This window comes from Periplaneta americana, chromosome 7, assembly GCF_040183065.1.
Source record: "Periplaneta americana isolate PAMFEO1 chromosome 7, P.americana_PAMFEO1_priV1, whole genome shotgun sequence".
Classification (NCBI taxonomy): Eukaryota; Metazoa; Arthropoda; class Insecta; order Blattodea; family Blattidae; genus Periplaneta; species Periplaneta americana.
In genome coordinates, this window is record NC_091123.1 from 140,849,913 (window position 1) to 141,138,270 (window position 288,358).

Consider the following 288,358-nt stretch of genomic DNA (forward strand, 5'->3'; position numbering starts at 1 on the left):
AGAGACCTAGATTAATGCTTATAGTCGAGACTACAAGACAACTTTTATACACCCTTATGTTTTGAATTACGGATTTTTTTTCGATACGTCTTAGTGAGCATGACACAAAACATCACATGACATCATTGTTGTTCAGTCAGCTGTCAGAAGACAGGTTAAATGTTATGTTATATTTAACGACGCTCGCAATTGCCGAAGTTATATCAGCGTCGCCTGTGTGCCGGAATTTTGCACACTTAAATGCCCTTGACCTGGCCCGGGATCGAACCACCAACCTCGGATATAGAAGGCCAGCGCTATACCAACTGCGCCAACCAGGACGACTGCCGAAAACAGATTCGAACTTAATAAGTAACATTATGATTAATAAACATAACATAAAGAACGTACAGCCATTCACTTTAGAAGAGGAATCTCAACTTTGCCATTAGGAACCAAACCCGGATTATCTGATCTGTAGGCTGAAACGCTACTATTTAAGTCACAGTTAAGGACAGGAAATGAGAAAGGAAGGTTTATTTGTTCTATACAATTTTAACCCCAACATCTGACTTAAAAGAACTAAATACCTCGACATATGGTCTCGTTTTAAACACGAGCGAACGACGACCGAAAATGCACGAGACCCCGCCAGCCACGACGCCTTCCCCTCACTCCGCGCTGCGGAGATCAGGTGACGATACTGTGGAGGGGTAAAATTCCAGTGGGGTATTGGAATTCGAACACGATATGTTGTGATTCTCCTCGCTGACCCTGTCAGCCACATTGATAACCCACAATATTTCATAATTGTGGATCAAAGCGTGTAAAGAATAAAATCAATAAAAAAAAAATAAACTACGCGTTTTTTAAATTTGTATCAGTTGTACCTCGAAAGCGAAGATTACATTTTACATTACTGCAAATGATTTGAAAGCATCAATACGACTGTTGGATAAGGTCTATTGTAATAACAAACACTAAAGCAGTACGAGTTCTTATTCTATATAAATCAAATGTGATTGGATAAAAGTATGACTTTCAACAACAAGCGGTTATGGGACAGAGTACGTCGAACCGGGTTCTATTAAAAAGGATCACGTTCAAGTGAGAAATATGAATAAGTAAAAATAGAATAAAAAAATTCAAGAATATAGAAAGGAAAGAACAAACAAGTGAGAAAAGTTTTGACGAGGAAAAAAAAAACACAACAAAAATAAAACGTAAAAAGGTTAAGAACTATTAACAGTTAGCAGTTGTCATGAAACTGATGATGAATATGGCCACAAAGTCATTTAAAATATGCGCTCCTGCATATATGACGTGTATCGTCTCAAGTGCAGGTAGTAAGGCCGTAAAAAGCATTACGAGGGGGGTAGGGCCGGCGCCGTGGATCGTGTCCCGGCATGGCTCAGTTGGTAAGAGCGCTCAGCGCGCAGAGGTGAGAGGTCCTGGGTTCGATTCCCGGTGCCGGTACGATTTTTCTCGTATTTAATAGTAATAATACAAATAGACTAATTCATAATAGTCGTGTACTATTCAATGAGGTGGGCGAGACCTCATACATATGAATATTTTATGTACTATGTGAATTGTATGTATGTATTTAAGCAATCGTTTCGACGCTGGAAAATTAGTACTCCGTAAGAAGGTAGTCTATCAGTATCTACAAGGAATTCAGTTACACTTATTTGCCGACAGAAGCAGGGGGATAAATGGTAAGCTCATCAACTCAAACGCCACCTAGTATGTAACTAAGTTATTACTAGAACGCCAGAGAGGAGAAATTTGGTCCAGAGGCTATAATTTAGGCTTGGAAGTCTTTAACGTGCCGCAGAACTCCGATAAAGGATACACAGCTTAGAGTCCGGACTTTTTGTCTTGAAAAATCCATCGTCCCCAGTAGGATTTGAATCCACAACCCTTAGGTCTAAAGGTGAGCGTTTTATCTTTAGGGCACTGCGGGCGACTACATATATAATTTAGAGATATATAAATAAAGAATCTTCCAATAAGAGTGTCACACTATTAAAATGAAATAAATTGTATAAACGAAATAGGTTTATTTATTTAATTACTATCATTTTAATCATATTTAATGGCATTACGTATTTTTTAAACATTTTTTTTTATTTTAGTTATTGCAAGCAAAGAAATTACATTACATACATTAACAAAAGATTTTACAATAATATTGTAATACTCGTATATGAATATTCTTCACAATTCAAAATTGATTACCAATCTTATATTCAAATATATATGTATGGAAGAGAACGTCAGTTAAATGGCTGCCGCAGCTTCGTTGGGTTGCGCGTATACGGGTCTTCCAATTTTCAGTAACAGACAAATATAAACCAGGCTCAATTTCACGTATAACGCGCGTGATATTGTTCCTTAGGTCATTAACTGTTTCTGGCTTGTTGGCATAAACCCATTACTTAACATAATCCCAAAAGAAGTAATCCAGCGGCGTTAAATCACATGATCTCGGGTGTCAGTTAACATCACCGCCACGCGAAATGATGAAGCCTCTGAACTTCTCCCTCAAAAGATCGACTGTTTCGTGAGCAGTATGACACGTGGCACCATCTTGCTCAAACCAGACGTGTCTGAGATACCTACCTTCCAATTGAGATCAAAATAATCCCGGTATTTTACACATACGGTATAGCCTACTTCACGTAATGCACGGAATGCTTGGGGAAAACGGATGACTTTTCTTTCATAATAAATCTTAATGATTTCTACGCGTTTTGGAATAGTGTACCGTTTCATGCTTATTTATCAACAACTGTAACCATGGGAAAAATATGACTGCTATAGCTACATAAACACGGCAGCTGTTATATGTTAAAAGTAGGACTCTTATTGGAAGAGCCTTTATATATAAGAAACTACCAACAAGAACTGAATAGTAGAAATAAATATGCAAAGAAAAATGAAAAAGAAAAATAATGTATTTAAAATCTCGAAAAAAAAATAAGCGAATGAAACCAAGAAGCGACTATAAGACAAATAAAATATAAAGGAAAGAGGGAAAAAAAATAAAGGATAAAGCGTTTGGTACTTTCAGACGAGTTTACTCAAGCGTTATTTGCACAGCGCAAGGACCCGAAACCCTTTTCTTGCAGAGATTTCGGCAAGCTTAACATCTTCTACCATCCAGACCTGTCTACTGTTCTATCGTGCTTCTTCCTCCATTCATGTGGTGGCTTATTAGGTCACGTTCATTTTCGGCTTTCCCCTTAAAAATTTTCTAATGTTCCTGCTATGGAGCGCTGAAAATCGGAGGTAAGTGGCCAACAGGCTTGGAGCTCACATATATACTACTCAGCCCCAATTTCCTTTGAAAGGACGCGTTTTCGCGCATCTTTTAAATATTTCTTCTCCCATTTTCCCATTCATTCATTACAGAGCAGTAAGATGAAGTCGATTACAAAATACAGCCAGCTCTGGATATAGTGAACTCGGTTGCAGTGAACATTCGACTATAGTGAACCTAAGTCGTTGATCTCGACCGCATACATTAAAAAGTACATTAATATTTCCGTTTATAGTGAACCCTCACTTCAGTTATAGAGAATCTAAAACTAGAACTTTCCCGAGAAAATGTAATTTTAAAATGGCCAAAATGGTAAATTTCTCCTATAAACTTCCAAGAATACGTTCAGAACAAAATCTGAAACCTTGTAGCCTACTCCTTAAGTACATTGAAAGACAAAGGATTTGTTCAGCTTCCTGGACAGTTTGAAACATGTTAAAGAGAATAGTGTATGCAGTGAAGGTTAAAGGAAGGATTAGTTCTGACCCCTTTAAAAGGGGTTATTAGAAAAATAGGAAGACAAAGTGTTTTCTTTTGTAAAAGGGAGTAGAGTGATGACCAATGGGTAAATACAAGGAGGATTACAGTACAATGGTCCTCAACCCTTCCTCCCGCATTATTGGGAAATTCCAAGGCCGAGTACATAGTAGCATACCTCTAGTGGGAAGACGTGCGAAATCTGTCAGTGCCTACTACCTACATGGCCAGATTAGGTTCAAGTTACGAACTGTGAACATCAGGATGTCGAAGTGCAAAGTGTTTAAGTTGGAAGATACAGCGAACATTAGTGCTGATATTGAACGTGGTCAGTCCCAAACGGGTATTAATACTGTATGTATAGCAACGTCAGTAGTATGAAAACAGACACTTCGGTTTTAGTGAACCTCGGATATGGCGAATGAAATATGCTGGTCCGCAGAGGTTCACTATGACCGAAGTTGACTGTATAACTCAAAAGAAAAAATGGAAACGTAATGCATCGTTGAACAAACTGAATGAAGCCAGAGAAAGTATGCAAAAATGGCATAAAAAGTTAGAAGAAAATAAGTATGGAGATATAAAAAGTAACGCATTTAAGGCTGAAAAATATCATGAATTTCTCAGAGTAAAATTACTTACTTATCATATAAACTTTGTGTCCAATTACAAGTAATTAATGTATTTTCAAATTTAATCTACTTTGATTAATAACTATATGTAACTATACATTATGATGACCATAATATAGAGAAATGCATTAAATACGTCAGTTGGGAACTAGGAACTTGATACGATCAGAGCCATTAAAGCTGCATACCTGGAGTTTGAGCTAGATAGCAGCAATGTTCATAACAAGGAGCACAGATACAACCTGTTAAATGATGTACTTCAGCACTAATGGATTGTAAACAATGTTTATGTCTGCACAAGTTGTAACGCGATGCATTGCAGCGATAGTTAAGAATAGGTTCCAATGTTAACATGCATAAAGTGCTGTGTACTGTAGAGGATGCAAATATCTTGCACGTCGCTGTCGCCTCCATACTCGTAAACTAAAGACACGATTTATTTAAATTATTATTCTGAAAAGTAGAGCATTAATAACTGTTACATCGACGTGTTCAGGTAAACTTTGTGATAGGTAAATTACGGTTCAAGTGACGATTCCCAGAGATACCCCCGTTTCTTGTCCCATAAATTTGCTACTCTTTCATAACGAATTGAAAGAAATACTTAAAATAAAAGAAAAATATCACTATGAAGAAGGAAAACATAATCCTAGGTAACAAAATTTCAAATATACAATTTAAAAATAATTGACTAATAAAAGAAAAATCTACAAGATAAAGAACACACCTAAGAAAACCCGTAAGTATATAATACAAATGAATCGGTGGGAGCTAAAAGGAATTAAGTCAAAATATGACGTTTTGGGTTATGCAACAATTTGAACAACTTCTGTCATGCGCATCGAACGGTGGAAGAAGGAACTAAGACTTTTAAATATTCTTTTGTCTTCTATAACATAAAAATATAATATTTGTGTTATTAGATGAATATTTTTTGCTTCTCCTGAAAGGTTGTCAAAAGTGACTTAATTCCTTTTAGCTCCGACCGATACCATACGTATTACAGGTTGGGGTGGAACTTGTAAATCCAACCTATATCCGTTAATTTTACTACAGAAAAAAGTATTAAAAATTTGTTTAAAAAAAAGCAGAAAGATAACCCAACTGAATTGTTATTTAAACATTTCAAAGTTTTCAACATTAAATAAATTTATTATTTTATTTTATTAAAATATTTTCACAGACATCTTAATAATTTTGCAAGATATATACATAAATATAGAACTAAAAATATGAATTCTCTGCGTTTGTCTGAACCTAAATGTAATACAAATGCAGCTTTTTATCATAGCATAAGTCAAGGTCCTAGATTATTAAATTTTATTCTAACATTATTTTAACCACGAATTCTCTCCGAATTAATAAAACATAAAAAAAATAATGGATTTATAGTTTGGGTTTAAACATATTAAACACTTTTTAATCTGCATTCACTCTCAATTTTAATTTTACTTTTGTCTATATTGGAATCCCCTCCTGAGTACGAGTCTTACTCATTCAGGAGTGGGCTAGTTTATCTTTCATTGTATTAACTTGTATTCATTCCAACTTACTAGCAATAAAATAAATAAATATACAAGGGATATTACATAATGTTTTTAGAAATTTTAACAATAATTTTGTTTTAATTGGCTGGGTCACTGGCTGAGAAAAAAATGCCTACTGAAGGATGCACTGGAAGGAATGGTGAACGGGAGAAGAGTTCGGAGTAGAGGAAGATATCAGATGATAGACGACAGATGGATCATATGAGGAAACAAAGAAGAAGGCAGGAAATAGGAAGGACTAGAGAAAGCAGCGTTTGCAGTGAAATACCTGCCCTTGGGCAGAACACTAAATGAAATGATGAATGAATTTCGTTTTAAATGTCGAAATAACGTAAAAAAATAATTTGACAATTTGGAGCTCGTACCTCGCGCGCCAAAAAGGAGATCCTTTATCTCCCATGAAATTTCAGGTAAGTTATAACTCCCATTAAGTTGAGGGATGCATGGGCGACACGAAGAAAGTCAAGGAATTTTTTATTTCAAATAATGACACATTAATTTCTTTTGACAGAGTAGATTCGAAGAAACTTATGGGAATCCTGAAGAAAATGGTCAGGATTGAAAACAGGGGAAGATATTAAGTAATCTCTATATGAAATAAGGGTTCAAAGTCAGGATAGGAGAAAAAATGTAAGAGGACAGTCGAATAGAGAGAGGAGATCGAAAGGATGCCTTCATTCCCTACTGTGTTGAAGATCCACTTGGAGGATTTAGTGGACTACTTTCAGAACATGGGGGTGTGATAGTAGTTGGAAGAAGAATGAAGTGCATAAGATTTACTGATGTTTTTTTTAGTTGTATCAACTACGAGGTTATTTAGCGTCGATGAGATTGGTGATAGTGAGATGGTATTTGGCAAGATGAGGCCGAGGATTCGCCATAGATTACCTGACATTCACCTTAGTGTTGGGGAAAACCTCGGAAAAAACCCAACCAGGTAATCAGCCCAAGCGGGGATCGAACCCGTGCCCGAGCGCAACTTCAGACCGGCAGGCAAGCGCCTTAACCGACTGAGCCACGCCGGTGGCTTTGCTGATGTTATGGCCTTGTTATCAGAAGAGAAGACGATAATCTACTAAGGGATATATTACTGGAGCTAAATCACAGCTATGAGCAGTTTGGGATGAAGATAAATTCCAACAAGACGAAGATCGTGGTTATCGGAAGAAAAATAAAGAAGGTAAACGTGCGAATTCGGAATGAGAAAGTAGAACAAATGAACAGATTCAAATACTAGGTTTGTACGATAAGCAGTAACATGAGCTGTTGCCAGGAAGTCAAAAGGAGGATAGCAATGGCAAAGGAAGCTGTCAATAGAAAAAGGGTGCATTTTCTGCCAATCACTCGAAAAAGAACTAAGGAAGAGATTACTGAAGTGCTCTGTGTGTAGTGTGACATTGTATGGGGAAGAAACATGGACATTAAGACGAAGTGAAGAAAAACAACTTGCTGCATTTGAAATGTGGATATGGAAAAGAATGGATCGTGTGAAATGGACTAGTTAGAAATGAAGCTATGCTAGGAAAAGTGATTGGAGAAGGAATAATGCTGAAACTGGTCAGGAAGAGAAAAATAAATTGGCTGGGTCACTAGCTGAGAAGAAAGTGCTTACTGAAGGATGGTGAACGGAAAAAAAGTTTGGGGTAGACGAAGGTATCAGACGACAGACAATTTTAAAATATGTGGATCTTATACAGGAAGGCGAAAAGGGGAAGAAAAAGAAATAGTAGTAGTAGTAGTAGTAGTAGTAGTAGTAGTAGTAGTAGTAGTAGTAGTAGTAGTAGTAGTAGTAGTAGTAATAATAATAATAATAATAATAATAATAATAATAATAATAATAATAATAATACCTTTTGTAAGTCAGTCTTATTGAAGCTTAACTCAATTTTATACAATAATATAGTCATGAATGCTCCTGGGCTACATTAAGGTGAATAACAGAATTCCAAAATAATTTGTCTCCCTATTCCTTGGAGCTAACATATTGATTTAAAGTAGTCTAAAAACATTTTTTTCTTCGTTTTCATCGCAAAAATGAACGTTTTTCCACACAAAAAGGCAATTTTTCGCGAAAACTTGCGACAAATATTCTCATAAATCAAACATACATACTCGTTGGTTTGAAAATATCTTCTATGTGTATTTTCAGTAGGAATAATTTCTTGCCTGTATATTTGCACAATTGAAGGGTTCAGAGCCATAATGGGCCAAGCGCCATTTATTAAAACCGGAGATTGTAATGGTTAAAATTAAGTAAATACCATAGTTTAATGAAGATTGACATGTCATTTAGTTTTAATGTGCATACTTTATACTTGCTATATGTTTCATTGAGTTATGATATTCACTTAATTTCAACTCTCGTTTTCTCCGTTTTTAATATATGGCGCTTGGTCCATATGTATGTATGTATGTATGTATGTATGTATGTATGTATGTATGTATGTATGTATTTATTTACACTGCAAGTGGGCAAGCACCCGGTGGCAGTGGTATACACAATATAAATAATACACAATCCAATTATATACACAATGCAATAAGGATACACAATACAATTGAACACAATAATTACAATTAATAATAATTAGACATAGGATTTTTAGGCACTAAAAATTGCAGTTTTAGGCGCCTAAAATAAGCTCAAAATTTGTAAAATTAGGCTCTATTTTAATGAAAATAGGCATTTTAGGCACATCAAGGTATCATACTTATTTCTTTCACTGAAATTTTTAGTTATACACTAAAATACGCACAAAAAAGTATGTTTAAACATTAAAAAAGAATACTATATTATATTTATAAACAGAGCTGCACAAATTTAATATATTGAAACTAATGAAATAATGATTATTGATATCAAGATTACTCATTTTAAGTTATTGAAATTCAGTTCCATGCTCAGACTTTATTATAATTATCTGCACAGTACACCACCAGAATTTTTTATAAATTCTCCACAGTTAACCTTTGCCTTTTGTCATTGAGAATCATTTTGAAAGCAGAAAAACTTCTTTCAACCGAAACTGATGTGAGAGGCGCAAATTTTAAATTAGGTACAATAGAAACATCAATACTTACTGGAACATTTACACTTTCCCCCGATATCACTCTTGATACTTTTTCCAACAATGAAAATCCTACATTCTTATTTAATACGTTGTCCCACTTATTTTTAACTTTTTTCCCAGTTTCGCACAAAGCAGAATGTATGTTCACTTGAGCTTCCTTTACTATTGCTATTTGGCTATAAAGAGATTGTTTTTCACGTTCTAATTGTTCAATGCTTGCAGGTATGAAAGAAAAGTTTGATGTTATGTAGGCAATATCGTTTTTCACTCGTGAGTCATTCAGACAATCTTTCACTGCTTTCACACACGCTGCACTATCAGTTTCAGGTAATTTATCAATAACTGTGACCACTTCTTTAAAATACTTAGAATAATACACCACTGACTGAATCCAGGTTCCCCACCGTGTAACAACCGGCTGAGGTGGGAGTGGGATATCTGGAAAGTTCTCTCTGAATATTGAAATCCTGGATGGGGCTTTACAAAAACATTTTTTTTGTGTTAGAAATAAACGAATTGACAAGAGGAAATTCATTCCGGATTGTTTCAGAAACCCTGTGAAGGCCATGTGCTAGACAGGTTACATGCGTGAGGTTAGGATAAAATGTTTTAAGAAGTGGAGCTGCAGCAACCATGTATGAGGCAGCATCAGTACAAAACAACGGAACTTTAGAATCGTCTATATTACCTGAGTATAAAGACTGTAGGCCTTTATTTACAAAATAAGCAATGGCTTGGCTATTCACTTTCGAAAGTTCCGTAACACATACGAGGTGTGGAATCGAAGGTCCATCAGGACTAAGTTTTCCTACTACCATATTTGCTATATACCTATTCATAGGATCTGAGGTTTCATCCACAGAGACCCATATGTAAGAATCACCTATATCCTCCCGAATGGAAGCTAAAGTTTCATTGTATATTCTAAGTAATTTTTTCTTAGGGTCGACTCAGATGGGATATTTTGTTTGCAGTATTTTTGTAAAAACTGTCTTAAAACCGGATTTTCAATTGCATTCCAGGGAATGTTAGCAGCAACAAACGCTCTGGTTAAATCAGCATAGAAATTGCTGCTGAGATTGGATGAAGTAGGCTGTGTTAGTAAAGTTTGTTGCAGTTGATTTTTCTGCTGAGCTTTAGCCTCATGAGCCGCTCCTTGCGCATGCTGCTTTAGGTGACACTTCTTTTCTTGCGAAATCTAAAAATGTAAAGTAAACTGAATTAAAATAAAAGCCTAATTGTTGTATTGCCGTATTTCTATCACAAAGTTAGTGGGTTCGAACAATCAAAATTTTAATGACCTGCAAATACTTTAACTATCGGAATTTAAAAGGTTAAAGTGTAGTGGTCTTAAAAAGAATTATACCTCAGGATAGCTCAGTCAATGCATAAATATTATAGGCCTACTCATTAAAATTAATAGAATTTATATATTTCAACTATTGTTACATACCTGTTTGCTACAAATCTTGCAGAATATTATTTTTCCATCATAAGTGAATTCTGAATATTCTGTTAGCCATTGCCGGATCAATGTAGATTTTGCACTTATATTTTTCGGCATTATCGCGTTAAACTTAACAGGAAAACGTCCTACCGCTCAAAACTTCTCAACACAAATAAGGTGAGGGAAAGAGCAACTGTTAACGAGCATTCAAATGAACCGTTGTTATTGAGATTCAATTGGACAAAAATACAAAGTTCCACTTATTGTTGCATTTCCTGGTAGTGTTAACACTAGGAGGGCCATTCTTTTAAATATTTTGTAACGGTTTACCCTACTAATTCGCAGTTTTACGACTTTTCATAAATATTTCAAAAACACTCTTTCTCCAAACATTGTGATTTTATGACACTCTGAAGGGCAGTACAGCTAATCGGTTTCAGACCGAAAACAGTCATTTTTATAGTATAGTATATCTCTGAATCGGTAGCAGCACATGCTGTGATTGTTGCCTGCTTCAAATCTAAGGTTGGTTCTTTGTCGGCATTTATGCCTCCAAACATGTTAAATTCGGTGAAATCTATTGCGAGTGTCGTGAGATTCAAAACATTTTGTTTCCTGTATCAATGGTTTCATGGCCGGTGTGAAGCAAACTTTCCACTTTTTAAATGCCTTAAATTTCGCAGTGAATGCATGTATAAATTATAAAAAGTAAGAGTAAAATGCGAAACTTTACAGTGAGTTAGGCATTTTTAGGCGAATATTAACAAATTAGGCTCTAATAACCGTTTTAGGGCATTTTAGGGCACTATAAAACTCTTTGAATACCTTTCAATTTCCATGAAACACAAATAATAATAATTATTTTTACTTTTCTCCTAAAGAAACAAAATAGGCATTTGCCCTAGAATCCGATGTCTGATAATAATACATAAAATAACCTAATAAATAAGTGAACCTAATTTTACCATACAACCAACATATGTATAGGCCCTACATAAGTTTCACATTGGTACTGATAATAGTCTTTCATTTTACTCTCATCTCACTCACTGTAGTGGCACTATGACGCATTTCACTGACACTTTAGGACACATTTCACTGACCCTCTATAACACATTCCACTGACTCTATAGAACACATTTCATTTACACTATAAATTATCACTGATCGGAACTATTCACTGCACTGTAAAACCATAACTTCACTGACTCTCCACGCTTCACTGATACAACAGCTCAAATAAGACAAATAGTTACACCCTTATGCATACTTATAAACAGAACTACATTTAAGCTAAACATTTCTAGTCTAAGACCCTCTTACACGCTATTTTTAAATAATTTAAAATTCAAAAAAAAGGGAGTAACTCGTCAGGTTAAATAAATACATGTCAGCTTAAAAAATTAAATGTAAAATGTCACCTTAATTTTAATTTACACGTTATACACAACTTTTTAATTTATTCTTGAATCTCCTTAAGGAAGGACAGCCCTCAAAGACCGCTGCAGGTAGGTCATTAAAATCATTTAGGGCCGTATTCATAGACATTCTTAGCGCGGGCTTCCGGAGGATGATCAGCGAACTAACGTTATCCGTATTCATAAACCAGTGTTAGCGATATGATATATGAATCCTGTACAAGTAACCAGTCGATAGCCGGGGCTAGTTTAGCACGCTCGTAGCGCGAGCTAGCGAAATGTCTATGAATAGCACCTTATAGTTCTATTTAAAAATGAGAATTTACCTACATCCGTTTCCTGTTTCCTACATTTGATTTTAAAATCATGATCGTTCCTACCATAGTACGTTGGCTTTTCTAACCGAGCCGTTATATCTATCCATGCTTTCTGACCTAGATGTGCTCTAGACAATGATGTTATTCTAGTTTTCCTACGTCTGTTTTCCAAAGTTTCCCATTTAAGTTCTTTTATCGCATCGTTTCCATTATTGTATCGTATGGCTCCGAACCCTTCAATTAAACATGATATACTATATTTTGCCGTAAAACACCACTAGATTATTTTTCCACGCAGCAGGTATTACGGATTAATGAAGCTTCAAACTCTGACTATAATATACCAAAAACGGAAAATCGATGAAATACATATAGGACGAATTTTCATACCAACGACGAATATACTTTTTAGTGCATCTCTCTGTCATATTTCGTTTATCGCTAATAACAAAAAGCCTGGCCTGTTTACGTATAAACATACACAGATTAATATTTCACAAGAAACCACCCCCAAGCTGAAAATAATTACTGAACAATATGTTTATTGTTAATTAATATGAATAGCCCTATTGGTGCTTTAAAATCCTCAGCAATAACAATTGTTGCGACATTTCATTTAATTTTGCACATACCGACAATAGTTTAACGCCGTTAAAAATGCACGTCACTGCGTGTGTGGGGCTGCGATATTAAAATGTAGAGAATATGCAGGGAAGTAAACAGCGTGCTAGGGAACTCCGGCGGAGTTCATTCCCTGAGCTCTTATCTGGGCCATGGCGCAGATCTGCTGATAAAAGCAATGCTCCTCCTATAATGCTCCACTACAATAACAATTACCCCCATTGCTCCCTTGGCGAAACGCTTATCTCGTCACTCGGGCTAAAATCTCTTCTTCGTCTCCTCCTCCACATCTCACTGCGCTGCTGTCCTCCTCCTTAGCTCTCCTCATTGCTTCCTCTCTCCCCCTCCTTCTCTTTCTCTCCCTCTCTCTTGCATCTTAACAGACTCCCAGTTCTTATCCAGGAACTACAAATTCAACAAGAAGTTTGGAAGAAAGATATTTATTTTCCTGTCGGGTTTCTCATCATTACATCGAATTGCTTGCAAGTATCGGTTCTGCTTCCTTTCTCCTCCGTGTTTGTCTCTTGAACTCTATTAAATTTACATATTTAGTCGAGACAGTACAAATCCAATACTGAACTTGCGAAAGAACATAATAGTTTCCTATATAATTTATCAAATTACAACCATGAAATATGAACAAAAAAGACGAAAGTAGGCTATAAGCATTTCCAGGAAAATACTCAACGAGTAAAAATCTTAGTAGTAGTAGTAGTAGTAATAATAATAATAAAAAATAATAATTTAACTATTGAAGAAACTTATAAATATAGTTTACTAACTTACTACCACAGAAATAAAATAAAACATAAATCTAATCGACATGAATATCGTACTCGAAGACAAAAGTCTACTTTCCCATTAATTGAGCCTAAATGTCATACAAGTGCAGCTCTTAAACATGGTGCTAGTTTCGGCCCAAGACTTTATAATAAAATTACAAACCATTTTCAAAATTTGACATATTTTAAAATTGAAGCTTTAAAAAAAAAAAAAAAAAACATTATACAATTATTCATGCTATATAATATTAACAAATGTATTTTTTTTACATTTTATTTCTGTCGACTATACTCATGTTTTTATTGAATATCACTGGCTTCTGGCTGATTGTCAATTTATTGCCTTTTAAATGTGTATTTTTCTCTCTTTTTCTCTTTCATATAATTTTTTGCTCTTGTGTGTTATTTATTGGTTAGAATTAAGTTACTTACTGTATTTAGTAAACTGTCCTTGTAAATGTTATGTTATATTATTGACTAAGACCACACCGTACACGAGCCTGGCCCTAGTGGCTAGAAAAATTTTTGTTTTATAAATGTAATTTGTACTCACTAGCTAGCTAGTCAAATAAATAAATAATAAAAATAAATTATAATTTACACTAGCCGGCAAATTTAAGAGCTTGATGCCTTTTCTTCCACTAAACCAGGTCCACAATTAATAAAAAATACATAAGATAGTGCAACAATACACATTTTAATGGGTTCATTTTACGACGTTTTATCAACTGCAATGGTTATATAGCGTCTGACTGAGATGAAGGTGATAATTCTAGCGAAATGAATCCAGGGTCCAGCGCCGGAAGTTATCCACCATTTGCTCTTAATGTTTTGAGGAAAACCCCCGAAAAAAGGGAACCCTCAACCAGGTAACTTTTCCCAATCATGATTTGAACCCGCGCCCGCTATAATAATTTGAGACGTACAGTAAATGGTTATTTTTTTAACGTCGATCGGATTGGTGATAGCGAGATGGTATTGGGCCAGATGAGGCCGAGAATTCGGCAAAGATTACCCAACATTAGCCTTAAAGTTGGTATAAACCTCGAAAAAAAAAAAACAAACAACCAGATAACCAGCTCAAGCGAGAATCGAACTCACACCCGAGCATAACTCCGGATCGGCAAGCAAGCGTCTCAGTCGACTGAGTTATTTGGTGGTTAAAATCATTATTGAACTTTACCAAAGTTACCAGTTCATCTGAATACATTACAAATGTATAGATAATTAAGTTACTTAGAACTATAATTAATAAAGTAAAATTATTTATTCCCTCTGTTCCAAAATATGGCATAGAAAGATGTCATTTATTCCGTTCCAAAATATGGTATAGATTTGTTACAGTTCTCAGTGATATAATGTAATTTTAATATGTCTTCTAGATACTTATTTGTTTGATAAATTAACATAAGAAAAACTAATAAGTGAAGTACATTTCATTCTGTGTGATGTTAAATTAATAAAAGAAAAAAAAAAAACATTGTTTTGAGAGAGGCAAATTAACATAAAAACTGCAATAAATTACAACTCATTTTTATACGGCTATTGTGCCTTAGACGTTCTCTTCAACATTGACCGGGCTCGTGTTCCATTTTGTGCAACAGTAACACTACAGCAAGTGCCCAAGTGATTTCTGTCCATAATGAACTATTTAAATATTATAATTTCATGCACTACAGAAGATTAGAAATATTCACAACTGCACTGTCTGATAGCCCCTTCACTACTGAACAAACTACCACACCGCGAAACATTTCGTGAGCGCATGCGCAATAATCAGGCTTGTTTTGTTTGTTGCTATACCATATTTTGGAAAGGAGGGAGTAGATATTTAAATATAATCACTGTTTAACATTTAAGAGAAAATTCAGTAAACTAGTCAGAAAACAGAGCACAAATTACTACATATTGCTTGTAAACTTTATATTTACGCGCGAATGTAATTTACAATATCTGTTGAATTCAGTAATTCAAGATATCCCCGGAAAAAGGATGTAACATCATATTCTTGAAATAATATGTGATGTGATTTAGATGGAAAAAGTAATTTTGCTGCATTTATTTATAAAAACAAATTACTCCATTCAACGGCTGAATAGACTTGTATCCTTGATTAGTCAAATGGTTGAGATAGTAAACATAAGCGTAAAGAAATATGACACTGAAATTAGTTTCCTTTCTCCTGAAACATGAATGACAGTTTTGTTGGTTACAACCTTATTCCAGGGCGATCTTCAATTGTGTATTTTAATTGTGAAATATGAAAGGGGTCCGACAGATGATAATATCGGTAGGAAGAAGATTCAAAATTCGAGATATGTGGATTGCGAAAGATTGAGAATAAAGGAATGTTACATGCTTAGATATAAGAATATTAGTTTCTTGTTGAGACCGGGTGTCAAAGTTGTGAGATGAGAAATTTCGAAACTGACATAACAGAAAAGTTGGCTGGACAAGACGTGTGCAAGAGTTTCTGTTGAACAGGTCAGAGATTTTAATTACAGCTTGGATTTTAGATATTGATTCGAAAATAAGAAAAGACAAAGTTTACGCGGTATTTAAAGTAATGACAGTTCCTACAATCCTTTATAGAGCCGAGTGCTGAACTTTGACACAGGCTATAGATAGCAGAGATGAGTTTCTTCAGATCAATTTTGGAATAAAAAAAGGGCTCATCGAATGATAAAGGAATATATCAGGCAAAGATTAAATAGTCTGGTAGACGAAATACTGAAACACCAACAAAAATAGACGTAAAATCTGGAACCAATGGACAGTTACAGATTCTCGTAATGCATCTGCAACTACAGAGGTGAGGGGAAGACAGGCGGCCAAACGGAAAGACGGAGAGAACAATTTTAATTTCTTGAAGGCGGAACAGTCTAAAAGGACTAATCCCTGCAGCTGATGATGATGAATATAAATATTTATCACGACTGTCACGCATTGGTACCGATGTATGAAATCGCTTGTAAATACGAAGTATGATCAAATGAAACTCGTTTTCCCCATCTCAAGCGCTCGTTGTCCTTGAAGTAAGATAAACAGAAAAAAATTACAGATTTCTTCAACCCTCGTTTTTAATAGTGACTATTATACGCATTTTAATTACTGTACATTATAATATTTTACACTGTATTTCAATTTTTCTACTATCCAGTCCAGTACTCTTGTTTTCTAAAAATCGTAAAAATAAGAACGGTTTAAAGTACTTTAAAAAGTCACATTCTAGATCTATATAAAATTAAGATATTATAAAGGTGAAATACAATATTTATAATGTTGATAAATGTACAGTAAGCTATATTGGTAGTGTGTATAATGTATATATTTACATTTAAATGTTGAAGCCATAACACAGTTTTCTGAACAAGTTAAAACGGAATTAAACATTTCCACATATTAAAAACGCCTTAAATATTACACAGTTGTTTATACAGTCATACATGTTTTGAAACTTGCTCCTCCTCTACAGTAGCCTGAACAACAATAATAATAACAACAATTTCAATAAATTAGGTACCTTTAGATTTTTCGTATTTTACATCGTTCAGGCTACTGAAGATGAGGCAGCAAGCCTTGAAACATGTATACCTATAGCTACATAACTATAAGAAATTTAAATAGGTATGTAACAATTTTAAACTTCATTTTAACGTGTTCAGAAAACTGTTTATGACTAACATTTGAATGTAAATACAGGATGGAAGTAACCTAACTGTACAGACTGAAGGTGCAATAGAATATGTTACAATAAACAGAAACCCTATTATGTGTTTCGTAATTAAGTACATAATTAGAAAATTAGGCTGAAAGTCTGCGTAATTTGGCAACAGTGCATCGCCAGCTCACCTACGAATTCATATACGAACTCAGGTCTGAACAGCAGCACTCCGTCCTTTAGTCACCGCAGTAGGGTTGCCATACTTCCTTATGACAGGAGATAACGATACGTGTTAATGTTTTTATTTCATTTGTAAGAAAACCATCCATTTTATGTAAAAACTGCAAAGGGATAAGTAATTTCTTTTCAGTTCCTCTAACAATAAGAGTAAAAGTCAGAGTAGTATGGATAGTACTCGAGTAAAACAGTGTTAACATTTAGGAGAAAATTACGTTTTTCTGAGAAAATTATTCATTTGGAAGTAATATGGTGTTAGAATTTTTCGTTTATTCCATTCAAGGAATAAGCTGCTAAAATCTGCACAGTGGTATTACTTCCACCTTGTATCAATTCAGCTGTATTTCCCTGGTACGGAACATGTGCCCTTCTTCCTCGCAGCAGGGTGACGCTTTCTCCGAGGTGTCGGTATTCGCCATTAAGATAATGGTACAGTGACCCACACCTCCGTGTCTATGGAGGTCTTTTTTTAAGGTTATTTTACGACGCTTTATCAACAGCTTTGGTTATTTAGCGACTGAATGAGATGAAGGTGATAATGCCGGTGAAATGAGTCCGGGGTCCAACGCCGAAGGTTGCCCAGCATTTGCTGATATTGGGTTGAGGGAAAACCACGGGATAAACCTTAACCAGGTAACTTGCCGGGAATCGAACCCGGGCCATCTAGTTTCGCGGCTAGACTTGCTAACCGGTACTCCATAGGCGTGGACTGTGTCAATAGAATATGTTACAATAAACAAAAAACCTAATTATGCGTTTTGTAAATAAGTACACAATTAGAAAATTAGGCTGAAAGTCTGCGTAATTTGGCAACAGCGCTTCGTCGGCTCACGTACGAATACATATATGTACTTAGGTCTGAATAGCAGCATTCCGTCCTTTAGTTACTGCAGTAGGGTTGCCACACTTCTTAATGACAGGACATAACGATACGTGTTAATGTTTTAATTTGATTTGCAAGAAAAACATCCATTTTATGTAAACACTACAAAGGGTTAAGTAATTTCTTTTCAGTTCCTCTAACGATAAGAGTAAAAGTCAGAGCTGTATGGATAGTACTCATCGAATAAAACAGTGTTAACATTTAGGAGAAAATTATTCATTTGGAAGTAATATGTTGTTAGAATTTTTTGTTGCATTCCATTCAAGGAATAAGCTGCTAAAATCTGCACAGTGGTATTACTTCCACCTTGTATCAATTCAGCTGTATTTCCCTGGTACGGAACATGTGCCCTTCTTCCTCGCAGCAGGGTGACGCTTTCTCCGAGGTGTCGGTATTCGCCATTAAGATAATGGTACAGTGACCCACACCTCCGTGTCAATCAGACGAAAGTCTTGCTATTGTGCCTGTGTATAAAATAGAAAAATAACGCATTTGAGCATCAATCGAGGGTGGGATTCTGTGCCACGCCCCCGTACGTATGAGAGAGACAAAAGGGGGATGAAGACAGAGAAAGGCGATACTAGAGTGTACTTGTGCTGTTGCAGGTAGTTGAGAGCATCGCCGTCGGGTAGCGTCTCCGGCGTCGGCGGCACTGAGCCGGCGCTGTATGGACCAGAAGCGAACCTCCCGCGTCCCCCCACTGCGCGCGCCCTACTCTCGCCCGGCTCTCCCGAACTGCACGATGAACCGATCAGCCAGTTGTACGATGCCCGTCGGTCCGCGACGCCGGGAACGCCGCGACGCTGTGTCCACCCCCTCTTTGTGTCTTGAGCTGAGACATCACCGTCACTCCAGCCTGCAGCGGCCCGGGAACGGACGCGTCGCGCTGCCATATGGCGCCGCCCGCGGACGAGTGTGAACGGATACAGTGTGAGTGACCCTGTGCAGTGCGACGCCGGACGGGGCGTGGACTTATCGAGGCAACGGCGTGTGCCCGTCCCGCGTGTCCTCGTCGTCTGCAGCTTCTTCGCTTACAAGGCTCTAGAAATAGTTCTGCTAACCAAACAGGCCGTGTGACGTCATGGGGGACGTCAGTAACGTATTTACACGCGCGTGACGTATGTTGTTGTGATGTGACGTCACAAGTCGTATAGTGTTACCTGGTGCGGTCTTACGTGTCATCCGACAATGGATTCGCTGACTGACTGATGAAAAGTGTGCATTGCAAATGAGAAATTAGTGCGGATGGAATTAAATTGAACGAATCGAAACTTTTGGGAGTCGCAGACATGAAAACCGAGATGCTTCCGCCGAATAAAAGAATCCGTTGAATGCGATGCAAATAATGCTGCGTGTGATCATACAATTTCAATAATGGGCTTTTATTACCTTCGAAGGACACTTGTTTCCCGATTTCCACACGCTGAAATCCAGTGATGCTTGTATTTGACTAGCTGTGAGCTGAACCGTGTAGTATTCTGCATACACAATGCATGGAAAACACACAACGGCGATGAAGTGTCTTGCAAGAAATCACTACTATTCATCCAATGCTACAATGATCAAGGAAATGGATAGAAGCATCCACAAAAACTGTTTTCAAATGCAGTAAACGAAACTGGCATTTGAAAACTCATTCATAGAACCAAAATTACTTCTCTTTCGAAGCAGAGATTTCAGTAGGAAGCATCTAGAAAGAAAGTGCTGCGTGTTTATTTTTATTCTTTTTCAGTTTTCGGAGAAAGAAGCAAGAACATCTTCATCAAACATCGATGGGGCACAATGCTACGCTTTAGCTGGTTGAATCCGGGCCAAATTGTACGAGAGTTGAAGACATTTGGTCCCCTTCAACCAGCTGTAGTTGGCATTCTGAGCATCCGTCATCCTGAAAAAATAATGCGTTACATCTGCAATCAACTCAAGAACACAAGTGTTTCTTAACGCCTCAATTTCAGCGATTTTCAAATACTAATTTTTAATTTTGGGGAAAAAATCCATGTAACATGCGAGCGTTAGAATACACAAAGATGTTCTTCACTATAATAACAATATAATTACATGCACAACCACGAAGAGTTGTAATCACAATGCTGGCTGTATCTCTATTAATGAGAGATGTGTGGCACTTGCTTGATATTGTGAAAACTTCATCGCAACGCCAGCTATGTGGCTCGACTCGGATAGGTCTGTTCGAGACTCAATGGCTGACTGTGAGTTTCATCTCCTTCACGGCAGATGGAACAAGCACTCCGTTCTGTTCCTCCGTAAGGTACGTGCAATACACGTTGCAATTTATATGAAAACATTTACAACCTGATCCCTGTATTTGTAAGTGTCACACTGTAATTAAACAGTACAGCTAATCTCTTCTCAAATACTTGAATTCGTAGGTAAGATTTATTGGTTTGCAGATACTTTCAGATAACTGGGATCACAAGTACAATATCGTATTCTTCTTATTTTCAAACAGGAATCTGATGCATTTGTAAATGTGTGATTCAATATTTTCATAAAATTATCATAAAATGATTCCAAATCATTTCGGTATCACTTATAAATTTAACGGATTCAATTATTTTAAAAATGAAATACTTAACGCTTAGACTTTTGAGACTGTTCTATATGAATTTGCAATTTTTGTTTTGCCTTTTTCTTGTCGCATTCTTTCTTTCACAATTAGGTTTTTATAAGCAAAATAAAATGGTTATCTCTACGCTATAAAATTCATATGCACTATGCCCGTTGATATACAATTTCCAATCAATATTAATATTTTTAAATAGTGATTACTTTTACTGATTGAGATAAATATGGTTGTTTAACAAGGGAAAAAAGCGAATTAACAAATTTGGTAAATAAATTAATCTATTTAACGATAGATTAAGGGAATTCGGCGATTGAAAAATAGATCAAATTTTCATGTTTTAGTTTTACTGCATTATATTCCACGAAATTCTCTTTCCAATGGTATAGAAAACACTTCCAAAGGTCTCATTTTTTGCAACAACTCGCTATATATAGCTATAGCTATACACCTAAAAATTTTAAAGGTCATTTTCCGTAAATTCACAATTTTCTGTATAAAATGCACTTTTTCTCCGTTTCTACGGGTTAGAATTATTTCAGACGTCCAGGGAAAATTTAATATAGCTCAGTGCATGACTTAAAACAGGCATTTTATGAAACCTAAATTTACAAAGGAGTTAATCCCAAAAATTTAGAAAAAAATATAGAAATGTTCATTATATGAAAAAAAAAAAAAATTCATAGCTTAGGCATAAATTAATATGTTTTCAAACCCACCACACCTAAATTAACGCTAGAAGTACCAGGAATAAGCTGTAAAAATTTCATTACTGTATTCTCAATAGTTCCTAAGAAAAGGTCATTGAAAACATTAACAGAATATAGGTTAAGATACGAGAATGCGGGTTCCTCAAACAACTGTGATTATTTTCAGTCCATTAACTAGTAACCCACTACGAAAATGGAAGTGTTTAACAGCAATGTTTACACAATTCAATAGAACTAGTCTCACATTAAAATTTCACAGAATTTGGACACTGGGTATTTGGTTCCTTTCGTAAAAAAAGTCGTGAGTTGGTAGTCATTTCTGAAGTTCACAACATGTGCCAAACAATCTTTCTTAACACAATGAAAACGTTTTAACATTTGCGGATATGTCTATGATGATTCATTATGAAAAGAAATGTAAGAAAAATGAGTAATAACACTGCTGAATTAATCAGGGTAAAAATTTATAAAATTGCAAACGAAGCTTCCAGTTGGGAGATATTACGAGCAGTTACGCCAAAAATTGTCTTAAAACTATAGTCAATGTACCAGCTAATGATGATCAGTGTCACCAAATGTGATCTATAATTAAGTTTGTGTACAGTACGGTGTGTGAGAAAAATATCTGTTATAATTTAAATTGCAGTGTGAATAAAACTAAAAGCGGAGAATGATTTTGCCATTGTTATTTATTCGCGTATTATTTGTAACTTTATTCAAGACTTTGACTTCTTTCGAAAGATAATTTTTTTTTTCAGAACACGGTATCCTATCAGTCCAATGTGTCCGTAACTTCACCCAATTTAGTAAAACGTGTTTAACATCAACTTAAAGTAATTAAACCTAGGAGAAATACATAAAATGATATTTTGCAAAAATTATGAAATTACGTTACATTTCATACCTGCAAATTATTTTATATGTATCACACACTGTGACCCTTTGTTTTTATTTTCAAGATAAAACAAAATTCCATTTACGGTATGCCACTAGCAGATCTAAGTGGCCACAAGGAAATCTAAGTTGCCACAAGCAGATCTAATTTGCCAGAAGTAGATCTCGTGATTACTATTTCTTTTCTAAGTATAATATTAATATATTTTACAGTAATAAGAATGACAGTGATAATATTTATTGTAGCTCCCGTATGTGCAGTATGTATACTACAAGTACTTTATATGTGTGTAATATTCAATATCCGAGACCAGAACAAATTGTTTTTATGTCATACAAGTTACAAGCTAGTCGATAGCTGAAATGGACGGGAAAGTGTTATACTGAAGTGGTTGATTTATTTCAGTTTCTTGTATACGCCTTCATTCTGAGTCGTTAGGTCGGATCAAGCAAACTTTTAGAGCTCCACTGGGGATACATGCATATATACATTCTGTGTAGATTATTTTTAATGGTATCCCGCTATAAACAGAATGTCAGTTGCGTCATCTTTCTCCCCCACCACACCTTTTTATTGTTATTTTGAAGGTGATAACTTGCTACAATATTCCATAGCCTTTCGAGAGTCAGGTGGAAAATCAGGGGCGTCCAAAGTACAGCAAATGCTAATTAAAATGCGCCATGAATGTCATTTTCTCATGACTGAAGAAATGTGTAGATGCAGATTTTTCTTAGATAATGTATGCGTCAGGGTTTCCTTTTCTTGTTTCCTGGTGTATACTAGACATATTTGACAGGATAACAGTTAGGTACAGCTATCAAGATGCCATAAATAACAAACGAAAATATTTAAACAAAAAGAAAATTAACAACAAATTAACTAATGAAATATATATTTAATAACTTTGTTAGAAATATGAAAAGTGAAGTCCTGATTTAATCCTCATAACCATTACATATTCATTAAAAATTCAGCATAACTCCCTGCTCCAGTTCCAGAAAATTTCAGACTCCATTTTAATTTGACACACTTTCTTTCTTGTTTTTAAGTTAGCACCTGTTTTGTTCCAGCTTCAAGCGGTCTGTATAATTATTGATGTCTCGTATTATAAATACATTCTTAAAATATAAATATTTTAATTTCCATCTGATAAATCAATTTCTTTCATTATTAATATCTACCCCAACATTACTCTTCAGGATTAAAATCCAGCTGGCTGTAATCCAACACAGTTACTCTTTCTGAGAATTTTCGATTGGCAATTGAATGTTGTCACTGATATTACTTATAGAAACGTAATGGTACATTTTTATGTAGTCTGTCGTTTAATTATGCCACACAAATCATTGAAATATTTTGTTCTCGACTTAAAATTGTCCTTCCCATACCTTCGCCATGCACGCAAGTTTAACATCACATGTACTTACAGAATTAAGGAACCCTATAGTGACGCTCTTTTATCACAGATCGTGTCACTTAAAAGGGATAAGGAGATAAGAAGAAATTGATCTGGCGTGGACTAAGTTTTGGGGATATCAATTTAACCGCAGCACAAATTCGAGAAATTCTGTAAATAAATATTCATCTTGTCTCTGAATTTTAATATCACCTGAGCACGGGAGAGAGTGAAGAATTCTCTACATCATTTGTGTTTCTAATATGTATCTTTTTCTGTATAGGCTATCTCTCGAAAAAGACTGTAACAAAAGTTATAATCTGCTCCTTTTGGGAGTAGAGTCGATATCACCCGCAATGTACTTGCTAGGTTAGGAACTTCATTTGCTCTTTCATGGCCCAGGCTATGCTTTTGCTATAACACTGATCAATTCCAACAATAACGATGATATTCATTCCTTCATAGTGTTCTGCCCAAGGGCAGGTTTTTCATTGCAAACTCAGCATTCTCAACTCTTTCCTATTAATAATGGTATATTAGTTAATAAATGAATTATTATTTTGGTGCTTTTTGTTTCTGTGGTTTATATCTTTATAGGAGGGAGCGTATTAAAAATTCTTCCCGTACATCTGTGATTTCGGTATCAAATGGACTTGGAAAAGACTCATGTGAAACGTTTTTCTAACATGTAAAAGCATAATGAATGTCAACCTTAATTTTAATTTAATAAAAATAGATAATTTTTACACAAATGGGGATGATTAATAAATACGGGGAGTATAAAGACAGAAGTAGTTAATTTAAGTGTAATTCTAAACCCCTTAACTGTAGTATTAATTTACAAAAAATTAAATCGTCTGTAATGACATTATTATTATTATTATTATTATTATTATTATTACTACTACTACTACTACTACTACTACTACTACTACTACTACTACTACTACTACTACTACTACTAAGTACTACTTCAAACAACTCACTTGTATCACACTGATGTATAAATCGCTTCGATCAGCAATTGCATTGTTGTCTTAAGATTATACCTCTCTTCATGCCTCTTAGTTCAGGAGGTCGCGGCTTTTTAGCCGCCCAAGAAAACGCAAGGCATTCGCGCTCAGTCGCTGTTAGTGCTGGTATTTAAATATTACATACACCTAGACAAACTATTGTAGTTACGAAGAAGATCAGAAGCATAAACTAAGTTGTGTGAAAAGCGTATTTTAATTGGTTATTTAACGACGCTGTATCAACTACTAAGTTATTTAGCGTCGATGAGATTGGTGATAGCGAGATGGTATTTGGCGAGAAGAGGCCGAGGATTCGCCATGGATTACCTGGCATTCACCTTACGGTTGGGAAAAACCTCGGAAAAAACCCAACCAGGTAATCAGCCCAAGCGTGGATCGAACCCGCGCCCGAACGCAACTTCAGACCGGCAGGCAAGCGCCTTAACCGACTGAGCCACGCGTGAAAAGCGTTATAGGCCTCATGGAATGAGGAAAAGATTATGAAGTAGACAACGAGAAGGCTCCTTGTTATATTTAAATGCAAGGAGTAAACACACAGAAATATCAAACTTTTATTTCAAATCCCAAACATCCTTACAATGCCAACCATGCTCACAATAATGATCCCGAACAGCATAAACGTTTCACGTTAATATAGGAATTCGATGTATCCACTGTTACTTTCATTATAATTTGTAACATTCTATTTTATTTTATTTTTCGCTGCTCTAATTGTGTTAATCAAAGACAATCATAACAGAGATTAGAAATACATCACCAGAGCTCAATTTCAAGAAAGCTATTCATCAAATTATATTAAACATAAGAACGAGATGAAGAGTATGTTTTCTCGGAATGAATATTTCCATGTTTCATATCACAATGCTGTGTGAGATTAAAACACTACCCAAAAAGAAGACGAAATAATTCCTAATATTGAGTATCATTTGTTTTTGCACGATGTGTTTTCTCGTCGTTACAGCAAAGTTGATTTTACTGAATTCAGAGTAGCCAATAAAGATAAGTATGTTGAAATATTACAAATAACTGCTTTAGGGTTATAATGAAAAACACTGCCTTCTATGTATGTTACAATGCATGCGAAATTCATACGCAAAAGGCAGTGTTAATTAATACACATTATGCGAAACAAATCACTGCATTTCAAATGTACTGAACTTTATTTAAACAATTCAAACTTCACTTAACAAAAAGAAATAAAAATTATTCCAATTGAACACGAAATATTACAAGTACCGGAATCAGTTTTACTCATTCATATTGAAATTGATGGTGAAGTTTTTACGCTGGCCAAATTGCTAATATCAGTCAGCTGTATATTAAGATTTTTTATATATTGTTTTAAAAATATACTTATTATCGTGCAAAAAATACTGTACATTACACGTTTAAGTGAATTACAATATTTCGGAAACTGAAAAACTCGCTCTGCTCGGGTAATTCCGCAGTAGTGCATATATGATTTTACTGCGGCTTTACAATAGCGTAAACGTAAGTTTTGAGAGGCTGTCAACAGGAGGCATGTCCTCTGCAGTGCTAGAGAAAAAAATCAAGGATAATGGTCGACACCTCTGTCAGCAATACAGAGAAACATCGAAAGTTGGCTGTTTTTCGTGTTTCGCTACACAGCTGTGAAGAAAGTGAGCATAGTTACATATAAATTGTTCCTTTTATGTTACTTTCATAATGTATTTCATAATTATTTACTACTGCGGAATTAGCCAAGTCCTATTGTGGATTTATCCGCACTGTTGCGGAATTACCCGAGTTGTTCTTTTTCAACTGTAATGTATGTACAACTAAATATATTTGCATTTTAATAGGTATCTTTATCTCATTTGGTAATGAAAGGTTTCGTCCATGTCTACATACCTTGATAATATTTTTCAATAAACATTTTGATAAACATATCATAGATATAATTCTTAATACTGCGAAATTAGCCGAGTCTCCCCTACTATTACTCACGGGGCATAATTTACTGTTTCAAAAGAGCACTTTTAATTTCAAGAAAATTTTCTACCAACAATTGTGAATTAAAAGTGTTCTCACGTAGGCCTATTTACTGCGTCTCTGTGAATAAAGTATTTTATGATAAGCTTTCAATTTTGAATCGGAGAATATGACATAATTTTAGTGGTAATTGTATCACTTAAGGATTTATTTTCTTTAACTCTATTTTTGGCACTTACAGCCGATGAGGTACGAAGCTCCTCCTATGGACGACCTGTGCGAGCTGATAATATATGTGCGATGGAGCAATGGTGAAATGAATTGGAAGGAGAAAGACAGGTACTCGGAGAAAACTGCGACAGAGCTGCTTTGTCCATCACAAATTTCACTAGCAGTGCCGGGGATTGAACTTCTATCGCTTCGGGGAAATGCCGTCACCTAACTTACTAAGCCATAGCTTGACTCTTAGGATAATATTAAGTCACAAAACTTACGGTTATTAAGAAATAAGACTCAACTCTCACTTAAACGATGCAGGAAAGGGAAATCACGATTGTGAAAATTGAATGAAATCTGATAATTATGTCACAAAAACATCGTAGCATGATAAACAAAATTAGATAATGATTTAGGCTTAAGTAACAAATATACTACATGTAAATGTGCTTCACGTTAAGAGTGAGGAACTAAATTCTGTGAAGCAGAAACTGGGTAAAGCTTGGGGAAATGTCCTACCTATTATGAGGACGCAAAAAATTCATCATGTGATTGCTGTGTCAGCCTATAAGATCAAATATAAATATTTTCCGCAGGACTCCAGTGAATTGGAAGAGTATCTTCGCCCTGAAGTCCGTAAGAGGCAGAGAAAGCGTCCAGTTCATCACAAGTAAAGAAGAGTGTGTTCCTAGTTTAAGAACACTTGTCTTGCACATCAAATAGAAAATACACTACTTAAGTCACAGTACTGACGCACATTATATTCTGAAATATTTTTTTATTAATATAGTTGTAGTTAATTAAACAAAACAATATGCAATAGGCCTATACATTGAAAGATCCATATTTGTGTATTCAATCACTGTAATTAGTCCAACATTTTCAATTTTGCAGTAACATATCAAATTGTTTTCTACTACTTCACACCAGTCTAAAAATTGTCACACTACTGACGTGTAAAAAAACTGAGATAGGATTAATTAAGTTGTTAACAAAATTTTGTACATGACTTTGCAAGTTCTCAAAGAATATATACATACATTTGGTAAATGAGATTAATAAGAAATAACTTGCTAAATTTCATACAATAATAAAAATTGTGTCAACACTACTGACGGTGGACGTTCCCTTATGTGAAATTGGCAGACCTAGGACGATATTCTGCTGATAATGATATCTGAAAATTATCTACAAAAACACAATTAACTGGTATTATCATACTACAAAAGTTGAAGATCGGATAGAAAACAAATGCCAAAGGGAAGTAGGAGGAGTACGACAAGAAAGTCCTTTATCACCTACCCTGTTCAACATCTACTTGGAGGATTTAGTGAAGAACTGTTTTCAGAAAATGGGAGGAGTGATAGTCGGGGGAAGAAATATAAAGTGCATAAGATTTGCTGATGATATGGGGTTGTTAGCAGAGGAGGCTAATGGAACTAAATGACAGCTGTGAGCAGTATGGGATGAAAATAAGTGCAAACAAAACTAAGACCATGGTTATTGAAAGAAAAATAAATAAGGCAAACGTGTGTATTCGAAATGATGCAGTAGAACAAATGGACAGCCACGAATACTTGAGGTGTACTAGGAGTAGTAACATGAGCTGCTGCTAGGAAGTTAAAACAACGATAGCTTTTAGTAGAAATAAGAGAATTTTCTGAAGACATTCGGAAAAAATAACTAAGACTAGTGAATTGCTTTGTGTGGAGCGTAACTGTGTGGGGCAGAAACATGGACATTACAACGAAGTGAAGAGAAACGAGTGGAAGCATTTGAAATGTGGATATGGAGAAGAATGAAGCGTGTACAATGACCAGACAAAATTAGAAATGAAACTGTGCTAGAAAGAGTGGGTAAAGAAAGAATAATGCTTAAACCGATCAGGAAGAGAAAAATAAATTGGCTAGTTACTGGCTAAGAATAAATTGCTTACTGGAGAATGGTGAACGGAAAAAAGTTTGGAGTAGAAGAAGATATCAGACGACAGACAATGTTAAAATATGTGGATCTTTTATAGAGACTAACATAAAGGCGAAAGAGAGGGAAGATTGGAGAATGCTGAGATCTTCTCTTGGGCAGAAAACTATAAATGAATGAATGAATCATAATACAAGAATTTTTATGTATGTACTGTATATATGTAAGTTATACACAATTATCGTCTATCTATAATGCCTCAGTCTACAATATATTTTTTCCACCTATCATACAGTGGACTCCAGCAACATAGAGTTGGCATGGATTACGTCTCTATAGAACACATCACATGGCAAGGTACAGCATGCATGCAAATAGACGGGATTCGAACTTACAACCGCGGCTTCCTAGTAGGCTAAAGTTGTGACTTAACTTGAGGCCAGGCATCCGCCATGCAAACTACCTTTGCAACGGCAAAGAGAAGAATTAGTAAGAGAATCGGCATTCTCTTATATGAGAAAAATTAGTGCACGGATGTCAAAGCGCCTGTATTACGTGCTCATACTGCAAGCAATACAAATCCAACAAGGTTCACTTATCAGCACGATACAGTAGAATCATCGCTCTTAAGAAAATGCTATGCGGGTTCTTGAGAGTACGCAATGCAGGCGCTTTGGCATCCCTGCCTTAGTGTTTATAAATCCTTCAGAAAGTGACGACATAAATGTTAAAAGTGCCAACTTCTTATAGTGGAGGGAGATGATAATAATTATAGTGATGATAATGATCTTGACAAAGTTGTCAAAATATCTGCACTGCCCTTTTCCTCTCTAGAAAACCGTAAAACATAAGGATCTAGACCAGCCATTTTCAGTCGGTTTGCCACAAGAAAATGAAAATAGTAAAGGTAGAAATTGGAAAAATAAAAGCCAAAAGAGTAGTAAAAAAGTGAATCCATAAGAGTCAACTTTCAGCGAACCCGGCACAACTCTTCAATTAGTAAACACATTGTATGTGTGAGAGCGACGGAGAAGAGAATGACTGAAGCTCAGAAAGAGGTGCCAGATCAGGAAAGCTAAAATATCGTACTTCACTTGTTTTTTGTGAAAAAAATTTCCTCTACCCCGATTAGAAACTGTTTAGATTATATGGGTATGTCGCGGGATTTTAAATTAACATTTTAGTGTGCCACATGTTCAAAATGGTTGGAAAACGCTGATCTAGACTATCAATTGCATTTTTTGTCGAAATTTGTAAATCCAATACTACTTTTCTTAAAGGATACCAAATATTGCTTCAAGAATTAAGACGTTTGCACGTCCCCTCTTCACCATTGCTGATTTAATGTTCATGATTTCTACAGTGTCCAAATATAAGCCTATAATTCCTTTATTATTATACAGGGTGCAGCAATGGAATATAACGTTTTTCAAATCGGAGCTTTTTCTAGCGTTTTTGTGTGAAAACGAAAGAATTGTTATATATAAGTTTTGCAAACTCTCCATCATTGTAGTGGAAAGCAATTCGGTGCAATAACCGTCACCAAACCTTGTCTCCAGAGACCTGTTTTACGAAAGTACAAGTTAAAGGTTACAGGTGAATATATCAATAATTTGTGAAACTTGTAACTTACAGGTGTATAACGACACTACACTTCTGCACTTGTAAGTGAAGGAGAGAAAGTACAGATTACAGGTGAATTTCACGCATGTTTGTCAGTGGTCACCAATGTTTCTTTACAGTTGTGTAAGTCTTAGGCCACCAATGTAGTGAAAATATTATACAAGTCCTACCCATCTCTGTCAGTGAATAGAATATAGTTTGTAGGTTATGTTACATATAATGAATTAATTGTCTTGTTTTGTAAGATTTTCAGAAAAAGCTCCAAAAATATTCTTTTTCTCCAAAATTTCCTTGTTTTTTTTTTTAAAGCCAATCTAGACCCATTTCTACATTAAAATTTACAACAATGGCAATTGTTCGTAATAATTTATAACTATCACCGCGCAGTTAAGATAATCCAGAGGGCGGTGGTGTCAACAAAGAAGCATCAGCATGACCTACACTGTAGAAGCCATGGCTTTCTTAAATAGCTTCTTTTCCTTTCAATTCAAACAAGACCTGTACTAAATTAAATAACGCTTGTAGACTGCAACTTGCAGTTACCAGTGCAGTTTTCTGTACACTTGTAGATCTGTAACTTGTATTTTCGTAAAACAGGCCCCTGGACGCATCATTTCGTGAACTGGAGACATCAACTGGCCGCTAAGATCCCCTGATCTGGCGCCATCCGACTGTTTTTGTGGGGATATCTGGAAAGTAACGTGTATTGGAAATGACCACATACCAATATGGAGTTAAAAGGAAGCATAGTCAACGAATTAGAGCCACTGATCCCACTTTCTTCCGAAGAGTTATGCAGAACTTTCGAAGTAAATTACAAGAATGTGTTATTTAACGATGCAATTAAAGCAATATACTCGTAAGTACAGACTAATAAAATGCATTGTACTGCTAATTTTACAGGATAAATGTTTTCTTTTAAATGAGCTCCGTGTCCTACAAGAAGGCTATGAATACTGTCACATTCCATTGCCGCACTCTACAGTATATAAACACTCTGGTGTTTATTCTAGCAGAGTTTAATATCCTAATACAACTAATTCAGAGTTCCAACATTTGATCATTTAGATAATAAATTAATTTATGACTTTATATCCAAGGCCGCGGGGTAGTAACTGGCTACGGATGAGAGGATTCTGGATTGAATCCCACTTGTCGGCAAGATTTTTATTTGATGAAAGATGAGTGCAACGGAGAAAAATTCTCTCCGGCACAGGGATTTGAACCCAGGTTTTCAGCTCTACGTGCTGATGCTCTATCCACTAAGCCACACCGGATACCCATCCCGATGTCGGACGAATCCTCTCAGTTTAAGTTTACCTCTTGGGTTCCCTCTAGTAGCCTATCCTCATGCACTGTGTCATAGATGTATGACAGTGGCACAATGTCCACACTTGTGCAGAGGTGCACTCGTTATGAGGGACTAAAGTGGCCGGGATCCGACCGACTAAGCGCCGTCTTAAATCACTAAGTGATCATTCTCATATCATATATTATTATAATGTACCGAAGTACATATGATATTTCCATGTAGACATTCTGAATCATCATATGATGAAAGATGAGTGGAACGGAGAATAATTCTCTCCGGCACCGGGATTCGAACCCCGGTTTTCAGCTCTATGTGCTGATGCTCTATCCACTAAGCCACACTGGATACCCATCCCGATGTCGGATCGAATCCTCTCAGCTTAAGTTCCACCTCTTGGGTTCCCTCTAGTGGCCTACCCTCATGCACTGTGTCATAGATGTATGACAGTGGGACCATGTCCACATACGTGCAGAGGTACACTCATGAGAGACTAAGTGGCCGGGATCCGACCGAATAAGCGCCGTCTTAAATCACTAAGTGATTATTTGCATATTATTATGATGTACCGAAGTAGATATGATATTTCCGTGCAGATATTCTGCGTCATCATATGATAAAAGATGAGTGGAATGGAGAAAAATTTTCTCCGGCACCGGGATTTGAACCCGGGTTTTCAGCTCTACGTGCTGATGATCTATCCACTAAGTCACACCGGATTCCCATCCCGATGTCGGAACGAATCCTCTCAGTTTAAGTTTAAGCGTTATTAGCTCAATGAAGGGAAAATTTAAACACTTTTTTGAAATTCAAAATGTCCACCACTAGCATGTCCAACAGTAAAATAAATGGGACTTGATTCAAATCCTGCTTGGAACAAGTTACTTGGTTGGAATTTTTTTCCGAAGTTTTCTCACTCAACCAATTGAAGCAAAATTGCTGACTACTTTTCGGCGTTGGAGTCCGGACTCATTTTGCCCTCATTATTTTCAACTTCATCTATCATCTTTAAATAGTTTCAGGTCAACAGGAGATGCAGCAGATGTAGTATCTTTATTTGCATACAGATGACATCTATCTGAGAGAGCTGCACAGGCTTTCAAAGCGGACTCTGTCGGAATTGACTGATGTGCAGCAGAGTATATAGATGGCACCAAACAGTGAATCACGATACCTTCACTAATGCGATCTTCAGGTCAATATAGGATGCAGCAGAATGTAGTAACGCGATGGCATCGATCTGAAGAAGCTACTGAAGTCCCAGAAGGAAGGAGATTTTGAGCTCCGTCGGACCAGGGTAGGGTAGCTGAATCGCCATATGGTACCAAACAGTGAATCACGATACCTTCACTAATGCGATCTTCAGGTCAATATAGGATGCAGCAGAATGTAGTAACGCGATGGCATCGATCTGAGGAAGCTACTGAAGTCCCAGAAGGAAGGAGATTATGAGCTCCGTCGGACCAGGGTACGGTAGCTGAATCGATAGATGGCACCAAACAGTGACTCACGATACCTTCACTAATGCGATTTTCAGGTCAATATAGGATGCAGAATAATGTAGTAACGCGATGGCATCGATCTGAGGAAACTACTGAAGTCCCAGAAGGAAGGAGATTATGAGCTCCGTCGGACCAGGATAGGGTAGCTGAATCGATAGATGGCAGCGAACAGTGAATCACGATACCTTCACTAATGCGATCTTCAAGTCAATATAGGATGCAGCACAATAGTAACGCGATGGCATCGATCTGAGGAAGCTACTGTAGTCCCGGAAGGACAGAGATTATGAGCTCCGTCGGACCAGGGTAGGGTAGCTGAATCGATAGATGGCAACGAACAGAGAATCACGATACCTTCACTAATGCGATCTTCAAGTCAATATAGGATGCAGCACAATAGTAACGCGATGGCATCGATCTGAGGAAGCTACTGTAGTCCCGGAAGGACAGAGATTATGAGCTCCGTCGGACCAGGGTAGGGTAGCTGAATCGATAGATGGCACCGAAAAGAGAATCACGATACCTTCACTAATGCGATCTTCAAGTCAATATAGGATGCAGCACAATAGTAACGCGATGGCATCGATCTGAGGAAGTTACTGAAGTCCCGGAAGGAAGGCTATTATGAGCTCTATCGCACCAGGGTATGGTAGCTGAATCGATAGATGGCACCGAACAGTGAATCACGATACCTTGACTAATGCGATCTTCAGGTCAATATATGATGCAGCAGAATGTAGTAACGCGATGGCATCGATCTGAGGAAGCTACTGAAGTCCCAGAAGGACGGAGATTATGAGCTCCGTCGGACCAGGGTACGGTAGCTGAATCGACAGATGGCACCAAACAGTGAATCACGATACCTTTACTAATGCGATCTGCAGGTCAATATAGGATGCAGAATAATGTAGTAACGCGATTGCATAAGTCCCAGAAGGAAGGAGATTATGAGCTCCGTCGGACCAGGGTAGGGTAGCTGAATCGATAGATGGAACCAAACAGTGAATCACGATGCCTTCGCTAATAAGATCTTCAGGTCAATGTAGGATGAAGAATAATGCAGTAACGCGATGGCATAAGTCCCAGAAGGAAGGAGATTATGAGCTCCGTCGGACCAGGGTAGGATAGCTGAATCGATAGATGGCACCGAACAGTGAATCACAATACCTTCACTAATGCGATCTTCAGGTCAATATTGGATGCAGAATAATGTAGTAACGCGATGGCATCGATCTGAGGAAGCTACTGAAATCCCGGAAAGACAGAGATTATGAGCTCCGTCGGACCAGGGTTGGGTAGCTGAATCGATAGATGGCACCAAACAGTGAATCACGATACTTACAGGAATGTGGACCAGAGGACTCCAATAATCTTCCAATAATAAAATTAGCACAATAAGCCTCAAGTGCTGCGATGCAAGTCCTCGAGCACTCCTCAGAAAGGAAAAAAAAAAAAAAATCCAAAATGCAAAAGAAGTCAGCAGAGAAACTTGGCTAAGAAAGAAACAAGGGAAGAAGTATAAGATCGTAGAGGAATAGAGCACCACGGGTACCGGGTCCAAGTTGGCCATCCCTGCAGCGGGCCGCATGCAGATCGATCACCGAAGGCCAACGCAAGGGGCCGGCCGCAAGCCCGGTACGCCCTGGTATGACTCCACCCTCACAACACCAACCTGCTCCGCTCCGACGTGTCATTTTACAACAAACCCCTGACAGAACCCTCTTTCCGCCTATTAACCCCTCCCTTACTAACCCACCCCTTTCGCGGTCTGATAAATGGCTGACTTCACCTTTCCCTCATGCAAAGGCCAAGGCATCAGCACACGGCAGAATCACGGCAGAAGCAATTAGCCCTAACAAAACAGCGCCCCCCCCCACCTCCGCAACACGCGCGGAGGCTTGTTCTGTTTAGATTGATTTAGAACGGAGTCACGGGCCTGCCAGACTTTGATGTTCGGTGCCTCGGGGTTTCCAGTTTATTTGGTCAACTAATTTACTATGGTCTGTACATGCGTTATACATCCCGCAATATAAATGTGTCGTTCGTGTTGCGGACCAAACTGGCGCTTGAGTTCGGAAGCGTTCGCAGCAATGCGCAAGGTCCACGCAGCCTCCGTGTCTCCAGACCGCTCCTGCTCTTACGAGCAATCTATGTTTACGAGACACCGAGGAAAACATCAGACACGGCGATTTCTAGCAATAGTGATGTGTGCAAAACACAAACGCTTAATCATTTTTATTGCCCAAGGATCTATTGCTATAGGTTTATAACCGTTTATTAAAGGTAAATTGAATTTTAATCCAATGCCTCATACAAGTACAAAATTTCAATTATCTGTGTTGTGAAATATCTTATCAAAATGAAAAAGATGTGAACAAGAAAATTACCAAATTTACACAAATTCTAGGAATAATAAACAATACATTAAAAGATAAATTAGACAAAAATCTACAAGAATAAAAATATATAATACACTAACATTACCCTCCCTTTTATACGGAAGCGAGATTTGGACATTAAAGAAAAAAGACATGAACAGAATCAAAGCAACGGAAATTAAATTTTTCAGGAGGACAGCAGGATATACTCTTTTAGACCGAAAAAGGAATGAAGAAATTTTAGAACAATCAGAAGTAGAGTCAGTAAAAGAAAAAATCAGCAGATACAAATTATATTGGCTATATCATGTAAGAAAAATGGAAAATTTAAGAATCCCAAAAATTATGATGCAGTATAAACCTAGAGGACATCGTCGACCAGAAAGACCTTTCAGAAGACTGCTAGATGGGGTCGAAACAGGTCTACAGATGCCTAATTCGTGAATGATGATGACGATGATGATGAATTTTCAATGTGAAATTTGTAAATTTTTGCCATATAAAATTTGTTTTTAATTTAAACACGAAATTAAAATTTTGTTTACAATTTTTTAAACTTAAGATATAACTTAAATAAACTAGACATACCAGCACGTAGTTACAGTACTTGGAATTCGGGTAAAGAAAAAATTGTGCAAAAGAGGGAGAAAGAGAGAAATCGGTTTTCAAATAAATACAGTGGACTCTCCTAAGTTCGACTGAACAGAACTGAAAGTTCAGTCCAATAAGGGTAGTGGGTGTGGCAGGTCAAATGAATACAGATTCTTATTGGTTATCCAACAACGAATACAGTACTGTACTTGCATTTCCTGCCCGCCCCGAGACTTGTGTATGCGCTTCTTGTACCACAGTGGGTTTCGACAGTTTCGTCTCACAAACGGCAAAATTCTCAAATAGAAAAAGAAGAGTTCATTAATTAAAAATCAGTGATTAAATATGGATGTCCTAATAATTTTTATTGCCCAAGGATCTATTGCTATAGGTTTACAATCGTTTATTAAAGGTAAATTGAATTTTAAATATGAAATTTGAACATTTTTGCGATATAAAACTTGTTTTTAATTAAAACAAGAAATTATAATTTTGTTTACAGTTTTTTAAAGTTAAGATATAAGTTAAATAACACTAGACATACCAGTACGTAATTACAGTACTTGGAATTCGGATAAATAAAAAATTGTGCAAAAGAGAGAGAAAGAAAGAAATCGGTTTTCAAATAAATACAGTGGACTCACCTAAGCTCGGCTGAACAGAATTGAAACTTCAGTCAAATAAGGGTAGTGGGTGTGGCAGGTGAAATGAATAAAAAGTCTTATTGGTTATCCAACAAAGAATACAGTACTGTACTTGCATTTCCTGCACGCCCCGAGACTTGTGTATGCTCTTCTAGTACCTCAGTGGGTTTCGACAGTTCCGTCTCACAAACGGCAAAATTCTCACATAGAAAAAGAAGACTTTATTAATTTAAAATCAGTGATTAAATATGGATGTCCTAATCAATAAAATATTCTGTTTTCCTTTAACAAAAGTATCACTACAAGACACAGAATCAATTCCCATTCAAATGGCCAACCCATTTCTTAGTGCCCGTATAGGGGATTGTCTAATTCTCCTACGTAAGCAGTCAAACTTAAGAGCTTCCATTGTAATATTTTTACACATAATTAAATACTTAGTTCCCATCTTAAAAAAATCATGTATATGGTAAACATTCCACATAATTGTTAAAATTATATATTTGTGAATGAAAATTTGTATTTTTATCTTAAATTTTTATCTACATATTTTTTAATGTGTTCATTCATGGACAACCATTATGGTAAATTCTGTGTGTATAAGCAAGCCTTGGAAGATCAGATAGTAAAAATAATAAATAAAATTCTTTACCTAACATAATTAGGAATATTAAATCCAGACATTTGAGATGGGCAGGGCATGCAGCACGTATGGGTAAATAGGGAAATGCGTATAGAGTGTTATTTGGGAGACCTGAGGGAAAAAGACTTTTGGGGAAGCCGAGACGTAGATGAGAGTATAATATTAAAATGGATTTGAGGGAGGTGGGATATGATGGTAAGGACTCGATTAATTTTACTAAGAATAGGGACCGATGTCGAGGTTATGTGAGGGCGGTAATGAACCTCCGGGTTGTCTAAAAGCCATTTGCAAGTACAGTAGAACCTCTATTATCCGTGGTAATGAGGGGGTCGGACTGAACGGCCAATAGAAAAAATTTGATAACCTATATCATAAAAGATTTTCATAAATTAAGTGAATAACACTTTGGCCTAAAATTTCGTAATTTTCTTCGTAGTCTTGGGTTTAACGTGCTATGTACTGGATCAGGGGTTCATTAGAAGTTCGGTTGTCAACGATGAGTTCTTAAGAGCCAAGAATTGATAGTTGATAATGATGATGATGGCGATGATGATGATGATGATGATGATGATGATTGTCTGCGTAAAGAAAGAAATACATGAAGTCTCATGTTGTAGATTTACATACTTTATGCACTTTATTCTAGTTTTATTTTCTTAAATCGCGTAAAGTTGTAATGCCAATGTCCTACTCCAAAGCAGCAATACCCAGTTTCTTCTTTTCCAAGTCTCTCAATTATTTGTATTTTTTTAACACAATACGTTTTCTTTTGACAACTGTGGAAGAAATTTTGCATAGACGTTACACAGTACAGCCACTCAAATAGAAAGGATAAGGACTGAATTGTACACGGGTTTGTGGAAATTCTTGGGATAATTTCTTTGAAAGAGATGATGATTGTTTTACGAGTAAGTATTTTTGTGCCGACAGCTAAGTATTTCTACTACATGCTTTGTAGTATGAGTAAAGGCTTATAAATAAGCTTAGTATTCCTGCTACCAAAAGACTCAAGTTGCGGGTAAATAGTCTATATAGTAGGTGGAACCAGGTGATGCAGCAGAGAAGAAGACAGACAAACATGTTCTTACTGCAGGTTCGTAGAGTACATACAACCTGAAATAAAGTACAGCAACTACTGGCTTTATAATCTAACGGCGCAACAGCCCGAAGTTGGACAGGGCCTACCTGCGTGACAAACATTTTTTCTCCATAAAGTATGGGTACAAAGTGCTGACGGGGTTGGGGTTCACTTGGAATATGTTCCTTCGTGTACTTTTCTAGAAATTCTCTAAAGTGTTTATCATTGAATGTATTAAGCGGTATATTGGCATTGACCATCATGGCACACAGATCCCTGCAAAACATGGATGTCTTATCGTACTCTCTCCGAGTTTGATGGTACTGCCTGTTTTGGGTTACGTTCAACCATATTTCTATGCCTTTTTGTGTTGCAGTGTCTTTCAATGCTCTGTTTTCTTGCAACTTTTATATCTACTTTGCACAACTGACAAGTAATGTAAATTATTATTGGCTCCGAACTCCTGAATTAGGTCCTCCAGCCTTTCATACTTCAAAATTTTTGTCTTCGGCATTTTACCTCGTCACAAATACAAATGTTACGTTAAGTAAATAATACGACTTTTACATTTCACTGGATTAAAGCACTCACTATGACCATGTTACGGCTTCAACACAAACTAGAGTGAGCATGAGTGAGATGCGGTTCTATGTTGTATCAGACGGGACGTATCCCTGGGCTGTGACGTCAGGTACAGTATGAGAGTAGGCAACTGTATTCCAGCTTAGACGTAGCTGAAATAATAAGCTTACTTATAAAAATAATATTCTGTAGAAAACTATATAGAAACATAACATATAATACTTCATATTATTTCTGCAGAAAAAAGAAAATAGGAGTTAGAAAAAAAAGTCGGATAATCCGAGAATCGGTTAATAGGGTGACGGATAATCGGGGTACGTGAATAACATCGTTATACAACGAGTGGAATATCTGACAAATATAGCTATATTTTGCAGAAGAGTGAGAAAGAAAGAAAAAAAGAAAAAAAATAGAATGAAAAGTTCAGTGAATACAATTGCTAACTTATAAAAGTAGTTCTTAATAATGGAAATAGAACCTTTTATGTTCTCAATTGTTTATTCTTGAAGGAATCTGTCGCACAGCCCAAAATTCTTGAGTGTCTGTGCAGTAAACATGGGCATAGAGCCCTAAGCACCAACAATGAGCTCTATAACCTCGATGTCATCGATTTCTTATCTGTATTTGTAGAAGTCCACAATGGGAATGTAAATTCTTCCCTTTTTCTGTGCAGTATCAGTCTAGATAATTTTCTCAGTTTTTCGTGGTCATGCTGTCCGTGATCAACAGTTCCTATCGGTATTACTTAAATTGCAAGTTTTTCGTGGTCCTGCTGTCCGTAATATCATAAGATGAACATTTCCTATCAGTATGAATTAAATTTACAAATTTTCTCCAAGGAGCAGCATTGAAATGACTTAAGATTCAAACCAACAGCGTTGATGTTGGTTGAACAAAAGTTAAGTAAATAGCCTATAACTTAATTTTGGAATTTTAGTTCAACATCTAGGATTATGAAATTTGCACAATATATTCAAAGATAATGCATTGCTATTGAGGGTATTATTACTATTAATTAAATCATTAAGTTTATTAAATTAATAATTACGTGTTCAATAATAATACGAAAACAAAATTGGTCATCAGTAACAAAGAAATTGCAGCTACACGTTCATATTATAACGATATGTGATATATGGGGTGATTTTTCATAAGTAATGTAAGTAAAAACATTTTGAAAACACTGATAAATTTATGAATAACTTAGTTTTGTCCTGCGATTTATCTAGGGAAAATCAAAACTTTTGCGATTATTATTTGGTTCGATTAGCAAACAAATCATCATCCACATAAAACTATCATGGGGTTGGGCCACGTCACCTTTTCCGTCTTCAATCATCTACATACAAGTATGTTCAGATGACACCTTTGATTTCTTCTGCCGTGTAGTCTCTATTAGACAATAAACTGTGGAATTCTGTCCCTATTTACTTATTGGATCCAGTTACTTCTATATGTCTTTATTTCATCCAACACGGGTCATTTTTTAGTTGTTTGTGCATATCTTAATTGTATTTATGATCCTGCTAAGTTTCTTACAAACTTCATTGCGATTTTTTTATTTGCCTCGTTGTTTAGAAGTCTAGGAAATAGGCTTTGCTAACATGTTATATAAATTTAGTCTAGTTCAATGTAATGACATGGAGTGTTAGAAAGTTCTGTTTATGATATCTGTGACTTGCAAACATTTCGACCGTTTTATTGTGTTTTTTCCCCAGCTTCATAAGATAATAAAGTTAAATTAAAAGTGGAAATAAAGCAGAAGACATTATAAAATATTAAAATTGGCCTTCAAATGCCGATAAAGGCAGAAAAAAAAAGCCTGGATATAGCTAGATGGAGTGACAAAACATACGTTGGGCCTAGACGAAACAAATACGGACTATAATTTGTTCATAATGTTACTATAGGCTACTAATGAAACTAAGGTATCATAACTATAAAGGTAAAGGTGCCTAATCACGTGATACCCCTAATCCCGTGATAAAATTTCAATTGACTGCCATGGAGTTGTGGTCACTGAATGTTAAGTTTTTGAAATACCTAACAGATGCCAGGAGATGTCTTCTTTTCAATTCTATTGACTAACTGCCTTTTGAACAGAAGCAGTCGACTGCAGAAGCTTATGTCCAGTGAAAGGTGGTTGACCTGTAAGTTTTTTCTTTCTTTTGTGACCGCTCTTGAAGAAACATTTTATATTTGAGGTAAGAATTAATATAACATTATAAAAATGATATACTACTGTAGATTATAGTCAGGTGAATCAAAGTGTATGATTATTTAAACATTGTGAGACAATAACAATGCTACAGGAGCTTTCCCATTTTCGGATTTATTTTCATATTTCTCCTTCCTGGCTCACTCGATCAGTGATGCCAACGCTAAATTGTGAAAATTAATGTCTATGAAAGAAAATAGTTCATGGAAATAATAATAGAAATAAGTTATAGAAAACATCAATAAAAATAATAATAATAAAAATAATAATAATAATAATAAAAATAATAATAATAATAATAATAATAATAAAAATAATAATAATAAAAATAATAATAATAATAATAATAATAATAAAATAACAGAGCCTATATTTAACTTAATTACTGCTGTTGTTAGGAATATAAATAATGAGAAATAATTGTGTTATAATTCAATTTATTCAAATTTAATTTTGTATTGAATTTAACTTTCAGTTCTTTTATAATATATTAATAGGCTATCTAATATGTATTCCTGTAGTTGTTTATAATATATTATTATGTAATATGTATTCCTATAGTTTCATAAGTATTTTCTATAAAATTTGTCACTTAGGCCTTTTTCTATATTGTAATTTCTTGCTTAATCGATATTAAAAGAATAAACCATGACTTTAATGTTTTTTTTCCAAATACACGATTGTCTTCTGAGCAGTTAATGAGGATTATTTTAGTATCACGGAATTAGGAAACCACTATCACGGAATTTGGATCCCTGTCACGGATTTAGGAGCCACTGTATAACAATGAAGAATCATATATTATATACCAAACTTGTGAAGCTGTTGACGCTGAATGTTGTAAAAACTGTAGCTAAGGGTCCAAATAGCGTCATTTAGGTGTTAAATGAACATTTTTATTACAATTTTGTCATAAATATAGACTTTATTAAATATGTCATGGAATTAGGCAACCTTACCCTACATATTACATACCCTGTTCGAACAGGTAACGATGTATAACAAGGGAAGTGAAGCTATATTTATTCATTTCCACTCCGGATGACAAGTACAAAGATTGAAACAACACGAAGTTATAAAATAAAAGAGGAAAAAAGGCAGGTCTTAATTGAATGTCATGTCGATAGAGTTCTAGTTGCTAAAAGTGAAATGTGATATAAAAATGCCATTGTATTTATTTCTAACTGGTGGAAAATCTAAAAAATGAGTGTATTCATTGAACATATAACAACAAGGAACTATCCAGAAATATTTGATTTATAAATTGAAAGAGAAGTAATTGATAAAGTACGTCCATGTATTCGTTTATAAACAGAGATAGAACTTGTATCTGAACATAATCTACGGAAGCAAATGTATAATCAACTGAAGGTGTTCAGAGATCCAGGAACTTTCAATAATGACACATGCAATAAAAATGTTTACAAAAAACTTTTCTTATTCTTCTGATGTATGAATTAATTATGTCTGTTTCCCCTATCACTCTCCACCCATCTTTTAGGAGGCCTTCCTCTTCCTTTCTTCCCAAGAATCTGTCTTTTTCTTTTCTTTTCTTTTTTTTTTTTTTGCCTCTTTTCATTATCCGAAATGCCTCCAGTATATTTATATGTATATTCGGTCAACAGTCCGAACACTGGTTGGAACTTCATAAGTGACACTAATAAAGCGCCATCCATGAGGCAACTAAGCCAGGAGATGAGGTAGGGTTGTCAGTTCTTTTCCTCTTCCATTGCATACGTCGCTCATTGGTAGCACATTTCACTAATCAGATTTCAGATGTAGGTCTATACAAACAATAATTGTTCTTCCTCTAACACATATCGTCAAGTAAGATATTAATTAATTAATTCATTCATTCATAGTGTTCTGCTCAAGGACAGATCTTTCACTGCAAATCCAGCATTCTACAGTCGATCATATTTTCTGCCTTCTTCTTAGTCTCCGCATATGATCCATAACTATATCTTAATGTTTTTTATATTTTTTTTGGGGTTATTTTACGACGCTGTATCAACATCTAGGTTATTTAGCGTCTGAATGAAATGAAGGTGATAATGCCGGTGAAATGAGTCCGGGTCCAGCACCGATAGTTACCCAGCATTTACTCATATTGGGTTGAGGGAAAACCCCGGAAAAAACCTCAACCAGGTAACTTGTCCCGACCGGGAATCGAACCCGGGCCACCTGGTTTCGCGGCCAGACACGCTGACCGTTACTCCACAGGTGTGGACATCTTAATGTCGTCTATCATCTGAAATCTTCTTCTGCCCCGAACTCGTCTTCCGTTCACCATTCCTTCCAGTGCATCCTTCACTAAACAGTTTCTTCTCAGCCAGTGACCCAACCAATTCCTTTTTCTCTTTCTGATCAGTTCCAGCATTATTTTTTTTTCCACCCACTCTTTCCAACACAGCTAGGTTTCCTATTCTGTCTGTCCATTTCACACGTTCCATTCTTCTCCATATCCACATATAAGTGTTTCTAGTCGCTTCTCTTCACTTCGACGTAATGCCCATGTTTCTGCCCCATACAATGCCACACTTCATACAAAGCACTTCACTAGTCTCTTCCTTAGTTGTTTTTCCAGAGATCCGCAGAAGATGCTCGTTTTTCTTTTTAAAAACTTTCTTTGCCATTACTATCCTCTTTTTGACTTCCTGACTGCAGCTCATGTTACTGCTTACAGTACACCCCAACTATTTGACGCTGTCCACTTGCTCTTCTGCCCAATTTATAATTCGCAAGTTTACCTTATTTACTTTTCTTCCTATGAACATGGGCTTCGTCTTCATCTTCATCCCAGACTCCTCACAGCTATAATTTAGCTCCAGTAGCATATCCCTTAGTACCATAAGCGTGTTGGTATGCATAAGGGTGTATTAGTCTTATTTGAGCTGTTGTATTAGTGAAGCGAGGTGAGTCAGTGAAGTTATGGTTTTACAGTGGTAGTGAATAGTTCCGATCAGTGATAATTTATAGTGTAAATGAAATGTTCTATAGTGTCAGTGAAATGTGTTCTAAAGTGTCAGTGAAATGCGTCATAGTGTCACTACAGTGAGTGAGATGAGAGTAAAGTGAAAGACTATTATCAGTACCAATGTGAAACTTATGTAGGGCCTAGTCTATACATATGTAGGTTGTATTGTAAAATTATATTCACTTATTAATTAGATTATTTTATGTATTATTATTAATTGTAATTATTGTGTTAAATTGTATTGTGTATATAACTGTATTGTGTATTGTATAATTGTATTTGTATTGTATAATTGTATTGTGTATTGTAATTTTATTGTGTAGGCCTATACCACTGCCACCGGGTGCTTGCCCACTTGCAGTGTAAATAAATACATACACTTCTGCTAACAACGCCATATCATCAGCAAAGCTTATGCACTTTATTCTTTTTGCCATTACTATCTCTCTTCTCATGTTCTGAGATAGTCCCTGACAATAGATGTAATATCCAGAATCTCAGTCAGAGGTAATCGATTTATATCTTCCAATAATTTCTGCTGTCTCAATAAATTTAGTGATGTCTACAATTTTACTATTTGCTCCAACTTCTATATTAGATATTCTGTGAAACAATATTTTCCCTTGAATAGTCCTAAAAATTTTAATTTCAGAGAAGCTCAGTTTTTGCTTAGTTTTCACTGTATCAGCTCTGGTTTCACAAAACAAGCACACCATAAAATAATAATTAATCCTCCTGAATAATCGTGCACAAACGGAAACACCAACAGAAAAAACCTGAAGACTCTTCTTTGTCCAGCACAAATACGACTCCGCTATCGCCAGAATTCAAACTCGGGTCTGGAAAACAAGCTATTATATAGGCCTACAAAATTGTCTGATGCTTTCACAAAGACGGAGTCTTTAGTGGGACTATTTCTTTATATAACATCATTCCAGTTTCAACCAATGAAGTGCAATGAAATTTTGATTTTGAACGAACCAGTCATACATCACGATAATTTCTGCAACTCGATTTATCACAATCAATTTATCGCATGGTCGTTCTTTTCTTTAGTCAGTGTCGCCAACTGTTTCCTCGTAAATCGATGAGCATCAATCCATTAACGATGAAGTACTAAATAAAGTGCGAAATCCTACTTTCACATCTACATCTTAATCTTCTAATTCCATGCCCATTGTATCTAAAGAAAATGACACTCCTTCATTCAGATTTGATAACTGCATTTTCAACAATTGTTCATTTAATTAATATTAATAATAATAATAATAATAATAATAATAATAATAATAATAATAATAATAATGATTTATTTAACCTGGCAGAGTTAAGGCCATACGGCCTTTCCTAACACTCAACCAGGAGTAAAAACTGCGTTATAGAAACACTACAAATTTACAAAGTACACACAAAACTGAATAAGATAATAATAATAAAATGTAAACAACATGTAAGAAGAAATCAGACATAATATATAACATACAGAAAGAAAGAAAAAAGCATAATAAAATGTGAACAGCAGGTCAAAAATAAATGAGGCCTACAAAGTATAAAAAATAAGACAATTATTGATAATAATAATAATAATAATAATAATAATAATAATAATAATAATAATAATAATAATAAATAAGAATAGTAATGATAATAATAATGATAATAATAATATTAATAATAATAGTAATAATAATAATAAATAAAATAATAATAACAAGCCTAATAGTAATAATAATACTAATAGTAGTAATACAATAGTGCAGTACAAAGCATACAATGAATACAATATTTTTAAGTATACACAGTAAGGAAAATTATGTTTATATATAGCTCAACTTATCACATTAGAGATATACCATTATCGGAAAATATGAAAACAAAAATATAAAATAAGTTAAATATCACTAGAACATAAAAAAATGTGAATACGTGGAAACATGCAATACAACACTTGTCATAATAGTAAGTTAGTTTGGCAACTCGTCATAAGATAATTTTCTAACTTGGATTTGAAAGATTTCAATGTTCGGCAGCCCTTGACTTCAGGCGGCAGAGAGTTCCAGTGACGAGAGGTAGCAACAGTGAAAGATGAGGAATACAGAGATGATGTGTGAAGTGGAATTTCTAGCGTGTTATCGCGTTGTGATCGAGTATTAATATTATGATAGCGAGAGAGAGTATGAAAACGAGCGAATAAATAATAGGGGGATGAAGTGTGCATAATTCGATAGAGGAGAGAAAGTGAGTGCAGATTTCTCCTCTCATGTAACCTAAGCCATGATAACTTCTCGAAAGAAGGTGAGATATGATCATAGTATCGAACATTACAAATGAAGCGGACGCACGCGTTATGAACACGCTGTAGTTTCTGGGCGGAATCAATCCTGAGATCACTGAACAAAACGTCGCAATAATCGAAGTGAGGTAGAATGAGTATTATTTGTAGTTATACTATAAAATGTTTAATTTGAATTATTACTTTAAGCAGATAATGAAAATGTACTTCTGTCACAATAACAAGAGAAAAGCGCAATACATGTTACATTGTTAAACGTGCATTTCGCTTTTCCAAATTGGCATTACTGAAAAACATCTAATTTCTTTATTGCAGTAGTCGTTATTCATCTATTTAAAATTCACAATGACTGAATAGGTAAGTATTCGTAAATATACAATTATTAACATTTTGTGAGTGAATTTTAGGGATATATTATTTACATTTTTATTTCATTCACGAAATAGTTCTGATAATTATCACACGAGGTCTGAGATTACTATAGATAAATCTTTGTTTTTTACTTCGTTGTGTTCTTTAACTTGCAAAACTGCCTAAACAATCCTGAAAAATATTCCAAACTGCAGGTCAGCAAATTATTTTCGTCGTCAACATGATTCGAAGAAGATTTTCTCTTTTTGTTTGCTAATAGAAGGAGTTATAATCACACTTGTACCAGAACGAAGTGAACTTCCTTGGCAGGTTACAAGTAGATTGAGCAGAATGTGAAATCATTAGATTTCTTTAACTACTCTTTGTGCATTCAAATGAAAGTAGGAGAACGAGAAGAAGTAACGAGACTATTAAATCTATGTGCTAAGAATCGCTACACAGACAGCAAGTAGAAGACAGCGGCTGTAATCAGCGTTCTCGCGAGTTTCCTTTCCAATCTGCCGGGTACAATCACCACTATGGAGGAATATCCTATGTATAATTCTTCCAGAACTGCCGTACTAGTCATCGGAGATGTGTGAGTACTAGGTTCACTATACAGACGTGGACAAATTATTAGACTAAAACGTTTTCTTGAAAACATAATTATAATTCGTCATATCAACTATCAGTATAATTCACATAGTCTCTGTTGTTGTAAATATGATTGTTTACATCTTCTGGTATATTTTTCCAATGGTTAAGTATATTTTTTCCGGCTATGTTGGTACTATTGGTGTTTTAATTATATACTGCAGAAGATATTATCCCATGGCCTGCAAGAAGACCGGACATGAACGAAATTGAAAATATGTGATCTATACTGAAGAAGAAAGTGAAAAAAAAAGATACAACAAACCATGGACTTATTTAAGCACTGTCTGATAACTGGCTAAATGATGCTGATATTCAAAGAAAGTGTCAAACTTTGGTTTCCAGCATCCCTGACAAAATCTACGTGTTAATAAAGAATAAGGGAATGTTCACAAAATATTAGTAACCTCCAGACTCAATTTTCTGTTCATCATATCTGTGCAAAATACATTTTTGTTCATTATTTCTACTGATAAATACAGCTTCGTTACACATATAATTAATTTAGTCTAATAATTTGTCCACGTCTGTACATACGTTGTTTGGGCTATAAAACGCGACCAAATATCACGTGTCGGAAATGTACAGTAGCTTATATTCGAAAGAGTCCTCTCTGTAAATGAATGGCCGACGGATAAAAATTACAGTCCATTCCTCGCATAGGGTAGAAGAGGATAAAGTCTCATTCGCAATGAAAATTAACATAACGTAAGCGTTACGTTAAAAATGTAAACGTTATGATAAAATCAAGAGCATTCACGATGGGAACATAAACATAACCGCAAAGATAATTGGTAACCATGGAAACATAACAACGACGCCATTTCCTCATATTCTGTCGTATACTTCAGCGCTCCACGATTGTGTTCTGTTTGCAAATCACGTAAGCATAAGCATTAAAGTTTGGAGTTTGCAAACTTTCATGTTAACGTCTTACGGCAATGTTTATGTCAATGTTTATGTGAATCATTGTGAATGATCCCATTTGGTAACCTGAGCACAAACTTCTGTGTTTATGTTACGGTTATGTTTAATTTTCATTGTGAATGGGTCTTAATTGTAAACACTTTTCACTGATTTCAAATATATTTCAACATTACACAACCCTCAGTAACGGTAAGCGTGACAAAGAAACAGTGTGTTATTTTTAGATATTTCTTTTCCCTGAAAATGGGTTTAAAATAATAAGATTGACTTTTTTTCACCCTTTAATAACTAGTTTACATTTACCCCACCTGTTTACATTTACCCCTTTGAGAGGGGGGTAATTGTAAACACCAATTTTCGCACGGGCTATCAGACAGTGAACATTTTTTGTTCTGTTTCAGAAGAAAGAGCTGTACTCCTTCCAACTCCAATTTTGGTCACTGGTACATTTCGTCCCTTTAACCTGTGATATATGACGGATACAGGAACTCAGTACCTCTCCTGAGCTTCCGGATAACTGTAGTTACTATTTTTCACACCTGTGACAACCCTCTCTAAATCCTCTACAATGTAGTTGGGTGGGGGTCTCTTTGATTACTGAAAAGTACGAAATGTGACCATAGTAAAATATGTTTACAATTACTTCAAGCATTAAAACTATGGGGCAAATGTAAACAAGTCATAATTTAATGAACTGAGGTTATGGGAGATCTCAAAACCATTGTAATAAATGTTAACTACTATATATTACTCATAAAAATAACATATTCTTAAAAAATAGCGCTGCACGTTTACTTACATCGCCAAGAATGAAGGTGAAGCAAAATTCTTTCTCAACTTTTTTTGTAGACTCTCACAAAACATTCGTTCACAACTAAGCAGTTACTCCTATTTGGCGCCAAACTGCTTTGTAGGTTAGCCAACATGTTAATTTAAATATTCTCCGAATTAAAATTTTTATATTGACAGTTTTGTACTTCTCACAGCATTTGTTTACAATTACCCCCTGTTTACAATTACTCTGGTCTACCCTACGATTTTATAATTTTCATTTGGTTAAGAAATATGAACACAAGACAATCGTGTGAAATACTTAGGATTACACTTAGATGAACATCTGACCTGGAAACAACATACTGTATTATAACTAAAAGGAAGGAAGCTAAACTCAAATTATTGTTACATAATTGGCTATTAAACAAGCACTCTCCACTCTCTCTGGAAGATATCATTGTATATAAATCAGTCAGCAGACTACCCGATACCTAACCGTCCCTACCTGCTGGTTTATTTGTTTCACGCAAGCGAATGCCATGAGTCTGGAGCTGTTCTTTATACATCTGATTCATATCCACTAAGAGTTAAGAATGGCACCGTGTGTATTATGCGATGTCCTTGGCGAGGGGCTGAGGTAGAATGGCCCTCCTGTCAACATCGGATTCACGAATGCCACCCAGCCCACCCGTCGGACTTACGACAATCAATGCATATATAGAGTGCCAAACGTGAGAACCCGTAAAGTCAAGGCAAGTCAAAACCGCGCGATAACATGTAAACGAAGGATACATGTTTTGTATGACAACAAAATATTTAGGATGTTCTATATTTTGTTATGAGTCTCAACCGCCACTTACTCGTCAAACGCAGTTTACTCGATGCCTTCTCAATTTGGTGTGACTCGCTCGATTGTCTGGAAATCAGGTCTAAACACCCTCGTAACAGATATCACGTCCTACCTAGCACCTCAGGCGTCATTCTTGACTCTCAGTCCATATAAATCCGATGTCTAGAGGTCGGAGAGTGAAAATCTATAAGGTTGCAGTTCACAATTATTATTTCTGAAGTGTAAGAATTCCCGAGAGTCACATAAAAGAATCATGGATGTAAATGAGACTGCACCAGCCAAATTTACAATTCTTTTCATGACATAAAAATTAAACTTGCTCTTGCTTTCTTTCTAGATTAAAATTGCAAGTTTTTTGTTTATATTAGTTAATTAGTTAGGATACAATTAATTAATCATTTAAAGTTTGTGTGACTGCAACCTGTGTATATTTTTGTGTGGCTTTACTTTGTTTACAGTGTTTTTTTCTCTCTCTCTTTATTTCTCGTGCAGCTTTACTTTGTATATACTGTATTTTTTCTGTTTATTTCTATTATTGTATTTGTATTCCTGGTGTTGTGGAAGAGAAGGCCTGATGGCCTTAACTACACCAGAATAAATAAATAAATAAAAATAAAATAAAAATAAATAGATATCTCTGTTAGAATGCTGAATACATGCCTATGGGGCGACTACATCTCTGATGGTTGTACCAAGAAATAGATAAAAACAGAAGTAGAAGGTGACTTTAAAAAGTCGTTACCGGTACGTAATTTTCTACAACATGGCAGAAAGTACAAAAAATGAGCCTGTTCTAAAACCAATGTGCATTAAATCATTAAAGAACCAATTACACGAAAATTAAAATTTTAAGGAACACTTTTAGAATAATTATCTAAATGTAATTAGCTACGCATCGATATAATTTACAAAGGAATAAACAAATGACGACAACAGCGGAGTGGTTTACGAGTAGCGAGCAGGAGTCGTAGTTCTGGTCGTTGTGTCGGCTACTTCAGTACCTGGTTGGGTTTGTCTGAGGTTTTCCCCAACTGTAAAGTGACTATCAGGCAATGTAATGGCTAATTCTCGAACTCCTCTTGTTAACACCAATTGCACCGACGCTAGATAACCTCGAAATTGATACATCGTTATGTTATCGATTTAAGAAATCAGAGAGTTACCTTGGTACTCTTTTAGCGTCCAAATAGCAGAAGGCAGGAAGATATAAGAACTATAACCAAGGAAATTAAGAAAAAAACATTACAAGCTTGCTTCTAACACACATCAGTACATTCAAAGAACAGGATGTATTCTAATATAAAATCTAATTTAGATTCCTTTTCATGAAGGACGGAAGGGCTAAAGTTTCTAGTCACTGATATCATAACTTCCATGCAAGATGAACCGTGAATAATTTCAAGGAGTTATTCTTTGAGATATTTCAAACAAAACAAATAACTTTGCTACAATTTTGCTCGTTTTTTCATGCTTTTCCAGAAAAAAAAATTTATATGAAAAATGTCGTAGGGTATTTTGAGACAGCTATGCATTAATTGCAAATGTGCTCAGTCAATTTAACTGAGTAGTGTATTATGATGAAAAAATTTGATTGAAAGACTTTCAGTTTTGTCCTTTTCAAACAAATAATTTTTCGTTCTGCAAAGGTATTTTAAAACTTAATGCACTATGACAACGCTGTAAAGGTTACTGCCTGGAGAGATGCAGATATATGTACGCTCAGGTACCCTGAACAGTTGGCGTGTTCGAAACGACAGGTGAAAAAACGAGAAATGTAAACATAACACACACAACTGCTTTTAAAGACGGCTAGGGGAATATGATTTTTTGTATGTGAGTTTACCAGTTATCACTTTAAAAAATGAAAGTTGGAGAGAGCTATTTCCAATTGCCTGAAGACAATGCTTACAGTACGACAAACGGAGTTTATTTAATAATGTAAAATAACTTTTCTTATTGCCTGTGTTCACCGAGTATTTAATTAAAATTAAAACGAAAGAGTTTAAAAGAATATATTTTTAATTTACTTCGTTTAACGTAAAATAGGCATACCATATTTTTATTTTTGCCTATAGAGTTTTAAATGTTGTATAATTTTGTTTATTATAACGTAAAATAAGCATCACTATTCTTTTCGTTCCTTAGAATATGCAATTTAAATAGGAGTGTAAAATAGTTCTCAATCTTTTTAAATTTATTTTGAAGTAAGCATATTTTATTGTCTGTGTTCTCTGAACATTTAATTAAAATTAGGTTGTAGAGTTTATTTCAAATTTTCCAAGATTTTATTTAAAGTGAAATGAGCGTTATTCTTTCTCCGTTCTCTAACACAACTTAAACACAAAAATTAAACGCTATATCATCTGTATTTTTTCTTACGAATTTAAAAATAATGTACATGGCTATGACCTTCCACTACCCTACTCAGAAGAAGCCAGATGAAGGCCTTGTTCAGAGCAATACAACCTGAAGTGCACTCCCTACAGCAGGGCCGGGCATGAGAGCGGCTCCATTTAGTCGGCCGGAGCTGCTCTCGCTCTGCAAGGCACTTCAATTCCAAGCCAGAGCAGAACGCTCACGCAGTGGCGGACTCGCATTACAGCTACCTTCCCTGCATTAATATAACAAGAGCCACGGTTGTTCTAGTCATTCAGTCTGTCAGTACATAATAGTTTATAAGGATATCACATCAATCCATTGTACATTACAGAATTTATAATACTCTTATTAATTTAATGAAATAAACTTCGCTCTATGCACACACACAAATCATTAGGCTTATTTACATAACCCATACGCACATACTGCAACCTCCTCACCACGGTTCTACGAGACAGGCATATGGCTTCCACTTCCCTACTTGCTATGGACAGAGTTCATCTGCCAATATAATTAAACATCGCTTGCTGAATTCATCTTCGTTGAATGTTTTCAATTCCCTTGCAATTTCGTGGCAAATTTTGTAACTAATTCTCATAGCCGATTCACTAAGTGCATTATTATCATCCTGTTAATACATAATATAATATAATATAATATAATATAATATAATATAATATAATATAATATAATATAATATAATATAATATAATATATAATGTAATATATGATACGATATGATACGATACGATATCATAAACTGTAACATACTATACTGTGATATAACATAATACTTGCATAATTTAAAATTATATATTACTAAATGTATAATAACTTATAATGCAATATAAATATCAAATAGATACTCTGATATAAAGTAGGCCTACCTGAGAGACATTTTCTTTAAGTTGTTGTATTAATTTATGGCGTTCATTAACAACATATTTGTCATCAGTAGCATGTTGTAATGAATAATGCCGTTGCATATTGAACTTCTTAATCAGTTAGGTTATATTAAAAAAAATACTGCATTACTAATGTCATTTCGGAATATTCTGTGATACAGTACTAATCATCATCATTATCACGTTCATCAGCCGCTTCAATGTATGAGCGGAAGCTCCGTCTTCAAAATTCGCCATCATATTGCAGAGTCACCACTGTACCGACACTGAATGACGTACAGTATGCATACGTCACCACGCTCGCAAGAACCGCTCTTTAAAGCACACAGCGCTCATTTCTCAAAATCACATAATGTGCCCAGCCCCGTCCTACAGATTACAGCGTTACACGATCTCATTATTCAAGTATTTTAAAATGCACTTTTTCTGGAAAACTATTCAAAGTATAGCAAAATGCTATTTGACTTTTTTGTTGCTCTTTAGTAAAGGAATCATCTACCAGAATTAACGACTTAAGGCTGGTTCACAATAAACCGGGAACGGAAACGACGAGAACTAGAACGGAAATATTGTTAAAATAAATGTACTTAACATTATATCCGTTCTCGTTGTCGTTTCCGTTCCCGGTTTATTGTGAATCAGTCTTTACTTATGGTTCATCCTGTGTAGACCTAAATGTATTATCACCAAGGGAGACAAGGATGAGATGAAAAAACATCAACGGGTGGATTTACAGCCCCGGAAATACCAAAGAGATAGCTCAGGCAGTTCCCTCACGGTAATCGGACCTATACATCAAGGGCGGTGGAATGTATCTGCCTTAAGCCTTGCTTTCCTCCACTCTGAATGTGAAACTCAACTGAACAGAACTTGACACTGAACTGAACATTTTTAGGTTGAGAGTCACGTGATCACGAACGGGTCTATTACTTCTCAGAGAGTGCTTTTCTCGAGTCTAGAACTTAGCTGAACTAAGGTAATCTTCACGTAGCTGACGCCTGAATCTATATATTTTCAGTTTGTCACTAAAATGTCAAGTTTTTCATCACAATTATAGAAAGAAAGAATTACAGTGGCAATCTTTTTTTCAGCTCAGTTCTCAATTTTGGTGTGTGAAGTGAGTAGATTGTCCCAGTCTAGTAAGCTTGTTGTATACATTAGGACTTGTAGAGTGTGGTTTCTTGCATATGAGCGGAAAACGAAAATGTCCATCTACTCGTACTGAAGAAGACAGGATAGCAGATAGATTCTGTTCGACAGAAGGAATTTTTATACAATGCTCAACATAACGAACAGAGCCATACGGAGAAAAAACAAGGTTAGTTCGGAGACGAAATAGGACGATCAGTTAATAAGTTTCAAACTTTAACATTAATTTAATTTTAGTAACTAAAGACCTGAAATGACAAACATTTCAAGTTCATTGAAGTAAATTATTCAGGGATAAAAAAACTACATAGGCTTACAATATAAGAGTATAATAATAATAATAATAATAATAATAATAATAATAATAATAATAATAATAATATGGGAGGTGCCGCTATGACTATTTTGTCATTCAGTCTGCTTTAAAATAAACTGATAGAATTTATACAAGAGATATATTGCCGGTTGTTCTGTATGGTTATGAAACTTCAACTATCACTTTAAGAGAGAAACAGAGGTTAAGCGTATTCGTGAAGAGGGTGTTTAGGAAAATATTTGGGGCTAAGAGAGATGAGGTCCCGCGCCGTGGCGACGTGGTCTAAGGCATCCTGCCTGGGACTCGCGTTACAGAATGCGCGCTGGTTCGAGTCCTCATGGAGGAAATTTTCTCATGAAATTTCGGCCAGTGTATGGGACCGGTGCCCACCCAGCATCGTGATGCACTTGGGGAGATACGATAGGTAGCGAAATCCGGTTACGCAAACCAGCTATAACGGCTGGGGGGGGCTCATCGCGCTAACCACACGATACCTCCATTCTGGTTGGATGATCGTCCACCTCTGCTTCGGCATGTGGCCGTGAGGCCAGCAGCTGGCTGGTCGATCTTGGCCCTTCGTGGGCTGTAGAGCCACGGATTAAAAAAAAAGAGAGATGAGGTTACAGGAGAATGGAAAAGGTTACACAACGCACAACAGCACACTGTATTCTTCACCTGACATAATTAGTAACATTAAATCCAGACGTTTGAGATGGGCAGGGCATGTAGCACTATAAGTAAATCCAGAAATGCATATAGATTGTTAGTTGGGAGGGAAAAAGACTTTCGGGGAGGCCGAGACGTAGATGGAAGGATAATATTAAAATGGATTTGAGGGAGGTGGGGTATGATGGTAGAAACTGGATTAATCTTGCATAGGATAGGGACCGATGGCAGGCTTATGTGAGGGCGGCAATGAACCTCCGGGTTCTCTAAAAACCGCAAATAATAATAATAATAATAATAATAATAATAATAATAATAATAATAATAATAATAATAATAACAAGAATCATAATAATCCAGACCATTAAAACAAAATTTTAGAAATCAGTGATTTAGAACAAGTATCAGAATGTAACTTCCTCGGATATATATCTTCGATATACTGTACTTAAATCGATATAAACGACAAAATAAAAATATTTAATTATACAGGATGGTTTAAAGTCCCTTTCTCCAAACACTTCCCTACATTTCATTACATTCAATTTACATCTGACTACACATTCCTTTACAGATTTGGTTCAAAATGAAGACCCTGTCTCTCGATACACAATGTGTTCTTACTGTGCTTCTACCAATGTTGTAGCACAAAAACACGTTGTTCTGTGGTTAATTTGTGATTCAGTGCAAGATACTAGCATTTATTGCATAGAGACCTAACCCAACACAATAAAACAAAACAATAACAAGATATGACATCGGAAAAACAATTGACGCACGAACATGACTGTCAACCCACCACTTACTACACCAGCTATTCGTTTATTCAAGTTATGATATATGTATATGTGTACAAATATGAAACCTAAGAACCAATATTGGGGAAAGCGACTTTTGACCCACCTTGCATTATAACTGGCACACTAATATGAACAATGAAAATATAAAGCAAGGCGAGATTCCTTAGTTAATTTATACAAGATGATAGTTCCTAGTATCATTTTCGACTCAGAAACATGGACTATGATATGATATATGATATGATATGATATGATATGATATGATATGATATGATATGATATATGAGTAGCTTAATATCAAAGACGGACATCTGACCTCAATCGAAATTTAGATAGCTGTGGCTTTTTATTCAATTTTTCATGCTCTTTCCAGTTATAGTGAAACCATATGCAAACTCTAACACTATATTTATAAAATAAATTGTGTTGAATATTACAAGGAACACTGTGAATTAAAAAATTGCCTCTAGATCAAAACTATGGAGACGACAGATGTCCGTCTTTGATATTAAGCTACTCATATGATATCATATGATAACATATGATATCATATGATAACATATGATATAGCAACACTGCTACAATATTTAATCATAGTACTAATTTAGGCCCAAAAATAGACTATATAACAAATTTATATTTACATATCCTAATCTTGTCAATTCTAATAGTTACAGTATTCAATTTAAAATGTTATGTATACTTACTACTACTTACTGGCTTTTAAGGAACCCGGAGGTTCATTGCCGCCCTCACATAAGCCCGCCATTGGTCCCTATCCTGAGCAAGATTAATCCAGTCTCTACCATCATATCCCACCTCCCTCAAATCCATTTCAATATTATCTTCCCATCTACGTCTCGGCCTCCCCAGAAGTCTTTTTCTCTCCGGCCTCCCAATTAACACTCTATATGCATTTCGGGATTCGCCCATACGTGCTACATGCCCTGCCCATCTCAAATGTCTGGATTTAATGTCCCTAATTATGTCAGGTGAAGAATACAATGCGTGCAACTCTGCGGTGTCTAACTTTCTCCATTCTCCTGTAACTTAATCCCTCTTAGCCCCAAATATTTTCCTAACAACCTTATTCTCAAACACCCTTAATCTCTGTTCCCCTCTCAAAGTGAGAGTCTAAGTTTCACAACCATACAGAACAACCGGTAATATAACTGTTTTATAAATTCTAACTTTCAGATTTTTGACAGCAGACTAGATGACAAAAGCTTCTCAACCGAATAATAACAGGCATTTCCCATATTTATTCTGCGTTTAATTTCCTCCCGAGTGTCATTTACATTTGTTACTGTTGCTCCAAGATATTTGAATTTTTCCACGTCTTCGAAGGATAAATCTCCAATTTTTATAGTTCCATTTCGTACAATATTCTGGTCACGAGATATAATCATATAGGTACTTAGTATTTTCGGGATTTACTTCCTATCCTATCGCTTTACTTGCTTCAAGTAGAATTTCCGCGTTTTCCCTAATCGTTTGTGGATTTTCTGCTAACATATTCACGTCATCTGCATAGACAAGAAGCTGATATATGGATTTTATAAATGATGAAAAACTGTAAATTTAAATTTATATATTCTTATTGTGCAGTATACATATGACAAATTGTATTATATACTTCTTAATTTAGTTCAGGAATCCGCCTCTGAGCACGGAGTGAACTAAAGTTTTATCTGTTTATATTATATTTTATGTTACAATTATTAGCAAAATAAATACAGGGACATCATTTTATTTTTACTAAGATTTTTAATATTAACCTGTCTATACCTTTAGAGAACCGGAAACACCGCTTGCTTCCCCCTCCAAGACTGGAGTTCGATGATACTGGCGTAAAACACAAATCACTCTACTAGGTATAGGAAGGAAGAAAAGTAGTTCATCCATTTACGTAAACTAGGAAATATCGCGATTTTGAGTTTGATAATTTTCATTAGGTTTTTCTTTAATCAAAGTACAGTACTGTATTAAGAATAAGTGTTTTTACTCACGAAGTGAGTTATCCATGCGAACGTATTCATTATGCAGTGTATATTATACTGTCTACAGCACATTAGCGTACAATATAGAGAAAGAAGTTAAATTGAAAAATAATCATAATATGAATATTTAAACAATATTTTGAAAATGGTGGCCGTTCATTTCGATACAGGCTTCAGTTCTTTTGTGCATATTATCGCACTATAGACTATTGCATCTAATTCCAATTGCCAGTTTCGTCCTTTGTACTAGTAACTCATGTTGAAATAATTCTGTACCTACTCTACGTACTGTAAATTCAATCTTCACTTCTGCCCGACCCGAAAATATAAAATTACTCAGACATGCTATCTACTGTCCGTCCAAGTGATTATGCCGCAGGATTGTAGAAAGGGAGGAAATCACGTGACAGTTAATTACTTAACGAGGCCCTTTTATTTAAGTTAAATTAAACAGCTGTATAATATTACGTAAACGCCCAATTCCTAAGAGAAATTAATGTTTTCAGAAAAGAGCGAAGACAGCCCAGCTATTACAGAGGGGCGAGCAGAAGCAGGTGGGGGAAATCGGGACGCGACGTAGGCAAACGGACAGTACCTGTGCGAAAATATGATTCAATATTGAAAGCTCTTTCGTCACTTGAAAACGCGAACATATTTCTGAAACGTACTATACTCAGTAACTCAGTACTGCTTACTATCTGCGGTCTTGGTTCTGTGTGGAGTTGGAACTTCCTTAGTAGAAGGAGTGGGAGTGAAGTACATTCAAAAACTCAGGTACAATAAAAATTGAAGTAAAAATAAAATGATGTCCCTGTATATACATAAATAAAAATAAATAAATATGATATGATATATGATATGATATGGTATGATAAGATATGACATGATATATGATTTTTTTACTTGGTTATTTAACGACGCTGTATCCACTACGAGGTTATCTAGCGTCGATGGGATTAGTGATAGCGAGATGGTACAGTATTTGGTGAGATGAGGCCGAGGATTCGAAATAGCCTAGATTACTTGACATTTGCCCTACGGTTGATAAAACCTAGGAAAAAAGATATATGATGATATGAGGTGATATATATTTCTCTCAACATATTCGACCCTTTACATTTCTGTATTCGGGCCAGCACTCCCTTCCTCACATTATTTAGAAACTTTATATACTGACGTATCGTGACCTAAGTGCATGTTCTTAATTGCCTTTCATGTTCCTTCACTTTCACTGATTAACACCATCCTACTGCTTTTCTCTTATCCTCAATTACTCTTAACAACTACTCATATTATTAGATTCCCATTCAGTTTCACTCCACCCTTTCTCTTAACTAAATGAAATAGTTCTTTCTTGCAAATAACTTAATTTCATTTTGAAGTTATTTAATCTAGAACGCCAATACTCCTGTTGACTTGTTTCAGGAAAAACTGCTTATTCTTTACCTTAACATACAGAGTGGGTTAAAAGTCGCTTTCCCCAACACTTCCCTACATTTAATAACATTCAATTTACATTTGACTACACATTCCTTTACAGATTTTGTTCAAAATGAAGGCCCTGTTTCTCGATACACAATTCACAACGTTTAGACACTGATTTACAGATGGCAGAACATAACTCATGATTTTAATTGATTTTCACGAATGACTGTTCGATCATCTGTCGCTAATGATGTAGATCCTGCGGTTTCTGAGCAAAAACATCATTTTTTCAGGATACCCCACAGCGAAAAATCACATGGCGTCAGGTCGCATGATTTGGGTGGCCATTCTGTTGTGCCACGACGGCCAATCCATTCATGGAATTGCTGGTTCAAGAAGTCCCTCACTCCTACACCAAAATGAGACGGTGCTCCATCCTGTTGTCATATCAACTGCATATCGGGAAAACGAGGACTATTTTCAAGATATGACATCGGAAGAACAGTTGACGCACGAATATGTTTGCCAACCATATTATTATACCAGCTATTCTTTTATTCAAGTTGTGACATATGTATTTGTGTACAAGTATGAAAAACCTTCTTCTTCTTCTTCTTCTTCTTCTTCTTCTTCTTCTTCTTCTTCTTCTTCATTACACGGATTAGGCGTAGTCGCCTATTCTGGCGTCACAGGTTCTCTTTCCATCCTCCTTTAGGTCTTCCTACATGTCTTCTTACAGTCGTCTTGCAGTTAAGTACTATTTTTGGGAGTCTATAGTGTTCTCCACTCTATTAACATGTTGGAACCATTTATCACGATATTCTTTCATTCTTTCGTTAATATTAAAAATATTTAGTTCTTCTTATAATTACTTAGCTAAATTACACCCACAACTTGTAACGTGTAACCCACTAACATATAACAAGAAAATTAGAAACGTGTTAATGTATTCAATTTTATTAAATAAATTTATAACCCATGTGTATAAATTAATCAGCCTATATTACATTTGTATTCTATAATTTTGGAATATATATTTTTTCATAAATTGTCCTACTTTATTCACGTACGGTACTATTCTTCTCTATGTTAATATTATATTATATAATTTCAATGCAGCCGTAATTTTAATTTTAGTTCCTATTTTATTTTCTAAATTCCTCTTATATTAATATATTATATAATTTCACCGTAGCTGTAATTTTAATTTTAGTTTCTATTTTATTTTATTTTGTATATTCTCTTATAGGTCTATTAATAATATATCTGAACTGCGACCGATGACGAGCGCTGCTCATTCGGTCCTCAAATTTTGTTAATACTACTGTATCTTCTTTTTTATAATGATTGTATTATTTTATTTCCATTTCTAAAGTAATTATATTCTGTATTCTGTATATCTAAATTTAAATAAATAAATAAATTCTCTTATATCTTCATTTCGTAAACACTCCAGTCTTGTGCATCCTTTTGTTCTTAGATATGACATTACCGCACTTTGTACTCTAATTTGAGTTTTCTTTAAATTTACCCAAGTTTCTGAACCATATAGAAGAGTACGTGTAGCCATCGTTTTATTAAATTTAATTCTGGTTTCTTTTCTTGTTTTATTTTTTTAAGTTCGATGGATGGTGTCACACATCATTTGGAATTCTGATAGTTTTCTATTAACCTAAGTAAAAATGTTGGGAAAAGCGACTTTTGACTCACCTTGTATTATTAAAATTTACTCTAGAAAATACTTCCAGCACATAATCACATTAGCGCTCGTACCATAGGAACATTTTTTTTGACTTGGTTTAGAACTATGATCTTAGAGTTCACCGTGTTTAAAAGACAATTCCGTAACCTTGAGATAGTGCATCTATTCACTAAATAGATATCCCTGCTATTTTTTACCCACACTGATAAACCATTTCCTCAGATTATGTAGTGCATATGGACTATGAAAAAACTGTCGTGTCAGCAAGCAAAATGATTAAATCAATCAGTTCTATTGCTATCAACACCAAACAATACAGAAAAGAAATATAAATATCGGCGAATAATTAAACGTTCGAAACCTAAGTAAACAATTAAAATATTGGGACAATTGGAAATAATGTTTAGGCAATTTTTGGGACCTGGAATGTTTGCTAGCGGGAGATGAAGTGAGGTGAGGAGTTAAATATCAGCCTAGATCATATATATATATAAACAGACAGCACATCCCTATGTTAAAATCGGTAGCACTTTGAAGAGAACAACCGCCAGGATCGCCACCAGTCTGCCGTAAACGAATACGAGGTGGCAGTACAGTCGCTAATGCAATTCAAATGGGATTTATGACGTGACTCCTTGTGTAACAACTAGATGGCAGCATAGTAAACCTGACAAAAGTTGTTATCGTCAAAGCCTGTAAGGCCGAGCAATCTGGGTATATATGTATGATCTAGGGTATCAGTCATACCTGCAGGAAGAGATAAAAACTTAGCTCAAGGTCTCTTCGTCACTACATGCTACTATTCAGTTAAGCCTATAGCGGCGGCGCGAGCTTGTCAATAATCGTCAAGATGCGATCAATATTTTCTGAACGGTTAATAGCATGTATGTTTTGATTCACTGTTACAGCATGGGCAGCGCTTAATGCTTTCCTCGTCGCATTCCTTCCTCTCGCTCCCAGCTGCAGATACATAGAATACCAAATAGTTGAATTCCAAACCATCATTGGTTTTCAACCCTCAACGGAAAGGATATCCAGGAAAGTCTAGGAAGAGGTAGTGTCAGCAGTTTGGAACCGGAACGGGTTACAGCCCTGTGAAGAAGAAGAAAAAGGAATCACAAAAAGTAATGAAAGTATTGAAAAATAATTCTGTGGTACATTAGAGTACAACAGAAATTCAAGAACTACCATCGGCATTATCTTACCACCACCACCACCACCACCACCACCACTAATGTATCCTTCCGTATGTAAAAACCCCTGATCACATATATAGCAGATTGGCCATCCTCGTGTTAAAACGGTAACATGTAGTTGAGAACAACCACCAGGATTGCCATTGTCGATTGAGAACAGCTAGATGGAAGTACAGTAGCTCTATGCAATTCAAATGAGAGTTATAAAGTGACTTCTTATGCAGTAGCTAGATGGAAACATAGTCAAAGTGATAAAAGTTGTTGCCGTCAAAACCTATAAGGCTGAGCAATGTGATATATAAGTGACCTAGGGTAAAACGTACGGACAAGTTCATTAAGCCAACAATCTCCAAGGCACGGTTGAAAGAGCGAGTGACTCGGTTTGTGCACCTGTACGAGTATGCCTACGGGTTCGCTACACGAGATTATCTATCGACACACTCACTTTTCTCAACCAGAAAGAGGGAGAGGGAGAGAGAGAGAGAGAGATAATCTCATTCATTATAAGAATAAATTTGTTACCAAGAGTTGATATTTACTGCTTAAGACAAACGGCGTTACTACATCGTACGATGAAAACAGCATTTGAATCTCTCTCTTTTTTCAAAGGACATCCGTCAATTGACTTAAATTTCTGGAAAACAACAAAAAACTACAATATACTAAGAAGTTTATAAAAGTAATATGGTATTATTGTTTGGGGTAGAAATACAAAAATTAATCTTAGTCCTTTAAATTTACTACAAAAACGAATAATTAAAATTTGTTTGAAGAAACGTTTTGATTATCCAACTAAATTAATTTATTCTGAATTTAATGTATTTAATATTGAACAAATTTATAAATATACTCTGTTAAAATTTTATCATAAAAATCGTAATAAGTTTATATTACAGGCATATAATCATGACACAAGACGAAATAATAATTCAACATTAGTAGAACCTATATGTTTCACATCTGTTGGGCTAAAGCATAGCATTAATTTTGGTCATCGGTTGTATAATTCTTTAGCTAAATTACACCCAGAACTTCTAACATGTAACCCACTAACATATAACAAGAAAATTAGAAACGTGTTAATATCTTCAATTTGATTAAATATAGCCTATGTGTATGAATTAATCAGATATATTTTGTATTCTACAATTTTTGGATATATATATATTTTTTTTCATAAATTGTCCTACTTTATTCACGTACGATATTATTCTTCTCTATGTTAATATTATATTATATAATTTCATTGCAGCTGTAATTTTAGTTTTAGTTCCTATTTTATTTTATTTTCTATATTCCTCTTATATTAATATATTATATTATATAATTTCACTGTAGCTGTAATTTTAATTTATTTCCTGTTTTATTTTATTTTGTATATTCTCTTATAGGCCTATTAATAATACATCTGAACTGCGACCGAACACGAGCGCTGCTCATTAAGTCCTCAAATTTTGTTAATATTACTGTATCTTCTTTTTTTATATCGATTGTATTATTTTATTTCTATTTCTGTTTTATTGTGATTATATTCTGTATTCTATATATTTAAATTTATTTAAATAAATAAATAAATATTTTGTTTACTGGTTTTTAATAATGTAGTGATATTTTGAGAACAATTTGTAATGTTATGATTTATTTTTTATGAATTTTCCATATGATGCAAATTAGTGACTGATGTTATTTCAAAACAAATAGATTCATTTGGTACTTCCAATATAAAAATTCGTCGTTGTCTGATAGAGTTGAATTCGTGTACGTCAGTATGTACCGATATGTCGTCATGTAAACTATATGATTCACATTCTGCCCCGTATTAAAGCTGTTACTATCAGACTGTGCAATGATTTAAAAAGATAACTGAAAATATTTTGTATAGTTTCTTCAGACGCTATTATTATGGACATAAATAATACACAAAGATAGTAAAACGTCTTCTCTTTAAATGCATTATAATAATTCTACCCACCTAAATTACTGCCACATAACCTACACGCAACCACTCACTAACATATTTTAATAAACAGTGTATCAAAATATAATATATGATTTGTAAGTATTAATGTTAAGTATACATAATTTGACAACGAAACTTTCTAAATTCTAAGTTTCGGACAGAGTAAGTTATTAATTCTGTTGTTAAAAAATTTGAACTTCACAACATACATCTTTTTGCGTTCTGCAGCTTGCTAAAATGAATCCAGTAATAATGGTACAAAGGTTATATCATAGATATTTCTGAACTGACCATCTACCACATCGCTGGAATGAATGTGCTAGCGCCGCTGATGTGGCATATTGCCTATGGTCTTCCAGGTCACCAGACTTCACGCCATGTGACTTCTTTCTTTGGAGATATGTGGAGGATGTAGTTTATGTACAACCTCTACCCCAAGACCATGAAGAAGTAAACATCGTATCATTGCTGCGATTGCATCCATAAATAGAGATGTTGGACAGTGTGACAAGAATTTGCTATATTGTTGATGTATGAGTCTAACAAAGGGTTTTCACATTAAGTGATTAAAACGTTCCAATAATAACTTTAATATTTCTTAAACAAATTGTATGCACTAGTTATTGTATCATTAATATTTACTTAATAATCATATGAAAGCGGTACCATAATTTGAATCACGATGTAGGCCTACTGTGCTACATTAACAGAAATTCTCACGCTTAATGAACAAAACTTTTAACTTTTCAGTTATCTGTATTCTAATAACACTGTTGTAAATTACGCCCATATTACACACCTTAAAACTCAGAGAATTTATAATAATAATAATAATAGTAATAATAATAATAATAATAATAATAATAATAATAATAATAATGTATTATTCACACTGCAAATGGGTATATACCCGGTGGCAGTGGTAACTAATTACACTCAATAATGACAATAATAAACACAATTAATAAAAAATACAATTAATAATAAATTAATAATAATTAATAATAATAATAATAATAATAATAATAATAATAACAGGGAGCATCCAAATTTTAATGCAGCCCGATCACTTAAAATAACATTTAAAGTGAATCTAAATAGTATCTTAACCCTACGTTCGAAATAAAACCCACGAGTATATGTTTATACCTACACAAGTACCTTTCAGCATTACACTCATTTCGCTGACAACTCACTCACTGCACTGGAACTACGACACATTTAACTGATTCTATCCTGATTTCACTAACACTTCAAAAACATTTCACTGTTCCAATACTTTGCACTGCCACTATAAACTATACAAGCTTCACTGACAAAAACACACTTCACTTACACAAAACACTTCACTGACACAACACACTTCACTCTTCACTGACACAACACACTTCTTCACTGATCCAACACTTCAATAACAAATATCAATTACACTCTTTAAATAGTGTCTATAATATACTGCCGTCTATTAGTAAAGTCCTTAAGCCTATTTTTAAATACATTTTTGGTTATTGGTAAAGCCTTTAGTAAGTCTGCAAGTAAAGCATTCCAGTCCCTGATAGTACGATTGAGAAAAGAAAAAAAATAACAACAATAATAATAATAATAATAATAATAATAATAATAATAATAATAATAATAATAATAATAATAATAATAATAATAATAATTTTAACAGGAGTTTTAAATAACAAATCCATTGTTATTTCTTTATTGTTTTATAATGCTGTCGTACAATAACGCATGAAACACGTTTATAATGTTCTACAGTTATTGCATTCGTCAAACTTTGGAAACTGGCTTTGCTCGTTCTGCCATAAAGTATAACATCATAAACTTGTATCATAATATACTAGTTTAAAATTGTCGGAACCATTTATGTATTTATTTATTTACTTTACTATTCTTTACAGGCTGTCACAGTCAGTTACTTGATGGTGTGGCAATTATAAAGTTCGAATGACGGGGAAAAACGTTCTCGCGGAAATCCACCAGGAGATCGAATTCCGACTTCTTTGGGTTAGAAGCCGTTAGTCAAATGACAGAGCTACGGCTGAGCTGTTTGATAATGCAGAAGGATTTGAAAAAGATAGTAATGGCCGACGAAAGCTTAGAGTATTCCCAGGACATTGCTGGCGTGCTTCTAGGAGACCGAAGTACTTGGAAGCATTTCAATGCTCTACGTCGCCTGATAAGGTTCGAATAATGTATAAGCCACACTTCTACACGTGCCAGTAAGTAATATATGGAGGCCACGCGGTATTTCAACGTATAACATTGACCTGGATGAAAATCTCCCACTCAATCAAAAACCATTTTACGAATTTCCTCATGAGAATCATTGCTCCCATGGGACGCATCTAAATTCAACAGGGTTGTAACGTATAGGCCATATCTTGAAAAACGTATCAAGAGCGGTATTGCAAACATAACGACTCAAACAACACCATGGGGAAATGGGATATGGAAACATACATATTATGTAGAGAGATGTTTGTCTCTACGGCGGATGATTTGCATTGTTCCTGTAAGCTGCTTGCTGTAGCTATCCCTGATGTTTGTCCAGCCTCTCTCCTCACTCATCATCTGACGTAACTGCAGTAGCAACAGACAAAACCAAACAAGATAAATCCATTAGCGGCGGTACGGAGAGATCCTGCCAACTACACAGAGAGCAAACTGACAAGGACGTCATCCCCCAATGAACTGCCAATAAATGTGCGAACATACGTTCAATATTGAGACATGACACCTTCCATTTCTCTTCACCCAAGCCAGCAGACCGAAATTTGTAGCGACAAGTTTCCGAGACAAGACACCTCATCCAGAGAGTGTTTTTCCTCAAGTTTTATCGATTAATTTTTATGCGAATATTATCATCATGAACCTCACAACCCATCGACATTTAAGATCGTGAAAATAGAGAAAAAAATTAAATATTGCGTAAATTTCACCAATCAACAATGTTATTCTTAATTTTGCAATTTACGTTCTTAAAACAGCAGAAGTACCTGCAGAAGCGATTATGATGAAGTCTGAGAAATAACGACTTGATCACTGGTTGTGTATAAACTATAACTCCTTTCTGCAAACGCTATTATGATTCCGAAGTTTGAATATTAACGACTTGATTATTGATTATGTATAAAATATAACTACTTTCTGCAAAGGGATTATGATTAAGAAGTTTGAATATTAACGACTTGATTATTGATTGAGTATAAAATATAACTACTTTCTGCAAAAGCGATTATGTTTAAGGAGTTTGAAGATTAACGACTTGATCATTGATTGTGTATAAAATATAACTACTTTCTGCAAAAGCGATTATGTTTAAGGAGTTTGAAGATTAACGACTTGATTATTGATTGTGTATAAAATATAACTACTTTCTGCAAAAGCGATTATGATTAAGAAGTTTGAATATTAACGACTTGATTATTGATTGTGTATAAAATATAACTACTTTCTGCAGAAGCGATTATGATTACGAGGTTAGAATATTAACGACTTGATTATTGATTGTGTATAAAATATAACTACTTTCTGCAAAAGCGATTATGATTAAAAAGTTTGAATATAAACGACTTGATTATTGATTGTGTATAAAATATAACTATTTCCTGCAAAAGCGATTATGATTAAGAAGTTTGAATATTAACGACTTGATTATTGATTGTGTATAAAATGTAACTACTTTCTGCAAAAGCGATTATGATTAAGAAGTATGAATATTAACGACTTGATTATTGATTGTGTATAAAATATAACTACTTTCTGCAAAAGCGATTATGATTAAGAAGTATGAATATTAACGACTTGATTATTGATTATGTATAAAATATAACTACTTTCTGCAAAAGCGATTATGATTAAGAAGTTTGAATATTAACGACTTGATTATTGATTGAGTATAAAATATAACTACTTTCTGCAAAAGCGATTATGTTTAAGGAGTTAGAAGATTAACGACTTGATTATTGATTGTGTATAAAATATAACTACTTTCTGCAAAAGCGATTACGAGTATGTTTAAGGAGTTTGAAGATTAACGACTTGATTATTGATTGTGTATAAAATATAACTACTTTCTGCAAAAGCGATTATGATTAAGGAGTTTGAATATTAACGACTTGATTATTGATTGAGTATAAAATATAACTACTTTCTGCAAAAGCGATTATGATGAAGAAGTTTGAATATTAACGACTTGATTATTGATTGTGTATAAAATATAACTACTTTCTGCAGAAGCGATTATGATTACGAGGTTAGAATATTAACGACTTCATTATTGATTGTGTATAAAATATAACTACTTTCTGCAAAAGCGATTATGATTAAAAAGTTTGAATATAAACGACTTGATTATTGATTGTGTATGAAATATAACTATTTCCTGCAAAAGCGATTATGATTAAGAAGTTTGAATATTAACGACTTGATTATTGATTGTGTATAAAATGTAACTACTTTCTGCAAAAGCGATTATGATTAAGAAGTATGAATATTAACGACTTGATTATTGATTGTGTAGAAAATACTGTAACTATTTTCTGCAAAAGCGATTATGATTAAGAAGTATGAATATTAACGACTTGATTATTGATTGTGTATAGAAAATAACTAATTGCTGCGAAAGCGATTATGATTAAGAAGTATGAATATTAACAATTTGATTATTGATTGTGTATAAAATATAACTACTTTCTGCAAAAGCGATTATGATTAAGGAGTTTGAATATTAACGACTTGATTATTGATTGTGTATAAAATACTATAACTATTTTCTGCAAAAGCGATTATGATTAAGAAGTCTGCATATTAACGACTTGATTATTGATTGTGTACAAAATATAACTACTTTCTGCAAACGCGATTATGATTAGGAAGTATGAAGATTAACGATTTGATTATTGATTAAGAAGTACGAATATTAACAATTTGATTATTGATTGTGTATAAAATATAACTACTTTCTGCAAAAGCGATTATGATTAAGAAGTTTGAATATTAACGACTTGATTATTGATTGTGTATAAAATACTATAACTACTTTCTGCAAAAGCGATTATGATTAAGAAGTATGAATATTAACGACTTGATTATTGATTGTGTATAAAATATAACTACTTTCTGCAAAAGCGATTATGATTAAGAAGTTTGAATATTAACGACTTGATTATTGATTGTGTATAAAATATAACTACTTTCTGCAAAAGCGATTATGATTAAGAAGTTTGAATATTCACGACTTGATTATTGATTGTATATAAAATATAACTAATTTCTGCAAAAGCGATTATGATTAAGAAGTTTGAATATTAACGACTTGATTATTGATTGTGTATAAAATGTAACTACTTTCTGCAAAGGCGATTATGATTAAGAAATTTGAATATTGACTAGGTTATTAATTGTGTATAAAATGTAACTACTTACTGCAAAAGCTATTATGATTAAGAAGTTTGAGAAATAACGACTTGATCATTGGTTGTGTATAAACCATAACTACTTTCTGCAAACGCGATTATGATTACGAAGTTAGAATATTAACGACTTGATTATTGATTGTATATAAAATATAACTACTTTCTGCAAAAGCGATTATGATTAAGAAGTTTGAATATTAACGACTTGATTATTGATGGTATACAAACAAACAAACAGACAGACAGACAGACAGACAGACAGACAGAAGTAATAGTATGGATTTGAATATAGTTCCAGAATAAAAATGGCCTGCCAAAAATATTCAAAGTACCAGATTCAACGCATTGCGCATGCTCCGTCCTCCAAAGCAGGGTACACACGTTATCACTTTGGAAATTATTGAAATTAATTTTACTTCGATTACTGTGGTAACCCAAAAGGCATTTGAAAAGATGCGATGAAAATTGATCTGTTCTTAATAATAAATTAATATTTATAAATCGTGCAGTAAAATACAAAAAGGTAAATGAAATTAACCTGCATAACTAATTTAAAAAAAAACTCTTTCATAAATATTATCAGAACCCCGAACTTTGTAGTCTACGAGCAAGCACGCTAGCATAGACCTATCGGAATGCTTGCGATGAATTGTCATAACCGGGGTTGTCGTACTGTATCGTGTTTGTTTAATAATGACACTTACGCATTAATTTAATCTTATTTTGAGATTAATTTCGTGCTTTTGCATTAGTCGTCAAATACCTTCCTGTAATACTATTCAAATAATAATGATCGTTGTTAAATCGCTGTGGTGTGAATCGTGCTCTGTAAAAAGCTTCAAGAGTCGGGCAATTTTTTTGTTTCTGGAATTGTACAGGAGACTCGGTGTGAAGTGATTTGACAGAATTATTATGTAATTATGTAAAAACTATATAACATATTATTCGTGCGGCAGTATACTCATATGTAAATGCTTTGCATGCTGAAGGATTCAAGTGAAATTTTCTAATGTACAAGGACTGTGTTGGTGCAGGTATCGGTGCTGTTAACAGCCAAGTCAAAAAATTTACTTTTCAACATTTTTTTGGTACTAACAATGCGTCTGATTGAGTTAAATTAAATAATGGGTTCACGCATGCAGCTCATAAACCAGTAAGCATTATTCGGAAACTTAATGGACTGGACAATAATGCCTGTTGCTATGGATTACAGTCCTGCGTGCTCAAAATCTGTGAACGCTTTTCGTCTCAATCGAATGGTTCCGCGGAAATTATGGTATTCTCATTTCATGAACGATAGCGGGATAAATAGGTTAAACCTTTGTGTACTTTTCCGTTAATCCAGAACAACACCTAATGATATGCACATAATGCATGTTTGTTTAACAAACAATTTCCACCCGATAAATTCAGCAGTATTCTACATTGCAAAGAAACTAATGCCTAAATTCCACATTTAAGCCTCTGAAACTCCTCGTTTTTTTATTCGTTTTTCTCTTCCGTTTCCTCCCTTGTCCCATATACGCCTCAAAGTAACTGTAATACAATACCTGTACGTACTCTCCCTGGTAGAACTCTTGACTAAACCCGTTGCAGAAGATGCGACGAGCAAGAAACGCTTCCTCACGTCTTGGGTTTCTGCCGTCCTGGAGAATTGCTCCGAATCAACAGACATAATACGGTTCGTTCTCTCATCGCAGCTTTAATCCGTCAGAATGCTTCCTATGAGGTTTATGAGGAGGTTGGTTGCGTCTCTTCTGATGGCTCTACTAGACGGGCTGATATCATCATAATTGATCGGCAGAAGAATAAGGGTGTCATTCTTGATCCCACAATCCGTTTTGAGATGCATGAGCAACAGCCACAAGAGGTTTGTCGTGAAAAACAAGTCATATATGAGCCTTGTTGTCAGCATCTTGGAGCACAATACCACATTACACATTGGACAGTTTTGGGGCTCATGTTCGGTGCCCGTGGCACGATCCCACGTGATACTTTAAATCAACTTAAACAATATAAAATTTCTGATGCAACGATTGATGCCATAGGATCTCACGTGTTAAAATCATCCTTAGCTATAATTAGTAATCATTTGTACCCAACAAAATTTTTATTGTAAATGATTTCCTACGTTTTCTTATCTTAATGTTTTTTTCTTTTTCTTTCCAAGTGTCACAAAATTGTTTTGTTTACTTATTATTCTTTATGAATTGATTAGTAGGCCGATCTATCGAACCCTTATTTAGGGCGGCTTTTGTTTCTACAAATTATCATCTCTATAAATCATGATTCGAAAATGCGTAATCTCAATCAAAACAGGACAGAGACACATGTCTAGTATCCACGATAACTTTGACTAGTCGAAGAACACCTAGCCCACGCCTGCAGAACCCCTAAGTAGGGGAAATATGACGTCAGCCTCACTCCACTTCTATTCGGGATGTTCGACTTCCGCGTAGTCGCGTAGAGTTGTTTACATTCTCTGCCCGTGCAATGGTCCATCAGTGGCGGCATGTAATTTAAAAAAAAAATTGTAATAAATTCATTACACAGTGTTACTATAAATGATCTTTCCGATTACAAACTTGAATAACTATCGTTAGGAGACACTTAGTTAAAACCTGATATTGTTATCAATGGAAAGAGAAACTAAAGAAATATTTTTTGTTATCCATTCGGTTAAACCACGTGTGCTACTCTTAAAACAGCAAAAATTAGAAAACATGAAATTGGTATCAACAGAAACAGAAACTCCACCAATTTTTAAATTTTTTTCACTGGAAAACATGAAACAGAAAGAGAAACATTTGGTTCACAACCGTAAGTAAGTCACATGTGCTCAATGTGAGCTCCTTGTGTCATACGACACACATAAAGTCTGTACTCAATTTCCTGCCATACACGTTGTAGCATTGGATTATATTATTAATATTAATTGTCAATATTACAGATATTATTCTGTAGGACAAATTAATAAATCTATAATATTCTCATAGCTGCAGCACATATGTCTGTACAGATTACTGTGCACTTAACTGCAGAATCCCGGCCAAACAAGTCACTCAGCTGAGTGCGCCCCTAGTATAATGGCAGTTGACATTGGACATAAACGTCAACATACATGCCTAACTTGGAGTCAGGCCACAAAGGGAAACAGTGAAGGAGGAGGATTTGGTCCGGTGCTGTGGATTGAATTCGGCGTAGCTCAGTGGTCAGAGCGCTTGCTACGTAGAACCAAGGACCCAGGTTCGATCCCCGGCGCCGGAGCCAATTTTTCTCCTCAAATATTAATAGGTTTGGTTTGTTTAGGTTAGTTTGGTAAAAGCCAAAATAAACAAAAAACCTAAACAAACCAAACCTAACCTGTCATTGATTGTAGATTTTACGAAAACTAGATTCTAGTTTTTACTAGTTGAAACTGGTTTTAACTGCAACATATATAAAAATTATCCCAGTCGTTTTTTTTAAATGAACTGAACACGTTTTGAGATCTTGAATTACATTCATATGAACCATTTGGGATGACTAACAACTTCCTAAAACATCCATCACATTCGGCTGTATTTCAACTCACAAACATCAGACCTCCTGCCAAGTTTGGTAAACCCTCGACCACAACCAACGAACTGAAATATCATGCAGGAGAAGAAACCAAGGATGAGAACCCGAATAAAGCAATGATAACGTCATGATTTAGTCCAATGTCTAACAGAAGACTGTCGCATTACACAGTGGAACATCTGTTGGGTTGGGCTCATCCGCTATTAATAAACCTCACATTTATCATTCATTTAATGTGCAATAATTTGAATATTACATCACTCGAATATATGGTTGGGCTAATACTCAACTTAACAAGAGATATTTCACACAATTTAAATAACTGAGGGTAGTGCATCGTTATTCGAACTGTTAAAAGGTCGATTTGCAAGCGTCAGAACTGTGTCCAAATCGCGACATGTTCAATCAAGTGGCAACTGTGGTCAATAAAAACCATTTTAGGGGCAGGATTTTACAGACAATTCCAGTTTCCCCTCCCGACATTTAAAAAATTTTCCACTAATCACGGTTATTACCATAATGGTGCAAAGTTGATCCAACTCTTATTGCATTCCCAACACACGGAGGCTTGTGTATTGACGGAAGAAATTTGGACGGCTTGCGGGCACCATATATCATACTCCTCATATCATGGCCCTAGTCTTGCCGCGTATGATTGTAATTTAGTCAGTAAAGTGCCTCGATCTGACGCTCAATAAATTATGATTACATACGCAATCTCGTTTCATTTCTGACACCACCCACTAGGATTGCCAGACGTTCTGGATTTCCCAGGATTATTCTGCATTTTAATGGTGTGTCCTGTGTCCTGGATCGAATCATATTTGTCCAGGTATGTCAAAAAATTAAATAAAATCAATTTTTTCCTCATTCTTATATGCCGCGTCACAGTTTTTGGCATGTGAAATAAGTAATGGGAACCTTAAAGGTGACAATTGTGATTGACAGATTGTTGATGTGAGGTGTACGAGTATTTAGGAGGAGGTACCGTTCTCAGCTACAGTGGCAACAGAAACTCACTGACTGGACACTGTACTCAAGGACACACCGCAGGAAAGTTAAGTGCGGTCTGGGCAGCAAGACTGACAACTGTGATTGGCAGATTGCTGACGTGACGTGTATAGGAGGTGGTACCATTCTCAGCTACACTATCAACAGATGCTCGCAGACTGAGCATTGTACTCAAAGACACGCGCCAGAATCGCTGGCGTCAGCAATCTGAAGTTATTTTTTAAATTTCTTATTAATTTTTCCAAGACCCTATTCAAATTATGTTCAACGTCGTCGTCAACACCGTCTGGCACCTCCTATCGGGTTGTATTGAAATAAAAACGATAGTCTATAGTATTTATGAGGTAATTTACAGTACCTTTATTCTTTACTCTGTTTGGGAATCGATTTATTATTGATAGGATTTAAACACTGTATCATGCATTTTTTTCTGTAGAGGTCATGGTGTAATGTGACATTATTTTTCCAGACTTTATGAATACTTTAAAGGAAATTGCAGAATCTAGCAAAAATTTAACAAAATTAGAAGTTTAGGTACGTCCTATATAATTAGTTGAAATACATACAACGAATAAAATCAATTTTCTTAGAAACTGAATTGATTCGAATGTGTAGTCACGTTAAGGTATGAAGTATATCATCTATCCTGGATTCCTGATGACAGTATCTGGCAACCCTGCCACCCACACGTAGTTCTATGTAAAGATATTCACCTGTCGATTTCTTTTACCAATAGGACAGGTTATGTGTATATGAGGCACCTTGAAATTTTAAAGGATTCGCTGGATAAAAGAAAATGAACAAAGAAGCAGTTTTAACTCAGGTAAAGTTCTACAATGACTTGTTGTTCTATTATATACAATGCTTCCATGTCATAATTTTGGTTTTAATTTATCTTTTGCTTGATATTAAACATATTAGCTAATACTAAGAAAATATTCATTGATAAAGCTCGGATGTTAGGCTAAATGCTTTGTACGTCTGTAACACCAGTAAATCTAAATAAATGTTCCTTGTGGTAATTTGTAGGTCTAACGAATTGCAAGGTTTGTTGCAAGAATATCGTGAAAATTAAGTGATAAAATACAGCCTATTATTTTTCTTAAACTTACAATGCCTTTTTCATAGTTTTAATTGCCTTTCAGTCTGCCTATTGTGCCTTTTCTAGATTTATATTGCTTTTTATGTTTCAATTGTCTTTTTTTGCCTAGCTATTTTAAATATTATAAATGCCTAATCATCTGGACTCGTAAGATGGAAGGTACACCAATGCCCAGCATAAATTTGGTGAAATTAATTTCTTATATCGTATCTCAGCTAGTATAGAAGATAAATTAACAAAACTTTTCACGCTTAATATACATACATTACACTTCATAAAACACTATTCAGAATATTAAAATAACTAAAAAATAATATAAAATTTGTATTTTTTTACAACCGTAAAGCATTTACATAATATAATATATAATTAATGAAATATCTGCATGATTCTTTTACTATAATGTTTTAAAGATCTGTATCAACAACATAGTCTAGGATCTTTTACCTATTTCTTGAAGAAATATTTTTTTCTTAATCGTTACCTTCAATATTACATTTTCTAAAATTTTTTAATAAGAAAACAATACTTCCTGAAGGAATATGATCCTATACTATGTTGTTGATGTAAGTCTTTAAAATATTTCGGTAAAAGAATGCAAATATTTAATTAATTGTATATTTTAAGTAAATGCTTTACGGTTGTAAAAATTACATAAATTTGATATTATTTTTACAGGTAATTATTAGCTATTTTAATATTTTCTGAATAGCATTTTATAAAGTGTAGCGTATGTACTATATTAAGTAAGAAAAGTTTTCTTCATTTAGCGTTTATAGTAGCTGAGATATAAAAAAATGAATTTTGTAGGACAATGGTGTACTTGCCCCATTAATGACATTTCGATATTAGAGGCCAATAATTGTAAGCTGAAGAAACTAGCTATGAAAAAATCTTCTACAAAGCTATAAAAAGCTCATAAATTTGACCCGACAATATAGAACTGATGTGTTTTCCTAATTCAGAACACATACTTTCATGTCTGATACAGAAAAAAAAATGTTAACTAATATAGCAGGTAATATTGAAACCCCATGTATCTTCAAAAGACGTATATATCATTTCGTGTAACAATTTTACGTACTATATTTATTATTCTCTTTGTATGTTCATTGTATTTAGCTGTTTAAGTACCGTTTATGTGGTATTTCACCGCTGAATATTCTTGTTTATATTGTTAGTCGAAAACAGACATTCACATGTAGTGCGAGAGACAGACAGCATACGATATATCACTTGCATAACAAGGTGTGAGACCGAGTCAACAAGGAACACGTGAGGTTGTAAAGTTTATTGTGTTGGTGCGCCAGCCGATAGAAAAATTTCCACGTGGTGGTGTAATTAAATGTTGTTTACTCTGAATTATATCGTATTGTAATAATTATTACACAGTTTTAAAGGAGATCTTCATTTTAAAACTAATTTTCACTAGAGAAACTAAAAAAATTACACAAAATGTATAACAGTGTTCGTAACGTGCGTAAATTCAAGAACACGAACAAAGACAAAAGTAGACTACTTACGTCTTAGTGTCCAGCCATATCAATGCAAGCAAACTTCCCTTGCAGAATAGTCACTTACCTGAAACAAAAATCAATGAACGAATTTACTTCAAGTCATAAAGTTACAGTTATAATAATAATAATAATAATAATAATAATAATAATAATAATAATTAGAGCCCAGATATTCGCATTTATAACAGTTAAAATAGGCAGGCTAAAAGGTAATAAAAGTGTAAAAAATGCACAATAATCTTTGAAAAAGGCATTATAAATTTTGAAAAGGCATAATATATTTTAGCAAGAAATTTAAATTATATCAACATAATTTACATATTTAATTCGTAGGTGGCACATGTTGACTTATAAAATACTTTTTTTTTTTTTTGTTTTCGTGATTAACTGTCTTTTCACAAACATTACATAACAAAACTGTTACATTGGTTGAAAACACATGGGCACCAAATTCACTAACGTAAACATGAAGTTTACTTTTCAATGGTTTACTGAATTTACGCATTCTAGCTAACCGATCTTGTACCTTCTGTCACCCGACAATAACTGACTGTTCCTCACTCAAATTTCTTTATCCTACAATAATAAACACGTGTAGCACAACATTGTAACATTAAGATTTGAAAATTGAAAGCAAACAATTGGAAATGCTACGTGACAATTTCTATGAGAACGAGCTTAATATTTAAAATACTCGTAATAAAGCTGAGTGTTGGTATGGTGAAGACATGACAATATTATATTTGTAACTGTCGATTGTCGATCATGATTCATATTACACCAATAGTATTAAAGCACGATTATTGGCAGATTAAGCACCGAAATAAATTACTTTTATTTATTATTGTTAGTAAAGTTAGTCATTGTTTCAAATATTTAAATTTTATATACATTACAATTAATTAGAAAATTGCAAATAAACAAGAAATATTGCTTTAAAATGACAAAAAAAAGGCATTTATTAATAAGAAACACCTTAAAAAGACAAAATAAAAATTGATCCTATCACTTGGATTTACTCGTAATCACATTTATATCTTTGCAAATATTGATTCATTTCCACCCACTAAAAAAAGGCATTTTGCCAAACATCCGGGCTCTAATTAATAATAATAATAATAATAATAATAATAATAATAATAATAATAATAATAATAATAATAATGGTGGACTTAAGGTCATCAGGTCTTCTCTTCCACACTGCCAAGAATATGTACATATACAACATTTTTGGACAACAGCAAAGAAACTACAGTAGTTAGTAACATTTAATTACACAAAAACGTAGACAAAAAACAATAACCTTTACAATTACAGTAATAATAATCCGAGGCACGACAGCCCATGAAGGACCATGACCGAACGACCAGCCGGCTGATGGCCTCACATCCACATGCCGAAGCAGAGGTGGACGATCATCCAGCCAGAATGGAGGTATCGTGTGGTAAGCACCAGTTACAGTCATTGTTTCTGGTATACAGATTCTGTGATGATAAACAATCCACATGTAATTTTCTTCTGCATTCAAGTCATTGTTGATTTGTTTTGTATTCAAAGCCACCTGATCACAGTTGCCGTAACAAATTAAAACACATATCCTACAACTTTTATTGATAATTGTGTAATTTGTTATTTTGGGTGTAATAATCAGCGATTCCCTAATAAATGGATAGGTCATGAGGGACCGACATACCGGCCTGCTCGTTCTCCCGACCTCAATCCATTACTTATGGGGTTATTTAAAGATAATTATGTATTCCAGACTTATTCATAAAGCAGAAATTCTCCGCCAGCAACTTGAAGGATGTCAGCAGATACTACAGACGCCTGGAATATGGGAGAGAGTAAAGGCCCATTCACAATGAAAATTAAACATAACCGTATCATAAACACAGAAGTTTGCGCCCAGGCTACCAAATGGGATCATTCACAATGATTCACATAAGCATTGACATAAACATTACCGTAAGACGTTAACATGAAAGTTTGCAAACTCCAAACTTTCATGCTTATGCTTACGTGATTTTGTAAACAGAACACAATCGTGGAGCGCTGAAGTATACGACAGAATATGAGGAAATGGCGTCGTTGTTATGTTTCCAAGGTTACCAAGTATGTTTGCTGTTATGTTTATGTTCCCATCGTGAATGATGGTATGACTTCTTGATTTTACTGTAACGTTAAGTTAACGCTTACGTTATGTTTAATTTTCATTGTGAATGAGCCTTAAGACAGTCGATGATGCGCACTCAGAAGTCCGTATTGGAGCTCGTGGTGGCCATTTTGAGCACTTTGTGTTGAAGTTAGAAGTTTCTGTATAAGAAAAAGTATTAAGTTGTAAATTGAACTTTATCATCATAGATATTATGCACACCACAAACAATGACTGTAACTAAAAAAGTAAGTTAAATTGCCCAAATATTTATATGAACTTTTTTGTTTGTTTTCAGGTCCTCTATCAATTCTTCAGAGCTTTCCCCACATGTTTTGATACATCCTGGTATTTAATATATTTCTTATATTTACGAATAAAATGGGGAACAACTGGAATTTTTAGTTGTAATTCTAGTATCACGTATATAATATTTCCAACAATAGTCGGTTGTTCAAACATACATTTCATAATAACAGAGCCAATTTAAAGGTTATTTGGCACAATTACCGTATTTTTGTGATAACATAAAGTAAATTTAAAATGTATTAAATTACTCTGTAATGTGTTTCACTAGAAATAGTGGTGTCATGGTTACTCATTTAATTTATCAAATGTGTTTATACTTGTTTTGCAGACTCTTTTCATCGCAACATATCACACTGACAATACACGCTGTGGGCGTGGTGAATTACTATAATCGTATAATTCATTACATTGCATTAAAATGTATTCAATCCCTTTGCTATTGTAACTACTGGCTCAGTCAGTCCATTTAATAAGCCCTTCTCGTCAAGGACAGTATTTCAAAGCAATTCTATTTAATAATGTCAACATATTTTGAACGTTTACATATCCTTAACGGCCTTTACAATAAATTCAATTTTACATTAAAGCCACATTCAGTGTGATTCACATGTTGAATAAATATTACGCTAGGCCGAGTCTGTGACTCTTACATCCAGACGGCCCACGTTCCCTGGCCAGATCGTGATGGAATTTGTGGTGGACAAAACAGATATTTTAATTGGTTATTTAACGTCATTGTATCAACTACTGGGTTATTTAGAGTCAACAGAATTGGTGATGGCGAAATGGTATTTGGCGAGATAAGGCCAAAAAATTCGCCAAAGATTACCTGACATTCGCCTTAAGGTCTATTTACAATGAAAATTAAACGTAAACTAATAACATGAAACTTAAACCCGTAAAATTAATGGGGTGTAGGCATTGACAATGAAAACAAGTATTAGCCAATCAGAAAAGAGAACAAGTGAAAGGATGACAGCTGATTCAAAACGGCTGCTTGTATCGTTCTCGTAACAGTTTCATTCTCGACTGACAAACATCAGCTGTAACAAAATACAGAACTTCCTTATGAAATAAAAATTACAATAAAGTATTGCTGCAAAAGTTGACATGCATATCTCTATTATTTTCCTCTCTAACAAGTTGTTATGAAACACGATTATTATAATTTTATATAGTCGTTCAAACGTTAAATGCTCGTTTATGAAAAACTGCAAGAAATAACATAATATCACATTTTTCCTTCGAGCTACGGATAACAGGTTAGTACTCATTATGAAATAAAAATGCAATTTTGTGCACGCTATTATTAGCCTAATCAAATTATGAGTAAAAATAAGCGGGAGGTTACGGGTCGATAATCACGCAGTCTATTCCGGCCATACAAGCATGTTTGATTCGCAAGTTCCCGGCCGGGAGCCAACCTGAACGCTCTGTATTAGATCCGCAGATATTTGATCATCCAACTCATCTCATATATAGAGAATTTAATGTTTTAAATATCAAGCAAATTTATATGTATACTATTTTGAATCACTACCATAAATATCAAGCTAAATTCATTTATCATCCGATCATGGCCATAACACAAGATAAAATATTTCGCTTCCCCTCATTGAACCAAAATTTAAGACTGAAGCAGGTCTAAGGCACAGTTCTAATTACGGTCCAAGAGGAACCCTAAACTATTAAACAATAAATTATAAAAAAACATGTGCTTGAACTGTTTTTAAAATTATAATAACGTAAATTCTTATTGAATAATTTCAAGGGAAAAATTGTTCCGGGGCCGGGTATCGATCCCGGGACCTCTGGTTGAACGTACCAGCGCTCTGCCAACTGAGCTACCCGGGAACTCCACCCGACACCGTCTCAATTAATCCCTTTATATCCACACAACTCGCGCGGGCTGACGAAACGCCATGGACCCACATCGAGTGCACACAATCTCTGTGTGACTTGGAATTGTGGTTTTCTGTTAACATACACAGTGACGTATATTATATTATGCAAATCTAGTCTTTCAGGTAAATTCTTATTCTTCATTTATTTTTTTCTGTTACTTTAACTATGTTGTATTCTTAAATTAGTATGTTTATGTAGACTATACTGTAGGCAACGGTACCGTTGGTTTATTTTTGTTTTTATTCTTATTCTTTTTAAACTTTATGTGTAATTACATTTAACAGTTTAATTACAGTTGTGATCATTATTATTATTATTATTATTATTATTATTATTATTATTATTATTATTATTATTATTATTAGCCTATTATTTCAGTTATTTTTTTTTCTATCCAGTTTTCATTCTTGGTCACACCCGATCTCAAGCATCTTGCTTTTCTAGTGTGATTTTTTTTATTTTATTGGGTTATTTTACGACGCTGTATCAACATCTAGGTTATTTAGCGTCTGAATGATATGAAGGTGATAATGCCGATGTAATGAGTCCGGGGTACAGCACCGAATGTTACCCAGCATTTGCTCGTATTGGGTTGAGGAAAAACCCCGGAAAAAACCTCAACCAGGTAATTTGCCCCAACCGCGATTCGAACCCGGGCCACGTGGTTTCGCAGCCAGACGCGCTGACCGTTACTCCACAGGTGTGGACTTCGGCTGTAATCCAGTTACATTGTATTTATACAATAATTTGTAATATGCAGGCTATTTTACTATGGTAAACAATTTCGAATTTTGAAGAACATTTATATACGAATATTACAATAGTATTGTAAAATATTTGTTATTGTATGTAATTTTTGCTTGCAATAAAATCTTGTAATCTTGTAATTTAACATTATTAAATCAATTCCGCGCCTTACTCAAATTTTAACGAGCTCTAAGAACAATGGGATAAGATTTTTCATTTCTACTTGATTATAGTATTATACATTTCTGTAGTCCACAGGTTTATAAAGACGTATCAATTCAAACTGACGGTAGAAACTTCCAGTATTTATTTTGAGGCACATGAAGCAACAATTCAGAGAACATGTATCAGTATCAAAGTCACTTTGCTGTATCAGTAGACTGTTAAAATTATTTCGGAACGCCCGGTATATATACGGTAGAAAAAAAAAACAATTTATTGTACTCAGTGATATGAATGATAGGTTTCCTCTACTTGTAGAACAGAATGTGGGGAAGTTGAACACTTGTAGCACTTACTTTATCGAATCGTTATCTCATTTGATTAGTAGAAATGCATTTCTCGCTGGTCTACCAACAAAGCGCTGCTAGATAACAGCAGGAAGTATTATGGTGTTTGCTTTGAACCAGTTGCCGAGCTCTGGTGTACAAGACATTTACAGCAACCACGCCTCCCGCTCAAAGCAACGCCTGATTTCAAATCGGTTGAATTCACCTTTCCGAACATGAGAGGAGATATTCAGCAGATGAAATTACAACAAGTTTTCTCTTGAAAGACGTTACACTAGCAATTCAAGGGAATTGCATTGTCCCTATACTCGTTTAATCCGACTTAATCTCAAACATGCTCAGAATGTGCACAAAGTTCGATCAGAATTTGAAACTGTAATTCTACTACCAAAAGTTCTGTATTCCTCCTCTGACACGATTGTATTCTGTACGTTATACTTAAAATGCTCTCACCGAATTGTAGTGGGAAAATGAATACGATATACTAGTCGAGAAATCAAATTTATCCTGACTGTAAAAACATGCAGTGCGATTATGATCGTAATAGTAAAAAAAAATTAATATCTTCAACACTTACTCCAGTATTAGTCTCAATGGACGGTTACGGTCTCGCATTGATTAATTTTCTGAGTATTCTTTGAACGCACGTAACTTCCTTTGAGGTTGTGTTGCAAATATTCTTTTAGACTACAAAGCGTTCGGAGTTAAGAAAATAACACTGGGTATGTAAGCATCTTCTTAGAGGACAGCCCACCCCTTGTAATATAATTGAAATAAGTTGGGTGAAGGGCTAACAACCCATTACCGTAAAAGACAGCTTGTTACGATACTAAAAAAAAAAGCTTTGAAGAGGGCGAGACGTAGATGGGAGGATAATATTAAAATGGATTTGAGGAAGGTAGGATATGATGGTAGGGACTGGCTTAATCTTGCTCATGATAGGGACCGATGACGGGCTTATGTGAGTGCGGCAATGAACCTCCGGTTTCTCTAAAAGTCATAAGTAAGAAAATTAAGCATAACGTTATGTATGGTAATTGTAAATGCAATTTATCTATATGTGAATATTGAATAGTTACATAAATAACTTAATGGCCTAGCTATAACACGTGAAATTCTACAGGTAGTAACAGTATATTCCTACTACAAAAAAAAAAGTAATTAGAATAATAGTACGTGTCAGATCTAGGGAATCGTGTAGGGGCATTTTCAAAACAACGACAAATAACACTCATGGCTTGTCAGCAAGTATATATTTTTTTCATTCGATCCCGGAATCTCGGGCACAGAAGGCCAGCACTCTACCTTCTGCGTCACCCAGGCCGACAAGAGTAGTTGATATAGCGTCTCTAAATAACTAAGTAGAAAAACAATATATAATATTAATGGTAATACATGATTAAGAATTTAAAATTAATATAAAATGAGTTACAACGAAAGTAATAATAAATTGCAATTCAAATAAAATTCAATGTTCCCTTATGAACGTTGTATTGTTTATAAAACCAAAAACTAACTCAAAAACATAACAGGCTGCAATATTTGACAAGGAACTGGCCGACCATTGACTGAGTCTTGTTTGTCCCGGTCGGCCAATGACATCACTCCCATCCACCTGCTCCTTCAAGAACGCAGTTATTGGCGGATAAATCGAAATATAGCGAACGCCAGTAGGGGAAGTTATCCCCACCCACATGAAATGTGCATTCGACACAACACTCGCCTATCACGTAGAGTGTCTGGTGAGTTAGTAGGGGAAAAGTGGAAGGGATCGTGGGCGGAGCTTCTACGTTCGCTATATTGCGATTTGCCCCAAACTTTTTACACAGTTTTGCTGGCATTAACATAGGCTAACTTGGATGCAAATCGCAATATAGCGAACGTAGAAGCTCCGCCCACGACCCCTTTCACTTTTCCCCTACTAGCTCATCAGACACTCTACGTGATAGGCGAGTGCTGTGTCGAATGCACATTTCATGTGGGTGGGGATAACTTCTCCTACTGGCGTTCGCTATATTGCGATTTGCCCACTAACTTTCAAACCAAAAATATTCCTATAAAATTATACCATAAGACGCAAGGAAATGAATGCCTTAAATTGTCTCATAATCATTACACTTCATTAATGCAATTACACGACCTTTTAGAGCAATCTATGCACCTATTTCTGCTTATCATTTTATTCGTACGGTTGAAAGGCCGTCCATAATGATTAGCTGTTAATAGTTATGGTCTGTCTGACGGTTTAGTATTACGTGACGAGGGCACTGGCTTAGTCTAGACCACTTAGCTACAGCAAGGACAACTCTTTTCGTAAGTTTTAGTATGTAGTTGCGTCCAGCTTTGCTTCTGTTTCGATGGCATCGCCATTAAAACCCAAACAAAACTCATCGAGTTCGAATTGCATTGTAGGAAATCGACTGGATTACCATATCACACCGTGTGACAGTATCACACCTTCATTACATATGCTGTCCTAGGTCCGTCGCGATTCACTCTCTCACGTTACACTTCGATATTCTTCAAAACTCTAACCCTAGCGACTTAGCTTCCCGTTTTCAACATTTGTCCTCATATCACGGAATAGATACTCGCTCACAACACCATATCACACTCTCCACTCCTAAACAGAGAACATCCTTCTACTCGTCCACACCTGTGGAGTAAGGGCTAGAGCGTCTGGCCGCGAAACCTGGTGGCCCAGGTTCGATTCCCGGTCGGGGCAAGTTAGCTGGTTGAGGTTTTACCGGGGTTTTCCTTCAACCCAATATGAGCAAATGCTGGGTAACTTTAGGTGCTGGACCCCGGACTCATTTCACCGGCATTATCACCTTCATCTCATTCAGACGCTAAATAACCTGAGATGTTGATAAAGCGTCGTAAAATAAGCTACTAAAATAAAAAATCCTTCTACTCTTCATCTTTCACAGTCTCTGCATCTCTGGAACTCTCTACCACAACATGTCAGAGACTGTCGGACATTATCTAATCTCAAAAATAAACTAAAATTGCACTTTTCAATTCAGATTTCTTTCAATTATAAGTACTTTTCTCTGCTATACTTTTGTAAAAACTATATAAATAGGCTATATTTGTTTTCCTTCCTTCCCCCTTCTTTTGTTCTATTGATCACAAGATGAATTTATTATCACACCCTTTCTATTGAGGATTTTATTTAATTTTCGTATTTTTTCCTTCTTTTTATTATTATTTTATTACATTCCATTTGTTGTATTTTTCCTTACGTTTTCCCTATTAACTATTAATAAAATTGTACTAACTGAGTTGTTTTTCTTATATTCCAATCTCTAGATCTGTATTTTACTTTCTTTTTTCTATTATGGTATTATTTTCATATTGTTTAGTGTCGATTTTGTTAAGTTATTATTTTATTATAATATGTTAGTATTCTGTTCTTTAACTTTTTATTAAATTTTCACTGGTTGTATACTTTGTGACCTGGTAGAGTGTAAGAGAAGGCCCTATGGCCTTAACTCTGCCAGTACAAATAAATAAAATAGCCTATTATTATTATTATTATTATTATTATTATTATTATTATTATTATTATTACCATACAACAGTGTTCCTATTTTGATCATATCTCATCGACTAATTAATGAACTAATTCTTGCTGCGTCAAAATTTCTGCAGTTGCCGAAACATGCATATTTATACAAATTAAAGCGCACATCCACAGAAAATCTTGAAGGCTTCTCTCTTCAAGGAAGTCAGACCAAAAGAGCATGAAGTGCATTTTGGTGTGAGTTAGGCCACTTGTTCACTGAGAGTTAAGTTTGGCTGGAGCACACAGAGCACAGGAACAGGAAGTGAACTGCAGAGCAGCGGAAAGTCATTAGCGCCGCCCGAAACAAATTATTGTTAACATTTAAGCTCTTCTACCATTGTTATTCCTTATCGTTGCAATAGTTGTGTGGAATTAATATTCTCACATATTCATGCACTAATAATCACGCATTGTTACAGCTATTGTAGTAGCTTATACATTCTATTCCTACCGAAACTAGACCGGCCTCCAATTATAGCGGAGATGAACATGAACTGCTCTAATGGGTTTCAACCTCTTTCAATGCTGACGAAATACATAATAAACAATGTTTCAGAGAGTGAATTCACCTTCTTCTCCAGGTGTAAGAGAGAATGTCATAATTCGCTAAGGTCGTTACGAGAGACTAAGTATACTTTACTGGCAGACAAGCCAGAAAATAAATAATTGTCGCAAAAATGCACGAATGAAAAATTATATTTATGCAAATTGCGAAATGCTTGTGCAATATTATTTGTGCAGAAAGATAATAAAGTATGCAGAAACAAAAAGTTATGTAATTTGTTTCTTGGAGTTTTATTACTAGACAGCGGAAAAAGTCAAATAAAAGTCATGTTCACGGTTTACAATTATTGTACGCATAGACTATGGCATGAGGCAGTGTTTCTCAAACTATGGTCCGCGGACCACCTGTGGTCCTCGAGGTCTGCCCTTGTGGTCCTTAAAAAAAGACAGAAGAAAAAATAAAATTCGAACGAATTGCGTATCACACTATAGCCGAAAATTTCAGAGTTGTAAATGACACATGGCAATCGCCTTTCACTTTTTCTCCTAGTAATGACATTTTATGAAATTTATTTATCCTACCCGTCTATCGACTTCCCACTCTACTCTCAGAGGGATTTAAAGCACTATCAACGTAGTGTTTCTCGCCATCTTTTCCGTGCACATCTGGCGCCGCCGCTGTTACCCAGCCAGGGACCATCCGAATTCATAACAGGATCAAAGTATCGAATCTTTTCATGTATTTATGACTTTCTTAATAGTTTTGCCGACACCCAGTCTGTACATTGAAATGGTCACATACTGTACGTCGTACACCAATAATAGAACATGCAAAATTGCATCTTTACTAGTTGAAAATCGGGCATGTTTCTGCATTAATTTTTTTTTATTTCTGTTTTTCCAGATGATGATATAAGAAATTTTCTTCTATTAACATTAACTTAATTAGTTAATATTAATATACAATTAATTAGTTAATATTAATATACAATTAATTAGTTAATGTTAATATACAATTAATACATTAAAATATAAGCATACTGGTATTAAATATGCTACATAAATGATAAATTTGCTTTCGAAGAGAACAAGAGTAAGATGGTCCGCGGAACTGTTCTGACTTGAAAATGTGGTCCCCACTTCAGAAAAGTTTGAGAAACGCTGGCATGAGGTATGCACGCATCCCAAGTAGGTACAACACGGTACCGTCCGCAGAGAGCACCACGCGAACACCGAAAACAACTGCCACTCTGCGTTCTCAGTCAGTCCTCGTCCGTACGTGAACAGAGAACATTGAGATACGTAAACATATTCTTCATTTGTGTTCAGTGAAGTGATCATAATGCCGAAGACAGATGTTAAAAACATTGGGTGTATTCTTTAATACAAGAATATGTTAGCCACCTTCTTAGTAGTGATACTGGTGAAACAATTAAGTGTCGGTTATGTATGTGTGCATTAAAAAAGATAAAACAGTCGATAGAACATCTCTGTAATATAGAGAAACACATGATCAAAATGTTGCTGGTACGAGAAGAAAATAAGGGTTCAAGTTCAAATTCAGCCTCAAATATGAAATATGACTTTTGCCAGGATTTGTGTCGAATAATGATACAGTAAGTTGCAATATTCCATTCAAAACGTTGAAAAATCCTGACTTCAAAGAGTTTATACAAAAGTACACAAAATATGCCATTACAATAGTTATATCAACGTACAACCAATATTCAATGATTATTCCGTGTGGCAATTTACATTTCCCCCGGCCTATACCTCACGCGCCTCTAGTGCACCTAATGTGCTTACGTAAACAACAACCCTCTGACGAGACAAAGTAGTCGCGTTGTAGTTACCTTCATATCCGAATGACTTTTTTTTTTTCCGCTGTCTATTTATTACATTCAATCCATTTTATTACATTCTAGATATACTTATGTAAGTAAATCATTAGACGCAGGTATGTTTGGAATCAATTACTACTGAATTTACATCACATTAAAATACGTTATTTTAATAACACTATAAAAATTGAAGGCATTATTACAAAAACAATCCTTGTCAAAATTGCTATTTTTCAGAAGAACAATAAAAAAAGAAAAGAATAACACATGTCAGCTATTCCAGTTCAACTGGTGTTTATCCTTGTGTCTATTGCACTTGACATGGTCCGTTTTTGAAGTCTATAAACATTTGAAATAGTAGCAAATGTGTCCTTAACTCAATTTAATTAAAAATGACTAGGTTGTTTTTGTAATAATGTCTTTAATTGAAATTCTTTACTAGTAGACTCATCAAGATATATTGTTGGCAGACTGCTAACTCTTTTTACTGAGAGGAGGTTTTTAATTTCAATCATTATTGACAGAGAAAAATTCCCACCGGCGACGGGGATGAAACCCGGGTCCTTGGTTCTACGTATCAAGTGCTCTAACCACTGAGCTACGCCGAAGTTCAATCCACAGCACCGGATCGAATCCCTCTCCTCTAGTGTTTTTCCCTTTGTGGCCTGACTCCAAGTTCGACATGTATGTTGACATATACTAAGTCAACTGACATTATACAAGGAGCGCACTCAACTGAGTGACTTGGTGGCCGGGATTCCACAGTAACATGTGCTGTTGGGCGAAGAATCTACGTAAAGATTAATTTTTGGTCCTACGGAATGTATCTGTTAATAATCATTGTTACCATAACATATATATTGTCAACACCTTATAATGTTCTATGGGGGTTCATCAAGAACAAAGTGCGAAATCATCGCTATAACACAACGGCACAATCACGAGCAGCTGTGGAAGATGCCTTCAACGCAATGACCCTTCATTATCTCGGCAAAATATCTGCCAGGACATGGCGCAGAATTCAGCTGTGCTATGAAAATGAAGGCCTTCATACCGATGTCTTGGATCGTTAAACTATCAGGTACATGTTCATATCAATCAATCAACCATACCCAGCGTAGTGTTGTAATACATGATGGGTACGCCCACTTTGTGACCTCTCTGTACTGTAGAACACTGCAGGTAAAATTCTCATCTCCAATATTGTTCAGTTAATGCCGGGACCGAACATTACAGAGCCCTAATTTAGCAATGAAGTACTGAAGGTTCAAGTGAGTATTTTCATACACTTTTATGTACATTTCTGTATTTCTACACAAGTATGGTACACAACTGTGGAATAACGACTAGCGCGTCTGATCGCAAAACCAGGTAGCCCGACTTCGAATCCTGGTAGGGTCAAGTTACCTGCTTGAGGTTTTTTTTTTCCGCGTTTTGCCTCAACTCAATATGAGCAAATGCTGGGTAACTATCGGTGCTGAACCCCGGACTTACTTCATCGGCACTATCACCTCACTCCTCAAACTACAGGAAAACATCTCAGGGAAGTTCTCAGAAAACAATAATTCCAGTGAAGGTGCCAGCTCACACATAAAGGCAAAGGTGTTTGTACATATGAAAAATGCCCCAAAGCCAACTCCTAGATCTCCTCTAAAAAGTGTCCTTCGTCCTCGGAATATATCAATGCCATCAAGATGTCTTGTAACGTCACCGCAGTGAGATCTGTCCCTGGCAGAACCTTCAGTACAACCCGTTATCGCCATCCCGGCTGCAGCGAGACTGAAACACTTGGCCACGTACTGGGGTTCTGTAAGATGCAGAGGATGGGAAGTACATGCGGAGATTTATTGTGTGTCTCAATATGACTCTTATAGAAGGGTTGTTATAATTGCCATCAATAGAAGAACCCAGAAAGCGATGGTCTTAGACCCTACGATTTGCTTTGAACGAGACACAAATCAAGCACTGCAGATAAATGATGACAAGCGAGCTAAATATGTACCTTGTCTTCCATACCTCAGTAAAAAATATGGTATTTCGCTTTACAACTGGGATGTTACAGGCTTACTATTTGGAGCGAACTTTTTTTTTTTACCAAAATGTAAATGTAATATGCTTAAATCCTTTAAAATTCCCTTTTATGAGGTTCAGAAGATTGTGATAGAAATTTTGAAGGCCTCCCTTCAAATTCTACACCAGTGATGTCAAAGCAAGCGCATTTTTCTGACCTTGACGTCGTGCGTGGGCAGGAAGCGCTAAGTATGGAAAGAGGAAGGGTTGTGTATATGAATAAGCAGCCTGTTGGATTAAGAAAACAGTGGTGCACAAACTTCAGACGGAACGTGAAATGTTATGTCGTTATTTTTATATGGCTGCTTTCTGTTTGATATTATCTATATTGTCTGTAAAACAAAAGTACTAACACTGATTTCTTAATATTGCACTTGTGTTTTAAATCTTAATAACATAATAGAGAGTTAAGAAGGAATATTCACATAAATTCCATAGCAGTATAGTTATACTGTATTAAGTGAATGAAACACATCATTCATAAAGAAAGTGATATTCCAAAGAAAGAGACTGAGTATGACATGATAAGTTGGAATTTATATTGATGGTATCTTTAGCCTTACAAAAGTAATCAATAAACTAATCAAAACAATATTAAAGTACAAAGCAAAGTTACCTAGGTACTGTATCTGATTTAAGGGTAACTAATATTACATAACAAAACTCTTATCGCATTATGCTTTTAAGGTGATATTTGTGAGCAACTTGCTATCATCAGAATATTAAATTATTTTCTCGAAATCTGCTGAAGCTACAGAGCTGACATTTTTACAACACATGGGCACGTATCTTTTGCTTATGATGTAACAGTGGTTGCTTTGTTAATTCATTTCCTTACAAACAATTTCCATGCGAATATTTTCAAAATTTTCAATACACTGTCTTCAGTAATACGTATATACGGTATATTAGATTTACGAAAACATTCTGTAAGGCTACTAAATAAATAGGCCTATATCTGAAAATTTTAACTTTTCTATAAGAAAAGTTGAGAAAATATTCCTTTTGAATAAAAAAAAAAAAACAAACTTGTGAAAAATGAGCATTAAAATTAAAACTTACATTCTTATAATGCACTTATACTTCTCAGGCAAATCTAAAAATTAACATGGATACAGTTTTAATAAGTTCTCTTCCCTTTATCTATTGAATCAGTGCTGGCCATCCCTGAATATAGCTCGACCAAGCGGCATATACCACCTCTTTCGTCTGTCTCTTTCCTTTCCGCTGTAAAGCGCTCAGGTTCTCCTGGGCTCTAAAGTGCGCGCTTGCTCCTGTGGGCATCAATTGACATGCCTGCCATAAAATAACCTACCAAAAAAACACAGGTACGGACTGCAATAATAATTTATATCCCTATTCAAGAATACAGCGTCTTGCATTTAAGTGCACTAAATTGCATTAAGTTGAAGGAACGACATACCAAGACGCGCGTGACCTGTTGACAGGTGGAATTCATCTGACATATACCACTGTTGTGATGAAAACAACTAATTAACGTGAGAGAGGCAGCAGGGCCCATGCCCTCCGCAATCTACTGGAAGTGAGAGGAGGCGAGCAGAAATCATGAATACGCTCCCCATACCACTCTCTGCTGGAGCTGCAATTTCAAATGAACATCGTACAGGAGAAGTCAAACCACTCCACATATAGGTTAAATGTGGTATACAAAACGCGAGCATGCTATCTCGAACACTGGCAAGAAAACGGCTTCCACTTCAAAACAGAATATTTCCCCTGAAATATAGCCGACACCTAAGATCTCGAACTTGAAAGGATCCAAGAATCTTTAGGTTAATGCTCTCATGTCAATATATGGGGCTTCTTGACATTCATGTCTCTACTCGCTTACCAACAGTTCATGCATTCGCCGACGATCAACCTTTATTCTCAAATATTTTCCCATATTTTCATGTATCATTTATCTTATCGCTCTCTACAGCTTCCTGTGGTGTGTTTTCAATGAAAAATCTACTTCCAAATATTTACTCAAGTGCGTATATTTCAGCATTACTCCTAATAAAATCCTCTGCATGGTTTCCATGTGTCAAAGAGTAAGGTTACTGAGAAGAAAATACCATTTTAAAATTGCCATAACTTTTTTTCTTATCTTAGCAAGCATGATTACAGAGATATTCCGATAGTCAATGTAATGTAATATAATATAATGTTATTTTATTTAGAGTTCAGTCTAATTGACATATCACAGTTTAAAATCAATAACACTTACAGATGTAAATGATCAGTACTTACTTTCTTACTTACTTACTGGCTTTTAAGGAACCCGGAGGTTCATTGCCGCCCTCACTTAAGCCCGCCATTGGTCCCTATCCTGAGCAAGATTAATCCAGTCTCTACCATCATATCCTACATCCCTCAAATCCATTTTAATATTATCTTCCCATCTACGTCTTGGCCTCCCCAAAGGTCTTTTTCCCTCCGGTTTCCCAACTAACACTCTATAAGCGTTTCTGGATTCGCCCATACGTGCTACATGCCCTGCCCATCTCAAACGTCTGGATTTTATGTTCCTCATTATGTCAGGTGAAGTATACAATGCGTGCAGCTCTGCGTTGTGTAACTTTCTCCATTCTCCTGTAACTTCATCCCTCTTAGGCCCAAATATTTTCCTAAGAACCTTATTCTCGAGCACCCTTAATCTCTGTTGCTCTCTCAAAGTGAGAGTCCAAGTTTCACACCCATACAGAATAACCGGTAATATAACTGTTTTATAAATTCTAACTTTCAGATTTTTTGACAGCAGACTAGATGACAAAAGCTTCTCAACCGAATAATAACAGGCATTTCCCGTATTTATTTTGCGTTTAATTTCCTCCCGAGTGTCATTTATATTTGTTACTGTTGCTCCAAGATATTTGAATTTTTCCACCTCTTCGAAGGATAAAGCTCCAATTTTTATATTTCCATTTCGTACAATATTCTGGTCGCGAGACATAATCATATACTTAGTCTTTTCGGGATTTACTTCCAACCCTATCGCTTTACTTACTTCAACTAGAATTTCCGCGTTTTCCCTAATCGTTTGTGGATTTTCTCCTAACATATTCACGTCATCCGCATAGACAAGAAGCTGATGTAACCCGTTCAATTCCAAACCCTCTGTGTTATCCTGAACTTTCCTAATGGCATATTCTAGAGCGAAGTTAAGTAAATGATCATTGCATATTATAAAATTGGAATGCAAACGTTTTCGCCCTTGGGCATCATCAGGCATTTTAACTTACAATATCTTATACAATTTTTCATATCTTTGCTATGGAGTGCGTACCAGATAATTAAAATTTACAACCTTGTATATATTAATAAACAACTATTTACATGATTAACTCTATGATAAATAACAATCTGAAATTTAAATGAGTACAGGTATTAAAATTATATATGATAAAATTGTGACTAAAAATGTTGTGTAGATCTTATGTTTCAAATTATAAAATTGTGAACATTGAAACAATATGATGAAAAACCATATGATTCCTCTTTAAACTTCATAATAGGCCAAATACATTTCCATTAGTTAGGTGTATATAGTGCGAGCATTGGTCTCAATGATTTGTCACTCCATTCAATGGTGGAATCATTCTGAAATATATATTATTTGTTTGAGCAACATTTATTAATGTATTCAAGTGGAAAATTTATTCAAATGAAAATTATAAAATTATTATTTTGAATACTCACATATGAGATCATATGTACTGCACTACTTGTTTCTTAATTCGCTCTATGTTTATTCAATATTATCATATGTAATGCCACGATGATTTTGAACTTATCAGTAAGTCCGCAGATCACTTCAGTGATGAGAAGATTTATCTAGAGAAGTTCAAAATTACAAGTTGTATTTGATAGGATATTTCATTAATAAAACGAACCAATAAAACTAACAAAATACATGAAATAAGGTAATACTTCAAATACTTACACGAAATAACACCTTTTTTTAGTAGGTCATTTTACGACGCTTTATCAACATCTTAGGTTATTTAGCGTCTGAAATAGATGAAGGTGATAATGCCCGTGAAATGAGTCCGGGGTCCAGCACCGAAAGTTACCCAGCATTTGCTCTTATTGGGTTGAGGGAAAACCCCGGAAAAACCCTCAACCAGGTAACTTGCTCCAACCAGAAATCGAACCCGGGACACCTTGTTTCCCGGCCAGACTGGCTAACTGTTACTTCACAGGGGTGGACAATAACATCTTAATCTCACAAGAAGAAAAGGAGAACACAGGAGCACATGGATAACAAAAGCAAAACAAGTATAACAAGGGAGAGGGCTGCATTTTATTATGTGACGGTCAATTACGATGTTACCCACTCATACCTAGTGAGGATAAAGATGTAGTTCTACGTCAACAACTGAATACAGGCAATTTCCACAAGAGATAACATGATTATGAATGTGCTGAAACGTTATAAACCGATCCATCATTGCACCTGTCGGACACTAGGTATAGTATTCGGATTTTGCAAGGTGAGAGACTCGTGTTCAGATTTTAGTAGCTATGTTTAATAGTTCATTAATAGTATACAAATTATAACGGCTAGCTGTGATAACTAGGCCTGGGATTTTGATGACCTATAAATCATGAAAAAATGTCCTAAAAACAATGCATTTATGACCTAAAAATCTTTCAAAAATGCCCTAAAAATTGATCTTACATAATTGGCTTAGTAGGAAAAGAGGTTTTCTACTACCTAATATTTAGACTAGTAATTAAATTAAATTTTATATAATTTTTTCTAAGTAGTACACTTTAATTATTTTACCTGATGTAATTTCCATGTCTGATCGTTCACCTTTGCTTCGGCATGTGAACGTGAGGTCAGCAATCAGCTGGTCGGTCTTGGCACTTCATGTGCTGTAGCACCATGTATTTACTTTACTTTTAGTTTCCATGTAGTCTACCACAAGGCCACTCTCATCCGGAATTAGCAGGTATGGAGGAGTCTATATTGAAGGGATGGTTGGGCTGATCCATTACGTGGGGTGTAGAAAAAAATCTATGGCGCTACAGCCCATGAAGGGCCAAGACCAACAAGCCGGATGCTGGCCTCACGTCCATTTTGCCGAAGCGAAGGTGAACGATCATCCAACCTATATGGAGGTATCGTGTTGTTAGCACGATGATCCTCCCAGCCGTTATAGCTGGTTTGCCAAACCGGATTTTCGCTACCTATCGTAGCTCCCCAAGTGCATCACGATGTTGGGTGGGCACCGGACCCATACATTGGCCGAAATTTCATGAGAAAATTTTTTCCCTCATGAGGACTCGAACCAGCGCGCATTCCGTAACGCGAGTCCTAGGCAGGATGTCTTACGCCACGGCGCGGGACTACATGGGGTGTACTACGTTAAAATGGCAATATTTGTGAAGAAAAACGATTAAAATATTATACAAAATAATGGGTATTAATGGACAAAATATGTAAAGAAAATATCAAAGGAAATAAACATTATTTTACATTAATAATGGGGATTTGTGACCAAGTTAAAAAAAAATGACTGAATAAAACAAAAGATGCTCTTATGAGTTGAAACAGGCAAAAAAAAAAAAAAAAATGCCCCCAACAAATATGTCTCAAAACACTCAGTTTATGACACAACATATAAATACTAAAGCAGCCATGTTTCTGGCTTACTAGAAAAAAGATGCAATTTCATCAAAATCCTAGCCCTAGTGATAACATTTGACTCAAAAAACATGCCTGGGTAAATAAATAAACAGGAAAAGGAAGACTGTCGATACGTTTTCTTGGTTCGGTCCCCCCTACCCCAATCAATACATTAAAGGAGTTTAACTCTACATAATAGATAAATTTCTACTTAATTTGGTATTGGACTTATTTCGAAGCTCCGTAATTAATTTTCTTGTACTTCGCAGTTAGATGTAATAAAGAGCATAAATTGTACTCTTATATTTAGAATGCAAACAGTTCAATTCACAGAAATAAATTTACTTATGTTCTTTCGTTGATGGTTGAGACGACGCAATGTTTGTAGCGGGCACTGTAGTCTGAGTGTGTGGAGACAAAAAAAAAAAAAAAAAAAAAAAAAAAAAAAAAAAAAACAGCGCCTCTTCAAAAACTATCGCATCAAAACTTCTTCAGAGATTACTTCAGAAAAAAGTCTGTACCACAGTCTAGTATATACAGTGACGAAGCTTGAGTTTATGAGAGTACTAGGAACACTGGAGTGTGCACGTACTATTTCGCATTGTCTGTAATGAGGACATGGTCGCGATCCTAGTGGTTAGCAACTATCTATGGATGCATATTTAATACGTACTGAGCTTCGTGACTGTATATACTATACTATGGTTGTACTAAGTTTTTTTTCACTTGTTTCCGAACAGCAATTTCACTTACTTACAAATGACTTTGAGAAAAGCCGGAGGTTCATTGCCGCCCTCACATAAACCCGCCATCGGTCCCCATCCCGAGCAAGATTAATCCAGTCCCTAGCATCATATCTCATTTCCCTTAAGTCTATTTTTTAATATTATCCTCTCTCCAAAGGTCTTCGCCCTCAGGTCTCCCATCTGACACTCTATACGCATTTCTGGATTCACCCATACGTGCTACATGCCTTATCCATATCAAAAGTCTGGATTTAATGTTTCTAATTATGTTAGGTGAAGAATACAATGTCTGCAGCTCTGCGTTATGTAACTTTCTCCATTCTACTGTAACTTCATCCCTCTTAGCCCCAAATACCTATTTTCCTAATAACCTTATTCTCGATTACCCTTAACTTCTTTATCTCTCTCAAAGTAGTCCAAGTCCTACAACCATACAGAACAACCGGTAGTATAACCGTTTTATAAACTATTGTATTTTTTAGTATTTTTAGAAGCAAACTGGATGAGAAAAGCTTCTCAACCGAATAATAGCGGACATTTCCTATATTTATTTTGCGTTTTACTTCCTCTCGAGTGTCATTTATATTTATTGCTGTTGTTTCAAGATATTTAAATTTTTCCACCTCCTCAGAGAATAAATTTCCAATTTTGATATTTCCAATTTCGTACTATATATATATAGGGTAAAGGATAGTAATATTGTGATACGAGTAATATTATGATAGTTCTTTTCGAGAATTTATTACAATGTTACTGGGTGAGAGGAAGACCGGTTTTGTGGAGGAACTTGTCCGCGAACATTCTCTTAATACGTTGACGCAAAAAATCGATCTTCTTCTTATTCAGTAAAATTGTAATAAATTGTGAAAAAGAACTATCATAATATTATTCATATCACAATATTACCAACCTTTACCCTACTTTGTTTTTTCAGGATTTACTTCCAACCCTATCTCCTTACTTGTTTCAAGTAAAATTCTCGTGTTTTCCCTAATAGTTTGTGGGTTTTCTCCTAACATATTCACGTCATCCGCACAAAGAAGCAACTGATTTAACCCATTGAATTCCAAACCCTCTCTACGAAAATAAAATTAGTAAGCTTTCCAGTAACACCAACTAAGAGTAGAATTATTTCGGTAGTTCTTGGTTAAGTCTGTAGAAAAGTTGTGTCAAATGCGGATTAAAATCGTATAATTTTCCTTATTTTTCTTGCTCATTTACTTAACGTAAAAATGTTGCACGTTAGTAGTTACATACAGTATAATAGACTGAAAATAAAGACACGTTCTGAAGAAGAAAAAAAAAAAAAAAAAGGAGACGCCCACAGTAATTACAGAAAAAGTACGTATGCCATATTTACGCCAATAGGGTGCTTGAGGGGCATGGAAGTAGAATGCTCTCTTAATCTCGGCACTACAATGGGATGGTACGATCCGAACAGAAAATAACAACTCAAGTAAAAAAATACAAAAATTGAAACAGTAACGGAGAATATTACATGCCAGAAAAATAAAAACATAATAAAAATAAATTAAAAACACAGTACTGTGTGATTAAAAGCGTGATCTTTCAGCGGTATTCATGCACTTAGTTTAAGTGATCTCGTCTCTCAGGGACTGAACAGTAAATTATATACAGAAAGAGTGTGTTCATATGTTACAATGGGATGTCACAGGGTATTTCGTAACACGAATTCTTCTTAATTCCAGAGTGGACATTTCTATATTTTCTTTATCAGAAAGCACGGCTCTACAACCGAAACGATTATGCAGTCAAGTTTTTCCTTCCCACCAGCAAAATAGGTTGTGTACAATCCGCGTCAGCTTCCTTCATACCCTAAGAGAGAAGCAGAGGTGGACGATCATCCAACCAGAATGGAGGTATCGTGTGGTTAGCACGATGATCCCCCCAGCCGTTATTGCTGGCTTTCGCAACCGGATTTCGCTACCTATCGTAGCTCCCCAAGTGCATCACGATGCTGGGTGGGCACCGGTCCCATACACTGGCCGAACTTTCATGAGAAAATTTCTTCCTCCATGAGGACTCGAACCAGCGCGCATTCCGTAACGTGAGTCCTAGGCAGGATGCCTTAGACCACGACGCCACAGTGCGGGACTTTAAATAATAATATTAACACTTTTAAGTTAAAGCCTATATTAACATTCAGTATAGCTTTTATACTCCGGGTCAGCTTACTTCATACTCCAAGGGTGAAATCTAACCATTATTCCTCCATTACTACATAGGCTAGTGGATTGTGGTGATTTTCTAGTTTGCAGGTTGAATTTTCTTTTGCCAACTTCGTTTCCAATTTCGATACTGACAAATACTACAAATAATAGTGATTTTGTAACTGGTATGTTGGCAGCTGGATTTCCATGAAATTGAAATGTTACTAGATTTCTGAGCCTGTTATTGGAAGCTAGGGAAATTTGAACATACTAATAAGTAATTAATATCAATATTAATATTAATTATTTTATGTGTTGCGTTGTGTTTACAATTCAAGACTCTAACTAGGTAAGTTTTCGGAGTTAATACTAATAATTTCATGTGGTCAAACAAAATACATTTTTAGGTTAGGTCTCGTGAGTCAATTGTTTAGTCAAACCAATGGATTTCGTATTGCCAGACAAAATACTTGACATGTTGATCCCTTTCCCGTTACAAATGATTGAATTATTTAGAATAGCCTTTCAACATAAAGTACGGTAAGTAAATAAGTCATTTAGTATGAAGGGTCGTGTGATATCTGGTAACAGTTGGTAACACTGACAAGACGGCAATATTTGCTGCTTAGGAACAGTTCTTATGTGACCCTCACTATATATGAGGGAATTATTATTTGTGTGGCTTGATACTGAAATACTGCCAATACCTAGTAACAATGTGAACCCCTGCGGTGGCTTAGTGATCAGGCCTGCCTGTCACGTAGACAATCCGGGTTCGAGTCTCTGGAAAAATAAATAGTGACACTTGTGACGGATATGGTGGAGTGCAAACTGAAATATTTTAGAATGTTCTGCAATTTAAATACAATTATATAAATAGAAAGGAAAAAAAATTAAGAATTGTAATATAGACCTAGTATAATCTAGTGGTAAAATTGTATCATTCTACTCTCTGTTAGTATATAATCTCGTTTTTAACGACACTAATTTATTACTACGTTTTCATCGAGTATTCAAGTCGATTTGAATACGTTTACCTTTCAAGAAACTGGAGGTTCAAAACGATAAGTCTCAAGGTCGATAAGTATACTTAAATGTGGAATCGGATAATACCCAATATGCATGAAAACGCGTATCGTATTCAAAACGAGCTAAGCGCTTGAAGGGTTGCCATTTGTTTGATGTGCCAGCTGTTTTACCAACAGTGAGCGCAATTATGTATGTTGAAAAGGCGTGTCGTAACATATAATAATTTGTATTGTCCTAGAAGTCATTATTGCCATTCTTCATTGACAGCAAGAATATTAAGTTTGTATACGCCTTATTAAGAAAACTAAAAATTGTTAACTAATGCCTACAGAGTGACCAACATACTAACATATCAACACAACTACTCTCGAATCTTCAGCTTCCGTATTCAAATAGTTTTCAATACGTATCAAAAATTGCATGAAAACAGGGATCGGGAGAATCGTATTAGGGTAGACCAGGGTAACTGTAAACACTTTTCACTGATTTCAAATATATTTCAACATTACACAACCCTCAGTAACGGTAAGCATGACAAAGAAACATTATGTTATTTTTAGATCTTTCTTTTCCCTGAAAATGGGTTTAAAATAATAAGGTTGACATTTTTCATATTTTAATTGCTAGTTTACATTTACCCCTCCTGTTTACATTTACACCTTTGAGAGGGGATAATTGTAAACACCAATTTTCGCACTGGCTATCAGACACTGGACATTTTTTGTTCTGTTTCAGAAGAAAGAGCTGTACTCCTTCCAACTCCAATTTTGGTCACTGGTACATTTCGTCCCTTTAACCTATGATATATGACGGATATAGGAACTCAGTACCTCTCCTGAGCTTCACGATAACTGTAGTTACTATTTTTCACATCTGTGACAACCCTCTCTAAATCCTCTACAGTGTAATTGGGTGAGGGTTTCTTTCTAATATAATTTTTTGGCATTTTGATTACTTAAAAAAAAAAAAAACGAAATTTAACCATAACGATTTAAATTGCATAAGGACAATGGCTATTTATGTATCTGTGAGGAAGAGCAGACTGTGCATCACCTTATGTTTCACTGTCCAGTGTTCGAAAACAAAGGGTTTATTTTGGTCGGACATTTACATTTTTGTAATATAATACATGACAAACCACTATTCAATTTGCTCACAAAAACGTGCTGCTATAAAGAGTTTTGTAATTTTATATGTAATATATTTAAGAACTTGTAAATAATTCAAATTATTGTAGTATATATAATTGTTAATTGTAAGTAGCAAGACTGGGTTACCCACGTCAATGTAAGTCTATATGTAATATATTTAAGAACTTGTAAATAATTCAAATTATTGTAGTATATATAAGTGTTAATTTTAAGTAGCAAGACTGGGTTGCCCACGTCAATGTAATTTTATATGTAATTAGTTTAAGAAATTGTAAATAATTCAAATTATTGTAGTAGATATGTGTTAATTTTAAGCAGCAAGACTGGGTTACACACGTCAAATGAATTCTCATTATAATAATATAAACTCAGGCTATAACTATAACCCTAATGTACTTTCGGGTAAAATAGGGTTCAAGAAAATGTATATTCAAACAAAACATGTTTACAAGTATCCCCAAGCAATTAAAACTATGGGGCAAATGTAAACACGTCCTAATTTAATGAACTGAGGTTATGGGAGATCTCAAAATCATTGTAATACTGTAAATGTTAACTACTATACATTACTCATAAAAACAACATACTCTTAAAAAATAGCACTGTACTTTTACTTACGATGCTAAAAATGAAGGTGAAGAAAAATTCTTTCTCAGCTTTTTTTTGTCGACTCTTACAAAACATTCGTTCAAACTTAAGCAGTTACTCCTATTTGGCGCCAAACTGCTTTGTAGGTTAGCCAACATGTTAATTTAAATATTCCCCGAATTAAAATTTTTATATTGACAGTTTTGTATTTCTCACAGCATTTGTTTACAATTATCCTGGTCTACCCTATATACGATAAGCGTATTCAAATAGATTTGAATACTTCATGAAAATGTAGTATACAACAGCACAATTGTTTAGGTCCGTTTGATGATATAATCAAACTGTACTACACAATAAAAAGATGTGCTATTTCATATGGCGATGTACATTTTATTTTTTCAATTTACACACTAGAAAAGCCACTTTTTTGCATTACTGATAAAATTAAGATGTGAATAGGCCTACGCACAAACGAATTGACAGAGAGTTGTACGTCTTAAGGCGCGGGCTGGGCGTGGCCGCCCAAGTGCCGGTGCGGAGTGTTACACGCGCGTCCGCAGTGTCAGAGGCGGAGCGCCCCAGGTAGGGCATTCAGATTGTCGCATTACGCTACTCTAAAACTGACCTCGCAACGTCAGACGCAATCCAACACGTGACTTATGGGCTACGCAGGACATATTTCGTCATTCACTCGTTCATTATTAATCTTCCCGTTTCTTTTCAATCACAATGGTTCAGCGCATCCGGGTTCGAAATATCGGATTCTAATACTTGAAACATCTGCTTTGAAATCATATTGCTAGGCGCCATAGAGTGAACTGCGTAATCAACACAAAAGACAAAGTAAGTATATCGTAAATTTCACGAATTAATATAATCCTTCTACTCTTCATTTTTCACCGTCTCTGCAGCTCATCTCTGGAACTCTCTACCACAACATGTCAGAGACTGTCGGACATTGTCTAGTTTCAAAAATAAATTAAAATTGCACTTTTTGAAATAGATTCCTTTCAGTTATAAGCCCTTTTCTCTGCCATAGTTTTGTAAAAATATACGCTATATATTTCTTTTTCCTTCCTTTCCCCTTTTTGTTCTCTTTATCACCCGATGAATTTATTATCATAGCCTTTTTATCGTGAATTTTATTTAATTCTCGTATTTCTTTTCTCTTTCATTATTATTTTATTACATTCCATTCTGATATATTCTTCCTTACGTTTTTCCATATTAACCATTTGTACTAAATGAGTTGCTTTCACTATATTCCAATGTATTTCACTTTCTTTTTTTTCTATTATGGTATTTTTTCATGTTGTTTAGTGTCGATTTTATTATGCTATTATTATTATTATTATTATTATTATTATTATTATTATTTGTAATATGTTAGTATTCTGTTCTTTAACCTTTTGTTAAATTTTAACTGCTTGCATACTTTGTGACCTGGTAGAATGTAAGAGAAGGCCCTATGGCCTTAACTCTGCCACTATAAATAAAGAATTATTATTATTATCATCATTATTATTATCATTATTATTATTATTATTATCTCAGCTTCTCTAAATTTTCAGGAGAGCAATTTCAAATTTTAGCGCCATGTTCGGACGGTTAATACTCACATGATTTGTTTGTTTGTTTCATTCTTTTTTACAAGTTATAGTCAAAATTTTGTTAATATATTTCATATGCGTAACCAAAGGACTCTTTTACACTTTCGTAGAACTAATGTCTTATTTTGAAAAATACCTCGAAACAATATTATGTCTTCAGATAAGATTGCGTCACTTTGTCAAAATACGAAATACTTTTATCTGGTAATTATGTCACTTAGAGATACACTGAAATTAACTCCCTTCAATTAATGAACTGATAAAAATGTAATATTTACGTCATTGTTAGTACGTAGCCTAAGCACTAGTACAGCAGCAAATTACATTAGAATTACTGTCAACATAAAAATATGACTTAAGGCTATTTTATACGAAACTGAAAACATCCTTTCATAAGAGAGGTATAAGCAAAGAGGACCATATTATTATTTTTTTGTTTTAGTAGGTTATTTTACGACGCTTTATCAACATCTTAGGTTATTTAGCGTCTGAAAGAGATGAAGGTGATAATGCCGGTGAAATGAGTCCGGGGTCCAGCACCGAAAGTTACCCAGCATTTGGTCATATTGGGTTGAGGGAAAACCTCGGAAAAAACCTCAACCGGGTAACTTGTCCCGACCAGGAATCGAACCCGTGCCACCTGGTTTTGCGGCCAGACGCGCTAACCGTTACTCCACAGGTGTGGACTACCATATTATTCAAGTACTATAAGTATAAACTAGTATTTTGAGTAGAATTGTATTACAGGTAGATTATAGTTAGAATTAAAATTTCATATCACTTTACAACAAATGTTGAAACTGTCCACCTTCTACCTCACATCGACATCGACATCTCATGACCTCGCGAAGACGATCCCAAATTCCTGCGAGTGTTTCGCATTGTCCCACAACCTGCCATATTTGGATTGCGGTGATGTCCATATCAACCACCGGAGACGAATACATTAATGACTGTAAATGTCCCTAAAAAAATTAATCTAAAGAGTTGAAATCAGGTGAGCGTGAAGGCCAAACAAGACCAGGAAACCTTCTATTGAGGTAACTGCGGGCACGGTGCCTAAAATGTACGGGAGTGTCATAGTGCATAATGTGTAGGCTACTTATCGACGTACGCTCAGTAGAGTGTCGTCCAAGACACCAGACATGTTATTTTTCAGAAAATTTCAGTACCGCCCCGTGAGTTTCATTGGAAGTACTTGGAAACCAAGCATTTCCGATCCTATGTTGATATCAATAATTATTTGTATTTTCTACATATTAGGAATCCATTTCTGAAGTTATGCCGTGTATTTTTCAGACAAAATGTATGGTATATATAATTTTTTGGTTGATCGTTGCAATTCCGGCTTTACCTACAGTATTTAGTAGTATTTATTGTTAATAGTTCACAAAAGTACATAAACTTAATAATTTAAAATTTATGTATATACAAATATAATTAAACATAAGAAATATAGAATTTAATAACTAATTTTTCTATCATATCTATGTAATTTGTGTTGGTTCAAACTTGCACTTACATGTGTTCACGTAGGCTTCCGCGGCTGGTGTACATGGTGTGTGGATAAGCTTCAGGGCTTCTACCGCGTTGTCTTGGTGTTATTGGCTGACGTTTCGACCGCTGTGTTGTGGTCATCTTCAGAGCAGTTGTTGGATAAGGAAATAATCTGCCAGCTCGTATATATATAGTAGTCTCGATGGGGGGAGTACTTGCGGTGATAGGTCGTAGGTTCTCCAGGTCTCCACATATACGCGGCGCCTTCCCCTTCATCCGGACATCGGGCACGGTATCAAGGTCACTCTTTCGGACCTTATGAGGGCCAGTATTTAATATGAATACTCCCCTTCATACAGATCTCAACCGGATTGGACAACATAGGACCAATCAGATGCCAGAAGGAGAACCTATATATATATATATATATATATATATATATATATATATATATATATATATATAATAGTCTCGATGGGGGGAGTACTTGCGGTGATAGGTCGTAGGTTCTCCTTCTATATATACGAGCTGGCAGACTATTTCCTTATCCAACAACTGCTCTGAAGATGACCACAACACAGCGGTCGAAACGTCAGCCAATAACACCAAGACAACGCGGTAGAAGCCCTGAAGCTTATCCACACACCTTGCACTTACATGGCTTTACCTAAAGCTAATACAATTTTTTTTTCGGACGATAGTGCAGTTTTACCTTCCAAATCTGGTTTTTTCCCGCGTTCCCATTCGTTAAAAAAAAAAAAAAGACGCAATGTCGCCAAGTATAATTCAGAGAATATATTTCACCATCTTTTATTATCAAAGAAGAGGAAGAATAAATAATGTTTTCAATCTGTCTGAAACGTAATTTCAATACTGAATTTAAAACGCGGCCTGCTTTATGTCCTGAAATATATTGCGGAACTTCTTGGCTCCTCACCTGCGAGTGGAAATATGTTCGCAGCCGAGAGTAAAAGTGCTACAAGTGCACGCGTCTCTTAACAAGTGTCTCAAGGCTCTTTTAGTATCTTGTCTGCATGGTTTACGGCTTCATGCTCTTTTCCGTCTTCCGTTCTTCATCGTCGTCCTCGTCGTCGTTATTGTTGTCCTGATTGATAAATCGGCCCGCCTCGCTTTTCATCCCCCACACACCATTAACCCTCCAACAACTGGGGCGGTGGTATGGGACGAGAAGAAAGGCAACAACCCTTGCACAGCTAAGCTCTCTATATATAAAACCACCCACTCTCTCCTTGAAGACGCTCTTTGGTTCTGTCGTGAAGAGAGTCCAAGTGTTCACGGTCGTTACGTAATGATTTTGTATCTGTCATACCTGGGATTAAACTTGAAGGGAATGAAGGCAATTGCTCTTTTATACTGTATGCAAAGTAGGATACGTCATGAGATCGAATTCTACGTGATATGGGTGTTGTTGATGTCTCACTAGTGTCTGTCCTGTGTAAAGGATTGTAAAGGCTAAAACTAAAATAGACAAAACGACTTCGAAAAAAATGACGAAATGGACCGAATATAGAAAAGAGTCAGAAATAAAAAGGGACAAAAGAAGGACGAAAATAAGAACAATTGAAACGAAGAACCACGTCAGAGAGGAAGAGAGGAGTGTCGATAGAAAGACTGAAAGAACAAATAAATAAATAAATAAATAATAATAATAATATTTATTTAATACTATACTCTTGAGCTACATTAGGCATTGCAGCCCGAAAGAGCAGAAGCTCGTGCTCGGGCGCAGTTCAGATCAGTTATACAAAATATATCACAACATTAAGAGAGTTCATTGACCACAATAACATTAATAAGTGGTAAAATACATTCAGCATGTAATAATAAGGTCTATAAACAAACAGAAAATACAAACGTACATGAATATTAGAGTATCAATTTTTTAACTCAATTAGCTTAAACAATTAAATAATTAATCTGATGTTTCTTAAATCTATGTGTGTTAAGTGTACTTAGCTCAGGGTAAGCTCTAATTAATGTATTATATATTTTGGGTCCAATATTTCTGCTGTGTTTTAATCCAGCAGTTGTGTGGCATTTGGGAGTATTTAGAAAGAAACTGTACTTTTGTCTCGTATGGTATTCATGAGGATCAAATTTAAATTTATTGTGGTTTTTATGGAAGTAAATCAGCAATGTTTGTTTATAAATTTGTTCTAGATTTGATACACCAAATTCCTGAAAAATTAATTTTGTTGGGTGATCAAAAGGTTTATATAGACAAATTTTGATAATTCTTTTTTCGAGCAAATTTAAAGGATGGAGAGTCGATTTTGCCATTCCTCCCCAACCTAACATACCATACTGAATTATTGATTGAAACAGAGCTAAGTACACAGTACGCAGAACATAAACAGTTAAGTAAGAGCGTAGAATGGAAAATTTGTGGATTGTTTGACGCAATCTGTTACACAGAAAGGAGATATGCTTGTCTCATTTTAAATGTTGGTCAATAATAATGCCTAAATATTTAACTTGTGAGGATATACTCAAAGCGTTACATGAGCAAGTAGGTAGGTTACAATCTGTATTATTATACTTATATTATTATTATTTATTTATAGTTGCTCAAGGCCATGTGATGTTAATGATAATGGTATTCATTTTGTTTTAGAAACGTTCAAAGAAAGTAAGTGAGCATCCAGCCATTCTTTAATAATATTAATACCACTGTTAGAATTTTGATACGTTTCATTCCAACTCGAACCGCTAAATATAACCACAGCATCATGAGCATAAAAATACAGAGTACCAGAATATTTCTCAATGTCAATTTAAACAAATCGTTGATATATATTAAAAACAAAACAGGACCTAAAATGGTCCCCTGAGGTACACCTATATCAATGTTACGTGATTCACTAAGGTGATCATTTATTTTAGTTGCTTGAGTTCTGTTACTTAAGTAACATTTAAATAATTTTAAAGCCATTCCATTAATTCCCAATCTATCCATTTTATTCAAAAGTATATTGTGATTGACCGTATCGAAAGCTTTTTGTAAGTCTAGAAAAATTCCTAGACATTTATTTCCTACATCTAATTGTTGAATTATTTTTGAGGTAACTGCCATAATAGCATCATCAGTGCACAAATTTTTTCTGAAACCAAATTGATTATCATTTAGTAGTTTATTTTTTTTCTAAAAATTTTATTAACAATGAATGTATATTATATAACATCAAGAAAAAATGATAACAAAAAGTGATAGGAGATTTGAGGAAATTTCGGTGATTGCGTGTAACGTCTATACAGAAATTAGGGCACATAAATAAAAGCTGTTGTAAGATTTAAGTGTGTGTAATGAACGGAAATAAATTATGTTATATTTCCTTCACAATGAACATTACATTCCGACAGTATCGTACATTGTTTTCTACCAAATAAAAGCAAAAATGTACAGAGTAGAAGTAATAAGTAGGGAACGGATTTCTAGTTGTGAACTTATTCTGTTTTCTACATCCTAGATGTATGCTATTCACATATCTCTATGTTTCATGTACACAAGCTTAAATTCTATAAGATCTAAAACGCCTAAATGAATAATAAACTCCTATAAATGCCTAAAAACTAAATTTGACCCAGAAAAGCGTCTTCTTAGCATGTTGCGCATATTTAAAATGAAGATACCGGTACTAAACCTGCATAATGCCCAAAATATTATAAAAAATGTCATTAAAAATCTTAGAAACAGACACTGGTCTGGCAAGTTCCTTCCATATTGGTCTTACAAGCAAACATTCTAATGTGGGCAGATAAAAAAGTTATTATTTTTTTTCTTTCACCGTGTTAATAATATCAAAATAAGTGTTTATACAAATTTTGGCCACTCGACCACAATTACGAGGCCGTAAAAAATAGGTTCGCCAGAGGTAGTTAACAGAAAGAAAACACAATTTCATTGGAAAAAATTATTGAAACAGACACAGCAATTGTTGAGCTATTTTTCAACATATTCCCCACCGAAATTGAGACATATTTTGTCATATATTATGGGATTAACGGAGAGGTGCAGACGGCTAGCTCCGATTCCAGGCGGCTGACTTCTACTACACAAGAATTTTAAAAATGATCCCATGGTATGGCAAATGTCTTAATTCCAGTGGGGGATATGTTGACAAATAGTGCAACAATTGCTGTATCGTTTCAATAAATCTTCCCATGCAATTGTGTTTTTTTTCTGTAAACTGCACCAGAGTATCACTTTGTGCACGGCCTCGTAATTGCGGTCGAGTGGCCAAAATTTGTATAAGTACCGCTTCTGACATTATTAACGCCCTCTAAACCACAAAAATATTGCGTTAAAAGTGACTATCTGAATCAAACTGACTCTCGTTAACAGCAGAATCTGGAACAAAATATTAGTTCCAGCTTTGAAATCGAAGTCTCATGCTCCCATTTGATTCTAAATGCACCCAACCTCTTTGGTTGGTCTCGTGATACGTTTTTGTTTACATTCTCCTCTCGCAAGTCTTGTGAAGTGGATGACTGTAGTTACACTCACTCCTACTGGAGAGGAATGACCTCAAGGAGCACTGGTACTCTGTAGTGTTCCAACACGTTACATTTCGTGTTCTCTAAATTATTGGACTTTTTAGAAAAGAATTAAGTCAAAATTTGCTACATTTCAGAAGAGCAAAAAGACTCATTTCCATGAATAAATACCACTGTACCAGTTCCGTAAACACCAATTTAATGTTAGAGATTCAGGTAAAGGTTTGACTTAAGTTCATTATTTCTTTCCCAATTAATGCGACTTGAAAGTATTAATCATTTCACCAATAAAAATAAAAATGACAAATTTTGACTTAGTTCTTTTATGTAATGTGCAATTAATATTATTTATTTACTCGTATGTCAGTTCGCAGTCTGAAAAGTGGAACGGAAAATAAAATTGTGGTCTTACGTCCTCACGTGGTACCAACCTAAAGAAAAATATATTCTTGAATTCATACATGGCTGGGTGACGCTTACACATTATGACGCTATTGCAAATCTGAGTACTAGTGGCGCAAAAACAGTGTCCCCAGCCAGAAGATAAGTGGTGCCCTGATATCTGATGCTGTACGCCGGGTCGCAAGGTACAGCTCGACCAAGTTTAGTCTGCGAGCCGAGAGGGGAAGTTGGAGACAGTTCTGTAGGGAAAGGAGGCGGTAACGAGAGGAGACCAGTACAGTCTCATATGACAGCAAAGTTTTCCTACTGCGCTTCAGTTCATAGAGCGGTAACAATTTAAGACGCTTTGAAATAGACTGTACTTCTGCTTCTGCTTGACAGTGAGGTTTTGCCGTTCTGATTGGCAAGCGTGGGCGTAGGAGAGAAAGTTGCATGAGGGGGGGGAGGTAGCGTAACTGTTGCCTTTATCTGAAGACAAGGACAACAAATGCGTGCGCTCCATAGTGTATTTTAAACGATGTGTACACGTTGAAATCTGAGCGTCAAGTGACCTATGTGGCAACTGTGTTTTGTCTCTACATTCCATCCCGATATCCCCACTCGCAGACTTGGACGAGCTGTAACACAAGTCAGGGATTTTAAACACTACGTAGCGGTGTGCGCGTGCGGGAACGGCATACACAAGACCACAATATTCTCCTAGAGCCAGGTCCGTTCGCTTCGGTTCCTGAAATTCTAACTGCAATGGGAGAACAGAGGAGAGATGTCATGTTTACATTGATAAAGGAAACATCAGTACGTCAAATAGATACAGTGTCGTAACGAAGTCAACCCATTACTATGGAAACGACTGCCATGTCTACTGCTATGACCACAGTGTCTATCTCCACTGTGTAATCAATATCCAACACTAGTTTATCATTTAATCACTGCCCTTGCCTCATTCTCTTTGATATGTCGTCCTCGGTGGACTACTGGTTACTCTGCATGTCATATCCGAGGGTCGCTAGTTCGAAACTTGTCGAGAACGACGACGGATGGTAAGGGTATGCGCTACTGAGTTTAAAACTTCCACAATTTGTATTTGATTTCAATGAAATTTTAATCGCTAATTCCTTATATACAGATTAGAAGATGTAAAAAAATTCAGATTTTTTGTTTATAAATTTGACCCACAAACTTACTTACTTACAAAAGGCTTTTAAAGAAACCCGGAGGTTCATTGCCGTCCTCACATAAGCCCGCCATTGGTCCCTATCCTGAGCAAGATTAATCCAGTCTCTACCATCACATCCCACCTTCCTCAAATCCATTTTAATATTATCTTCCCATCTACGTCTCGGCCTCCCCAAAGGCCTTTTTCCCTCCGGTCTCCCAACTAACACTCTATATGCATTTCTGGATTCGTCCATACGTGCTACATGCCCTGCCCATCTCAAACGTCTGGATTTAAAGTCCCTAAGTGTGTCAGGTGAGGAATACAATGCGTGCAGTTCTGCGTTGTGTAACTTTCTCCATTCTCCTGTAACTTCATCCCTCTTAGCCCCAAATATTTTCCTAACAACATTATTCCCAAACACCCTTAATCTTTGTTCCTCTCACATCCAAGTTTCACAGCCATACAGAACAATCGGTAATATAACTGTTTTATAAATTCTAACTTTCAGATTTTTTGACAGCAGACTAGATAACAAAAGCTTCTCAACTGAATAATAACAGGCATTTCCCATATTTATTCTGGGTTTAATTTCCTCCCGAGTGTCATTTATATTTGTTACTGTTGCTCCAAGATATTGGAATTTTTCCACCTCTTCGAAGGATAAATCTCCAATTTTTATAGTTCCATTTCGTACAATATTGTGGACACGAGACATAATCATATACTTCGTTTTTTCGGGATTTACTTCCAACCCTATCGTTTTACTTGCTTCAAGTAGAATTTCCGCGTTTTCCCTAATCGTTTGTGGATTTTCTCCTAACTTATTCACGTCATCCGCATAGACAAGAAGCTGATGTAACCCGTTCAATTCCAAACCCTCTGTATTTGACCCATAAAAGTAAAATTAAATATAAAAATGCATATCTTACCAATAAATCAGATTACACAGGAATAAATAACGACTTTTTTCTAGTTTCGTGGCTTAAGACGTAGCTGATAAATTGAGAAATGGAATCGTAGGTAGATGCCGGATTTGGATAAGTGCCCAGTTGTGGATACTTTGTATCTAGACACGACCAGTTTCAATACACAGTATCTTTTTTTTTCCAAAAGAATCTTGAGAGCTCTGCAAAACCTAAGAAGTTTATTTGTATGAAACGCAAAACGTTACATAGCTATGCCTAGCAGCCTGGTCATTGCACCTTGCTCCATTGTACTGTAACACCTGTTTGCAAAACTGTAAGTCTAAATTTAGAGACTAAACAGAATGTCTGGATTACGGTACGGTACAAAACTTTGCCTGCTATTATTTGTAAAGGGTTGTTAACACGACAGAAGAGTTTGGCCTACCCCACACCCCACTATCTTTTCTTAAAATTTCCAGTTCTTGGCCCGTAAAATACTTTTGTCACAGTAACTAAAAACGGTACTGGCCACTATAATATTAGCTATACCTCGGCTTACCTATGATTTCCTCACAACAACTTTCTCAGCTTAAAGTACTGTACGTAGGAAATTAATTCTTTAAGAATTTACACCGCTATTACGAGCTCCTTATTAAAAAGTGTCGTTATACAAATAAATCACATCTGCTCAATGCAAATAAAAATCACAATTCTTAATGATTAGGGCCCGTAATTCCGTGAGTTTTGCATTTTTTTCTGATGATATAGAACAGCGGTGACCAAAACTCGAGTTGCAGTGATTACGTGCGACAGACAGCCTATGAAGTAAGGAGACGGAGGAAAGGTACTTGGCATGAAAACTACAACCAGTGGTGGTTCCTGTACTAACATCTTGATCAATCCCGCGGATAAAAATCTCAAGCTTTGCTGTATCAGTAATGTCACTGCTGTCATCAAGAGCCAGTGAATAATAGCCCATTTTTCTTGCTTCTTTTTTTTAATCTTCCCCTTGAACATAATCGCGAATTTTCTATATTCTTCTCTCGATACTTGGTCGAGATATTCGTAGTTTTTCAACAATAATCTCACTAGAGGTTTTGATTTTGTCGATAAATCTGAAAGTGGGATTTAAGTGACTACTACACGTTAGAAGAAGATATATAAAGATTAGAAGTAACGAAGTACTGCAATACAATAAAATATTAATTGGCTTACGAAAATACAACTGTCTTCAAATTTATTATTGTACCATCTCAATATTACAAATATTACGCTAGATGGCAGTAGTGTGTTATGATTTGCTGTTTTCTTGTTATCAGCTGTGCCAACTATGGAATCTTCATTGAACTCTGTGGACGGTTACTAGTCAAGAAGGCTTTGTTGATTCAGTTTCATTTTTATTAAAACAGTTCCATTCCAATTCTATTATCCGGATCCCAGTAATCAACGTAAACTGACAGATGATTTTCAATAAATCTTAGTATTAAACAATCTCTGATACGTGACTATCCATAATATCATATAGCAGAAGCTATAACATAACATAAATAATATAAACAAGTGTTAGAAAAGTTTTAATTAGGAATGATGAAATAAACAAAAAAGTTTTAATTAACGATGATGAAATAAAAAAATAAACAAGAATAATTTTAAAATGAACAATTTGAAAGTACAATTCTCAAATTTGAATGTTTTAGTGGTTGGTGGTTCAGTTGATGTTTTATTGAACGTGTGAGTAAAAGAAGTGGAACTCGTTGATATACAGATATATTTCTGAACTTATTCAGGATTTCCGAATAGTGCTCTTCATTTATTTGTAAATAGGGTTTCAGGGAAGATGCATAGCTATGACCGATGATCTTTATTAATTCTTGTCTTGAATGCCAATGCGAGTCATAATTGAAACTGCTGTGCATCGACTGGAGAGGTTTGTAATTTTCTGTTTTTTGACGTCCAGACCAGTTCAGTTTGAAATGTTGGCAAACAAAGAAACAAATGCTAGGGTGGTGATAAAAATAAACAAATACTAGGGAAGCGATAAAATTAAACAAATGCTAGGAACGCGATAAAATTGTGCGATAAGCAGCCATGATTGGTTGAAAGACGTCCTTTCGTACCGTTTTATTGGTCAAAAGTAGTATGACGTAGTAAAAGTGTAATAGTCAAATTATAAACTTCTTATGGACAAGTTAAAGCTATTTAAATCATTACTCTTTTGAGAAATTCTGTTCTATTAAAAGGCCTTAGCGCACGAGATATTTCACATTCCATTAGGTAGCTGAATTCCTTACATTTATCTCATATTTCTCTTTCTGGCTATGAATTATGATCTGTCAATTCCTGGCGTTTAACAGTTCTTTGGCACATAATATTGAATTAGTTTTTCTACAATATTATTATTAAATGAATAACTAACATATTTCGCTTTTATAGACTACGAGAAGGCTTTCGACAGAGGCTTTCGACAGAGTAGACCGAGAATTATTATGGGACATACTATTTAATAGAGGAGTACCTCCACACTTTATCAAAACGATACAAAGTTTATACAGAAATAATGTCATACAGATTAAAATACAAGATAGCACAAAAAAAATTGCCGAAATAAACCAAGGAGTTCGACAAGGGTGCCCTCTCTCACCCACTCTTTTTAATATATATATATATATATATATATAGATGAAATAACAAGACTTTGGTTTGAGAAGATTAAATATTTTAATATTGACAATGTAAATTTTACAGCACTTTTATTTGCAGACGATCAAGTAATTGTCAGCCGTAACGAAAATGATCTGCAAATAGCAATTATTAAATTGAATGAAGTTGCCAGTAAATATAATATGATTATCTCCACAGATAAAACAAAAGTAATGGCATTCTTAGGATCTTATCCAATCAGAACAAAAATTGTACTAAACAATAAAACCATAGAACAAGTGAACACGTTCAAATATCTAGGCTGCAACGTCACTTATAACAAGAGCCGAGAAATAGATGATAAGCTAAATGCTTTTAATTATTTTTGTGGAACAATACGTCGAACTTTAGGTAGGAAAGTTCGGAAAGAAACATTACTAAAGTTTTACAAAGTGATGGCTTTACCAGCTTTACTGTATGTATGTGAGAACTGGGTTTTAAGGAAGAAAGACGAGAGAAGAATTGAGGCTGTTGAAATGAAATTTTTGAGGTTTGTGGCTGGCTATACACTATTTGATAAAAAGAGAAGTGAACACATTAGATCCGAATTAAAAATGCACAATATTATAGATATAATAAGACATCAAAACAATTGGAGGGAGCATATACAGCGCATGCCAGAAACGTCAATTACCAGAACAATATACAGTCACGACCCCCGTGGGAGAAGAAACCCAGGAAGACCCACAAAAAGATGGCGGGACCAGTTTTGATTTGATTGGAGTTGAACGGATCTTATGGTCCATACCGTAATGCAGATGATGATGATGATGACTAATAAATAGTTACCCTCATCTAAAGATTAAGAAGATTAAAATTGAGATGAACCCTAATAATGTTATTCTTCTAGGGAGAAGATATAAAAATATCAATATTCATGCAGGTACAGAAGAATTATAGAAACACATACTTAGTAGTCAATAATAATAATTTATTTATTTATATTTATGGGCTGCACAACAGCCATTGGCCAATAAAAGTCCAGCACAGTGACACAATTAATACATTAAAATGAACAACTATGGTACAATTAAATACTTGAGTTAACAACAAAATAAATAACAAAGATTACAATAATTAATTTACAAGAATTAAAACAATAAATTATTAGGGAAAGGAGTTGATTCTTACTACCAATTAATATAGGGTTATGGAAATAATATTAGAAAAGACATTGTCATATTCTAATACTTCTATACATTGAATGGGTCGAAATCGCCTACATGTAAGTTAGCATGTTGAATACATCTGGAGACCGGCGAGGAAGATTTAGAAATTTAATATAGAAGAGTTTGTGATGTCTCATGTCCTTCATAGGAATACGAAGGCTGACACTGTTTAAGAAAGAATGACAATTAATGTCACCGTTAAGGCCCTTACATACGAATAAGTAATCGAGATCAAGACGTCTGGCATACAGGCTTCGACATTTAAAGTGCTCGCATTTTTTATCATAGTTATACCCAGAGTTACTAGGCAGGAATTTGTACGAACATAATGAAATAAATTTCCTTTGAATATTTTCCAGTTTAGCCGAATCAGAACTTAGTAATAGAGTTCCAAACTACAGATGCATATTCGAGTTTCGATCTAACTAATGTATAGTATAGTATTAAAAGAGAGTCAGGTGTTGAAAAAGAATAAGTAATTGACCGAATTATTCCTAACATTCTTATTGCATGGTTATAAATATAATCAATGTGATTGTGAAAATATAATTCATTGTCAATTAATACTCCGAGATCTCTAATACAATCTTTCCTGTTAATTATTGCACTTTTTAGATGATAGTTAATAATATCATCAGTGGATCATCAGTGTGGTTTCAGGCGTAATAGATCGACTATTGATCAGATTTTTTGTATTCGACAGATATTGGAGAAAAAATGGGAACATAAGGGTACAGTACATCAGTTATTCATAGATTTAAAAAAGGCGTATGACTCGGTTCAGAGAGAAGTTTTATATAATATTCTTATTGAATTTGGTATTCCCAAGACACTAGTTCGATTAATTAAAATGTGTCTTAGTGAAACTTACAATAGAGTCCGTATAGGCCAGTTTCTATCTGATGCTTTTCCAATTCACTGCGGGCTAAAGCAGGGAGATGCGCTATCACCTTTACTTTTTAACTTCGCTGTAGAATATGCCATTAGGAAAGTTCAGGATAACACAGTGGGTTTGGAATTGAACGGGTTACATCAACTTCTTGTCTATGCGGATGACGTGAATATGTTAGGAGAAAATCCACAAACGATTAGGGAAAGCACGGAAATTCTACTTGAAGCAAGTAAAGAGATAGGGTTGGAAGTAAATCCCGAAAAGACTAAGTATATGATTATGTCTCGTGACCAGAATATTGTACGAAATGGAACTATAAAAGTTGGAGATTTATCCTTCGAAGAGGTGGAAAAATTCAAATATCTTGGAGCAACAGTAACAAATGTAAATGACACTCGGGGAGGAAATTAAACGTAGAATAAATATGGGAAATGCGTGTTATTATTCGGTTGAGAAGCTTTTGTCATCTAGTCTGCTGTCAAAAAATCTGAAAGTTAGAATTTATAAAACAGTTATATTACCGGTTGTTCTGTATGGCTGTGAAACTTTGACTCTCACTTTGAGAGAGGAACAGAGATTGAGGGTTTTTGAGAGGGTCTTTGAAAATATTTGGGGCTAAGAGGGATGAAGTTACAGGAGAATGGAGAAAGTTACACAACGCAGAGCTGCACGCATTGTATCCTTCACCTGACATAATTAGGAACATTAAATCCAGACGTTTGAGATGGGCAGGGCATGTAGCACGTATGGGCGAATCCAGAAATGCATATAGAGTGTTAGTTGGGAGGCCAGAGGGGAAAAGACCTTTGGGGAGGCCGAGATGTAGATGGGAAGATAATATTAAAATGGATTTAAGGGAGGTGGGACATGATGATAGAGACTGGATTAATCTTGCTCAGTATAGGGACCAATGGCGGGCTTATGTGAGGCGGCAATGAACCTCCGGATTCCTTAAAAGCCAGTAAGTAAGTAATAATATCATCATCATTATCACATATGTCCGACAGATATGGAACGAAGACGCCAGCGGACTGAGCTATGAATGGAAAACGACTTGTGTCATTGTAGCACGCAAGGCGCGCTGCAGAACAAACACTGCGCGGTGCGGTGTGAGTGTGAGTGACTGCGGGTCATGCTTCATCAATATGAAGATGCGCAGCGCCGGTCCACGTGCCTGGCCACGCACCCAAACTTCGTCCCCGACAGTGTATGGAGTGTTTCATTGCGCTAGTGAGCAACACTTCTGGCATTCTTTGACAGATAACAGATGGACACAAGTTAACGTACAGTGTGCACGACAAAGGAAACCGATCTAGCGCAATAAAGGATATGCAATTCACTGAAGATATTCATTCCATCGCAGCCATGATCGAGGTTTTCATGCAGCAATAAAATTGCGTACACCACGGCCATAAAATGAGCTATATTTAAGGGAACCGGATAATGTAGATAACTGGAAATAAAATTTGAGGTTTTGGGCTTTAAAAATTCAGTATTTTCTGTAGATTAAAAAATATTGCTGCGAGTATCCTTAGCCCTAAAATTGCCTTTGGAAATATTAGTAAGGATTATAATCTATCAAAAACTCCTACGAAAACATCACATCAAATGCAAAATTACGATAATTATTAACTGAGCAGATTTTTAATTACTTACGTTTTAACATCTACTACCAAAAATAAGATTTGAATATCAAAATAAATAAAGTCGGGAGAACGTGCGGGACTATCATAAGGAGATTAGGCAAAAAGATCATGCAAAGCATACAATTAAAACTACAAAAAGTAATTACAGTGTTCGTATTGACATACATATATAAAAATATTGAACCTCAAACCACACCAAATGAAGAAAGGAGAGTCAAAATGTTTTATTAAGCTTTTATACGTTAATAAATAAATTCATGAAGATGTTACATTTATTTGTTTCCCCTTTATGTTTTATCGCGAGTCCGCCTGATTAGTTCTGTGGAAGAACGTCTGTCTCCAGACTAGGCGGCCCGGGTTCGATTCCCAGCGGGATTAGAGATTTTCGTGTGATCACTAAATTGTGAACGAATATGCCTGGGTTAAATCCCAAATCTTTCCGCAGTGCATATGAAGAGAAAGCATGTCACTACTGATAGTGATTCGTCCGTTGGACGGAGACATTAATCCTGGCAGGAGTAGGCATCGTGCAGACACCGGGTTTTCCTTTCTTCCTTCCTCATCTTCATCATCATCCTCACCCTTTCCCTACACTACACTTACACATTCACTCATCCATAGTTATACATTATGCATAGCGTCGCCCGTCGAAGTAGTGTGCAACTTGAGACTGAGTCACAATCCAACCCGAATCACGTAAGTGAAGTGGATAGGCACTCGGGAGACACAAACACAAGTTTTATCACATCATAATTTAAGCCATCCCGAGCCGTGGCGTCGTGGTCTAAGGCATCCTGCCAATGACTCGCGTTGCGGAATGCGCGCTGGTTCGAGTCCTCATGGGGGAAGAAATTTTCTCATGAAATTTCGCCCAGTGTATGGGACCGGTGCCCACCCAACATCGTGATGCACTTGGGGAGCTGCGATAGGTACCGAAATCCGGTTTAGAATGCCAGCTACAACGGCTGGGGGGATCATCGTGCTAACCACACGATACCTCCATTCTGGTTGGATGATCTCCACCTCTGCTTCGGCATGTGGGCGTGAGGCCAGCAGCCGGCTGGTCGGCCTAGGTCCTTCACGGGCTGTAGCGTCACGGATTATTATTATTATTATTATTATTATTATTATTATTATTATTATTATTATTATAAAACAAAGATAAAGATAAGCCTATTTATGTTCCTGTAGGGCAATGACCTCCTGTTAAGGATTTGGCTCTTGTCATCAAGGCCTATTGTAAATAATGACGTAACCGTATTAACAGAAAGTGAGCAGATTTCTCGAATATAACGCGCATAGTCCCATGTTTAAAAGGAAACACACAAGAAAAAAAATAAAAAGGGGAAAATAAGTAACGGGTAACATTAAAGGAAGAAGAAAGAAACGAAAAGGAGATAGGGAAAGAGAAAGAAAGAAAACATAAATGAGGAAACAGAAAAGAGAAGGAGTGCAAATAAATTAGAAAAAAAAATAAGATTCCAAAGGGTAAGAGAAAATACAAAGACAAGTGAGTCTTCTTTACTTCCTTCAATGCTGTAGATACTTTAAACTAATATGACACAGTGTTTATGGATAACACATTATTCCGTTACCAGATTCTATTGTTGTTTTGAACACCATAACCGCAGTTGACGAAAGCCGTTATGTCAACCTAATGAGCATCAGTGATGCGTTGTAAAAGAATAGCTGAGTGGAATCCGATATGTGAGGGGGAGGTAATGAATGGCCTCTGCTAAAGATTAATATTACGGTGAAATCGCCTGAAGATCCAGCATCTTTTGTTAAGTTGGAGGGAGGTGGGGAACACTAGTGAAGTAAGGTGACAAAAACTGAATGAAGGCTTCAACCCACACATACACACATTTCCTTATACTCTCCTACAGCCCCAGTTATCCCTCTTCTCAGAAAGATGACAACAGAAACTAAAAAGAATTCCTGGATGTCTAGTTCTGTAAAGTACTTAACCATTATATACAAACGATGCTGTATTAGTATTGGTAATTATCCGGAGGAACATGGAGTATCTTTAAGCACTTCAGTTTAAGTAGGTTTTTTGTGCATCGTTTATGGACTGTGTTGCGTACGAATTGCGATGTTCGACTAAGCCGACTCCATCCAGTGTTGCAAGATGGTTGAAATTTCACATTAATTTTGGGATTCTGTTGAGATTTATTGTAGAAAAATGTTGTAGTCAATTCTTTTACGGCCTATACGTTTGTTTTTTTGTTTCAGTAATTTTAAGTAGTGCTGTCGATCGATCAAAGTATTTAATCAATTAACGATTTGAATTTTATTGATTAATCGAGCTTTGATCAATTTGAAAAAAGCTTTAATATACTGAAATACACAATTATTGTTAAATTCAATTTGTGTTCGGTGATAATCTTAAGTATAAAATGTTGTATATCTGTATATACTGCATAGTTATATTACAAAACAGTAATATTTCAGTTATTTACTAACATATTTATTATGTAGGCTTATAATTTATTGTGTCAATTACTCAGAGGATTTTTGAGACAAACACAAATAAAGAAGTATGAAGACACACCTAGTTAATACTGCTTTATCCATGATTTTAAACATGTGAGTGCATTCACATGCTCCGAATTAAGTGCCGCTCTATGTTTAGTAACAATGTTTGATGACGAAAATACTTTTTTTCTGTCAAGCACTTCTCCACGATCGTTCAATTTAAATTCAAACATTTCATCAAGTTTACCTCTCAAATTCTCATATGACATAATGGAGTTTCCACTTTTCACAGATCACAGAAATCTGATTTTTTAAATCAAATTAAACACACAAGCTTTACTTATAAACTGCAACAGTGGAACAGTCAAAACAGCAGATTGGCTCCTATTATAATCGGGTTACAACATGTTAGAAAGAGAAGATAGTTACTCCCTCACTTGCACACATTTTAGCCATGGCTAAGGGATGAGGAGGGCGAGCCCCAGAAAAGTATGTATTTCATATTCTAGGAAGATGACCTGACAACAAGGTGGAAGTATTCTCGGAAAACCATAAAACTTAATAATGGTTTCGCATTGTGTTTAAACTTTCAATAGGGGTAGACCAGATCACTGTCCTCATACCTCCATCTCTTTTTGAAGTGTTTGTGCAAAGATTTGCCTTATGGTATCTGTTACCTGTTTTGCAGTTACAAAACAACGGAAAAAGTATGCTTTGAGTTAAGCAACTTCTGAGAGACGAATATTGTTGGAATTTTTAGTCTGAGTTTGCATTAACAAAATAATAATTAATATCAAGTACAACCGATTAATTTTAATCGATTCCATTATTCCATTAAATATTCTTGATCGATTAATCTTACAATAGAAATTGATCGATTAACCGGTCAGATTAATCGACTAAATCTTACAACACTAATTTTAAGTCATCAAAATCTGTGAACTGCTCTGTAATGTATGCTACTAATGTACAATATGCATCGCTATTGTTTAAGCCACGTCAAGTCGATCCCATATCATGTCATATGCAAGAACAATCTGATCCCACTTACACAAAGTCAGGCATATGAACACAAAAGCAAATCGCATTTACGTTATAATTGAAGACAAAACATTTCACCCCTATGAGCAAATGAACTAGACTATCCAGATGTTGAGGTTATGTCGTAATGAACAGTAATAAGACCTCCCACTGGCTTTGAAAACATAAGATGAGGACATATTATCCTATTGTTGAGGCGCCAGGAACTTCCACCTAGACAAATACAATGAGAACAAACCGCATCAATTACGAACTCCTCAGAGCAGCAGACAATATGCAGATAATACATTCACGCGACGCTAGCAATCGTATTCCCGACAATATGATGGAATTTGGTCCTCAACAGCCGAAAAGTCAAGATTCTTATCTTTGTTTCCTTCATAATGCTACGGATTTTCAGCTAGGGTTGCCAGATCTACAGTTTTTAAGCAACAGTACAGTATTTCCTCTTTTTTTTTTTTGTTCCGCATGAGGTATAAAACAGGTACCGTACGGCAAATGTTTCTTATTATTTGCTATTTCAGTTGATAATGAAACTTATTTTAAATATTTAGATTCAAAATAATAACTCAAAAATCTCTCTAGAGTAATTTTCTGTTTTAGTAGTATTCTGTTTTTACATAAACAGTCAGAGTGAGACTCGGGGGAACAGAAAAATTGCTACAGAAATGTTTTTATACTTTTGCTAACATTAGCAGGCATTTAAAAAAAAACTGTTCTTTAGAACAAAATTCACCAACAATCTGTAAAGTTTATCAATTAATGAAGAATTTAAAATGTCAAAACAAAGAATGGTTTTTTTTTTTTTTTTTTTTTTTTTTTTTTTTTTTTTTTTTTTTTTTTTTTTGGATACCGGGAGTACAAGTGTTTAAATAGACCATATAATCTAAATTATAAGAATAAATATAGATACTGTATGTAAGAAGTTCATGATTTGTACAAAGTCTGTACTAGTTACATTAATAGGATGTCTGATTTTAGCAGCAATAAAAACGTTTTCTCTAAAATGGAATATATGAACCCCAGAAATTCATCTGATTTGAAACGTTTCTTAAGATCAGCTGAATCACGTTTTCTTGTTGATAACATATTAGTATGTATTGATGACATGTATTCAGAAATCTTTTAGACGGAAGAACTTCATTGCCATGTCAAAAATCTCAGGAAAAAGTTATGAGCATATCCTTTGCTGAAAGAGGGGTTCTCGTTACAGATTTCATTGGTAAAGTAAAACCCCAGAACACATATTAACAGATTGATTAGCCTTATGGGCTTTGAAGACAACAACTTTTATTAATATCACTATGCTGCCATCTAGCAACAGTAGAACAAATCACGTTAAAACTCTCATTTGAATTGCATGGAGCAAATGTACTTCCATCTAGCCAGCGGCGATCCTGGTGGTTGTTCTCTTCCACGTGTTACCGTTTTTAACATAGGGATGGCCAATATGTTATATATGTGATCAGGGGTCAAACTTAATTTTATTATAGCATTGTTTCCCATAATGCTTTGTTAAAGATGGCTAGAAAGAGCAGTAGGCCCCAAAGTAAGACGATCAGTTTCAATTCATTGCAAGCTGTGATATATGTATGCCCCATTGGCAAACAATATCTTAAGCGTTTAAATACATGTTTTGTTTTTGCAATAAACTTTATTCTGGCTTAATTTAAAGGAAATATATTTCCCCGACAACAACTATTCTAGTCTCTAATCTACAGTAATCTTAAGTTTGTTCATTATTTCAATGTAAGAATCTGTAACCCTACTATCAGCAATTATGAAAGTGAAACATGGAGGGGGGGGGGAACAGATAAAGATAACTTATAATAATCTGTGGTTCACACCATAATTCTGTTGTGACACACCAACCGATAGGCTGCACCGTCTGTATTTGATGCTGGAGACCGGGGTTCAAAATTCGGTGTATACAAGTAAAATTTGTATACACACTGAATTTGTGGCAGATTTTCGCGCGGTACTTTCCGTTCCCCTACTAATATTCCCACCGGTTGATCATCATCATCATCATCATCATCTTCTTCTTCTTACTATTCGTCATTCAGACGTAATTATGTTCGTTTACTCATGTTTTGGGTAGGAAGGGGTAATAGATTATTTACCCAGATTGGAACCAGTGAAACGTAGGCCTATCGGCACACGACAGATAGAATAACGCAAACGAGGTTGTACTTTAAGAAAGAACTAGTTAGTATTCTTCATTTACGAGTTGAAACTAGGTTTTATACTGGAATTAGTTAAAGTGTAAACCAGTTGTTACCATGTATCAGCTGTCATTTAGCTCCAGTAGCTTATCCCTTAATATCGTCTACTCTCCCGTTAATAACGCCGCATCATCAGCAAATCTTATGCACTTTATTCTTTTCCCTCCTACTATAACTCCTCCCATAACTCTTTGAAATTGTTTAGTTATTTGTTCATATCCACTCCACTGTAGTATAAAACAAGTACGTAATGTTGATGTGTTCGTGTCACTTCGCTCTAAAGAAGTTGGTGGATAGGACTGAAGGAGAAGTTACGATGCATCGTTTCAAAGAGCAGTAGTTTCCCGTCGATGATGATGATTATGGTAATGATGACGATGATGATGAATAAGGCTTTTGTTAATATTGTTATTAAATTAAATTCTCCCTCGTCAACAAACTCGTGTTAGATATTCGTGATCAATATACAAAAACAGTGCATGGTACATCATTCTTGCAGCTGCTGCAGTGTGGAATAAAGTAGCAAACGATAACAGCAAACAATCCAGAAAGAGTAATACAGGTACGTTCGATTGATCACATCAATACACAAACACAGGTTGGTTCTCCCATGCAATTCAAAAAGAAAATAATACTTTGATACTTTAACACACAAATGCTTGTAGTTTAAATCAGAATCACAGAAACAAAAAGATTAAAATATGTTGTTCGTTGTTTCTTTACGTACAACAGTTCGAATATAAAACACTTCTACAACTTATGAACATATTACTGCAGTGGTTTCAAACCTGTGGTCAGCTTACCCCCCCCCCCCAGAGTCCACGAAACCAAGCTCTGTTTTTCTGATTTCAAGCAGTATTTTCACTAAGCTTAGCTTTGTCACCTTCTCTGATTTTTAGCAGTTTGCTGGAGTATTGTCTGCTTATCTCAGACTTTTTAGACACAGAGTTTACCAGGAATGAGCTATCCTGATGGACTTCTCTTGGCTTGCAAATCTTTTCGTACCTATTAAAGTTTTAGTTGTTTTTTACATAAAACTCTGATCTTCAGGATCTAATTTTAACAGTATTCATCGTTCAGGATAAGACTGAAGCAACGATAAAGAAATTAAACTTGTGATCTCGGTAAGTTATTAATCGAGAATTCGATTCATTCCCCATTCTCAGTGACTATCCAATAATTACTTGTGTGTGTGTGTGAATAAAGAATATAGGCCTAAGTCTAAAAAAAATAGCCTGATGACTTACATGGCGATGAGAAAGTGTCTCCAGGCACCAAGGATGTCCTTCAGGATCACTTTCAATTTCAATAAAAACATTATCTCTGAGAGACCCCCTTTCCGCAAAGCAAGGAAATGCTGCCGCCGGCCAGAAACTGCTGGCCGATAAATTTCACCTAGAATCCCCCCCCCCCATTACAAAAAGGAAATTCACAATGGCCATTTCATAAATAACATACACGTTGGTAGAACTGTGAAGTGGAAGAAGCAACACCAATGCAAATTATGTAAGTTGTATTTGAAGGCTTGAGGAACAAAGACGTGTGTTCGTTTCGTCCATAGCATACTCTCTGTTTAGGCAGCGAGAGCTAGAAATGTAGTCTACACGTGTCTCGGGTATTGTGACAATTGCCCCAGAGAAATCCACAGTGCTTTGAGTGTACTTTGTGGTGAATTACAGTGGATCGTACTATATTTTCTCGTTGGGCTCCTCGTTTTCATGATGGTTGTGTCAGCATAGATCAGGAAAGCCAAAAACATCAACAGATAAACGAAGTGTGAAACTTGTGGGGGATGCTCTTGGAGAAGATCGTCGAAGGGCGTGTGAAGAACTGTCAGATGCTAGGGGATTCCACCAACTTCAGAATTCAGTATTTTGACAAACGATTTAAGGAGATAAATTTCTGCGCGAATGGTCCCTCACTGATTGACTGCTGAATAGAAGCAGAAACATTTGAACATTGCAAACTTCCGGAAACAAAGATTCAACGTTGAAGCATTTTTTTTTGTTAGAACTGTCGCTATTGATGAAACGTGTATTAGACACTTCGCGCCGGAGTTGAAATCACAGTCAAATGAGTTTTTTCCACGTAAAGATTCGACCTTAATGTACGATCTCCGATCTTCAATCGCCGTAGTGCCCGAGAACTGTGTAGGCTCCATTTCTAACTCTGGTTACTTAAACACAAAGTATGCTATAGACGAAACGAAGTACGCCCTTCTTCCTTAAGCCTTCAAATGCAACTAACATAATTTTCATTGTTGTTCCGTCACTCACTTTACATTTCTACCAACCTGTGTATTATTTTTATGGAATTATCCTCGTATAACAGAAGACCAAGTCTCACATTTTAGTTCTACTCCAACAACGTTACGTTTCACTTCGGCTACTACATTAATGCATTTTTATTCAAAGGTTTATTTCTACTTTTTCATATTTCTGTATGCAATTTTTTTCAATAAATTTAATGTTGTCGGGATTATAATGGTACCATAATTATAAGCACTTCCGTTCGTAAGTTCAAAAGGGTGTAATGTTATTAAACACAAATGACTTTTTATGACAGTCTTTTATCGTGTAAAAAATGCTATCATTCATCATACTTTTATTATAAAAGCCAGTATAATCGTCCGCAAGCAAGATTCACAGTTCCAACGCAAAACAAATCCACGCCAAATGTATGAATTCAAAGCGGTAGATATTAATTATTCAATTAAATTAGGAATGGGAAATTGCACGCCGCATATGCAAAGGCTAAGATCCTCAGCTTCAATGCTGCGTGGGAGCCAAGGTCGCTGGTTCCAATTCCTCCACGGCAATGTGGCTTTACACTGGTAATGTGATTTTCTGTGTTCGCTCAGGCGAAGATGCAGCAATATGCGACATGTCACGACATAAGGTGTACGTTGTAAAAGTCTAATATGCGGGCTTAGTATAGATAAATTATATTAACTCGGATATCAGAGTAGATACAGGAAGAATATAAGCAGATTGGTAACTAGGTAAGTAGATAGTAGGACGGATGACAGATCGACAGATTTGATATTGATGAGCAGATACATCGACGCTCAGACAAACACAAATATGTAGGTAGGGATTATTTTGAAGTTGAAGGGCGGACTGTGCTACTTTCCTGCAACATCATATCAATAAGAGCAGGATGATTTGTTGTTTTATTTCACCTATATTGTTTTAAATTTAGAAATTTTGAAAATAAAGTGTCACATACAGCTAGAAGGTACTCCTTAACAATCTTCGCATCTGTAAATTGTTTAATACCTGTTAGGAGTACGTGGTACGATGCTTTTGTTGTCGATTAGTTTTTATATACAGTGGAATACATTACTTTCTGTTCAAATATTATGGACATTTTTAACACTTTCAGTTTTTCTAACCTTGATTAAGAATGTTTTATTTTTATTTCAGTGGGTTATTTTACGACGCTTTATCAACAGCTTTGGTTATTTAGCGTCTAAATGAGATGAAGTTGATAATGTCGGTGAAATGAGTCGGGAGTCCAACACCTTAAGTTACCCAGCATTTGCTCATATTGGGTTGAGGGAAAACCTCGGAAAAAACTTCAACCCGGTAACTTGTCCCGACCGGGAATCGAACCCGAGCCACCTGGTTTCGCGGCTAGACGTGCTAACCGTTACTCCACAGGCGTGAACGATTAAGAATGTTTTGGATGTTTTCAAAATTTGAACGTACGGTAGTATAATGTCTATTAAGATAAAACCATTTATAACTCGTTATTATATTATCAAGACATAATAAGTACATGGACATGACACTACCCTTTTTAAACAAAACAAATATGTCGTTATTGAACACTTTCATTGGCAGTAATGATGCAGGATAACCAAAGTTTTCTCTACTTGCACATTATTCTGAAATTAAAAAAAATAATTATCAGAAAAGTGTATTAATAGTAATATTATTTCAAGAGCTACAATAAATCTCTTTGGAAGCCACATGCGGTCAGTACCACTGGAATGCACAGAATTATTCTTTTATTTACAAATTCTGAATAAAGTACACGATAGTAACGCTTATTTTCATTGCATTAGACTTCACTCACTAATTTAATATTTACATTTCTAGCCTTGAACTGAAGTCTTTGTAAATACACCAAAGAGAAGAAATCATCAAATATTTGAAGGGTTCAGAACCATAGTGGGCCAAGCGCCATTTATTAAAAAGGGAGAAAGCAAGGGTTAAAGTGAAGTGAATGCCATTGTTTAATGAAGATTGATATATCATTTAGTTTTAATGTGTATATAGCTTATATTACTTGCTATATGTTTCCATTTAATTATGGTAATAACTTCATTTTACCCCCTTTTTTTCAACAGTTTTAGTAAATGGCACTTGGCCCACTACGGTTCTGAACCCTTCATTTGGTGTCATGTTATTGAAATCCAATTTTCTTCTTAGAATGTAAATAGACGAACAGAAAATACAAATATATAAAATAACATCAAATACCTTACTATAATAATACCCGACAGCTGTATGCTAGCAGCATTGGAGTGAATGCGAAAAATCGCGGACCTGACATCTAGCGCAGAGGGATGGAATTACGTCCACATATACAAATATTAACATAGCGAGATTCGGAGTATTGTTTAAAACGTGAGTTACTAATGTGGAATTATATATGAAACACTTAAATGTTGAATATTATTTAATGTAAAATTATTATCTTATATCAAAGCTGCATATTATGAGAAGTATTGCATACTTCATATTACTTTCCGTAATTAATTGTTACATATTTTTTCTTTGGTTTACCGAGACAAAATCAATCTGATATTAGGAATGAATTTACAGTAATGTTTTTATATACGCATTGCTGACAACTGCAAAAATAAAATTGATAGTAATCTGATGCTTGTAATAATTAGTAAAGGCATGTGGACAACAATAAAACTTAATTTGATAAAACCTTAAAATCCAATACATTTTAACTTCTATTTATTTATTAGGTCTAAATAAAAAAACCAATTTGTATTTTTCTATCAACACAAAGACGAAGGAATTAGGCCTACTAAAGAATGTTGTTGACTCACGTTTTATGAACTGTCGGAAATCGAAAGTACGATTTGGAGCAATTTGTAATGCTGCAATTGTCACAATTATAAACAGCATATATACACCCTGACATTTTGACACTAGTACTAATTCATAAAACTATTAACAAATTAACTAGCCCAGCAACAATATACATTGACCACTTCTGTGGTGTAGGGGTCAGCATGCTGATCTCTTACGCAGGGGGCCTGGGTTCGATTCCCGGTCGGGTTGAATTTCCTGGTTGAGGTTTTTCAGGGTTTTTCCTCAACCGTAAGGCAAATGCCAGGAAATTCGGGCCACAACATCTCTGAAAATCACCGGCCTCATTCATCACCGAAATCATATTCATAACAAATCAGTCATACATATACAGTCGCCATCTAGTTCACAACAATAGAACCAGTCTCAACAATAGTACACAGGCCTTCGGATTTCAACCAAAGATTAACTAGCGATATGACCAATATGTTAAAGCGAGTATAAATAACAGCAAGGAATATATATATATATATATATATACATACATTGCAGTTGATTACAGCTTGTTTCGAGACTATCTCCATCCCGGCATGTAGGTAGCAGCACCATCGTCGTTCGCACGTAAAACTGCTAGCTGTCAGGTATTATTATAGTAAGGTACTTGATAACATTGCAAAATCACTTATTTTGTATGCAGAACTCAATGCCAATTCAAGATTAACACATGTGCTGCCTGACAGAACAAACAGTCGTTGTGGCGTCACTTGTTTAATCCCTGCCTGGGATCACGCTTGTGGAAGAGTTACAATGCAGGGCCTCCTTGGAGGATGGTCCCAGAGGGAGCTCCTTTCTGCCGGCCACCAGAGTGCAGGAGAGCTCATCAATACAGGAAGAAGTCCCGAGGGAAAGAAGTACCTCCCATCAGACTGATACAAGTGCCGCCAGGACGGGAAAAAGACGGAAGAGAGAGGAAAAACCTCTACAGCAGTCCATCTCTGAGGTAGTGAGCGGAGGAAAAACGAGGTCATGACGAATTGGAGGACAATAAATTAGTATTTGCGTCGTGTCTCGCCATATAGCCGCGGCTGAAAACTGATGGGGAAGTTTATCAGCTGCAGGAAGCATTGACCCGGGCTTACATCATGCTCCAAGTCTGGTAATTTATTGCATGCCCAAGTTATATAAAAAGCTCTGCACCTACTAGGCTGTGTAAAATATGAGCTACTGGGTAAATGCATTTACTTTCGGTAGAAAGAGACTCTGTAATCGAGTTGTGGGTTAGCTAATAATAACGAGGAATCAGAATTGAATTTCATCCATTGCTGAAATATGTAACAACAACCAGTGCCATCTCATTTAAGGTGCATACATTGAAATGCACTAATATTTCCAGGTTAAGAACTAAAGATAAAAAAACTTTGATCTCACACATGGTCCCAATACGTGAAGTTTTAATATAAAAAATCAAAAGACTTCCCTGCACGCTCATTTAATGAGACTCACAAAGATGATATCCAGTTTATATACCTACTTCATTTGTGTTCAGTTTCTCTGCAAAACGTCTTTGGTGTGAACGTATCAACGGATTCCACAACTGGGCTGTAAGTCTTGGAAGTTATCCATTTTAGTGACGTGAACTATGTCCCTCATCAAGCCCCACTAAAATAAATCAACGGCTTCATGAAGAGCCGAAGTTTGTTTCGATATGGTCGAGCATAATATCGACGTGCGGCTAGCGACAGGATCATCTTGGCTGTCTGCGCATGCGCGGACTTGGTTAATAAAAACCTAACCTTCGTATATCCAAGATGTGTAGCCGGAGAACGAAGGAAACTTCTTGATTTGATCTCGATCTGATGAGGAATGTACACGCAAAAATAAATTCAGATAAGGATCACGGTGGCACTACATGAGAGATCTGCGCATGCGTCACAACCAAACTGTTCCTGTCGCGAGCCCCTCCTTAATATCGGCACCAAACGTGCATACACAGAAGTCTATTTACATTTTAATTAAAACTTGATGCATTGCAGAATTGATATGTTTCGATTAGGCTTCACACCTTTATACTTACTGAACATTTCGTCCATTTCATTGCAGACACCCCATACATCTAAATCTATCTTTGTTCTTCGTTATAGCTTCAAACCGTAGCGTTTCTAGCTATAAATCAATAGCATCCTAGTTCGATTCCCGATATAGAAGTGGATACTTATCTATCACATGGACTGGAAGTGTAATCCCCTTCTTTTCTCCTTGCGCCATTCTGATTATATAACCTGGAAGTTTCAGTTATCTATTTCTCCTCCTAAGTCTTCGGGCCAGTTTAATTCTAGCAACATCTTGATATCCTCACCTTCTACACCATTCTTTATCCTTGCGGTTTGTGCAGGAGTATCCTCTTAAGATAAAATATTCTACTGTCCTTCACTCTGTCCACATCGCCAATTCTGGTTATAATGGTTTATTGGTTTATTTTGCAGTTGTTTAAGTACCTATGTTCCAACTGCGGAACTGAGTTAAATGAATGAAGTAATATCAGATATATTGATTCTTTAGGCATAATGTTGTGGCACAGTATGGTTTGTTATGTTATATATGGCATGAGTATGATGTGTTAATGGTATGGTATAATTGGTGCAGTAAGAAGTGGTATGGCAACATTTAGCAAGCTATGTGATATGGCTGAATACGGGTATGGTACCATGAAACAATGTGGTATACATGGTATGACAAGTTAGGCTATTTTTTTCCTTTTTTGTTGGTTATTTAACGACGTTGTATCAACTACTAGGTTATTTAGCGTCGATGGAATTGGTGGTGGCAAGAAAGTATTTGGCGAGATGAGGCATAGGATTCGCCATAGATTACATGACATCCACCTTATAGTTGGAGAAAACCTCGGAAAAACTCAACCAGGTAATCAGCCCAAGCGGGAATCAAACCCACGCCCTAGCGCAGCTCGGGATCAGCAAACTTGCTACAGCCTGAGCTGCGCTGGTGGTTGATATGTTATTAAATGCTGTGTCACGTGATGCGGTATGATATGATAAGGTGTAGTATGGTAAGCAGTGATATGGCGCAGTCGGGCATGGAATAGTATAGTTCGTCGTAGTACGATACGGTTAGTACTGCTACGATATGGTATAAAACGAAACTGTGATACATGTGGTACGGTATATCGTGTGACATATGTATGATATAGTGTCAGTAAAGAGTAGTATGGCACAATTTGGAATAGCAGGGTAGATGCAATATGATACTGCTTGGTACTGGTACAGTATGGTATCACGAAACTCTAGTATATATGGTTTCGTATGATGCGATATCGGTGTGATATGGTACAGTGTTTGGTATGCTATAGGGCAAAAAGAAGTATTATGGCGCAATTTGGCATAGCATAGCCTAATAATGTTTAATATGATACGGCTTGGTATTGGTATGATATGGTACCATAAAATCCTGGTATGGTATATACAGAGTGGACCGTAAGTAATGTCATTAATTTCAAGGGGTTATTCTTTGAGATGTTTTAAACAAAAAAGTTCAATATAATTTTGTACGTTTTTGCTTTCTTTTCGAGAAAAAATTTACTTTATGTGGAACATATCCTAAAGTATTTTGGGAAAAGTATTCAATTCATTCCCAATATACTCAGTCAATTTAAGAGAACAGCGTATTATGATAATAAATGATTGAAAGAATTTTAGCTCTATCCATTACATATGCAGAAATTTGATCCGAACAAATGTAACTTTTCGTTCTGCAAAGGGATTTTAAAATGTTACATTTGTTCGGATCAAATTTCTGCATATTTAAAGGACAGAACTAAAATTCTTTCAATCATTTATTATTATAATACACTGCTCTCTTAAATTGACTGAGCATATTGGGAACTAATCAATTACTTTCTAAAAATACGCTATGAAATGTTTAATATAAAACAGTTTTAAACTCGAAAAGGGAGCAAAAACGAGCAAAAGTATATTCAAATTTTTTATTTGAAATACGTCAAAGATTAGCCTAACCACTTGAAATTAATTATATTACTTACGGTTTAACCTGTAGGGTAAGGGTTGGTAATATTGTAATACTAATAATATTATGATAGTTCTTTTTGAGAATTCTTTACAATTTTACTGAGCTAGAGGAAGATCGGTTTTTTGCGTCAACGTATTAAGGGAAGAGGATGGTATTTTTTGGTGAAAAATGAGTAAATTTTCAAAAAACAATTTTTTTCCTTAAAATACTCTGTGATATGTGTAGAATACATTGTATAATATTTTGTGGGTATTTGTGCCCTTATCGGTTGTTGAGACGCCATTTTTAAACTTCCTGCGCTCTGGATTTTTAAATTACACCGCACTTTGTTTGTTGTTTCCGGAACTTCATTTTTTTTTCAAAACCAAATTTTTCTTTAAAATACTCTGTGATGTGTGTGGAATACATTGTATAACATTGTGTGGGTATCTGTGCCCTTATTGGATGTTGAGACGCCATTTTTAAAGTTCCTGCGCTCTGGATTATTAAATCACACCCCCTTTGATTGCTGTTTCTGGAGCTTTATTTTTTTCGCTACATAGCCAGACAAAAATCGATATAATTTTTTAACTATTAAAGATATATGAATGAAATTTAGAATACACATTCTCTAGACTACTAGGAAACTTTTCTCTGTAACGGAATTTCCCTAATTGATTTCATTTTAAAAATAAGTCTCTCTGTTGCAAGAAAGAAAATAAAAAAAAATGTTATTAAATTTTAATTGTTTATTTTACAAATGTAGGAACTAATATCAAAATTCTGTTATAGACAGTTTGTAGAGCGTGCTTTTACAAATAAATTGTAACATTGTGTTTGAATTTATCTTTAAAAATGGCTTGGATGTATCGAGTTTAGTAAAATCCTGCATTGGGTACATTTTTTTTTCAAATCTGGCTCCCAAATAATTTATTCAAAATATTTATATTTTGTTGAGTTGCTATAGCTGTGAGCTCTCTACATACAAAAAATTAATATTTTACACCAAATAGGAAAAAAGTTTTAAAAATTACCATCCTCTCCCCTTAAGGGAATGTTCGTGGACAAGTTTCTGCACAAAACCGGTCCTTCTCTCGCCCAGTAAAATTGTAAAAAATTCTCAAAAAGTAGGCCTACTGTCATAATATCATTAGTATCACAATATTACCCTACATGGTATGGAAAAGTGTGGTGTGATATGGTATGATATGCTATGATATAGTGAAGTAAAGAATGATATGGCACAATCTGGCATTAGTATGGCACGGTATAAGCTGATAAGGCTTGGTAATGGTAAGATACCAATGAAGTCTGCTAAATTTTATGTTATATTAGTGTGATGTGGTATGATATGTTATAGTGTCGTAAACAGTGGTATTGAACAGTTTTGCATGGAATGATATGGCACGTTGTAATGTGATACGGAATGGCATTTAAGTGAGGAGGGCACGGACGGTCCAGCACTGCGACCTGTTGAGATCTATTGCGCTAACCCTCGATATGGAATGAGTTGCGTGCCACAGATCCCCTACGTGCACCAACTCAACCACATGACTCCCTTACGACCGGTCCTTACAGCCGACATAAATCCATATACCATTCCTGCTTCGGCAACTTCCCCCAAGGACCCCCTGTCGAAACTCCTCCTCCGAGTAGATCCGCTTCGAGTGCTCGTTGCAGAAGCCATCCAACGTCGCTTAGCTACATTCCAAGGAGGCCGGTCGAGAGAGCCAGTAGTTCCGGGAGGCCGCCTGTAGAGTGATCTGAAAAACCAGAAACGGGATGATGAGGAAAGGATAATGGGGGAGGAAAGGAAGTGGCAAAGATGAGTGGGTTCCAATCGCCTGATAAAGTTACCTGATATTCATCCATAGGAGTGAGGGAAAAACCCCGACCGGGAATCGAACCCGGAACAGCTGGGTTCGGAGTTAGGCTCGCTAACCCCTTAGCCACAACGGTGAACTGTAATGTGATACAGTAGCTAGGTATTGATATGGTAACAGTTTGGTATATGTAATGTGACACGGTACGGTATGGTGCGTTAGAAACGCAATATGGTATGGTGTAGTTTTATTTCATGTCGTACGACGTACGTAATGTAACGTGCTATTATGTGATGTAATTAATCATTTCCACATTGAAGTGAGATAAAGTCTTCACGCGGATTTCAGAGGACCGTGTACAAATTACTGAGTGTACACAACACTTTTTTGTTTCAGCTCCATGGTTACTGCGTTAATTTTCAGCGTTTATTCCGAGGCAAACTCTCGGGTCTTAATTGGTTCGGCCGAAACTATATCCCTAGTACTTACTCAACGGGTTAGAGACCGGAGGTTGAATAAATCTTTCTTTCCCTATCAGCGTCAATTTGTGCAAATTAACTTTTTACTATTTCCTTCCAATATACGCGCGCTGTACATTTACAGACTTAAATAATTGTTTTTTCTCCGCTGGAGTAAGTTTACAAAATATCATTAGCAACATAGCGGAGAAAAATAAGATACGGGAAACGAGTTAAGTGTACAACAATAACATTAATTAAATAATATCTGGATAAAATTGCACCGCCATTGCGGTAATTGGAAAGGATGCAAGAAACCCTCACAAAGAAACGTAAATAGAGGAATACCAAATATATACGGCAACAAATAGCCTATCTCTAAGGAGTCTGGAGTAGTTGGGGTATAAAAAGTTTAAAAAAAGTTGCACAGAGAAGTTCTTGGGATGGCATAGGGAAACTAGAGTACCCGGATGAAACCTGTGTGTTACCTGGACCACGGGCTGGTCTAACACAAGTTATAAATTCAGAGTACAGCGGGATTTGAACCCGGACCCCTTGCTAATAAGTCTATCTGGTTACCACTGAGTCACAGTCGCGGTATTTAGTTGATATTAGATGACAACAGTTTGTGGCATGTTCTTATTTAGCTCTTCATAGTTCAATTTACATTACTTCATCGAAATAAAATTACAATTTTAATATCTGGATAAAGGAAGCCGGCCACTAATATAAACCATCAGAAAGCACTCAGAGTGAATCTGTAATCACATCCGTTGTTGTCACGTATCTTTGCGCTGTGGGTTTCTTGTCTCTGCCCATATGTCTGGAAGCAATCCGCCACTGATTAAGGGGCGTGTCTGTTTATAAGTCAAGTTCAAGAATTGCTCACGTGTCTTGGAAAACATCAATAATCCCTCAAGCTCATGACGATAACATCTACTGGTATTTCCAAGGATTGGGGCCTTTGATCCCTTCCGTAGTCTTTCGTGTGAGAATTAAGAATCGACATTATACTCACACAAGTAATGGGATTTCCTAGTTATATGATCGGAATAGGGAAAGGCTGAAGAGAACACACAAATAAATTGCCAAGAAGAAATACTATAAAAGTTTTAAACATTTTAAAGACACATGCCTAAGATCTTCAAGCATTCCACTACAAGAAATAGTACAGAGTTTCAAATATTGAGACAGAAAAGGCTCAAATCCTCCAACGCACACATATATAAAGCGGTTGTGAGAGAAATCATAAAAGGAAAAGTGTGGAGATATTACACTACTATAAAAAAAATAACAAAGAAATCTTCTTCCCTACCAGTGGCGTACGCAGAATTTTGTCAAGTGAAGAGGGGTCATTATTAGAAATGTTTACAATTTACGTTATCGGTATTTTAAATTTTGTATATTATTATTATTATTTTCATCATCATCATCATCATCATCATCATCATCATCATCATCATCTGAGTTTTCACAGGGGAATGTAAAACTAGTTCCCGGAAGAATAATCGCGACAACATCGTCACGCTGCGGCTGCGAAGAAACATTTGCCAATGTAAAATTTTCACTAAACTCGCGAGAATCACTACACACCTTTCTGCTAAAAAAAAATTTGCAAATTGAGTTTGGCGGTCGCTTAGACATATCAAAGAACCCGGAACGATAATGTGGGAGTTTATATTAGAACAGTCACATACACAAAACGTTAAACAAACGTTTCACAATAAAGTCAGAACTCAAACTAACGAATGGGTGAATACCGATCTTAAAATGAGTTTAAAATCGACAATACACAATACTTAACTGCACTGCAGAACTGTATAAACAACGTCTTCAATATATTTCACAACAAGTTAAATTTCATATTGTTTCGCTTCATTTATTACAAGGTCGGTACTAGGCGGTAGATCTCTCTATAATAAAGATAGCATTGTTATAATTCGTACGTGCCCCAGCACCAAACACAGGGATTATACTGAAGGAGGGGTAAAAGGACTATGCCTTATGTCGATGTAGATTTTGTTACTCTGACAGTGAAAAACTGGAGAAGGGAAACAATCGATTATGGACAAAAAATACTCAAATCTAAATATTAACTCATTTCTTCACAAAGTTCAAAAGGGATCAAACCCGGTAACCCGGTGGGGATTACCAGGTTTTAACCCCTCTTGAATTTGGCATACAATGGTAATAATTTAAAACCAGAAAATTTAATGAATAATAAAAATCACACAATATTATCGGTTTACTGAAGGCAGAAAATGATAGTGATTCTCATGTATAATAGATACTGGCAACAAAAAGGTGCATGTAACGGTATAAGCAATAAATAGAAACTTAAAATTAATTTACTATACTTTTAACATACATTATAAAATCACGAGTAAGGATAAATCCAATCTCACACGAAAAAGTGTACGTTTTTCCTCTTCCAGTGCACATCCTGTCTATTAATAGCATAATCAGTTCTTTACTAAACAGAAATTAGAGTCCCTCGATATTAACTGAATGTGAGGGTTGAGACAATGAACATACTCCTCCTGATGGCTGCATCCAACCATGACCTCCATCAACATACAATTAATATTAATCTGAGTATACGTACTATGTACTCAAAAATGAAAAATGTGTCGATGAAATAACAAATCCCTCATTAACTGTATAATGTCTAGAGTTCCCTTATAATGAGAGTTGAGACGTTAATCCCATCAGCAAAATAATGAAATATGTAATGATTTTATAGCACTTCAAATAGAAAAACAATTCTCCTATGAGAAGTAAAACCATAGGGTTATATATTGTTTATAGACATAAAATAAATCTGGTACATAATTTTATAACAGATTATATTATTTTATAATACAATTTATGCTCGACCATGCCGAAATATAGTAATTATACACCTGGTAGCAGTCCTTTAATGCATGTCATTAAAGTGTACCTATTCATTAAAGTTCAGGTTTTAGATTATTCTCGGATATGCAATCCAAAGACAACGAGGGAAACGTCACGGAAGCTGGAAATCCAATACTGTCGCAGAAGGTTATGTTCTGTTACTATAATGATTAGCGTTAATTGTAAATAATATTCAAATCAATTCAATTTGTCATCTCGTTTTTCAATTCTAAATCAATTTCCAGGTTATACATTCTCTGCATTACATCAAGATCAATGACATTATTGTTCCTCGGAAAAAAATGAATACTTTCGCGTCTGCGCACATCTCACAATTCAAGAGCTATGTACAAGGTCACTTTCGATCTTCTGTCAGATACAAATAAAATGTATACTTCTGAATAATTTAAAGTTAGAAATATGGTCGAGCATAAAAAGTCGTATGAAACTTGCCTATAATGGTAATTAAGACGCTCGTATGAAAATTATGAAACTCGCTTGCGCTCGTTTTATAAACAAACATACTTGCGTCTTAATTACTATCATTATAGGTTCGTTGCATAATGTACTATTATTATACCTACATACTACATAAAGATTTTAATTACAGCTAAGTTTATAACAGAGGAATAAAGGAAACCTATTCACTTGTATTTACTAGAAGCAAAGCGGATGTAAGTGCTTGCTGAATTATATATGGAAAAAGAACTAAGGAAGAGACTAGTGAAGTGCTTTGTATGGAGTGTGGCTTTGTATGGGACAGAAACATACTTTTTTTTTCCAACATAAGATCTTTATTGATCAGAAGAGGGGGCTCAACTGGCAACAAGACGACGATCCTCAGGTCTGCGCATCATCAAGCCAACTATCTACTGTCCTTGCCTATCTGCCGTTCGGTGCTAAGCTCCTTGCTTCGAGTCTGGCTTCGACATGCTTCCAGTCAATCTCTAGACTACAAATGAGCTGTATGTTACAAAACGTCTTTGGATGAAAAAAATATTCGTACATCCTTTCTGCTATGTAAATGTGGAGGAATATGAATATTGACAAGAAAGCTGCTTTAAAAAAACATCGTCTTCATTATATGTCAAAATAGAGCTTCTCCGATGAAGTATTTCCGACGAAGCGAATAGAAGCATTTTAAATGTGGATATAGAGAAGAATGGCACGTGTGAAGTGGAGACAGAATAAGAAATAAGCTGTGTTGGAAAGAGTGGGTGATGCTGAAACTGATTAGGAAGAGAAAAACGAATTGGTTGAGTCGCTGGCTAACAAGAAACTGCCTACTGAAGGACTGGTGAACGGGAGAAGAGTTCGGGGCAGAAGAAGATATTAGATGATAGACGACATTAAGATACAGTAGAACCTCTATCATCCGTGGTAATGAAGGGTGTGGAGTGAACGGTTAATCGAAAAAATCGGATAATCCGTATCATGAAAAATTTTCATAAATTGAGTGCATAATACAGTTTCCTAATTTCTTCCGTGATCTTTTTTTTTAATATGCTAGATAGTGAATCAGAAGTTCACTAATTTAAGTCTCGTTTTCAGCAACAGGTTTTTAAGGGCCAAGGAAACTCCTTATGACGCTGACTGGAATGATAGGAATAGTACAGGTCTCATGTTGTAGATTTATATACCGGTAATGCATACACATTTTTATTTGTTTTTCATTAAATCCCGCACAGTTATAATTCTACCTCATATTCTGATGCGAGATAAACCACAGTTTCTTTTTCCCAAACCACTCAATTAGGCCTACTTGCACTTTTTTTGCAGCACAACACGTTTTCTTTTGACATCTGTGGAAGACATTTTGCATAGAAGTTAGACAGTACGGCCAGTCGAAGAGTAGATCATATTCTGTTTGTAAAAAAACACTCTTTAGAAAAAACTTGTACTAATATAATGCACAGTATTTCGTATTTTTTTTCTGCGGAGAAAGAAAAACAGTGAGAGAAAGACAGTCGGATAATCCACCAATCGGTTAATAGAGTGACGGAAAATCGGGGTTCTACTGTATATGGATCATATGAGGAGACAAAGAGGAAGGCTGAAAACAGAAAATATTGGAAAAAGTTGGGTTTACAGTGAATGAGTGAATGAATGTGATGTTTGGATCCTGTGCCTCAACTCTCATATGTAATTATTATAGAGGAATGCTAACAGAAATCCACTAGCAGTGTCATCTTGCTGCTATTACGAACACAAGGCAGAAGAAAAAAGACTTCCCTGAAGAGTTACATTTTGGAATTTCTGGTTTTTGATTCTGAATGATTCAAATGCAGCTGACAGAGATTACAGAATAAGAAGATCAAGAATATATACGTACATACAGAGATGTCACTGTCTACATGAAGCTGACTAATGATATGAAATATAATATTATTGTGGATAAGGCCAGCGACCACCCACCAAATCATTCATAGCGAATTTGTCGCCTTTGAATAGAGAGTTCAAATTCTATTCTAAGTTATGTCTGTCGGACAGGTCGACGTCCCCCGGAGCCGGGCTTCTGGCAGCATTTGGCAAGCCAGTAGTGCCGTCCGCCAGGCCGCTGTTTGTATTCATATTTCACTGCACGTAGAGAGCGCTGGGGTGAGGGGAAGTACAACTAGCGTTATCTGAATGCAATCCACACACAGCTTCGCCTAGGAAGTCCCATATCTCTCTCTCTTTCTCGATTCAACAAAACGCCACCCCAATGCTCACACGTGCAAGGCAAGACACACGCTGTTACCGAGAGGTTAACCCTTGGAGCTCATCCTCGGCCAGGAAATTCGCAGACGGGTAGCACTCAATTCCCAGCGCCATTTTTTATCTATAGAAATTGCGATGCGGTGATAAAGGAATATAATTCAACACGATCGAAAGAAAGAATCCAAGTAGGCTACTCTAAAAGAACCTCAGAAGAAGATTTCTGAGTATTCCACCGCGTGCTGGAACTTATAGACAGCGCCACCGTTTTTGACGTGTGAAATAAGTAATGGGAAACTTAAATGCGAGTGTTTTACCTTTGTAGCAGTCTATGGACGATAAAGCTGACAATTGTGATTGGTAGATTGTTGATCTGACGTTATTTAGGAGGAGGTACCGTTCTCAGCTGCACTGGCAACAGAAACTCACTGTCCACACCTGTGGGGTAACGGTCAGCGCATCTGGCCGCGAAACCAGGTGGCGCGGGTTCGAATCCTGGTCGGGGCAAGTTACCTGGTTGAGGTTTTTTCCGGGGTTTTCCCTCAACCCAATACGAGCAAATGCTGGGTAACTTTCGGTGCTGGACCCCGGACTCATTTCACCGGCATTATCACCTTCATTTCATTCAGACGCTAAATAACCTAGATGTTGATTCAGCGTCGTAAAGTAACCCAATAAAAAAAAAAGAAACTCACTGACTGGGCACTGTACTCAAGGACACACTGCAGGAAAGATAAGTGCGAGTATCTTACTTTTGTCGCAGACTGGGCAGTAAGACTGACAACTGTGGTTGGTAGATTGCTGACGTGACGTGTATAGGAAGGAGGTGGTATCATTCTCGGGTACACTATCAACAGATGCTCGCAGACTGTGCACTGCACTTGAGGACACGCGCCAGAAACGCTGGCGTGAGCAATAACACCTCTAAGGTTTAGCAATTAAGAAAGTTTGGGCATATGTTATGCAACTTTATTTTTTTCCGGTATCACGAGATGTTGTATCAGGTCCTCTCATAGAGCTTATACCGAATCTCACCGGTGAGCAATCCGATGGCATCACGGTGTTCCGAATTCCACCGATGACGTCATTGATGCTCCACCGGTGTCGCACCGGTGCCATCAACTTGCAGAGGTGGTGGCAGTCTTCATCAGCCGCCATCAGTGAATCTGATTGGTTCTTGTATAGGGCGGGAATTAGCAGACGAATAACATCGTGCACTGTTGTGTCATGGCGGTGTGTTCTGCTTTCGTTCTGCTGTATTGTTTGTAATGAGCACAACGTAAAAACAATATGTTAATGGCTTATGAGCGAACATGTCAACGGACCCGTTATTACTACCGGTTCAAGAAATAAATTGTTTATGCTCTCTTTTCTTTGAACGAGATGGCAGTACGAAAATTTCGCAAAATTTTGCTAGCGTAGCACAGACAACAACTTGTACAGTCGCCATGACAGCCATCGATCCTTCCAGCAGTTTTGTTCCTTATTTCGCTACAACGTGACGTCATTGATGCCACCGGACCGGTGAGATTCGGAATACGCTGATAAGTAATGCCGGTTTTTGTAAGTTTGCTGTTTTTTTATTATTTTAATGATCTTCTTTAGTTGGGCAATGCAATTTACATGACGTTATGATTATTATTGCGTACTGTAAGCACGTGGCAGTAGATAATTGTTAATAGAATATAAAATGAGGTGATAAAGTTGGACATTAGAGTCCTTCTAAAGCACTACTGGAAACAAGATTATGAAGTTGCTGCTAGGAGTCGAAAAGTCGAGAGTGAAGGTGTCGTTAGTGAGCGTGTAGTAATGATTCCAGTGTTTCAATAATGATCAAGATTTAGCCTACAACGTCCTGAAATATACCTAAGGTATAGAGAACGCAGGAGAAGTACAAGTGGCGCTCCGGGCTGCAGGACTCTATTGGGTCGGTCGAGTAATACTTGTGTATATAAGTAATTATAATTAAAGTTCCCTGTATTGTACGATATAGGCTATTTTTTTAGAAGGCGGTCTACTGCTTTATCCCATGATCTAGGCTTTATCTATCAATTCTTTTTTTAAAATATATCACACCAGAGCATCTGGCATTTGAGATAACACAAGACAAAGGGTACACTAAACCTTTTCTTATGCAAGAGAGATTCGTCCCTGCTTTTCTGTCGAGAATGGAACCAGGTTCAGCCAGGTTTGTTGTTGATAACGCTACCTTTGCAGTACTAGTCCGCGATATTTGCAAGTTGCTGCTGCTGATTACAGCGGGGATGGCCCACACTATCGAGTTGCGCACGGCAATGTTTCAACAGAATTGCACTGCAGCACCAGGCCCTAAGCCGACCGAGCAGAGCGCTTTGCGGGCTGCCTACGTCCCCTCACATGGGGGACGTGCCAGGATCGCGGACCGTGAGAGGGTCGGAGGTGTGAAATAACTTAGCTTCAGAATCCCAAAACTACGGAGGTGCTCACTGAAGAAGGTACAAGGACAGTGAAGAGATAACAATAGCAAATGGAAATACTTTCATTATTAAAGTAAGAAGGGAGTCCGAAACATACAGTATTTATCTACAACAAAATCCATTTCATCATCATCATCATCATCATCATCATCATCATCATCATTACCACCACAACCACTATCACCACCACTGCCATCCTGATATATTTACGACAACTACAGAAACGAAGTACAAAAATTAATCTTAGTCCTTTAAAATTGCTACAAAAACGAATAATTAACACATCACATCAAAAATGTTAACCACACCTACAGAGACATCAACATAGAATGGAAATACTACACATCCAACCTAAAAGCCAGAAACTAAACACACTAGAACAATATGAAATATAAAGACACATAAAAACACACACCAATGAAATTCTCAAAACACAACTCAATTTCAGAACATACACACTCTTTGACTCCACTTTACACCACACGAACACACCCTAACAGGAAACAAAATAGACCAGCAACGACTAGTTCTGAAAATGACCCATAATAGGTCGAAACATGTAAACAAGGTACGTTAGAATTTAACACAAGAAAGTCTTATCATACATATTCCGAAGTAAAATTTTGTCATAAAAATCATAATAAGTTTATATTACAGGCACATAACCATGACACAAGACGAAATAAGAATTCAACATTAGTAGAACCTAATTGTTCCATATCTGCTGGTCTAAATGTTTTATTTTTATTTTATTGGGTTATTTTACGACGCTTTATCAACATCGTTATTTAGCGTCTGAATGAAATGAAGGTGATAATGCCGGTGAAATGAGTCCGGGGTAAAGCACCGAAAGTTACCCAGCATTTGCTCGTATTGGATCGAGGGAAAACCCCGGGAAAAACCTCAACCAGGTAACTTGCCCCGACCGGGATTCGAACCCGGGCCACCTGGTTTCGCGACCAGACGCGCTGACCGTTACTCCACAGGTGTAGACTGCTGGTCTAAAGCATGACATTAATTTTAGCTCTCGATTGTGTAATTCTTTAGCTAAATTACACCCAGAACTTCTAATATGTAACCCACTAACATAAACAAGAAAATTAGAAAAGTGTTAATGTCTTCAATTTGATTAAATGAATTTAATATAGCCTATGTGTATGAATTAATCAGCCACATTATATTTGTATTCTATAATTTTGGAATATATATTTTTTCATAAATTGTCCTAATTTATTCACGTACGATATTATTCTTCTATGTGTTAATATTATATTACATAATTTCATTGCAGCTCTAATTTTAATTTTAGTTTCTATTTTATTTTATTTTCTTTATTGCTCTTATATTAATATATTATAATATATAATTTCACCGTAGCTGTAATTTTAGTTTTAGTTCCTATTTTATTTTGTTTTTTATATTCTCTTATAGGCCTATTAATAAAATATCCGAACTGCGACCGAACACGAGCGCTGCTCATTGGGTCCTCAAATTCTGTTAATATGACTGTACCCTCTCTTTTTTATATATTGATTCTATTGTACCAATAATATATGCTTTTTTAAATAGAAATACATTTTTTTAAATTTAGGTTATCCGGGTGAAATGTACTCAAAAGTATTCAAAATAAAAGACAGATTTCTTGTAGTCCTCAGTTTTTTTGTCTCAGAACCAGATCCTTTCCGTGTTCGGCCCTCTTCCACAAAAGTGTGGTATAATACTTTATAAATTACAATGAATCTTCAATCTCGCTAAGCACACATAATTATGATCGTTTAGGATGCTAAGGAAAAATGTAATTTTGGGACTAATTTATTTAACGACGAATATGTATGGATTAGAGATGAATAAAACTAACTGCCGTTCTCGCTCGCTGTGTTCGTTGCATTTGTCTTTCGAGTCTCATCTCGTCATTCTCGTGCGTTTCGAGTCTCGCTCATCATTCTCGAAATAGCATTTGGTCGGCGTGGAAAGATTTCGTAACTTTAAATAACACACATCATTGAAATAAATATTATAAATGTTTAAATGAGACAAAAAGATAAAACATAACAGTATGTTAGTTATCAAAATGTTCTGGTTCTATTATATTATTTTGCGTATGGTTATATAAATAGAAAAAAAATTCTCAAATAAATTTGCATTTCTAAGAAACATAAAAGATAACGTTAATATCTTTTTACTTGACATTGTACACTTGATCTCAAACATATGAAAAGAAAATTCCTAGCCTTTTAATAAGGGCCTAGTAATTAAATAAAGGCTGGGGAACGGCTTATTATATACTGAAAGGTAGAGATGTTTCAAATAGGCTAATTGAATGTTTATACATATATATAGCAGTTGCCAAAGTAGATCAAAGTTCAGTCACGTAAAAAACAACTGTGGCGATTCAAGGCTACTTGACTTCGGGAGTGATCAATATCGAGTCTCGGAACACTCACAAGCAGTCTTCACGTCAAGGACGCGACGTAATACAACAATGTCGTGAGGGTTTTCGGCTTATCGGGCGCTGTTAGTCTCGCTTTCTCGATTGTTGTTCATCTCTAGTATGGATGTGTGATATGCGATCATTTTATCTCTCTGCATAAAAAAATGCAAATCGATGCAGAAATGTCGACTTCTCCCATAATGGGGGAGATTTCAGCATAGTATGACAAACATAGAAAACACTTTATAAAACCCAACATTTACTACACAAATTTAGTCCTGAAATATACCTAAACATTATATAATACTCTTACTCACGTTGATCACATGTACATTTTTCATCGGTGCCATTTTCGACTCATGCCTCATGAAACAATTTAGTCTGAGTCTTACAGTTTTCTCTTTTGCCACCAGATGAAGTGTTAGCAGCGGAATTAGCGACAGTTCCTCAAAGGAAGCATCAGTAGGTGAGGAATTATGTAAACCTAAATGTCCTTGCGCAAATGGTGTCTGGGGAGTGGTAATGTCTTTGTCAATGCGAATTTGACATCAATTTTCGCCTGGAACCGGATCGTACTCACATATGTTATCCTGCAGTATGTCAGGATATCAATTCTCTTACGTCATGAATTGTTAATTTTTATAGTCTTTAGAATCAAGGGGAAGGATATGCCGAACTGATTGATCTTCCATGTTTGTCTCGAGAGTTGTGACTTTTCCTATTTGTCCGATATCAAGGAAAATTAAAACATAAAGTTTAATTAAGATTGGTTCAATGAAAGATAAGTAGTTTCATACATGCAGGCAGACACACACAGAGAAAAACAGATAGACGGACAAAGTGGCACTAAAAGGCTCTATGAAGGACAGCGAGCTCTCCTAAGACCAAAAACACAGTGTCGAAATCTCCCCGAGATACAACTTCATTCCAAAGATAAAACACAGTCGGAACAAAGATAATTGTTTGAGGATAATCACTTTGGCGCCTTCACTAACCTGTAAAATGTATGTACGATAAATTTGTGCACCTCTAATATCACGCACATCCAGTCAAAATAAAATAAACTAAAGATGGTATATATTTTATGATCGAAAACAAAAGTGTAACTCACATTCATAGTGTTTATTGCCTTCTGTGAACGTAAAACACAAGCTGAAGTCACGAGATTCATTTACACAGAGATTAAAAACACAGTCAACACAGATTTAATGTAGTTCGACTTTTTTCACTAAGAACAGTGCTCACAATGACTACTTTCCTTAAAAGTGTCGAGATCTGCCAAAATGACCCTATCTCATATACAATTCTGAGTATATCCAGCAGAGGGTTCTTGAAATCGTTGTCGCATTGCTTTAAAATAGCTTATAAAAAAGTAGCAACCAGTAACAGGTTAGGTTTGATTTATTCAGGCTTTTGATAAGTCTTGCAAAGGTAAGTAGATTTGCTCTGGATCATAGTTAAGAAGGAAATGCTTTCGTAAAGTATGATTATCGAAGGTCGTACAATAAGCATTACTGATAACATCTGCTTTCCAGCGTAGTGCAATACTATGTCAGTACCACTGGATCATATCATTATTGCCTATGAAAATGTTGGAGAATATGATTCGTTCAATATATAAGAAACGAAGTTCTAAATGAGATTAACTGATACTGGGACAGGCATCATGCAAATGATTTCACTTCACTGCTGTTACATCATACAGTAAGAAATTTCGATAACACTTGTATGTCTGCCACTGAATAGCAATAAATAATACACAGTTTTTAATGTTGTTTCTATGTCATAAGTCATAAGGCGTTTGCTATATCCAGACATTACATAAACATAAAGAATAAGGTTGAGAAATTTACGGAAACATCAAGTGAATGTTAACTTTATCTTCAAATAGTCCTATCGTAAAATAAAATGCTGCTTTTATAACTGAAATTATCAGTAAATGCATTAATTTTATTGCAGCAATAGAAAAACATGCAAGGAAAATATTCCTCCATCGAATATACGTGCATTAATAATCATTATCATTAAGATGCAATCTAGTCTCACCTTCAAAGGTGGATAAGGAATTGGATCTTTTGACAATAAATATGCCTTGACCAATATTTGACATGCAAGCACTTATGAATAAGTTTATGAAGTCTCGTGCAAATCTCATTTTGCACCCCAATCTGAACTCAAGACATCACCACCACCACCACCACCACCACCACCACTACCAGCACCACCACCGCCAGTTCTGGTAGTAGTGGTAGTGGTAGTCGTGGTGGTGGTAGTAGTAGTAGTAGTAGTAGTAGTAGTAGTAGTAGTAGTAGTAGTAGTAGTAATAGTACTCACAGGGGTAGTATTTCATGTAACAACGGTTTCAACAGCAGGAGTTATTCAGATTGAAATTGAACAAGGGCGAGGAAGGATCGTCAAATTTTGCTTGGAGGGACAGATTCTTTTACGTGACGTAAACCTGCGAGACGGAATCCATACCTTTCTTTATTTTCCTCTCTGAAGACGCGATACTAAGGATTTCGTTGCATTTTGAACTTCAAAGTTCTCGGACGGGTTTCAAGCAGCAAACTTTGGGTCCAACAGCTAGTACGATAACCAATAGACCACCAACGACGACATCAGGTATTAAGTTATATTGTTACAAGAATTTTCTCTTCCGACTTCAAATATTAAAACAATTACCTGTACCGACTTAATATATCGAATAATTTCCTATTCCCAACTGAGGTGTCAGAAGAATTTCCTGTTCTGTTTTCAGGTACATGACTTCAGGTATCTAAGAATTCCTACTCCATCTTGAAGTATCAGAAGAATTTCCTGTTTCGACTTCAGGTACGAGAATTTCCTGTTCCGACTTCAGGTACTAAAGGAATTTTCTGTTACGATTTTAGGTATCGAAGAATTTTCTATCCCACTTCAGGCGTCAGAAGAATTTCCTGTTCCGGTTTCAGGTACCAGACTTCAGGTATCTAAGAATTTCCTACTTCTTCTTGAGGTATCAGAAGAATTTCCTGTTTCGACTTCAGGTGCGAGAATTTCCTGTTCCGACTTCAGGTATCTAAGAATTTCCTACTTCCATCGGAGGTATCAGAAGAGTTTCCTGTTCCGACTTGAGGTACTAAAAGAATTTCCTGTTACGATTTTAGTTATCGAAGAATTTTCTATCCCACTTGAGGCGTCAGAAGAATTTCCTGTTCCGGTTTCAGGTACCAGACTTCAGGTATCTAAGAATTTCCTACTGCATCTTGAGGTATCAGAAGAATTTCCTGTTTCGACTTCAGGTGCGAGAATTTCCTGTTCCGACTTCAGGTATCTAAGAATTTCCTACTTATACTGGAGGTATCAGAAGAATTTCCTGTTCCGACTTGAGGTACTAAAAGAATTTCCTGTTACGATTTTAGGTATCGAAGAATTTTCTATCCCACTTGAGGCGTCAGAAGAATTTCCTGTTCCGGTTTCAGGTATCTAAGTATTTCCTACTCCAGCTTGAGGTATCAGAAGAATTTCCTGTTCCGATTTCAGGTACGAGAAATTCCTGTTCCGACTTCTGGTATCTAAGAATTTCCCATTTCCACTGGAGGTATCACAAGAATTTCGTGTTCCGACTTGAGGTACTAAAAGAATTTCCTGTTCCGATTTTAGGTATCAAAGAATTTACTATCCCACTTGAGGTCTCAGAGAAGAATTTCTTGTTCCGGCTTAAGGTACGAGAAGAATTTCCTCTTTTGACTTCAGGTAAGAGAAGAATTTCCTGTTGTGACTTCAGACATCGAAGGATTTCCACTTCCACTTGAAGTAGCAGAAGAATTTCCTGTTCTGACTTCAGACATCGAAGAATTTCCACTTCCACTTGAAGTAGCAGAAGAATTTCCTGTTGTGACTTCAGACATCGAAGGATTTCCACTTCCACTTGAAGTAGGAGAAGAATTTCCTGTTCTGACTTCAGATATCTACGAATCTTTTACTCCCACCTGAGGTATAAGAATTTACTGTTTCGCTTCAGGTATTAGAATAATTTCTCGTTCTGACTTCATATATTGAAGAATTTCCTACTTCACTTGAAATATCGCAAGAATTTACTGTTCAGACTTCAGTAGGCCTACTAAAATTTCGTGTTCCAATTTCAGATATCACAAGAAGTTTCTGTTATTTCAGGTATATTTACTATTATAAGAATTTCCTGTTCCGACTTCAGCCATTAGAGGAACTTCTCGTTTCGACCTCACGATTGGAGGTATATTTCCTGATTCGACGTCACGCATTAGATATTCCCTGTTTCGATTTCAGATATTGGACGAATTTCCTGTTCCGTCGTCCGGTATCAGAAGAATTTTCTGTTCCGATTTCAGGTATCGGAGAAATTTTTTGTTCCAATATCCGGTATCAGAAAAATTTCCTGTTCCGACTTCAGATAGGTATCACAAGAATTTTCTGTTAGACTTCACGCATTACTGTAATTTCCTGTTCCGGCTTCAGGTATCAGAAGAAGTTTCTGTTCTCACTTCAGGTGTTAGACGAATTTCGTGTCCTTACTTCCGGTGTGAGAAGAATTTCCTGCCGAGACTTCATGTATCAGAAAAATTTTGTATTCCGACTTCAGGTATTAGATGAATTTTGCTCCGACTTCAGGTATTAAGACGAATTATTTCTACCGATTTGAACTGACTATTTTTTATGTGAGCGATAACAAATCTCATCCATCGTAATTATTGGTTTAATATAATTTTCTTCCTCATTCTTTCAACCCGACTTCTATTTTAGCGCTTACCCAACGACCTTTTATTTTATGGGAAACATTTTTAATTATTTATGTATTTCTTCATTTTTTTACTTTATTTCCTTTCTTTTACAACCTCCTACCATATCCATAAACCATTACTGGTAAATATAAGACCTATACTAGCTGTGTTACTTCTTGAACCATACTAACTTTTCTATCGATAATATTTTGAAACTTTAAATCTGATATTTATATCGATGTCGCAGTTACGCGCCGCCTTTATTAGTTTCCCTTCTGAGAATTACGACAATCGTAGTCGACAGACCATCAGAATGTAATGAAGGAACGCTTGCTCATGATTCTCACAATTCCTAGAAACGAAGTCCAGCAACTAAGAACCACTTACGACAAGAGGCTTCTACCCTGCGCCCAAAAAGAATATAAAAATGCCGCCGGAAAAAACAATAACAATACACCACAAATTAATTACCAAAAAAAAAAAAGTTTCACTACACTTTAAACTATAATTAAGACATAAAGTAGGTACATTTAGTTTTAATAGAGGACTTGGCTTATTTCCTTCTTCTTGACTTTGGTAAGAAACTAATTTGTTCCAAACGTTAGTTATACTTCTCGGTAATCTTCTTCCAGACTGATTATTATTCTTCTCTATTCCTCTGTCAGGAGACCAAGTAGCTCAGTTGGAAGAGCAACTGGCTAAGAACTAGAAAGTCCCGGGTTCCAATTCGTATTTTCGGGGAATTTTTCGTTGTCAAACTTTCGCAAAGGGCTCGAACTCCAATCAGTCTATTGTCAATAGTTACTTACAAATGGCTTTTAAGGAACCTGCAGGTTCATTGCCGCCCTTTCATAAGCCTACCATCGGTCCCTATCCTGAGCAAGACTAATCTAGTCCCTGGCATCATAACCCACCTCCCTCACATCTATTTTAATATTATCCTCTCATCTATGTCTTGGCCTCGCCTAAGGTCTTTCCTACTCAGGTCTTCCAACTAACACTCTGTATGCATTTCTAGATTCTTCAATACGTGCTACATTCCCTGCCCATCTCAAACGTCTGGATGTAATGTTCCTAATTATGTTAGGTGAAGAATACAATATCGTACTATCTACTTTTAAGTACTAAATACGATAACCTGTCACTGATAAGTTCGACCTTTTTTACTGCTGATTATATTCTTTTATGAACAAAGAATCCTGTTCCTAAGTGGTGATTATTGTTCCCTTCCCCGAGGTCATGGTCAAGAGATGTAGATTACTGTTCCTGCTAGTCGTCATTGGTTCCTACATTTTTCAAGATGAAAATAAGATTTATTACAGTGATTGGTGAACGATATCGCCAAATGTTACAGACATTATTCAGAGACGCACTAAACAGGGTTAGTATTTGGTTTCAATGAGACGGGGCTACGCCCATACTGTTAGAGACACACCGTTGTTGAGAAATCTTTTCCCTGGACGCTTAGTTTCTCGGTATGACGATATGAACTGGCCGGCTCGATCACCAGACTTCATAGAAGCTTATTTATGTTCTGTGGAAATATTTCAAAGAAAGAATGTTTCAAACCAGATCACACTGCATGCAGGATCTGAAGAACAGGATACAGGCAGAAATCCAAGAAATCAACGAAACCCCAGGTTTACTGCAACGTGGCATGAAGAAATTTCTAGTAAGATTGCAACAAACCACAAGATATCAAAAGGATCACTGGAATGTGTCTTTTTTTTAACAAATAACATGACAATAAATTGCATTGTTCAAGTCATATTATGTGTTATTTTGATATTTCTAAACCTTACATTGACTTTATAATAACATTATGAAATTCATCAGAACCAACTGTCGGACTCAATATTTGGATTATAAAATTTATTGTAAAGGTGTGATATTAATGCTCACGGGGGATGAGTACATTCCGTAATGTACCACAAAAAATTACTTTATTTTCGTTCAATTTCGTAACAGCTAACTGCCGTTTCTTCTTCACAAGTTAGATCGGTGAAAATGATGATTATGGCAAAGGTGATGGGAGTACCTAAAGAAAATATCGTCAATATCTCACTTTACTGAAGAAAAACGGTATACGTTGACTGAGTTCTAAACTTGTAATTTCGTCGACAAACTTACAATTACTGTAGACCTAAATTGATTCATTAGCGATTCCGGAAACATTTAAGTTTCTTAATGAAGCGTATGTTGGTAATGGTGGTATGTCGAAGCATTTGCAGAACGCCCTGTTATTTAAACATCCTTATATAAAGTGTAGTTAAAATAAACAACTGCATTACGCAAGACGTAACTGGCAATCTATTGTGTGGCGTCTTCTTTTATAAGCTTCTCTAAATTTTTACGAGACTGGAATTCTTCTTCATTGTTGCCCCACGGAGTTTTAAAAGTATTTTGTGTATGTGTGGGAGAGTTATACAATAGCACTACGGCATCATCTGAATATTTCATTTCACCACAAGAATGGGAAGAGCTTTTCTTAATTAACATTGCTTAAAATATAAATCACCAACGTAAATGGGTCCAACGTGCACCATCGGAAAAAAGAAATAATACCGCCTTTTGCCGAGTTGGCTTGACTAACAAATGAAAAGACAAAAAGTAAAAATAAAAACAGTTCGCAGCAGAACCTTATTGTTTTGCTTTATTTATTCCTGTTTTTGAGCGCGCATTCTCTAGCACTGAACTCCAATTGGCTAACGTCTCGCAACATGCGCCAGGAATTTTTTTCTTCCGACTGGTGTATGAGAGAAATTGAAGAAAGTAAGATAGGATTCCTGGATGAGTTAAGATTTAGAGACAGTCACGTCTCTGCTGTTGGTCTAGGTGCCCTCACCCCTCTGTGCCAGTATTGTCCGCCCATAACTCACGATCCCTCGGGAATAAAAAGACTGGACCTTGACAGATTCAGACTTGGTGGAGTCGCCGGCATTTCTATTCTTTTTTCTGTGTGCGTCCTTTTGAGGAATTGGGAAACAGGGATTCAGTGATTAACTATGCCCACTGCATTTCTGTTTTATAACGTATCCCGACTAGTTCCCATGGTAACGAGAATCTGTGATTTGAAGCTTATTTTATTTAACTAGGTAGCCTACATCAGAGTGGAGCCAGACATAATTGAACGCTAAAGGAAACATCTAAAGAGTCTTCCAATAAGAGTGTCCTATTTTTAACATGTAACAGCTGTCATGTTTATGAAGCTATAGCAGTCATATTTTTCCCATAGTTACAGTTGTTGACAAATAATCATGGAATATTACACCGTTCCACAACGCGTAGAAATCATTAATGATTATTATAAAAAATAGTTATCCGTTAGCCAAGCATTCCGTCCATTAAGCGAAGTGTACACTGCTAAAATAAGGGATTATTTTTGGCCTCAATTGGAAAGTGTGGATCTCAGAAACGTCTCGTTTGAGCAAGATGACGCCACGTGTCATACTATTCACGAAACAGTCAACTTTTTGAGGGAGAAGTTCAGAGACTTCATCATTTCGCGTAGTGGTGATATTAACTGTCACCCGAGATCATGTGATTTAACGCTTCTGGATTACTTCTTTTGGGGTTATATCAAATAACGGGTTTATCCCAACAAGCCAGAAACAGTTAATGATCTAAGGAACAATATCACGTTCGTTATTCGTGAAATTGAAACTGGTTTATGTTTGTCTGTTATTGAAAATTAGATGACCCGTATACCCGCAACCCAAAGAAGCCGCGGCAGCCATTTAACTAACGTTCTCTTCCATACGTAATGACATTAGGTATGTTTCAAAATAATAGTAATTAAATCAATAAACTCCTTTCGTTTATACAATTTATTTCATTTTAAAAGTCTGACACTCTTATTGGAAGACCCTTTACTTATGTGCATAAAGAACACACTATGGCTGTTTATTATTATTTATTTATTTTAATCTGGGGAGTTGAGACAATCTGACCTTCTCTTCTTCACAAAAAAGCTGTGCATATTCCTAAAGGTTGTGGCCCAAGAGAACATTGTAAGCCCTTATTCAATAAATTTGGAATTCTAACTCTCTTCATAGTATGTTTTTACTAATATACGAGTATATGAACATATACATGAATATGATTCTGGTAATACAGTACATTCTCATGAGACTAGAAATAACCATAACCTAACTATTCCTAAATGTAAATTAGCCAAGGCTTGTAGTCACCATTTTGTTGTGGGTGTGAAACTTTTAATAAAATTCCTTTTAACTGAGTTGGCTCAGACGGTAGAGTTTGAGACTCGCATTCGGAAGATCCCGGGTTCAAATCGCGTGGCCGGCCAATCTGACTGGGTTTTTTTCATGATTTTCCTTAGTCACAAAGAAAATGCCATACCATGATTCAGCACCAACTCAATCATTAATTAAAACCTAAAATTAGTTATATAAACATAAGGCATCTATAACACACAAGAGAAAAAGTAGCCTAATGTTACATCCACAGATTACAAACACGAGATAAGACCACCGATGTTAAAAAGTGTATAAGTGAACTTAACAAAATAAAATGCTTTTAACATTACAAATATTGATAATAGTAGAGTTTTTTTTAACCTAATTACAAGATAGGCTTTTTAGCAAAAACTTTTACACGCTACTGTTATTTTAACTAGTTTGTATGCAAATAGTTTTACAGGAATACATTGACTGTAATTTTAACTAGTCTGTATGCAAATAGTTTTAACTTTGACTAAGTCTATTCTAATTTTGTATTTAATGGCTTTTAAATAAATTAAACTAAACTAAACTAAACTTAACTACCAGAAATACAAATAAAAATTTCAGAGAGAAGAAGGAATTAGGAAAATTAAATGAAATTATAATTAAAAAAGAAAAATGCAAAAAGAGAGAAGAAAAAATGCAAATATAGAGACAAAATCACAATAGGTAAGAATAAAAAAAAAAATAATGTCAGACTTGCTAGTAGGCTATATGACCCGAATTGAAACCCTTTCTTCAAAAGTTTAATTGTAACAAAGCACATTTTCGTATAAACAATTAATGCAGAAGAATAAAATAAATAATGAAAAGTAAATCGTAGTGAAACTACGAAAATGAACGATATTATATAAAAAATGAGTTTAAAATTATATAATTTAAAATTAGCTCACTCCCGAAAAAACAAGGATTGTGTTCGGGTGTGTTCTTGGAAACATAAAAATGGAAATATCTAATAAGATAATATAAAAGTATAAACAAAGTACATTCTTCATCTAGATTAGATAAACCTCTATAATTCATTATAGCTTATTTGAGACGGCAATGACTTAAAAGCACTATTATTTTAAAACTCACTTATCTCATGAAATATCAATCCTATCAAAATTTTGCATAGAATAAAACTTATCGGAAATCATTTTTAAAGAAACTTTCTTATGTAACAATTTTCATGAAAATCAATAATAAGGACGATATTTCGATTTATTTAATTCAGGCCCCCTTATAACGCCCCTTTAAATAGCGTATTTTAAATGCTATATAGGCCTAGCCTAAAATCTAAGTTACAACGAACTTAATTTGTATTCCAGTTTTCATATAAATCGGTTTAGCCATTATCGCGTGAAAAGGTAACAAACATCCAGACAGACAGGCATACAAACAAAATAAAAAAAAGCGATTTTTGGTTTCACGATGATTAATTATACATGTTAACATTAATTATTTTTCGAAAAGCGAAAATTACCAGAAAAATTTAGGTTACAGATTTATTATTAGTATAGATTATGTGCTACTAAAAATCGCATTCCTTTAGCACCTTGCAAATAATGGTTACACTGACATATACATAGCATATCGTCGTTGTTCCTGCAATAACTCCTATGTGACATAGGTATTTATCGATTTTTGCTCCATTAAATAACTTAAATAGTGATACAGCAAATAATAAAATCACCTATACGTAATTATATTTCTTTGTTTCGAAAATGTAAGAATTCACACTCTCCTATGTACGGCTGCCATAGGATGAATAAATGTGTTTTGTGCGAGATCGTGCGTATTTGCTTGGTTTCCGCACAAAACCAAACCGCGGTAAGTCTAAAATTCCACACAGTATTCCCAACCGAATACACATAACAATTTCCCTCTTCTTACCGCTTAAGTGACATATTGATTTTACTGCTTTAGGCTTTTAACATATTATTTTAGAGACGTTCAATATAGTAATAATTATAAATTGGAAACTTACCACTGCAATTTCACCTAAATTGCACTGTTAATTAATGCTTTAAATATTTGCAAAAATTAAGTAAACTCTACAACTCCACTAAAGTTACTGCATTCGTGATGCATGTAACATTAAGGAAGCCGTTTGTTTTAAGTTCGCATTTATAGACTGGGGGAAAAAAAGACAGATGTATATCACGGCCTGCTGGAGAATAGTAAACACAGAAAACATTTTAAAGCAACAATGTTGAAGATAGATAGTTTTGATTTGCAAATTTGCCGTCATTGAACAGAAACCAAGATGGAGATTTCATTGCAATTAATTAGAAATTCCTCTTTCAGGTATGTAAAAAACGATCTTCGCATAAAATAATGTACGATACACGAGCGGTATGTTTCCTTTCAATTCTCGGAAATTAAAAAAACTGAACTACGTTTCGCTTTTTCAAACTTTTCCTCGAACATGAAAACTTCAACATACCGCTCTTGTAACGCATATTACTATTTCCTTCCTACTTAAAAATTTTATATTATGCACATAGGAGTTATTGCAAGAACAACGACGATATAGCATAAAGTGGCAAGAGTAAATTAGAAAAATGTTTTCACACTGTTTGTTATTAATATTTTAAACAACTGTGAAATAATATTACGTAAGCGATTAGTAATTTAATAGAAGTTTCCTGTTTTTCAATAAAAATTCACTTTTCCATCTAGGAATATTAATTTTCCGTTTTTCGGGAAACTTTCCTCCACCTGACAACACTGCCGGATACACTTACATTTCAAATAATTTAGTCAAATTCTGGTTACATTATTCTGAATGTATTATGTAACTAACACAAAGACTTTGCTAAGGAGTCGCGATATCCTAACACGTTAGTGTTTAATTGAATTTATATCTTTCTCTTCCACAGCCAGCAGCGAGGGGTTATCCATTGTCTTCTTTTCGTTGAAAATTATATGGAGATGAACAGCAGATTTGGCACAAGTAATATCACGAGTAAAACTTTCCGTTATATTAGATTGTCTTTTTTTTTTACCAGAAAGGGTGTTACAAACTGAATAATTTGCATTCGCTTTTGTGATCCAACTTCTCCTCGCGACGGAAAAAAAAAAATTCCAGCAGAACTTTTCGTTACTATCACAAATGAAATGAACAGCAATTAATAATTCTTGTTGGCAATTTGAATTTCTAGTTTTTGTTTCTCACCCCTTCTCCACCCACAATCGCTGTAGCCTTCCTCACACTGGAAACAAACACACACACACAAAGCATCAGTATTGGGGTTGTAACAGCAGGTCAGGGGCAGTTGTTACCCCTAGTAGGGCACATGTAACACCGCAACAATCCACCCACTCATTCTTTGTTACCCAGGTCATACAAGGGGAGGTGTCGGCGAGGTGCATATAGCTACGATTGCTATACAAAAACATGAAGAGAGAGGCCAGACCGGGCCGGGGGTTGTGTTTTGCTGACTCCAGTACAGCAAGCAGTTAAAGTTTGATTTGTGAATCGGGGAAAGCGTCCCTCCCCGTCTCTCTTCGACCCCCATACGCAAACAATAGACAAACAACACCCGACGCGTCGTATGTTAGTTTGTTTGTTGTGTGCTCTCACCATTGTTTATGCGTTATGGACACCAACTGTTTGAATTGTTGGAATAGCATCAAGCTCGCAGATGGTGATGCTAGCCAGCAAATGCTGTCCTCTCCAGTTTGCTGTCTGTCTCATAGAATTATAACATTAATCCACCTATCTATTAATCTGATTTTGAAATGAAAGCTAAACGCTATGCATATAGCCTTCACTTCTATCACGATTTGACACGGAGATTTTTGTTTACATGTTTATGCGGAATTACTCTGTTAGTTTGAGAGTACATGAAAATTCAAGCCCTCTGTCGTTGATAGATGGTCGCTCGCTGGATTTATCTGTTTAAAATCAATGGGTTTCTATTGTTATATTGGGAACCGATTCAGTCGTCCATGGCCTGCTGTGATTGCTTGTTCATTTGTTTGTTCCAGTTTTGTTTTGTTTTTTTCTTCTCCCGTGCTCGCTCATAATGCGACATGTAATGCAGCTATGTTGAAGTATTTCATGTAATTCTCTTGATATTTGCCTGTATCCACGCGACGATTTATATCGTCTTTATAAAGGTACAATCAGATTTCCAACGCGGAATAAATCGAGAGGATTTCACAATGGTGGAGGGCTGGCAGGTTGATATCTTTCAAAAAGCAAATCATGTATAAATTCTGTATGCCTACAATGTGTTGTGTTATGATTATTATCCAGTAAGAGCTTTGTATGATCTATACACTGTAAAAAACGTATAAACAGAGTAGCTATTGCTACAAACAATGCCAAGATAAAAGTACTTGGAGGAAATCACGCGGGCTGAGGAAAAATCTGGATATGATATTAATTTTTAGTACATTATGCAACGAGCCTATAATGATAGTAATTAAGAAGCGAGTATGGATGTTTATGAAACGAGCGCAAGCGAGTTTCATAATTTTCATACGAGCTTCTTAATTACCATTATAGGTGAGTTTCATATGACTTTTTATGCTCGACCATATTTATAACTTGAAATTATTCAGATGTATACACTTTATTTGTATCTGAAAAGATCGGAAGTGACCTTGTTCTAGGTCGTGTATTGTGAGATGTGCGCAGACGCGAAAGTATTGATTTTTTCCGAGGAACAATAATGTCATTGACCTTGATGTAATCCCGTTAAACTTGGTATAACCTTGATTATTGAATTCGACATTGAAAAACGAGATGACAAATTGAATTTATTTGAATTTTATTTACAATTAACGCTAATTATTATAGTAACAGAAAATAACCTTTTGCGACAGTATTGGATTTCCAGCCTCCGTGACTTTTCGCTTATTCTCTTTCGAGTGCATATCCGAGAATAATCGATACTTGCGGTTTTATAACGGTACAAAGCTGACTTGTCATTGGCTGAACACCTGTAAGCTGAGTTGTCATTGGCTGAAAACACCTGTACTTTAATGAGCAGGTGTACTTTAATGACATGCATTAAAGGACTGCTAACAGGTGTATAATTACTACATTTCGGCATGGTCGAGCATAAAAATATTTAAGCTATAGCTGTAGTAAAGTCAAAAGAATTAGCGTACAAAACCCTTGTTCGCCCAATTATGGAATATGGAGCAGTAGGTTGGGATCCGTACAGACAAAACTAAATCGATTCAATAGAAAAGGTCCAACGCAAGGCAGCAAAATATGTCAAAATGGGAAAGGGACATGGTGAGGAGATAGTAAAAGACTTAGGGTGGGAACTTCTCAAATCAAGGCGACGAAAAACCAGACTCACCGCATTGTTTAAGGCACAAATGGAACAGAAAGCATGGACCGATATCAATGTAGATTAGCAACACCATCATACTTAGGAAGGGCTGATCATATTAGGAAGTTTAAATTTAGAAAACAAAGAACGGACGTGGCAAAATTTTCTTTTGTTAACCGCACAATAGTAGACTAGGACAGCTTACCTGCGGCAATCTTTCAGGGTGGTCCTCTTAAAATCAATATATTTAAGGAAAGCTTGACAAAATTAGACTGAAAATGTAATTGGAGGTGCAGTGTAATTATTTAAGTTGTGTCATGTACTTAATTGAATTAATATATATATTAATTAAGTTGATATGTAAAATAATTAAGTTGATATGTAATTAATTAAGATGATATGTAATTTAGTTATGTAAATAAATTAAGGTGATATGTAATTATTTAAGATGATATGTAATTAAGTTGGTATGTAATTAATTAAGTTTATATATAATTATTTAAATTGGTAATAGTTTGGTGAAATAAAAGTACTTATAAATTAGATTTACTTTTGCTTATCGTAGGCGTTATTATAGAATAGTTTTTAATTATAGTCCTAGGTTTATTGCATCTACTATTTATAGATTTACGTTTATTTTATTTTATTTCATGTAATTGTAATTATTGTATATTACATATCACTTCCACCGGGTGTATACCCAATTGTAGTCTTAATAAATACATACATACATACAAAACGTAAGAAAGTAGTAAAAAGTAAAAGGACTTCAGTTAATACGATCTTCGTGGGAAGCTTTTCTTGAACATTGTAACATCTGTCTATCATTAATCAGAGCAGATAATCCGCATGTTAACATGATGAGACAGATGTCGAACTCAAATCGTCGTGTGATTCCCTCTGCCTTTCTTTTCCCGAAGACTTTACTAAAGCTACAATTCGAAATTTTCTAGAAGAATTGCGAGCTCGTGAATATGAATCATGGAAGACCCTTTCAGGACGGGGAAAAGGTGTTGAGATGTATAGCGAAGTAACAGCCGCCAACAGTTGGATTGCAAACAAGAAAGGACTTTCGGCTAGTGAATGGATATCTACCCTGAAAATGACTGCAAATTTAGCAGCTGTTCGTTCCGTTCCCGGCAGATCTCTCGACGGTACTCGGTGCAGACATGGCTGCCCGGAGATTGAAGCTTTAGCACACGTCTTGGGATTCTGTGAATAGGGATTGCTCTTGAGGAACTCTAGACATCATCTTGTAAGATCCAAAATTTCTGCCGCATTAAGAAATAAGGGCTGGATAGTAGAAGAAGAAATCTCCTGTCTAACTGAAAATGGGTCAACGAGACGAGTAGATATTTTAGCGTACAATGCTGACACTAAACAGGACATCATTGTGGACCCCAAGATACGTTTTGAAGTAGAATGTCATCAGTCAGCCGAGGTCCACCTTGAGAAGAAGTCGATCTATGAGCCTACAGTCAACTATTTCAAGCTGAAATATGCCTTAATTCATATTGAGGTATTCGGCTTGCTCATTGGTGCTCGAGGGACTATACCAGCTTTTTTCGAAGAATTTCGGCAGCAGTTTGCTCTACCAACAAGGGATGACATTGTGATAAATGTGTTAAAAAAATCCTGCCAAATCCTAATTAATCACATGGTGCCACATTAATAGCAATTGTAATTTTTCGCTTTCCTTTTCTTTGTTTCCCTTAATATCTATGTTTACATATGTATAATATTTTTTTGAGGATATACTGAGTCCGTAAGGGCTACCCTCAATGGGGGGCAGTTTAGTATTATTATTATAAATACCGGTACGTTGGTATATCACACAACTCAAGGTAAAATGTAGAAGTGAAGAAGAGTAGGGGAAGTCTGGGTGTCTAATGAAAAATCCCAGTTCTGACTGGGACTCAAACCCGGACCGCCCGTATAAGACTAATGATCGAGACTAGCGGTTTCAAACTTTATGAGTTCGAGGACCTTCTTTCATATGATGTGCATTTTGCCGGGCCCCGAACACTTTCACTTTATCCTTTCGCTTAGAAGCAAACATTCTGATGGGGACAGATAAAAAAGTTAATTTTCTTTCTTTTCACCATGTTAATAATGTCAAAAGAAGAGCTTATACAAAATTTTGGCCACTCGACTGCAATTACGAGGGCCGTAAAAAATATGTTCGCCAGGGGCCGTTAACAGAAAGAAAACATAATTTCATTGGATACATTAAATATAAATTTTTATTGAAACAGATACAGCAATTGTTGAGGTATTTTTCAACATATTCTCCACCGGAATTGAGACTTTGTCACATCAGGGCATCGACAGAGAGGTGCAACGGCTGTCAAATGATGGTTCTTACCCCAGGCGGCTGACTTCTGTGATACAGAGATACAAAAATTGACCCCATGATATGACAAATATCTCAATTCTAGTGGCGGAAATGCTGACAAATAGCGCAAAACTTGCTGTATCTGTTTCAATAAATCTTTCCACGCAATTATGCTTTTTTTTTTTGTAAATGGCCCCAAGGAAAATTACTTTCTGGACGACCTCGTAGTTGCGGTCGAGTGGGAAAAATTTGTATAAGTAATTCTTTTGACATTATTAACATCGTGGAAGAAAAAATTTAACTTTTCCATCTGCCCCCATCAGAATGTTTTCTTGGTAGTGCAAGGTAAGAAAATGCGTTTAGTATAGTAGCTATTTATTTTTAAGTTTACAAATTATTAATGAACTCAAGTTTAGTTCACAAACTTTCCAAAAATTAGTTCTGTCAATACTAAAAAAAAGTTAGGCTATAATTACAAAATTTTAAATGAAAATTAATACACATTTATTGCTGGAATTGCATGGTATTTTTCGTAACAAAATAACAAATCAAACTTTAGCTTGAAAACTCACTTACGGACCCCTGATTATGAAGTCCTGACCTCGGGGACTACAGTTTAGGAATTACTGACCTAGATTACATAGCCACCATAAGAAGTTCCATTTCACTTACTATAATTCTGAATAATAAGGACCTTTAGATCTTAACAATCTATCAACCTCGGTTAGGTAGGAATCTCCGATTTTCGGATCAAATGTCAGAAATGCGTGATAAGAGAAAATAGGCAGGCTTGTGACATGTGTAATTGGGCAGATTGATGGCGATGACTGTGATGATGATTAATGATGAAAAACAAACTAATATGTGCACATCCTGATGCATTCAGCACCAGTAATGATCAAAAGTTATAAGTAAAGTCAGAGTTAAAATTTGTAGCAGTTGTGAGCCAACAGTAATTAACAAAGCAGAGGTGTGAGTCCACAGGATATGAATAGAATTCGGATACTGCATGAAAAGATTTATTTCTTTGTATACCAATAACCAAAAAGTATTTAAAAACAGGCTTAAGGACTTTACTAATAGACGGTAGTACATTATGCACACTATTTAAAGGGTGTAATTGATGTTTTGTTATTTGAAGTGTTATATCAGTGAAGAAGTGTGTTGTGCCAGTGAAGTGTGTGGTGTCAGTGAAGTTTTATAGTTTCTAGTGGTAGAGCAAAGTATCTGAACAGCGAAATGTGTCGTAGTACCAGTGCAGTGAGTGATTTGACAGCGAAATGAGTGTAGTGCTGAAAGCTACTTGTGCATGTATGAATATATCATACTAGTGGGTTTTAGTTGGAACTTAGGGTTAAGGTACAAATTAGATTTACTTTAAATGTTATTTTAAGTGATCGTGCTTCATGTAATTTAGGATGCTCCTTGTTAATTTTATTATATTATTGTTATTATTTATTGTTATTAATATTAATTATTATTACTATTATTATTAATTTATTATTAATTATTTTATTTATTTATTTATTTATTCTGGTGTAGTTAAGGCCATCAGGCCTTCTCTTCCACAACACCAGGAATACTTACTTACTGGCTTTTAAGGAACCCGGAGGTTCATTGCCGCCCTCACATAAGTCCGCCATTGATCCCTATCCTGAGCAAGATTAATCCAGTCTCTACCATCATATCCCACCTCCCTCAAATCCATTTTAATACTTTGCTGTGGTCGTGCCAGAGAATCAGTCCCATTCCGAGGCTTAGTCTAAGGTTTCGTAACAAGCTGTTTTTTACGGTGATGGGTTGTTAGCCCTTCGCCCAACCCCCAAGCTGGAGGACCGCCCCTTATCGGCTGTCCACGACTGCTTATTCAATATATTCGCAGCTACCCTCCATATCTGGAGGCCGTCTCCCATATCCGCAACCTGAGGACGCGCCATGCCGTGGTGATAGGGACCCACAATACATAGGCAACACCAGGAATACAAATACAATAATAGAAATAAACAGAGAGAAAAAAACACTATATACAAAGTAAAGCTACACAAGAAATAAAGAAAGAGAGAGAGAGAGAAAGAGAGAGAGAGAAATACTATAAACAAAGTAAAGCCACACAAAAATATACACAGGTTGCAGTCACACAAATTTTAAATGAGTGATTAAGTATCATAATTAATTGTATCCTAACTAATTAACATAAACAAGAAACTTGCAATTTTAATCTAGATTAAAAAAAGAAAAAGAAAAAAAAAACAAATCAATACTTCTAGCAATACCTAAAAACATTAACTAAGACAAAATTTTCCAATTTAATTTTGAATTGTGATAAAGTCCGGCAGTCCCTGACTCATTAGGTAACGAATTCCAGAGGAGAGGTATTTCTACAGTATAGGAAGATGAGTATAAAGACGTTCTATGATGAGGGATAGAAAGAAGCGCTTGATGTCCGTTTCGAAGAGTTGTAAGAAACTGAAAGCGCGATAACAGATAATTCGGAGTAGAAGTATGCATGATTCTAAACAGAAGAGACAGTGAATGTATTGTTCTTCGTTCCTTCAGACGCACCCATGTCATTATTGAGTGTAATTAGTTACCACTGCCACCGGGTATTTACCCATTTCCAGTGTGAATAAATAAATACATACAAAATGCATATACCTATTACAAAATATATCTAAATATTAATATGAAATTATAAAAAAAAAGAAAGATAATTGTCTTTGTGGTAAAAAAAAAACAGCGTGACCTCACATTGATATTAATCATGGTTCAAAAGAGTACATTTACAGAGCACATATTTAGGATTGACTCTACGCTATATTTTAGACAACAGACAGTCACGGCTCGCAACAAACTACAGCCAAACAAGAGAAACAAAAATGATCACTATTGCAATGTGTTTGCGGTAGAATAACACAAACCCCTTCCAAAACAAAACCAGGGAGGACATACAAATAAAACTACGTAAATTAACAGCGGTTTTACGTTTTCTGCGTGGGCTTCAGAATTGAAAACCTACGAAATCAAAGGTACAAAAAGTCCAATTATTCCAAATTAAATTCCTAAGATCGCAGTAGGGAAATATATTACTAAATAAATCTCAAATAAAAACATGAAAATAATTTCCGGTTCAAGAAACATAGGACAACATTCTAATACAGCTAGCAGCAAAATATAATAGGGTATACTGTCTATAAATATAAATGTTATAAATATAATTTAAAAAACGGTACCACCTTTTCACGTCATGAAGGCTCATGGAGTGCATTCAGGTAAAGCTCCATGCTTCTACGACATCAGAACTATAATGAGATGGTGTGGTCAGCACTACGCTCAGGCAGCTTTTTACCTCCAAGAAATAACTGGTACTCTAGTTGACTGGTTATATCCTTTAACGGCTCGAATATGGTCGGTTAGGGATTACTGTGGTTAACCTTCTGTTTAAGTCCTAACCGAGGTTGATGCACCGTAAAAATGTTTAACCAGAGATTAGGTGGCAATTTTAACCGGTGGCTACACTACCGATGTTGATGTACGTGGCCCATAGAGTGTTCGTTGGAAGACATGAGGGAAAAAGATCTTTGGGGATGCCGAGATGTAGATGGGAGGATGGTGGGCTTATGTGAGGGCGGCAATCAACCTCCGGGTTCCTTAAAAGTCATTTGTAACTAAGTACTATGGTAATTCATAATTAAATGACTATTACATTGTAAAACTGTATAAAGGCAATTCTCTAATAAATCTGAAGTATGTGTATTTTACTTATTTCTTTAAGCTTATTTATTTATTCAGCAGAGACCCAGTGTTATGTTATATTGTATTGTCTCATATGCTGTAGTCATATCTGGCCAAAATGCATAGATATCAATGAAACAGAAATGTGTATGCTATGCTTATTTCACCCACATTTTATGTAATTCTTGCCAAAAGAATATGAAGCTACCGTATAATTTTGCAGAAATAGGTTTAACAAAATGTCTTTTCCAACACAGCTAATATTCATCTATTATAAATAGGTATAGCACTAAAATATGACCATTTTATTGACTTACCACATTAATTTACAAAATCATGAGAGATGTGAAATTAAATGCAATAAAACTACTATAAAACAAGCTCACAGAGAAGGAAGTCAAGCTATGAAACAATAACATAGGAATATTACGATTAAAATGTTTAAAACGGAAGCACAGTCTAATACAGCGGTCATCAAAACACTGCACGCTCGAGCTAGCGTCTCTTACCCGCGGACAAGACACTGCCTTAGCGTACAATCGTCGCCTACTGACGGGTATGCTGTCTATCCCTTGTGCACGACGGAACAGAGTGCCTTACCTTCCATGCACTCTACCCATTTCAGCGACTGCTGACGACCACTGGCCTAATATATACATGATATAATATAATATCGTTTTATTTGATGTTCAGTCTAATTGACATATCACAATTTAAAAAAAAATTAACGACATTTACATATGAAGAGTTCGCGGAAAAAACTATGAATGTCACAGTTTTGTTAAGGTTGATGTCATTATCTAATTCAATGGATCACTACGAAATTTAATGTTGTTCTTATGAAAAATAGTAAAAAGGAGAATTATCACCACGAATACAGTAATCCTTTCCTTTATTTTCTATAGAAACAGCACTACATCTTGCAGTTATAGACTCAATTAGATCATTATCTAATCCTTAACAGAAATGTGACATTCATCGTTTTTCCCGCGAACTCTTCGTATGTAAATGATCATTGGTATTATGAAACTTAAGCTGTTTTATTTGATGTTCAATCTAATTGACATATCACAATTTAAAAAAAATTAATGACATTTACATATGTAAACTTAAGCATATTGTATTGACTATCTGAATATCTTTCATCGTGCTTTCTAAGCTAATATATATAGTCACGAAGCTTGAGTTGTGAGGGTGCTAGGGACAATAGACTGTGCCCATACTATTTCGCATTGTCTGTAGTGAGGCGATATTAGGGATCCTAGTGGTTAGCAACTATCTATGGATGCATATTTACTACGTATTGAGCTTCGTGACTGTATATACTAGACTGTGACGGAAGCTTATGAATGCGCGCTCCGATCCACAAAACTAAAGTTCTTATTGGTCAAAGCCATCTAATACAATGTAACAGTCCTTCCTCACTAAATTACCTGACATTTCTCGATATTACTGGTTTTCCAGACGAATGAACACCCCAAAATGCTAGTTAAAAAGTTTGCGTAAGTCTACTTTATAATAGTATGACTGCAAGTAAAATAGTACATTATGCAACGAGCCTATAATGATAGTAATTAAGACGCGAGTGTGTTTATGAAACGAGCGCAAGCTCGTTTCATAATTTTCATACGAGCGTCTTAATTACCATTATAGGCAAGTTTCATAGGACTTTTTATGCTCGACTATATTTCTAACTTGAAATTATTCATAAGTATTCATATTATGGTTATCTAAGTGAAGAGCGGAACTGACCTTCTAAATTGTGAGATGTGCGCAGACGCGAAAGTATTGATTTTTTCCGAGGAACGAATGTCATTGACCTTGATATAAAATCTAGAGAATAACATGAACATTAATAGACATAACCTGGAAATTGATTTAGAATTGAAAAACGAGATGACAAATTGAATTTATTTGAATATTATTTACAATTAACGCTAATTATTATAGTAACAGAACATAACCTTCTGCCACAGTATTGGATTTCCAGCCTCCGTGACGTTTCGCTAATTGTCTTTCGATTGCATATCCGAGAATAATCGATACTTGCGGTTTTATAATGGTACAATGATGATTTCTCATTGGCTGAACAACTGAACTATAATAAATAGGTGTACTTTAATGAGGTGCATTAAAGGGCTACTACCAGGTGTGTAATTACTACATTTCGGCATGGTCGAGCATAAACATAAATATCAAAATAAACGCTCATGGGCAGTCAGATAATTATGAATAGAAATCTCAGCTCTCTCGTAACAAAGCCAAGGAGCTGCCAATGCAGAGCATCGTATAGCTACAGTTATGTAGAAATTCGGGATCGGGTTTGTACTAGTGTGTTATCTAAAGTAGGTGCCTTTCGAGAAACTTTTTATGTGATAATCAAAGGTCTATTCTCTCTTCCAAGATTCTATAACAGAATTCCTTCAATTTGGAATCTGAAGTCCTAACCGTCTCTAAAGCGACGCCATCTCATGGGTCAATAAAATCGAACTACCGAATCTGATTGAAGACCCAAATCGCAGGAAGTAAAGAATTTTATCGCCATGGGTGCAACCTTCATGTTCTTTTATCTGTGGTATCTTCACATGAAGGGGAATTTGTAACCCGACTGTACTGCCTCTTTCTTTCAATATAAAGAGTAGTATCTCCAATGCGAACCGAAGATGAAAGAAAAGCACTGAGAAATTTCCGAAATTCGTTTTTCTTGTTTCTCTTTTGCTACACTCTTTCTGTCTTCCGCGACGCAAAGCTCTGCGATAAGTCTTCGGTATTTGTTTCTAATCTCTTCCGGGCTCTCTGCCTACTCCAACCTCAGGCTCGCAGTTTTAGAAGTTTTCTTCACCTAGAAGAAGCTCGACGTTCGAGGAAGGGCCTTGTATAGGGTGGCACCCAATAAAAACAACACCAGCAGCGGTAATAGTGGTATTAGTTAGTAGTGGCACAAAACAAACCACAAACTTAAATAGTGAAAGCAGCAACAGGGAAAGCAATAAAACTATATGAACAGTGACACTAAGCACAAGTATATGGTAGCAGAAACGAATTCAACTTGCTATAACATTAAGGGATCAAGAAGGCCGTGATGAGTATTATCTTTGAGTGAAAGAACTCATGAACAATTATTACAAGTATTAAATGTTTAACCACTGGAATGAATCATAGCCAGAGTTACGAGCCAAGGTTATATAATATTATAAATTTATTAATTTGCCCTACAGAATAATATCTGTGATATTGACAATTAATATTTGAGGAGACAAATTCGCTCCGGCGCCGGGGATCGAACCCGGGTCCTTGGTTCTAAGTAGCAAGCGCTCTGACCACCGAGCTACGCCGCATTCAATCCACAGCACCGGACCGAACCCTCCTCCTTCAATGTTTCCCTTTGTGGCCTGACTCCAAGTTAGGCGTATATGTTGAGGTATATGTCCAAGGTCAACTGCCATTATACTAGGAGCGCACTCAGCTGAGTGACTTGTTTGGCCGGGATTCCGCAGTTACGTGCACAGGAATCTGTACAAATATATGCACTGCAGCTATGAGAATATTATAAATTTATTAATTTGCCCTGCAGAATAATATCTGTGATATTGGCAATTAATATTTGAGGAGAAAAATTCGCTCCGGCGCCGGGGATCGAACCCGGGTCCTTGGTTCTACGTACCAAGCGCTCTGACCACACTGAGCTACGCCGAATTCAATCCACAGCACCGGACGGAATCCTCCTCCTTCAACTTGGAGTCAGGCCACAAAAGGGAAATATTGAAGGAGGGGGGTTCGGTCCGGTGCTGTGGATTGAATTCGGCGTAGCTCAGTGGTCAGAGCGCTTGGTACGTAGAACCAAGGACACGGGTTCGATCCCCTGCGCCGGAGCGAATTTTTCTCCTCAAATATTAAGGTTATATAAGTCTATTTTATAATAAATGCTGACCTAGGTTATTTGAGTTTAATAGATTTAAGAAAAAAATTAAGAAAATTATTTAGTCTCCTTTAGTTAAGTTACTAATAAGATGCAAACTTATATTCATTGAACAAATATATAAAAATACAATATTAAAATATTATCATAAAAATCGTCTGAAAAATAGAGAAGAACAAGATATTTATTCCACCAGAAGAAATTTGATTGGCGGCTGTTTCGTTCCCATTTTTTCGGTAAACAGACAGATAGGTAACAGATATGGGTACTTGACACTTGGGTCACGCTTTTTCGGTCGTTGGTATTTTTGGGTCACTGCATATTGGTAATTACTTTTTGGGTAATTGTGGCATATTGGTACCAACTTCGGTCATTATATCCTCAAAATATAATGAAATGGAAAGAATAATTATTTTTATTGTAAGCAATTGCACAGGAATTTACTGACTAGGCACTATTCCGTTTCTTCCTCTTCACTACCACTATCAGCCGCACGCTCACTGGAATTGATCTTCAGTTTGTACGCCAGTGTCCTTAAATACACATCCAACTGTCTTCTGGTCTTGTAGTCCTGGTATCTTTCCACAAAGGACACGATTTGCTCCTGGTTCGTGATGTATGTTTTGTTCAGGAGAGGCCTTACATTTCTTTGCAAATATTGTTTTTCGTTGCTACGAAATGATTTTACTTATACTCAGAAATTATATTGCATTTTGCAAATTGAAGAGTCCACTGCAAGAATGATGGATGACACTTTCTTGTCGCAAATGAACCAAGACTGTCAATGCAAAGCTTAAGACATATTATAGAATGCACATAGAGAGTTATATGGCATTAACACTGATAGTCATTATCCAGTAATGATCGGAAAGTCACAGTTAAGCTTTGAGCACTAAGCAGTTCAAACTTTCAATTGCTTCTCCTGCAAAATGTATTCCAAATGACATCCATCATTCTTGCAGTGGACTCTTCAATTGCTTTTTCCGTTGCTAGAAAATGTAATTTAAATTACATTGCTGGTAAAATTCATGTTCTGGGAATAATAAGTTAATTAAATAGTAAAATATCGCTGCAATCTAAAACTATTGGGAATAAATTTTGAAGAAGGAACAAAAAAGTTTCCTTTCCAGGCAGGATTCGAACCACGAAAGTCTTAGTTACCAGTCTATCGTGCTCTGGAGTGAACAATGCTCTGAAATCAGCTACAATGGTCGGTCCGGTTTTTTTTTTGCCACTACTGTACATCATTACGCAATGCCGACCGCAAACGTGCAGAACGAATCCTCCGCATATAGTAGTGTCGTTACGTATGAATCAACCACAGCGAGTGCGAGGTAGAAGTCTAGCCCTGGCTGGTTCACCCCGTATTATCAAGTAGTACATCTCACTTGACGACATGTGTCAGAGGAATGCATCTGAAGTATGCATCTGAAGTCTGACTAGTGTAATATGTAGCTAGACGGAGATGTATGCAATGAAGGGGGAAAGGAACTGGCGACCTTACCCCATTATCTCCTGGTCTAGTTGCCTCATAAGTATCACTTATGAGGTTCAGTCCTGTTTTCAGACAGTTGGCTAAACAAAGGCACTGTCTTGCACTGGAATTAGAGGAAAAAAGTAACCGGGAAGATCCAACGCGTTACCCGTTAAAATAACCTCGTAGCTCGGTCAGAATGCCGGTAACTTAGGTTTGACTCGGTCTGTATTATAGATTTTCAAACATTTTCTTAATATAATGATTATTAGACTGACTATGTGATAGGTATTAACACATTACTTCTTTCCTGCTGAATTTAACTTGTGTAAAAATTATTGCGCTCCAATAGTATTTCGCGGCGGCCGGGTAGCTCAGTTGGTGGAGCAGCTGGCTACGGACTGGAAGGTCCAAGGTTCGATCCCAGGTGGTGACAGGATTTTTTCTCGTTGCCAAACTTTCAGAACGGCCCCGAGGTCCACTCAGCCTCCTATAAAATTGAGTACCGGGTAAAAGGCGGTCAGAGCGTGGTGCCGACCACACCACCTCATTCTAGTGCCGAGGTCATGGAAAGCATGGGGCTCTACCTCCATGACCCCCCCCCAAGTGCCTTCATGGCATGTTACGGGGATACCTTTAATGGTATTTCGCAGACCTTCTTTTAAATAGAATTAACTGCGAATGTATCGTTTTGCTGAATAACCTGAGGTATAACGAAGAATGTGGAGAACAGCGAGGAATGGTATGGGAAGTAGAATAAAAAGTTTTTCTTTCTTAAAACTTTTTAAAGCCAATTGGCATGAAACCAAAACCATTTTCCCCTATACTGTTCCTTAAGAAGTAGTGGTAGTCATCCTAAGTGCAGTAGCACTGCTGCCATCTTTCATTCTCGTTGGCGCGAGTTTGGTGTGGGGACGGCCTCGCCGCGCCGCGCAAGCCATAAATGTGATTTATCGGCCAGCGGGAGATAATTCTACCCCTCCCTCCAGGGCTGCTTGGGTTGGCTGGAGAAAACTAATCCACTTCTTCTTTGCTTTCCTCTTGTGCGCCTTTAATTTCGTCCGTTATCAATTCCGCCTGGCGCTGATAGATACACACAGATATTGTGTACATCACTCCCCAGCGCCGGCTACTGACCTCTCACTACTACTATTGAAACAGATCAAGTATCTCCTCGGATTTACTAGCCATTCATATACAAAGACTACTTCCATATAGCACTGCCCTACATTACCACGCTATTTCTGTCAATACTTCCCGTCATAGATCATTTGACCTTTCAACCGCAGTAACTTCAAACCAGTAGCATCTCCTTGGAAGTACTGTGCTAGTTCCTGGTTTATCATTTCGCAGACAGATATTCGAAACCTGCTATTGACTGGAATTATTCTAGTTCTAGCAGACAATATCGAATGAGATTTTCTCGGCATTTTCTCGCTATACATATTTAAATCTATTATAAATCTCTATTCATTAAATCATACATGGACACAATTTTGGGTTACGTGATGCACTCGATTTCAAATAGTTTGTTTACTAGAAGAGGAGACTGCAGAGTAGGATGGGAAATATAAACTGCTGTGACCTGCGTCACCTTATCGTAATCGCTAAGGCGGTCAGTGGCGAATTATTAGGAAAGCGCTTGGTTAACTTGAGAGACTTGAAAACTCTTATTAAATTTGGCAAATTAATTCGGCAGCTTTAATCATAAACCTCTTTACTATTTCTCCATCATTGAATTGATTTAAATCACAGGCGAGAAATTGCGTAACTAGCCAATACACGTTGTCTACGTTTATTTTCTTGAATCCTCTTCTGGCGTTTATCAAGATTACTTAATAGATTTGCACGTTCTGGACCTAAGATAATTTCAGAAAATCATATTTCGTTTTCTACGCACATTTGATGTTTTTTTTTATAAATGTCTTTTGGAAATAATACGTACAAACAACATTTAATTCCTCGTACCTTTTAATGCAGCTTGTTTAAGGTATAATGTCGTATTTAGTATATTATGCAAATGTTAAGATCATAAATTTTCTTCGGAATAGTACGAAAAATAACATTTAATATGTCTTACCTTCTAATTCAGCATGTTCTTTATGACATAAGGTGTAATGTCGTTGTATATTAAATTTATTAATGCCTAATAGGATTTTCGAGCATAACATACATCGTATGTTCTCCCCTTCTAAACAGCAAAAAAACTCTTCCTCCCATTTCTCATGAAATAATAGTTTTCTAACGCGTACACACTGCTTTGATAATGCCATTATGCCACCACTGATATTGCTTATGAAACTGATATAGAACCTGCCCACGCCTAGGAGCTGCGTGAGGGAGGAACGGGGACTGTGAAGGTGTCACTCAGTGATAAGCTCTGTGAAGGTCAGTGAGGCATTATTTCTCAAGTGAGGCACGATACCCATCTATGCATTAAATAATATAGCAGGAAGCAGCATAAGGACACTAGGAAGTGATTAGGGCCAAGAAAACAAAATTTTATCATTCTTTTCCTTTTAAAAGGTCCAGAAACCTTTGGTTAACAAGTACATATTGTTTCTTTTGTTGATTTCGGGCATTTAAATCCTTGAAAAGAAAGACAAACGCAGAATAACGGCCAATGAAATGAAATTTATGAGATATACAGCGGGATGTACGAAATGGGATCACAAACGCAATGAAGATTTAATGGAAGAATTACAACTATAACCTATAAGTAATCACGTAAAACATTATCGGAACTGGATAAATCACTGCCTCGCATGCGTAGAGATAGAATCCCAAAAGTCATGCTCCACTATCGTCCAAACGGGAAGAGATCTCTCGGTCGTCCAAAGAAGCGCTGGATTGAAAATTCAACTGTGAGATCGTAACAGGCCATATGGCCTAATAATCCTAATAGGAAGAAGAAGAAATGCTTGAAAAAGAGGTTTTAAAAGTGGCTCTCTGGCTGTGACACCACTGTCATGTTTTTGCTATTTGCCTTTTCCCGAAACTTGTGATTTTTCAACTTCAGGTACACTTTTCTTATAAATCATTTAATACAGAAGGTTTATTTTTGTGCATATGCATTGTATGGAGGATTTAATGGCTAGTTCAGAATTTTTGGTCAAATTACAGCGTGTCCATAATGCCTGCGTTCAGTTTATATGTAATATTCGTCTCCACGATATCTCAACGTCTTTCAATGAATTGTCTTGGCTGGTTGACAGACGCACTTTGCATTCTCTTTCTCTTGTCTAGCAGATTTTGCATACATCAACCCCTGAATACCTTGCATCATGATTTCATAAAATCTATTCGCTTGGTCACAACACGGGGCTTTATTGTCAGTCCCTCTCCACAGAACAGCCGCGAATTCTTCATCTTTTACAATAGACCCTATCCGTTCTTGGAATTCATTACCTACAGTTGTTTGGATTTGCCTGAACTTAAACGCTTTCAAGTCCAAAGCGAAACATTTTATTTTAGAACGCATCCCAACTGTTCCATAGTGTCCCAAGCTGTATACGGTATTATAATTCACAACTGTAACTAGTTTATTAAGTAGTCAATTAATTTAATTTATCACCTAATTTAAGTAAGTCTTTAAATTAGTTTAATTTATCACTTAATTTAAGTAAGTCTTTAAATTCAGATTTCTTCTAGCTTATGCATAATTTCCAGCTTCGATTTTGTCTTGGGTACATAATTTTATTTTGTTTTAACATTACATTATTATGCGTTTCCTTTCATCCTCTGGTTGAGTGAAAGAAGGCCTTATGGCTTAACTCTGCCAGAATAAATAAAGCATTATTATTATTAATAGCCGTACCCGTGCGCTCCGCTGCACCCGTTAGAAATGAATATAAAGTAATTACATAATTAAAATAGGACATTTAATCCAGGGAACATTCGTGTTTGATATAAGGATAAATCGTTTATTATGTTACTTAATTTAAATTGTATTTGCATAATTAAAATGCGATCATTTTGATCCAGAGATCACTCATTTGGTCATAAAAATTATTTTAGGAAATACAGGAAACGAATGTACAGAATAGTCTACCAAGTTTTCTGTGCATAAGAAGCTATTTTAATCTTACGTGTCCTCGATTCACTCAGAAGTTACTGTAATAACATTATAGCATTATGTCCATCTAGAGAAACTACACTTTCCAATGGTGAATTAATAATTAATTATACAAATCGGTTAATTTAGCTTCTGATATTACTTCATACAAACACAGAAACATTCTCTGTGGGCTATCTTTCATAGCTTTCGATTGTTGCTGTCCAAGGACCCTTATAGACGAAGTCATTTGTTTTTTAATTCATTACACGGCCTTAGATGGCAGTTATTTTAATTTTAAAACTCATTTATCTCATTAAATATCAGTCCTATCAAAATTTTTCAAGGAATAAAACTTATCGGAAATTATTTATAAACAAACTTTTGTTATGTAACATTTTTCACAAAAATCAATAATAAGCGAAATATTTCGATTTATTTAATTCAGGCCCCCTTATAACCCCCCTTTTAAATAATGTATTTTGAATGCCATATAGCCTAAAATCTAAGTTACAACGAATTTAATTTATATTCCAATTTTCATCGAAATCCGTTCAGCCATTATCGCGTGAAAAGGTAACAAACATACAGACAGACAGACATACAAACAAAATTTTCAAAAAAGCGATTTTCGGTTTTAGGGTGGTGAATTGTATATGTTAGGACCAAATTATTTTTGGAAAATCGAAAATTACCAGAAAAATTTCGGCTACAGATTTATTATTAGTATAGATTATTATTACTATTATTATTATTATTATTATTATTATTATTATTATTATTAGTATTACTATTATTCAGTTAAATAGAAAAATACATATAAAATGTATTAAATCAGATCAAATAAATTAATATTTATGATTATAAATGAATAACCTCCAAATATTTGTCCATCAATGACAAGTAAGGCTAAGAAAAACAGAATAAAAATTTGAACGGGATGTAATTGGTAGTTTTTTAGAAGCTATTTATAATACAAGTGATAAAAACGACGTTTTGCTTTGTGAGTAGGGACGTTAACGAAACGAGATCGCAGACCGAGTGTACCAACCCTACTAGTAAAATGAAATGTTTTCAACGTAGTCGTATACTTTTATTTACAGTGAAACCTGCCTTTGCGGTCACTTCATTTAAACGGCCACCTGGCCAAAAGACCAATTTTCTCTGGAACCAATTGGACTTTCCATAAGATCAATACAAATTCTCTCTTTATTTAGCGGTCACCTCATGCGCCGGCCAACGGCCGGGGTCTATTTTAGATTGGAACCTGACTATAACGGTCACTGTCCAACAAAAAATCTTTTCAGGGATACTGTCTGACCTATTTTTTCGACGGTTAGAGGACAGGAAGCAATAGCTAAGTATACAACAGTACACCCTCCATATCTTGGGGTTAGTTGGTTACTGTTTTATGACTCTTTTGTCACTTTGCACTCCGACCCTGCACAGCTATAAATTCTTATTCGTTTTTTAAGGATTGAAACACGGACTTTTTCTATCGAAAATGTCACAGTATGTTTTAGGTAGTTAACCACTCGATTTTTTTTCTCCTCTTTCTCCTTTCTCTATATGGACCAGCTTTCACGAATTTTTCTTCTTTTTATTCACTTGATTCAGAGGAATTGTGAAGTTAGTTTGAGATAAAAATCATGTCTAACAATAAATTTATAATGGTGTTAAGTTTAGAGGTGAGACGAAAAATGATTTAAGAAAGTGAAAAGGGAACATCTGTGAGAAAAATTGCAGAAATATTTAAATGTGGAAGGACACAAATAAACGGTATAATTAAGAATAAAGATGAAATATTAAAAGAATGGGAGGAAGAGAGAATCTGTGTTTAGTGATGTGAATGATTTCGTTTACGAATGGTTCAAGTGTGCGAGGGCGAAGAAATTGCCAATAGGTGGGCTTATGATTCAAGATAAAGCTCTTGAAATTGCCAAAGAACTCAATGTAAGAAATTTTGTTGCTAGTAATAGTGGTTAGAGTGCTTTAGAAAACGGCATAACATTGCATTTCGTTCTGTGTCTGGTGAAGAAGGTGACATTGCAACCAATGTTATTGAAGAATGCAAAAAATAGACTGCCTTCAATTCTTGTGGAATATGAATTCAGAGACATTTACAATGTTGACGAAACAGGATATTTTCAGGGCCCTCCCTAACGAAACTTAAGTTTTAAGAAAAAAAGAGTGTAAAGGGGGGAAGTTGGCAAAAGACAGAATAACCCTGCTCTTTTGTTTTAATGCTGCAGAAGAAAAAGAACCACTCTTAATGATAGGGAAATCATTGAAACCGAGATGTTTGAAAAATGTTGACGTGGGGTTATTGGGGGTGAAGTGGACTGCCAACAATAAAGCTCGGATGACATCATCATTGTTAGAGAATTAGCTATGCGATTTCAATTCCAAGATTAAACGACAAAATCGCAATGTGATCTATGAAATTGGTGCTTCTTCTCCAAAATACCACATCACACCTCCAGCCCCTTGATCGAGGTATTATCCGATCATTTAAACTGAGGTACCGCAAGCGAGTTTTCAAGCGGCTAGTTGCAAGAATGGAACAGGCTGACATTAATATGCACAACTGTTGTACGCGCACAGTCCTAAAAAGTCAGTGAAATTCAGTATTTTCATGCTGATTCATAAAAAACGTAATCTTAATTAAGCGGCCACCTGATAAAAAGGCCATTTTACAAGGTAATTTCAGATGGCCACTTTAGACAGGTTTCACTGTATTTATATACATATCCGTCCGTCCGTGCTGGTATAGACACAACTCCCCCGATTATTCCACTGTTGTACTTCCCCTCACTGCAATAGTGAAACTTTATCACATTAGAAGTAGACTTTATTTGACAGTAGCTCGAGAGGTCCCCTATTCAAACTCGGGTCGTCTTTAGTTATTGTAATAACATTAATTTAATTCTCAATGGTTTCATATAATTATAAATAAAACGTTGTTGAAACAATTTATTTAATTATTGTACACATTTCCTAATCAAAAACATTTTTAAAAGTAGGCTTGCCATTGTTTCAACAGCTTTATTGGTGGGTTACGATTTTTTCCGTGTGCATTTGGTGGGAAACAATTGACAATCGGAACAAACAGTTGAAAGTCAATGTCAAAAAAAAAATACTTTTCACACTGGTGTTAAAAGTAGTTTACGCACTCCAACATATGAGCCGTTCACAGCAAAAGTGGTGTAAGTCAAAATAGGGTAATGAGGTTTAAAGTAAAAATTCTGTAAAATACAGCGCAAACTAGAAATTAATATGTCCTTCTTGCTATCCACTGACTACTAATAGTTTAAATAAATTCAATATCAATTGCTAAATTGCACTGTATTTTACAGAATGTTTGCTATTAACACTCATTACCCATTTTTGACTTACACCACTTCTGCTCTGAACGGCTCATATAGCCTAATAGTCAATTTTAACATGCTTGCCTAGTGAAAAAATTCTACTTTAATAATGGCTGTCTAAAGAAAACTTTTTGTAATTCATATGATGTAATAGCAACATAACTATCCCTATCATTGAGATTATACATTAATTCTCATATGCTTTTAGTGTTTCGTAACCATTCACAATCCCTTATATTTGATATTGCTGTTTGTAGTTTACATTCCTTGAACTTTTAAGTTCAGTATATCAAGAAACATACCTAGCTGAAAACATTTAACATGCATCCAAGTAAAAAATGAACTGTCATTCTTGGGTTACGCATGAAAAAGTTAATGTAAAACATGACATAACTCACATGGATATTTTGATGAGTGGTATGTTAATTTTCTTCGACACATTTTTCCTTTTATTTCAAATTATAAGTTTAGCGTTTTCTTCCCCGCTCTCCCAATGATATAGTCAGGTTTTGTTACGAAATTTTACTGCGTTCATTTGTATTTATCGATGTGGCTTTTGCATTACATACTGTCGATGGTTCCATATTCTGTGCACTATTCCACATTTAATAGCTGTTACACTGGACCAAATAAATTTAGTTTTATTACTCGTCACGAATATAAACAGTATATGTACATTAAATTGGCAATGTCAGTTATACCTACGTTATTTATTAGAAGTGACAACCGACATTGTCCGGCATGCAATACACTCATTATTTGGTAGCATCATCATTTATTGGGATAATCTCGTTATTATGGTCCGCAACTGACGATCTTCGAATATATGTTAGTTCCAATACTTACATTTCCAACACTACTTAAAAACTAGTCGTTTCCAGTACTGTCTGTTTATGGTTCGGCATTATTGTCATTTCGAATATTGCCTACCACAATGACGGTATATGTTGACACATACGTCATAAATGTTAAATAATAATTTACAACATACCTAATATAGAACGAAGTTATAACTGTAGACTATTAAAAGTAAAAAGTAAATCCATGGCGCTACAGCCCTGAAGGGCCAAGACGGACCAGCCGACTGCTGCCCTCACGTTCACACGACGAAGCAGAATGGAGGTATCGTGTGGTTAGCACGATGATCCCACCAGCCATTATAGCTGGTTTGCGAAACCAGATTTTCGCTACCTATCGTAGCTCCCCAAGTGCATCACGATGCTGGGTGGGCACCGACCTTATACACTGGCCGAAATTTCATAAGAAAATTTCTTCCTCCATGAGGACTCGAACCAGCGCACATTCCGTAACGTGAGTCCTAGGCAGGATGCCTTAGACCGCGACGCCACGGCGCGAGACAATATTGTAGGCTACTAGAGAACTGAATTGGGAAATTTTCGTAACAAACTTGTAACCTAAACTCGAAACTTCGTGAAATACGCCCCTATACACTGCTGGCATGGGCGTCACTTCTTCTCTTGCCCTTTTCTTATTAGGCCGCGCCACCGTTTTTGGCATGTGAAATAAGTAATGGGAACCTTAAGTGTGAGTGTCTTACCTTTGTACCAGGGTATGGGAGATAAAGTTGACAATTGTGTCTGGCAGATTATGTGATGTGTATTTAGGAGGAGATACCGTTGTCAGCTGCAGTGACAACAGAAACTCACTGACTGGACAATGTACTCAAGGACACACTGCAGGAACGCTAGCGTAGGGAAAGTTAAGTGCGAGTATCTTACTTTTGCCACAGTCTGGGCAGCAAGACTGGCAACTGTGGTTGGAGGTGGTACCATTCTCAGCTACACTATCAACAGATACTCGAAGACTGTGCATTGTACTCAAGGACACGCGCCAGGAACGCTGGCGTCAGCACTACGAATGAAATTAAGTTTTTCTATTTCACATCTTGATACATCTGCAATATAGCTGTGTTCACTACCAACAGATTTGGTGATTTTCGTTTATTGTAATTCTTCCTCTGCATTTTACAGTGTAATATTTTTCACACAACCAATTCATCGTAAATTTATTTAGTTTACTTACGTTGTACTTCTAACCTGTATGTACATAAGATGGCTTGTTCTTTGTTGTTACTAACATGTCAACGACTGCCATGTTTTAAGACGGACAGAGACTAACAGACTTAACGCTTCAACTTTCCCTGTGAGTATCTGTAAATACTGCCTTCAAGGCTACGATTCTAGACGACAACAGAATAATGAATGAGTTGACAGGAAGTCGCTGTGTGACGTCACACCCTGCTGTAGCGGGTGATATTGGAAATGGCAATGAATTAATTAATTGAGAACGGAAATTATGTTTGGTATCGGAAATGACACGGAATACCCACATTCTGTTAGGTATTGGAAATAACATGCAACGCGATCTTCGCAGTTATAAATAAACAGTTTCCTCAAACTCTTTAAGATCGTCACAGAATGGTTATTATTAATATTAGGGCTATAATGATTTTCTTGTCACCACCACCACCATCATCTACAAAGTATCTCCCTTATCTTGTATTTTCTTGAGTGATGGTGTTGAGTTAAGCTAAATACAAAAAACATGGTCGGGACGGGACAGAATCCATATTCTGAAATGGTTTATTATTATTATTATTATTATTATTATTATTATTATTATTATTATTATTACTATCATTACTTTTAGTAGTATGGAACTCTCTTACAACTACTGATTCAGTCAAATTGGAAACTATTCAAAGAAAATTTATATGCTTATGTGCATATAGATTTTTACAAATTTCCTCTGGTAAACAAGTAAATGAGGTAAATAGTGATTACTTTAAATGTCAAAGCTTACATGACATGAACTTGATTACATATTCTTTCGTAAGGTCATCAAGGGTGACATTATCTGTGAATCGCTCATGAGTAATGACAACTTTCGTATTCCTTCTAAAGAATTAGAGTTCACAAAATTTTCTACACTAGAAATTAAAAATCTCTTTCTCCGGTCTCTAGATGCATAAAAAATGCTAACATGTAGGGTTGTTATTCGATCTGTTTAATGTATAGTAGTTGTCTAAATGTTAAATGATTAAAAACGTTATCATATAATATGTAAATATTAGCCATTTTTATCCTTAATTTTTCTATATAATCTAAGAGTATTTTAATTCATTTATATGTTTGTTTTAATTAACATTACCAGTAGTTAACCTTATTCATTCCATTTTTATTAATATTATATCATTGCTTTTAAAGATGTATCATTATTATAAATGTTCGTATTAGCTATTTGTTTTTATTCATATGCTGGACTATAATTGACCAATGGCTGTTGACCAACAATAGACTGACAGACAGACAGACAGACAGATAGATAGATAGATAGATAGATAGATAGATAGATAGATAGATAGATAGATAGATAGATAGATAGATAGATAGATAGATAGATAGATAGATAGATAGATAGATAGATAGATAGATAGATAGATAGATAGATAGATAGATAGATAGGTAGGTAGGTAGGTAGGTAGGTAGGTAGACAGACAGACAGACAGACAGACAGAGAGATAGATAGATAGATAGATAGATAGATAGATAGATAGATAGATAGATAGATAGATAGATAGATAGATAGATAGATAGATAGATAGACAGACAGACAGACAGACAGACAGACAGATAGATAGATATTATTATTATTATTATTATTATTATTATTATTATTATTATTATTATTATTATTATTATTGTTATTTTATTATTATGTTAATCTACAAGACATCGAGGTTTTTACTGCTGGATACACGAGTTGATATTTTCAATTGAGGGATTTAGAAGCAGAGGGACATAAGCGCACGTTACTGACTTTTGCCACCAAAATGTTAGATGTTTTAGCTTATCCTGGATGCACTTAACTCATTTATTTTATTATATCATTATTGGGACATTAAATTTTGTTGTGGGTTGGTTCCTTTCTGCGGATGCGGTCCAAGCCTACAGGAAAGCACAGTTTAATCTGTACAGTCACCCATTACCTTAACGCACGCTTAGATCGTAAGATGAAAAATACATTCGAATTCAAATATACGATAATACGTACTACTGCATGCAGTACAATATACGTAAACATAGGGTTCTGCTGAAATGGATATGTCAGTTGGTTATCGATGAGAATCAGATACAGACAATATCGGATACAATGAGTACCCCCTCCCCCAAGAGGAAACAGTACGTGGAAATATGAGCGTCGGTAATTGGCTGCAGCATCAATCGTCATCGTAAGCGTACAATCTCGTAGCCAACTGCATATCGCAAAATCATTATTAATTATTATATGTGAGTCATCGTCTTTCTTTCAGTAATTGTCGGTCGGAAGTATGACGAATGGAACTAATGTTTCCAGCTCTGCCATTTAGAGGATTAATTTAAGCAAAGTATAAAATTTATAATCTAAAATACCATTACGAATGAAATTAATAAATTCACACGAAACTGAGACATGCATTCAGGATTTAGCATATATATACTTGGATTTTCAACCCATTCACATACAAATAAAAAGGAAAAATCTTCAGCAGTTTTAATCCATACGAGAAGTACGGAGATCTCGTTACAAGTATTTAGAAGTATAACAGAAATACAGGATGATCCGTTTGACAAGACAGAAAATAAAAACAATTTTTAATCTATAGTACATTCTAAAAACATGGGAGTTTTACCCACATTAACCTCAACGTGCTACCATTGCTTGTTTCTCCAATGTATGATATAACATCTCATGGGTAGTTTTTCCAAAAGGTGAGACAACATGGTTGCCAGATTCTCTCGTCAGGAATTCAGGACAGGTAATGATACTGTGTACTTTAACGTCAATACACATTTGAATTAATTCTATTTGCAATAGGCTACAACTGATTTTATTCGTTTTATGTATTTAAACTAATTACATAGAGTCTACATAAACTTTTAATTTTGTTGCATTTTTGCTATATTAGGAAATTTCCTTTGAATTATTGATGAAGCCTGGAAACATAACGCCACATTACAGCCTGATCTATACAGAAAAAATTAATCATAAAGTATTTAAATCCTATTAATAATAAATTAACTTTCAAAGGGAGTAAGGAATAAAGATTCATTCATTCATAATGTTCTGGCCAAGAGCAAGTATTTCATTGCAAACCCAGCATTCTTCCATCCTTCCTATTTTCCGCCTTCCTCTTAGTCTCCCCATGTAACAATGTTGTCTACCACCTGATATATTTTTCTACCTCGTACTTTTCTTCCATTCATCATTTTTTCCAGTGCATCCTTCAGTGGGCACTCTTCTTCTTAACTAGAGACCCAGCCAATTTATTTTTCTATTTCTGGTCAGTTTCAGCATTATTCTTTCTTCGCCCACTCTTTCTAGCACAGCTTCATTTCTTATTCTGTCTGTCCATTTCACACGTCCCATTCTTATCCATATGCAAACATACTAGACCTGTAGTATTATCGTTTTTATTTCAATATTATGTGACAGAAGGTGCAAGGCAGCGTTGACTACGACGTTCAACATAGGTGGACAGTGTTTTGAAAAAATGACTAAGGAATTTTAAAAATAATTTTATAAAAATGATTAAAAAATCGCATCTTTTTTCAATGTTTTTAAATTACAGGACAAATATAACTAAACGCAGGACGCAGAACATATCATTAAAATCCAGAACAATCCTGGGAAATCCAGAACGTCTGAGAACCCTGTGAGACAATATTTGCTTTGTGATCCTCAATATCCCTCCGTCGCTGTGCATAGACATAGTTTTCACAAAACCTCAAACAAAGAAATCGCGTGGCGTCAAGTCTGGAGAGTTTGGAGGCCATGGAATTCGCCACCACAATCTCACTAGTTTATGTCGAATGTTATTCACGAACTTCTTTTTCTCAGTGAGGTGATGCACCATCCTGCTGGAACACCATGACCATGTTGTTTTCATGTTGCAGCTATGGTATGAAAAAGAAATGTGATCCGTTTCTGGAGATCCATATCGCGTAGCCTAATGCTTGAACACGTTGCATGGGGTAGAGGTTTTTATTTTATTTTATTTTATTTATTTAATTAGCTAGCTAGTGAGTACAAATTAAATTTATAAAACAAAATACAGCTATCTTTCCAGAAGATCATCTAAGACTCATCTTGGGGCCTGTGTCTTACCAGGGCTAACAGCAGTTTCGGTTTCGAGAACACGCCTATGGCCACCAGTGTGTGGCATGTTAACAGACCCACTTTTTTCAGACGTGCTTATTCGCTAATGTAACCTTATCGACATGTGGCTCAGAGCATTCCGAATATCACACTCATGGTTAAAATGACATTGAACTGATGTTACTCTTTTGCATTTCGCTAGTTGCCTTCCAGCAAAGGCGTTTTGTTTATTCAGTCGTTGCTGACAATCTGACTCATTTTGTTCGTGAAAACGATGATATAAAACTTCCGTATTTTAAAGTCATATTGCAACTAAAATAATTTTTATCATTACAAATATAATTTTATAACGATAATTTATAGCCTATAGTAGGATACAAGATGCAACGAATAACAGCACAACAATACAGCGTGTCCTTAAATGATTATCAGGATTTCGAAGTTGTTTAATTTCTCTTGCTTGCAATATATAATTACGAACAAACCTTATATGTGAATAAAGAGCGATTCTACGAGTTTTCATACCATACCATATAAGTGCCCAATGTGAGCATTATTTGTTACATAGTAGACAATCAGCCAATAGTCAGCATGTCTGGAATGATAAGACTCAACAGCAGCAACAATTCTACTTCTCAACTCTGGTAAGTCGACAGGTAGTGGCGGTAGGTACACATGGTCCTTCACATAACCCCCACAGAAAGAAATCACATGCTGAGGTTTAAGGACCATGGATTACTTACGAAACGTTCTCTGACATTCTCGACTCTTTCGTTGGACACACGTCGACGTCCTGAACTCTTCTCTTTACTGATGCATCCAGTCGTTTCAAATTGTCTACACCATCGAGGAATATTGTCGTTGGATAGAGGATCAATTTTGAATTCCTGTCAGGCAGCTCGCTGACTAAAGAAACTACAGAACCTCACCTGTCAAATTTCAGAAAATTACTTATCCCCAGAAGTCGCCATTTTGTAAATGTGACGCTGTGACACAACCAGGATGAGAAACATATGCTGCGAGCAGACGATACGGAACTTCCACGGCTCTTCTTCCATTACATGTAGGAAACACATATCTACTTTCGTTTGTAAAAACCATAACAACCACCTGAAACACCCATATTCATTTAGAGACACAGTATATTTTAAGTTTATTTAGTAATAACACAAAAATGATTGACTCTAAAGTGTTAGCAACTATCTATTCATTCACCCACTCATTCATTTCGTCCATCCATCTACTTCTCCATGCACATACCCATCTATATTCCATCATGACGCACGAATATCTGCGAATATAGTAAAAAATTCTACAGTTTCTAATTCAACATAGTCCAGTACTGCACAGGATTTAGAATTACAGATGAATATTCCAGCTTTGAACTAAGTAATACAAAATAAATAAAGAGAAAGTTACGGACCATGTAGAATCCAGCTCTCTAAGGCATTTCCTGTAATAATTTTGAGTGATCGCGAAGTTTGTACGTGAAAAGTTGGAAATCCGAAACATACTGCTTCATATTATACAACATCGACAAAAATGGTGTGACCGTAGACAGGCATGTAGGCCTATCTACTTAACCTTATACTGTGTCAGTGGATATTATCTCCCGAACGAAACACAGCAACTTTGACCCCTGCCTTAACAGTTTTTCATAAAAGTGTCACATATTTTACGATCTGATGAACAATAGAACTACATATGAAACGCCTGTTAGTTTAGACTATACGCACGTCTTTGATCACATTTGTACTCTAGCATAATTATTCAATTAAGGGTTGTTAACCTTGAAGGAAGTACATTCGACAATATTTCACTAATGCTGAATTAACCGATATTCACTCAACGTACGTAGCAGCAGGAGAATCTGGAGACGTGGCAAAGATTTCCAAACAATCGAATTCAAAATACAAGAATTCTCGTTCCAGTGCATAAAAACTCCGGGATACAGGATATCTTCGTCAAGAAAGATAACGAACCTAAAAACATGACATTTTAATGACTAAAAATTACTTCGAAGACTGATAAATTATTGACATAATGTGGTTCAGTATATTATCCTCGATTACCTAAAAATATTTGCTTATATACCTCTTATATATCTATACTAACAATTCTCTCGCATGGCAGCGACAGCTGCACACCAGTGCTGTCAGACTTTTTGAACCTAGATTTCCTCAGATATCATAAATTCCATTGTGGCACAAAAAATCCCGCCCTCTTACTATACTTAAATATCTATAATATAAATGCCTTAGGATGAAAGAGTAATGGAACGGAGAAAAATTTTCTCCGGCCCCGGGATTTGAACCCGGGTTTTCAGCTCTACGTACTGATGCTTTATCCACTAAGCCACACCGGATACCCACCCCGGCGTCGGACAGAATCGTCTCAATTTAAGTTCCAACTCTTGGGTTCCCTCTAGTGGCCGCCCTCTGCACTACATCATAGATGTCTATGAACGTAGGACTGAAGTCCACATATGTGCTGAGGTGCACTCGTTAGGAGTGACTAGTTGGCCGGGATCCGACGGAATAAGCGCCGTTTTAAATCACGAAGTGATTTACGCATATCATATATATTATTTTAATGTACCGAAGTACATATGATATTTCCATGCAGATATTCTGCGTCATCATACGATGGAAGATTAATGGAACGGAGAAAAATTTTCTCCGGCCCCGGGATTTGAACCCGGGTTTTCAGCTCTACGTACTGATGCTTTATCCACTAACCCACACCGGATACCCACCCCGGCGTCGGACAGAATCGTCTCAGTTTAAGTTCCAACTCATTTCGTGATTTAAGACGGTGCTTATTCCGTCGGATCCCGGCCAACTAGTCACTCATAACGAGTGCACCTCAGCACATGTGTCGACTTCAGTCCTACATTCATAGACATCTATGACGTAGTGCAGAGGGCGGCCACTAGAGGGAACCCAAGAGTTGGAACTTAAATTGAGACGATTCTGTCCGACGCCGGGGTGGGTATCCGGTGTGGCTTAGTGGATAAAGCATCAGCACGTAGAGCTGAAAACCTGGGTTCAAATCCCGGTGCCGGAGAGAATTTTTTTCCGTTCCATTAATCTTCCATCGTATGATGACGCAGAATATCTGCATGGAAATATCATATGTACTTCGGTACATTAAAATAATATATAAATGCCTTAGATTATTCTGAAATGTCAAATCAATACGTAGACTATTTCAGATATAATGTAACAGTAAAACAAACATCACATTGTTATAGTGGAAACAAAATATACATTAACAGATAGTATTCGTGTACAAAGCTTCCATTTCCGCGTTTTCGTTATGATTGAAAAGTATGCACAAACATTATAACACCATCTTAAGTATTATTTTGATTTACGTCTCTCACAGTGAACATATTTCAACGTTTAATTCAGAAAACTTTTTCCTCCTCTTCGCCTGTGTGTCTTTTTTAATGTTTTAGTTGTAAAATGACATAGACAAACAATTACTTAACTTGAATTGTAACGAAAATTCAAGTGTTATGTGACGTTTAATTGAAGACATGAGTAAGATATGTCTAAGCATGAATACGATATCCTTTCTTGTAAGCGTATAGAATGCCTTGACAGAAACGCTGTACATAAACGGGCAAAGGAGAAATGTTATTAAAATTATATATATATATATATATATATATATACATACATAACTTTAAAAAGACTGCAAGAGAAAATTTATTCTACACTAACATCATAATTCGAAAAAAAAAAAAAATTGCAAGAAATAATAGATAATAAGTTACTTATGGATAAGTAACTGCAGCTAAATGACAGCTGTCAGCAGCATGGGATGAAGATAAATAAAAAAACGGAGACTATGGTCATAGGAAGAAAAGTAAAGAACGTAAACTTGAGAATTCTAAATGAGCCAGTAGAGCAAGTGGACAGCTTCAAATACTTGGGGTGTACTATAAGCAGTAACATGAGCTGCTGCCAGGAAGTCAAAAGGAGGATAGGAAAGGCAAAGGAAGCTTTTAATAGAAAAAGGGGCATATTCTGCAGACCTCTGGAAAAATAACTAAGGAAAAAAAAAAGTAGTCAAGTGCTTTGAGTGGAGTGTAACAATCTATGGGGCAGAAACGTGGACATTGCGACGAAGTGAAGAGAAAAGACTAGAAGCATTTGAAATGTGAATATGGAAAAGAATGGAGCGTCTGAAATGAACAGACAGAGTAAGAAATGAATCTGGGTTGGAAAGAGTGGGTGAAGAAAGAATGATGCTGAAACCGATCAGAAAAAAAATAGTTGGGTCACTAGCTGAGGAGAAACTGCCTACTGAAGGATGCACAGGAACGAATGGTGAACGGGAGAAGAGTTCGGAGCAGAAGAAGATATCAAATAATAGACGACATTAAAATATTCGGATCATATTCGGAGACAAAGAGGAAGGCAGATATTAGGAAAGATTACAGCATTTTGCATTTGGAGTAAAAGACCTGTCGTTTGGCAGAACACTATGAATGAATATACACTATACTTACTTACTGGCTTTTAAGGAACCCGGAGGTTCATTGCCGCCCTCACATAAGCCCGCCATTGGTCCCTATCCTGACCAAGATTAATCCAGTCTCTATCATCATATCCCACCTCCCTCAAATCCATTTTAATATTATCTTCCCATCTACGTCTCGGCCTCCCCAAAAGTCTTTTCCCCTCTGGCCTTCCAACTAACACTCTATATGCATTTCTGGATTCGCCCATACGTGCTACATGCCCTGCCCATCTCAAACGTCTGGATTTAATGTTCCTAATTATGTCAGGTGAAGGATACAATTCGTGCAGCTCTGAGTGAATATACAGTATAATATTAAAAATTCCGAATTGGATCCTTTATTGCAAAAAAACTCCCGCCATTCTTTCCCGTACCTAAAATTTCCGTTTTTCTGGGTTTTTTCCCGTCGTCTGACATCTCTGCTGCATTACGCTGGATGAAACATGAGTTGACAACATTGAAACTAAAATGGATTTATGAGTACAACAGATGTAACTATCATCGCTTAACAAAATTATTCGAAAACAAAAGTTACTGCTGACAACCACAATAATAATAATAATAATAATAATAATAATAATAATAATAATAATAATAATAATAATAATAATAATAATAATAATAATAATAATAATAATAATGTCCATGCCGCTACAGTACTTCTTCATACAAATATACTATAATTTATAGCATGAACTACTTCTGTAATAACAACTGACTATGCGGTTCATATACGGAAGGAGCCAGAATTTTATTCTGCGACTTTTCAATTTAATATTTCACATTTGGCAACGTACATACGAATAACAGAGATTGCAGGAACAAACACATTACTAGAGATACGCTAGATCATCCATCTAGCCCAGCCCTCTCGAATGTGTTTTATTACATCGGCTGAGCGGGCAGAAGTACGCTTTTCGATTCCCGTGCGGGGGCCTCTTTTCTTGTAATGTACTGGAACGGCACTTTGCCCTGATATACGGCGCCATTCAACGCCTCTAAAAGAAACAAACACGTAAGCGAAGCCGTGCCGAACATACGAAGGAACAAACGAACACACGAAAACGAGTCAGGACGCAGAGGGGGAGGGATTGAAGAAGTACGTCTCTTAAGGAAACTTGAAGAAATCCTCTTACAGGGGACTTCGTGCGTTACGGATTACCCCGGCAGTCTGGTCCAAAAGAGCAGTGCTGCTGTCCGACTCAACTGCGCTTTGTAACACCACATGCTATCAGGTTCTGAATGCCTCTAAAATACTATCATTAACTTCTGAAATATGTATGTGTGTATGTATGTATGTATGCGTACCTGGTTGTCATTACTTAAGATGCAGTTTTTATTTTTGAGACCTGTTATATTTCAGAATGCATAACTGGTTGTAGATAACTTGTTTTCGCTACCTAGGCGACTAGACTTGACATAAGACTATCTATGCTACTTAAGGAGCATAATTTAAAAACGTGTTTTCTCCATTCTTAAGAAGTTGATCATGTAGCAACTTCCATACATTCAATGAACGCAGAATTCTAATTTGCAACGATAACTTTCCAAAACAAAACAAATTTTCTCTCATCATAATAATATGATGTTTGAAAGAAAGTGTTGGTCAGAGGAGACCGGATTTCTTCACTTCACGAAAAAAATTCTAACACAAGTTGCATAAAATTCAATTTGAGACCATGCTCTTCATTTCATTTTAAGGTAGGTTTCCTACTGGAGTAACTATCAACCGCAACTGAGTCGAAACTGAGTTGCAGTCACAGCTTAATTGCGTTGAAAATTCATGTCTGTTCGTACCAGAGCAACTCTGAGTTCAGTGACAGCAAATTCGATATCATCTTTGGCTTGTGAGCACGCCATTTTCTACATACAAACAGCAACTATCAACTGCAGTCACGAAAATACACAAAACACTTCCAGTTGCTATCAACTCAATAAACTGATTTCAATGTTGAGTTGAGATTCAAAGAGTAGGAAAGTGTGCATCTTGTTCGGATTTATATATTAATAGCAACTGTAGTTGCGTTGAAGTACACTTGAGTTGCGTTGAGAGTTGCTGCAGTAAGAAACCTTATTTACTTTCTCTTTTGATGTTATTATCCATAACTCTGAATCATGAAGTTCGTGTTAAAACAGTGTGAGAGTTTTATTTTATAAATATTTCTAGGAGTGTAACTTTATGTTGATTATTTTCCTCTGATTTCCGTGATTGAAATGGTTTAATTTCGCGAATATTTCGTAAAATCAATTTCGTGCATATTTCGTACCCAAAGAAACTTAAAAGCATTAACATAACATTTTTATCATTAATATTGAAACAAACCCTTTGAAACTAACAGAAAATTGTTTGCATTACTAATTAAATTCATAATTCAATTTCATTCAACTGTGAGGAGGTGGCGCCTTCTTGATCTCAAGAAGGCAGTTGTTGCGGGAAAGAGATACAATCGCTGTCTGCTTGCGCTGTTCCATGAAAGTAGCTTCTGAAACTATGCATACATTGTTGCCAGACGCCACACGCATGTATGCGCATATAATGTACAACAATCAAATATGAAGAAATTTCCTTCCGTTGCTTCTCAAGAAGAGTTTAGTGCAGTCGCTCTTGATGCCTCATTTTGATTACTGTGACACTCTCTACACTGACCTTAACATGAGACTGACTGACAGACTACAGCGTGTTCATAATGCATGCGTTCGATTTATTTGCAACGTCCGTAGATCTGACCGTATCACACCTTCACTAAATATGCTGTCCTGGATCCGTCTCAAGGAGAGAAAGAACTATTCACTCTCTCACTTTACTCTTCAATATTCTTCAAACCTCTAACCCTAGCTACCTAGCTTCTCGTTTTCAACATTTGTCCTCATATCACGAAATAGATACTCGCTCACAACACCATATCACACTCTCCATTCCTAAATATAGAACATCCTTCTACTCTTCATCTTTCACGGTCTCTGCAGCTCATCTCTGGAACTCTCTACCACAACATGTCAGAGACTGTCGGACATTGTCTAGTTTCAAAAATAAATTAAAATTGCACTTTTTGAATTAGATTCCTTTCAGTTATAAGCCCTTTTCTCTGCCATAGTTTTGTAAAAATATAGGCTACATATTTCTTTTTCCTTCCTTTGCCCTTTTTGTTCTCTTTGTCAGTCGATGATTTTATTATCATAGCCTTTTTATCGTGAATTTTATTTAATTTTTGTACTTCTTTTCTTTTTTATTACTATTTTATTACATTCCATTTTGATATATTCTTCCTTACGTTTTTCCATATTAACCATTTGTACTAAATGAGTTTCTTTCACTATATTCCAATGATTTTACTTCTTTTTTCTGTTATTTTATTATTTTCATGTTGTTTAGTGTCGATTTTATTATGCTATTATTATTTTTTTATATGTTAGTATTCTGTTCTTTAATTTTTTGTTAAATTTTAACTGCTTGTATACTTTGTGACCTGGTAGAGTGTAAGAGAAGGCCCTATGGCCTTAACTCTGCCAGTATAAATAAAGAATTATTATTATTATTATTATTATTATTATTATTATTATTATTTATTTTATAAGGAAGAACATTTTCACATTTTTCGTGCGAAATCTCTATAAAATCTGTTTTCTGTTGAAAATATCGTGATTATGAAGTAGGCTAATTTCCTGGATTTCTATAAATCTCACGAAAATTCACGGATATATTTCACTTAATTTTGGACCTTTATTAAGGGATTTGCATTTCTCAAGCATAACACTAAGTTTTAACACATTTCGCGTATATCTTTAACACCAAAAACTCATATCTCTAAATATTTCACATCATCATCTTCCCATTATAGTCCTTCTTATAGTCCCAAAACGTAAATGCAGCTTTTGTTTACTCCTTGCACCATCAGAAATACAGAAAATAAAGACTTATAAATAAAAATTAACAATTTTTATAATGAACGGAATGGAATAATAAGAATTTTTTGGAAACATATCATAAGATATAGGATTGTGATCGCATAAAATAGCAGCGAAACCATATATCGTGTGTGGTTCAAAATTGTGGACCTTAGACAAGGAAGATGAAAGAAACTGGAAGCACAAGAAATAACACTCCTCAGATATCACCGAGGATAAGCAATGCGCTATCTTAAATACAACTAGCACATAAAAGAATCTGAATATATTGCATATATTAACAGAAATGTTAGGATTAGAGCCACACCGATGGATAAATACATATTTATTAAAGTAGCGTACCTACAAGTCTTGAGAATTTTCTTCTCTAGCTCCAAGGTTTGTTCATCCTGGCTTGATCTGGTCATAAGAGAAGAATCGTCCAATCTATATTTCGGTCGTGTTGCGTCTCTTGACTCTTATGCGTCTGTATCTTAAAGTTTGTTTTGGTAATTACCATTAAATCCTTTTACGTGTTTCTTCCATTTCTGTTCGTTATTTTCTGCCTTAGAGATATAATATTCTTACTATTTCTCAGATAACTTCAATTTCTTATTTTATTCATGCACAAGTTACAAGTCTTATGCCTGTATGCACCAGTCTCGATTAAAATTTGACGATGGTTAAGTCGGCACTTGACCATCTTCAACGCCAATTTGCGGAGTATCAATCTCGATCAAATTTAAACAAGCGAGTTGATGATGATCAAATTTGATCACGGGTGTGGGACTGATTATCTTGAATTGAACATGGTCAAGTCGAGAAAACCAAAATAGCGGCATGATTTGACGTACTTGATGGAATTGAAGATGAAATTATGTATCTTGAACACGCAAATCACTGCGGAAATAACAGAATTTGTGTTATTGTAGAAAGAGTAAGTTTGTAGATGAATAATAAAAATGTGTTTTTTTTTTTTTTTCTCAAAAGAGACTAATGTTTTATATATGTATATGTTTCTGCTTTGGAAGATTGGGACTTTACTTGAGGACAAAATATTATTTAGGCCTAACTGTCCAATTTTGTTAACATAGTAATAAAGTAGTTATTCTATGCCGGTAATAATATAGTAAAACCAAATGACCATTTTGAAGAATGCGAGATTATCACTTATTAGCTATAGATTTGCCGTTTGAAACTATTAGGACCTACATGACGTTTTGGACAATTAAGCTATTTACGCTTGAATTAAGAGAAATTACACGGATACCTTCCTTTCCCTCTTACTCCAAAATTCCAACCTTGTGAACACAAAATAAATGGATAAAGTTCAGAACAAGAATACTTTCCTTTCCCTCTTACTCCAAAATTTCAACCTTGTGCACACAAAATAAATTAGCACTAAAAAATTTCCTTTTCGAATGCATGATGATGCGTATTCGACATACACAGACGAATTGCTTTTTTTTTTTTTTTTAATAATTGTTCGCGAGATATCCGTATACTGAAATTTTCTCAAATAAATTATTGGCTCTGAAATGTGTATTTTCGTAAGCAAGATGATGAGCATTCGACAAACACATACAAATCTGCTCTTTTTAGTAGCCTATTTCAAGATAATTGTCAGTGAGGTATCCGTATACTGAAAATTTCCCAATTATTATAATAATATGAAATAACCACCGTTTAAATTACGTTACAAATTATGTGGAATTATATAAACACGTATAACTCATGTTGAATTGTGAGGTTAAATCCAACCAGGTAGCCTGCTTTTCTCTTAGAGAACTTCCGTCAGTGCTTTAATTCTCTAATATGGATGCAGAATTGCTGACGAGTTCTAAAAGAATTCCCACTTCGAACTGTGAGAAGTTGGGTGCTCTTTTCTTTTTTTCTTCCATGATTATTGAAACTTATTATTTGAAAAAATGCGAGGATGTTTGAAACAGTCCGACAAGCAAAAACGAAGCGATAATTGACAGAGTGCGTTCGTTCGCTGTTTTATACGCGGTAACCTAGCGCTCAGATGATTCTTCTCAAGCGAGCGTACCGTCAGCTGACGGTACTGAGTTGATCGCGTCTGTAACTTGATCATTGTCAAGAATTAACCATGTTTCCGTGATTGCTGATAAACGGGCTAGATGATCGAGAATGGTGCACACGGCCATTAGTAAGTTCATCTCCGAAGTTTCAATTTTGTATATGTTCTTTATTGCCCATATTTCGCTACTAGACAAGATTGTGACTGTCTTTTTGTTTCTCCAGCCGTTGTCCTCAATTTGTCCTCATCGGCATCATCATCATCATCATCATCATCATCGTCACCATCAAGGCTTGAACCATAATAGCCCGCTCAGTGTCAATGTCAATGCCATCTTCCTCGAAGACGTACTACATTATTTCTTTGGTCTATCAGTTTTCAGCTATTCTATGTTCGTCCATTATTTGGATGTGACCAAGCAATTATTTCAGTCAGGCTAAAAATCTGCAGTTACGAGTATCATTTCATAAATAATGCACACAGTGGTAGAACTGTGAAGTGGATCAAGCAACAGCAATGCAAATTACGTCAGTTGTAGTTGAAGCCTTGAGGAAGAAGCATGTGTGTTCGTTTATTCCATAGCATACTCTCTGTTTAGGCAACGAGAGCTAGAAATGGAGCCTACACGTTTCTCAGCTATTGTGACAACTGAAGATTAAAGATCGAATCTTTACATGGCAAAAACCCAACAGAAATCCACAGTGCTTTGAGTGCAGTTTGTGGTGAAATACAGTGGATAATACTACAGTTTCTCGATGGGCTATTCGTTTTCATGATGGTTGTGTCAGCATAGACCAGGAAGGCTGAAAACATAAACAGTTAAAAGTGTGAAACTTCTGACGGATATTCTTGAAGAAGATCGTTGAAGGACGTGTGAAGAACTTTCAGTAGCTGCGGGGATACTACCGTTTTCTTGTAGACCGGAAGAGAATGTCGCCCTCGTCAGACAGAGCGTTGCTACGAGCCAATTAAGTCGATTCGCCGTCTTTCTCAACCTACCCATTCCAAGATTCAGTTTGCAACGAATATTAACAAAAGATCTGCATATGTATCCTTTGAAGGTCCAACTAACAGAAGGGCTGAAGTCGATGAACCATTTGAAGCGTCCGAGATTTACCGATTGAATACTGAGAAAACATGAATTGGATAGTGATTTACATAAGAAAATAATCTTCACTGATTAGGGACTCTTCCAGCTTAATGTCATGTGAATAAACAAAATTGCCGGATTTGGGGGACGGAGATCCTCACATGATCCGTAAGAAGCCACTGTATCCAGAACGAGTCACTGTTGGAGCGGATTATGGGCCGACGGACTAATTGGGCCATACTTTTTTGAAGACGAGACTGTTTCATGTTTAATCGCAGTCTTCGTGCTTCATATTGACTTAATAATATTAGCACTTTTCAAATAAATTTTATTTGTGTATTTATTTTACTAATCATTGTAACATAAAATATAATATAAACAGGTAAAACTTTAGCTCAATCCTGAAAGAGTAGAATTCGTGCTCAGGGGCGGATTCCTAAATTGAAAATTAAGAAGTATATAATACAATTTGTATTATGTCTGCTATGCAATAAGAATATATAAATTCAAATTTACAATAATTTTTCATTATTTATAAAACCCATACATAACTTTCTAAAATTTAATACTAGAACCATTAGAATTGACAAGATTAAGATATTTAAATATAAATTTGTTTTATACTCTTGGGTCTAAATTACTACTATGATTAAATACTGTAGCAGTATTTCATTTTGATTCAAACAATCTTATAGAATTCATACTTTTTGTTTCATAATTATGAGAATACAAATCAATATTATTTCGATTTTTAAGTATGATTTTTATTAATACAGTATAATAAATTTGTGTTATTTTAAGAACATTAAAGTCGGAAAAACAATTTTTGAGATGGAAAATCAATAGGCTTATGAAGATATATTTTAATTATTTTTTTCTGTAATAAATAAAGTGGATTAAAATTGGTTTTAAATAAGCTACGCAATCCTATAATTCCATACATAATTACCGATTGAAATAAAGTTAAGTATATTGTTCGTAATAAACTTATTGACAAGTAATTCCTCAATAAAACAAAATAATATAGTATTTTACGTAATTTATTACAAAGGTAATTAATGTGTTGGTTCCATTTTAAGTGATTGTCGAAAATTATGCCTAAATATTTTAACTTCAGAGGACTCCTTAATACTCGGACATTTACACTGTATAAGACAACAATTAGAATTATTGTGTAATTTAATACTTAATATAGATGTAGCAGGTTTTTTTTTCAGATAATTAGAAAATAATAATCATGGTTTTATTTTCAAAATACATACATACATACATTACTTGGTCGTCTGTAAATAAGACAAAGGTTAAAACCATTTGACCATTTTTTTCTACCGCCATTCTTAAATGAAAATTCTCTATAGTATCGCAGTCGCATTCTTCCGTTCTCGTCTCTCGCATCATGACCACTACTTATTTCCACCCATGAGATTTTAGTGTTTATCAGTCTTACTAATAAACCGTGTATAGTTTTTATACGAGACTTATGCAGAGTTGAGACAGAAAACGTTACTAATAAACCGTGAATAAGCTATGGACGTATAAACAGGCTGTAACTATACAATGGGAATTGCTTTGCAGTAGTTATATACACGAAACCCCTTGTTTAAGCGTTGTATATAGGGAAAAAATGGCCGCCCCTTTAACAGCTGTTCATATCGACTGTCATTTTATGATGATGTTTACCTTGTAACCACAGAAGAACAAACCAAACATCATAGAATTAATAGTATAATATTGCTGTAGCTTGTACCCTGTGACCAAAATGTAGTTTGGTAATCGATTAGAGCCAGTTGTACTATCGATACTTAACACGCCACACTAGAGCGCTCTACCGGATCCAGTAGAGAACCTCAGATATTCTATTACCTTTCATAACAAAGTAATGACGAAACTATGACGTAGCTGTGTAACAGTTATACTGTTATACACGACGTATGTAGTGATTATTAGTAAGGAATTTACACACGACTTATAAACGAGCTACCATTGTATAAGTATAAGACAGTTAAACGTATGTAAATAGAGTTTTTATTAGTAAGACCGTAAGTGAATAGTGTTGTAATATTCGAGTGTTTCGTGGGCTCAAACAGGCAAGCGTAGAACCGCACTGTAACAACACCTGGAATCTTTCTTGCAGGCAAGAAAACATGAGCGCTTAATGAAAACAATTCACATTTGCCATCACATCCAGAGGAGAGATGTTCAGGCACGACCTGAGGCACGGGTGGCGGTGCCGGCGCAAAGAAACTCTGCAAATGTATGTAAATTACACGTTGGGAGCTCCGAGCAAAGCACAATACCGACACTGGGATCCCGGCCGGGGCCCGGGGCAGGCCTTGCACGAGGAGCCCGCCCGGGGCGGCGGGGGTGGACGGGGGTTGCGTAATGTTTAATACAACGCGAGTCTGAGACAGAGAACTTGCTTTTCTTTACTAAGAGAAGAGCGCTGAACAAGATCTATTGGTCTCCTGCCCCCTTAGACTCCATCTTTCTCATTACCGTTTTAAAATTCAAACGAATGGATGAATGCTACCGTTACTGCTTTCTCGAGAGGAGGGGGGGGGGATCTTCTTTTCCGTGTGCTCGACCAAACTGATCGAAATTCGCGACCGTCTCCGACCGACTCTGTTTCTCCACCCTCTTACTTCACTAACCCCTTTCCCTGTTCCCAATATCGCGCATCTGTCGCATTTTATGTTGCAGTAACACGTACTGCAGGAACAGTCAATACACAACGCCCGTTAATGACTACGCCTATAATGCAGAAACGTGCGCTGCCACCCACGGTCCATTTGCGAGTAGTCACCCTGTATATTGCGTTCATGAAAGTGCACACGGCAATCTGTAAAAAGGAATGTGAAGTGGGACAGGAATCCTAGGTGAGACTATGTGTCAAGGCTGGTCCACAACAAACCGGAAACTAGACCTAGAATTAGAACGACAACGAGAATCTAAGAACGTGAACGTGAAAGTTTTTGATTCACAATAAACCGAGAACGGAAAAGGCTATGCATATCGATACACAGGGTTCGCAAGAGAAACGGGCGATTTTAAAGTACGCGCTACAGAACTTTTGTAGGCGATAGAAGGTGCTGTTATCTGTTGTTTTATTGCCGAAACTATGCGATTTACGCAGCGATACATGATCAGTAGGGCCCGGAAGTTCATGCATTTCCATGTTTTTTTTTTTTTTTTTTTTTTTCCTCAGGGGTTAAAAATGTATGCTTTTACATTATGTGCACGAATTATGGAATTTTCAGTTATTTGAACATGATTTTATTGTGCATATAACTGCATATTTTCGTGATTTTGATAAATACATCATATTTCAATATTTTAGTGCCTATATGGCATATTTTAATCAGTTTTATGGTTTTTTTTTTCATCTGGATCATATTGGCAGTAGGACGTTGCGCGTGATGATGCAACTCGTCATGTGGCGAGGAGTAGGCTATAATACTGATGTGATGATGTCATGCAGTGAATCCCCTGTTCCATCTTCCTTCCATGTATGTGCGTAGCTGACAGTTGGGTTGTACTCTTGTGACGAAACGGTGTTGTGAACTGGTTGCCACCAAATTAAGTTACTCGTATTAAGTTTCTGTTAAAAGGTCTTTAAGGTATATGTACACCTTTACATACAAAAAATTTTGTTTTGTATAATTTTGCTCTGTAAAATGTTTATGCAATTAAGAATGGTACCAGAAAGAGAATGAAGTGGACAGATCGCTTGAAATTATGTCTAAATTGTTTTTAAAAATTATTTTGTTTATAATTTTGATAAGCAACATTTATTTTAACAATTTTCCGTTCTCGTTCCCGTTTTCGTTTCCGTTCCCGGTTTATTGTGGACCAGCCTTCAGTCTACGTTACGGCATATATTGGAAACTCGTTATTAGAATTCGGATTTAAATTACAGCTTTCTTGCTGCAAAATACACGACGACCAAATAGCTTTTTGATGACAAAAGAATTAATCTAATAGGCTGTGATCGGAAACGAAAACGGCAAAATTAAAACTTGGCCAACTCTTACGTTCCCGTTCCCGGACTCCGGTAAGCTTCTCATTAATTGTAAATCCTCACGTTTAAATAAATACATTTAGGCCTATTTTAACAATTTTTCCGTTCTCATTCACGTTGCCGTTTCCGTTCCCGGTTTATTGTGGACCAGTCTTATGGAACGCTGTTATTCTGACCTGACTTTGAGTGTGTATTGGTAGGTGAGCCGGTGATGATCTATTACCAAATTACACAGACTTTCAGTCTAATTTTTAATTAATTACAAAACGCATAAAAGTTTTTCTTATTTATTTTAACATATTCTATCGCTCCTTTAATCTGCCCAGTTTTATCATTTCCATCCCCTAAAGGCTACAATTATGGAAGACTTTATTTGTGAGTACACTTTTTACTACCCTGATGAATATAAAGAATAATATGAGTCGGTACTTTAATAAAAAATATGTTCACCAATATTCTATGCCTTATAATAAACAATTGATTGTTTCTAATTTATGATTGACAACTTCAAAGATTAATTATTAAAGGAGACCAATACAAACAAATACGCTTACAAAATTGGCAACAAAATACCAATACTTAAAAGCAGACAATTTACGTGAATTTATAACCTTTAACCAATGAAACTTAATAATAAAAAGAGAAAAGACCAAGTAGTAATACCTTTCGAATGAGTAGGGCTCGTGTTCAAACATAGCTTACTACAGTAGAACCTCTATCATCAGTGGTAATGAAGGGTGTGGAGTGAATGGTTAATCGAAAAAAATCGGATAATCCGTATCATCAAAGGTTTTCATAAATTGAGTGCATAATACTGTTTTGTAATTTCTTCCGTTATCTTATTTTTAATAAGGTAGATAATGAATCAGAAGTCCACTAACTTAAATCTGGTTTTCAACAGCCGGTTTTTAAGCCCAGGTCTCATGTTGTAGATTTATGTACCGGTACTTACTTATTGGCTTTAAGGAACCCGGAATTTCATTGCCGCCCTCACATAAGCCCGCCATTGGTCCCTATCCTGAGCAAGATTAATCCAGTCTCTATATTCATATCCCACCTCCCTCAAATCTATTTCAATATTATCTTCCCATCTACGTCTCGGCCTCCCCAAAGGTCTTTTTCCCTCCGGCCTCCCAATTTACACTCTATATGCATTTCTAGATTCGCCCATACGTGCTACATGCCCTGCTCATCTCAAACGTCTGGATTTAATGTTCCTAATTATGTCAGGTGAAGAATGTAATGTCTGCAGTTCTGTGTTGTGTAACTTCATCCCTCTTAGCCCCAAATATTTTCCTAAGCACCTTATTCTCAAACACCCTTAACAATGTTCCTCTCTCAAAGTGAGAGTCCAAGTTTCACAACCATACAGAACCGGTAATATAACTGTTTTATAAATTCTAACTTTCACATTTTTTTTTACAGCAGACTAGATGACAAAAGCTTCTCAACCGAATAATAACAGGCATTTCCCATATTTATTCTGCGTTTAATTTACTCTCGAGTGTCATTTATATTTGTTACTGTTGCTCCAAGATATATGAATTTTTCCACCTCTTCAAAGGATAAATCTCCAATTTTTATATTTCCATTTCGTAAAATATTCTCGTCACGAGACATAGTCATATACTTTGTCTTTTCGGGATTTACTTCCAAACCTATCTCTTTACTTGCTTCAAGTAAAATTCCCCTGTTTTCCCTAATAGTTCGTGGATTTTCTCCTAACATATTCACGTCATCCGCATAGACAAGCAGCTGATGTAACCCGTTCAATTCCAAACCCTCTCTGTTATCCTGGACTTTCGGTACTGCGTACACATTTTTATTTCTCTTTCATTAAATCCCGCAGAGTTATAAGTCTATCTCATATTCTGATGCGAGATAAACCACAGTTTCTCTTTTCCCAAACCATTCAATTAGGCTTACTTGCACTTTTTTTTTTTCGTAGCACAACGCACTTTCTTTTGACATCTGTGGAAGACATTTTGCATAGAAGTTAGACAGTACGGTCACTCGAAAGGTAGATCATATTCTGTTTGAAAAAAAAAAAAAAACACTCTGTAGAAAAAAATTGTACTAATATAATGCACAATACTTCGTATTTTTTCTGCAGAAAAAGAAAAACCGTGAGAGAAAGACAGTCGGATAATCCACCAATCGGTTAATAGAGTGACGGAAAGTCGGGGTTCTACTGTATTATAAAACTAGTCTATAAATGGCAGAAGCTTAAATAAAACCTCTCAAATTCATTCACGCAACTGCACACACACACACACACACACACACACACACACACGCGCGCGCGCGCGCGCGCGCACACGCACCAACGCACGCACGCACAGTACCTACCCTTCCCAGTAACGACAAAACAATAATAATAATATAATAATAACAATAATAATAATAATAATAATAATAATAATAATAATAATATAATATCCCAACCATCATCAACAGTCAATCAGGTATATTATATGGGTTGGCATTTTGTCCGTAGCCAAGACAACATCACGAGCGTCGACAGGAACGTGCTCAAAGTGATATAAAAGATTACCCAATAACCATAACTAATCTCAGTTGAAATATTGTGAGGCAATTTGGAATGGTCGGACGTTACTGCATCCGCACTTCGATCATTCATATCCGCCGAAAGTTCTTTTCAACTCGGGATAAATGACAATATAAATAAATGCGCTAAGCTGAAATAGTCCTAAGAATTGGCGTTTAACCGATAGGAATGAAGCAGATAAATTTGACGAAATGTCAATAACCGCTTTGAATTCTATAAAATATTGTATGGTCCATTTTATGGAAAAAAAAAGAAGAAAAAAATCGATATATATCGCTGCATGGAGCTGGTCGATAAGCAAAGTTCCCTCTCGTTTGCCCGTATCTCGAATATCCAGCAGTAGTTGTGTGTGCAGGCAGGCGGCACAGCTCGTGATTTATGGGAGCGCAGAATAGGACTCGCAGGCAGTGGATGGCCATTTCAAAGCGCATACAGGGTGGATCGCAAGTACCACATTTACACCACCAAAATATATAGGAATTCGTTCCCAATGCCAAAAGGAGACGGAGGGGACAGCAGATGCACTCCAGTGCACGACGTAAAGGAACGTTTGCAGTTCCTCGACTGGAATTCTTGAACTGCCTTGTCTTGTATTATTATTATTATTATTATTATTATTATTATTATTATTATTATTATTATTATTATTATTATATTTAAAACCGACCAAAGAAACGATATTGTCCCGCGCCGTGGCGTCATGATATACTTCAGGCTTTCTGTCTATGACTCGGTTTACGGAAAGCGAGCTGGTTCCAGTTTTCATGAAATTTCGACCAGTGTATGGGACCGGTGCCCACTCAAAATCATATTGAATTTGGGGTGCTACGATAAGCATTGACTTTACTTGGTTATTTAACGACGTGGTATCAACTACGATGTTATTTAGCGTCGATGGAATTGATGATAGCGAGATGATATTTGGCGAGATGAGACCCGAGGATTCGCCATATATTACCTGACATTTGCCATATAGTTGGGGAAAACCTTGGAAAAAACCCAACCAGGTAATCAGCCCAAGCGGGAATCGGACCCTTGCCAGAACGCAACTCTGGAACGGCAGGCAAGCGCTTTAGCCGACTGAGCTACACCGGTGGCTCGATAGGTATAGAAATCTGGGTACGAAAGCGAGCTAAAACTTCTGGGTAAGCCTAATCATCGTGCTAACCACACGAAAACTTCAATCTGGCTGGATGATCGTTCACCTTTGCTTCCATATGTGGCCGTGAGGCCAGAAGCCGGCTAGTCGGTCTGGATCCTTAAAGGGCTGTAGCGTCACGGATTATTTATCATCATCATCATCATCATCATTATTATTATTATTATTATTATTATTATTATTATTAAATAAATATTAGAAACTGTGCATGTAGCACGCATGGGCGAATTCAGAAATGCATATAGTGTTAGTTGGGAGGCCGGAGGGAAAAAGACCTTTGGGGAGGCCGAGATGTAGATGGGAGGATAATATTAAAATGGATTTGAGGGAGGTGGGATATGATGATAGAGAGTGGATTAATCTTGGACAGGATAGGGACCGATGGCAGGCTTATGTGAGAGCGGCAATAAATCTGCGGGTTCCTTAAAAGCCATTTGTACTCGCAAGTAAGTAAGTAAGTAGTAGTAGTAGTAGTAGTAGTAGTAGTAGTAGTGGTAGTGGTAGTGGGAGTGGTAGTGGTAATAGTGGTGGTTCCTTAAAAGCTATTTGTAAGTAAGTAAGATATTAGAAACTATAGACAAATTTCTTATACAGTGGACTCTCCTAAGTTCGACAGAACAAAATTGAAAGTTCTGTCAAATAACGCTAGTGGGTGTGGCAGGTAAAATGAATACAATTTCTTATTGGTTATCCATCAAGGAATACAGTACTGTACTTGCATTTCCTGACCGCCCCGACACTTGTGTATGCGCTTCTAGTACCACAGTGGGTATCGACAGCTCCGTCTCACAAACAGCACAATTCCCAAATAGAAAAAGAAGAGTTCATTAATCTAAAATCAGCGATTAATATGGATGTCCTAATGAATAAAATATACTGTTTTCCTTTAACAAAAGTATCACTATAAGATACAAAACCAATTCCCATTCAAATGGCAAACCCAATTCTTAGTGCCCGTATAGGGGAGTGTTTAATTCTGCTACGTAAGTATTCGAACTATAGGATGCCGAACTTAAGAGCTTCCTCTGTACTTGGTAAAAGAGAAATTCAAGTGATAACGAAGATCCAAGCTTAAAAATTGGAGCTGTCGATTAAACCGACTGATAGGAAGGATTAGGCTATCCGATTAATTCTATAATCCGATTAATCAATCAATCGATTAATAGAACCGATTAAAATCATTGTGTGATGAGGAAGCATAACTGCTTTGTGTAAATATTGTCATTTGGTGCGGTAGAAACTTAAGCTATGATTGAAAGGTCGTTAGTGCAAACTGAAATCCAAAGTTTCATCGGGTTCTAATGTTGAATAGAACTCGTGAGTCGTTTGGAAAAAAAAATTACATTTACATTTGATATTTTTTCTCAATTATCGTTTTCCCTTCTCTAATTTTTCACGGTCAGACTAACAAAATCTACATCGACTTAAGGCATAGTCCTCCTACCCCTCCTTCAATATAATCCCTGTGCTTGGTGCTTCTTCTTCACTGGCAATGGAGGTAAGACACATGTCAAGTGATTATTTTGAAAAATCATATCTCGAAGGCTAGGCCATCTCCGGATGTAGAAATTTGTATAACATTTCTTGTTTCAAATGGAACGTATGGGGGAAAAATCGTTGTGAAAATTCATTATCACGTGGTGAGCTTTCCTTGTTAGTGATAAAAAAAGAAAAAGACTAACTAAACAATGGCAAGGTAATATTATTGCCAAGGCAGTATTTAGTCTTACAGTACTGTCAACTTTATCCTACATTATACTCATTTTTCGAGATATCGATACGAAATTTGGTGGAACTACACTCCTTGCCATAAGGATTAATTTTACCTTACATCCACTTCCTCAATTATTATATTGGTGGAACTACACTCCTTGCTATAAGGATTAATTTTACCTTGCAGCCATCTCCTCAATTATTATAGTTGTTAATTCATCGAAAATTAAGAAGTAAAAAATACTAACTTATGTAAATTTCGGTGAATTAGTGGACCAGATATGTTCTTTGGCTTTGGAAACATGTAGGCCTACACAAGTCCATCACGCCAATCATGGACCGTCAGTTTGATTGGTGGATTTACATTTTTATTTCGAAGTATCGACCAAAATTGCAGCGCATTGCCTTATTGCAGCTTAATAATAATAATAATAATAATAATAATAATAATAATAATAATAATAATAATAATAGTTTCCGCCTTTGTTCGTCAGAAGCTCACGAAATTTCAACAATGTCTTACTGCAGACACATACTTTCTCTCTCTCTCTCTCGCTCTTTGAGGGCGGGAGGAGGACATCCCATGCACCGCGACCTGTGGCCTATTGTGCGCCCCTGGGATGAGTTGAAGCCCACCAACCCCATCTACGCCGAACGAACCTAACATCCTAACGACAAGTCCCCCATCCTTCCAAATCCGTGTACCATTCCACACTAACAGCCCTCCTGCATTCCTCCCTCAAACGGTCTGAGATGTAAGCCCCCGCTCTCCCGTCGGGAGGGGAGTGGGTTCCGCTGCTGGCCATCAGCTACCACGCTTGACATTTCCACGGAAACCGGCCGAGAGAGTCAGCGGCTTCGGAGGGCCGCTGCGTGCGCGATTTGAAAACCATGTAAGACAACCAGAATGATGAGGAATGGCTGATGAGGGAGGAAAGGAAGTGGCGAGAATGAGTGGGGTTCCATACGCCTGATAAAGTTACCTGATTTCATCCATAGGAGTGAGGGAAAAACCCTGAAAAAAAACCTCACCCAGACAACTCGTCCCAAGCGGGGAATCGAATCCCGGCCCATTGTGTTCGGGAGGAAAACGCTACCACGAGACCACAGCGGTGGAGACACATCCTTAGTATCAATAGATATGCTGAAGTGAAGAGACAATTTTAAGAAAAGCAAAGAGGTGGTGGGGTGGAAAATGGTGGATCAGTAATTATTTCTTGAGCCTTAGATCGTTAAAAATGTTTTTTACATAAGCGCTAAATCAACTGCAGGAATTTTCAATACAAATTCATTATTCTCGGGCGGGTATCAACCTGTGAACTTCGAATTCAATGCCAAATACTGTAACCTTGTAACCACTAGACCGCCAAGTACAACTGGACGTTGTCAGGATACAGCACGAACAAGCAACGACTAGATCGGTTGGATAGGAATGTCATTTATCGTAGCAAATTCGTATTGGGGGGTGTTGCACTTTGGGTTTTAATGTTAGTGCTCCTGGTTGTATAAAAGTGGAACACAGGGACATTTCGTAACAAGCACAACAACTGACATGTGTTGTATGTTTTTAGATACAATACTAGTGTAACAATGTTCCGGGGCAAAGTTTAACACAACAGCGAATTTGAATCTTTTGTCCGCTTTCGAATAATTGAATAATCAATCATTCAATTACAACGATCATAGCAGAGCCAAAGCCTGTTTATAGCTAACATTAAACAGCCCACAGAAATTGTTCAACTCAAATCCTAACAAAAATAAAGTGTTGGTGTACAGAGCCTATTGGCCGCAGAGGACACAGAAGGTAGGGGGTCTCACGTTTACTGGACCTCGAAACTAAAAGGGTAACCGGTGAGCTTCACGCTCCGACCGTCATTTGTTCCCCGGAGAGACACAATAGCCACTAAAATATACGGAAGACATGCTAACTTTAAATAATGTTTGTATTTCTTAGGGGTAAAAAATTCTAACAAAGAGCAATATAACTTACTTTAACGACACAAGAACGTATCTAAATTAGTGGAATAACGGGAATTTTATTTACTGAGAATAATCTGCACAAAAATCATTCAACATTGTAGTATTAGAGTCCAAATTAGTCCTACTATTGCAGCACATATAAATAATAACGCCTTAATCCATGACTTAATAAATGAAAAAGCCGAAACAGAAAAATACTGATTAACATTTGTGACTTATAATGAAGGTAACATCTGTCCATTATTATTATTACCATTAATTTCTTTAAATAGAATATAAAACCTCCAATGGCAAAATTTCATTACATTAATATTCTCATTATATAAATATATCTTTTATTTATATTTTTTCTCCCTATAACATAGTTCTAGTAAACTTATATTACATTAATTCTCATCATTTTAATCAACTAGCTATCTCAACTTAATTATAATTCGTTACATATTGCATATAGAGTGGATTGAATTAAATTAGCTCAAAGTTATTACTTTATCTTATAGGTTTACCTCAATTTAAATAAACATGTACTAGTCGTTAAAACGTAACTGAAAAATATTGCTGGAGAATCATTTCAGTGTATTGTAAATATTTATAATTTAAAAATGTATGTAACTGTTTTATTCATTAAGGCTGGTTGAATGGAAGAGAAGGCCTTATGGCCTTAACTCTGCCAGCGAAAATAATACATTCTATACTTCTATATACGGCATGTCTATCTAGTGAAAATAACAAAGTTGACATTAATAGAGTCAAAATTAAGCCTACTATTGCAGCACACATAAATAATAACGCCTTAATCCATGACTTAACAAATGAAAAAAAGCCGAAACAGAAAACCTACAGATAAAATAGTTATTGTTAAACCTGATATAAAGCAGACAAAATAATAATCTTTTTTAAATCATATTCAAAATTGTCTCCTACTAATTCTTTTTTTCAGGCACTTTATTTTGTTGTTAAAAAATCTAAATAAAATTAAAGAATAAATTAGAATTATTCGAATAGAAATTTGATTTAATCTGAGAGTCAAAGTCCGTTCTATAGGCCTATGTATATGATAGACAACACCGTTACAGTAAAGTAATAATATGTAGAACACTTACCCTTCTGCAAGTGAAAGTTACAATCAACTTTTCTTACCTGAAACAGAAATAAAAAATAATTAAAATAATTTTTACGTTAATGCGGTAGTTTGATAACACAGTACAACACACTCATACTATAGATACATATACTATCACAATAAATGTTTAATCACATGTATAAAATAACATAGGTACCGGTATTGTATTATTTTATTTATTCATTAAAGACATCAGCTCAAAGAATTTTAGTGACCACAAGGGTTCTGAATACAATAAACGTGTACAATATAATGTGATTTGAAATATTAAAGAAAAAAGGAAGTTAATTGTTGAAGACAAATATAAGTGAACTAATTGAAATAGAGATGATGATGTAATATTTGAAGAGAATCCTTGATAATATTTATAAGAATAGACATTACATAATCAAAAGGAATGTGAAGTTCCTTAAGATGATTCCATGTGAATTTTGTAGGTCTAATAGAACATCTACTACCAAACAGCAAACCGATGACAGACCTTAGTTTAAGAGGGGTGTTGTGCTTTTGAGAAAGATAAGGCAAACAAGGTTCATATATAGACTCCTTCTCAATATCAACTTGGGTGGCCTGATTTAGGTTCCTTTCGAAACGGATAGTAGGGTCAAGAACAAGTGCCCGTTGTAAGCGTTCGTTAACAGCAATAATGCCTGCCCGTCTGAAAGAACCATCTGATGATACACAATGTACTTCCTCATGAATCTCAAAAAAAAAAAATATATATATATATTTTTTTTAAACGATCAAGCAAGGGAACTACATTACAATTCTTCACAGCCAGTCATGTACAAATCTTGTTTTATGGATCAGAGAACTGAATCTAACCAAAATACAGGCAATACTTATTGAGCCCAAAAAGATTAAATTCTTGTTGTATGCAGTAGGCTGTACAATTCTATATAAATGTACGTATGAACTATATGAATAAACAAAACAAAGTCTAACCTACCCATCATTCAATTGACGACTTTGAAAATACTGATCTATGTTAATAAGTTTGAGAAACACTTTTTCAGGGAGTTTTTTTTTTAAGGTACCGGTATGTGGAGAAAAATTCAGGCAAAAATTTTAAATTGTGTTTGAAAATAGAATTTAAATATACAAAAATGTTAATAATTTGGGGAAAAGAGACTGCTTCTAGGCAGCATAATAACATGTGTACAAATTTTCAAAGACAAAGCTCAAAAGCTTAAAAAAATTCAAATTTTATCTCAGTGTAGACTAGTGTCCTGCAATGTTCGAAAATGTGAAAAGCAAGCAACACATTACAAAATTCGTTATATTTAAAGTAAAATTAATCGAAAAAACTGTGCTAAAATCCTGAAGCGGTTAAAACATGAGGTTGGAAGTGGAAAATAGCGAATATTTTTATAACAAAGTGAAAAAAAAAAACACGACAGGCCTCTTCCTGCAGAGCAAACATTGGCGAATATCGAACTTCGTCATACTCGACAAACTTGAACCGGACATAGCGCCTGTAATGTACGACGCTAGTGTAGTAGGGTCTACCCTGAATGACGATAAAATTCTTAGCAGGGCTTTCTCAGGGAAATCTGTAAAGCTGTGAGTCACATTACACAAAATACTGTAAAACGAGAAAATAGTTAAATGAATAGCAGTAGTAGTAGTAGTAGTAGTAGTAGTAGTAGTAGTAGTAGTAGTAGTAGTAGTAGTAGTAGTAGTAGTAGTAGTAGTGTAATTTGTGAAGTTGTGGTAAATGGACCAACCATGGGGAAAACAGTACTCATTCTACAATGAATTCTACAGGGAGATCCGTTTGGGTAGGGATAAAATAAAAATATTGTAAAACATTTACTACTGAACTTTATTTGTTCAAACTTTGTTCATACAATACTGAAACATGGGAGACTCCTCAGAGCTCAATATGATCCCCATTGCGCACCCTGCACAACTCATAACGGTGATGCAATTCAGCGCATGTCCGTTGTAACATAAGAGGGGTGATTTGTTGAAAAACTTGAGTAATATTAATTCTCAGATCACCAATGTTCCTGGGTTTCTGTGAACAGACAATGTCTTTAACAAAACCCCACACGAAGAAGTCAGGAGCATTAGTTCTGGAGAGTTTGGGGACCAAGCCAAGAGATAGCTGCTTCTCGTACTGGGTTTCGCCTGCGACATCCTGCATGTTTTTTTTTTTTTAACACAGAAATTGTTTCTACAAATGTTCGATACCACAACATTATGAAATCATATTTAGGTACATTACGCACACCATACTCACGTGGAAATTCCCTTTGAACTCTTTTAACAGTCTCAAATTTAGCATACCAAAAATCATATTGTGCCCGCTGTTGATTTGTAGTAGCCATTTTAATCATCTACGATTTTAATTTGTTCTTTCAGATTATGGATTGTTGATTGTCATATATAGAAACTGCCATCTTTTAATCATAATATTAACAGCAAGAAATTTTTCCTACTATCATAACAGCTTTATAATAATAAATATTATCCATACCCTAACGGATCAGACTGTACTTTTTACAACGTTAAGCGTTACTACAGTTATGTACGATATCGAACCTTAGTTCGTGGAATAAACTGAGATTCCCTCAGTGGCCTACTAAAAGTAATTTTACACTCTACTGTGTACAGTTAACAAGTTCAAAGGAGAAGATTTCAAACACAGAATTCCATTTCTACATTATGAAATTTCGTCGCCTGGCGAATGTTGTATATGCTATCCGCTTAGCCATCAGACCGGAGAAGTTGCCGACTATTCACGGCGATATTGTTTGAGGAATCTGAAGATTCTGCGGGGAATGCTAGATAAACGTCCTAATGCTTGATGTAAAACTGCAATCAGATTTACTTTACTGTATGATCTATACTACCGCTAATTCAGTATCCTAGTAATATGAAATTTCGTCGCCTGGCGAATGCTGTATATGCTATCCGCTTAGCCTTCAGGCCAGAGAAGTTGCCGGGAGTTCACGGCGATCATGTTTGAAGAGTCAGACTATTCGTGGGCAATGCTACAAGTCACGAATACATTACGTAAAATTGCAGTCATATTGAATATGCCATGATCTATGCTGTGGATTTAATACTTTTAAAAGGAATTTCTGTTTTCTGCGTGCGTATTTGGACTTAATTGATTAGTCTAGATCTAAAATATATCTGTCCCGCGTTGTGGCGTCTTAAGACATCATACCTAGCACTCGCGTTACGAAATTTGCGCTGGTTCGAGTCCTCATGGGGAAAGAAATTTACTGACGAAATTTCGGTCAGTGTATGGAAGTGGTGCTCACCCAGCATCGTGATGCACTTGGGGAATCTACGATAGGTAGCGAAATCCAGTTACGACAGCCAGCAATAAAGACTTGGGTGATCACAGTGGTTGAATGATCGTTCAGCTCTGCCGAGGCATATGGACGTGAGGCCAGCAGCCGCTTGGTCAGCCCTGGCCCTTAATGAACTATTGCGCCGCGAAATTATTTGTTTTATTTTTCTGGAGTACGTATGAGTGAAATGGCTGAAGTCCAACCGTGCATAGACACGCATTATAGATCTAGTACACGTACAACTCCGGAAAGTTACAGGTAAAATGAGTAAATAACACTCCGGGCGACTTTTCTTGTCCGGAGACATCACAGAATCGACACACATTTCTAACGGTCACTAGATACACAGACCGCTTCCCGAAAACCAGTAGGACCCCCCCCCCCCCTCAAAGCAGACCCTGTTTAGCAGGATTCCTTTTCAGACACTAAATAGGGACAGAGTAACGTCCCTCATTAAGGGTCATCACCAGTACTAGGAATAGTCCATACCTGATTCTGCCCTTTCGGCTAGCGACTGAGTCGTGAACATTCATAGAGAAAAAGTAATTGGCTATTTGTCTCGATTCGGAATCACCGCCACCCGTACATCTACCCTGAAACCATTTTTTTTACGAAATGAATTATAAAAGAAGGAAAAGTGTAGGAAAACGGAAGAACCCCGATTTTGGAACATTCTACAGATATTAATTCTATTTATTTGCCTCAAGATATGGTTTTTATTTTCATACTATCTACACCAATTTTATTAATTAATATGTTAATTATACACAACAAAAAATAATCCTGAAGAAAATCGTTTACCATTGTGTTATTAATTTCAAACAGCATAGTGTATCTCCTAGCCTAGTTGCCTCATAAGTGGTTAATATTTTAGGAGAAAAATTCGCTCCGACGCCGGGGATCGAACCCGGGTCCTTGGTTCTACGTACCAAGCCCTCTGACCACTGAGCTACGCCGAATTCAATCCAAAGCACCGGATCGAACCTTCCTCCTTCGATGTTTCCCTTTGTAGCCTGACTCCAAGTTAGGCATAGGTATATATGGTGACGTGTGTCCAATGTCAACTGCCATTATACTAGGAGCGCACTCAGCTGAGTGACTTGTCGGCCGGGAATCCGCAGTTATTATGCACTGTAGGACAAATTAATATATCTATAATACTCATAAGTGGTGCCTTGTTGGTATCACTTGTGAGATTCAAACCTGTCTTCGGACAGTTGACTAAACAACAGTATACAGATTTTAAATATAAATACAGGGACATCATTTTATTTTTACTTCAATTTTTATTGTACCTGAGTTTTTGAATGTACTTCACTCCCACCCCTCCTACTAATGAAGTTTCAACTGTTCTCCAGACAGAATCAAGGCCGCATATAGTAAACAGCACTGAGTTATTGAGTATAGTACGTTCCAGAAATATGTTCGCGTTTTCCAGTGACGAAAGAACTTTCAATATTGAATCATATTTTCGCACAGGTACAGTCCGTTTGCCTACGTCGCATCCCGATTTCCCCCACCTGCTTCTGCACGCCCCTCTGTAAAAGCAGGGCTGTCTTAGCTCTTTTCTGAAAACATTAATTTCTGTTAGGAATTGGATGTTTACGTAATATTATACAATTGTTTAAAATAACTTAAATAAAAGGGCCTCGTTAAGTAATTAACTGTCACGTGAGTTCCCCCTTTCTACGATCCTGCGGCATAACCACTTGGACGGACAGTAGATAGCATGTCTGAGTAATTTTATCTGTGCGGGTCGGGCAGAAGTGAAGATGGAATTTACAGTACATAAGGTACTCTTTTATAGAGTAGGTACAGAATTATTTCAACATGAGTTACTAGTACGAAGGACGAAACTGGTAATTGGAATTAGATGCAATAGTCTATAGTGCGATATTATGCACAAAAGAACTGAAGCCTGTATCGAAATGAACGGCCACTATTTTCAAAAATGTATTTAAATATCCATATTATGATTATTTTTCAATTGAATTTCATTCTCTATATTGTACGCTAATGTGCTGTAGACAGTATAATATACACTGCATAATGAATACGTTCGCATGAATAGCTCAGTTCGTGAGTAAAAGCACTTATTCTTAATACAGTACTACATTTTGATTAAACAAAAACCTAATGAAAATTATCGAACTCAAAATCGCGATATTTCCTAGTTTACGTAAATGGATGAACTACTTTTCTTCCCTCCTATACCTAGTAAAGTGATTTGTTTGTGTTTCACGCCGGTATCATGTTAGTAAAAATAAAATGATGTCCCTGTATTTCTTCCTGTGCCCAATTTTTATACAACTGAAACTTTATTTTTTTTTAAATTATTTTCCATCTTTCCAGTCATCGTCCTGAAATCTTCTCGCGTACATCATGCCAATAGTATCATCAAACCATGTTTTCCCAAGTCTTCCCCTTCCTTTCGTCCCAGTTGCACACTATTCCAAACTCCTCTTTGGTAACCTATTTCTATCCAGTCTTTTCACGTGTCCAAACCATTGTAATTGTTTACTTTCGACGAACTGTATAAGAGTTATCTTTTCTTTTATGTGTCATTTCTGATTCTATATAGTTTAGAGCATCGTACTGACCATAAATTCATTTCTGATGACTGTAATTTTTAGTTTTATTTTGCATTCTTATTCAATGTTTTCGCTCCATAAGTTATTAAACTTCTTGGTGTTGGTTTATAAATATGAATTTTACTTAATTCAAATGCTTTTTATCCCTCAAAATTCCGTTAATAATAATTTCAGATATTCCCTCAATTATTATTCTCTTCAATTTCAGAATCATCCTTCCTTCTTTTGTAATTTTAACTCTCAAATATTTCATGTTACTGGAAATGTCAATACACTCTTTGGCATCTTCTAATAAAAATTCTTGACCATTCATACATTACTACACCGCCTACTATAATTGCAACCTGGCTCTGTTGTAGCACATATTTAAAAATAAAATAAAACTATTCAGAAATCAATAATCATGCATTGAAAAAACATATATTACGTAAAAAATATGCTTCCGTAGGGATCAATGAAATGGTCAAAATTTGTAATTCCCAACTGACTGCCCAGATTTATATCCAAAATATATATTGAATACATTTCTAACACGCAAAAAAGTGACAATTTTACCCTGGGCAATGAATTAGTATGCATTTGATTTCAGATATAAATATGATAGTGTTTACATGGGGAAATATTCTGTATACATATTTATACCTTTGTATAAAATCCACACGTTTGGTGACATTAGATTTTTTCCTCATATTTAATATAAAACCGGCATTTTGTTCCAGGAATGTGAATAATGCAACAAAATTGATTAGTATTGCTGACTCCAGCGTTTATTTGAGTACAACGCGCAGTCTACGAGCATCTGTTGATAGTGTAGCTGAGAATGGTACCACATCCTATACACGTCACATCAGCAATCTACCAACCACAGTTGTCAGTCTTTGCTGCCCAGACGCGGCAAAAGTAAGATACTCGCACTTAACTTTCCTGCGGTGTTTCCTTAAGTACAGTGTCCAGTCAGTGAGTTCCTGTTGTCACTGCAGCTGAGAACGGCACCTCCTCCTAAATACACGTCACATCAACAATCTGCCAATCACAATTGTCAGCTTTATCGCTCATAGACTGCTACAAAGGTAAGACACTCGCACTTAAGGTTCCCATTACTTGTTTCTCATGCCAAAAGCGGTGGCGCGGCCTATACAATATGTTTAGAATAAACGAGCTTTTCTAAATACAACAAAATAAATACGTTGTGTAATGAGACAGAAAATAAAAATACAAGAATTGTAATACAGTGAAACCTGTTCAAGACGGAAGTGACATGGTCCTAATTTTTTTTCCGTTCTGGACAGGTTTCCGTATTATTCAGGTGTGACATTAAAATGGAATATTATGTCATTTATATACATGAAAAACAAAATGGCATGCCGCAAACTGCAAGAAGTACAAAATATTCCATTTAACACTCATCACATTAAATCAGCTTCCTGTCGCTTATTCCGTTGGTCAATCATTTTGATTAAAATCTCATTTTCTGTATAAATATTATCGTAACTCACTCATTAGTCATTAAACATTACTAAAGTTTACTAATCTCATTCTATTTAATATCTAACACTATACTCTAATACTGTACTGCATATCACTGCACATTATTAATTAATTGGACTAGGAGCCATCTATTAGAAGCCTTCAATTCTGGTTTATTTAATTTCTTTAACAGTTCAATAGCTTGCTTTGCAGAATAGATCCAGAAATTGGCTTGTTCTTTGAAAGGTCATGAAGAACCCACTCCTACAACAGTTCATTTATTTTCACATAAACAGTTGCTTTCTGGTTCCTTTTGTGTCACCAATATTGGCCGCACGCCACTCACTCATTATGATCTTTATTTTTTAAAGTGTCACACCTGAGTTTTCCACAACTGTACTTCAACATTAATTCACATAGACTTTGTTTCTAATTTTCCTTTATCTCGATAAGTTTTACTTCATCACTTAATGTTAATGCCACATTTTATGCAACTTTTTTTTTACCCGGAAATCACTACACTTGCGCTCTGTTTAGCTACGACAGTATACGGGTGTGAAGCATTGAAAATCTTTGAAGGAACTCGTCTGCCTAGTCAACAGGGTAATAAAATTTATGACCGACAGGCCAGTACACCCTCGTACCCTCTAGAATTTTGCAAAGAAAACTTGTTTTTACCTTAGTGATCTACATATTTCGTATTTTCCTTGAAATTACACGCTGTTTCAAAATATAGTGTGTCCAAAATATTGTTTCCGTTTTGAACAGTAGCAGATAGTTTCAGTTTCCGCGTTGGACAGTTTCCGTTTTATTCAGGAAAAATTACACATAATACATACAAATTTCGCCGGGACCAATAAATTGTTCCGAAATGGACAGGATTCCGGATTATTCAGGTTCCGATTTGAACAGGTTTCACTGTATTAAATATTACCATTTGCGTAACATCAATCACATTCAAGTTTCGAAAATTATGTCAGGCAGGTGACGACCATGGCGATATAAAACCATAAAATTCGCTAAGACTACATCAGATGCGGTCGTGCAGTTCAGAGTTCGGTCACTTCAAGTTAATGATATCACTTCATCAGTTTTATTTCTTGAAACAAAAATATTAATATAATAAACAGAATGTACAATCAAAAGAACAAACATTATATATATATATATATATATATATATATATATATATATATATATATATATATATGGAGTGGAAACACGTGTATTCACCACCGCCGAAATAGGCGAAGACCCAATAATCATCGGGCAAGGTGATGTTGAGTGTTTTTTGGGACATCCAAGCTGTGGTGCTGACAGATTATGCTCAGAAGGGGCAAACCATCACAGGAGCATACTATCGAAATCTTATGACGAGGTTATGGGAGGCTATCAAGACGAAGCGCCGCGGGAAGCTGTCGAAGGGGGTCCTTTTGCTTCATGACAACACCCCAGCTCATTCTGCACAGGACACAGTCACACATGCTGCTTCTTTAGGCTGTCAAATTTTGCCTCACCCCCCGTGTTCTCCTGATATGGCACCCAGTGACTTCTTCCTCTTTTCTCGGATGAAGAAACCATTGCGTGGCAGGCATTTCCAGAATGACGATGAGGTGATTTTTGAGGTGGAACGTTTCCTGAACAGCCAAAATGCAAACTTCTACAACCAAGACCTCTGTCAAGTCATCCATCGTTGGGAAAAATGTGTCGCGTTGAAAGGTGAATATGTAGAAAAGGACTAACACCATCACCAAGTTTCATGGTCGCAGCTTCATTTTTTCGAGGTGATAATTAAAACTTTATGACTACCACTCGTATATATATCTCGAAATGATAGCCCTCCAAATCTTGAATTTTAAATACCGGCATCCTAATCAATTCAAAAGAACAAAAAAGAAAATGTAAATTAATGTTAAAAAAATACATAATGAAATTAAAAAAAAATAATATTCTGCGACAAGATGTGGTAGCTATCAAAACGTTAAAAAGTAATTGAAAATAAATAATATACATTGAATATTATAAAAATGAATATAAATGTGATTGATGATGTTCAATGAACATTGTAAAATGGTTGATGCAGTTATCTGAAGAGTCTTTTCAGGAACCTTTAATTTTCTGAGGATCTCCAATGTAAATTTGGGAATTGTTCCTCGCGCACCAAACATAAGTCCAATGACATTCCAATCTTGAATATTATATTTATGACTGAGATCATCACAGCATGGAAGGTAAATAGCGCGTTTCTCTTCATGTACCTGTTTTGTTTGATCTTCATTAATTTCGAACTTTACAATGGGGTCAAGAATGAGATCAGTTTTTTTTTTATCTCGGTCAATTATTATGATGTCAGCACGCCGTGTAGATCCTTCCGTAGAAAGACACTGAACTTCCTCATATACTTCGTATTCACCATGTTCCCTTAATCTGTTAGCAATATTTGAGCGGACTGTGTTATGTCTGTCAATTCGCAGTAATTCGCCCTGAGGGCAGAAACCTAGCACGTGGGGTAACGTTTCATGCCCATTGCATCTCCTGCACTGAACTTCATTTACAAGCACAATTTTCAAAATTAAATTGTGAAGGAACTTCGTTATTTGTTGTAACAGTGCCGTATAATTCCCACTGCACGTTACGTCTCTTCAGTAATGAGGAGATGATAATAGCAGCGCGATAATTATCTAACGATAATTACTTCAAAGAAACACAGCTGTGATTTGTTGACATCCGGTACATTCAACATTATTGGTCTACATTAAACGAGTGAAATAGTCTCCGTATTCTGTATTAGCAACTTCAATATATTACAGGCCTAGTACCTGACACACCGACCATCGGTCGGTAAAAGGAGGATGAAGGCATAAAAAATTATATTGAATGCAATGAATATTATTACATGTTACGATTTAATCAAAGTCATTCTATTTAATATGTTCAGTATCATAAACTTTCAAGGTAATTATTCAACATCATGTATCTTATTAACCACCATAAAGAGTTATTTTTCCTAATACAACCTGATGATGTCCGAAAAGGCGAAATACTCGTTGTTAACACTTCATTTATTTTATGTTATTCACATATAAAAAGTGATTATATAAAGTTTGTCACAGCAAATGAAATATTTTACATAATAAATTATTGAAATATTATTTCTCTACCGTAGTGTATTTATTTATTTATTTATTTTGCTAATAATTGTAATATGAAATATAATACAAACGGAAAAACTTTAGGCCGCCCCTGAAAGAGTAGAACTCGTGCTCAGGGGCGGATTCCTGAATTGAAATTAAGAAGTATATAATACAATTTGTCTTATGTATACTACGCAATAAGAATGTATAAATTTAAATTTACAATTTTTATAAAATCCATACGTAACTTTTTAAATTTAATATTAGAACTATTACGATTGACAAGATTAGGATATTTAAATATAAATTATATTATCATCATCATCATCATCATCATCCTTCACGAATTAGGCCTCTGTAGACCTGTTTCGGCTCCATCTAGCAGTCTTCTTAAAGGTCTTCCTGGTCGACGATGTCCTCTAGGTTTATACTGCATCATAATTTTTGGGATTCTTGAATTTTCCATTCTTCTTACATGATCTAGCCAATTGAATTTGTATCTGCTGATTTTTCTTCTACTGACTCTACTTCTAATTGTTCTAAAATTTCTTCATTCCTTTTTCGGTCTAAAAGAGTATATTCTGCTATCCTCCTGAAAAATTTCATTTCCGTTGCTTTGATTCTGTTCATGTCTTTTTTCTTTAATGTCCAAATCTCGCTTCCGTAGGGAGGGTAATGCTAGTGTATTATATATTTCTATTCTTGTAGATTTTTGTACTAATTTAGCTTTTAATGTATTGTTTATTATTCCTAGAATTTGTGTAAATTTGGTAATTTTCTTGTTCACATCTTTTTCATTTTGATAAGACATTTCACAACCCAGATAATTGAAATTTTGCACTTGTTCGAGGCATTGGTTATTGTGTATTATCTTACTTCTGACTGGGTCTTGTCCTAAAAATGCCATTACTTTTGATTTTTGTGGTGAAATTTCCATCCCAAAATCTTTTAATATTTTATTTAATGTATACAATCCTCTTTGTAAATTATCCTCTGAATTGGAAATTATGACTTGATCATCGGCATAGAGTAAGGTATTTAATGTTAGAGCACTGGTTATTTTGATTCCTGATGTGTAAATTTGGTTTCATTTTAAAATAATTTCATTTATATAGATATTAAATAAAGTTTGTGATAGTGGACAACCTTGTCGAACTCCATTATTAACTAATTTTCTTTCGGATATTCAGTTATTTATTTTGACACTTATTTTGCTGTCTGTGTAGATTTGTATTATATTTTGTAACAGCAAATTTGGAATATTTTTATCTTGTAATATGTCGAATAAAAGGTCTCTTCGGACTTTATCAAAAGCTTTCACAAAATCAATAAAAGCTATATGGGTTTCTAAATTAAATTCTCTTCTTTTTTCTAACAATAGTTTTACACTAAATAATGGATCTACCCATGATCTTCCTTTTCTAAAGCCATTTTGACACTCCAGAAGGAAAGTTTCAGCATGTTTGTTTTAATTTTTCATTGAAAATCCTACTAAATATCTTATAACATGTGTTGAGGATATTAATCCCTCTACAGATAAATTATATTATCTTGAGCCTAAATTACTACTATAATTAAATACTGTAGCAGTGTTGCATTTTGGTTCAAACAATCTTAATGAATGCAATTGTTTCATAACTATGAGAATACATTTCAAAATTATTTCGATTTTTATGTACGAATTTTATTAATACAATATAATACATCAGTCTTATTTTAAGAACATTAAAGTCTAAAAATAAATTTTGAGATGGAAAATCAATAACTTTATGAAGACACATTTTAAATATTTTCTTCTGTAATAAATAAAGTGGATTAAAATTGGATTTAAATAACCTACCCCATCCTATAATTCCATACATAATTACCGATTGAAATAAAGTTAAGTATATTGTGCGTAATAAACTTATTGACAAGTAATTTTTCAATAAAACAAAATAATATATTATTTTACGTAATTTATTACAAATATAATTAATGTGTTGGTTCCATTTTAAATGATTGTCGAAAATTATGCCTAGATGCTTAACTTTATCCGCTAGTTTAAGGAATAACCAATTGGCACAGTCCACTATCAGTTTCATGTCTGGCTGCATGTTTCTGTATGCCTACAGCGAAGCTACGATTTTAGAATCCTATGCTAGCCACTCACTGGGTCTGCACGGTAGGGAGAGGACTGTCTTTTTCACCAGAGTGTAAGCACTATTTCTGTCGCTCCTGTCGTGTAATACAAGAAGACATATTACGTCCTAAGAAGGCATCCACGAGTAGCGCTTTCTTCTATTTAGAGTCTTACGTTGCTTCAGATCAGAAAATCAATGCCAGACATTTGCTCGCGTGTTGTTGGGTATACAAATTCACCTTCATTAACATCAAGTAGCGTCTGTCGGAGCTATACAATCTCTTTTATTTGCAGCCGAAATTTCGATATTACTTCATATCATTTTAAAATAAATAGTGAGTATAACGTAAAGAAGGCACACAGTTACGTACAAAATGTGCTGCAATGTCGTCTCGATACAGCGTCTGTATGGTATGAATGTTGCAAAATGTCACTTATATGATTTGTATATTTTACCATCGAGCTACATAATCGTAGACTTTCACTAGATTGTCCCGTCCTTTGTTCGATAGATAAAGAACGGAAAATGAAGTCAGACATTTAAGTTATATAGTATATTACTTTAAAAACTTGAAAACAAAGCGAGAAGAGAAACACCGAGTTTGAAAATTCTGTAAATCAAGGGTTTTCCATTTGCATATTATTATTATTATTATTATTATTATTATTATTATTATTATTATTATTACTATTATTATTATTATTACTACTATTATTATTATTATTATTACTGTTATTAGTATTGTTGTTATTGTTATTGTTATTATTATTATTATTATTATTATTATTATTATTATTATTGATTCTTCAGAGACAAAGAAACTCTATTTCCCAAAAGGTATGTTATGGTTATCTTTTGATACACAGTTAAAAATATCCATGTATATAGGGTAAAGTTGCCTAATTCCTTGATACGCCTAATCCCGTGATACTTTTTTTTTAATTGAATATCAGACAAAGCTTTGCCGTTCGAGCATAGCGCCAGACATCTTTCTCGAAAGAGTGCGTTTTTCACCTACTTTTGAGACATCAGGTGAACTTCCTAGGAAGATCTCCAATCCCATGACATTCAGTGAAAGAAACATATCACGGAATTAGGGGTATCACGAAATTAGGCAACTTTACCCTACTTAGCATAAATAGTACACTATGGGAATAATAATTCATATTATTAATTCTACAAACATGCAGAGACTAACCTATAAATATATACAAATATGTACAATTTAACAAAAATGAACCTTAGAAAATTAACTAACGCTTTATAGCAACATTCTTTGCAAAATAATTTTGAAAGAGAGCAAGCAAAAACAATATTACATTCTGAGAGTTGAGACATCTTCTTTATTCAAACAGTTCGCCCTTAAACAGAAAATACCACAAAGTTTGTAATGTTTCTTCGCATACACACTGATGTCCTTTCTCTGTTACAATTTTAAACCTCTGAAAAAAACTTACGAATTTCCCATGCTCGAATAAAAACGGCGTTATTATAAAGTTTAGTGACAATTTTATTGATTTTTCTATCTGTACACCATTACGGTAAAATCTGAGCTCTACGAAGACGAGACAAACGACGTCTGCAAACGACGAACTCAGGACTTCAGATTCTTCACTAAGGTAGGTCACATTTGAAGGAAAAACATCAACGCTATCGGCAGTAGAATACGTAATCCACTTTCGGGAATGAAACTATAGTTATGTTGAATGTTTTATTTTTGTTTTGCTTTACAGATCGAGAGTATGGATCTATGATAAGATAAATAATTACTGAGGACATACAATATATTTTTTCTTTATATAAATTTACATTCCAAAATAAGTCCCAGCTCACAACAAATGCTTCATTACGATTCACTCGAAGTTCATCATCTGTGTCTATTGTATCTACAGCAATCTCACTAGAGGTTTTGATTTATCTAGAGAAAAGGAAATTGTGTGTTAACGATGAAAAGAAGTCTATTTACAATCCATGTATTCCTCACTTCTTTTAGTGAGAGATACAAAATGAATATTAATACATGGGAAGTGAAAGGACTTCTTTTTGGCGCTAGGGGAACTTCATTTAAGTTAACTTTTCTCCTTTCTCTTAAGTTTTCTAATGAGGACATTAACAAAATTTGTCTAATAATATTGAGAAACTTAACTGCAAGACAGTTACCAGACATATGAGAAAACAGGTACTGACAACGACTCGTACTTAGAAGAAATTCTGGTACAACACAGATCAAACGTACATACAGCAGATGCAGGCAGTCTAATCAGTGATGTTTACTTATCATTTAGCTGACTCTGTTGTTAAATATGATGAGGATGATGATGATGATGATGATGACGACGACGAAGATTTAGTTCGTGAGTAACAAGCACATCAAATTGAAACTGTTACCAGTTCAAGTAAAAACTACTCAGAGAACCAGCTAACATCATTCTTTATTTATTTATTTATTTATTTATTTATTTATTTTTCGGAAAACAGACCACTACTTTACTCCTACACTGTGAAGAAAATGTTATGTGAAATTTCAGAGATATCAACTACAAGTAGGGACTTGTATGAGATGTGGACATGTCGGAGACGGTCAGAATTCGATTGCAAGTAAATTAGATTAGGAAGAAAGTTGAAGGTTTTTCGGCCGCCGATAGCGCAATGCATCAAGAGATGTCACCGGACTCATCTCCTACTCCTTTCTTAATTCCAATACCAACAAATCGTTTCCTGGTGCGATACAACTTGACCTCACTTTAAAACGTAACACACTACGAACAGGCCGGATGAAATGTTAGAAATGTACTTCCTAAATCGGAGAGATCACTAAGAATTATCGGTATGGCAACGTTGTCATTTACGAGAAGAGCACCATATTGACAACAGGATCGACAAATTATAGATGTTCTGCGAAAACATAGGGGAAACTCGGCAAATTTGGCAATATGGAAAATTTGGCAATATTCTTGTATTTCTTCTATTGCCAAATTTCCTCCAGAGTTTTAAACAGTTCAATGACACGATCATAGAGTGCAACATCTGAGTGTACTTTTAGTTTTTGTTTCATTCGAATCCGCACATTATAGTGGCACATATTGTTACTAATAGAAAGAAGTGTTGAATACAGTACTTCCTTTTGACGTGGTGGTTGTGTGGACGTGTGTATACAAAGACGAAAGAAAAGTGTTGTTCATTACTACGTTTGTCGTGCATTACATATCAAAAGCTGAGATTCCATATTATAAGGTAAGCCATTTATATAATTAATATTTTCTGTTAATAACTCATCAGGCCTTACCTCGTTTTATGTTCTTCTTAGCAAAAAATGTCTTCTCCAGGGTAGTGTGAATTAGCCATTTTCCTTTATAGTGATATATTGCTGCTCTCTTTGAACAAGAATGTGTACTCGATGGTAAAATTTAAGAGTAGGGACGTATGAGGGATTTTTAGTCTTCAACGCAGCACTGTGTGTGGTGTGTTGCAGATATGCCAAGGGAACGAGGACATTATTCTGAAAAATATTCCAAAGTTGATTTGCGGGCTGCGGTTGGGAGTGTTTTTTAAGATGTATGGTCAACTTATAAGGCTTCTAAGAAGTACAATGTGCCCTTTAATAACTTAAAGATGTTTCTGTATGCATCCTCAGGACCCGATGACGTTGTCATTCCCAAGAAAGGACGACACCTAGCTCTAACCGTTGAGGAAGAGAAAAACTGGTGACATATGTAATCAAAATGCAATAACTTGGGTTTGGGCTATCGACAACAGAAATTAGAAGACAAATTGAACAAATTTATAAATATACGCTGTTAAAATTTTATCATAAAAATCGTAATAAGTTTGTATTACAGACACGCAATTATGACACAAGACGAAATATTAATTCAACATTAGTAGAACCTAAATGTCTCACATCTGCTGGTCTAAAGCATAGCATAAATTTTGGCCCTCGGTTGTACTATGCTTTAACTAAATTACACCCAGAACTTCTAACATGTAACCCACTAACATATAACAAGAAAATTAGAAACGTGTTAATATCTTCAATTTGATTACATAAATTTATAGCCTATGTGTATGAATTAATCAACCTATATTATATTTGTATTCTATAATTTTGAAATATATATTAGCCCTACTTTTCACGTGCGATATTATTCTTCTATAGTGTTTATATTATATTATATAATTCCATTGCCGCTGTAATTATATTTTAGTTCCTATTTTATTTTACTTATATATTTATATTATTATTATTATTTATTTTAATATTATATCTGAACTGCGACCGAGCACGAGCGCTGCTCATTCGGTCTCAAATTTTGTTAATACTACTGTATCTTCTTCTTTTTATATTGCTTGTATTATTTTATTTGTATTTCTCTTTGTTTGTTTTGTAATTATATTTCTTTATTCTGTATATTTGAAATAAATAAATAAAAAAAAACCCTTCAATATAATTAATAAGAGAGGTCGGAAAAATCCATTCATTTTTTTTTTCTTGCTTTTGTTTTGTGTTTAAAGTATTTAGTGATTTCTTGTCGCAGTAAATTAAGTCTTATAAACCTTGTACCACTGTTTTATTTTGAAAAATTTATTTTTAATCGTATTGCCAAATTATCCTAATGAAGTACCAAATCAGGAAACATGTAATTTGTTATTTATTAGTGTGTTATGTGTAAAGTAATTTAGATTTGTAGAATTTTCTTTCAGAGGTGTATTGGGATTTAATGTTTAAACACATTCCATAATAGAGGAATATCTAATTTCAGAATATGTAACTACAAACTGTGTCAAAATATAAAATATTGCCAAATTAGACGAGTCTCCCCTATAAGGTTATTCAAAAGTAAGTTCCAATTTTGAAACAGCTGTATCTTTTGTACATATCAGCAGTTTGGTTTCATATAGGTACTAGCCTATTACTGTATAGATGGTTTGGTTTTTTTTTATCAACCCGTGTTTCGTTGCTGTGATAATTATGTCACGCTTGTATAAACAATATTCAGAATACAGGCGGCAGTTGTAGGAGAGTAATTTTAATAATTTTACAATGGTTTTACCTTTATGAGTTCGAATTGGCCTCCTTCAGTGCTATTACGAATGTAATAGACAATATGCATATGCATTGAGAAGATATCGAATGTTACACACGTTGAGAAATGGACAGATGAGGCATATTTCGAATTGAACGGAGGTGTTAACGCTCATAATTGCAAGAAAGGAAAAGTGTGAGGTGGTGAAAATACCTATAAATAAGACCGCTTAGAAAATATTTTGTATTGCAAACAAACAGGAGTCCCATTTCAAAATTTATCCACCCACCATAGTCATCAACACAAGATCACAACATTGCTGAATACTATCCATACCCTTCCATCCAACATTCTCATATTCATCGTATTTCGCTGTTAACTGTTTTTTGACTGTGGAATTTCTTACCGAGCAATGTCAGACACTGTCAAAAGAATTTAAGAATAAACAAAGAAAGTATTTATCAATTCATTCCCGTTACCAATTTTTGAATACTCGTGCATATAGGACTAATGATAGAATAAATATTTAAATTACCTCATGATATTATTATTATTATTATTATTATTATTATTATTATTATTATTATTATTATTATTATTTAAAAAAATATGTGAAACATGGTACTGAGATCAAAGGATAAAACTACACTGTGATTACGAAAATTGGCTAATGCCACAACTGATGGATGAGGAACAGGGGTTCATTTTCTAACAAGACGGAACCTCTCCACATTGGCATACGAAGGTCTGGAAGTACCTAAATCAACATCTACCAGGTCGATGGACCGATCGTGCAACGGAAGCAGACAGCACCTCCTGCACATGGCCACCCCGTTCACCGGATTTCAATGTGTGATATCTTTCTGTGGGGATTCGACAAGGACAATGTTTACATACCTCCATTTCCAGCGACGTTGGCCGAACTGAGAAGGCGCATTAACACAGCAATCAAGAACGTCACACAAGGCATGACTGAGTGGGTTTGGAAAGAATGGGATCACCGCTTGGACGTCTGCCGTATTACACGTGGGGCTCACATCGAGTGCATCTAAGGTCAGCATAGAACTTCAAACTTCTCTCTTTCAAATTGTGATAAGATCATGTATTTATGTCCAATAGTGGTGAAAACATAGCCTCTGAACTCGTCCAATAATACGTAACCACGGTGTAGATTTTAAGCAGCCCAGATGCGATTTCTCGGGTCCTTAATCTGAGTTACAAGAAGGGATCGATAACGAATAAGTACAGTTGGGAGACATTTTATATAGCGAGATGAGATATAAGAGTACCAGCTCAAAAGCGAAAGGCATGTTGTTGGAAAGTCACCCTCAAGATGTCCATGGCTGGCACTATTTTACAAGCCATTAGGACGTAGAGATATTGGACGCCCACGGAGGAGGTGGGGGGACCAATTTTCAGCCTCAGAATAAGTCTACTAGATGTAAGCCTTGATAGGCAGAATAAGAAGAGAACTAAATTCTACATGGGAAATTGCACTTTCAGAAGACGAACTCCAAAGGTCAATGTATAATTTGCAACAAGTAGCAGCCACATACAATATGGAAATTTCAAAATATAAAACAAAAATTATGGCATTCTGTTGGAAATACCCAATACAAAGTAAAATTTGTCTCGATAATAAAATATTAGAAAGATGTAATAGTTTTCTATATTTAGGTTACAATCTTTCCATTTTTGAAGAATTGGACATATCACAGAAAATTAATAAATACACAAGAGCTATGGGCATTATAAATAGTGTGATGAAACCATCCTTGGTTCAGAAACACACCCGCATACGTCTCTACAACACACTGGCACAACCAATGCTCAGCTATGGCAGCGAAGCATGAGCACTGAGGAAAGCAGATAAAAGAGAATAACGGCTTGTGAAATGCGATTCATGAGAAGAACAGCGGGCTATACTAAATGGGATCTGAAAAGAAATGTGAAATTTTAAAGGAAATAAAAACTCAACTAGTTTTAGATTACATTGTTCAATATCAGTCTAATTCGAAACATCATTTGGAAAGAATGAGTAATAGTAGACTCCCAAAGGCAATTTATGATTATGTACCACATGGCCAAAGATCTGTGGGTCGTCCTGCTAAGAGATGGCGTGAAAATTTTTTGTGAGACCGTAACAGGTCTTGTGACCTAACACTTATCAGACAGAAGAAGAAGAAGATATAATCAGAAGTTATTACTCGTTACACTTACAGAACGCTATGTACACTTCAGAACAAATAGAAAGGTCAGACGGGATACCAACTTAAAGAAAAACATAATTATCGCTATTGATTGCAGTTGGCAACAAACCTGTGAAAGCAGTCTCGGATTTCTTATAACTTGTTTGCAATGCCGAATGCTCATATGTCGAGGTTAGTGAACTTGATATGACCCAGCAAATGTGGCTTCATCGCTGACTGGAACTTCTATCAGCCGACTTGATCCCTTTTATAGCCTTCTTCGTGGATGCCGTAAACAGAAACCCTGTAGGTGTAGAGACCAAAGTGCGTGACACATCAATGCCTGCGTTTTAAGGGCATAACCCTTCAGGAAGTGAACGCAGACATGCAAGGTATATTACGGCGTACTTGGGGACTAGCAAGTCTGTGCTGTAGATCTGAGTATACGTACAGGGAGAGCGGCGTGCAGGTGGATACTGGTTAGTATACATACGTACGATCAATTCTTGCAGCAACTTCCTTTTAAAAATGGCTGAGGATTTTTAACCGGTAATGTACTGTATATAACCACCATGATCTCCATAATCAATGCTGATTTCTTACATTAGATAGTTCGTCTCCTTCCATCTCCATAAATACAGTAGTGTTTGGTCTAGCGATGTGTAGGGGTATTTCAATACAGTGGAACTCCACAAATAGACACAGCAATGGTCCGTGCGCGAGACGAGGTACGAACGCTGTCTTTCTACGGAGTACTGCGGACATTGGTAAACATAAGGGCTGTACAATTTTTTTATGGCGTGCGGACCGAAACATAAATAATTAACGTATACAATTTTAAATAATATATCGTAGTATATGCAAAATATATAACAAAACAAATCCGTTATTAAGTATAATATACATCTGAAACATAAAACAAACTTCTGGAGGAAAAACTCTCTGAATATATCTACATACGGGGCTTTCATTTCAAAACTTCCCACTCTAAATAACTAGTTAATTGAATTGAATTCAATTTAAACAAAAAAAAAAAAAAACACGTAAATTTAGGTATCAAGGGGGAAGTCTTAAACCAGGTTTAATTGCATTTTAGATTTCACCTCCCACCCCCAGTCACTTCCACTTTGAAATTTAAAATGACACCCCTATATTTTTAGACTTAAAAGTGAAAGAGCATTCAATTGTTTATACACCTCATTCATTTATTTTTGCATCTTTTCTTTTCTATCGTCGCCTGGTAACCTGCTTTTTTGTTATTGTTGATTAGAGCCGAAGAGAATAAAGCTACAAAAACTTATTGAGCATTTCTTGTAATAGTTGTGTTTGTGTATTAAATTATTTTAAAATGGCGTATACCCTTCAAGAGAGAACATAAATCATCCCTATTGATTAAATTTAGGAAATACACAAAATAAGTTGTGTTTTCATCCTACAATCAACTGATAATAACAAAGCTTCTTATAATCACTACAGAATGCCTCGTAATTAGATGAATTTTGTTTTATCCTATGCACTGTTCTGATCGAAATGTCGAATTCTTGAGGGATGGCTCTGATTGATGCACTTTTTTTTTAAACCGTTCCAATTGTTGTAACTTCTGCTTCAACATAAGTACACATTTTTTGTTCCCTGCCTTGCTGCCAACGTGTACGAGTATCTGCACACTACTGCACTGGTTCAACTGGTTAGCCCTGTGCAGCGCGGGACAGGATGCGTTGACTTACCTTGTATCGTGAAGTATACGAGAGTGAGCGTCTATTTGTGGAGTTCAATGTATTTTATGCCACCAATGTATGATAGAGACGATGTTTGTAATATAAAGTGTCAATACGTTATTCTTATTTATGCAATTGGGGCGCTATGGATATTAGGGGTGGAAACGACAAAAAGCCTCAATTGTTAGTTCATTCAAAATACAGAGCCCCTAATATACAGAATGATTCACGAAGAGTTACTACCATTTACGGAGCATATGCCCGAAGACATTATGGAAAAAAAAAAAAAAGCCACGTAAACCTGCGTCCTATTCTCAATATTTTCAGACTTACACTGATTTGAAGTTGTTAAAAAGATACCTTCATTCTCTAGTTTTATGGGTAAAAGAATATTACAATTAGAGAATGAATTAATCCGAAGTATAATTTCTTCAACTGGCTAGTATTCTGAAGATAAAAATGTGTTGTTAATTTCATAGTTGTTTCGTAAAGATTTTTTTTTTCCAATTTTTAGCTAGAAAATTACATTTTTCTTACGCATTTATCAGAACAATTGTTAAAATTCACATCGTTCTTGTGAACTTTTTAAAACTGTACATTAGGATGCAAAACTGAACTGTTAAGAATCGAATTGCTAAAAGTAGTGTAGTCTGTAACAGTTGTGGTAATTGTGTAATAATAATAATAATAATAATAATAATAATAATAATAATAATAATAATAATATTGTAATTTTAGTTGAAAATGAAAAAGAAAATCTGTAGAAAGCAAATAAGAAATTAACAACACTTTTTTAGCTTCAGAATACTAGCCAATTAAAGAAAGTACAAGCCACCTGCGTGGCTCAGTCGGTTAAAGCACTTGCCTGCCAGTCTGAAGTTGCGCTCGGCGAGGGTTCGATCCCCACTTGGGCTGAACACCTGGTTGGGTTTTTCCGAGGTTTTCTCCAACCGTAAGGTGAATGCCAGGTAATCTATGACGAATCCTCGGCCTCATCTCGCTATCATCAATATCAACGCTAAATAACCTCGTAGTTTATACAGCGTCGTTAAATAACCAACTAAAGAAAAAAAAGTACACTTATGAATAGTTCATTCTCTATTTGCAACATTCTTTTACCCTTAAAACTAGAGAATAAAGGTATTTTTCTAACAATTTCAAATTAGTGTAACTCTCAAAATATTGAGAACAATACACATGTTTATATGACAGTTTTTGCTCATAATGTATTCAGAAATAAGCTCCGTAAGTGGCGGTAACTCCTCGTGAATCACCCTGTATATGGCTGCCGTAGCACGAGATTTGGCTCCCGGGCGACAGGTCAAGCATCAGCGGGTAAAATGCTTACAGCGGCAGAAACAGAAATGGACTATGAAATTACCTTACACTAGATGTTCAAAGTATCGTCTTTCCGCTCGAATACGAGCTTGATTTCGCGAGAATATGTTGTTACTCGTCTAAGCTCAACAAATAAAATTCTTCTTATTCCATGCTCAATATTAGCCTGGAGTTACTCCAATGCGTGCGAAACACTTTGTCTTTGGGTTCCATCCGCAGTAGATGATCGTGTCATTTATAACTGTAACGTGTCTAGTTGCCTACATCAAGCACGAATATATCTGTATTTCTTTCATGATCTCTTAAATTACAGCCTGGCATTGGTATTAAGAAATTCATTTTGGCAGTTTCTATTCTATTACGGCGTTGTTCAGTTAACACCCAGTTCTCTGCTGCGCACAGTAGTATCTGGAAAACCACTTTTTATGACAGGTCTACTCTGTTCCCCTTTCCTTTCTCTATCCTCTTCATGAATGCACATTTCATTATTCCCAGTAGCTGTAAGACTGAGTTTTATTTCATCTCTTTGTCGGCCATATGCTACATAGCATCTAGAGATAATTGAAACCACAAATATGTTGTTCTAAAATATTAAGATTAACAAGAATTGCTATCATAAGTGCCTGGATCTGAGAACTTTGGATTACTAACTTATAATACTCAGTTATTTTATTCCCTTTGTACACTGTCTACGGAGACGAATAGAATAACTTCATCGTTCGCTCGCAAAGAGTAATTCACTGTGGGGAATGATTCAATAATAGTAATATGCGTTAGAAGAGCGGTATGTTGAAATTTTCATGTTCGAGGAAAAGTTTGAAAAAGCGAAACGTAGTTGAGCTTTTTTAATTTCCGAGAATTTAAAGAAAACATACCGCTCGTGTATCGTACATTATTTTGTGCGAAGATCGTTTATTACATACCTGAAAGAAGAATTTCTAATTAGTTGCAATGAAATCTCCATCTTGGTTTCTGTTCAATGACGGTAAATTTGCAAAACAAAAATATCTATCTTCAACATTGTTGCTTTAAAATGTTTTCTGTGTTTATTATATTCCAGCAGGCCGTGATATACGTCTGTCTTCCCTCCCCCCCCCCCCCAGTCTATAAATGCGAACTTAAAGCAAACGGTAAGGTTATGTAATGATTTATTTTTCATTTTAATTCATTAATATTTTCGTTCAAAGTAGCCGCCATGATGAGTCTGGAATCTTGTTGATTTTTTCACGGCTTCCTTAATGTTACTTGCATCACGAATGCAGTAACTTTAGTGGAGTTGTAGAGTTTACTTAATTTTTGCAAATATTTAAAAACAATAATCAACAGTGCAATTTAGGTGAAATTGCAGTGGTAAGTTTCCAATTTATAATTATTACTATATTGAACGTCTCTAAAAATAATATGTTAAAAGCCTAAAGCAGTAAAATCAATATGTCACTTAAGCGGTAAGAAGAGGGAAATTGTTATGTGTGTTAAGGTTGGGAATACTGAATGTGGAATTTTAGACTTTCCGCGGATTGGTTTTGTGCGGAAACCAAGCTAATACACACGATCTCGCACAAAATATGTTTTTCAGTTACGTTACTCTCTCTACGTCAATATCCATACAAAGACGTTCCATAGGAACATTAATTTCACGAAAATCCACAAGACTTAAAACATTGGAGCAAAGTATTGAAAATTCAGAAATATAACTTTACCGAGCTTAATGGTAAGGAAACTAGATGTTACTAAACAAAAGATAAATAAGTTACACTCTGTTATATAACAAAATAAATTAAGAATTTTACAAGGACTAGGAATGAAGTCCAATATCGAGGAAAAAAATAGTTTTGCGAATCTGGCTTCCAGGTTTAGCTTACTGCAAGGCTGGTTTTAATGAATAGCAGAACCTCTGAAATTTTAAATAAACAGTGTTATCTCTTTTGAAGTAATGTTTTTATACTCTGGGGCTTTAACGATTTATTCTGCCCTCAGTTTCAATATCAGATCGTAATTTCCATTTTTAATTTGAATGTTATCATCCCTTGATTTTATAATTAATTAAGATATTATAACTTTTATTTCTTCGTGTAATTGCAATAGGTTTCCTTACAATTTACGAGTCTTCATCCAAGCAAAATCTCAAGTCTACTTTAATTGATCGGTTCCTTTCTTTTTTCAGTCTTTCGTCTCATTTAAGATTTCATTTATGATTCTACATATTATTAAGAAATGGAAATTTACAATGAAATATAATGACTTTTGTTTTCTCATTGATATTTCATATTTCCATGTTAAATTGTCCTGCTATGAGATTTAGATGGTGCGCCGAATATTATAAGTCATCTTTATTGTTAGCCAGACTAGACGGCGTTTCGGAAGGCGGTCAGCTGCTACATGCGCCGTAGCATTTCTGGTATGTGACGTCACAAACTTGTACAGTAAAACCAACCGGAATCAGTCTATAACAAGTACTTCCAGAGTTCGTTTGTTCACGTGTGAGTGTTTGAATAGATTGAATAAGTAAAACTAACATTTACTATGTATGTATAAGATAAATAAATGGAAGAAGAGACTGTAAAAAGACAAGTATTGCACAGGCAGGCGCAGAAAATAGTGTTTAAGGTGTATAATTATTTTAAAAACGTTGACGAGCAGAACGCTGTCGGCCATCTTGATGCTGACTGCAACGTTGCCAACGCGCAAGAAACGACTGCAGAAGCATGTGGTGTGAGATTGAGAAACGTGGAAAGAATATTGTTAGTGAAGGAAAGAGGGTTTGTTTGGTGTCATACTTACAGCAATCAACGGCTAAGGTCATTATTGTCTTTTGATAATTTAAATTCACTTCTACACTATTTCTATTGCACGTGCTCGTGAAGTACGATGTGGCAATGTTGTACGCTGCCTTGCCCTCTCTATCTGTCTCTCTCGACGCAAACGCTAGCAGACTACCGCCTTCCGAATTGCCGTCGGCTCTAGCAATACTTAAATATCTGCCAATAACAGGGTAACGAATGTGTTATATTGCTAGGGACCGTACCTGCCCCAAGAGGCTACAAGATTAAGTATTGTAGAAGTTTATAATTAAACGACGCACGTGCTCTAGCAAGCGAAGTATTTGACTGACGGCTCACGCGGCTCTTGTTTTGTCAAGTGGGGTAGAACAAAACATGGACACTAATATTTATAATTTAAATTATTTACACTATGTCCACTGGAACACGTGGTTTTTACTATATACACTATAATAAAGAATGTAGACCTACACTGGGTACTATTAAGCTTATAACAGCCTACAGTGTTCTATACTGTATTGCAATGTATTTTATTTCATAATAGCTACTATAGCGTACTTATTTTCTAAATTGTGTATAATAGTGTAAATAATGTTTGATCATGTAAGCCTTCATTCATTATGATAGTGTAACAGTGAAAAACCGGACCGACACTTGTAGCTGATTTCAGAGCCTTGTTCACACCAGAACACGATAGACTGGTAACTAAGACTTTCGTAGTTCGAATCCTGCCTGGGAAGGAAAGTTTTTTTTCCTTATTCAAATTTATTCCCAATATTTATCCATTGCTGGTAAAATTCATGTTCTGGGAATAATAAGTTAATTAAGTCATTAATTTTATGATGGTTTCCTTGTAACCACAGAAGAACAAACCAAAGAGCACAGAATAACTAGAATAACATTGCTGTAGCTTGTACTCTTTGACCAAAATATAGTGTGGTAATCGATTAGAGCCAGTTGTACTATCGATATTTAACATGTCACACTAGAGCGCTCTACCGGATGCAATAGAGAACCTCAGATATTCTATTACTTTTGTAACGCAGTAATGATGAAAGTATGATGTAGCTGTGTAACAGTTACACTGTTATACACTACCGGTCTTCTAATAAACCGTGTATAGTTTTTATACGAGACTTATGCAGCGTTGAGACACAAAACGTTACTAATAAACCTTGCATTAGCGATGGATGTATAAACAATCTGTAACTATACAATGGGAATTGCTTTGCAGCAGTTATATACACGAAACCCTTTGTTTAAGCGTTGTATATAGAGAAAAAATGGCCGCCCCTCTAACAGCTGTTCGTATCGACTGTCATTTTATGATGATGGATGCCTTGTAACCACAGAAGAACAAACCAAAGAGCACAGAATAAGTAGAAAATTATTGATGTAGCTTGTACTCTTTGACCAAAATATAGTGTGGTAATCGATCAGAGCCAGTTGTACTATCGATTCTTAACACTAGAGCGCTCTACCGGATGCAATAGAGAATCTCAGATATTCTAATACCTTTCGTAATGAAGTCATGACGAAACTATGACGTAGCTGTGTAACAGTTATACTGTTATACACGACGTATGTAGTGATTATTAGTAAGGAATTTACATACGACTTATAAATGAGCTACTCATTGTATAAGTATAAGACAGTTAAACGTTTCTATATAGAGTTTTTATTACTAAACCGTAAATAACAGTGATGATAATGGGCAGTCCTGTCGAATTCCACAGTTTATAGATCTCCATTTTGATGTTTTTATTCAACTACTGTACGTTTAGGATGTTTAAATAATGGCTACAGCTGCGAAAGATGGAATACGGTGAGTCGCTAAGGGATTATAAGTCCATAGAGCTAAAATAAAATAAAAATACATGAAGAGATGTAAGGTTTCCGAAGAATATGGTTCGGACAGCTAAAATAACGTTAGGGGGGAGAAATCAAACAGCACAATCTACAATAAAAACATCGAGGTCTAAGCATAGAGAAGTTAACGCTCGCAAGTGTGCAAGATCCAAACAATATTATGCGTACGCTCTGTGAATGGCGCTTCGTCTGGTCCACGAATCTCCACGAGGGGAGGCTGCGAGCCCACGGAGATGGGACGGGACTCGCTCTCAAGACGTCCGGTCTGTGTTGAAGGGGGGTCGGCGGACCGACAGTGGTGGTTCCACCCAGCAGTAGCAGCAGCGTCTGCATTGCAGTAAATCGTGACGTCACTTCCGTAGTCGTAGTAGTGGTAGAGATGGCTGTCACGTGATTGCCCTAGTACTACGTCATGGATGGTAGTGCAATTTACTTGCGATGCAATACGTGTTGCCTCTGTCTTCGTCCGGGTCAATAAACTTTGCAGCTGTACGGAACGAGCTACGAGGCAGTTTCCTGACTTCCTCGGCGCTGTCTTAAAATTATTTTTGTAATACGGACTAAGCGGCTGTGTTTTCGCATAGTTTCTACGACTATATGGGGATAGGAAAATAAAATAACACATTTCACACATGTTAATAAACTCTGAGAAATTCCAACACAACCAAAGTGTTGGAACTGAAATACATGACTTGAATGTATAGCACCATATTGAAGATTTTTTTGTTTAAACCCCCGTTTTGATTGTTACTCTTATTATAATAACATTTATTATTATTACTGCTATTTTAACTGGTTTATTTTATGACGATTTATCAACTGCGATGGATATCTAGGGTCTGAGTGAAATGAAGGTGATAATGTCAGCGAAATGAATACAGGATTCAGACTCGAAAGTTACCCAACATTTGCTCTTAATTGGTTGAGGGAAAACCCCGGAAAAACCTCAACTAGGCAACTTGTCCCAACCAGGATTTGAACTCGGATCCCCTAGTATCACGGTCAGACATGCTAACCGTTATTCCACAGTGCTACAGCTACCACCACCACCACCACTACTATTACCACCACCACTACTACTACCACCACCACCACCACCATCACCACCACCACTACTACTACTACTTACTTACGAGTACAAATGGCTTTTAAGGAACACGCAGATTCATTGCCGCCTTCACATAAGCCCGCCATCAGTCCCTATCCCGTGCAAGATTAATCCAGTCTCTATCATCCTATCCCACCTCCCTCAAATACATTTTAAAATTATCATCCTATCTACGTTTCGGCCTCTTCAAAAGTCTTTTTCCCTCCGACCTCCCAACTAACATTCTATATGCATTTCTGGATTCGCCCATCGTGCTACATGCCCTGCCCATCTCAAACGTCTGGATTTAATGTTCCTAATTATGTCAAGTAAAGAATACAATGCGTGCAGTTCTGCGTTGTGTAACTTTCTCAATTCTCCTGTAACTTCTTCCCTCTTAGCACCCAAATATTTTCCTAAGAACTTCATTCTCAAACACCCTTAATCTCTGTTCTTCTCTCAAATCTCAAAAGTGACAGTTCACTACTACTACTATTATTTATTATACGCTTTGACCCACATCTAGTAATCTTATGAAACGTGCAGCTGCTGCTGCTACTGCTAATGCTACTGCTACTACTACTACTGCTACTACTACTATTCCAGGTACCTATTCTGTTTCATCATCTTCTAAACCTATTGAACTCAATTTTCATATTTTAAATTTTATCAATGACGATGTACTTGAAATTTTTCTAGAATACAGAACAATTTCCGCATATCTCATTTCGTCAAAAAGTGTACTTTTTAAATTTAATTTCATAACGCCATCAACTCTGCATTTTAAATGTCGTCCGCATTTAATCCTCTTTCATTTGATATCTAATTTGCAACGGTTACGGTTATTTGTTTATATGACCAAGACTTAGGTTGTGTCTATGAATAGTATTGCATTATATTGCACGGAGGTAATCACGAAACGACACGCTGAATGTTATAAATTGGGGACGGATGTTGATGACCTAAAAATAGCTGAAAATCACTGATAAAATGCCCTGACATTTACATAAAAATGACATAAAAGGAAAAAATATATACATCTAAGTTTAATATGTTAAAGGTAGCGAACTGTGTATGGACAGATAAATAAAAAAATTTCAGATAGTTTTTAAAAGAAATCAAAATAATTTTCAATTATTACAAATTCACGAACGACCATGTTTGTATATTTAAACATAAAATAAGGTATTATTTTTAAACTGAAATAAAACATTTATTGATTGCAACGAAAATAGTAAAACTTGCTATAACAGTTTTTATTTCTTCTGTCTGTGGCGTTCGTATCATGCATGATGATTGACGATATGTAAAAATGTCCTATTTCAGGACGATCTTATATTAGAGTGTCAGAGTACGCAGTGAGTTAATATAATTATAACTCCAGTTATGGATTCTACAATACGAGCCATTTTCAACTGACGAGAAAAAATTAACATATACGAGTATATTATATATTTTTAAATTATTTATTCTTATTTTTTAATTTCCCTCTCCTACTCAACCTGTTCGTCACTCTCGACATAAAATATATCCTCTTCACATTCTTTGTCACTTTATCGGCCCACTATGAAAAGAGACTGAAGATCAGTTTCCCTTAGTAAAGAAAAATATCAAGCAGTAGAATAGGAGCAACTATGATTTATATGTAATACTGCTACAAAATAAGACGATAATTTAAAAAATGGCATAAAAATGAATAAGAATCGGAAAAAAAAATTTTAATGACCCCAAAAGTGAGAAAACAAAAGTATTGGACAAACAAAGCAAAAAAGAGAGCAAAAAGTGCAATATAAAAATTACATATTTTATTTTGTACTTACTTACTCACTTACTTACTGGCTTTTAAGGATAGAAATCCGTCTCTCTAGCCGTTTATATAACGTTGTTTTAGAAATAAAACATTCAAGAAGCAACCCTCACTTTAAGGGTAAACATTATTGAGTCTTAAACCGTCCACAATTTCTGCCCGATTTCTATTAAATTTTAATCACTAATATTTTCGTTTAAAATTAGATAACGTTGTAATTTTAAGATTTTATACTTACTTACTGGCTTTTAAGGAACCCGGAGGTTCATTGCCGCCCTCACATAAGCCCGCCATTGGTCCCTATCCTGACCAAGATTAATCCAGTCTCTACCATCATATCCCACCTCCCTCAAATCCATTTTAATATTAACCTCCCATCTACGTCTCGGCCTCCCCAGAGGTCTTTTGCCCTCCGCCCTCCCAACTAACACTCTATATGCATTTCTGGATTCGCCCATACGTGCTACATGTCCTGCCCATCTCAAACGTCTGGATTTTATGGTCCTAATTATGTCAGGTGAAGAATACAATGCATGCAGTTCTGTGTTGTGTAACTTTCTCCATTCTCCTGCAACTTCATCCCTCTTAGCTCCAAATATTTTCCTAAGCACCTTATTCTCAAACACCCTTAACAATGTTCCTCTCTCAAAGTGAGAGTCCAAGTTTCACAACCATACAGAACAACCGGTAATATTACTGTTTTATAAATTCTAACTTTCAGATTTTTTGACAGAAGACTAGATGACAAAAGCTTCTCAACCGAATAATAACAGGCATTTCCCATATTTATTCTGCGTTTAATTTCCTCCCGAGTGTTATTTATATTTGTTACTGTTGCTCCAAGATATTTGAATTTTTCCACCTCTTCGAAAGACAAATCTCCAATTTTTGTAGTTCCATTTCGTACAATATTCTGATCACGAGACATAATCATATACTTAGTCTTTTCGGGATTTACTTCCAACCCTATCGCTTTACTTGCTTCAAGTAGAATTTCCGTGTTTTCCCTAATCGTTTGTGGATTTTCTCCTAGCATATTCACGTCATCCGCATAGACAAGAAGCTGATGTAACCCATTCAACTCCAAACCCAGTCAATTATCCTGAACTTTCCTAATGGCATATTCTAGAGCGAAGTGAAGAAGTAAAGGTGATAGTGCATCTCCCTGCTTTAGCCCGCAGTGAATTGGAAAAGCATCAGATAGAAACTGGCCTATACGGACTCTGCTGTATGTTTCACTGAGACACATTTTAATTAATCGAACTAGTTTCTTGGGAATACCAAATTCAATAAGAATATTATATAAACCTTCTCTCTTAACCGAGACATACGCCTTTTTGAAATCTATGAATAGCTGATGTACTGTAACCCTTATACTCCCATTTTTTCTCCAATATCTGTCGAATACAAAAACTCTGATCAATAGTCGATCTATTACGCCTAAAACCACATTGATGATCCCCAATAATTTCATCTACATATGGAGTTAATCTACTCAAAAGGATATTCGACAAAATTTTGTGCGACGTCAACAAAAGTGATATTCCTCGAAAGTTACTACAGTTAGTCTTGTCCCTCTTCTTAAAAATAGGTACGATTATGCACTCCTTCCATTGTTCTGGTACAATTTCCTTTTCCCAAATTGCAAGTACAAGTTTATAAATTTCGCTAGATAATGCCCTTCCACCCTCTTGTATTAATTCTACTGGAATTTGATCAATACCTGGAGACTTGTACTTTTTCAGATTTTCTATCGCAATTTTGACTTCAGAAAGTGTGGGTTCCGGTGTGAATGGTTCAGCAGTTTGTATTTAAATTTCGCCCCGATCATTTCTATTTGGCCTATGTATATTTAGTAGTTGCCCAAAATAGTTTTTCCATCGGTTCAGGATTGAATGAGAGTCTGCAAGTAAGTCACCATTCTCATCCTTGATCACGTTTACCCTTGCCTGATATGCGTTTTAAAATTCCTTAAACCCTTATATAAATCTCTAATGTTTTTATTCTTACTATTTGTTTCTACCTCATTCAATTTTTCCTTCAAGTATTCTCTCTTTTTATTCCTAAGCGTACGATTTGCTTCCCGTCTTATATTGAAATAATTATCTCTATTCTCCACAATTGGATCCTGTAAGAATTTAATATTTTATTTTGTTACAACATAAAATGAAATTCTATTAAAGGGCACCGTTTTAAAGTTGAAAGAAAAACAATTACATTTCATTAACATGCGCCTACTACTTGTAAGTTATCTGAATATACAATTAACACTAAATGATTGGAGCCCCACACTAGCGAAACTCGATTATTCATTAATATTTCTCTCTACATGCTTATCTGAAATGTATCTACAAGCATAATACAGGTATAAAACTCAAAGTGGAGACCTTCGTCGCATTCCTGTCACGTTTCATGAAAGTTAAGCAATTAGTTCAAAGAGGCATCGAGAGAGCGAGGAGGGGGGGAAAGACTATTAAAAGCAAACATCGCCTGTTCCACCCTACCCATCTCGGAAGGGATTTATTATACCTTAGCAAGTCTCCGGGAATTGCTTAAGTAATTCCAGTTTGAAACAGTTGTATACAGCATTAAGAGAAACATTTTCTCAAATAAAACAGGATCTCTGCAAGTTCGAGCGCAATTAATGTACTAATACGTGAGCATTCACACGGTGCTCGAGTCCCGACGACAATCGACAAGATATTTCAATCCTGCTAGTAGTTACCTCGATAATAATGCTGTAAATAAAACATTATCTCTATTAGTTTGAGCTCAATTAATGTACTAATAGGCCTACGTGAGCATTCACATGGTGGTTGAGTGCCGACGATAATCGTCAGGATGTTTCAATCCTGGTAGTAGTTCCCTCGATAATAATGATGTAAATAAAACAATATCTCTATTAATTTGAGCGCAATTAATGCACTAATACGTGAGCATTCACACGGTGCTCGAGTCCCGACGACAATCGGAAAGATATTTCAATCCTGATAGTAGTTACCTTGATAATAATGCTGTAAATAAAACATTATCTCTATTAGTTCGAGCGCAATTAATGTACTAATAGGCCTACGTGAGCATTCACATGGTGGTTGAGTGCCGATGATAATCGTCAAAATATTTCAATCCTGCTATTAGTTACCTGGATAATAATGCTGTAAATAAAACATTATCTCTATTAGTTTGAGCGTAATTAATGTACTAATAGGCCTACGTGAGCATTCACATGGTGGTCGAGTGCCGACGATAATCGTCAAAATATTTCAATCCCGCTAGTAGTTACCTTGATAATAATGCTGTAAATAAAACATTATCTCTATTACTTTGAGCGCAATTAATGTACTAATAGTCTATGTGAGCATTCACATGGTGGTCGAGTGCCTACGATAATCGTCAAGATATTTAAATCCCGCTAGTAGTTACCTCGATAATAATGCTGCAAATAAAACATTACCTCTATTACTTCGAGCGCAATTAATGTACTAATACATGAGCATTCACACGGTGCTCGAGTCCCGATGATAATCTTCAAGATATTTCAATCCCGCTAGTAGTTACCTCGATAATAATGCCGTAAATAAAACATTATCTCTATTAGTTTGAGCGCAATTAATGCACTAATACGTGAGAATTCACACGGTGCTCGAGTCTCGACGACAATCGTCAAGATAATTCAATCCTGCTAGTAGTTACCTAAAGTTAGAATTTATTAAAACATTATATTACTGGTTCTTCTGTATGCTTGTGAAACTTGGACTCTCACTTTGAGAGAGGAACAGAGATTAATGATGTTTCAGAATAAGGTGATTAGGAAAATATGTGGGGCTAAAAGGGATGAAGTTACAGGATGGAGAAATTTACACAACGCAGAACTGTATGCATTGTATTCTTCTCCTAATATAATTTGGAACATTAAATCCAGACACCTGAGTTGGGCAGGGCATGTAGCACATATGGGTGAATCCAGAAATACATACAGAGTGTTAGTTGGGAAATCTGAGGGGAAAAAGAAGCTTGGGCAGGCGAAGACGTAGATGGGAGGATAATATTAAAATGGATTTCAGGAAGGTGGGATATGATGCTAAGGACTAGATTAATCTTGCTCAGTATAGATACCGATGGAGGGCTTATGTGAGGGCGGCAATGATTCTTCGGGTTCTCTCAAAGCCATTTTTAAATAGTAATAATAATAATAATAATAATAATAATAATATAATAATAATAATAATAATAATAATAATAATAATTATTATTATTATTATTATTATTATTATTATGTCCATAGATTATAATATTGTCTCTCTCTACTGACAGGGCTACCTATTGTCAGATATACTAACGAAAGCTCTTGAATGACTCCATCATACTCGTACTACTGCTCTTGTACGAGCAAACAGCGTTATTTTTTAAATAACAGGTCATCTTGTTTTCCCTCTAGTACTAACTCGAAGTAGGTACAAAATACAAACTGGAACCAATCGAAACATGGACAATACGACCCTTGCAGCCACTCTTGTCAGCGAGGATTAAAATTCAGTCGACTTCTCACCGCGGACGTCCGGGTCCGATCGATCATAGGGCCTCTGGCTTTCCATCTTGAACTCAACCAGCATCTTTCTTCACCCTCCGGGGATGCGACAGTGCTGAAGATTGGTACGAATATGGAATATAAAAATCTTACGTGATATATAAAAATAAAATTAAGCACTAACTGTAATCTTAATAAAGGCCTACCTAATATAACTCAAGCACAAGGGCGTTTATATTTTGTTTCGAAGTTGCGCTCGAGCATGTGTTTGATTCTAGCTCGGTCCATTTACCTGGTTGTGTTTAATTCAAAGACTTTTCCAAGTGTAAGACGAATATCACCAGCTATCATCAATTCCACCCACGCTAAATAACCACCCAAAAATGACAGAGGAGTTGAAGAAATTCCAATGATTGCGTTCAATGTCTATACAAGAATTAGAATAACGGAATTATGACAAATACATTTTGCTGTAACCAGTTAAGTGTGTCTAATGCACGGAATGAAAAAGCTTGAATAAGTGCCAGTCTTCCAAAAAATACTGTGAAGCATTAAAACACAATGTACTAGTGAGAGGACAAGTAAAGACCTGTTTTTGTACCTCAGACAATAAACAGTTAACTGGTATACTGTAGAGAAGGACATGAGAATGTACATTGGAGTTAAATCGTTCGCTTGAACTCAGTCGAATGTCGCACCCTCGAGTGAGATAAGATCGGTCGTGATACGCTCGTAATAAATAGAAGCACAGTACAGGGTCATCCCACCGATATGTCTTATCTTGTATGGAAGGCGACAGATAAGATACACATATGTTTTGCTCACACGGTAAAAATAAGGCTTTATTTTCTGCGTTTATGGCAAACGTTTAATGCAACGTACCAAAAAAGAGTAACATGAAGTTATAAATAAAATAGGATGAAAAACTTCGATATACAGTTATTATTGCTAATTAATAATTATTCAATATTTGGTTTACCACATACATAATAAGATAGGTCCATACATAGTGTTCCGCCTATATACTGCGACAATGTAGAAACGTTTTACAAAATATTATTGATATAGCAGTAGATTAATAACAATATTAGTACAGAGATAACGTCACAGAAAATATAATAAAACGAGTAATCATGCTGCACAACTGTTACAGACACAAAGACTGATACACTAATTATTAGAGATTATTATTATTATTATTATTATTATTATTATTATTATTATTATTATTATTATTATTACTAGAAAACTTGATACGGTTCTTGCATTATCGTGATTATGTTCTCCGTTTATAACAATTACATTTACATTCAATAACATCTATCAGATGTGGCAAAAACAAAATCCCTCCTATGTGGGGAGAAAAAAAAACATTTACCTACAACATTTTATATTACATTTTAAAGCAAGTTTTGTAGTTGTACAATGGAGAGATTAGTTAACACTGTAAAGTTTTGAAATGATAAACATCTATGATGTTACTACACAGTTCATCACTGTAACAAGAACGAATGTTTAACGCTCGGCTTATACCGTTTGAGGATTTATCGCTTGCGACAATTTTACCCATAATGCATGTGCGCCTACCTATCGGCTTATGCTACTTGGCGCTCGAGCGGAAACGTCCGATGCAGACCTCTGATACAAACATAGGCATATATATATATATATATATATATATATATATATATATATATATATTACGCATATTAAATTCAATATTTACTTTTTTTAGTGTAACCAATTGTCCAGTAAGCCAGATGAGAGTTTAATACCGTTTTCGACTATGTAAGAATTTCTGAGTTACAATTTTATTAAACATTCACTTACAACAATTTTACAACTTTTACATCAGTAAATCGTAAAAAATTACTTTAAACAATATCGAGCGCCGGATATCTGAATGTCTTAAACTGACTGGGATCTCGGAATATTGAAATAAAAGTCCTAGTTGCAGGCAAGATCTTACAGTTACGAAGTTGTACCAACGCATCTTGTTGAGCCAGATAAATGTTGTGTTCTGTTCTGCTGGATATTTTTACGGGCAGAAGAACCATACTCATGTCTCTTGTCTCGATTATCCATGGGAGAATATTAACCACTCGCAAACTTTGGGATGAAAGACACCCAAGTTGACGCAGTTTGCCGTGTTGTTTTACCCCGAGGAATATAACTTGAGATCTGTGGTTCTGACACTCTAGTGCGCACAACACCAGGAGGAGTTCGCAAGAGACGAACACTAAATCAGAGTGTCCAGATTCTGCTAAAGCTGTGTAGCTCCTCTGTTCTCATTATAATAGCAGCGCCTGAAAAGTAAGCTCAGGCATCAAATTACACTTCTAAGACACACTGTCTTACTCATATCTAGCGATTATAATAGCGATATCACTGCCGTTTCTTCTAGGTTTTTAAAGGTCGGTAATGGTACGAATTTTCTATAAAAAATTAGCTTTAAAACTAAGTTTAAAATATTATTTATTATGAAATGGACTTGAAGTAATACCACAGTCTAGTACATATAATCACAAAGCTCAGTACATAGGGAATATACATCCAATGACAGTTGAACTTTAGTTGCTAGCCACTAGGAACGCTACTATCGCACAGTCTATTGTTCCTAGCACTCTCAGTTGCTAACCGCTTGAAGCATTTGTATCGTGAGAAATGCAAAAAATCACCTGAAGTTTCGTGACTGTATGTACTAGACTGTGGTAATACATTAAGGCCCAAAATAAAGTACACAGAAGTTTCATTATGTTGCACACGTAGCTCAGTGAGAAAAAATTACTGGCTGCACTGTTATAGCCTTGGTTTTCCTAAACCGATGCATGCGACGTGCGAGATGCGAGGCCCGCCTCGCACAAATCCGGACTACACAAGTGATAGTGAGTGATTTCTGTAACTGCGAGATGCGAGGTCTGCGCATCTCGCATGCGTCGGTTTAGAAAACCCAAGGCTTTACTGATACTCAGTTGTTGGTAAAGAAGGCTGTGAAAAAACATAATCAAAATAATTTCGAGGGAAAAATTGTTCCGGGGCCGGGTATCGAACCCGGGACCTTTGGTTAAACGTACCAAGAGTTCCCGGGTAGCTCAGTGGGAGAGCGTTGATACGTTTAACCAAAGGTCCCGGGTTCGATACCCGGCCCCGGAACAATTTTTCCCTCGAAATTGTTAAAATTAACTTTACAGGGAGTTATTCCTGAAAGCTTAATTTGCATAATCAAAATAGTACTCAACCAAGAAAATTAATTCCTCGTAGAATGTTATTTTCGTTCATACGCAGTTGGTCGAGGCGAAGGAACTAGTGTCAAAGTGGTAGAGGAGAAGGTGGTAATATGGGACGGGGTTGTAAAATGGAACACGGCTGTTTTTTTTTTCTCTGAAATTAGTGGCGTCATCTGTTACGTACAGTGGCATACTTCCCTCCTGGGTAGCCTTTGTCTGCAATAGTATGCAGTAAGTCCATCGAGTGAGAGTTGTGCATGAAAGGAGTCATGTTCATTACGCCACTGTCAAAGATTATTGCAAGGGACTTTCCTCGGCTGTTACGCAATAACAAATTAAGGAAGAGGAATTATCTTTATGCGTAAAAGAAAGTAGGAGGTATAGATTTGTAATGCCCAGCATCATGGAAATCAAATGCCATTGCAAATTCAATTCCTTCAAGGTTTTATACTATGGTATGAGTGGTGGTATTATGGGACAGGGTTGTCCCAAATTACAAAATTATTATTCGTGTGAGGAAAATAAATGTTGAGAACAAAACTAGAGTCTTAGAACCTTCTAGTTTGTGTGTAAGGTACTGATAAACGTGCATGAAAGGTGCCGAAGACAAAACTAAGGCCTTCAGCTATGGAAAACGGAGATGTTTGACATAACTATCAAGACATTGACTTCCATATGAATTCTGTATCTTATGTGTTACCTGTGTTCATGTCATAAGCATTGTATGTAATTCCAGGATTAATTTTTATAATTTACGCAGGCACTCTCTCCCTCTCATATTGCAACCTTGTTTTCTGGAAGACCAATTATGCAGCATAAGAACTTTCTAAAACGTAACACCTGATTCCTTGATATAATCATGTTATGACTTTGCACACATAAGCAGAAATAATATTCCTACAAGGCATCACATCAAATCTCATTTTTAACTTCGTTTTTTTTTTCTCTCCAAATAAGAGCTGTGGAAAAAGACTGTCCCATATTATTACAGCCTTCTCCTCTATGTGACCTTTACGAAGAGGAGTTTCATATAAAGATCCACTATCAAAGCAGACAATATTACTGTAGGTAAGTAAATACAGGCGAACTGGCTCAATTTTGTGTCAACATAAAAAAAAAGAAGTGGGAGGAGAAAAACAGGTACAAAAATGCACATATGGGTGTGGAGATCATGTTTCTCAAAATACCTTCTTGAATTTTATTAAATATTTAAGTAGACTTAACTGATCTAAATCCTACGCCGTGGCCTAGGACTCGCGTTACGGAATGCGCATTGGTTCGGGTCCTCATGGGGCAGAAATTCTCTTATGAAATTTTGGTCAGTGTTGGGACTGCTGTCCATCCAGCATCGCGATGCACTTAGATGCCACAAGTAGCGAAATCCGATTACGAAAGCCTGCTATAACGGTTGGAGGGATCATAGTTCTAACCACACGGTATCTAAATTTTGACTGGATGATCGTTCGCCTCTCTTTCGGAATTTTAACGTGAGGCCAGCAGCTGGCTGATCGGTCTGGGCCCTGAAAGGGCTATAGCATCACGAATTATTATTATTATTATTATTATTATTATTATTATTATTATTATTATTATTATTATTATTATTATTATTACAGCTGCTCTGACTTTGCAAGTCAAACTATAACTTCCTGCATTTTCTTCTTTTTGTTTCTACTTTTGTCTACGCTGTAGTGCTGATAATAAATTTGAAGATAACAAGTTCAATATTTATTTTGATATAGAATATTAAAACAATAAACTGAACACTTGCATGTCTCTAAAAAAAATGCTAGTAAATATGAACAAATGACTGTCTCAAATTTCGGTTCACGAATTGTTCACATAATTATCTTAGTACAGTAAGCACAACAATACCACTGAGTCACATATCTCTTCTTTTCTATGAAATAGAAATCCAACTATCAGCCACTTCAGGAAATGTACCGGTGAAATAAGGGTGAAAAATTAAGGAAAGTAGTTTTTTTTTTGTTTTTACGTTTGTATTTAATTAAATATGTGCATGATTATTTTCCTGGAATGTTTTAAAGACCAAAATAGACAACATAGTATAGGATACTATTCCTTCAGGAAATATTTTTTTCTTAATCAAAAATTATAGAAAATTTAATATTGATAATAACGATTAATAAAAAAAAATTCTTGAAGGAATAAGTAAAAGATCCTAGACTATACTGTGTTGTTGATGTAGGTATTTAAAACATTCCAGTAAAAGAATCATGCAGATATCTGATTAACTGAATAATTTATTATATAAAGGCTTTACGGCTGTAAAAAAAATATGCAAATCTGACATTATTTTTACAAGGGATTATTAGCTATTTTAATATTCTGGATGGTGTTTTATGAAGTGTATCTATGTGTATTAACCAAGAATTTCACTAAATTTTTGCACGCCAATGGTATACCTCCACCCTTAAATTGTTAATCTTTCAACTGTACGTACCATTAGCCTACTATTATTAGTCTATTATTGTTATCATTATCACATTATTATTATTATTATTATTAATATTAATTATGAACAAGCTAATGACGGATTATTTTATTTCATGGAAAGTTTCGAGTTCCCTAATGATGGTGAAGTAAACAAAACACTTCCAACACATTTTTTTTTTAAAGGTTCGATCTACCTTTCTCTTCAGGTGAACAAAGGAGCATAAGAATACTGGGTGATTCAAAAGATTGTGCTCAAATTGAAGGAGCTTATAGACGGGACGAAATATACTACGAGTTTTTTTTTGGCCGATCTTCATACAAAATAAATTATTATTAATAATTTTTAATTTAAATGAAGAGTTTGTTTTCAGACGCTAACATTTTCATGTGTGATCACCGTTTGTTATTTGCTACTTGTCGATAGGCGTCATTCATTTGTTATTATTCGTTATTTGTCGATAGGTGTTATTCTTTTGTTATTATTCGGTAGTGATTGTGAAAATACTGTAATAAAATAAATCATAGAACGTTTCGTTTTGTCTTCAAAAAAGGAGGTAGGTGACACATTAATTATACATCAATATAAATAAATAGCATATAGAAAATATTTGTAGGTGACACATTAAAATTATACCTGAAGGTAAATAAACTGCATATCGGTATAGGTTAATCCTTGAATACGTATTTTACTCCATGGATGTTTTCGCACGAATGGCGCCGAGAGCAACAAGCGGAAGTCGTCAGAAATGGTTTTCACGCTTACATCTTATCTACATTAATTCCTGTTTTCTTAGAAAATCCCCACACCAATAAATTAATTTAGAAAGAGTACAGGTATAATAAGACATTTAGTTATTTCCTCAAACCACATAGTGGTGCGCGACACTGATAGTTCGTTACTTTTAGGTAAATAAATAAAAGTCGATTACATTTATTTTCTTACCGCACGGGTGTTGTAAGCTTAAGTTACAAGGTCTATCTACAATATCGTTAAGGTTGTTAAAAACACAATCGGCCAAAAAAATTAATCAAAGTTAATCTAAATTTAGAGAATAAAGTAATGCTTCAGTTTTCCAACATAATCCATTACATTTTTATATACCTCAATATAGATAGCTAGAGAAATGCGGTATTGTTTCAGGTAATTTCTAAAGGACAAAATTTTTAAGACAATACTCAGTTAATAATAGTGGCATAAGAGATATTTGTTAATGTTGAATGAGATATGATGAAAGGTCATTCTAGATTGATTTTTAGAGCCTATTTTTAATTTCTGAGTCTATTTCATACTTTTATAGAGTATATTTTAGGCATCTAAAATAATCCTTCGGTAGTTAAGTGGTAAGACCTTCAATCTGTCACACAGGCGGTTCGGGTTCGATTCCCGCAGCTGCAGTAGGGGTTTTCCTCGGGGATCTCCCGTTTCCCTATATTAGGGATATACATCATTCCGTCAACATCTCTCTATTCAGTCATCATTCCACAGCATTCCCCGAACACAGGCTAGCGACGTAAGGAGGTGGCTCGCCTTCGCGACGTGTGAGGTTGCGTGCTCGAAACCTGGGTACGCAACGAACCTTAGCGTGGTCAGCCGGTGTGGGTTGGGAACGCGCTTAGCTTGAGGGTCTGCGTAATAGATCTAATAAGATCGCAGTCCTGGGTTATAGTGCCCCCTCCTTCCTTAAATTTAATTTGATTAAAAAAATACCTAAAATCGGATTTTCAGAATATTATAGATTTATCAATTTGTCACACAGAATAATATCTGTAATAATGACAATTAATATTTAAGGAGAAAAATTCGCTTCGGTGCCGGGGATCGAACTCGGGTCGTTGATTCTACGTACGAAGCGCTCTGACCACTGAGCTACGCCGAATTCATACCACAGCACTGGATCGAATTCTCCTCCTTCAATGTTTCCCTTTATGGCCTGACTCCAAGTTAGGCATATATGTTGACGTATATGTCCAATGTCAACTGCCAATATATTAGGACTTATTTGGCCGGGATTCCGCAGTTAAGTGCACAGTAATCTGTACAGACATATGCACTGCTAGCTATGAGAATATTATAGATTTATCAATTTGTCACACAGAATAATATCTGTAATATTGACAATTAATATTTGAGGAGAAAAATTCAGTCCAGCGCCGGGGATCGAACCCGGGTCCTTGGTTCTACGTACCAAACGCTCTGGCCACTGAACTACGCCGAATTCAATCCACAGTACCGGATCGAATTCTCCTCCTTCAATGTTTCCCTTTATGGCCTGACTCCAAGTTAGGCATATATGTTGACGTATATGTCCAATGTCAACTGCCAATATATTAGGACTTATTTGGCCGGGATTCCGCAGTTAAGTGCACAGTAATCTGTACAGACATATGCACTGCTAGCTATGAGAATATTATAGATTTATCAATTTGTCACACAGAATAATATCTGTAATATTGACAATTAATATTTGAGGAGAAAAATTCAGTCCAGCGCCGGGGATCGAACCCGGGTCCTTGGTTCTACGTACCAAACGCTCTGGCCACTGAACTACGCCGAATTCAATCCACAGTACCGGATCGAATTCTCCTCCTTCAATGTTTCCCTTTATGGCCTGACTCCAAGTTAGGCATATATGTTGACGTATATGTCCAATGTCAACTGCCAATATATTAGGACTTATTTGGCCGGGATTCCGCAGTTAAGTGCACAGTAATCTGTACAGACATATGCACTGCTAGCTATGAGAATATTATAGATTTATCAATTTGTCACACAGAATAATATCTGTAATATTGACAATTAATATTTGAGGAGAAAAATTCAGTCCAGCGCCGGGGATCGAACCCGGGTCCTTGGTTCTACGTACCAAACGCTCTGGCCACTGAACTACGCCGAATTCAATCCACAGTACCGGATCGAATTCTCCTCCTTCAATGTTTCCCTTTATGGCCTGACTGTGCACTTAACTGCGGAATCCCGGCCAAACAAGTCACTCAACTGAGTGCGCTCCTAATATAATGACAGTTGACATTGGACATAATACATCAACATATATGTCTAATTTGGAATCAGGCCACAAATGGAAACATCGAAGGAGGAAAGTTCGATCCGGTGCTGTGGACTGAATTCGGCGTAGCTCAGTGTCAGAGCGCTTGGTACGTAGAACCAAGTACCCGTGTTTGATCCCCGGCGCCGAAGCGAATTTTTCTCCTCAAATATTAATTGTCGAATTTTTAGAGCCTAGTAATCCGAAATCTGGCCCCTGATTACCATGTCGCTCTGTCGCTGTTTTAAACTGAGACTATTTAAGACAAGCAGGACATAAGGAGATAAATCTCCTAGGAATTAAACCCCCATTCTTTGGGTTCGTAGGCACAGTGGTATGCATGTTAAAGATAAAGTGATTGCATAATAAATTGTGTAATTGTTTGGGGTATATTCATCATGTCCTCCTTGAAGCAGTGTGGAGATTTTACACTGGAAACAGTAGGTGTTGAGTAGAAATGCAGAACCATCTAAAAGGCCTGGTTGGCTGCCTCTACGAAGCAACAGACCGGTAGGGTTTCCACAGATACATTTCTCATAATGAATAATGCATCACACACATACACTGTGGAGGAAGAAGAAGGCTTGCTAATTTCAGCTTCCAGCAACACGTGGTGGCAGCGACGCGAAAACCAAGTTACGATGATAATGACCTCACGCCGCAAACAACCAGCTCACACAACCGTTGTTCTTATCTTCAGCTGATTTTTCATTTAGTACGTCTTCCAATTAAAAAAGCATAATGGTGATTCCCAGCATTATACGTGTCTTATTCATTGTGTGTTCGGCATTAAAAGTATCTTCCGTCCACAATAATAATAATAATAATAATAATAATAATAATAATAATAATAATAATAATAATAATAATAATAAGTCGGCTTGTAAGATTTGAACGCTATTGAAGACCTAACATTATAAATGAAGAGTCCACTGCAAGAATGATGGATGTCACTTTCTTGTCGAAAATGAACCAAGACTGTCAATGCATTGCTTAAGACATATAGAATGTACAGGGACATCATTTTATTTTTACTAACACTTTTAATATTAACCTGCCTATACCTTTAGAGAACCGAAAACACCGTTCGCTACCTCCTTCCACGACTGGAGTTCGATGATACCGGCGTAAAACACAAACAAATCACTTTGCTAGGTATAGGAGGGAAGAAAAGTACTTCATCCATTTACGTAAACTAGGAAATATCGCGATTTTGAGTTCGATAATTTTCATTAGGTTTTTGTTTAATCAAAATGCACCACTGTATTAAGAATAAGTGTTTTTACTCACGAACTGAGCTATCCATGCGAACATATTCATTATTCAGTGTATATTATACTGTCTACAGCACATTAGCGTACAATATAGAGAATGAAGTTCAATTGAAGAATAATCATAATATGGGTATATAAACACATTTTTGAAAATGGTGGCCGTTCATATCAATACAGGCTTCAGTTCTTTTGTGCATATTATCGCACTATATACTATTGCATCTAATTCCAATTGCCAGTTTCGTCCTTCGTACTAGTAACTCATGTTGAAATAATTCTGTACCTACTCTATAAAAGAGTACCTTATGTACTGTAAATTCAATCTTCACTTCTGCCCGACCCGCACAGATAAAATTACTCAGACATGCTATCTACTGTCCGTGCAAGTGATTATGCCGCAGGATCGTAGAAAGGAGGGAAATCACGTGACAGTTAATTACTTAACGAGGCCCTTTTATTTAAGTTATTTTAAACAGTTGTATAATATTACGTAAACGTCCAATTCCTAACAGAAATTAATGTTTTCAGAAAAGAGCTAAGACACCCCTGCATTTACAGAGGGGCGTGCAGAAGCAGGTGGGGGAAATCGGGATGCGACGTAGGCAAACGGACAGTACCTGTGCGAAAATATGATTCAATATTGAAAGTTCTTTCGTCCACTGTAAAACGCGAACGTATTTCTGGAACGTACTGTACTCAATAACTCAGTGCTGTTTACTATATGCGGCCTTGATTCTGTCTGGAGAACAGCTGAAACTTCATTATTAGAAGGGGTGGGAGTGAAGTACATTCAAAAACTCAGGTACAATAAAAATTAAAGTAAAAATAAAATGATGTCCCTGTACATAGAGAGTTATATGGCATTAACACTGTTAGTCATTGTCCAGTAATGATCGGAAAATCTCAGTTAAGCTTTGAGCGCTAAGCATTTCAAACTTTCAATTGCTTCTCCCTTGAAAATGTATTCCAAATGACATCCATCATCTTGCAGTGGACTCTTCAAATGTAAAATCCATGGCGCTACAGCCCTGATGGGCCAAGACCGACCAGCCGGCTGGTGGCATCACATCCACGTGCCGAAGCAGAGGTGGACGATCATCCAACAAGAATGGAGGTATCGTGTGGTCAGCACGATGATCCCTCCAGCCGTTATAGCTAGTTTGCGAAACCAGATTTTCGCTACCTATCGTAGCTCCCCAAGTGCATCACGATGCTAGTTGGGCACCGGTCCCATACACTGGCCGAAATGTCTTCTCTCACGAGGACTCGAACCAGCGCGCATTCAGTAACGCGGGTGCCTTAGACCGCGACGCCAGTTTTCGTAATTGAGGACCTAACATTCTAAATGTGCTAAGTACCAGTTTTTCAAATTTCACTTTTTTCAATATAAGGGAGGAACATCCATGAGAATATCATACTAAATTATTTTTGTCGTAGATGGCTCATTCGTGCGCCAGAAGACGGTATTGTATATATCTCCCAACATGCATTTCGCAGTGTGGTTTTCATCAATATCTCAGAAAGTTGGTGTTGGCACTTAGCACATTTAGAATGTTAGGTCCTCAATTATGAAAATACCGGTACACCAGCGACCGACAGGCTCATGCCAGTAGATTTACTGGATTGTAAAAGAATTTCTTACTTACTTACTTACAAATGGCTTTTAAGGAACCCGAAGGTTCATTGCCGCCCTCACCTAAGCCCGCCAGCGGTCCCTATCCTGTGCAAGATTAATCCAGTCTCTATCATCATACCCCACCTCCCTCAAATCCATTTTAATATTATCCTCCCATCTACGTCTCGGCCTCCCTAAAGGTCTTTTTCCCTCCGGTCTCCCAACTAACACTCTATATGCATTTCTGGATTCGCCCATACGTGCTACATGCCCTGTCCATCTCAAACGTCTGGATTTAATGTTCCTAATTATGTCAGGTGAAGAATACAATGCGTGCAGTTCTGTGTTGTGTAACTTTCTCCATTCTCCTGTAGCTTCATCCCGCTTAGCCCCAAATATTTTCCTAAGCACCTTATTCTGAAACACCCTGAACCTATGTTCCTCTCTCAGAGTGAGAGTCCAAGTTTCACAACCATACAGAAGAACTGTTTTATAAATTCTAACTTTCAGATTTTTGGATAGCAGACTGGATGATAAGAGCTTCTCAACCGAATAATAACACGCATTTCGTAAAGAATTTCTGCGGGACAAAATTCCGGCATACCGGCGATCGACAGGCTCATGTCAGTAGATTTACTGGCATGTAAAAGAACTTCTACGAGACAAAATTCCGGCACACTGGCGACCGACAGGCTCATGCCAGTAAATTTACTGGATTGTAAAAGAATATCTGCGGGACAAAAGTCCGGCATACCACTGATCGACAGGCTCATGCCAGTAAATTTACTGGCATGTAAAAGAGCTTCTACGGGACAAAATTCCGGAACACCGGCGACCGACAGGCTCATGCCAGTAGATTTGCAGGATTGTAAAAGAATTTCTGCGGTACAAAATTCCGGCATACCGGTGATCAATTTTTTTTACAATTCATTTTAATATATCAATATGCCTGGTAAATTATTAATAAGTATTTAATGAATTTCAATCTTAAGGCATATAAACTTTTTGTTTTGTATGACTATCTCTGTTTCAATAACTAAATTTTCTATTGTTTTAGTTAAACTTGTCTGTGGATAATTATGTTTATATCCTTTATTCAATATTTCAATATCCTCATCTGAGAATTACGTATCAGTTAAGTTGACAAATCTGTTATTGTTCATCGGTTTTTGGGTATTACTTGATGTGACAAATTGGACCTGAGTTTTTGCAATTTATTATTCAATGTTTTATACTTATTCTCCATTAAAATCTTTATTTTGTTATTTATTATTTGATCTAAAATAGGCCATGCAGTAGTTGAAGCTTTTGAATTTTGTAGATGAAGTTCGTATAACTTAGTATTCATGACATCTTTTTTCTTGCGTAAGAATTTAATTTCGTTTCTGATCCAAATTGTTTGAGCCATAGTTTTTGTTCTCTTAGCTGATTGGGTTTTGTTTTTAATTTTGATTTTTGCATAATTGGGTACTAAGTTTTCTTTCAAACATTGTTTGTTAAACCGAATGTTTGCGTTGGTATTGTGTAACTTAATCTTTAGGTTCAGATAGCGTTTATACAAAGTTGTCTGATTGACATTGAGTAATTTACAATTCATTTTAATATATCAATATGCCTGGTAAATTATTAATAAGTATTTAATGAATTTCAATCTTAAGGCATATAAATATATATGCCTTAAGATTGAAATTCATTAAATACTTATTAATACCGGTGATCGACAGGCTCATGCCAGTAGATTTACTGGATTGTAAAAGAACTACTACGGGACAAAATTCCGGCATACCGGCGACCGACAGGCTCATGGCAGTAGATTTACTGGCACGTAAAAGAACTATTGCGGGACAAAATTCCGGCACACCGGAGACCGACAGGCTCATTCAAGTAAATTTACTGGCATGTAAAACAACTTCTGCGGGGCAAAATTCCGGCACACCGACGACCGACAGGCTCATGGCAGTAGATTTACTGGCATGTAAAAGAACTATTGCGGGACAAAATTCAGGCACACCGGAGACCGACAGGCTCATGCCACTAGATTTACTGGCATGTAAAAGAACTCCTGCGGGACAAAATTCGGCACACCGGAGACCATGCCAGTTGATTTAGGCTATTGGCATGTAAAAGAACTCCTGCGGGACAAAATTCCGGCACACCGGCGACCGAAAGGCTCATGTCAGTAGATTTACTGGCATGTAAAAAAAAACTCCTGCGGGACAAAATTCCGGCACACCGGCGACGCTAAAATAACCTCTGCAGTTGCGAACGTCGTTAAATAAAACTTTTTTTTTTTTCATGATTTCAGAGCAAAGATTTTTTCAGCTTTTGATAAAGTTACCCCTGAGATATTAGACCAAACAGGGAGGAATTAGCCTCAAGATATGAACTGCGTCGTGTTCGCAATGGTGGGCACGGTGAGATCTAATTTGGACAAAACTCCTGTTCTTCTAGAATTCAAGTAGAAACTATAAATAAGTAACAACAATTCTCATTCTATCACTTTTTTATTTTGTCTTCCCAAACGAATCACCCTGTATTTTAGTTACTCTCTTATACACAATGTAACCGCAAATTAAAAAAAAAAACGCTATAACGGCGTTTATATGGGGAGCCGTATAGTACTGCGTACTCAGTTGTGGAGTTGTTAGCTTCACTACGTGTAATTAGCCGAGATTGAGAAACGTATAAACGTTAGTTCGCAGCAGTTGATTTTCGCATGACTGCTAATGGAATTGTGTTTGACTGGTTTCGCATATCTGGATCTTAATAGCGAGTCTCTGTCCATCACAATTATACCGAACATGTGAGCTATTGTTTCGTCGCGTCAGCACCGTTGCGAATTGTTGACGGTTCCATATTATGAATTCTGTTGCACATCAAATATCGCATCTGCTATACCGTCTGACATTTTGATCTCCCTAATACGTTTAACCAATATTCCGTGCTGGAATTTGGCAGTCTCGACTCGTGTTTCCCTATTTTGGAGTCTGGCTGACTTGCGTCTTGTATTGATCGCATAATGGACCTCATGCATTGATTAAATATCCCGGAGAATGTTTTTCTTGTAGACCACCAAGTTGGCAGACCCTCGTTGACACGTTCCAACACATTTCTTGTATACACAGTTTGTATTAGTTACCAAGTGCGGTACATTTCGTTTCTATAAAACTGAAACTCGTGCTGTTGAGATATTAATATCGTATCCCAATAGTGTATTATGAAACGCTTCATACTATTTCTTGTACTAGCCGTACCCGTGCGCTCCGCTGCACCTGTTATAAATAAATATAAAGTAATTAGATAATTAAAATAGGACGTTTGATCCAGGGAACATTCGTGTTTGATAGAAGGATAAATCGTTTAATATGTTACTTAATTTAAATTGTATTTAAATAATTAAAATGCGATGATTTGGTGCAGAGAGCACTCAGAAGTTACTGTAATAACATTATAGCATTATGTCCATCTAGAGAAACTACACTTTCCAATGGTGAAATAATAATTAATTATACAAATCGGTTAATTTAGCTTTCGATATTACTTCCTACAAACACAGAAACATTCTCTCTAGGCTATGTTTCATAGCTTTCGATTGTTGTTGTCCAAGGCCCCTTATAGACGTAGTTTTCATTTCATTACACCGCCTTAGATGGCATTGTATTTTAATTTTAAAACTCATTTATCTCATTAAATATCAGTCCTATCAAAATTTTGCAAAGAATAAAACTTATCGAAAATTATCTTTAAAGACACTTTTGTTATGCAACATATATCACAAAAATCAATAATAAGCTAGATATTTCGATTTATTTAATTCAGGCCCCCCAATATCCCCCCCTTTTAAATAACGTATTTTGAATATCATATAGCCTAAAATCTAAGTTACAATGAATTTAATTTATATTCCAATTTTCATATAAATCGGTTCAGCCATTATCGCGTGAAAAGGTAACAAATATCCAGACAGACATACAAACAAAAATTTCAAAAAAGCGATTTTCGGTTTCAGGGTTGTTCATTATATATGTTAGGATCTATTATTTTTGGAAAATCGAAAATTACCAGAGAAATTTCGGCTACAGATTTATTATTAGTATAGATGACAGCATTATAAAACAATTAATAAAGAAATAACACAGCCAATTTTTATTGATATATAGTTTCATATCATGGTCTACGAATAAGGAGTTGCTATGACAGCAATATTGTAACCAAGTATTATCGCACGGAAAATCGTTTAATAATACTTACTTACGGCTTTTTAAGGAACCCGCAGGTTCATTGCCGCCCTCACATAAGCCTTCCATCGGCCCCTATACTAAGCAAGATTAATCCAGTCCCTACCATCATATCCCACCTCACTCAAATTCATTTTAATACTATCCTCCCATCTACGTCTCGACCTCCCCAAAGGTCTTTTTCCCTCCGGCCTCCCAACTAACACTCTATATTAATATTTGAGGAGAAAAATTCGCTCCGGCGCAAGGGATCGAATCCGGGTCCTTGGTTCTACGTACCAAGCGTTCTGACCGCTGAGCTACGCCGAATTCAATCCACAACACCGGATCGAATTTTCCTCCTTCAATGTTTCCCTTTCGTATGTAGAACCAAGGACCCGGGTTCGATCCCCGGCGCCGGAGCGAAATTTTCTCCTAAAATATTAATTGCCAATATTACAGATATTATTCTGTATGACAAATTAATAAATCCATAATAACATTCTATATGCATTTCTGGATTCGCCCATTCGTGCTACATACCCTGCCCACCTGAAACGTCTGTTTTGGTTTTAGTCGCTGTTCACTTGTCTTCTTAGGTTTTTCCAGTCTTCCCTATGTCTTGCTCAGCTTGACCAATGGCTTCCTACACGTTCACTGAAGAGGTCGGTCCATCTTCTTCTTGGTCTCCCACGAGATCTCTTGCCAATGCGGGGATCCCATAGTGTGACTTTCTGCGCCCATCTTCCGTCTCTAAGTCGTGCAACATGGCCTCCCCACTTCCATTTGGTGTTGGTGGCTTGCAGTGCTGGATCTTTAATTGCTGACATCTTTTGTAGCACTTTGTTTGGAACTCTGTCCCTCAGTGATAAGCCTAATATCCTTCTCAGCATCTTTCTTTGGCATATTTGGAGACTGTTACGAAGTTTGGCAGTGAGAGACCATGTCTGACACCCATATAACAGTACAGGAGTTACGCAGGTCTCCAATATTTCTATTCTGAGTTTCTTGCTGAGTGTTCTCTCCAGTACGATGGACTTGAGAGTCCAGAATGCCTTCCAAGCGAGAGAAATCCTTCGTTTTATTTCCTTCTCTGTGTTCTGGTGAAAGGAGACTAGCTGTCCTAGTTATACGTATTCAGATACGTATTGTAGTTCAGCACCTAATAGTGTCTCAATATTCCTATCAGAGTGCTGCACTGGAGTTAAATCGCTCGCTTGAACTCGGTCGAGTGTCGCACCATCGAGTGAGATAGATCGGTTTTGATACGCTCGTAATAAATAGAAGCACAGTACAAGGTTATCTCACCGACATGTCTTAACTTGTATGGAAGGAGACAGATAAGATACATATAAATGTTTTGCTCACACGGTAAAAATAAGTCTTTATTTTCTGCGTTTATGACAAACGTTTAATGGAACAGTCAATGGAACGCACCAAAACAGGAACATGAAGTTATAAATAAAATAGTATGAAAAACTTAGATATACAGTTATTATTGCTAATTAATTATTATTCAATATTTGATTTACCACATATACAATATGATAGGCCCATACATAGAGTTCCACCTATAAACTGCGACAATGTAGAAACGTTTTACAAAATAGTATTATTACATAGCCGTAGATTAATAACAATATTAGTACAGAGATAACGTCACAGAAAATATAATAAAACGAATAATCATGCTGCACAACTGTTACAGACGCAAAGATCGATATACTAATTATTACATATTATTATTATTATTATTATTATTATTATTATTATTATTACTAGAAAACTTATACAGTGCTTGCATTAGTGTATAGTGATTGTGTTCTCCGTTTATAATAATTACATTTACATCCAATAACATCTATCAGATGTGGCAAAAACAAAATCACTGTGTGAGAAAAGAAAAAAAAAAAACCTACAATATTTATATTACATTTTAAAGCAAGTATTGTAGTTGTACTAGGGAGAGGTTAATTAAACACTGCAAAGTTTTGAAATGATAAACATCTATGATGTTACTACACAGTTCATCACTGTAACAAGAACGTATGTCTAACGCTCGGCTTGTACCGTTCGAGGATTTATCGCTCGTGACAATAATACCCAACATGCATGTGCGCTACCTATCGGATTATGCTATGAACTACTTGGCGCTCGAGGGAAAACGTCCGATGCAGACCTCTGATTCATATGTATAAGAGAAAAACCATCAATAATAGTAAATTGTTTTGTTTTTTTTTTTTATTTTAAGAGTGCATATTTAGTTATTTTAGTGCATGTATAGTGCGGTTTTTAAGTGCATACATATTTTGTCGTTTTTTTAGTGCACATGAGTCCGTCCCATAGTTATAACGAATTTTAAGTGTGGAAGATATATGTCGTCAATCCTAAAAAGAATTACCAATCCATCAGAGATCTAGTAAGCCTATACTTTGTGAAAAAAAGTGCCACACGCAGTCACAAGCTAAAACTTTGCGTTAGAAATGGAACCAGGAACGGCCGTAGGTTCCTTCGTGCATCTGGAGTACAGCCGTACGCTCTTTCCGACGAAATACGGCTCCTTATACCCGAGATGATGGGCGTTCCAAGAAGGACTTGTAAAATTTAAGATGATACGTTTAATGGAACAGTCAATGGAACGCACCAAAACAGGAACATGAAGTTATAAATAAAATAGTATGAAAAACTTAGATATACAGTTATTATTGCTAATTAATTATTATTCAATATTTGATTTACCACATATACAATATGATAGGCCCATACATAGAGTTCCACCTATAAACTGCGACAATGTAGAAACGTTTTACAAAATAGTATTATTACATAGCCGTAGATTAATAACAATATTAGTACAGAGATAACGTCACAGAAAATATAATAAAACGAATAATCATGCTGCACAACTGTTACAGACGCAAAGATCGATATACTAATTATTACATATTATTATTATTATTATTATTATTATTATTATTATTACTAGAAAACTTATACAGTGCTTGCATTAGTGTATAGTGATTGTGTTCTCCGTTTATAATAATTACATTTACATCCAATAACATCTATCAGATGTGGCAAAAACAAAATCACTGTGTGAGAAAAGAAAAAAAAAAACCTACAATATTTATATTACATTTTAAAGCAAGTATTGTAGTTGTACTAGGGAGAGGTTAATTAAACACTGCAAAGTTTTGAAATGATAAACATCTATGATGTTACTACACAGTTCATCACTGTAACAAGAACGTATGTCTAACGCTCGGCTTGTACCGTTCGAGGATTTATCGCTCGTGACAATAATACCCAACATGCATGTGCGCTACCTATCGGATTATGCTATGAACTACTTGGCGCTCGAGGGAAAACGTCCGATGCAGACCTCTGATTCATATGTATAAGAGAAAAACCATCAATAATAGTAAATTGTTTTGTTTTTTTTTTTTATTTTAAGAGTGCATATTTAGTTATTTTAGTGCATGTATAGTGCGGTTTTTAAGTGCATACATATTTTGTCGTTTTTTTAGTGCACATGAGTCCGTCCCATAGTTATAACGAATTTTAAGTGTGGAAGATATATGTCGTCAATCCTAAAAAGAATTACCAATCCATCAGAGATCTAGTAAGCCTATACTTTGTGAAAAAAAGTGCCACACGCAGTCACAAGCTAAAACTTTGCGTTAGAAATGGAACCAGGAACGGCCGTAGGTTCCTTCGTGCATCTGGAGTACAGCCGTACGCTCTTTCCGACGAAATACGGCTCCTTATACCCGAGATGATGGGCGTTCCAAGAAGGACTTGTAAAATTTAAGATGATACCGAGTATGAAAAAAGGGGGGCGGTGTATAAAACGGGAGCTCATTTTATGTTCTCTTTACCCTGCCTTGTATGCGGGAAGAGAGCACTAGGAAGTTTCAGTTTCTGATGGCGGCGAGATTAAATTGCTTCCTATACTTATCGAACGGCAATCACGACAGACACTCACACCGCCGCGACGGCAGCGCCGCGCTCGGCATCTGTCGACAGTGAGCAAGAATGAAAGAAACGAAACAAATAAGACGGGCCACAAACAAACCTTGGCAGAATTCGAACGCTACAAGATCGAGACAAAAATGTCTAATCAAAGACTGTGCACAACGAAAATAGTAAGAAAAAGAGCTATCAATACAAAATACATTATACGAATGAACTAAAATATAAGAAGTTTACATTATTTTTTTATAAAGGAATTTTCTGCGAAAACACAAGTTTCCTCAACTAAAAGATATCCTCTTTCTCCAGTTCTCTCTATTTAGCCAGTCTTCACCTGTCCGGTTTCTTTTCTGTATAATCTTCTTCTGTGGGTTGTGACCTACTTCCCTTACTTTTTCTTTCTGGTTTCAAAATTAGTGCTTCTCTATTTAATCTATTTTCTCTTCTCATAACTTGCCCATTAAGAGGAAGGCAGAAAATAGGAAAGACTGGAGAATGCTGGGTTTGGGCAGAACACTTTGAATGAATGATCATGCCCATACTATCTTAGGTGCATTACTTCTATTACTTTAACAATAAAAGGGGACTGTTTCCTATATATGTTTTTGTTTAGGTGTCCAAGCTTCGGCTCCATACAATAAAATGCTTTTGACTTTTGTGTTATATATTAATATTTTACAGTTTTTAATAATGTTTCTACTCCATAGGATTGAATTAAGTATAACCTACTAATTTACTTTCTTTGTTTCAATGACTCCTTTTTCTAAATCCAAATCGGTTGATCCATTTTTAGATGACTGATATTATTATTATTATTATTATTATTATTATTATTATTATTATTATTATTATTAGGCCTAAGTCAACTGTTCGAAGACAGGTCTGAACCTCAAAAGTGATACCAAAAATCACAACTTATGAGGCAACTAGGCCAGGAAATAATGGGGCATGGTGGCCAGTTCCTTTCCCCCTCCATCGCCGATTATCTACATGTTATACTAGTCAGACTTCAGATGCATACAAACAATTGTTCTTTCTCCGACATATATCAAGTGAGATGTACTGCCTGATAATAGAACTGCATATCAGCCAGAACCTCAATCAGAGGAATTATTATTATTATTATTATTATTATTATTATTATTATTATTTACTAAAAATGACAGGTTCGTTGCCGCCCTCACATACGCCCGCCATCGATCGCTATCCTCATTGTGAGCAAGATTAATCCAGTCTCTATCATCACATCCCACCTCCCTCAAATCTATTTTAATATTATCCTCCCATCTACGTCTCGGTCTCCCCAAAGGTCTTTTTCCCTCCGGCCTCCCAACTAACACTCTGCATGCATTTCTGGATTCGCCCATACATGCTACATGCCCTGCCCTTCTCAAACTTCTGGATTTAATGTTTCTAATTAGTCAGGTGAAGAATAAAATGAGATTATTATTATTATTATTATTATTATTATTATTATTATTATTATAGTTATTCCTCTCGGTGGTCTTGTGTTTGTATTGCTAGTCGTATGATGCGGAGTTCGCCTGCTATTATTCAGTTGAGAAGCTTCTGTCATCCAGTCTGCTCTCAAAAAAAAAAAAAAAAAATTGAAAGTGAGAATTTATAAAACAGTTATATTACCGGTTGTTCAGTATGGCTGTGAAATTCGGACTCTTACTCTAAGAGAGGAGCAGAGGCTAAGGATGTTTGAGAATAAGGTGCTTAGGAAAAAATTTGGGGGAAAAAAAAGGATAAAATTGCAGAAAATGGAGAAAGTGACACAAAGCAGAACGGCACGCAATGTATTCTTCACCTAACAGAATTAGGACATTAAATCCAGACGTTTGTCCACACCTGTGGAGTAACGGTTAGCGCGTCTGGCCTCGAAACCAGGTGGCCCGGGTTCGATTCCCGGTCGGGGCAAGTTACCTGGTTGAGGTTTTTCCGGAGTTTTCCCTCAACACAATATATGAGCAAATGCTGGGTAACTTTCGGTGCTGGACTTCAGACTAATTTCACCGGCATTATCACCTTCATCTCATTCAGACGCTAAATAACCTAAGCTGTTGATAAAGCGTCGTAAAATAGCCTACTAAAAATCCAGATGTTTCAGATGACCAGGGCATATAGCACATATGGGAAAATCCATAAATGCTTATAGAGTATTAGTTAGAAGACTTGAGGAAAAATGGCCTTTGGGGAGGTGGAGACGTAGATGAGAGGATAATATTAAAATAGATTTGAGGAGGTCGGATATGATGGTAGGAACTGGGTTAATCTTGCTAAGGATAGGTACCGATAGCAGATTGATGTGAGGGCGACAATGAATCTCTGGGTTCTCTAAAAACCAGTTGTAATTTGCAAGTAAGTATGTAAACCTTTAATAGGTTCTAAGATATGGGAGTACCTACTTATGTATACAATTTTATATTAAATATTTTTAGAACAAAATAATAGATATCCTTAATATTTATGGTCTTGGAATCACGTGTAAAACGTTTCATAAAATTCAATGCATGGATTGATGAGTTACGATTAGGTTACGAAGTTGTAACTATGGTTCATAACATTCAGTCCCCAGGAAGGAGGGCTCTTTAATTTGTAAGTAGGAACACTAGTTAACACTATTTTAACGTATGCGTTAGGCCCTTCTTGTAATAATCAATCCCTACAATAAATGTTGCTAAAGAATTGTGTATATGGATATGTATGTGTGTTGAAGAAAGAGGTCCCGAACAGTAGTTAAGGGGTTGGGAATATATTAAGAAAATCGATGCAGTTAGCGTTTCAGTAGAACCGATATGAGCAGCGGGTACTTCCCGTTGTTATGGTGTTTAAAGATGCAATCTAGGGGGCTCGCAGAGAGTTCATTCAATCCACGAGACAGCCACCGACCCCACACACGCAGCCAGAACTACGGACAACAACGACTCAGGTTCGTTCAGCTACATTCCTCAGCAATCACACAAGGAAATGCGCTCATTTATGAAAATAATACATACATTTTACCATTATGCGATTTACACTGTAATCAATATAAGTATGACTTTTTTTTTTAATTTACTGTTAAAATATTAACCGACGTATACTGTCCTACGTGAATATATTACGAGAAAATCCACAAACGATTAGGGAAAACACGGGAATTTTACTTGAAGCAAGTAAAGAAATAGGTTTGGAAGTAAATCCCGAGAAGACAAAGAAGGCCTATATGATTATTTCTCGTGACGAGAATACTGTACGAAATGGAAATATAAAAATTAGAAATTTATTTTTTGAAGAGATAGAAAAATTCAAATACCTGGGAGCAACAGTAAATGATACTCGGGAGGAAATTAAGCACAGAATAAATATGGGAAATGCCTGTTATTATTCGGTTGAGAAGTTTTTATCATCAAGTCTTCTGTCAAAAAATCTGAAAGTTAGAATTTATAAAACAGTTATATTACAGGTTGTTCTTTATGGTTGTGAAACTTGGACTCTCACTTTGAGAGAGGAACATGGGTTAAGGGTGTTTGAGAATAAGGCGCTTAGGAAAATATTTGGGGCTAAGAGAGATGAAGTTACAGGAGAATGGAGAAAGTTACAGAACACAAAACTACACACATTGTATTCTTCAAATGATATAATTAGAAACATTTGAGATGGGCTGGGCATGTAGCAAGTATGGGCAAATCCAGAAATGCATATAGTGTGTTAGTTGGGAGACAGGAGGGAAAAGGACCTTTGGGGAGGCCGAGACGTAGATGGGAAGGTAATATTATTATGGATTTGAAGGAGGTGGGATATGATGATAGAGACTGGATTAATCTTGCTCAGGATAGGGACCAATGGCGGGCTTATGTGAGGGCGGCAATGAACCTCCGGGTTCCTTAAAAGCCAGTAAGTAAGTAAGTATACTGTCCTATGGAGCTAAGATCTTACTATGTTGAACTAGGGACGTTTAATGGTTAATCTTTCCTTACCTTTTACAGAAAACATGAAGAGACAGTACTTTTAATACTAGAAATATATACACTGATTAAGAAGCTTTCCAGAGAAAATAAAACGTTTTCTTATTTTCTTCGTATTAATGACCATTTTTTTTCTTACGAGAGGTTAACACTCTCTACGTAAATTTCTGCAACTAGATCTCAGAAATAAAAATAAGTCGGAAAGGCATATTTTAAATGAAACAGTCTACCTCAGTATATAATTTTACTATTTAAATCTGAGAAATTGGAATGGAATGGAATTGGGACGGAATTTAAGTGAGGGTGAGGGGGGCACGGATGGCCCAGCACTGCGACCTGTTGAGATCTATTGCGCTAACCCTCGATATGGAATGAGTTGCGTGCCATAGATCCCCTACGCGCACCAACCCAACCACATGACTCCCTAACGACCGGTCCCTACAGCCAACAGAAATCCATATACCATTCCTGCTTCGGCAACTTCCCCCAAGGTCCGAGGTCCGAGGCGAAACTCTTCCCCCGAGTAGGTCCGCCTCGGGTGCTCGTTGGAGAAGCCATCCAACGTCGCTTAACTACATTCCACGGAGGCTGGTCGAGAGAGCCAGTAGTTCGGGGAGGCCGCCTGTAGATTGATCTGAAAAACCAGAAACGGGATGATGAGGAAAGGATGATGGGGGAGGAAAGGAAGTGGCGAAGATGAGTAGGGTTCCAATCGCCTGATAAAGTTACCTGATATTCGTCCATAGGAGTGAGGGAAAAACCCCGAAAAAACCTCACCCAGGAAACTCGTCCTAACCGGGAATCGAACCTGGGACGGCTGGGAGTTAGACTCCCCAACCCCTCAGCCACAACGGTGGACAAACTGAGAAATTAAAATAATGGTTTTCCGAAAAAAAAAAAAAAACAGTAGGGGTTCGGGGTAATTTGGGAATAAGTTACAATCTATTGAACAAAACATTACCTAATGTTCAAACAACTTTTCCTAACCTTGAAACACACATCAATTTAATATATATTGTCTATTTCACAACTATGTATTACGGAGTAACAAAAATTTCTGTTCATCACACTGATATTGCCTGGCACAAAATAACTGTTTTCCAGTCTATGAAATGGCATACCACATTAATAGCAATTGTTGGGGAACTAGCTGTGATACAGTAACAAAATTCATGCATGTGTACATTACTGATGTTCAGAACATGTTTATAATATATTTAGTAATATATCACTAATAATTTGTTAGTAAATTACAGTTTACAAACATGGGTAATTACGGTATAATTATAGGTTAATTGGTAACCTACCAAGTTTTTGTTCCAAATCATGCCCGTATACACATTATGGATTGGTGAAAGACAAATATCCGAAGTGTTTTCTGTCCCTGATTGTAACGGGAGATACTGTGTGTAATATGTATTTGTGGACCTAGAAAAGGCTTTTGAATAAACTGATGGGAATCCTAAAGAAAATAGTGTGGATATTATAAGAAATATAAACTATTTAAAATTCGCACCACCAATAACATGTGAAAATATTTTCTATAGTGCAAACATTGTTTCAGTGACAATCGAACAGGTTTATATCAGGCAATTTACAAATGTACACAGTTGTACATTGCAACAAAATTAGTGACACTTAACTCACACAAATCATTTTTATTTAAAATCTATCACTATTTTCTACAACGAAGAGAATGAGGTAAGTCGCTTTGTCACATAATTATAGGGAACAATATTTTGATGCAAACATAGCAGTCCTCAGTAGAAGTCCTTGTAGCCTGCTACACTGAGTTGATGTAAACAACACGACTTGTATTACACGCGACGTAGTTAACTTCGTAAGTTCGGTGTCCGAAGTTCTATCCCTACTTATCATAGATCTATATTCTACATTTGTAAATCCAAACAAAAATAAAACATTCAAAACAACTGGTGTTGTGGGATTTAATCGATTAATCTGATCAATTAATTGATCAATTTCTATTGTAAGATTAATCGATCAAAAATATTTAATCGAATAATCGAGTAGATTAAAATTAATCAGTTGTACTTGATATTAATTATTATTTTGTTAATGCAAACTCAAGAGTAAAAATTCCGAAAATATTCGTTTCTCAGAAACACGTGTTTGAAACACGATAATACCATTATTATATAGCTGCAAAATAGGTAGCAGGTAGCATAGAGCATATTCCGAATCTCACCGGTGAGCAATCCGATGGCATCACGGTATTCCGAATTCCATCGATGACGTCATTGATGGTCCACCGCTGTCGCACAGGTGCCATCAGTTTGCAGAGGTGGTGGCAGTCTCCATCAGCCGCCATCAGTGAATCTGATTGGTTCTTGTATAGGGCGGGAATTAGCAGACGAATGACATCGTGCACTGTTGTGTCATGGCGGCGCGTTCTGCTTTAGTTCTGCAGTACGTATTGTTTGTAATGAGCACAACGTAAAAACAATATGTTAATGGCTTATGAGCGAACATGTCAAAGAACCAGTTATTACTACCGGTTCAAGAAATAAATTGTTTATGATCTCTTTTCTTTGAATGAGATGGCAGTACGGAAATTTCGCAAAATTTTGCTAGCGTAGCACAGCAACCACTTACACAGTCGCCATGACAGCCATCGATCCTTCCAGCAGTTTTGTTCCTATTCCGCTGCAGCGTGACGTCATTGTTGTCCACCGGTCCGGTGAGATTCGGAATACGATGATAGGGCAAATCTTTGCATAAACACTTCAGAAAGAGATTAAGATATGAGGACAGTGACCTGATCTACCTCTATTGAAAGTTGAAACACAATGCGAAACCCTAATTAAGTTTGTCAGTTCGTCTTTCTAACATATGAAATACATACTTTTTCTAGAATTCGCCCCCCTCTTCCTTAGTCATGGCTACACTGTGTGCAAGTGAGAGAGCAACAGCTATCTACTTCTTTTTCTATAATTTTCCAACCCGATTACAATAGGGGCCAGTCTGATGTTCTGTTGCAGTTTCTTGAATGAGTTTCTAGATGAAGCTTGTGTGTTTAGTTTGCTACAGAAAAAAATCAGATTTCTGTGATCTGTGAAGAAAGTGAAAACTCCATTATGTGACAAGCCTATGAGAATCTGAGAAGTAAAATTGTATTTAGTGATGCAGGAAACATTGTTACTAAACGTAGAGCAGCACTTAATTCAGAGCATGTGAATGCACTCACATGTTTAAAATCATGGATGAAGCAGTATGCGAGTCTTCATACTTGTTTCACTTGTGTTTGTCTCAAAAATTTCCGGAGAATTGACACAATAAATAATATATATTTTTTATTTTACTTGCTTATTTACCGACGCTGTATCAACTACGAGGTTATTTAGCGTCGATGGGATTGGTGATAGCGAGATATTTGGCGAGATGAGGCCGAGGATTCGCCATAGATTACCTGACATTTGCCTTATGGTTGGGGAAAACCTCCAGGTAATTAGCCCAAGCGGGAATTGAACCCGTCCCCGAATGCAACTCTGGATCCGCAGACTGATCCGCCTTAGCCGACTGAGCTACGCCGGTGGTTCATAATAAATATGTTAGTAAATAACTGATATGGTATTGTTTTGTAATACAACGATAGAGTATATACATATATAATACATTTTAAACTTATGCTTATCATCAAACACAAATTAAATTTACCAATAATTGAAGGGTTCAGAGCCATGGTGGGCCAAACGACATATATTAAAAACTGAACAAACAAGAGTTAAAATTAAGTGTTTATATTAATTTAATGAAACATATAGCAAGTAACATAAAGTATGCACATTAAAACTAAATGATATGTCAATCACCCTTGCTTTTTCCGTTTTTAATAAATGACGCTTGGCCCACTATGGCTCTGAACCCTTCAATTATGTATTACAGTATAATACAACTTTTTTTTTCAAATCGATCAAAGCTCAATTAATATATCGATTAATCGATTAAATTCATATCATTAATCGATTAAATATTTTGATCGATCGACAGCACTAAAAACAACACGACAGTAGTTTCATTCCCGAAAGTGGGTGACGTATTCTACGTGACGGTGCATTCCCGATAACAGCGTAGAATTTTTCTACCCTTTTCCATTTGTGTCCAGAATATCCAAAACGAATTCTAACTGGTATATCTGAATTGGAGCATAGATGTTAACAGTACCTATACCAAAATAAAAGGTAGTCTGTTTCAGCACCTTTTAAAGTGTCAAGTTCGTGATGGGAAAGCACGCTGAGGCTGAGGAAAGGGTGAATGGCGCTTGCGCAGACAAGATCTAGGTGAGGAGAATGAGAAAGCATCGGCCGGGTGTCCGACCGCCACCTCGACGAGGTAGAGGTCACGCTGTCCTCCGTACATTACACGGACCGCTGATGTCTTCATTACTGCGGCGCCAGGGCCGAGGTAGCAGCAGTGTGCATGTAATAACACACTCACTATTCATTTCTACTCACTCAATTTTCTCTGTTTAATTTCCTTTCCTCTCTCATTTCTTTTAAAAATTCACAACTTTCTGATGGTAATGTTTTCATTACCACCTGCCTTCAACGGCTGTGTTCATTATACAGCTGTCCTCACTTCTGTGGCGATTATAGTCCAAAACACGACGTTCACAAGTGCAAGGATGCTTGACCATGAGGATAGCACATCGCTAAGCCCAATTAATACAACATATAACAAAAAGGACAGCGGATTTAAGGAAACCCCGATGATGCATGTAACGTCTATACAGGAATTAGAATAATGAAATTAAGATAAATACTAAGGTTGGATAAAAAGTAATGGTAACAGTTCGATAATTCTGGCATGGCTTTATTCACAGGGGTACAACATTTACGTACCTTCAATATAGTCACCCCCGTTATTTATCACCTTTTGTCAAATGTTTGGAAGGCGTCGTACACCATCAGCGCGTCCATGCATTCCTTTTCATTCATTCATTTATTTTATTCCATAGATCTTACATGAGCAATGAAGCTTTAAGATGTGGAACAAGTCAACATTTTACAATATTACAATTACAAGTTTTACAAATTTTTATAGTTTTACAATTTAGTAATTTTCTACAATTTTTACAATTTTGTGCAATTTTTTACTCTTTTTTTTGGGGGGGGGGCGAGATGTAGTGAGATGAGATGAGGTCCGAAGATTCGCCAAAATATTACCCGGCATTTGCCTTTTGGTGGGGGAAACCTTGGAAAAACCCAACCAGGTAATCAAATCAAAGGGGTTGATGCCAATGACTCGCCATAGACCATCCGACTTCAGTCCCACGCCTGTGAAAAACCTCGGAAGAAACCAAAGACCAAAGGGGGATCCAACCAAAGCCCGAACGCAGCTCCGGATCAGCAGCCCAGCGAGTCTGCCGACTGAGCTACATCGATGGCTCTACTATTTATGTTTGTTGATGTTCCGTATTGACCGCCCTATAGTACGGATAAGTTCATCTCTGGTATTATACCGGGTCCCTCACAGTGGATCTTTCACTTTGGCGAAGAGATCGTAATCACATGGACTCATATCGGGTGACTACGGTGGCTGTTCCAGAATCTTCCATTGGCAGCGGTGCAAGAGGTCCTTGACAGCAACAGCGGTGTGACCCCTTGCATTATCATGAAGAATGATGGGGTTCTGTACCACCAAGTGTCGTCGTTTTCTCCTGAGCGCTGGACGAAGATGGTGGTGCTTCACGCAGTCCCTGAAAACATTCTTGTGCACTACGACCTCGTGCCACATCAATTTTGATCCAGGAACGTTGCTCTAGTTTTGTAAACATGATCTTAGGGCGCTCGCACTGTTCCTATGAAAGTTAACGTTCTACACACTGCAGTAGATTAACAGAGTACTGTCGCCGCTGGCTGCACTAACTCATCCTTGTTCATGTCCATACAGCTCGCAGCTCTCGAACGCACCATCGTCAAGTGCCAGCAGTGTTGCCATAACGTTTTATCCAACCTATGTAAATAGCCTGCAATATTCTATAAGTGTGTCTAATGAACGGAATGAAATAAGTTATAAATAACATTTAATACCCAATAGTAATGTCTTAAAACAGAAACGAGCGTTAAGTGACTTCTGACGATTTTGGAATAGACACCGATGCACTTGAACTGCCAACATAGAAAACAAAAAATCACTATATTTTCAAGAGCGCCACACTCAATCGCTTTCACCTTCATCTTGGCGAGAATAATAAAAAACTAAACTAACCCAACATAACCTGTCACTAAAATCCTAAACTAATCTAACCTAACGTGTCACAGATTCGCCTATACAAGGCATAACAAAAGCCTAAACTATCCTAACTTAGCCTAATTATGCAAAGCATAATAAAAGCCTAACCTAACCTAACCTGTCACTAAAATCCTAAACTAACCTAACCTGTCACAGATTTGCCTATACAAGGCATATCAAAACCCTAAACTACCGTAACCTAAACTGTCACAGATAAGCACGTAAGACATTATAAAAGTCCACACTAACCTAACCTGTCATAACAATCCATTTCCTTACCTCTACACACTTCCCTGAGGTATGAAAACGGCCGAATTTCTAATCCGCTGGAACATTGCAAACTAGCGTGCAACGTTCGAAATGTCTCGTAAGTTATGTTGGTACGACATGTAAGACGGCTGAAGATGCATATCCGCAATAGAAAAAGAAGTCACTCAACGCTCGTTTAACCGGATTTTCAAATGTAGGAAGTAACTTCAATTGCTCTTATTTTGTACATAATTTTAAAAATTCTAGCACTGGCTTATTACACAAGAAATGGGATATTTTACGTCGCCATAACAACGAGTTTGTTTGTTTCTTATTTTTCTGATGGTCGTGTTATCAGTTATCACTTTCCTGTAACCTGACCTGCAAGATCGCCGGACATCAACCCAGCAGATTTTTAATCAAAAATGCATAGTGACACTTCTGACGGACAAGGTCGCAATTGGAGTTTTTATCAGGATTCTCTCGTTTCCCCATATTAAGCATCTACATCATTCCGTCAACATTTCTCCATTTCGTCATCTTTCCATAATATTCACCGAATGCCGGCTGGAGACGTACGGAAAGGGCTGACCTAGGGAAGAGTGGAGTGGTGTGCTTGAAACCTGGGTACGCAGCGAACCTTAGTGTAGTCAGCCAGTGTAAGTTTGGGAATGCGCCTATATTGAGGTTTAGGGCAATAGATCGTAAAAAATTGCAGTGCTGGATCATAGTGCCGTCCTTCCGAAAATTCCAATTCATTCCAACACAGCAGATTATTGGCTGTGAGGCTATCTAATGGAAAGAGTGTTCTTGAGCAAACCTATGACAATTGATAAGCTGAAGGACTTCTTTGAAGACTCTGTGGCAGATATTGCAGAACACGAACTTAGAGCTGTTGTGTACAGCATTGAAGAGAGGTCGTTGCTTATACAAGAACAAAATGGTGGACACGTACAACATCTACGATGAAATTGTGGGAATGGGTAGTGAAGCAAAAGATACCATTTATTGTGTAATATTCAGTGGCGGACTTTTTAAGATTGTGTAAAAAAGAAAGAAAATATAAGGAATTGAAGTTACCTCTTGCATTTTAAAAACATTGTACTATCAAGAGAACAAGTAAATAACTGGTTTTGAGCCACATACAATTAACAGTTATAGAGAGTCGCGAAATTCGGGCACACGACCTACATCGTGAGAATCCTGGATGAAAATGGAGATGAAAACATTAGTGACAAAGTTTCGTCCGAAGAGTTTTTAATTGCATAACTGGACAACACTGCACAATATATAATACTCGTATCTTAAGACTCTAACGTAACGTAATGTTTATTGTACTCATCATTGTAATGAACAAGCAATAAAATGTTAAATAAGATAAACCCTAGACTTACTCTATTGCGAAAATATGAAGTAACACAATGTAACACAAATAATTCCTACGTTACAGAAATATAATTGAAATAAAATGTTGAAGTAACACAATGTAACACAAATAATTCCTACGGGACAGAAATATAATTGAAATAAAATGTTAAAATAAAGAAAATATAGGAGAAAAGGAAAGTGGATTGAACTTTGAACATTTGAAGAGTTCGCGGGAAAAACGATGAATGTCACATTTCTGTTAAGGATTAGATAATGATCTAATTGAATCTATAACTGCAAGATGTAATGCTGTTTCTATAGAAAATAAAGGAAAGAATTACTGTATTCGTGGTGATAATTCTCCTTTTTACCATTTTTCATAAGAACAACATTAAATTTCGTAGTGATCCATTGAATTAGATAATGACATCAACCTTAACAAAACTGTGACATTCATCGTTTTTCCCGCGAACTCTTCATTTAGCAACATATGGATAGTTTGAGCTACGGTCACAGAAATATCATTTATTTTCAAAATACAGTGTTGTCATATTGTGCAATTAAAATTCTTCGGACGAAATTGTTTCATTAATATTTTCGTATTCATTTTCATCCGGATTCACACGATGTAGTCCATGTGCGCGAGTTTCGGGACACCCTGTATAAGCACGTGAGAATATCCCATAAATATTGTCATTGCTATTTATCCATCTGTATGCAGGTAATACCAAACTTGTATTAACTTTCTATAGTTACGCATGTATTGTGCATGCGTCCGTTCCGCGTGCATATCGAAGCACAACTGAATAACATATTTTATATGTTGTAACTCCCCAAGGATGGATCACAATGAACTCTTCCAAGTAGGTTATGCCGACACTCCTTGTGTATGGAGATGGACTCGCTCAACTGTGATTTTATCGGATATGACGTAAGCATTTCCATGGCAACCGAAGTCTATTTTCCGTTTCACAAACTTATCACATATTTGTATTAATGTAGGTCAGCCGTGGCGAGAACGTGACTCGCGAGACATTGTGGCTCGCAGTGATAGCTGTGCATTTCGCTTGCTTCTAACCTCCGCCAACCCCCACCCTCTCACTCACTGGAGTCAAACTCCGTTCCATTTGTATTTGTCTCTGACCTGCGAGTGGCATATGTCTCACTCGAAACCATGTACGAAAGTTCCAAGTAGGATGGGAGGACACATTTTTTTGCTGTCAATATGATGAGAATATTAAATGTATGATTTGTTCACAAGTATTACGAGGAAAACGGTTGTATAACATAAAACGGCATTATACATGTTACTGATGAAACATTAAAAGGTTAAAAGTTATTGTTGTTATCATCATCATCATCATCATCATCTCTGTACGTCGACCCTTTTCCAGCAGATGTACGAATAATGCGGTTAGCTCTTCAATTTGAACTCACTGATTTACTATGTGATGTCAAATGAAACCTAGATGTAAGGACTTGACAAATGTTGAACTTTCAAATCCTTGCCAAAAAATAAATATCAGAAGCTTCGTTCTTTCGCTTGCTCTGTTGAAGCCATGTTCGCTACAACTTATGTTTGTGAAAAATTATTTTCAACAATGAAAATAGTAAAAACCAAATTTAGATCACGACTGACAGACAAATACCTTCGTGATCAACTACGACTGGCAGTAAGTGACATAATTTCTGATTTTGAAACTTTGTCGCAAAGACATTCTGAAGAGAGTTAATTTTAGGTTCTGATATTGTTCATTTATTGTTCATTTCTTTCTTCGTTACACGTACTAAACATTAGTTTGTAGCTTTATACTGTATAAAATTATATTTAAGTGCTTGACGTAAGGAAAATGAAAATCCGTTAATAAGTCAGACGGTTGCTTCACTTCCCCTTCGGGTGTCCGCCTCCCTCCATAGGTGCTATGCACGTTGCAGGTTACACAGTGGCTCGGAGCACGATTACATTTTCGCCACCGCTGATGTAGGTTAAATATGGATGCTATACGTCAAAATGAGACAAAATAAAAACGTAGGATATCGATCAAACTTTCTAACCTGAGATCGCTGCATTTGCTATTATAAACTACAGCAGGGGAATAAAAACATAGACGTCCATTTAAAACCTGTTAAAATATCATAAAGAAGTTAAAATATCATAAAGAAGTTAGCATGCTAAAGCGAAAACTATTTCAACACAGAATTATCAGGGAATATTTAGCGCTTAATTGGAAGGACTGTAGCTACCATAACGAGGTGAAGAAAGGCATTAATCTGTATTTTATACACCACTATAATCTGAAACTGGATTTGCCTCTGGCTGATTAAATAATATTTAAGTTAAGCCGATTAAATCGAAACAGAGCAGAAAAGAAATACTTGCATTAATACTGCATTAATGTGAAATGCATGACAGATTGATTCAAAACATGAAACAAAAATGAAACGAATGAGATAATACATCACAAAAAAATCTGTTAAAATATGCTTTTATGAAATCAACAGGATAAAGAGAGCTGAAATCCAATTGTAACGGTGATAAAAGTGTACAAACATCCAACTTCATTTCACGCACATTCTACTCATATGAATCTGGGCCAACATTTGATTGTTTTGGGATGTTGGTTATTTCCGTTTTATTCTTCGTATATTAAAATATCGTAATAGTTACGTTTGATCTTGCATACAACGTGATTTTTCACGGAAGTTGCGAGAAACGTTTATTTATAGTGTGCTGAGATATCGTATTTCCAACCAATTTCCACATAAGTTCAGATAACAGTTCTATACAGGAAATTAAAAAATAAAACGACAATGGTCACTGCATGACATTCTCCACCCCTCGTGATAAAAACAGAGTGTAATATTTTGGGGATGAAGCAATTTTAAGTCATGACTATGTTATCGGATACTACTCCAATGCCGAACTATTTAGCGAAATTGTGTATACTACAATAAAGAATAACCCCGCCGAGGAATAGACGTAAATATCGGAAAACTATGCCAGACAATGGATGGGAACCATAACACTTTGTTCCCGCAGTCTTAATCCTGAAAAACGTGGAGAGCCATAGGACTATAGCAATTAAAATCCGGTTGACCATAAACGATAACGGCAAAGGCGTGCTCTTATACCAACAATATACCCCGGCCAATAAGTGGATCCGGAATTACAAGGTTCTTTCCTGTAGTGAGTGGAGGGAAGCGATCAAGATGAATGCTAACGTATCAGTTGTGCGTAGTGTACCTGGCAGGTCTTCGGGCAGTAACCTCTGTCCACGTTGCGACAGGGAGGTTGAAGCCCTTGCCCATGTCCTAGGGGCCAGTCCACACGGTGAACTTCTACGAAATACGCGGCATCATACAGTAAGATCTATAATAGCAACTGCCTTAAGGAACAAATGTTATTCAGTATATGAAGAAGTACACGGCATATCCAGTGAGGGCATTAATCGAAGAATCGACATAATGGCATTTAAACCTCCCTCTTTTGAAGGCTACATCATAGACCCTACTGTGAGATTCGAATCGCACGAACACCAGCCAGAAAAAGTACACGAGGAAAAAAGGAATATATATGAACCTTCCATCAGTTTTTATAAGAACAAATGCCATCTGGAATCCATCGTCATTACGGGACTAATGATAGGAGCCCGTGGGACCATACCCCGGTTCCTAGTCGACTTCTGTAAATCTTTTGGCCTGCATAAAAATATTTTAATAGATCTAACAATTGCAGCACTCAAAGGCTCAATTGCTATTTTCAGGCATCATACATATGGACCATGACTAATTCGCATCTCCTTGACGTTACTTCGTTTAATATCATGCGTTTCAATATAATTCTAATTGTTATTTTTTACTCTAACAACAATGTATCACTAAGCCTCAAGACATTTAGTCTATTGTATCATGGTACTCTTTGTCGATGGCAACCTGTAGTGGTTACATGAAGAAATTAAATAAATAAATAAAAGGTGACATCAAAAAGTTTTTTCTTGCATTTTTAACTATGTTCTGATTGTACTTATGCAGTGTAAAATATTACCATGGCAAATAAAACTTACCATTAAGCAAAGCCTGCATTATAACCAAAAAACAAGGTACAGTGGACTCTCGTAAGTTGGACTGAACAGAATTGAAAGGTCAGTCCAATAAGGGTAGTGGGTGTGGCAGGTGAAATGGATACAAATTCTTATTGGTTATCCATCAACGAATACAGTACTGTACTTGCATTTCCTGCCCGCCCTCAGACTTGTGTATGCGTTTCTAGTACCACAGTGGGTTTCGACAGTTCCGTCTCACAAACGGCACAATTCTCAAGTAGAAAAAAAAGAGTTCATTAATTTAAAATCAGTAATTAAATATGTTGAGAGAATCGCAGTCTTGTCACTGAATGTGGGCGAGAACTCAGTTGCAATAATACAAGTATATGCCCCCACTGAATCGAGCACGGAAGAAGAGATAAATAATTTCTACGATCTCCTAGACGACACAATAAGTAACAACCATGAGAACAGGATCTTCATAATTGGAGACTTTCTTACAAACAAATTCCAGAAGCTAAGCTTAAAGGTTGAGACCCTGGAAAAATGTATATTCCCAGTCCTATTGTACGGATGCCAAACCTGGTCCCTAACATCAAAAGAGAGGCGTATGCTTCAAACTTGCCAACGCAGTATGGAAAGAAAAATCCTGCAACTTTCTCTGAGGAACAAAGTAAGGAACGAGGAGCTACGCAACCGTACCGGCATGAAAGACGTCCTAAATACCGCCGAAAGTCTGAAGTAGAAACGGGGAGGGCATGTGGTAAGGATGGACCACAGGCGATGGACGCATAGACTCACATTGTGGGATCCCAGGATCGGCTGAAAAAGAGTGGGACGCCAGACAACTAGATGGGCCGATTTCTTCAAGAAGGCAGGAGCACATTGGACGAGCAGAGCAAGCGACAGACAGCTATGGAGAAATCTAGAAGCCACCGTCCTCAGTGTATAGTTGTGGTGCGAATCTTACAAGTGCATATAGTGTTTGTGTACATAGAAACGAAGTAGTGAGCCAAGTTCGCTGATATCACTCCTTAGGACCAGCTAACCTGATGAGTGAAGTCTACTGAGCCAAACCCTGTCAATCAGGAGGCCCTTGCCCTTACGGGATCTAGCAGGCTAACTTTATTATTATTATTATTATTATTATTATTATTATTATTTATTAAATATGGATGTCCTAATCAATAAAATGTTCTGCTTTCCTTTAACAAAAGTATCACTACAAGTATCCCATTCAAATGGCAAACTCATTTCTTAGTATAGGGGCGTGTCTAATTCTCTTACGTAAGCAGTCGAACTATAGGATGTCGAACTTGTTTTCTGTCGAACTTAAGAGCTTCCACTGTACAATAAAAATGTAAGGAAAAAGTTTTTGATGTCACTGTATATACAGAGTGGAAGTGAAATAATCCTGCATAACCCAGAGGTACATTGCCGCCCTCACATAAGTTAAGCCCTCCATCGGTCTCTATCTTGAGCAAAATTAATCCAGTCCCTACCATCATATCCCGCCTTCCTCAAATCCATTTTAATATTATTCCCCCATCTACGTTTCGGTCTCTCTCTTTTTTTTTTTAGTAGATTGTTTTACGACGCTTTATCAACATCTCAGGTTATTTAGCGACTGAATGAGATGAAGGTGATAATGCCGGTGAAATGAGTCCGGGGTCCAGCACCGAAAGTTACCCAGCATTTGCTCATATTGGGTTGAGGGAAAATCCCGGAAAAAACCTCAACCAGGTAACTTACCCCGACCGGGAATCGAACCCGTGCCACCTGGTTTCGCGGCCAGACGCGCTGACCGTTACTCCGCAGGTGTGGACGTCTCGGTCTCCTCAAAAGCATTTTTCCCTCAGGTCTCCCAACTAACACTCTATACGTATACGTGCTACATGCCTTGCCCATTTCAAACGTCTGGATTTAATGTTCCTAATTATGTTAGGTGAAAAATAAAATGCGTTGTGTAACTTTCTCCATTCTTCTGTAGCTTCATTTCTTTTAGCCCAAAATATTTTTCTAAGCACCTTATTCTCGAGCCCCGTAACCTCTGTTCCTCTCTCAAAGTGAGAGTCCAAGTTTCACAATCATTCAGAACAACCGGTAATATAACTGTTTTATGAATTCTCACTTTCAGCCCTTTTGAAAGCAGACTAGTTTCCCAACCGAATAACTGAAGACATTTCCAATATTTATTCTGAGTTTTATTTCCTCCCGAATGTCAATTATATTATTTGTTACAGTTGCTCCAATGTATTTGAATTTTTCCACCTTTTCAAAGGAGAAATTTTTATTTCATACTAATACAATTAAATAGTTTACTTCTCCTCACGGCTAGAACGAGCATTACAGTCTTGAAACCTGTTTTATGTTAATACTATTAATGATTATATCATCGTAATCCAGAACTCAGCAGATCGTTCACAGTTCATTAATAACTCAGGTCCAGGATTTCAGAAACTTCGTTTATTATTCGGCTAATTACATGAACGCGATTAATAGATTTACATACATAAAACTGGTGGATTCAAATGCAAAATTCAATGAAAATAATGCGAGGGCTGTACATATTACTAATGAGAGAAAATACATGCCCTCCGACAAGAGACAATAGGGAGTGAAGCAGGAGTGGATGTTCAACTTGTTTATAAACGCCATCATTACATCCCATTTCACAGTCGCCCGAACATTAGCGCTTCCCAAAATGCATTGCACATTGAACAATAAGTACTCCTGTGCATGGTTCTGAGGCTTGGACCATTAAAAATGAAAAACATATGGAAAAATATTCAAGCATCCTAAATGAAATTCCTGGGAGCAGAATGAGTTTAAAAATACAAGGTAAAAAATTTATCAAAATAACTTACGGTTAAGGAGCTAACACAAATATCCAGATAGTTCTTGCTACTACGGATACAAAAAAATTCAAGAATTTCCAAACAAGCATGATAATATATCATAACTTGCAAATAAATGGATTCGGAATACATGAATCACTGTGGATATACAGAGTGATTTCTGAGGTTATTTGTAACAAAAAAATGCAAATAAATTAATGAGAAGACGTTCATAAATATGTAGTTACGGTAATTTGAAAACGGCAGAAAAAATTCTTATTTGAGGATTTCACTAACAAAAATGCAAAAAATAATTAGAATACAAACAAATAATTGTTTATATATCAGTTTCTTTCATTCAGAGTGGATTTAAATCACATTTTTTAAAATGCCTCCCTGAATCTCAAGGAAACGGTCTGCACGGATGTGAACCGCACTTGTAGCATTTCGCAGCTTCACACATTATTTTGTTCCTTGTTGCCGTCACGGCTTCCAGAACGCGCTGTAGCAACTTTTCGTGCGTTTGTATCTTAAAGGAAGAGTATACTTCCATATATTACAATGTTAATTTCCTCAATTTTGGGTGCACTTTTCTCAGAAGTTATAAAAGATACAAATGATGTAGGAAGAAAAAAAAAAGAGAATATGTAACATACCTTTAGGTATACAACCGGTTAAATAAATTTAAAATTCCACTGAGCGGTTGGTAAAAAATTATTTTTTTCATTGATAAAATTTTTTGCATTAAGAATTACTCCAAATTATTTTTTATTTTAGCTGAAGATAGAAATAATCTTAATCCTTTTTAACCTACTATGTAAAATTCCATCACATTGATATTATGTATCAATTTCAGCCTTTTGGGTACAATACTGTTTGAGGAAAGTGCCACCAATGTCACAAAAATAAGAAAGTGCAGAAAAATTGTGTCAAAGTTTCCATGTCTTGCAATGTTAAATTCCTCAAATATATCATGGAGTGTAGTTTCACAGAAAGGATCTTGCCGTCAGACTTTTACTGCATCCTATTATTTGTCTTCCTTAGTATGACGGAAATCTTGTCTTCTCCTGTTAGTAACTAATCACAACTTAGTTTAGAAAAATTGACAGGCTCCCTTCATATCCACGTGGAGGGAGAGTTGCCACATATTTTCTGAATTCCAAGAATCTCGTATAGCACGAGAATATCATTGAATGTGGCAATTGTGAGCATGAGAACTGAGGGGCTGTATGGTGTATGTGTGTGTGAGTGCGTGCGTGTGTGTATGTAGTTGTAAAATCGGTTAAGTGGGAGTTCAAAGGAGCCACCGAACTGCACACTATGATAGTGAATAAGGCTATACTTTACACCAAAAACAACGCCGGAGGATGGAAAATTTGTTGCGGAAAGGCGGGTAGTCAATAGAATTGAAAAGAAGACATCTCCTGGCATCTGTTAGGTATTTCAAAAACTTAAAAGTCAGAGACCACAACTCCATGGCAGTCAATTGAAATCTTATCACGGGATTAGGGGTATCACGGAATTAGGCACCTTTACCCTAGGTTCTAAGCAGTACTTATACTAAGGAATAAATTTCAGCAACTATATCTATTTGCAATCTTGTCTCGTAAAATAAGGGTGTCCGCCGCTGTGGAGTAAGGGTTAGCATGTCTAGCCGTAACATAAGCAGGCGAGGGCTTAAATCCTGGTTGGAACAAGTTATCTGGTAGAAGTTTTCCTAGGTTTTCCTTCATCCCATTAACCCAATCACATTATTTGACGAGCTGTGGTCGCGCGAGATTTACCACACCGAAATATCTTAGTAAGATGTCTTAATTAGTAAGCACATATTTTCGGCGTAACTTCTGATAAATTTTGCATCAAAATGTTGCGTGGTTATTTTTTATATCAATATTTTTACATTACTCTGCAAATTCATCTGCAAAATGAACATTAAACGCGAGTGCAGTCCGACTGAAGGGAATTTAAATAAGAGTCCATTCGGTTAAGAGGAAATGCTAGGTACGAGTAATTTTCGGCGCTGAGAGTCTGGACTCATTTCGCTAGCACCTTATCACCTTCATATCACATAGATCCTAAATAACCATCGCCTTAAAATAAACCGATTAAAAATAAGGGAGTCAATTTATCTACAGTAATCTCACTAGAGGTTTTGATTTATCTAGAGAAAATCAAAACTCCAGTGGGATTTTATTGACTTTACTCGATTAGAAGATAGTACATAAAGATTCGAAGAAATAAAGTATTCTAATACTACAATAAAATGTTCACTGACTTAAGAAAATACTAAACTGTCTTTAAAATGTATTATTATACCATCTCATCATTACAAATATTCCGTTAGATGGCTGTTTTCTTGTTACCAGTTGTGCCAACTACACAATCTCCATTGAACTCTATAGACGATTACTAGATAAGAAGGCTTTGTTGATTCAGTTTCATTTTTATTAAAACAGTTGTATTCCATTTCAATTATCAATATACGAGGGCTATTCATAAAGTAACTTCCGTTTTCATATAGCGTGCGTGACAACGGAGACAGTGGTGCTGCTCTTGCGGTGAAGTGTACCTTGAAGCAGTACGCGTCGAGCAGCGCTAGAGTCAAGGTCGTGTCTTTGTTCCTCTCTGAGCCACGCGTCGTACTGAGACCAAACTGCAAGAGTTCAACTGGGAAGTATTGGATCTCCCTCCATGTAGCCCAGATTTGTTGCCTAGCGATTACCATCTCTTCATCCATATGAAGACGTGGCTTCGCTCGAAGCGCTTTCACGATGACGAAGAGTTGAAAACCAGCGTCGTAAGTTGGCTTCAGTCGCAGGCGGCCGAATTCTACGATTGCGGAATTTCAAAGCTCGTCAAATGCTACAACAAGTGTCTCAATGTGATTGGAAACTATGGGAAAAATAAACTAGAGTGTATACTTTCAAACGTATTGTAACCCAATTCTGAAACGTCATTCACAGGTTTGTAAAAAATAAACGGAAGTTACTTTATGAATAGCCCTCGTATATTAAACAATCTCTGATACGTGACTATCCATAATATCACACAGCAGAAGTATAACATAACCTAAATAATATAAACAATATGAATGACAGAGAAGTTTTAATTGAGGATGATGAAATAAACATGAATTATTTTAAAAGGTACAATTATTGAAAGTACAATGTTGGCAAACAAAGAAACAAATCCTAGGGAGATGATAAAAATTGTACGATAAGCTGCCATGATTGGTTGAAACACGTCGTTCCGTACCGTTTTATTGGTCAAAAGTAGTATGACTAAGTAAAAGCACAGTCTAGTATATACAGTCACGAAGCTCAATATATAGTAAATATGCATCCATAGATAGTTGCTAACCACTAGGATCGCTACTATCTTCTCATTACAGACAATGCGAAATAGTACCTGCACAGTCTATTGTTCCTGGTACCCTCATAAACTCAAGCTTCGTGACTGTATATACTAGACTGTGGTAAAAGTGTAATAGTCAGGAAAATATGTAGGGTAAAATGAAAAAAGAGGTCTTTATTTGAAAGCGATTATTTTAGACAGTAGCGTACATCGTTTCTGAAAACGAGTTTAACTCAAAATCATCTTTTTCGCGCCCTGAAAATTATATTTCATTGTGATATAGGCTAAATGTATAAGGATAAACTAGTAAAAGAAGACGATCTAATTTACCAACTAAAGAAATGGTTTATAGAGATTAGTATTAGTGACGATGTACAGAACAATCAACGCAAACTTCGCCATAAAAGTAGAAAAGGCGGGCTAAAATTTGGGATCAAAGGTTAATCTAATACAAAGTGCAACAGAGTACGAAAACCGATCCACAAACTAGGCATAAGCGTTTAGTTTTTATCACCTTGTACTTGGCTTAAACCTGCTCTGTGTTATTATTACTATTATATTACGGCCACTACTTAAAGTTCACAGCCCAAAGCGCTATCCGAAGTATCGTGATCCGTACGTTGGCTGGCCGCTAACATCCCATCAACCTAAAGCACTCCATACAACCCATCGTTACCCTCCTGTATTCATACCGGCCGGGCTAATATAATAGCAAATCGTGCCCCACCTAATTACTTTAATTTTACGATCAGAAACCTTCTCTTCGCCATCTATTGCACGGGTATAAAAGACGGGCTTTAATATATGTATATTATACAGTAAGTGTAATACACTCAGTAACGGACTTAATATAATTGAATCAATTACAAGGGTGCCCTCGCCCTACGTCCAATAGCAGAGTCTGATCACTTAGATCTGGAAGAGGGTGAGGGAGAGCTATTTAACACGTGCCCTCGTTACTTTCTAACTTAATTATTAGAGGCATAAATACGTTGGCCTAATTTGACCTCGGTTATTCCTAAAAACGACTCCTGGTAACAAAATCCAGCTGCAGAATTCTGAGTACAAGCCTTCATCTACTTAATGCAATTCTCCATAACTTTCCTTTGTCTCCGAACTTCGTTAGAGCTACCGGCTCCGATCCTGTAATCCTTTCTCGCGACCTCACTTTAACGCAGCGTAATACAACACGCTATCGTGGAGCAAATAGATAAACACTGCAAGTAATACGGACACCGTACAACAATCGTAACAGACCATCTACAGTAACTTCTCCCGTATGTTACAGTTTACATTAACCTTTACTTCTACTGTATATCCTCTTCTTCTTATTCCGTTTCTCTAATTCTACATTTTCGGTAGCTTATACTCCTCCACTTCTCTTTCTTACTTATGGCTTTTAAGGAACCTCCAGGTTCATTGCCGCCCTCACATAAGCCCGCCATCGGTCCTTATCCTGAGCAAGATTAATCCAGTCTCTACAATCATATCCACCTCACTGAAA